Source organism: Paramacrobiotus metropolitanus, unplaced genomic scaffold, assembly GCF_019649055.1.
Source record: "Paramacrobiotus metropolitanus isolate TYO unplaced genomic scaffold, Prichtersi_v1.0 Parri_scaffold0000073, whole genome shotgun sequence".
NCBI lineage: Eukaryota > Metazoa > Tardigrada > Eutardigrada > Parachela > Macrobiotidae > Paramacrobiotus > Paramacrobiotus metropolitanus.
Genome location: NW_026570293.1, coordinates 258 through 271,488, shown reverse-complemented (window position 1 = coordinate 271,488; position 271,231 = coordinate 258). Strand labels below are relative to the sequence as shown.

General features: G+C 44.5%; 40 protein-coding genes across 57 annotated transcripts; 23 read left to right on the top strand and 17 right to left on the bottom strand.

Annotated features, from left to right (window-relative positions):
* The first annotated feature begins 21,503 nt into the window (after nucleotides 1-21,503).
* On the top strand, nucleotides 21,504-24,676 carry LOC129595042 (BTB/POZ domain-containing protein 6-B-like). Its single transcript, XM_055491951.1, has 10 exons — nucleotides 21,504-21,767; nucleotides 22,608-22,730; nucleotides 22,802-22,961; nucleotides 23,148-23,332; nucleotides 23,420-23,555; nucleotides 23,633-23,729; nucleotides 23,800-23,917; nucleotides 24,116-24,273; nucleotides 24,339-24,403; nucleotides 24,461-24,676. The coding sequence occupies exons 1-10, from the start codon at nucleotides 21,607-21,609 to the stop codon at nucleotides 24,557-24,559; spliced, it is 1,302 nt and encodes a 433-aa protein (XP_055347926.1). The 5' UTR covers nucleotides 21,504-21,606; the 3' UTR covers nucleotides 24,560-24,676.
* A 638-nt stretch (nucleotides 24,677-25,314) lies between these two features.
* LOC129595036 (PR domain zinc finger protein 10-like) lies at nucleotides 25,315-32,200 on the top strand. 2 transcript variants are annotated; one of them, XM_055491941.1, is made up of 6 exons: nucleotides 25,315-25,743; nucleotides 25,875-26,137; nucleotides 30,114-30,266; nucleotides 30,883-31,257; nucleotides 31,409-31,621; nucleotides 32,079-32,200. In XM_055491941.1, exons 2-6 carry the CDS (start codon nucleotides 25,951-25,953, stop codon nucleotides 32,186-32,188), a joined length of 1,038 nt encoding a protein of 345 aa, XP_055347916.1. In that variant the 5' UTR covers nucleotides 25,315-25,743; nucleotides 25,875-25,950; the 3' UTR covers nucleotides 32,189-32,200. The 2 variants fall into 2 exon arrangements, with proteins under 2 accessions (XP_055347916.1, XP_055347917.1); XM_055491942.1 differs by lacking the exons at nucleotides 25,315-25,743; nucleotides 25,875-26,137 and adding an exon at nucleotides 28,542-29,438.
* LOC129595035 (uncharacterized) lies at nucleotides 32,138-36,451 on the top strand. The gene is made up of 4 exons (XM_055491940.1): nucleotides 32,138-32,556; nucleotides 33,214-33,936; nucleotides 34,473-35,039; nucleotides 35,468-36,451. The coding sequence occupies exons 1-4, from the start codon at nucleotides 32,260-32,262 to the stop codon at nucleotides 36,020-36,022; spliced, it is 2,142 nt and encodes a 713-aa protein (XP_055347915.1). The 5' UTR covers nucleotides 32,138-32,259; the 3' UTR covers nucleotides 36,023-36,451.
* Nucleotides 36,452-36,925: 474 nt separating this feature from the next.
* Nucleotides 36,926-43,349, top strand: LOC129594996 (BTB/POZ domain-containing protein 6-like). 3 transcript variants are annotated; one of them, XM_055491891.1, is made up of 9 exons: nucleotides 36,926-37,071; nucleotides 37,166-37,463; nucleotides 37,855-38,034; nucleotides 38,208-38,576; nucleotides 38,960-39,199; nucleotides 39,478-39,558; nucleotides 40,228-40,494; nucleotides 40,553-40,672; nucleotides 40,779-41,118. In XM_055491891.1, exons 1-8 carry the CDS (start codon nucleotides 37,069-37,071, stop codon nucleotides 40,669-40,671), a joined length of 1,557 nt encoding a protein of 518 aa, XP_055347866.1. In that variant the 5' UTR covers nucleotides 36,926-37,068; the 3' UTR covers nucleotide 40,672; nucleotides 40,779-41,118. The 3 variants fall into 3 exon arrangements, with proteins under 3 accessions (XP_055347866.1, XP_055347865.1, XP_055347867.1); XM_055491890.1 differs by having other exon boundaries at nucleotides 36,926-37,463; XM_055491892.1 differs by lacking the exons at nucleotides 36,926-37,071; nucleotides 37,166-37,463; nucleotides 37,855-38,034; ... (1 more) ...; nucleotides 38,960-39,199; nucleotides 39,478-39,558 and adding exons at nucleotides 41,653-41,788; nucleotides 42,419-43,349 and having other exon boundaries at nucleotides 40,365-40,494; nucleotides 40,779-40,938; nucleotides 41,003-41,181.
* A 210-nt stretch (nucleotides 43,350-43,559) lies between these two features.
* On the top strand, nucleotides 43,560-49,797 carry LOC129595002 (BTB/POZ domain-containing protein 6-like). Of its 5 annotated transcripts, none has more exons than XR_008691250.1 (6): nucleotides 43,560-43,988; nucleotides 44,053-44,172; nucleotides 44,712-44,877; nucleotides 44,954-45,132; nucleotides 45,216-45,398; nucleotides 49,660-49,785. XR_008691250.1 is itself a non-coding variant. In XM_055491900.1 (6 exons), exons 1-6 carry the CDS (start codon nucleotides 43,810-43,812, stop codon nucleotides 49,795-49,797), a joined length of 918 nt encoding a protein of 305 aa, XP_055347875.1. In that variant the 5' UTR covers nucleotides 43,560-43,809. The 5 variants fall into 5 exon arrangements, 3 of the variants coding, with proteins under 3 accessions (XP_055347875.1, XP_055347876.1, XP_055347877.1); XR_008691251.1 differs by lacking the exon at nucleotides 49,660-49,785 and adding an exon at nucleotides 48,535-48,687; XM_055491900.1 differs by having other exon boundaries at nucleotides 45,263-45,398; nucleotides 49,660-49,797.
* A 2,851-nt stretch (nucleotides 49,798-52,648) lies between these two features.
* LOC129595001 (BTB/POZ domain-containing protein 6-like) lies at nucleotides 52,649-54,639 on the top strand. Of its 2 annotated transcripts, XM_055491899.1 has the most exons (6): nucleotides 52,649-52,842; nucleotides 52,902-53,022; nucleotides 53,110-53,301; nucleotides 53,368-53,546; nucleotides 53,632-53,767; nucleotides 53,861-54,639. In XM_055491899.1, exons 1-6 carry the CDS (start codon nucleotides 52,649-52,651, stop codon nucleotides 54,317-54,319), a joined length of 1,281 nt encoding a protein of 426 aa, XP_055347874.1. In that variant the 3' UTR covers nucleotides 54,320-54,639. The 2 variants fall into 2 exon arrangements, with proteins under 2 accessions (XP_055347874.1, XP_055347873.1); XM_055491898.1 differs by having other exon boundaries at nucleotides 52,649-53,022; nucleotides 53,133-53,301.
* A 2,059-nt stretch (nucleotides 54,640-56,698) lies between these two features.
* Nucleotides 56,699-59,313, bottom strand: LOC129595021 (BTB/POZ domain-containing protein 6-like). Its single transcript, XM_055491924.1, has 6 exons — nucleotides 59,150-59,313; nucleotides 58,974-59,093; nucleotides 58,441-58,508; nucleotides 58,343-58,356; nucleotides 58,084-58,262; nucleotides 56,699-57,050 (listed from the first exon to the last, which is right to left on the bottom strand). The coding sequence occupies exons 1-6, from the start codon at nucleotides 59,311-59,313 to the stop codon at nucleotides 56,699-56,701; spliced, it is 897 nt and encodes a 298-aa protein (XP_055347899.1).
* A 1,403-nt stretch (nucleotides 59,314-60,716) lies between these two features.
* Nucleotides 60,717-62,733, bottom strand: LOC129595054 (BTB/POZ domain-containing protein 6-B-like). The gene is made up of 6 exons (XM_055491961.1): nucleotides 62,450-62,733; nucleotides 62,266-62,385; nucleotides 62,048-62,207; nucleotides 61,802-61,980; nucleotides 61,419-61,554; nucleotides 60,717-61,205 (listed from the first exon to the last, which is right to left on the bottom strand). The coding sequence occupies exons 1-6, from the start codon at nucleotides 62,530-62,532 to the stop codon at nucleotides 60,720-60,722; spliced, it is 1,164 nt and encodes a 387-aa protein (XP_055347936.1). The 5' UTR covers nucleotides 62,533-62,733; the 3' UTR covers nucleotides 60,717-60,719.
* Nucleotides 62,734-63,118: 385 nt separating this feature from the next.
* Nucleotides 63,119-65,007, top strand: LOC129595020 (BTB/POZ domain-containing protein 6-B-like). Its single transcript, XM_055491923.1, has 6 exons — nucleotides 63,119-63,381; nucleotides 63,457-63,576; nucleotides 63,735-63,894; nucleotides 63,962-64,140; nucleotides 64,275-64,410; nucleotides 64,467-65,007. The coding sequence occupies exons 1-6, from the start codon at nucleotides 63,212-63,214 to the stop codon at nucleotides 64,932-64,934; spliced, it is 1,233 nt and encodes a 410-aa protein (XP_055347898.1). The 5' UTR covers nucleotides 63,119-63,211; the 3' UTR covers nucleotides 64,935-65,007.
* Nucleotides 65,008-66,892: 1,885 nt separating this feature from the next.
* Nucleotides 66,893-68,499, top strand: LOC129595019 (BTB/POZ domain-containing protein 6-like). The gene is made up of 6 exons (XM_055491922.1): nucleotides 66,893-67,062; nucleotides 67,122-67,241; nucleotides 67,301-67,460; nucleotides 67,539-67,717; nucleotides 67,932-68,067; nucleotides 68,299-68,499. Exons 1-6 carry the CDS (start codon nucleotides 66,893-66,895, stop codon nucleotides 68,446-68,448), a joined length of 915 nt encoding a protein of 304 aa, XP_055347897.1. The 3' UTR covers nucleotides 68,449-68,499.
* Nucleotides 68,500-70,903: 2,404 nt separating this feature from the next.
* Nucleotides 70,904-72,271, bottom strand: LOC129595048 (uncharacterized). The gene is made up of 2 exons (XM_055491956.1): nucleotides 71,979-72,271; nucleotides 70,904-71,515 (listed from the first exon to the last, which is right to left on the bottom strand). The coding sequence occupies exons 1-2, from the start codon at nucleotides 72,209-72,211 to the stop codon at nucleotides 71,281-71,283; spliced, it is 468 nt and encodes a 155-aa protein (XP_055347931.1). The 5' UTR covers nucleotides 72,212-72,271; the 3' UTR covers nucleotides 70,904-71,280.
* A 4,592-nt stretch (nucleotides 72,272-76,863) lies between these two features.
* On the top strand, nucleotides 76,864-78,442 carry LOC129595018 (uncharacterized; the record flags this gene model as incomplete). Its single annotated transcript, XM_055491921.1, has 2 exons — nucleotides 76,864-77,374; nucleotides 77,870-78,442. Coding segments are annotated over 2 exons (927 nt in total), but the record flags the coding sequence as incomplete, so codon positions are not given.
* Nucleotides 78,443-85,877: 7,435 nt separating this feature from the next.
* On the top strand, nucleotides 85,878-93,604 carry LOC129594967 (homeobox protein abdominal-B-like). The gene is made up of 3 exons (XM_055491841.1): nucleotides 85,878-87,193; nucleotides 92,493-92,673; nucleotides 92,968-93,604. Exons 1-3 carry the CDS (start codon nucleotides 86,761-86,763, stop codon nucleotides 93,092-93,094), a joined length of 741 nt encoding a protein of 246 aa, XP_055347816.1. The 5' UTR covers nucleotides 85,878-86,760; the 3' UTR covers nucleotides 93,095-93,604.
* An 829-nt stretch (nucleotides 93,605-94,433) lies between these two features.
* On the bottom strand, nucleotides 94,434-97,358 carry LOC129595006 (BTB/POZ domain-containing protein 3-like). 3 transcript variants are annotated; one of them, XR_008691252.1, is made up of 6 exons: nucleotides 96,817-97,355; nucleotides 96,492-96,611; nucleotides 96,174-96,339; nucleotides 95,940-96,118; nucleotides 95,670-95,797; nucleotides 94,434-95,347 (listed from the first exon to the last, which is right to left on the bottom strand). XR_008691252.1 is itself a non-coding variant. In XM_055491907.1 (6 exons), the coding sequence occupies exons 2-6, from the start codon at nucleotides 96,981-96,983 to the stop codon at nucleotides 95,317-95,319; spliced, it is 663 nt and encodes a 220-aa protein (XP_055347882.1). In that variant the 5' UTR covers nucleotides 96,984-97,098; nucleotides 97,184-97,358; the 3' UTR covers nucleotides 94,434-95,316. The 3 variants fall into 3 exon arrangements, 2 of the variants coding, with proteins under 2 accessions (XP_055347882.1, XP_055347883.1); XM_055491907.1 differs by lacking the exon at nucleotides 95,670-95,797 and having other exon boundaries at nucleotides 96,817-97,098; nucleotides 97,184-97,358; XM_055491908.1 differs by having other exon boundaries at nucleotides 94,434-95,797.
* Nucleotides 97,359-104,862: 7,504 nt separating this feature from the next.
* LOC129595017 (uncharacterized) lies at nucleotides 104,863-106,944 on the bottom strand. Its single transcript, XM_055491920.1, has 3 exons — nucleotides 106,278-106,944; nucleotides 105,850-105,958; nucleotides 104,863-105,283 (listed from the first exon to the last, which is right to left on the bottom strand). The coding sequence occupies exons 1-3, from the start codon at nucleotides 106,879-106,881 to the stop codon at nucleotides 104,863-104,865; spliced, it is 1,134 nt and encodes a 377-aa protein (XP_055347895.1). The 5' UTR covers nucleotides 106,882-106,944.
* A 1,694-nt stretch (nucleotides 106,945-108,638) lies between these two features.
* Nucleotides 108,639-112,531, bottom strand: LOC129595040 (BTB/POZ domain-containing protein 2-like). Its single transcript, XM_055491948.1, has 7 exons — nucleotides 112,218-112,531; nucleotides 111,645-111,871; nucleotides 111,436-111,555; nucleotides 110,876-111,035; nucleotides 110,263-110,441; nucleotides 109,952-110,087; nucleotides 108,639-109,420 (listed from the first exon to the last, which is right to left on the bottom strand). The coding sequence occupies exons 2-7, from the start codon at nucleotides 111,797-111,799 to the stop codon at nucleotides 108,932-108,934; spliced, it is 1,239 nt and encodes a 412-aa protein (XP_055347923.1). The 5' UTR covers nucleotides 111,800-111,871; nucleotides 112,218-112,531; the 3' UTR covers nucleotides 108,639-108,931.
* A 2,989-nt stretch (nucleotides 112,532-115,520) lies between these two features.
* LOC129595005 (BTB/POZ domain-containing protein 1-like) lies at nucleotides 115,521-118,248 on the bottom strand. Its single transcript, XM_055491906.1, has 6 exons — nucleotides 117,917-118,248; nucleotides 117,728-117,847; nucleotides 116,923-117,082; nucleotides 116,436-116,617; nucleotides 116,183-116,318; nucleotides 115,521-116,071 (listed from the first exon to the last, which is right to left on the bottom strand). Exons 1-6 carry the CDS (start codon nucleotides 118,069-118,071, stop codon nucleotides 115,817-115,819), a joined length of 1,008 nt encoding a protein of 335 aa, XP_055347881.1. The 5' UTR covers nucleotides 118,072-118,248; the 3' UTR covers nucleotides 115,521-115,816.
* Nucleotides 118,249-118,466: 218 nt separating this feature from the next.
* On the top strand, nucleotides 118,467-124,200 carry LOC129595016 (bridging integrator 3-like). The gene is made up of 11 exons (XM_055491918.1): nucleotides 118,467-118,930; nucleotides 119,040-119,101; nucleotides 119,165-119,313; nucleotides 119,379-119,419; nucleotides 119,486-119,546; nucleotides 119,656-119,736; nucleotides 120,154-120,288; nucleotides 120,678-120,828; nucleotides 122,021-122,221; nucleotides 122,281-122,454; nucleotides 123,781-124,200. Exons 1-11 carry the CDS (start codon nucleotides 118,848-118,850, stop codon nucleotides 123,909-123,911), a joined length of 1,269 nt encoding a protein of 422 aa, XP_055347893.1. The 5' UTR covers nucleotides 118,467-118,847; the 3' UTR covers nucleotides 123,912-124,200.
* Nucleotides 124,201-124,580: 380 nt separating this feature from the next.
* Nucleotides 124,581-128,762, top strand: LOC129595003 (uncharacterized). Its single transcript, XM_055491904.1, has 4 exons — nucleotides 124,581-125,482; nucleotides 126,053-126,263; nucleotides 126,797-126,973; nucleotides 128,147-128,762. Exons 1-4 carry the CDS (start codon nucleotides 125,339-125,341, stop codon nucleotides 128,299-128,301), a joined length of 687 nt encoding a protein of 228 aa, XP_055347879.1. The 5' UTR covers nucleotides 124,581-125,338; the 3' UTR covers nucleotides 128,302-128,762.
* A 1,552-nt stretch (nucleotides 128,763-130,314) lies between these two features.
* Nucleotides 130,315-133,885, top strand: LOC129594966 (uncharacterized). Of its 4 annotated transcripts, none has more exons than XM_055491836.1 (4): nucleotides 130,315-130,748; nucleotides 131,588-131,883; nucleotides 132,206-133,469; nucleotides 133,546-133,885. In XM_055491836.1, the coding sequence occupies exons 2-4, from the start codon at nucleotides 131,860-131,862 to the stop codon at nucleotides 133,590-133,592; spliced, it is 1,335 nt and encodes a 444-aa protein (XP_055347811.1). In that variant the 5' UTR covers nucleotides 130,315-130,748; nucleotides 131,588-131,859; the 3' UTR covers nucleotides 133,593-133,885. The 4 variants fall into 4 exon arrangements, with proteins under 4 accessions (XP_055347811.1, XP_055347812.1, XP_055347813.1 ...); XM_055491837.1 differs by having other exon boundaries at nucleotides 131,588-132,023; XM_055491838.1 differs by having other exon boundaries at nucleotides 130,317-130,748; nucleotides 131,588-132,137.
* Nucleotides 133,886-134,207: 322 nt separating this feature from the next.
* On the bottom strand, nucleotides 134,208-136,721 carry LOC129595015 (cytosolic-abundant heat soluble protein 2-like). The gene is made up of 2 exons (XM_055491917.1): nucleotides 136,615-136,721; nucleotides 134,208-134,475 (listed from the first exon to the last, which is right to left on the bottom strand). Exons 1-2 carry the CDS (start codon nucleotides 136,719-136,721, stop codon nucleotides 134,208-134,210), a joined length of 375 nt encoding a protein of 124 aa, XP_055347892.1.
* A 1,311-nt stretch (nucleotides 136,722-138,032) lies between these two features.
* LOC129595014 (sialate O-acetylesterase-like) lies at nucleotides 138,033-142,710 on the bottom strand. The gene is made up of 7 exons (XM_055491916.1): nucleotides 142,440-142,710; nucleotides 140,789-140,964; nucleotides 139,903-140,113; nucleotides 139,562-139,840; nucleotides 139,075-139,249; nucleotides 138,602-138,794; nucleotides 138,033-138,422 (listed from the first exon to the last, which is right to left on the bottom strand). Exons 1-7 carry the CDS (start codon nucleotides 142,708-142,710, stop codon nucleotides 138,132-138,134), a joined length of 1,596 nt encoding a protein of 531 aa, XP_055347891.1. The 3' UTR covers nucleotides 138,033-138,131.
* A 3,184-nt stretch (nucleotides 142,711-145,894) lies between these two features.
* LOC129594969 (uncharacterized) lies at nucleotides 145,895-147,818 on the top strand. Of its 2 annotated transcripts, none has more exons than XM_055491843.1 (2): nucleotides 145,895-146,041; nucleotides 146,124-147,818. In XM_055491843.1, the coding sequence occupies exon 2, from the start codon at nucleotides 146,264-146,266 to the stop codon at nucleotides 147,338-147,340; it is 1,077 nt and encodes a 358-aa protein (XP_055347818.1). In that variant the 5' UTR covers nucleotides 145,895-146,041; nucleotides 146,124-146,263; the 3' UTR covers nucleotides 147,341-147,818. The 2 variants fall into 2 exon arrangements, with proteins under 2 accessions (XP_055347818.1, XP_055347819.1); XM_055491844.1 differs by having other exon boundaries at nucleotides 146,097-147,818.
* Nucleotides 147,819-147,874: 56 nt separating this feature from the next.
* LOC129594970 (cytosolic-abundant heat soluble protein 94205-like) lies at nucleotides 147,875-150,042 on the bottom strand. Its single transcript, XM_055491845.1, has 3 exons — nucleotides 149,716-150,042; nucleotides 148,785-149,197; nucleotides 147,875-148,205 (listed from the first exon to the last, which is right to left on the bottom strand). The coding sequence occupies exons 1-3, from the start codon at nucleotides 149,888-149,890 to the stop codon at nucleotides 148,122-148,124; spliced, it is 672 nt and encodes a 223-aa protein (XP_055347820.1). The 5' UTR covers nucleotides 149,891-150,042; the 3' UTR covers nucleotides 147,875-148,121.
* Nucleotides 150,043-151,902: 1,860 nt separating this feature from the next.
* LOC129595013 (uncharacterized) lies at nucleotides 151,903-156,210 on the bottom strand. The gene is made up of 3 exons (XM_055491915.1): nucleotides 156,192-156,210; nucleotides 155,219-155,398; nucleotides 151,903-152,949 (listed from the first exon to the last, which is right to left on the bottom strand). Exons 1-3 carry the CDS (start codon nucleotides 156,208-156,210, stop codon nucleotides 152,141-152,143), a joined length of 1,008 nt encoding a protein of 335 aa, XP_055347890.1. The 3' UTR covers nucleotides 151,903-152,140.
* Nucleotides 156,211-156,553: 343 nt separating this feature from the next.
* Nucleotides 156,554-159,633, top strand: LOC129595012 (uncharacterized protein K02A2.6-like). Its single transcript, XM_055491914.1, has 2 exons — nucleotides 156,554-158,800; nucleotides 158,854-159,633. The coding sequence occupies exons 1-2, from the start codon at nucleotides 156,554-156,556 to the stop codon at nucleotides 159,631-159,633; spliced, it is 3,027 nt and encodes a 1,008-aa protein (XP_055347889.1).
* Nucleotides 159,634-159,688: 55 nt separating this feature from the next.
* LOC129595011 (uncharacterized protein K02A2.6-like) lies at nucleotides 159,689-160,588 on the top strand. The gene has a single exon (XM_055491913.1). It carries the CDS (start codon nucleotides 159,689-159,691, stop codon nucleotides 160,586-160,588), a length of 900 nt encoding a protein of 299 aa, XP_055347888.1.
* Nucleotides 160,589-163,419: 2,831 nt separating this feature from the next.
* Nucleotides 163,420-170,082, bottom strand: LOC129594965 (heterochromatin-associated protein MENT-like). The gene is made up of 4 exons (XM_055491835.1): nucleotides 169,334-170,082; nucleotides 167,123-167,504; nucleotides 165,887-166,370; nucleotides 163,420-163,893 (listed from the first exon to the last, which is right to left on the bottom strand). Exons 1-4 carry the CDS (start codon nucleotides 169,588-169,590, stop codon nucleotides 163,640-163,642), a joined length of 1,377 nt encoding a protein of 458 aa, XP_055347810.1. The 5' UTR covers nucleotides 169,591-170,082; the 3' UTR covers nucleotides 163,420-163,639.
* An 808-nt stretch (nucleotides 170,083-170,890) lies between these two features.
* LOC129595010 (uncharacterized protein YwqG-like) lies at nucleotides 170,891-171,715 on the bottom strand. The gene has a single exon (XM_055491912.1). It carries the CDS (start codon nucleotides 171,713-171,715, stop codon nucleotides 170,891-170,893), a length of 825 nt encoding a protein of 274 aa, XP_055347887.1.
* Nucleotides 171,716-174,642: 2,927 nt separating this feature from the next.
* On the top strand, nucleotides 174,643-177,479 carry LOC129595004 (uncharacterized). Its single transcript, XM_055491905.1, has 4 exons — nucleotides 174,643-174,866; nucleotides 175,740-175,924; nucleotides 176,369-176,608; nucleotides 176,984-177,479. The coding sequence occupies exons 2-4, from the start codon at nucleotides 175,807-175,809 to the stop codon at nucleotides 177,160-177,162; spliced, it is 537 nt and encodes a 178-aa protein (XP_055347880.1). The 5' UTR covers nucleotides 174,643-174,866; nucleotides 175,740-175,806; the 3' UTR covers nucleotides 177,163-177,479.
* Nucleotides 177,480-179,612: 2,133 nt separating this feature from the next.
* LOC129594968 (inosine-5'-monophosphate dehydrogenase 1b-like) lies at nucleotides 179,613-185,000 on the bottom strand. Its single transcript, XM_055491842.1, has 6 exons — nucleotides 184,597-185,000; nucleotides 182,971-183,295; nucleotides 181,877-182,215; nucleotides 181,204-181,299; nucleotides 180,989-181,132; nucleotides 179,613-180,235 (listed from the first exon to the last, which is right to left on the bottom strand). Exons 1-6 carry the CDS (start codon nucleotides 184,864-184,866, stop codon nucleotides 179,835-179,837), a joined length of 1,575 nt encoding a protein of 524 aa, XP_055347817.1. The 5' UTR covers nucleotides 184,867-185,000; the 3' UTR covers nucleotides 179,613-179,834.
* Nucleotides 185,001-185,397: 397 nt separating this feature from the next.
* LOC129595000 (ensconsin-like) lies at nucleotides 185,398-197,939 on the top strand. Its single transcript, XM_055491897.1, has 9 exons — nucleotides 185,398-185,605; nucleotides 190,063-190,323; nucleotides 191,676-191,899; nucleotides 193,419-193,641; nucleotides 193,837-193,944; nucleotides 194,624-195,312; nucleotides 195,692-195,841; nucleotides 196,390-196,784; nucleotides 197,533-197,939. Exons 2-9 carry the CDS (start codon nucleotides 190,158-190,160, stop codon nucleotides 197,672-197,674), a joined length of 2,097 nt encoding a protein of 698 aa, XP_055347872.1. The 5' UTR covers nucleotides 185,398-185,605; nucleotides 190,063-190,157; the 3' UTR covers nucleotides 197,675-197,939.
* Nucleotides 197,940-201,850: 3,911 nt separating this feature from the next.
* On the top strand, nucleotides 201,851-213,333 carry LOC129595008 (early growth response protein 2b-like). The gene is made up of 5 exons (XM_055491910.1): nucleotides 201,851-201,983; nucleotides 205,249-205,456; nucleotides 210,130-210,318; nucleotides 210,360-211,294; nucleotides 212,693-213,333. The coding sequence occupies exons 2-5, from the start codon at nucleotides 205,252-205,254 to the stop codon at nucleotides 212,912-212,914; spliced, it is 1,551 nt and encodes a 516-aa protein (XP_055347885.1). The 5' UTR covers nucleotides 201,851-201,983; nucleotides 205,249-205,251; the 3' UTR covers nucleotides 212,915-213,333.
* A 605-nt stretch (nucleotides 213,334-213,938) lies between these two features.
* LOC129594994 (2-aminoethanethiol dioxygenase-like) lies at nucleotides 213,939-217,035 on the bottom strand. Its single transcript, XM_055491888.1, has 5 exons — nucleotides 216,855-217,035; nucleotides 216,566-216,677; nucleotides 216,164-216,496; nucleotides 215,079-215,448; nucleotides 213,939-214,502 (listed from the first exon to the last, which is right to left on the bottom strand). The coding sequence occupies exons 2-5, from the start codon at nucleotides 216,583-216,585 to the stop codon at nucleotides 214,335-214,337; spliced, it is 891 nt and encodes a 296-aa protein (XP_055347863.1). The 5' UTR covers nucleotides 216,586-216,677; nucleotides 216,855-217,035; the 3' UTR covers nucleotides 213,939-214,334.
* A 1,098-nt stretch (nucleotides 217,036-218,133) lies between these two features.
* LOC129594971 (monocarboxylate transporter 12-like) lies at nucleotides 218,134-229,305 on the top strand. Of its 3 annotated transcripts, none has more exons than XR_008691247.1 (6): nucleotides 218,134-218,688; nucleotides 218,760-218,903; nucleotides 219,212-219,556; nucleotides 219,953-220,363; nucleotides 220,641-220,965; nucleotides 229,266-229,305. XR_008691247.1 is itself a non-coding variant. In XM_055491846.1 (5 exons), the coding sequence occupies exons 1-5, from the start codon at nucleotides 218,481-218,483 to the stop codon at nucleotides 220,832-220,834; spliced, it is 1,302 nt and encodes a 433-aa protein (XP_055347821.1). In that variant the 5' UTR covers nucleotides 218,134-218,480; the 3' UTR covers nucleotides 220,835-221,153. The 3 variants fall into 3 exon arrangements, 1 of the variants encoding a protein (XP_055347821.1); XR_008691246.1 differs by lacking the exon at nucleotides 229,266-229,305 and adding an exon at nucleotides 222,765-223,013; XM_055491846.1 differs by lacking the exon at nucleotides 229,266-229,305 and having other exon boundaries at nucleotides 220,641-221,153.
* Nucleotides 229,306-231,666: 2,361 nt separating this feature from the next.
* On the top strand, nucleotides 231,667-232,655 carry LOC129595043 (uncharacterized). Its single transcript, XM_055491952.1, has 3 exons — nucleotides 231,667-231,897; nucleotides 231,965-232,187; nucleotides 232,308-232,655. The coding sequence occupies exons 1-3, from the start codon at nucleotides 231,832-231,834 to the stop codon at nucleotides 232,379-232,381; spliced, it is 363 nt and encodes a 120-aa protein (XP_055347927.1). The 5' UTR covers nucleotides 231,667-231,831; the 3' UTR covers nucleotides 232,382-232,655.
* Nucleotides 232,656-238,027: 5,372 nt separating this feature from the next.
* On the bottom strand, nucleotides 238,028-241,891 carry LOC129594995 (uncharacterized). The gene is made up of 3 exons (XM_055491889.1): nucleotides 241,512-241,891; nucleotides 241,248-241,287; nucleotides 238,028-238,939 (listed from the first exon to the last, which is right to left on the bottom strand). The coding sequence occupies exons 1-3, from the start codon at nucleotides 241,778-241,780 to the stop codon at nucleotides 238,241-238,243; spliced, it is 1,008 nt and encodes a 335-aa protein (XP_055347864.1). The 5' UTR covers nucleotides 241,781-241,891; the 3' UTR covers nucleotides 238,028-238,240.
* A 10,232-nt stretch (nucleotides 241,892-252,123) lies between these two features.
* On the bottom strand, nucleotides 252,124-255,278 carry LOC129594999 (uncharacterized). Of its 2 annotated transcripts, none has more exons than XM_055491894.1 (3): nucleotides 255,019-255,278; nucleotides 253,381-254,220; nucleotides 252,124-253,309 (listed from the first exon to the last, which is right to left on the bottom strand). In XM_055491894.1, exons 1-3 carry the CDS (start codon nucleotides 255,098-255,100, stop codon nucleotides 252,414-252,416), a joined length of 1,818 nt encoding a protein of 605 aa, XP_055347869.1. In that variant the 5' UTR covers nucleotides 255,101-255,278; the 3' UTR covers nucleotides 252,124-252,413. The 2 variants fall into 2 exon arrangements, with proteins under 2 accessions (XP_055347869.1, XP_055347871.1); XM_055491896.1 differs by having other exon boundaries at nucleotides 253,381-254,217.
* Nucleotides 255,279-256,140: 862 nt separating this feature from the next.
* Nucleotides 256,141-262,442, top strand: LOC129594998 (uncharacterized). The gene is made up of 3 exons (XM_055491893.1): nucleotides 256,141-256,529; nucleotides 257,865-258,344; nucleotides 261,924-262,442. Exons 1-3 carry the CDS (start codon nucleotides 256,445-256,447, stop codon nucleotides 261,971-261,973), a joined length of 615 nt encoding a protein of 204 aa, XP_055347868.1. The 5' UTR covers nucleotides 256,141-256,444; the 3' UTR covers nucleotides 261,974-262,442.
* A 1,972-nt stretch (nucleotides 262,443-264,414) lies between these two features.
* On the top strand, nucleotides 264,415-266,310 carry LOC129595007 (beta-3 adrenergic receptor-like). Its single transcript, XM_055491909.1, has 3 exons — nucleotides 264,415-264,990; nucleotides 265,286-265,517; nucleotides 265,964-266,310. The coding sequence occupies exons 1-3, from the start codon at nucleotides 264,415-264,417 to the stop codon at nucleotides 266,308-266,310; spliced, it is 1,155 nt and encodes a 384-aa protein (XP_055347884.1).
* Nucleotides 266,311-271,231: the final 4,921 nt, after the last annotated feature.

The window sequence follows — 271,231 nt, the reverse complement described above, 5'->3', positions numbered from 1 at the left end:
CCAGGATGAATGTATGGCCTTTATACTCCATCGATCCTGGGACCGAATGGGCGAACTGGTACTCCCGAAACCACCGGCTAAGTTAAGCCAGATGGAAACACCAGAACAGCGGATAGTTAGAGCCATTGGCTATTACCGGAACCCAAGAGGTACCACTCGCCTCCAGATTGCACGGTTCCTCAACAAGATGTACACCTACGGCGATAAACCGAAAGGTGAGGCCGAGATCGAGGATATCATGAGGGAAGCAAACCCTACCCTCGAGAAGATGGTGCTACGAAGGGAGCTGCAGACCACTAACGCGCAGCGCAGAGTCCACCTTCGGTATACCGTACCGAACTTCATCCCCGAAAAGAACCGGAGGGAACAGAAGCTTCGGATGTCGTACCTCCACACAAAGAAATATAGCCCGGAAGGAGCTGAGGTCCAGATCAGACCAGAGGAAGACCCTGCACCCCAAGCCAAAGTATGGTTGGAGCTGGCCAGATCAACGGCAGCCTCCTCAGGTAGCAGATTCCCTCCAGAACGACCAAGAGCCCCGGGTGGCTTGCAAAGGTCCGCCTCAGCCGACCAAGACTCCGGCAGTAAACCCATTAAGCATTCGGCTCGAGACAGAAGGGGTAAATTTGTCAAGGACACACATTCAGCCCCTCCGGGATCCCAACCCCCGTCACCCATGGACTTGTCGTCTTCGCAGGCTGGAACCTCAACAAGGGGCCAGTCCTTGACTAAGAAGCGCAAGAACAAGGGTAGGACTTCGCGGAATGCTCAGTCCCTCGAGGAGGAAGAAGAACCCTCTTCGGAGGATGATGATGACAAGGACGCCAAGTCAGACCAAGACTCTGACAAATCCGACGATTCGGATGGCGACGACGACGACAACGAAGATGGCAAAGGGCAGCCGCCAACAGCGGCACCCGAACATCCAGAACCGGAGGATGAGCCTGACAATCGGGAACAACCTCCGGCAGATGACCCGGACGATCCGATGGAAGATGCGGGATCGACGGTCCCCTCCGGACAACAAGCCTCGGGCTTTTTCGACCAACGGACCCCGAGCCCTCCGGCCGACCAGCTACTTATGAAGTGGCATGAAGACACAGCGCAAGTCTTGCCTCGGGAGATCCCATCGAAGCCCATCATTCGGCTTCCCCGGCCAAAACAGCCGGCAACTATGCGAGCATCCAGACCGAAGCCTCGGATCTCCGACACCGACCCTGGATGGGTGCATGTTCACGCTGCACTCAAGTCGCTGTCATGGTCGGGCCCAACCTATGCAACCCCGGAGTTGGCTTACCAGCTGCTGAAACATTGGCGCGTCGACAAGGACGGAAGCTGGTTTGACCTTAGCTTGGACAGGGTTAAGACCTACTGTCGGATGGCATACGAGACCGGTGCCATCCTCCGGGTGTATACTAAAACGGAACGGGCATATTACGTCTTTCCGAGGGAAGAACAAGACCCTGCACCGAAGACATACCTCGGATGGCGGGATGCAGTAATTGCCTGCCTGCGGACGGATCGACACCCGGAAGGATTAACTCGCCGGGAGATTTTGAACCACCTAATAGGTCGGTTCGAGTTCATACTGATGTCCGCTTACCCTCAATTGGAAGATGCACGGTACCGACCGGTCCGAAGAAAGGAAACCAACCTGTACTACCTGGCCGATGAGCTGGAGTACGTCCTGGAACAAGCCTGCCGACAGAAAGTCCTCGGATCGAGTGAGGTTTACAAGACCCACGGGCAGCGTTTCTCCGTCTTCTACCTACCTGAAGACTTCGGACAGCACCTGCCGAAGACGCGGGCAAGCTCGGCGAGCCCACCGAAGGCTCCCACCTCGGCCGAAACGGAAGCCCAGAAGCGGTTGGCACGGGCTAAGTCAACTAACCCGGCTGACCTGCCGAAGAAGAAAAGCTAAACGGAAATACATCATCGGAGGTTCCTTGCCCAATAGGCGAGACCCTATAACCTCCGTAACGGGGATGTCTCTCTTGCCCAATAGGCGAGAAAGGAAAGGATCGGACAAGACCTGACCGTACCCGACCGTTTAAGCTTACATCTAACCGTAGAACGTTTAACCCAATAGGTTTACGTAATGACCCAAAAGGTTTAAAAACAAAAATAACTTAACAATATTAAGTTAAGTGTTTTGACCACAGCCTTCCCAGCCCCGAACGGAAGCCTACGACCCGGATTGCCAGGCGTGCAAGGCCAATAACAACTCTCCTCGGACACGCCAACCCTGTGCGGAATGCCTGTTACGACACTTGGACAGACAAGCCGGGGATCACAGAGTCACACGACGGGACCAGGCCAATGCCCTGTACGTCCAGGTCGTCACCGGGAACTTGAGTGCTTATATGCACGCCATCCATAATAGCCGCATCCTCGATGAGTTGGACGGTCGACAATTGCTCTACATGTGGGACATGCAGCGCTACCGCAGACGTACCCACGAGCCCGGCTGGGATAACACCCCAGCAGTCCCGGACAACGCCCGATTGGTCCATGCCCGTGAACAACGACGAGAGCAGGAGCGCGAGGATGATCGCCGAGAAATAGAGGCAGCCGACCGACGGATCGCTAAGGCCCAGCGTGAGCACGAAAAACGGACACGCCCGAAGGAGAACAAGAATCCCATCTTAGGCGTAGCCGGCGACTTACAGGCTAGGCTCATGGCGGAACCCAAAAGGTTCCCGGATGAGCCCTCAGCACCTCTTGACATGGACGTGCTGAATCCGGATCGGACCCTAAAAACGTCCAGCCTTCAAGACGCGTTCCAGGCCGGCCCCGCCCCACTTACTGGGTTGACGGTAACACTCACCGGACCTGACGGCCGACAATATATGGCCCAAATCCTCGACCCCCAACAAACGGAGGCTCTGCCGGCAATTCAGCGGAGCCAGGTAGAACAGCAGCTGGTAGCCCCACAAGAAGGTGGCTCACCCCAGCAAATGGACAGCACACCCTTGCAGCCCCCGGCCCAACCAGTGGTTCGATCGGCAGAACCACCAGCGACGGCAGCAGTGACCCCAATAGGGTCCACTCCGTCTAACCGCAGAACCCAGAGTGTGTCGGACTTGGCACCCGGTGACCTGCGTCATAGGCTGGGAAGGGACCTACGACACAAGCTGGAGGCTCAACATAGGCCAGATGAACAGCCTTCGAAGGATCGGACCCGACCCTCCCCCGGCAAGCGATCCGGTTCGGAGGATACCGGGCTCGTCGTGGACTCCAACAGCAAGTCCCGGCGTAACTTCACGCAGCCTGTGGCCCGACACCAGACGGCTCGACACCCAGCCCTGCGACCACCCCCACCTTTGGAGCAGCTGGACCAGCTGCCAGTGCAACAGCGTCCATTACCAGATCCGGAACCAGTAGTGCCTGGCCAGCATGACCCTCGGTACGACCACGCGCGCCGACAGGGTATTGCAGTGGAAATTCCACACCCGACGGAACGGACGAACTATATCATGGGCACTATGCAGTACCGGGAGGATCGACGAAACCAAATCTGGCACCTGGTCAATGACCTTCGGATTTTCCTCGACCATTCCGGATACCAACAGATGTTCGAACATCGGCAATGGTCCGAGGACTTTGAGATGCACGATCGGCTGTCCTATGGCATCGGATTCCCATACTACCGGACGAACGGTTTGCCTAGCACAACCGACCCAGCGACTTTGGGATTGCCACTTGACCACTTGGATTGGTCTCAACTGAGCCAGCTCCCGTTGTTTTCTTCGGAACGGGAGATCACGGACCACACGGAATGGGTGGCGCAGTTCGTACTCACCGAGGCACAAGCAGCCATGGTGATCACTGCAGCCAGAGCGGCCCAGGGCTTGCCCGAATACCTTGGCAACATCGAACCAGAAGCCCGGGGAGACGCTCCGTTGGCCTTCCAGACAGCCTTGCGACTGATCTTCGCGGCCCGACTTGGCCACCATCACAGCCATTACACCCTGTACTGCGCGTACCGGAATAACAACATTCCGCCCCGACTTCGGACGGCGGTGGCCCAGCTGAGCGCGCCGATGCGAGACACAGTGGTGGGATTATGGCTACGTGACTTCTTGATGACGGCAGAGCGATGGTATAAGGAATATCAGTACCATCCGGACGAGGAAAAGGACGTCGACGAAGCCTCGACCCTCTCGGAATGGTGCCGGACCCATCGCCACTTGCCACCCGGGTTCACATCACCACCGATGCCCGAGGGCAAGTCATCCTACCGGTATAACATGTGGCCAGGTTCATCATCCTCGGGCAGGAACCGCCGAAGACGCGAAGCCCGCCGAACCAAAGCTGAAAAGCCCGGACAGGAAGCCTCGGAATCGCAGTCAACCTGTACCCAGGAGGCTAGATCCTCGAACCACCCAGAACGACGGGAACGGGATAAGGACGATGACTCGGAAGGTTCCCACTTCGGTGGTGGAGCCCCGGTCAACGTGGACTTGGAATAAAAGAGACCGGTAGCTGGACCCCAATAGGGTTAGGCTAACCGTAAAACCGGTCAAATGGACATGACGACGTCTCCAATAGAGACGTATCCCATTGACGGAATTCAGTCTGTGGAGCCACAGATCGTTGGCCAACCACTTTACAGCTCGTTAAACCACATCTGCTACCAAGCCGGACCCTCAACAAGGGACACCGTCCAACACCAGCGCAGATCGCATTAACCACGATTAGCTACCTAAACCGGACCCTCAATAAGGGATACGGCGGTAGACCTGACCTGGTATTGCGTCCAAACGGCCCGGGGGATATCTTTCACCGAGCCAATCTTCATCACCCCGCAGATTATAGCCTTAACCACGACCTTATCCTCCTGCAGACCGCAGTCCTAACCACATCTGCTACCATTAAGAAGTTACAGAGTCAGCCACAAGTACGGCTGTCCGTGGTGATCTCAGTGAGGAAGGCAACCTGCAGACCGCATCTAACCACGATTGACCAACCTGTCTTTCGATCCGAGCAGACTGCTCGATACCTCACCGGACCCTAAAGGCTCCGGGGTATGAGGCCCAATAGGCCTCCATCTGCAGAAGGATCCAGACTTCGGCATCATATAGGAACTTCGGTTCCTATATCTTACATAGCTCCAATCCATTGCTGAACAACGGCAGCGGAAGCAGAATGCGAACTGTCTTCGATCCGAGCAGATTGCTCGACACCTCACCGGACCCTAAAGGCTCCGGGGTATGAGGCCCAATAGGCCTCCACCTGTGAATGAATATTCTAAGTTCCGTCCCTCCGACGCGGGGAGCGATATCACCCACATCGCGGGAACGGAAATACCTCGGATCGAAAGACAGAGTCCAAAGAAGTGGACCTGACCGGATTTCACCTCACGAAAGGCCCGACAACTACCTTGTGAACCCAATAGGTTCCGAGGGAAGGAGCCCAATAGGCCGCCAGAAGTTAGCGGAGCCTAATCCCCTGCGGACGACTGAGGCAGAAACTCCGACCTCGTCGTCAATAGAGGAAGACCGAACCGGCAACCCTCGGACTACCGTAGTTCTGGAAGAGAAGCCTCCTAAACCACGTTAGTCCGGACCTTCGCACGAAAGGCGGTTTCTCCGCGCAGATCAGGATGACCTTCTGCTCTGCACGGATAATCCACTCCGGCAGAAGACTCTGGAATCGAGCCTCGGATGGATCCCTCGGATAGACCCGATAAGTACGAGTTCAACCTGAACCGTACCGGACGTCTCCCCAGGTTTCCCCTGGATGAACCGGACGGAATGTTCCGGTCTCCGGCGACAATGACAGGAGGCGAACCGAGCCAAAAAGCGAGGGGATGCAACCGAACTAAAGGGTTAGCCGACCCCCGACGGTTAGCTGGCTCCAGCTGGATCAGCGACTCCGCCGACCTGCTATCCCCGGAGCTAAAAGGGAACATCATAGGGCGTGGTAGAATCCCGACCCACCATTGACTTAGGGAGTAGACCCCAATAGGGATACCCCGATGTCCGACCCTCCGACCCTCTGATTGGAAGGGTCGAACCCGAAGAAAGACCTCAGTTCACCGGGATGAATCGCACGAATAGCGGCTGGCTAGCGGCGAACTGTGACAACACAGTTCATCTCTCGTCAGCCCCTCCGGCAGAAGGATCCTGGAGGCTGACCCCCGGATAAAAGTGTGAACCAAGGGACGTCACACCGGGACGAATCGTACGAATAGCGACTGGACAAGCACAACTGCGCACAACACAGTTGTCCCTGTTCAGGTCCCTCCGACAGAGGACTCCCGGCGGATCAGTTCCGTAACTCGGACTGTAGAGCCCAATAGGCTCTTACCCTCGAACCTTACCAGCCGGGACCTCGTGGATATGGGCAGCGAAAACGTCCTATATCAGCAAGGCCCTGGTGACAGCCCCAGTATCGGACCCTTCGCACGTAAGGAGGTCGGACAGAAGTTCCCAGCATGATCTGCTGGATACTCCTGCTCGCACCCAGCCGGCAGAAGGACCCGGTGGAACTCCAGTTCCATAACTCTAACCCTCCGAGCCCAATAGGCTCCCATCCCTCAACCGAATGCGGACCGTGTGGTACAGGAAGCCATATCCCCTGACAACCCGATCCGCACGACTCGAACCTTTAATGGAGTACGGATTACGCCGACCTCGGAAGAAATACCCCCTCGGTCAGTGAACCCATATGACCAATTTCCGGAACCTAATCCAGGAGGATTCCGCTAACATGTTCCCGAAGAAGCCACCGCAATCTTCAGCAACGTGTTTGCCAACAGACCCATGGACACCCCGGGAATCGGAGTAATAGCTGACTGACCTCCACTTGAAGTCAGCACGAGAGCCCAATAGGCCTCGGCAGCATAACTCCGGCGGAATCCGTCGTACGAAAAGCGACGGGACGGTGCTGCGCGGCGCGATCCGCTTCGCTCCACCGGCCTGTCCCTCCGGCAGAAGGACCATCGGAGGATGCAAGCCTTCGCAGATCGCGCGCAGATCGCGTACAACCACGACCTGTTACCATGTCAAGTGCCGCAGATCAACCACGATCTCTACCTTACTGTGGATCCCCATCGAGGCCCAATAGGCCTCCCTTCCACCCCCGGAACGGAACGGAAGAAGTGGGACATTAGGGCACACTCATGCCCTCACCCCTACGCACAACGCTGTGTTGGAGTAATGGTATGAGTGACCGGCATGACCATTTCACCGTGAATCGGACCGTGGTCACCGGAAGGATGCACCAGGACGTTAGGGCACTCATGAATCCCCTGAAGAGCTATAACAGCCCGGCAGAGGATTCATGAGTCCGGCACGACTGCACGCTCAGAAGGAGGCCACGGACGTCTATAACTACGCCAACAGGCCCAATAGGCCTTTAGCCCTATATTCCGGCATCCCGGGTGTTTCCGCCTAAGTGGAAGCACGGGATCAGCCGAGGAACGGACCAGCACGGATTCCGTCTTTAAAACTTAGAGTGCCTACCTCGCAGCTTTGACCCAATTAGGCCTTATGCAGCCGCCGAGGAGCCTCTTTTGCATGATTTTGCTAGTCACCCGGTGGACATCTCCCAGCATCAAGCGGACTCCCACCAGAGCATGTTGGGCCAGTCTCGTTACCGAGGCTTGGACCCCTGGACACCGAGGCTAATTGACCCTCGGATACTTGTTCGGACCCTGTCCAGCGGCATTGACCCTCTCCATGTTACCCAATAGGTGACGGGAGACGTTAAAAAGGGTTTTTGCCCGGGCAGAATGCCTTTGGACCAGCCTTAGCGGATGCTGACTACCTCACCACCGAGGCTACCCCGGACACGGAGGCTGCCTCGGGCAGCAACTTTACCTTACCGGCGAGACCCTCGATGAAACGACCATCAGACCGTCGGATACCGAGGCTCGGAACCCCCGACCCTCGGACTCGGAGCCTTAGACCCTCCGAATCTCGGCAATCATCCTCTCCGAGTTACCCAATAGGTGACGGGAGACGAATTCAGGATTGTCAGCCGAGCGGAACATCACCGTATCCAATGACCAACGCAGCCGAGGGTACAACCCGGACTCTAACTTGAGTACCGAGGCTGCCAATGGACTTAGACTCAGCAACCGAGGCTGAGCTTGGACTCTGATTTTGCAACCGGAGCTGACCCTCGGTTACCGAGGCTACCATCGGACTTCAAAACCTTGAAACCAACCGGATACAGGGTCGGACTCCCGTACAGAGGCCATATCATCATTCGGACCAGAACGTGGTTTACACTGCACAGTGCAGTGTAAACCACGTCTATCGACTATTCAACCCTATGGAGACCAGGCGTTAACCGGTCCTTGTTGCCCAATAGGCGACAGGATACAAAATAACGGTTTTGCCCGGGTCGAACCTCGGATCACCGGACTTCCCCGGAGGATCCACCGACCAATAGACCCAATAGGTCTTATCCTGCACTCAGAGAAGGGTACCTTACGGTATTCGCGGATGCGACGGTGCCTCTCTATCAACCTTACCCGATGAACCTCGGCTGGACGTAAGTACGAGCTATCTTACCCGGCAACGGAGGTTCCAAGCGAACTTTTACCGGAGGATCCCAGTCGGAAAGTGTGTTTCACGCCCGTTTCACACCCGGCAATGGAGATCCGTACCTTTACCCGAAGTTAATAGGGTCGAACCTTTGACCCTCGAGGGTCGAACCTCCGACCCTCGGTGAAATGAACCGGTACCACTTGGTATCCCGAGAACTGATGCCTCGGACCTAGATGGCCGGATATCCTGTGGACTGGAGCCCCCGTGAGCGGATCAGCTCTAGTCGGAATGAGCACCCGGACCAAAGCCCCGGACCAAAGACTTTGAGTTTACTTTTTCTAATCTCGAAATGATGTTCTCAATTTTATTGATCTTTTCACTAACCTGCTCACCAGGAATTGTGATGTTATTTTTACTAGAGAGAGAGAGAAATGGAATAATACTTTATTACTTTATTTTTTTTTACTTTTTCGCCGTCACGGACACGACCAACAGATGCCTACACCGGTCCAAAACACCACCGACCGACCTTCGGATTTCGGCCGTGAGTTGTATCGCCACCACGGGTCCGGAGGAGAACGCGGCACCGAGAGACCTTCGTCATCGGACACCCCCGAGGCGCAGCCACCGACCCCAATAGGGTCGTGTGCGGAGCGGGCACTGGAGCGGTACGAGGCCGGTCCTTCGCAGGGGCTCGGACTCCCGCCCAGAGGCATGTTGGGCCAGTCGCTATGGCAGCCTACGAGTAGGCAGCCAGCGACAGTCCCGCTTCCGGTGTGCTGACTCACACCGAGTCGCACTCGCTGTCGAGCGCTAGATCGGCCTCGACTCAGGCAGCTTTCCGCCCAGCCTTTCGTCTCGGCCAATCATCGGCCTCGATGTAGGCGGAGCCACGCCTCCTTTCCACATCTCGGCCTATCAGCGTTCGTTCGCTCGTGTTGGATCTGCCCAGTGCCGCATTAGGCTTTTTCCCATGTTATGGCTCGATGTGCCATTCATTTTCATTCATTAGCTGAGATTCGGTGATTTCTACTCTACAGCTCACATCGAGCCTTTGTGTTTTTGGTTCTCTGTACTTTATTGCTATCCACAATAAAGCCTTCTCACTATCGTGAGCCTTTGTTCGCCTGCTGTCACACTCGGGTTCTGGGATTCCGGAGTACGGTATATTGAAATAACGTCGCAGAAAAATATTTACTTTATTTTCAGTTAATTGTCACAACTGTTGACTAAGATTTTGCATAAAAAATTACGAGTTAAAGTGTGATCCGGTAAAAGAGTTCCGGCGCAGTTGGCAAAAATTTGAAAACTGTTTTCAGACTACGAATTTTTTGTTCTTAAAGAACTCCTCTGGCAAAACTTCGGTTTAAAATAAAAATAAATTACAGGGATCTAGTAATTTAACTGGTACATCAGTCGAGTTATCCAAAGTCAACCCGTTTTCCCTCAATTCCACACGACGCACAGCAAGGAGGCAACGTATTAATCGGGCATATCACTGCTAAGTTATTGGATTACGACTTACCGAAGTTCAACTGCAACCCATCCCCACGACAGCTTCCAACACTGCCCGCTTGATTTGCTTGTAGTTCGATGGCGTAGTTTTGGCAGGCTTCCACCAGGGCATCTTCATTCCAGAATAAGCTGCGCCCGGTGGCATCACCGTGCATTTCGGCACAGATGAATGTGATCCTGTCGGAGCCGGCTCGTACAAAACCCCGACACCCCACAGTCACCTCGTTCACAATGTTCAGGATCCGGTGCATCCCGGCACAGTAGAATTCAACAGCGTCCAACACCTCGTACCGCTCCAACTGACAACTGGCATCACAGAAGCGTTCTTGCGGGCCCAGTGCGATACGGCTGGACCGTAGCAAGAACCTGGGCAGGTTAACCAGATCACGCAAAAGATCCGCTCTATCCCAGGTGATGACATATTTGCGGTACATGAACCCGTTACGGCGGGCAAACAGACTCGGCTCATAGTCGGTCCGTGGCAGGTGCTCTACGCACTGATTGCGCTGCACGACGAAATAGCGCGCGGGAGAAGGGTTCACCGCATCGTCGTCTAGACGGACCACGTAATAAAGAAAGCACACGTCGTCGGTAATTGTACCTGAACGGAGAACCAGCGGCCCTCCATCGACCGTTGGCAGCGCCACGTGTACGGACGAGCCGATCCAGAATAACACGCTCCTGCCTAAGAGAGAGTGCGGCCACAGCTGGCTGGTGTGGATCCACTCGGCCGTAATCGTGGTGGAGTCGAAGTCTACGAAGTAAAGGTCGCCGTCAATATCCTGAACGTATCCCAGCCACCACTGGCCGCTCTCGCGCTGCACCAGCACCGTATTCCCGTAGTTCACCTCGCGCGCTCCCGAAAACAACTGGCGAAAGTAGCGTGGTGTGGCGTTCATCGTTAGCAGTTGGGCAATGACGGCTGATCTGGTCAAATTAATCGAAAACAGATCAATCACGTGCGGCTACGAAGTGGTTGGTTCCTGCACGATAAGTCGTTCTCCTTTTGGGTTCGAAGAAGTCGTACACATATACAGGTTCGAGGTTGTTTCTTGGGTCAAATTCATTGAGCTGGAGTATTGCATTCAGAGCAAGAATACTGCAATCTGCCAAGCGCAATTATATCAAATCCGGCTACACAAAACGATCTGTGTTGGCTGGTTTTCTGCAGACTGATTTAGCAAGTCACAGCTGCTTCGTTGCAGTGAATTTTGCTTCGTGACTGTAGCGCCCCCATATCACGTCGAGGCGGTCGTAGGAACATGAAGAAGTGGTCACCGGCTATCCCGCATAGACATGTGTGGTGCAATACATTACGCTGCAACCGGCATCCGGAACTGTACTTTGCAATATCTGATATAAATTGTTTGTTAACACTTAACATACAGTACGAAGTATTGTTGGTCTAGCATATTATTAGTCTACAGCCTAATGCGGGAACCTGTCCTGATCGTTGTAGACGTTGAGGTGAATAAACAAGTGAAGTAAAGCAGGGATGAGTTTGTCTATCGAATCAGCCTGATCGAAGGCATGTATTTGAGTGTCACTTAGATTTCGTTAAAAAACTGTATTATTTACACGGCCATTCCCCAAGTTCACGTTCGTCTTTAATTTTTTTTTCCTGGGAGCCGCAGTCCCGCACATGTGCCCCGGTGGTTGTGTGAGAGTTACGATGTGACTGAAGTGAAGTTCGATTAAAGTGCCTAACATCTTGATCTGTTACTGTTTGTGCGTTGAGTGACCTTCGCATGGGGAACGCAGTAGTGGGTATCTAGGCGGAGGTTGGCATTCCTGTATCAGCTAGTGTGAGTGAGGTCCTGTATTTCAGTACTGACTACTTATGTGTACCGCTGTCTACGGAACTAGTCAGTACACAGCAAAATCAATCTCCAGGTATTCTCTACGCTGTGCGTAGAGCATGTCATTATTATCTAACATTATTATAATTTATTTCAGTGGAATCTCCGAGTTTGAACACCCCTGAACCATGAACACCCCTAAAACTTGATCCTCGAACACATTTTTTCGTACCGGCGTAATGCCTAGTATTGACCGTATCCTCTGAACCGTGAACACCTTTGAACCCTTGTCAGAGACCGCTCACTCGAGGCGGTAGACACCTCTCGTGGCTTTGCTCTGTCGCCCGCCCGCACATGGCTACTCCATTCGTGCCGCGCTATTACGCTGCTTACTCAGCGTATACTTTGTCTACGCTGACCAATCAGCGCATTTCTCTGCACTCTTGGGGGTGGAGCCCTGCGCCTACGGGCGATTCCATGCTTTGCAGCATCAGCGGTTGCATACCCGCAGCACGCGGAATCATTAATCACGATTCCTCACCAGCGCACTGCAGGCACTTTTTCCAGCTTTTCCCGCATTGGGTTTTCTGTTGGTTTTTGTGTTGTTGCTTTATTGTTATCACAATAAAGGCTATATTTGCCCCATTTCTTCCTGCTTCTGTGTCTGATCTGACACCCTAAACAATACATTACGTACCGAGCACCGAGGGCGTTCAACATCGGGAGGTTCCACCATACTAAACTACGCCAGCGCCTGTATTTTTCATTGCAGCAGATGGTTTGACTAAAGTGGATTTACGAAGTGCCGATTTGCAGAGTAAACCACTGATGCAGATTTAGTAATTACAGTAGTAAGCTATCGGTTAGCGAATGTTTATGCAAACGACCTTCCCACAGTACGAAAAATTAAAAAAATGCTGTCGTGGTTCGGACATTCTACTCCTAAAATCAACCGTTACTGCATAATATAGGTATCCTAGTTCCGGCACGCGCTACTTGGCGCGGGTAACCAGCGTGTGCGTCAGGCCTCGCAGCATCCGGCCAAGATGAGTATGGCTAGTCGATTCAGCGTGGACACGTCGATCTCACGCAGATCCACGGCATCCCAGCACTGCGCACTGTCGTCCGCGCTAAACGGGCAAAACCTGTCAAACCAGATAGTGTAATTCGTCAACTTATCACATTGAAAACTTTTTGACTTCTGACTTCGGTTTCGATGAACTTCTGGGTTTGTCGCAAAATAAACGCTTTCGCTAAGCAAAAGCACCAGGTTTGAAATCCCAAGCTAAGACTGTCATCCTAGGAATCAAATTACAGTAAACTGAAAATGCTGTATTAACGAATATTCCGCTCCATCGTCGGCGTCTCTAAAGCGCTGCGCTGTCCTAGTCGTCACTTACGCAGTTAAAAAAACGTTTTTCCTGTGAATCAGTGTCGGGAAATCTATCTAGTAGACATTTCCTGTACTTCGTTGTTTTTCGCATGCCGGGCAATTCCACAATATGGATTCGCGTACCGGACAGCACAGACACGATAACAAAAACGTTTCAAAATTTGATTAGGCGATAATAAATGCTTTTATAAAATACTTTTATAGCCTTTACTTTACGCAAGACTGATGTAAAATTATCATGTTTTCTAATGTGGAACAAAGCAGAGGATTCCATGTTTGAATGTTTCTAATGTTCGGAACGGGAATCTATGCTGTGAAAGTTTTCGGAATGTGAAAAACATCGAAGTAGTAAAAGCGTCTTTTAAGAAAACCACAAGAAAACGCTTACATTTGCAGAAACATGCGAATGCCAATCCACTCGTCCGGATAAGCTAACGTCTGCCGCCACCCAGCATGCAGCGCCATGACCTTTGCATAGTCCTCCTCACTAACGGCTGTACAGCTGTCATTGACGGCGGCCAAAAAGCGGCGGCGCTGCGCATCAGCGGTTTCCGTGGGGCGGAAGCGCAGAAACGGAATCGCGGCATTCGGGTGGGCGTCGTCGCTGAGAAAACTCCTGAGCGGCAGGTTCGCCGGCCATAGTGCACCGCTGTGCTTAAACAGGCAGATGACCGCCAGTTTGGACAATCGCGGATTGGACGCGGTGTAGTTGATCAGTAACATCTCCTCGCACACAGTCTTCAGTGACGACAGCGTGCGACACTCGTAATTATTACCGTTGTCTTGATTTCGCCCGAGTCCCAACCATGTCGAACCCGGCTTCTTTACGGGATCCCGGCCGTTCTTGGTGATTATGCGTTGCAGCCGAATAGCTTTAGTTCGTAGAACATTGTGCACAGCCGACATTATCCAGGGAAAAGAGATAACAAACTGCGTGGTTTCGTCGTAGTTCCGTGCCTGATCCACAAAGGCCAGCGTACGTGTACATCGGGTAACTGCGAGCTCCAGCATCGTGATGAGCTTATAGTCGAAATGGTAGTGCTCTCTAATCATTTGTCCATTAGCGGGTACCGCTGCAGAAAACGGCGGGAATTCAAAGAAAATATGCCGGTTAGCTCCGGATTCGCGTAGAAGAATCTTCCACAGCAAGCAAACCCTGATTCACAACAACATGATGTCGTAATTGCGGTTAGTGTATCACTGTGCTGTAAATGTATGGTACTCGTGTAAGAGGTACATTACAACAAACATAAAACATAGACAGCTGATTTACCGACTGATCCGTAATTGTGTAACAACGTCCAAATGAAGCAGTATATCTGCCAGGACCGGATGAAACAGCTCCGTTATGCTCATTTCTTCAGCATCCTCTGCAACATATAAGTAGTAAAATAGCAAAATCATAACAACCTAATAGTAAAACCAACCTAACAAAAACAGTCTGCAACCTAATAGCAAAAACAACGTATTCAATCACAGGATAAGGCAGCGTGCATCGCGCATGCCGTTATTGCTTTCAAGGCTCACCGAACATCATTTTCAAACGGTCCACACAACGAATGCTGACCGCTTGTTGCGCTTGCTGCTCAGTAGTGTAGTTTTGGCAGGCTTCCCTTAAGGCATTTTCATCCCAGAAAAAGCTGCGCCCAGCGGTATCCCCGTGCATTTCGGCACAAATGAAGGTGATCCTGTCGGATCCGGCTCGCACAAACACCCGACACCCCACCATAACCTCATTCAGTTCGTTCAGGTACCGATGCGCCCCGGCACAGTAGAATTTCACGGCGTCCCAAATCTCGAACCGTTCAAACTGACAGCTGGCATTACACACGAGTTCCTGCTGGCCCAGTGCGATACGACCCGACTGCAGCAAGAACTTGGGCAGGCTGACGAGATCCCGCAGTAAATCTGCTTGATCCCAGTGGATAACATATTTGCGGTACATAAACCCGTTACAGCGGGCAAATATACTCGGCTCGGCATCGGTTCGTGGCAGGTGCTGCACGAGCTGATTCCGCTGCACGACGATACTGCGCGCGGGGGAACTGTCCGCCACATCATTATCCAGACGGACCGCGTAGTACTGGAGGCAGAAAGGGCCAGTAATGGTACCCTGCCGGAACACCATCGGTCCTCCATCGACAGTGGGCAGCGCCACCTGGGTTGATGAGCCGATCCAGGATATTACATCCCGGCATAAGAGAAAATGCGGCCACAGCTGGCTGGCGTGAATCCACTCGGCCGTAACCGTGGTCGAGTCAAAGTCTACGAAGTAACGGTCGCCGTCAATATCCTGAACGTATCCCAGCCACCACTGGCCGCTGTCGCGCTGCACCAGCACCGTATTCCCGTAGTTCACCTCGCGCGCTCCGGAATACAACTGGCGATAGTAGCGTGGAGTGACGTTCATCGTACGTGGTGGAGTGAATGACGGGCGATCTGGCTGGATTTATCACACCGAAAACAGAACGATCACAATTCGCAGCGAGCTGATTATTCGTTATTTGCTACACGATAAGTACTAAAGTTGTTCTCCCTGAAGGATTCGTGAGAAGTGGTAAGTACCTGAATACTGGAATACATGAATCTACTGTAGATATTCTTCTTCTTCGTGCAGCGTAGGTGAATCACTTAGGCTGAACGACACCCTTGCCGCGGTCCGTATGCGCTCTGTACATACTGATCTACGCGCACTAGCGCCTCGTCAACGTTGATTGGCTGGTTTACCGATCAGCGAAACAAAGTAAAGCAGAAAGCAAGGTCAGAAGGCTATGATTCAACGCAGTTTGATTTCGGATCATTTGTCGTTTCTTATTCTCAGTGTTTTCGGGAGATTACTTTGAATTTTTAAACATATAAATATGCATGGTTGAGATAACCGCTTTTTAATTTTGCTTGCTCTGAAGCGTAGGTGCGGTGAGCCAGGCGATTTTGATCCAAAGGCTAACAATTCCGGCGCTCTTTAGCTGCACATCCACGGATGCTGACCGTCACACCGGGATGGCGGGGTCTGCCGATCGTGCGATGCACCAGTTAGCCGGTGATGACGTGAGCGATGTGCAGCTCGCGGTGGGACGCGATTATGGCGCCGTGAAGATCTTTCCAGCTCAAAGGTGAGCTGTTTGTGGGTTGGGTCAGTTTCGCAGTGTTCTTGCTTTGATCCTCATCCGTAATGTTTGGTTGGCTTTGTTGGGCGCTTGTAGCCGGCAGGAAGGTTGACGGGTTGATGGTTGATGTTCAATGAAGGTCATCAACCTTTCTCGAAAGGTCAACAGCCTTCCACTTGCTGTATCCACTGATCTGCTTTGAAGGCACGGTGTGCTTAAGCCTTTATTTTGCGGAACCTAGTGATTGTATTTTTCATCGCACTAAGTCCACGTGTTCGATTGCGTAAGTAGGTCTAATACTGACACGTAATGCGCAAAAAGTAGCCACAGGACCCGCCAACGTTCCTGCAGAAAGTTAGGTATGGAAGAAGATCTTGCCATTTTTTCGTTGATTTCTGTATGCGGTGTAGAAATTTCACAATGTGCGTCATTTTACGATTAATCGGTTGGAAATTTCCTCATTCTTAACTCAAAATTTTAATTAAAAACCGAGCAAAAAATGATTTGCCTGCAATGCAATAAGACAAAACTGCAAAAAGCGAACGGTGGCATCCACCTTTCTGCCGAACCGGTGGCGGCATCCATTCATTAAGTTTTTGCGCTATTGCAAACATTTTCTGTCACAGTTCCTTCCATCTCTATCGCTTATCAGTAATCAGTTAATTCGCTTATCTATGATCAAACATGCAGACGCAAGGTACGAACATAGTCGACAATTCTACATAATACGTCTTACCGAGTGGCGAAATAGTTGTGTTGCACAATGAACTACAGCACAATGAGCAGAATAATATCAAAGGACACCGCCGGCAGAAAGGTCGATGACCTTTGCGAAAAGGTTGATGACCTTTACAGAAAGGTTGACGACCTTTGGAGAAAGGTTGATGGCCTTTAGAGAAAGTTTGATGACTATACTGAGTTGTTAATGATCTTTAAAAAAGGGATTATGACTTTCGACAGACAGGTGGACTACCATAACAACCCTCACTAAAACAAGGAGTTGCAATGACGCTATTTGAATGCAAAACGCGATGCTGTTCATAATGTTCTTGTCCTAAAGCACAAAGGTCGGAAAATAGTTACAGATAAAGTGCACAAATGGCGCGAACGTGACAATCAAAGAAAGACATCTGCGCCTTTCGTCTTAAGTTTGAAGTGTTGCGCTCCTATGTGGCAATACCTAATTCGGATAATTTTTCCAGTAATTGTAACCGAGCATTAAGCAAAGGAAAGTCCCTGCAGTAAGGTTTCGGCTACTCTGAGCGCATAATCTTAGGGAGCAAAGTGATTTCATATGGCCGTAATGTTTCCAAATGCAGTTTTTAAATTAATGGATGCCGAGAAAAAAATGTTAAGAAACAAAAAGTTAATGCCAAAAGAGATTAGACAGATAAACAATGAGCAGAAAGATAAATATGTTGGGCGGCTATTAGAATAACCGGCAAAAAGGTGAAAAGCTTCTGCAGAAAGGTGGATGACCTTTTAAAAAGGTTGATCAGAAAGGTTGATGACCTTTAGAAAAGGTTGATGAGAAAGGTTGATGACCTTTAGAAAAGGTTGATGAGAAAGGTTAATGACCAATAGAAAAGGTTGATGACCTTTAGAGAAAGGTTGATGACCTCCATTGAGCGTCAACCATCAACCCGTCAACCTTCCTGCCGGCTACAGGCGCTCACAGCGCCGTATTCCATGCCATGTTCTACAGCAGTCTGCCAGAAAGTGACACAGCTCTTGTCGATATTCCCGACATTCGTCCCGAGGCCTTCGCCAACATGCTCAGGTATGTCTCGACCGTTACGGTATTTCTTATCACGTGGCGAGGAATATTCGGTGTGACAACGAAGCCATTTTGTCCAGCTTTATCTACACGGGTGCTGTGGCGGATTTCGATACGGATAACGTTTTCCCCACATTGATCTACGCGGACAAGTACGATTTGCCACTGCTGGTCGGCCTGTGCGCTGACTTTGTCTCGGCACAGCTGGACAGTCGCAACTGCCTGGATATGTGGGATACCGTATGTCGTTCTTTCTACCGCGCTTGTATTAAGTAACAGCGCCGGTTCGGTTAGAAGGTTGTTGTATTGCGTAGGCGGTTCAATTTGGAAGTATATATATGGCGCCGAGCATCCTGGAGAAGTGTTTATCCCTGATTGATGAATCAGCAGAAACTTTCTGGGAATCGGAACAGTTCGGCGCGATTGGACATGATAGGCTCTGCATCATTCTTCAACGGGATACGTTGACTGCCAATGAAGATACCATTTGTTCGGCGGTTGACAAGTAAGCCCCTTTTGAAAATCTCCATTTAATATTGTCATTATTAAAACAGATATGTTATCAGCCTACGGGAAAACTGTTCGATAAATTATATGAAAATGCAAAGGTTCAAAGATACTGCTGTCCGGCTAGTGGCGAATTAATTTTATGATAACACAGGAAATTTCAGCCCGCGAATTCTTGTTGCGCTGACGCTTATCACGCTTCTGACAGGTGGGCTGCCAACATGTGCACCCGACGGAACATGGAACCTTCTACCGAAAATCGACGCGAAGTACTGATTTGGTGGTTCATTAGGATTACCCAGACAGTAATCCTAATGAACATGGGCGCCTGCGACGACGCTGAGGCTATGATCCGTTGCGCCGGCGGCCGGCCCGGGACGCTTGTGTTTTACCGATGTGCGCCGCACATCGGCTCGTGGGAGAGAAGTATGGCGAAGACCATAAACGGCCTGGTGCAGGTATGCCGCATTGCGGAACGGGTGGTGTGGAGGGAGTGTCGCGTGGCTGAACAGCGTTTGACCGCTGTCGTGACGCAACACTTTCTTACCCGCCCACCGATAAGACAGCTGCCCGCGGCGTTATGGGAACTGTTTGAGGTGAATCTTGTTGTGGAGACACCGGTCGATCTTACGGTATTGTCGGAGTGGATTGCCGAGTTGATTCAGACGGAGCAGTTCTATGAGCTTCGACGGGTATTAGTTTTATTTAGTTTATTCAGAGAACAGACAAACTCTCGAGCCTGCTGGTCATCAATTATAAAGAGATTAAAGGAGTATTTTCTTAGATCCATAAGATATAAGACTCAATTATTCTTTAACAGAGCCAACAGCCAAAGCATTCAATGCCATCAATTTTTTCCGCCACCGTTTTTTAAACAGGGCTTGGTGATGCATGGATATCTGATTATTTATCAATATTTTATAGACTCTCGGCGATTACCAGAGCGTGGATCCGCGCTGTTCAACGCACTATCGCGACTGTCAATGGACACCGTCGGACGTCCGCGATTTGGATGTAAACAAACTGACCAAAATCACCATAGCGGCCTTGTACAATGCAATGAAGCGGGCCCAGATGCAGGCCGAATTTGCGGCCAGGCGTGCTTCCTATTCGGAGGTGGTTGCTATCCCGCGTGAAGTCCAAGATACCGGTGACCATGGCTATTCGGTCTACGGTCGAGGTGCGGCTGGACGCAGGCGTGGCCGATACCGGCACTGGGGCAGGTGACATTTGTGGCACGGAAGGCTGCGTCAGTCCTACTGACTTCGCGTTGCAACTGCAAAATTCACCTGAGCGCTGGGCGCTCACATGCCTATTAGATCTTCAAAATGCAGTACGCGCATATGGAAGACTTCTCAAATACAATAAGGAGCCAGGCAAACGTTGCATACGTGTACCCGCGCATCCTTCAGTGGCATAAATTTTCCTGATGGTTGTCATACCAGTGTACTGTATTTTATTTTTTCCATTCAGATTCTTTGGAGATTTCAGACAGGAAATAAATTAATTTAATCACTCCGTTCCTGAATAAATCAGGAAATAAACATATTTAGTCCCTCCGTTCCTGAATAAGTTTCGGAGTTTTATATTCATTCTTCCTAAACGCGCATGCGAAAACTCAAACTGTCTCAAAGTATGTTCCGTTAAGTACAGAGTACTACTTACGCATCACTGCAAAGTAAATGAATTTTATGTACAGATAAGACTCGTAGAAGCGATTTCGAGAAAACGCCAACCAAACAGCTGTTATTAACAAATTATCATGTTGATCATGTTTTACAAATTAAAGATCGGACAGAGTCTGGAAGCAGGTGGAAGATCGGGCTGTACAGTCACAAAAGAAATCCCATAAACATCACGCGGCAAATTCACACCGTATGGCAGCAGGGTGACCGAAGTTGCTACACAGCAGCTACCGGTATCTTATCAACTGCCGGTCGGTGGCGCTAGCGCACACCGTTGAGAAATTTACCTGCTTTCTTTTTTCCAGACATTCTGTTGTTTGTTGTTTGCAGAGCTAAAAAACGTCCTCGTAGTCTCTCATATCCTTACATGTTCCGAGGACAGACACTGCACTTCCCACGTTGTATCTCGATACTGATTTTCTGGCGCAAAAATTCTCCCGATCGAGGGTTATACCGCTACATTCGCAGACCTTGATTGACAAATCCTTGAAGTAATTTCTTTGTTAGCGGTCCAAGTGTTCCCGTAGTTTCAAAAGCCAAAGGTTGCACTACTTACATATGGATCCGCGAGTCCGGCCATTGTACTTCCGCAACTTCTGTTTTTCTCTTACTTCTGCCGCGCTTCCTGGAGCACGTGATGTCTGGCCTATGTAGGTTTGGGCAATTGTATCGAATGTACATAATCTTACAAGTTTTTGTATATAGATATAAGCTTTCGAAAAAATAGCGGATTTAATGTCTTTGGGTACGTCCGTACCAATTCTCGTTTTCAGTTAATTATGGATTCTGAAATTCATAGTTCTCAAATTTTCAAGGCGGCGTCACGGCAGCCAAAGACACAGTCAAGCTGAATAGAGGATACAGGATAGAGAGAAGGCAGGGAGTTCAGCTAGACAGACGGTTTGGTGGGCGGATCTTAGAATGCATCCCCTATCATTTCTTCCTACGAGATTTGTGGAATTCCATACCTGAGATTCCTTTCCTCAGTTGCTGCGTAAAGCATTTATAGCGCAACGGGACTACTCGGGCGCAATAAATACATCAAGAAGTACTGTACTGGTGGAAATCCGTAATATAAATGTATCAAACTTTTTCTCATTATTGAGCTATCACTCGCGCTCGTGCCGTGGTGTGGTATCAACCACCGCTAGAAATAGTGATATATGTTGATCTGATCCAAATCAAATCAGATCCAAAGCAACTGCATTACATGCGTTTGGCTTGCGCTGCAGAATACAATTGTTGAGTGCTAACCACGAATTGTGTCACATCATACCAGCGATGTAGCGATTTTAATCCGCAGATTCAGAATCCCTGCAGCTATGTCCCGAAATTCCTCACAAAACACGGACGCGGAGCGGCGTACCGGGATGGCAAAGATGAGTGATTGTGTAAAGCAGTTGCTGTGCTGTGAAGACATGAGCGATGTTCAGTTCGCGGTGGGACGTGATTATGGCCCCGTCAAGATCTTCTCAGCTCACCGGTAAGCGCTAAATTTGTGGCATCTTGTAGTGTAATTGGTTCTATCAATAAAATAAGAATACCAATAAAACGTTTGAGTCTGGTTGTTGTTAAAGGAAATGCGGTCGCTGTTTTTGGTACATTAAGAGCGCGACCAAAATTGGTAGGGTAAGCGTAGATTTTGGTAATGTTTTCAATGCACGGACGTATAAATTCGAACTTTTATTTAGTGTCTATCAGCGCTGGCTTGTTGTTATGTTAATTGGCTATTGCATGAACAACGAAAAAGGATACCCTAATGATATTTTATAATAAAATATCTACTTCAAGAGAGCTCGAGCTGTTTTATTTGCTCTAGCTATTGGCTTTTTTGAGTTTTAAATGTAAATGGCATTTGCTTGGACATATACAAGTTTGAAATAAAAATTAATACAAAAATTTTTAAAAAATACCTACGTTACACTTTATGATAAATATAGTACCAGAAATTAACGAACCGAGTTGTGCAGGACGAAGTTATCATGAACGTATACTGATGATAAAAATTATCATAACAATAGTGCATGAAAAAGAAAGCTGAAAGATAGTGCTGTTTACTGTGATTTTTGGATGTTTGTTAATGGTTTTGTTATGTTTGAATATGCGACTGTCTTATGCTAATAAAACTAAAGAGAGTATCGTTCATATGCGATTAAAAGAGGTGAAGGTAAGACAGGACGCTATGTAGATCAGACTGTGGATGTACAGATATTAAACAGATACATATTCGCAGTAATTACTACACAATGCAGTCGATTTTTCCTTCGCCATAATGAATTAGTTAATTAATTTCATCTTCTCAGTGATCGGTTTTATGATAAAGGTTGATAATGGGTGCGCGCAGCACGGTGTTCCATGCCATGTTCTTTGGCAGTTTGGCCGATAACTGCTCAGCTCCCATCGGTATTCCCGACATTCTTCCCGACGCCTTCGCTAATATGCTCAGGTATGTTGTCCGCTTTTTTATCGCCCTCTGCAGTGAATGCAGTGCATTACACTACGCCGTCCATTGTACAGCTTTATCTACACCGACGCCGTGACGGATTTCACCCTGGATAACGTCTTCTCCACACTGGGTTGCGCGGACAAGTACGACTTACCACTCTTGGTCGGCATGTGCACTGACTTTGTCCTGGATACGCTCAACACCAGCAACTGCCTGGATATTCTGGACAACGTAGGTCTCGGCGGCTTATCACGTTTTCCTGGCAGTTTACAGTCGCAGATATTAAGGAAAATGGCCCGGTACATCATGCCAAAAATGGGATACATACACTAAAACTTTCGCTTTCGCGCCCTCCGAATCACTTTATGTTACACTATGTACCGGGCCATTTTCCCTTAATCTGCTTGTGTTGCCTAGGCGATTCTGTACGAAACTTCGGCGCCGAGCATCCTGGTGCGGTGTTTATGTTTGATTGATACATCAGCGGTGTCGGTCTGGTTTTCGCCGCACTTCGGCGCGATTGGACAGGAAGCATTACGCATTATTCTCCAACGGGATACGTTGACCGCCAATGAAGACACCATTTGTGGGGCAGTTGACAGGTACAACTGGTAGAGCCGTACAGGCGCTCATTTGTCCAGAACATACGATCGAGATTGTTGTTGCGAGATCGAGACTGTTTTTGTCAGGTGGGCGGCTAACGTGTGCGCGCTAAGGAACATGGAGCCTTCTTCTGCCAATCGGCGGGAAGTACTGGGCCAGGAGCTGTATCTCCTGCGCTTCCCGCTCTTGAGCCATGCCGAGCTGCTGGATGGTCCCGTCAAGGTGCGGTCTTCTAGTCGGTTTACAAGTCTTGAGCTAAGGCAAAAGCGTTCAAAAAGGGCTGCCTTATTTTTCTTTAGAGTGGTTTATTGCTACAATCGGAGGGATGGGACATTTTCCACTACAAGAACGCTCGAAACAAACCGCCGCTGCCGTTCCCGACAAAGCCCCGACAAAGTTGGCGCATTCTCATGTTGACTATCGTCAGTGTTAAGAATTTCTAGTTGTATGGTGCGACTTTTCCTAGATGTGCGCGCAGAGGGTGTCATCACTTGTACGATTCCGGACGTCAGAACGCTCGAGAATACAAACGGGTATAGAAATACGTTCTGCAGTGAACCCATCGTCGTCCGGAAGCTGCTGTGGTAAGGTAGCGCAAAGAACAAATATCAACCAAGTCGTAGATAGGCTGGATGAAGTGTATTATATGCTGAAATAATGTGCTGCGTGATTTAGCGTTTGACCAATGTTCATAATTCTGTGTAACCCAATGAAAATATTTGCCGTACGAGTACGGTTTAAAAAAAGGTAGATCAACGCCATTACTACATATCATTGTGCAGGAGAATGCAGTTGGTTAAGAGCTTCTTCGGTGGAGTTCGTTCTTTGGGCATGTACCTGCAGTGCCGTGGCAATCCAGAAGCGGATTCGTGGGCGTGTCAGGCCACGGCGGAATTTCGTGTAATCCCGTGGAAAGCTGAAACTATAGCGGTTGCGAGCGGTGCGTTGTTTGCACGGTTATTCATAGCATACAATCTGCGCAAATGTTGGCTTAACATGTTGCAGTGACATCCCATCTGTTCCGCAAAGGCGAATATGATTCCCGATGCGTCGGTACTGTGCCTATGGAGGTAAAAGCATCTGTAAAACCTTTCGTTGCACTGGTTTAACGTAAGTTGTGTTCAAAGGTCTTACTGCAGCCGGGGAAAGGGTACGTCAATCCTAATGATTTCTCGTTGAAAGTGCGAATCCACGTTAATGCTGACCTGCCTAATGGAATTGAATAAACACAGTGTCAGCCGACGTTAATTATTACGTCTGCAATTTCTTACCAAAGTTGAGAAATTAGTCGTGTTCGTTGCTATCTTTGCAAGTGGATATTTTACGTCCTGTGCTTTCCTGTATCAATTCCTTTGAGATTCTGATATTGAATTATGTCTCTTTGCAGCTATGCAAAATAAAATAGTTAACTGCTGTGCAAAACTTGCAGAAAACAAAAGCAGGAACTACGTGTACCGGTGGTCCGGTGTACGTGCCAACTGCCAATAGAAAAATATCCACACCGCAGATATTAGATAATCCTTTTTTGTATGTTATTACTGTACTGTAAATGCGCCTGTGGTTTCGATTGCGAGCGAGAGGATAAGAAAAGACGAAGTGGTCTACGAGCCGTGCGATCTGAACCAAAAAAGAAATGCGGCGAGACAGCACGAGCGAGCGGAGAACAATTTCATGAGCGAGCGAAGAAGATTTTAGCGAGGGTTAAAATGACGGTATATCGTAATATCGGTGATTTTGATCGGATAAAATATCGGTGATTTAATTGATTTTGATTTCCTATTGCGAGTACAAGATTACAGCTGTTCACTGGAAACCACCGTAGTTGCAGTTGGCTGAACGGAAGTGGCTGTATCTGCATGGCACCATGTGGCAGTTACGTGAACGGAAGTAGCTGAATCTCAGCGTATCTGCATTGCGTTTTGCTGTTACTTAATTTTCAGGAGTCTGATTATTACTGATTTGCCAGCTGTGGGATGCAGCAACACACAGATTTGTTGTTTACAGTAACAGTGGATCATTGATTATCAGTGTTATCACTGTTGTTTAACGTCCGTTGCTTGTCTCGTTTCGTTTTGGAGTTACCGTTCCCAAACGCTTTTAGTGATTAATCCAGAGGCAAGCTGCAGATTGCGGACGTTCCGTTTGTGATTATTTTTTCACGCGAATTCGTTCTCGCAGCAGGTCTTTTTTAAAATTGGTCGATCTGTCGAGGTTTTATCGCATGTGCGCAGTACATGTGGGTACTGTGTCTACGTTCAGCTCGATTATATGTAATCAATGCGAATTTTGTGAAACTCCGAGGACCGTGAAGATGCTTATTCCCTGCCTTTATTTCCTTCGAAAGCTGTGAATTATGGACGAATTAATGGTCGTTCCACAAGAACACATCCAGGACAGCCCAGCTGCCCAGGTACGTCACATCTACTGTTCTCCGTCTCCTGTTGTTTCGCGACTGTTTACGCGCTATGACGGGATACTTGATAACTGTCGAGAAGAATTCTATGCGAAGTTGTTAGTTGCTGACTGTCTGGTTTCTTGTAGCCGTAGAAGCGCAGCTTCACGCCATTTGGTCCACCTCCACCAAGGACAGCTGCACACTGTACGACCGGAAACTGCGATGCAAAGCCAGAACAGTCTCAACGTCTCTCCTCTGAGCGATGATAATCATTTGTTTATCATTCCCGCACGAAACCGACGCCATGCTGCTCCCCCATCCGCACTCTCCCACCAGCTAAGGGACCACTATCCAGCTCTTCGGGGCAGCTTAAATTCAGATGGAAAAAGCGGCAACTACGCCAGTACATGTAAGAGTATCATTATTATTATTATTATTATTATTATTACGGCGCAAGAGCAGACAACCCAAAAGGGACTTCAAGTCTGGTCGAACAAAAACAATTTTCATGCTATAAAAAAAGCATCTAGGAAGATCAACTGATTTTTTGAGTAGAAATTCGAAAGCAGGTATGGAACTGGCTTCAAGAATTTTAGGGTTAACAGTAAGACGTTTATCAAGAAGACGATTAACCCTCCAGCGGGCGGTACCCGAAGGAGTGCGAATTTCCTTTTGAAAATCGGGATTTCCCGATGAAAAAAATCAATTAAGACAGGGAATTTTTTGTGAGCTTGTGCTGACCATAGGTCAGTGGTGGTGAGCATGTCGTTTGCCAACGCCAATGCCCATGGACAGTCTACGGCAGAAAAACGTTTAATTCTGTAATAATTAAGCAAATAGGCATTATGTCAGCGCAATAACTTCGTTATACAATACAAAAAAAGCACTTTAAAACAGGAATACAGAAGTGGTCAACAAATTGACCACTGGTCAGCAAAAAACTAAAAACGCCCAAAACTCGTTCTCAAGCATTTTGAACAATAATACAGGTATAAAAACCCAAAATAAACGATACTAGCAATAGTAGTTTTAAAACTTCCGTTACTCTGGCATATGGTACTTCACAAAGCAGTCCTTGTGTAATTTAACATTGCACTTGCTGCATTTCTGACACGCTGAGTTGCGTTTACACTGCCTGCATCGTCCGGGCTTGCATTTTTCCTGGATGTGGCTACAACTGTCGTAGCGGGCGGCATCAGAAATTGGAGTCGACGGTCCAGTTGCAGTAGTGATCGGCGGCGCATCACACATCAGCAGTTCTTCAACCAGCTGCGAAAGAAACTCAATTTGTGTGAGTTTGCCTCCTACTTCACCATGAACTCGCCATGCCGCAACCGCGATCATGGCAATGGAGTTTGAAAAAAGTGGCCACCACCACTTTTTGAAACGCAGCATCGGCCGGAAGTTACTAATAAACCGGTCACAAAGGTCAACACCACCCATATGTTTATTATAGTTGGCAATCATCCGCGGCTGGTCAATTAAAACCTTCTTCTTCGCGGCGCGACTTTATCGCTTTGCCTTTCCAAGAGGTGTAACGGTATCGTAGTTGGACGCGAGGCATACTGCGGTATTGTCATGCCACTTCACAGCAATCACATTGGCCGTGCAACAGGCAGCGTGGCTACCACGTTCAGTTTTTTTAAATTTTTTGTTGTCCGGAAACGGACATTTCTTCAGACGATTTTCACGCGCTGTGCCGGTGGCTCTAAAACCGAGCGCTCGCAATTCCTCCAAAAGCGCATAAGACGTAAAGAAATTATCGAAGAACACACAGTGTGCATCTGGACACTTGACCACAGACAACAATTTCAAAACAACTCGAGATCCAAGTGGCTTCAATAGTTCGGCAACATCCTTGCCCGTAGCATCTTTTCCAGTATACGCGAAAAATGTGTACGGATATCCCCGTGATCCACACAACACCCAGAGCTTGTACCCGAACCGGCATGGTTTGCCTCTCATGAACATTTTGCAAGAATGGTGCCCGAAATAAGGAATCATTTCTTCATCAACGCTAAAAAACGGATCAAAAATCCCGAACTGAAGAAGTTTTTCCTTCAGAAGAGTGAAGAAGGGGTTAACTTTGGCCATTTTATCCTCCGGATCCAAGTGATCGTTGTCGGCCAAATGGAAATATTTTTTAATTTTCTAGAAAAAATAAAATTAAATTATTACTGCCAACCACCCAGGGTGTCGATGAACAAATGCGTTTTTTGATGGGTTCCTGCAACCGGAAGTACGTGCCGTATGTTTTATGTCCGAAGCGACAAGACCTTATCCTGATTCCACAATAAAAAAATACTGCTTATATTGCACCCGCCCCAGGTGACGGCAAAACTGCACCAACAAAATTTATTTGCCTTTGCTCACCTCGAATCGTTTACATGACATCCTCGAAGAAACGGCCGGAAAGCTGAACAATGCGGAGCGCATCCAGAAGTGTCTCGTAGTAGGCAGCTGCACAATTCCGCTGTACAAGAGTATCCCGATGAACAAAAAAGATCACGCATGGGAAGCTGGAAATCAGCGTTGTTCTGTCTGGCATATCGTTCGGATTCCGTAATAATATGAGTCGCTACAATATCATCAAAATACATCTTAAAAGTTCCAAAGGTGTCTTGCTGATCAGCTCTGGATGTTCGTTTGCAAGCTTCCTCGGCATTTCTCCCGTGTGCTCTGGAAATGGCACGACAGCGCTCTCGTCAGGCTTCCAGTCTACTTCCGGCCGGAGAATGACGCCTTTCTTTCGCTTTGGAGCTGGACCGTCTTCGGCCTCTGAATCAGTCTCGTAGCAAACATCGAGATCTCCAGCCACATCTTTGGGCATTTGCGGTCTCAGATCATTTTCATCAATATCCTCTGTATCCGAGCACACACCAGCTTCCGGTGGAAGACAAACGATGTCAATCTCTCGGTGTGGTCTGTTTGTCAATTCCTCAAAAATATCCTTTGCCTCTTTAAGCGTTTTTGCCCGTGTTTGAGGCATTTTTAAAAAGTACGCAACGAATAAAGAAATTATTATTTTGCAAAATTTTCACGCGGGAAGAAGCAAATAAAAAAGTGGGAAATCGTAGTAGTGGATGGTACACTAAGCAGTCACAGCTGTGCATGCGTTACCGGCTTTGTTGCTGCACGCTGGTTTTTTTCAAGCGCCAAATTATTAGTTGTCAAACCACCACTGCAGTTGCTCAACAAAGACATTGCAAAGAGCTCTTCTGCTTCACGGCGGAGGTGATTTTTTAATTTTCGAGTGTTTTTAATAGATTTACTTTGTTCGCACGCGTTTTTACTTTGTTCGCACGTTAAATTTAACAATTATGGAGATTATGGAATTATTATTTATGGAACGTGATTTAGTTATACCGCAATGGTTGAAAGCCATTGTACAGAAGCAGATTGATTGTGGGAATACTGGCAAGAAAGCGCGGAGCGAGATTTATCGTGCTGTGTACTGGAAACTGAAGGTGCGTGTTTCCCTCAAGCTGGATACAAATTTGAGAGAGATTTATTTATGAGTACTTTTGAGGTTCTGTGATTGTGATGATTGTATCTGGTGTTTTTTACAACGGTTTTGCAGCAACCTTTAGTAGTTTTTTTCGTGATAACAAAATGGCAAAAAGCTGGAAGACATCAAAACTGCTGTTTATCCCGCTTGTCTGGTGGATGCATTGTGTGAAATGTTCCCAGATGAGAACAAGCACCAAGATGTAAGCGCGGTGTACACTAATTATTTAAAATTTTTAATTAGCAGTTAGAATAAAAGCTATTTGACTGCTCGTTTTTTAACATTCGCAGTACGGCCCGTCGAACGTGACGTTAAAAGACATTGCAAGTTTACGATGAATGGATTACAGCGCACGTGGCCAATTCCATGTTCTTTTAGACCCTTCATGGGCAATGGCGTTAGCAAGTAACACGTGTGTTTGACGGACAATGGCCTTGCAGTGTTTGACTTTTGGATGCCATGGTGGACATTTCTGAATAAAGCATTATCACTTGTACCTTGCTGATTTATCTCGAATTTATTGAATCATCGACTAGAAAGTTGTTGACCAAGGCACGCAGAGAGCTCAGACAAGTCGAAATTAGCGATTTTCGCGCACCTGTAGTTTTTAATTAACTTGAGACATAAGGTTGAATAATGTTTTTATTGTTGCTTTGAAGTCCCTTATTGCTTATTTCGTTATGGGTTATCGATTAACTATTGCCGCTCGCTGGGGAAAAATTCTCAAACACCTTGTCGTTTCCTAACACCAATGCCCGTCAACGGGTTAAGCCGCATTTCCATAATCGACTCTCCGATAACTTTCCTTGCTTCTATCAGAGACCCGCATCAGAACAGTATTTCCAGCAGCGGTGTATTAGAAGTGTCTTTTCTGTAGTGCTATGGAGGTGCGAGAGCTGCGTCCTCATGCAGTCGAGTGATGAACCTTGCGTGCTGCATTCACCACTAATGAAGGACACGCCAACGGTGGCCAAAGCGTACGGCACTCTACCGGCGCAGCTGTACATCGCGCAGAAAGACGGGATGCTTGGTAAGGTTTAATCAATTTAATTTAATTCGCATCAGAGCGGGCAGCCCATTCCCGCTACGGTGACAGTCTAGCACGGGATTTTAACCTGGCAGGATAAAATAATATGTAGTAACAGGTATCATCCAACTGAAAAAAATGAGGAAATTCGTACAGTCGCACACCAGTAAGTAGCTAAAAAATCCAAGACACCTGTCATTCATTATAAAAACCAGCTATGCGCAGAGCTGTATTAAAACAGCCAAGGGAAAGTAACTCCAGCGCAGTACTTGCGGTACGGTTCATTGATGTTTGTGGCGAAAATCATAATAATTTATTTTATTTGCAGTACATGTATACTGTACTCGTGCCAGTCGTACGAGTGTATTCGTACGTACAAGTGCGAGTACTAGGTTCTGCACTGATCGAGGCCTCTGTGATAAACCGCGCAACCGGTTATAGCTCGTTCAGTTGCGCAACCGGCTATTTCTCCATTCAACCGCTAAATCCGCTTCGTACGACTGCCGGTTCAGTGTACGCGCGGTTGCGCTGTGTAAAATGAATGGGCAGTGCAGCGTACTGTATGAGTGGGTTGATAACTTGATATGATGACATTGTGATTTCTTTACTTTACCGGCAGATCAAGGTGTCTTTGCCAGAACGGCCATCCCGCATCCGACCGTATTCGGCCCGCTGGTCGCTCCCCTGACACGGCAGGCTAGCGTCACCTTCACCGTTGATCAGCGTTTTGGCCTGCGTGACCAGAACAGCCGCATCCACGGTGTGCAAGTGTTTGATCTGGACTGCGATGATCGGTGTAACTGGGTGAAATTTGTGCGGGAAGCGGTGCGTGCCGATCGGCAGAATCTCGTGGCCTTCTGCCACAATGATGCGGTTTATCTGGCCACTACAAAAGATATCCCGGCGGATACGGAGCTCTCCTTCTGGTACTCCGAACGCTATGGCCAACTTCTCAATAAAGAAAATCTGGCCTTGGAAAATCTGCCGTCACAAGGTATGGTTGGAACTTGGAACCTCTTAGCTGTTTATTAATTTCGAAAATAACTGTAATCTTTAATTCTGGTGTGTTTAATAAGTATCCTTTTTTGTAATATTATTACTTTAATTTTTTTTGTCCGTTGATTATTGTGGATAGTTCTTTTAAGGTTATTTACCGGAGAATGACGAGAACGAAATCGAAGCAGCGAACGGCGATCAGAACGAATATTTGCCAACATCGGAGCATTTGTGTGACGTTGCGGAGAGTGTACAACATAGTTTGGCGGATTTCGTGGCAACTGGAGATTGTCCAAACAACGGTGATGCCGACGACAGAAAGGTCAAGAAAAATCTGGGCAGCAACAACACACTAACAGCCGGTAAGAAAAGCGACGATACCATTTGACATTATGACTTTTTCAATGGCTAGAATTAAATTGAAAATTAATTATTAAATATAAATTTCTGATTTATTTCATTGAAAATTTATGACAAACTTACATGTGTTAATCACAACGTTTTTCTAATTTCTGTCATTTAAAAGAGATTTAATTTTAGTTAGCGGAAAGTAAGGCAACTTTATCAAACACTAAATTCTGTAATCATTGAAAAATTAATTCGGTTTATTGGACAGTTTCCATACGTTTCCAATGGAAACGTATGGTATGGCATAGAACTGCAGCTTCATGAAATTCAGTACTTTTGTCGTTTTTACAGTTATGGATATTTTCACAAATCTGCTGTTTTTAATATAATTAAAAACATTCAAATTTCGCAGCTGTATTCATTTTCCGTTACCCTTGCTTTCCGCATGAAAATTTTGATTTATTTTTGCAGAACGTCGTCGCTTGCGTTCGGATGGCGGGCGTCCACCCGCGACGCCGGTTGCCGCCAAAAAACCGAAACGCGGCTACTTTTATGGCGACCGAAGGAAGAACGCTGGCTAATCGACTGGTTCGAGGATCCGGAGAATTTCAAGCAGTGGCGACTGGCGCATGCCAAAACATCGAACTATCCCATGACGTTAAACAAGATCGAAGTCGCCGGTCTGATCGCCGCCCTGCTGGCGGACAAGGGCGGACCCGGCACCCGGCAGCGTACCGCGCAGAATATTCTGGATAAGATCTTCCAATTACAGTTGAAAGGCATCCTGCCGAAAGTTGTCGTCACCGTGGAGGAGAACGCGGAACAACCGGCGGAAAATAACGCCGACAGCTGTGTGCCTTTGGAGGGCGACGCAGATTCGCCGGGCTTGGATTCCGTGGATGATATGGCGAAAGACAGTACTGATTCTCCACAAAGTGCGCCAACTAATGTAAGGGTTGAAATAAGATTTTCAAACATTTCACGCTTCAGGCTTCAAAATTACGATCAACATTTCGCACTTCAGGCATCACAATTACGAGTAATTCAGAATCAAACCGGACATTTGCAACGGCATGAAATACAATAAAAATTACCTTTTTTTAATGTATACTTTTATTTGCTCACGGTGTACAGACCGATACGTTTGCACAAGTTTACCCCAATAAAAATTAATAGATTCTAAACTTTGAAAAAATATCCAAAATTGTAAATAAGAAATGTTATAATTTTTAAATATACGTCTTAGGTGGAGAAATTGATAAAATTTATTGACTATGTAAGGAAAATGGCCCGGTACATGGTGTCAAAAATGGGATACATACACTAAAACTTTCGCTTTCGTGGACTTCGAATCACTTTTTTGTGATACTTTATGTCATTCTAAAGCTAAATGATTTGTATACATTGTTTTGAAAACCGTTTGCGCGCGCAGCATCCGGTTGCCGAGATATGGTGTACTAAAATCGGCGAAAGGTTTAAATGCTGCTAATCGTTTTTTTTTAAATTTTTGTTTTTATAACAGAAAAGCAACAAGCTTGTTTTATTTTCTGAATTTGTTTTTAGATGAAAAAATCATGGCTCAAAACTCTTTGAATTTCCACCCTAGGCTGATAAACCCCGAATCAAACGGCGCTATCACAAATGGTTGGTGGAGGAGGAGAATCTGCTTATCGAGTGGTTGAACACAGCGGATAACTACGCCAAATGGACTGGATCGGTCGGGCACGACGGACATCTTAATTCCCGCAAACAGTTCAATGCCCGGCAACATGTCTTAAAAGAGATTGCGGCATTTCTCGTCAACCGGGGAGACGAGCGTTCCAGCCAGCCACGCCAACTCAAATCCATCGAGGACAAGATTTTCCAGATGGAGCGCAAACATTTCGGGAAAATCAGCGCCAAGAAAGGTACAAAACGGAAATCACCTACAGCGACACCAGACGACAATGAAGCATCCGCTGGATTACAAAAGAAGTCGAAAAGGTCGCGTAGTTTTCGAGGCTACCATAAATGGTCGGAGCGGGAAGAGGAGCTCTTAGCCCAATGGTTTGATGAGCCAAAAAACTCTGCGCAATGGAAGCGCGCAGGACCGAACGAAGATCAGACGAAGACGGATGTATCCGGGGTTATCGCGGAGTATCTACGGATAAGATGCCAGTCGGACGCGTCAGCCAAATCTGTGATGGACAAGGTACCGTTTCTGGAGGATGACTGGCGCGCTGCGAATGAATATATGCAGCTGATGGGAAAGCCGTGTTTGTCGTGGCGCGAAGCGTGGCAGTTGAAGCGAAAGCTCGCCGGACGACACGATACCGATGAGATGGAAAAGGTTCGGTTAAAAATTAAAAAAAAATTATCGACATTTTTTGATTCGACCCGAATGAAACTGTTAGAGCGGCAGCCGCTCTCTGTAGGATCGTTTGATAAAACATTTCGATAATAATTTGTATGCTTTGCCGATAGCCTAGTGGTGCCTCTCTCGGCCTTAGAGTATGGAAGTTGTGGGTTCGATTCCCTCAATCGGCAGATTTTGTCCGAAGTTCTATACGATCCTAGCACATCCCTTGCAAAACTAATGTTAATTTAAGGTGAATTTTCAAGAAAGCAGCAGCTTCCTAGCAGTTTGCTGTTCTGAAGTGTATTATGTGTTGAAACGATGAACTGCGTAATTTTTCCTTTAACTTATGTTAATGTGAATAACCCAGTAAATTCCTACTTTATACACGTATAATGATTCGAACATTTTAATTTTTCTTTACAAACCGTGTTTCAAATTACAGTTACATGGAGACCCGTTGTAAATTTGAAATGAATTTATTTGTAACTTGAAATTTAAAACATGTAAAACTGTGTGTTCAACCGTAGGAAAAGGATGCTGTTCCGATCGACCCAGATGACGAAGGAGGATGTCAAAATAATAATAGTAATAATAATAATAATAATAACGGCGTGGAGGGAATCCAGCAAGAACGCTTGGACTATCTATCCCGCAAAGCGTTATATGACCGCATCTGGCCGAAAGATGCAGTAGAACGAAGAAAACGCCGGAAGAAAGTCCAGGGTAGGCCGGATTGTCATTACGGGTGGTGCGCGGACTGCCAGCTGGAATTTAAATCCCGCGCCGCGCGAAAAATTCATTTTCTCCAACATGATGCGGATGCCATGCAAAACGATGATGAGGAGATTCGGCAGTGCCCGGAATGCGCGTTTGCCGGGACCTGTTTGCAGGAGCTCATAGCGCACGTGGATGAGCGGCACACCCGGAAAGATCTACATACTTGTGCGCGCTGCAACAGGTCGTTTATTTCCTTTAAAAGACTGGAACGGCATATTCAACAGGTGCATTTGCTGTCGGATGCCGAGAAGCCGTACGAGTGTCCGACATGCCACAAGCGGTTCGCCATTAATAACACTTTCGCGCGCCACGTCATGGTAAAATTGATATTAATTTATTGTCATTTATCGTGTTTAGTTTTTGAATGGTCTGTATATTATTTTGTTAATTATTCGTTTTCTCCCTTATTTATTGATAAATTCTTTTTTGATTTTAATTGATTTTTTTTCCAACAAAAAATTTATTTTTCAATAAGCACATCAATGAGCACCACTCAGTAAATGCAATCAAGTGAAGAATTCGTCCCAATTAACACGAGAAAACTTTACCACGCATAATTTAACTAAATTCTACAAAGTATATACAGTACGGTTTTAATAGGCAATGAACATATAATATTTTCATTGCCTATTAAAACCGTACTGGACATAAAATTTCGTTAAATTGAATTTTAGCTACTGAGTAGCTAAAATAGATTGTAATAACTATGTATAAAAAGTTGCATGTTTTTTGTCTCCGAATGCAGTCTCACGATGGACCGGTCAACATAAAATGTCCGCTGTGTGACGAGAAATTCCGCACCACCACCCTCCTCTCCGACCATCTCCTGGCGTCCCACTCCGTCGACGGAGACCTCCTGTGCTCCATCTGCAACAGCCAGTTCCCGGTGAAATGCCCCACCAGCTTCCGGGACTTCCGGCGGCATGTCCGCAAGCACACCAGCAGCGGGGAGTTTGCCTGCACCCTGTGCGACAAAGTTTTTAGCCGTCGTGAAGGATTACAGGTACATACGAAAGGGGTGCACAGTGTGGCGCGGGAACATGTCTGTGAATGCGGCAAATCGTTCGCAACGGCGCGGCATCTCGTGAATCATCGCCGGTGGGTGCACACGGAAGGGAAGGTGGACGGGCGGAAGACGGCCGGTAAAAAAATGGCGACCGGTAAAAAGGTCACGCGGATGGAAGGGAATCGCAGGGATTACGTTCCCCGCAGAAGTGTAAACACTACACGGAATTCCCGTTCTCCTGTGAGGAGTGTCAGCAGGGTTTTGTGCGCCGCGGGATGTTCGCCTACCATTTAACGGTGCGCCATCCGGAGCGGTCGCTGGACGCCGAGCCGCAGTTGACACTGTCCAGCACCCTCATGCAGGGCAGTGCGTCATCATAAGGATACTTCTGATCGCTTTCCCATTTGGAGCTTTTTCACTCGAACTTACTGGAGTGATTGTGGTGCGCACTGTGCTTGTTGTACTACCGCTGCACACTGATTTTACACCTGAATGGATTGAATGTGGATGCACAGAGCCGAAGCATTCTTATTCTCTGTAAGGCTGTGTGTGAGCCCCTTATTTTCCTCTTGCGTGAAATTTGGAAATGAATTGTGCTTAGAGTTGAAAATCTTTTTTTTGCTGTACTCTGTACTTACAATATTGAGGATTTGTTGGTCTGTGGCAGTTTATGATACCTTGTTTTCGGTTGGGGCTTTGGTTTGTTTGCACTCTGACCTTTGCTATCGGTGATTTCTAGTTGAACTTTTTATCTTTTGTAAAACACGCTTCGGCGTTGTTGTTGTTCCTGTTGTACTGCTAATGTTATTGGCATTGAAGATGACGAGCACAAGTACAGTCAGTACTCAGTCCGGTTGTCCTTGCGTGCCACGCCGTTTAGCAGGTCTTAGAATGGATAGCTTCGCTCGGTCTATTATAACTCATAAACATAAGGCTTTGCCGCATAAGCATAAACAAAAAGCTTAAGTTAATGAAAACTGTACTACAAAGTACATAAACATAGAGATAAAGATGGATGAACATTAGACTTCCGTCGCAACAGTGACCGGTGCTCAATGAACCGGAAACATGGACTGCTGCTGGTCGGGCGACAGCCGCCGCTGTACGTCGTTCGTCTGAACGCTTGCTTTTTTGCTTTGGCTAAATTGCTATGACAAGTTTTGCATTTTAATATTAAATTAATCAGTTGCAGCTGCTGATTTTATTTAGATTTTCATTACTTTGAAAATGGCGAAAATGAGATGTTTTGTTTATACGTGCGAAAATCGTCGAGGGGCTGATAAGAAGTTGAGTTGGCATTCTTTTCCTTGTAAAGAGAAAGAGCTGAGTCGTTGGGAAGAATGGTATAGTTTTTGTGAGCAGGCTAAAGAACCATCTTCACAAGCAGTAATTTGTTCGGAGCATTTTAATGCTTCTGATTTCAATTTTGCTTATCAGTTGGCATTATGTGGAGAAAGTGGCAGACGTCGATTATTAGTACGTGATGCTGTGCCGTCGAAGAAGAGTCCAAGGGTTGTGGATACGCAAGAATGTTCTAATGCAGCGGTTACAACAGTGAACGCTCCTTCCTATCTGCTGATGTTTGTTGCACAAGAACCCGATGCACAGCTGCATGGTGCAGCATCTTCGGAAGGTTCTGCTGCCGTTGCAGCCCAAGCATTTTCCAGCATGCCTGCTGCCACATGCCCGTCGCCAGCAGCATTATCGTTGGATTTCGGAACGAAATCGAGGAAAGGTAGGCATCGTGCTTGCGAGGGGGGGTCCTTGATGCCATTTTTCCAGTTCTAGGTTACTGCAAATTTAACTTTAAAAGCAGTACTTGGGACGTTTACCGCATTCCGAACACTCTCACAGAGTACGGATTCGCGTACAGCACACCAGAGACAGGGCATCCTCTGCGTTGCTTTCCACATTAAAGAAAGCTTGTGGTTTTTTTTTATTACGAGCTTGTACAACAACGCAAATTATCACATAATGAATTTTCCCAAAATTTCTTCCTGTGCTGCTGTGCAACAACGCGGAGAATATCGTGTCTCGAGTCTGCAGTGCGGCGAATCCATATTGCTGAATGTTCGGAATGCGAAAGTACTGCAATCGAAGTATTGAAAGTTATCTGTATGTTTTAGGGTGCAGATCAGAAAATAACGGAACTACGCAATCCAACGGTGGCTGCGTTTACTGCTCCCGGAATGTCCCGGATGAGCCGTGCCCGGTGCATTCGCGGCGGATCCCCGATACCAAGGTGCTGCCCTTGGCGCTGGCCACGCTCCCCTCATCCCTCTCCTTCATTCGAAAGCAGGCTGATGGTAAGAAAGACTGCAAAAAGAACGTTACTGTATCGTGCTTTTGATTTATATTACAAATTTTACTATGTTGTTTTACATTTTTATTTGTTTTATTACCTGTGCGCTATCTTGGACCTTGGTGCTCCTTGCTTGTACTATGGCACCGTATATGTCAGTTATGATATCCTTTGCAGCTGTTCCGAGCGGCGTTCGCGCGCGGTGTCGCATTGCCGCCCGCACCGTCATGGGCCCGATGCGTGGCGTAACCTGTTCCCACGCGAAGCTGCAGCGGACCCTTTCCACCCTTGATGACCGTTCCACGCTGCACAGGGATGCAGGCTGCCACACGGAGTCTCTGCACGGCTGCAACTGGATGCAGTTCGTTCGCTTGGCCCGCAACACGGCCGAGCGGAATTTGAGTGTGTACGATATGGGCGGACAAGTGTATTTTATGGCGATGAGAGAGATCATCGGTGGGGAAGAACTGAGGGTCTGGTACTCGGCCCGTTATGCCCAGGAGATGAAGGTCACGAAGCGGCTTAAAAAAGCTGATAATCAGTCGGGTGAGTTGTTACACCTGGTGATAATATTATTTTGGTGAAAACGGAGATCATAATGATCAAAATAAATATTTGGTAAAAAAATTCGATGGAAATATTCACTGAAATTTAGCTTGCGTTAGCCATATCAGGGTAAAAGCTACGGCTGTGTTAAGTGTTTCGCCTGTTACCCATGGGAGGATAGCGATTTTGGACGTCTTTTTAATATCTAAATTTTAACTGCAAAGTGGTGTGCCTGGGACTGGATCTTTCGTTATTTTGATGGCTTTTGCCTAATAAATCAGAAAATAAATTGCCTAATAAAATTGCCTAATAAATTTTTGCCTAATAATTTTAATAGGCGACTTAATAAACTAAATTGCCTATTAAAGTTTGTATTTTTTTAGCCATGCACCAGCTGAACGCTGGTGACGATGTCCTGCCGCAATTGCACGGTGATGATCTCGTTGGCGAGTCTGCTTTGCCCAGTTCGCCGGATGAAAATGTCATGTTGAGCGGCGCCGATGATCTCCTTCCACCGGAAACGCAGGATTCAATTTTTCCCGAAAGAAACATAACGGATGATGACAACGAAGATCTGAACCATGTGAATGTCGTTACGGACCCGGAAATGGACATAGAGCACGGTAATTTATCGCTCGGTTGATTTATCGACCATCGCAGCGAAGCGAAGGTCCTTTACTCTGAAGAAATAGGACTTTTATCGATCACGCAGTTAAAATTTTTGCAGCAAATAATCCTGAGAGAATCGACACGTTCATTATAACAAAATCGAATATGGAACAATCAAATTCTTATAAATGTGGTAAAAGAAATTCGGTATCCTGCTTGGCTTGGGTCTTTTAGTGCCAGCCAGCAGCGGTGCACTTCCCCAGTGAGTTTTTCTAATATTTATTTTGAACAGAAGAGGAAGATGCGGATACACTGCTGGATGCTGGCGCAGAGGATAGTGACGCGAGTTACGAGCCAAAAGATCATCGAAAACGTAAGTACTCGTAACTTTGGGTCGCGACGCAAGCACCGGAGGTTTGCCCGGTTTACTGGCATTAATTTTCGCCTCGTCCGGAATTTTTCGGCCGGTTTCATGCTGCCGGCGTTTATTTCGAATTTACATTCTGTAAATTTTAATGTTGCTCGCAGAATGGTTGCTTGTATTTGTGATGACCAGAGGGTGACCTTCTAGTTTGTGCAGAATTGCATTATGGTGATAATAACTATTCTTTTATCATTGCTATATCAAGCAACAGTGCGAGGAGCGAAACCCCGTAACCGGAGATATTGTTACGAGGCTGTGAAAACATGCGTTTCCCAGTTCAGAAAATTTTCATACGTTTTTTGGTTTGATTACCTCGGATAACACTTCTCCGATGCCTTTCTTGTCATTGAGGCATAGATTTATTATGCCATTAGGTTACCTAACTTACGTAGTGTTTTCTTGGACAATATGCCATCTGTTGGTATTTTTTTTATTTTACCGTGAAAAAAAATTTTACCGTGAAAAGTTATCGAAATGTCACATTTTCGACATGTTTTGAGATCTCGATAACTGCGTGGTGAAATGGCTTGAAACCCGTTTCTTAGGGGTTATTTGATGCGCTGAGCACGAATCTGAAGTCGGTTTTCGGTGTTACTTGACAATGTTATTTGTTTGCAGTCATGCGCCGCCGCGTGACCCGTTTCCGTCACGATAATCCCGAGATGGTGGCCCGCCTGGAAGCCGTCCTTACCGTTAACCCGTTTCAGTACGCCCAGGGTAGTAAGGAACAACTCGACGCCTGGGACGCCGCGGTGCGCCTCCTGGACCCGGCCATCGTCACCACACGTAACCTTCTTCGGTTTACCGTTGGCGAGTGCCTGCGGATGGCGCCCAAAGCCGCTCAGCAGTTTGACAGCGATGCGGGACCGGTGTTCCAGCGCACAAGTATACAGGCTCAGCATCCCTTCGCCCGATTATCTTTCCTAACATTGTGGCTCTGTAGGTATATCGTCAGCATTCGCAGCACGGTGTTCTATAGGATGTTCTACGGCAGTGTGCCCGAGAAAGGCTCGCAGATTGACATTTCCGACTGCATGCCCGATGCGTTTGAGAACATGCTGAGGTACAGAGGATGGGTACTTATCTGTACACTGCGTGGCAGCACGTACACCGTCGTGAAGGCATGCAGAGTGGCTCACACTCATTGTGTTATGTTTGTACTCGTACAGCTACATGTACACCGATAAAGTGAAGAAACTCACCGTGGATAACGTTTTCCCGACGATGCGCTGTGCCGACAAGTACGATTTGCCGCAGCTGGATCTCATCTGCGCGGAATACGTTGCCACCCAGTTGAATGCCGAGAACTGTATGGCCTTGCTGGAGCTGGTAATATTCTTCTACCGCGTGGATTTTTACCGTGCAATGTTTTCGGTTATTATGACTTTTGCAGGCCATTCAGTGGAAAGTTGACGACATTGTGGAGAAATGCTTGCAGCTGGTGGAATTACAGAGCGATGTCATTTTGAAGTCGGAGCAGTTCACGGCCATCGCGCAGGACACGTTGAAGATGGTACTGGAGCGCAGCGCCATCTCCGCGGAAGAGAACGCCATCTATTTGGCCGTTGAACGGTACTTGTATACAGCGGACACAAAATGTTTGTTTTCTGAGACATATATTTCTTTATACGGCAAATGTTTTCGGTGTGATAATCGAAGCATTTGTTTATTGTAGGGTGATGATGCAGTAGTTTATTTCTTGTAGTTCGGCAATTTTTGCCTCAAAGAGTGAGGCAAAAATTGCATTCACTACTCGTACAGTAAATTTGAGGCTTAAACTTACTGTACGAATGCGTGGTTGTGGTTGTATGCGTACTGTACCTGTTGGCTGCTGTACTTACTGCTGCACTTTGATTTTTCTCCTGTATAGATGAATGTATGGGTAGAATAGATGTAGGGGATGCACAGAGCCAAAACATTCTCGTTTTTTGTTTGGCTGTGAAAGCCACACCCTCTGTTTACGCCTCTGAGGCCAAAATTCCCTGATGAACTGTAGTAAGTTCCTCGCACGCAGAAATCATGTGCTCTGTCATCATGTTGCAGATGGGCCGTGGAGGCGTGTAAACGGAGCGATCTGGAGCCCTCCGGGACTAATCGTCGGAAGATGCTGGGCAGGGCGCTATTCCTGGTCCGCTTTCCGCTCTTGAACGGCGCGCAACTGGCCGAAGGTCCCGCCAAGGTGAGCCCGTCGCAGCATATTTCGATGCGCTTTTCATACGGGAAACGCTCTTGCTGCATGACTGAACTCGAGCCAAGTGGCCCACAAATCGTTCATACGAAAATCAAATATTACTTAGAAGTTACCTTCCTGCATATTTTGGCAATGGTTGTTGGTTGAATTCAGAACCAAACACATGCGCTTATTTGGAGTGCTGCGTATTTTGAAGAAGCGCGAAAATATTTCAAAGCCCGGATTGCATGGTCTTAAAAAATCTCATAAGGTCAAGAAAGTATGACCACACAGTCATTGCCAGTGGGGACTGTACTGTCACCATTTTTCTGACGCTCATTAGAGCTGATGCAGTTGAGTGTTCAGTGTTGCTTATTATGTGCTCGGGCTGCGCTATTTTGGGAGAACTTGGATGATCTTCTACGTTTGTCCACAACCTCGTGCAGGTTTCTGATCGTTGTAGACATTAAGGTGATTAAACAAATAAACGAACAAGTAATCTGAATATTTTTTAATTTATTGAGCTCTATGCACAATCCGTTTGGGACAGTCCTACAGTGTAAGCATCCTGCTTGCACTACACATGGGACGGTGAGAGTATGGCAGTTTAATTCCTGACGCTTTCTCTTCCCTTGACAGACTGGTCTACTGCTGGAAAGCGAGTTGTTGAGTATCTTCATACACCAGAACGGCGGCGTTCAGCCGCCGCTGCCCTTCCCTACGGAATGGCGCGGCTGTGCGGCCCTGCGCATCGGCCAGCTGGAGTTCAAGCCGGGGGAGGAGGTGTTCGCTGAAAGCCCGTCCGGCAGGTGGTGGCAGTCGGCCAAGATTGTCGGGACGCGGCAGGCGCGCGTGGTGGTGAAGTGGTGCGCCAGCGGCCAGGAGGATAGTTTGGCGGCCGAGAAGGTGGTGCGGGCGACGGATATCCTGAAAAGCGGCCAACCGATGTATACTGACGTGGGACAGGGGCCGCGCAACGGCACCTACATGACACTGCACCGCGAGACCCATCATCGTATCCGCTACAACGAGCGTGATGAGGGGTACTGTACCTTCTCCGAACTGCTGCTCCACGCAACCCAGGTCGCGACCTGGAAAGCCAATAAAGCGAACTGGATCCCTGGGCTCGGTTAGATGCAGCGGAGGCTAGCTTGTGTATCTTGGTTTAATCTGCTTGATGTCTACAACCATCTGGACAACCGTGCACCAGGAAGTGTGTTTTTAGGATGACTCTTTCGCAGTTAGATGGGTAACCAATGTTTGCGTGATAAATATGTTATATGCTAAGTCTGCGCGTGCTTCAATATGTTTTTGTGTACTTTACGAGAATGCCATTAAATTTAAGACATGCACCTTAGATGTCGCTGTTGTTTTGGCCATGTGAAAGTTTTGAGGAGCTGCTCACGCTGACAAACGTTGTGAGTTCATTGTGCGAAGTGGTTACTGCAGTGCGCGATTACTTTAACCCTTTGTGTTCGCTTAAGACTCGTCTTTTGAAACCCTACTTATTACTCCTGGCGCTGTCGGTAATAATTATTTCAGCAAAGGGGCCTGGTTTATCTGTTGGTTGTTTCATCACCTTGGTACAAGAGATTTTTAATTAAAGTTGACTTGCGGCAGCTTGCTAAAGTCAGTACTTTTAGACAAAAACGCAAGCCACACCGCCCAAGTGTCAGTAAATCGGATTTTCGGATGACAGCCGCCACAGTACGACATTGGGATGAACGTTGGTTTGTCTCCGCATGGCGACTCTGTCATAATCGACTTGTACATAGCACTTTCTGAAATATTCTCCACTAAACTGACTAAAATGTAAAAAGACACTAATTTCTAAACATTCTACACTAAATACGGTACTGTACATTCTCCCTTGTTCCTATCACCTTATCCTGCAGAGTGGACCGCATTCCTACTTCAGCCTGCAAGATTATTTCTACTTCGCTTGAGCTTACTGATCATTGCAGGGTTGTTGTTGACTTGTGGCGTTAGTGGTCGTTGTGTGTATTCGTAGCCTGTTGCCAGATTCTGGCATGATCAACACGCAAATGACGTCCCAGAATCTTTCTGAATCGACACCACATGAGCGACGCGATCCTTTCTCGGGACTGTATAGCTGCACCAAGGAAACGCTAGTCAGTGGAGATCTGAGCGATGTGCAGTTCTCCGTCGGTGGAGATTTTGGCGCTGCAAGGGTCTTTAAAGCTCACAAGTATGCATGTCCACCTGCAGTTCTTTGTTATGACGTTATCTTCGCTAATTCTCTGGCTCTGCAGGTACATTGTGAGTATTCGCAGCCCGGTGTTCTATAGGATGTTCTACGGCAGCGTGCCCGAAAAGGGTCCGCAGGTTGACATTCCCGACTGCATTCCCGACGCTTTTGCCAATATGCTCAGGTGCGTAAATAATGTTACTAACCATAAACAACAATTATATGATCCTGTAATTCCTGTTGTAATTTGTATTGATGCATTACACATCACTTGCCTGGGGAGGCATGGAGGAAAGGCGCCTTAGGATATGGTGGGGGGGGGGTGGGGCATTATTGTGAATTGTTACATTAATTTAATTTTAGCAAATGGCTAGAGGCACTCCCTTTCGTCCCCGTTATCTATAGGCACCCCCTTTCGCACCCACTTAGACTATAGGCACTTTTCGATTAATTAAGTCTAATAGAAAAGGGGTACCTATAGTAAAACAGGGTGCAAGAGGGGTGTTTATAAAGATCGGGGGTGAAAGGGGTGCCTGTAGTCTAACCCTGATTTAATTCCTTTTAGACCTACTTTAAGTCTTTAACTCATTTATACATTACCGTAAATTTGATTTATATATTACCGTCGAATTTCATTAATAATATGAAAATTTCATAGTTTAATAATAATTTCATAGTTTAATATGAACGGAGTATGTTATTTAAGTTATGTGTATCTTACAGCTGCATGTACACTGATGCCGTGGATAAAGACAATCTCACCATGGACAACGTCTTCCCGACTATTCGCTGTGCGGACAAGTACGATTTACCTCAGCTAACCGCCATTTGCTCGGATTTCGTGGCTGCCCAGTTGAATGCCCAAAACTGTATAGCCATCTTGGAGCAGGTAAAGCAGGCCCTTCTTTGCCGCGCTGATTGGCACACGACAGTTATAAATCGTTCTGCGAAACCGCGTATTGCAGGCTGTCCAGTGGCAGGCGGACCATGTAGTGGAAGAGTGTTTGCAGCTGGTGGAAATGGAGACCGACCTCATTCTGCGGTCAGAGTCGTTCACGACCATCACGCACGACATTCTGAAGATGATTCTGCAGCGCCGCGTTCTATCCGCGGAAGAGAATGTCGTCTACATGGCCGTTGACAGGTAACAATCAGGCCGGAGATATTTTTCTAAAATTGTGTGTGGTTATTTGGAATTTGTTATTACCGGTATTTTTATGTTGTTAGGGATTTGTTAATAGAGTTCGGATGCCAATTGAAATACTTGCTTTCAGATGGGCAGTGGAGGCATGTAAACGGAACGGTCTGGAGCCGTCGGGGGGCAATTGTCGGCAGGTACTGAGTGACGCATTGTTCCTCGTCCGTTTTCCGCTGCTGAGTGGTCCACAACTGGCCACAGGTCCAGGCAAGGTAGGCTTGTTTTTAGTTGGAAAAATTGAAGGAAGTTTTCGTCGACCGGCACAAAGTCGAATACGGCGATGCCAAAATTTCACGAAGTCGAGCTAGGGTTTTGGTAAACCAATTTAATTTCTAATGTGTCTTGCGTTCTTGAGTTTCTTAAGGGTATGACGTTTCTTAAGGGCACATGCGGATAATTATATTTGTTTTAGGTTAATTACACAAAGTCTGGTACGTCTGTTTTTAAGATTGTACTGTATGTCCTGGGTTCGATTCCTACTAGGTTGGGTAACTTTAATTCTTTATCATCCTCATTAAACCAAACCAAAAAAAGGCTAAAATTGTGTAAACTAACCAAAAAAATTTCCATTTGCCTGGTATTTATATTAATGTAATTATATTATATTTAATTATATTAACCCTCCAGCGGGCGGTACCCGAAGGAGTGCGAATTTCCTTTTGAAAATCGGGATTTCCCGATGAAAAAAATCAATTAAGACAGGGAATTTTTTGTGAGCTTGTGCTGACCATAGGTCAGTGGTGGTGAGCATGTCGTTTGCCAACGCCAATGCCCATGGACAGTCTACGGCAGAAAAACGTTTAATTCTGTAATAATTAAGCAAATAGGCATTATGTCAGCGCAATAACTTCGTTATACAATACAAAAAAAGCACTTTAAAACAGGAATACAGAAGTGGTCAACAAATTGACCACTGGTCAGCAAAAAACTAAAAACGCCCAAAACTCGTTCTCAAGCATTTTGAACAATAATACAGGTATAAAACCCAAAATAAACGATACTAGCAATAGTAGTTTTAAAACTTCCGTTACTCTGGCATATGGTACTTCACAAAGCAGTCCTTGTGTAATTTAACATTGCACTTGCTGCATTTCTGACACGCTGAGTTGCGTTTACACTGCCTGCATCGTCCGGGCTTGCATTTTTCCTGGATGTGGCTACAACTGTCGTAGCGGGCGGCATCAGAAATTGGAGTCGACGGTCCAGTTGCAGTAGTGATCGGCGGCGCATCACACATCAGCAGTTCTTCAACCAGCTGCGAAAGAAACTCAATTTGTGTGAGTTTGCCTCCTACTTCACCATGAACTCGCCATGCCGCAACCGCGATCATGGCAATGGAGTTTGAAAAAAGTGGCCACCACCACTTTTTGAAACGCAGCATCGGCCGGAAGTTACTAATAAACCGGTCACAAAGGTCAACACCACCCATATGTTTATTATAGTTGGCAATCATCCGCGGCTGGTCAATTAAAACCTTCTTCTTCGCGGCGCGACTTTATCGCTTTGCCTTTCCAAGAGGTGTAACGGTATCGTAGTTGGACGCGAGGCATACTGCGGTATTGTCATGCCACTTCACAGCAATCACATTGGCCGTGCAACAGGCAGCGTGGCTACCACGTTCAGTTTTTTTAAATTTTTTGTTGTCCGGAAACGGACATTTCTTCAGACGATTTTCACGCGCTGTGCCGGTGGCTCTAAAACCGAGCGCTCGCAATTCCTCCAAAAGCGCATAAGACGTAAAGAAATTATCGAAGAACACACAGTGTGCATCTGGACACTTGACCACAGACAACAATTTCAAAACAACTCGAGATCCAAGTGGCTTCAATAGTTCGGCAACATCCTTGCCCGTAGCATCTTTTCCAGTATACGCGAAAAATGTGTACGGATATCCCCGTGATCCACACAACACCCAGAGCTTGTACCCGAACCGGCATGGTTTGCCTCTCATGAACATTTTGCAAGAATGGTGCCCGAAATAAGGAATCATTTCTTCATCAACGCTAAAAAACGGATCAAAAATCCCGAACTGAAGAAGTTTTTCCTTCAGAAGAGTGAAGAAGGGGTTAACTTTGGCCATTTTATCCTCCGGATCCAAGTGATCGTTGTCGGCCAAATGGAAATATTTTTTAATTTTCTAGAAAAAATAAAATTAAATTATTACTGCCAACCACCCAGGGTGTCGATGAACAAATGCGTTTTTTGATGGGTTCCTGCAACCGGAAGTACGTGCCGTATGTTTTATGTCCGAAGCGACAAGACCTTATCCTGATTCCACAATAAAAAAATACTGCTTATATTGCACCCGCCCCAGGTGACGGCAAAACTGCACCAACAAAATTTATTTGCCTTTGCTCACCTCGAATCGTTTACATGACATCCTCGAAGAAACGGCCGGAAAGCTGAACAATGCGGAGCGCATCCAGAAGTGTCTCGTAGTAGGCAGCTGCACAATTCCGCTGTACAAGAGTATCCCGATGAACAAAAAAAGATCACGCATGGGAAGCTGGAAATCAGCGTTGTTCTGTCTGGCATATCGTTCGGATTCCGTAATAATATGAGTCGCTACAATATCATCAAAATACATCTTAAAAAGTTCCAAAGGTGTCTTGCTGATCAGCTCTGGATGTTCGTTTGCAAGCTTCCTCGGCATTTCTCCCGTGTGCTCTGGAAATGGCACGACAGCGCTCTCGTCAGGCTTCCAGTCTACTTCCGGCCGGAGAATGACGCCTTTCTTTCGCTTTGGAGCTGGACCGTCTTCGGCCTCTGAATCAGTCTCGTAGCAAACATCGAGATCTCCAGCCACATCTTTGGGCATTTGCGGTCTCAGATCATTTTCATCAATATCCTCTGTATCCGAGCACACACCAGCTTCCGGTGGAAGACAAACGATGTCAATCTCTCGGTGTGGTCTGTTTGTCAATTCCTCAAAAATATCCTTTGCCTCTTTAAGCGTTTTTGCCCGTGTTTGAGGCATTTTTAAAAAGTACGCAACGAATAAAGAAATTATTATTTTGCAAAATTTTCACGCGGGAAGAAGCAAATAAAAAAGTGGGAAATCGTAGTAGTGGATGGTACACTAAGCAGTCACAGCTGTGCATGCGTTACCGGCTTTGTTGCTGCACGCTGGTTTTTTTCAAGCGCCAAATTATTAGTTGTCAAACCACCACTGCAGTTGCTCAACAAAGACATTGCAAAGAGCTCTTCTGCTTCACGGCGGAGGTGATTTTTTAATTTTCGAGTGTTTTTAATAGATTTACTTTGTTCGCACGCGTTTTTACTTTGTTCGCACGTTAAATTTAACAATTATGGAGATTATGGAATTATTATTTATGGAACGTGATTTAGTTATACCGCAATGGTTGAAAGCCATTGTACAGAAGCAGATTGATTGTGGGAATACTGGCAAGAAAGCGCGGAGCGAGATTTATCGTGCTGTGTACTGGAAACTGAAGGTGCGTGTTTCCCTCAAGCTGGATACAAATTTGAGAGAGATTTATTTATGAGTACTTTTGAGGTTCTGTGATTGTGATGATTGTATCTGGTGTTTTTTACAACGGTTTTGCAGCAACCTTTAGTAGTTTTTTCGTGATAACAAAATGGCAAAAAGCTGGAAGACATCAAAACTGCTGTTTATCCCGCTTGTCTGGTGGATGCATTGTGTGAAATGTTCCCAGATGAGAACAAGCACCAAGATGTAAGCGCGGTGTACACTAATTATTTAAAATTTTTAATTAGCAGTTAGAATAAAAGCTATTTGACTGCTCGTTTTTAACATTCGCAGTACGGCCCGTCGAACGTGACGTTAAAAGACATTGCAAGTTTACGATGAATGGATTACAGCGCACGTGGCCAATTCCATGTTCTTTTAGACCCTTCATGGGCAATGGCGTTAGCAAGTAACACGTGTGTTTGACGGACAATGGCCTTGCAGTGTTTGACTTTTGGATGCCATGGTGGACATTTCTGAATAAAGCATTATCACTTGTACCTTGCTGATTTATCTCGAATTTATTGAATCATCGACTAGAAAGTTGTTGACCAAGGCACGCAGAGAGCTCAGACAAGTCGAAATTAGCGATTTTCGCGCACCTGTAGTTTTTAATTAACTTGAGACATAAGGTTGAATAATGTTTTTATTGTTGCTTTGAAGTCCCTTATTGCTTATTTCGTTATGGGTTATCGATTAACTATTGCCGCTCGCTGGGGAAAAATTCTCAAACACCTTGTCGTTTCCTAACACCAATGCCCGTCAACGGGTTAAAAGGTTATTTATATATTAAATGTTTAGTATACAAGAGTAACAAGATATATTTATAATAAAAGGAGTTGGCTACTGCAGCGTGATAATAATAATATCGATAATAAAAGGGGTGTTTGGAAATCAGATACATAGTATTTAGCAAAACCGTTACCATAAGGAAATGTCGAAGACATATCGGCCGTTATTAGCGATTATCTTGTTCTTGGCAGAATGGTCTACTGCTGGACAGTGAACTGCTGAGTATCTTTATGCACCAAAACGGCGCCGTCCAGCCAGACCTGCCCTTCCCCACGGAAAGGCGCCGCGGTGCGGTCTCGCACACCTACCAACCGGTGTTTGAACTATAGGACGAGGTGTTCGCTCAGAGAAGAACGGACTGCTGGTGGGAGCCGGCCAAGATTGTCGGGACGCGGCAGGACGAGGTGCTGGTGGCGTGGTGTAGCGACGGAGACGAGGGCAGTGTGGCGACGGAGAAGGTGGTGCAGGCGGCGGATATCCTGCAGAGCTACCAACCGGTATACGGGATGACGGTAAGGGGACCGTGCGCTGCTACCTACCTGCAGGCGCAGTTTGGACGGGTAGACTTGCATCACCGCATCCGCTACACTGACAATAACGAGGCCTTCCATCCCTTCTCCGAGCTCCGACTGCGCGACAGCCAGGTTGAGGCCTGGAAAGCTAAAGGCGGCGCCGTGGCAGGCAGCCAGAATAAGAGGGGATCAGATTCCTGCGAGCGGTTTCGGGCGAAACGGAGGAATGTGCTGATGCGGCTGTGATGGTTTGGCCCGTCGCTGCGACTAACGAAACCAACTAGGATCTGCAAAATATTATCATTCATTCGGAGACTCTGACTGATTTATGCCCGCTGCGACGAAAGATGTCGATGTGTTCGGTACTTAGTGCTAACCATACTATGCGTGTTAACAACTTAACTGTCTTAACACATACTTAAGTACTGCGCGAGTAAGCGTTTCTCTGTTCAGTCTAGTGCGGGCGATTTGTGCGCACTGGATGTGTTCTCGTTGCATAATTAAGTTATAAATTCTGCAATGACGAATTCTGGAAATTATAGTTATGGCGGTACCAGTTACGAAGGCTTTGTTCGTTGAATGAGAACGGCCTAAATGGCTGTTAGCGCTGACGCCGCTGAGTTTAATAAAGATCAACAGCAATAAGTTAACACAGAAGATTACTAGTATACAGAATTCCGCTCAGACCTTGGCCAACAGATTGGAACGAAAGGACATCTCCAGATACGTACTCTCACTGGAATTATAAAAAATATATTCGTACAAGTAGTTGCGCAGAATACAATCGCCTGCATATTTAATACTTATATAAATAACCTTTTAATATAATTAAATATTATATAATTACATTAATATAAATACCAGGCAAATGGAAATTTTTTTGGTTAATTTACAGAATTTTAGCCTTTTTTTGGTTTGGTTTAATGAGGATGATAAAGAATTAAAGTTACCCAACCTAGTAGGAATCGAACCCAGGACATACAATGTAGGACTAAATGGTCGCATAGCCCCATACCCAGCATTCTGTACGCAAGCGGTGCAGTGCACTTGTACGAAGCGGATATTTTGAACTCAGTCGTACAGTGCACTGCGCTGCATTCGTACTGAATGTGGAGATGTTGGGTATGCGACCATTTTGTAATTAACCTAAAACACGCACATGTACTGTACGCGATTTATGGACATTCTCAAGCAAACGTAATACAATTTGTGCATAATCAGAAATCTGGTGTAATTAAGGGAATTCGGTAGAATGATCGCGCTTAATTTAATGGTGGCTCTGTTGCAACACTGATTACGTGGTCCAGAAGTCATAATCTAGACTTTTTAAGTTATAACTTCTGGATGATAAGAAAACCAATAAATTTTTATACGTCTTCTGGTAGGTACAGTATATCCGATTGCGCGTATAAGGCGCGACCTGATGTGGGTTCACGCCGCAGAACAAGACAAGGCAACTTTATTCCCCCAGATTTCTTCTGGCAGGGGCACACCATGCGTTGTGCCGTATGATTAACTTAATTAACATTCAAATATCAAAACAGCAATCAAAGTTAAGCACATCCATAGCAAAGGTAAAAACAGACATAATAATAGTAAAATAGACGAAAGATAAACAAGATTTACGCAGACTTGTACAAGAAAATGGGCTATATATATTCGGCTGCGTCAATCAGTATTGACATTCAGGCTGTGAGGAGGCAACAGTAACATCTCACCGCTAAATACTTTGCGGCTGTCTTTCAGGATCTGCTTAAAAAAATTACTTAACAAAAGAACTTCGTTTTCTCGTTCTCCGTCGGTGGATCCTTTCTTTGTAATAACTTCTGCATCGTTTCCACTATCCCGCCACCGGGTATGGCTAGCTCCATGACGGCTAGGCGCTCCTTCAGTTTTTCTCTGTGTGGGGAATATGCCGGGCATTCGTTCAGAGCATGCAGTTTGTCCTCCACTATCTCACAGAACTTGCATAACCAAGAACAGCAGAACAGAATTTACGGAATTCTGCCTGCCAAAGAATTCTGGCAATGCTAAATAGCGTCTACGCTGTGGAAAGCGAGAAACGACGCGATTGCGAAAACTTTATCAACAGACAATGCTAGAAATCTCACACTGGCCAAGTGCCATAGACGGTCATGCTAAAGTGCGCGCCATATGCGTACTGCGCAGCACGTACGACGTGAAGACAAGGAACAATATCGGATCTACCCACACACAGAACAGACAGAGACGCGCATCCAATCACAAGCGAGGTGTACGTTCGTACTTCGTAAGTAATGTACGTTCGTACTTCGTAATGCACGTTCGTACGTTCGTAAGGTGTACTACCTGCGCTCATACGCGGCTGACCAAAAGATGGCCGATTACAGAACGAGACACCCCGCTCACTTACCGGCGTACAACTGAGTGCCCGTTAAGGCTTTTTTGAGGGACAGTCCGGTTCTCGAAATCAGGAGTCCGGATTGCGAGAAACTTCTAAGTATGCTTTCATTCAGTTTCAACATAATCAGTTATATTCGCTCCTTTTACGTCTTCACTGTAGAGTGAAGACAACTACAGTTTTATTACGCGTATATTTGTAAGATTCTACCTGCTTAGCTTATCTGTACTGGCGAGTGGCGATGTTGTGTCAATTGTAATAGTTTGATCGCGTGCTGTCAAATACTGTATGTTTAAACATACCAGTACTGGAATGGCGATCCCAAATCCTAATCTATCGACATCCCACCAGCGTCCACGAGCCCACCGCGCCTCGGGACTTTATAGCTACGCCATGAAAACGTTGACCAGTGGAGATCTGAGCGATATGCAGTTCTCCGTCGGCGGTGATTTCGGTGCTGCCAAAAAGTTCAAAGCTCACAAGTATCCTCGTCAGTCACCCCCAAGAGGCCGCCATTTCTCCCAGTATTCTTTCTCTGCAGGTACATTCTTAGCATTCGCAGTCCAGTGTTCTACACGATGTTCTACGGAAGCCTGGTCGAAACGGGTCCCCAGGTCGACATTCCCGACTGCATGCCCGACGCGTTTGCCAACATGCTCCCGGTACGTAAAAGAAACACGGTTCGTCATGTTCTCTAGATGCATGGCGTTGTAGTCCGCTCAATGAATAAAGTCACGTTACGCACGCAGCTGGTTATTCGATATTCGTACAGCTACATGTACTCGGATGCCGTGGAGAATCTCACCGCAGGCAACGTCGTCCCGACCATGCGATGCGCTGACAAGTACGACCTCCCGGAGCTGGCCAGCATGTGCTTGGAGTTTGTGGACACGAAGTTTGTGGAGATGAATATCGGTGAATGTGTGGTCATGTTGGAGCAGGTAAGGAAGCTTGTCAGTCAGCGAATTATTAATATTTTGCAAGTCAATACGCCGATTGTATTGCAGGCCGTTCAGTGGCATGTTGAGGATGTCGTGGAGAAATGTCTGCAGCTGGTGAAACGGCAGAGCGACACAGTACTGCAGACGGAACAGTTTACGACCATTTCACAGGAAACGCTAAAGATGATTCTGCAGTCCAGCGCTCTCACGTCGGAGGAGAATATCGTCTATTCGGCTGTTGAGAGGTACCGATCTCAGCCGAAGTTTTTTTTCCTCAGTGAAATTATCCATGAAGACTTACAAGTTGCATTTGCACTCATCGCGCTCCAGATGGGCAATGGCAGCTTGCAAACGGGACAATCTGGAGCCCACCGCAGTGAACCGTCGATCGAAGTTGGGCGACGCGCTGTTCCTGGTCCGCTTTCCGCTTCTGACTGGCGCGCAGCTTGTCGCTGGTCCCGGCAAGGTTAGCCTATCGTTGCAGCTGTTCGTTCCATGCTGGTCGCACAGAAACGCCTGTTCGTGCTCCTTAATGTCGTACCTATTTTCATTATGACAGAGTGGTCTGCTGCTGGATAGCGAACTGTTGAGTATCTTCATGCACCAGAACGGCGCTGTGGAGACAAAACTGGCCTTTTCCACGGAGCGGCGCAGCAGCGCGGCCGGTCAGGCGTTCGTCCAGGATGAGGTGTTCGCGCAGGACGGTGGTTGGTGGCAGCCGGCGAAAGTGGTAGGCACGCTGCAGGACGAGGTGGTGCTGACCTGGTGCGCCAGCAGTAACGAAGCCCGGGTGGCGGCTGCGAAGGTGGTGCGGGCCGCGGATATTTTGAAAAGCGGTCAACTGCTGTGTTGTAAGGTGAGACAGCCGTCCCGCGTCGGCACATATGTCCAGCGAAACGCGGAACACCATCACGTCCGCTTCAGCGATGGCGAAGACGCCTACCCTTGCTTCTCCCAGCTGTTTTTTAAAGCAGACCAGGTCTCGGCCTGGAAAGCCGGTAGAGCCAGCGGCTTGTGAAACGTTGCAGGCATCATCGTGTTGCGCGATAAATCTGGCAAGGTATATAAATCTTTGTGCAGTTTCTTTCAGAAATCGAAATTGTGGTATGTCAAGTTAATTTTATTATGGTAAAGGTAATAACTTTCTGTCACCTTTCTGATAGCGAACTGCATTTGTGTCTGTCGTGTAATGCGAGCGAGTTTCGAAATTTGTCCAACAATTATGCAGCCGCATTTTTTTGTACTGTGGACGTATATTTCGCTGCTTTTGGTTTTGGCTGTTTTGGAGGATAAAAGTTTTCAAAAATAGTGTTGTTTGTGCAGTTTGTTGCTCCTATATCGAGGGTGTTGTAATGAGAATGCATGATAAAGAACGTACGGTAACACCAATGAGTTGAAACACCTTCAAATGCAAAAAGAAAACTAGATCCAAAATATTTTTCCTCTTATCCAAAAATGAAAATCTAGAGATCACAACAGTATCGAATGGTGTCGCCGAATCTTAACTTATTGACACCAAATAAACGGGGGTATCCTGCCTCGGACTCAACAGCTACACTAGAGACACGCTCGTCAGTGGATGTACAATTCTGGCGAACCGTCTAGTCACTGTAATATGCACACTGCAACTACGACATAGCCACGATCTACAGACTGCACGTACAACTGGTGAGCACAGCTGATAGTAGCTGCGAGCAGTCGCTTGTAAAGCTGCCAATTTAGAGGATTACGGCTTTCCGGAGAATGCCTCTCTGATGCCCGGCTACACTAGTCCCCTCCAATGGTCTACTTCATTGCCAAAGGAGTAGCCTTGGGCATTAAAGGTGCGCTGGCGTCCCTTACAGTATGACATGTTTTTCTGCATTAAACCAGCGGCCAGCCCGTGACTCACGACGAATGATATAGCGCCCCTAGAGTAATTTGCTTAGCGAATGGAGACTAAAATCGTATTTACACTGATCATAGTGGGGGGCTACCTAAGTAAACAAAAGGACTGTGTTTGGCATGGGATGGGGATGCAACCAGCTGCGTCGACTCTGTCGCTTGATCTTACCTGGATCCCACTAGCGTAAGGGCCGGTGCGGCAACCGACCAGGCTGAAGCCGATAAAAAAATACAGCTTCCTGGTAGGAGGCTACGCCGGTCGACGCGTTTGCGCGTTATATAGTACTGTAGTATTCTGTATTAGAATGAAACGCCTACTCCTGGTGATCCGTGAACAAACCTTGCTAGCCGATTTCCACTTTTTTTAACTTGTATATCCATTATTGCAACTATGCATTGTAGAAGCCCGGTTTTCAGTAGACCATTTGAAAGCGGGCTTGTAGCTCACTTGCTGCAGTGCTTGAACTACAGTACAATCTAATGCGCAAACGCGTCGACCGGCGTAACCTCCTGCCAGGAAGCTGTATTTTTTATCTGCTTCAGCCTGGTCGGCTTTCGCTCCGGCCCTTACGCTAGGGGGATCCAGGCAAGATCGAGCGACGGTGTCGACGCAGGCGACAGTGTCGATGTTGACCTCCTGTTAAAAGGAGGCTGACCACAACACACCAGCTGACCACAACTGACCTACAGCTACGGCTACAGCTGACCACAACTTCACAAGGGCACGCATCACGTGTGCTTCAGCATGCGCGAGGAAGCGTATCCCAGCTTGGCGAAGCTACTGTGCCCAACGGCTGCGTTGTGGCATGGAAGACCATCAAATCCAGCTACTTCGGCATTTCAGTGAAACCAACGACCGGTCGTTAACTTTTGCGAGATACGTTACTTCATTCACCATGGTCAGATACGTACCCAACTGGTGATCTGTATCAAATTCAGCTCTATCAACAAAATAATCAGCTGGAACATAAAAGAATTTAGTTACGCGGAGAAAACGAGGCAGTGCTTGGTTAACAACGACGCATATTTTGGTCGCAATCGCCCACATCAAATTGTTTCTGAGTGGAAACTGAAGAACTGTCCTAACCATCCGATGCATCTGCAGCGCAGCGCAAGAAAGCAGCTCAGCTGGTCCGTGATTTTGAAACTGAAAAATTAAATAAAAAAACAGTAAGGCAAACGTATCCGGTGCGCGTTAATCAAACTGGATTCAAACAGATAAACGCTTGCCTGAACAAACGTGCGTTTTAAGAACATATTGTTACAGTAGCGTTGTCCTACATGCAGAAACAGTCGACATCTCTGCCGAATCTCAAGAACATTCATGGTTGCTACCGTTAGTCGCAGCGGGCCTAACCATCACAGTCGCGTCATTCGTCACGTTCCTCGGCTTCACCTGAAACCACTTGTAGGAATCGACACCCCGCTTATTCTGACTGGCTAACGCGGCGCAGGCTGTAGCTTTCCAGGCCTCCACCTGGCTGTCGCTGAGTAGGAGGTCCGAGAGAGACAGCTACGCCTGGTCGCCCGCCGCAAAACGGACCAGGTGCTGGTCGCCCACCCGCCCGCTCTGCACGCGCAAGTACATGCCGGCGCGCCTCACCGGTTCCATCTGACAGAACACCGGTTGGCCGCTCTTCAGGATATCCGCCGCCCGCACCACCTTCTCGGCCGCCACGCTACCTTGCTCGCCCGTGGCACACCACCGCACCACCACGGTCGTTGGCCGCCTCCCGATGATCCTAGCCGCAAGCCGGGCTGTGGGCGAACACGTCTTCCGGAGGTGACGCCGGTTGGTAGGGAGGCGCGGTTCCACCGCCGCGCCATTCCGTGGGCAAGGGCAGGTGGGGCTGGACGGCGCCGTTCTGGTGAAGGAAGATACTCAGCAGTTCGCTGTCCAGCAGCAGACCACTCTGCCAAGAACAAAATAATCCGCTAGCCACAACTAATTTCAAACTTGGACGTTTTCCTATTGGAAACTGTGGTGTACTTAACGTACGTACTCTGCATCGTAGCTAATAAAATTTATCAGCTACGAAGTATCTCATTATTGAAGTTAATATTTAATATTAACTTCGATAACGAGATACTTCACATAAACGTCTTTGCTACGTATCTGATTTCGCATTAAAAAACACTAAACATCTTAACCCCCTTAGCCCTCCACTAAGGGCCATTATAGAAACCTAAGAAAATATAAGAAAACAAAAAAAATCGAAGGAGATAGAAGAAAACGAACGTAAGATACTTCGAATACTGCCTTATATGGGCTCCCCTTATATTACTTTCCCTTATCTGGGCTCCCGAGCAATATGAGCAACCCTCTACATGGGCAGTTACGTTATTACTCACACTTTCGCAACCGTTATCAGTGTTATGCCTTAGTGACTGAGTCAGCCTGACTGAAAATTTTGATTTATTCAAAATACTTATTTTGCCAGTACTTTGTAGCATTTAGTTTGTTTCAAAGTATTCTGGTAGCATCAACGAAAGATTCAAAATCTTTCTAAAATTTACGGTTTCTTAAAAATTTATGGTTGAAAGAAGTAGAAGAGGGTTCTGCTATAAATCCGATAAATTTAATTTGACGGGCATTGCGGACTAGCCGGGAGCTCAGATAAGGGAGAGTAATATAAGGGTAGCCCATATAAGGCAGCATTCGAAGTACCTAAAGAGACGAAGGCGGTTGGCAAAACACTAGCTCGACTGCGTGACAGCTTGGCACCGATCTGTCCGACTTAGTGGCGGTTCATGAAATATTCCGTCGACAAAATGGTGGTTACCAACTACAGAGAAACCTACCTTGCCGGGGCCGGCGTCATAAATGCCAATCATAAATGCCAAATAACAAAATACTACTATACAATATCAGAAAACTCTCTGGGCTGATGGGTATACCTTTCAACGGCCATGTAGATGACGTTCTCTTCCGCGGAGAGAACGCAGCGCTGCAGAATCATCTTCAGGATGTCGTGCGTGATGGTCGAGAACGAGTCTGACGACAGAATGATATCGCTATTCAGTTCCACCAGCTGCAAGCAAGCTTCCACGATATGGTCAGCATGCCAGTGGATAGCCTGCAAAACGGGCCGGGTTCCGAGAACAAATCACAACTTTCGGGCGCCAGTCAGCGCGGCCTGAAATGTTCGTGTATTACCTGTTCCAACGTGACTATAAAGTTCTCGACATTCAACTGGGCAAACACGAATTCCGAGCAGATGGCGGTCAGCTGGGGTAAGTCGTACTAGTCCGCACAGCGCATCGTCGGGAAGACGTTTTCCATGGTGAGATTTTCTTTATCCACGGCATCAGTGTACATGTAGCTGTAGGGTACGGTATAAAGTACAAACCACATACTTCGTAATTTCTGAACCACAGTTAACTATCTACAGTACATACTATTTTTATTATACAAGAACCAAAAATTTCTAAATATTTAAAAACATAAATAGACTTTGATAGTGCACCGCTCGCTGTTGGCTAGCACTGAAAGACCGAAGCGAGGGGGAAACAAAATTAAATAAACACTTTATTTGTATTTTTTTGTGTTTAATAAATATAGTTTTCAACATTGTTTCCCTCTTATGAATTTTATAATACCAAGACGTGACCGACGCGACCGACAAAAGCCCCGGTTTCTTGAACACAGGAGACCTTCGCTTCGCGGATTCAGTATTTAAAAGCTTGGGGGTCTTCCACAACGGCTTTGCCCATACCGCCCTACGCCTCTGACGCAGTGTACTACTGTAGTGGATCCATTATTCACTTTAAAATCCTTATTCACGAACCTGAGCATGTTCTCGAATGCATCGGGCATGCAGTCGGGAATGTCGACTTGCGGACCGTTTTCGGGCACGCTGCCGTAGAACATCCTATAGAACACCGTGCTGCGAATACTCACAATGTACCTGCAGAGCCAGAAAATTAGGGAAGACCACAGAGAACTGAAGGTGGAATTGCATACTTGTGGCCTTTGAAGGCCTTTGCAGCACCAAAATCATTGCCAACGGAGAATTGCACATCGCTCAGATCTCCACTGACGAGCGTCTCTTTGGTGCAGCTTAACAGTCCCGCACCAGGATCTCGTCGTTCATGCGGTGTCGTTGCAGCACGATTTTGGGACGCCATTGGGATGCTGACACCATTTGATAACGGTCTATGACAATGGTTTACTCCTGACGCAACCAGACAATCTCTGCAATATTCTTAGCCCAAGCGGACGAAACGTCGGAATGCGGTTTACTCTGAAGCTAAAAAATGACAGTAAAAGGAAAGAATATAGATAGGATTGGGAAAACAAACGCTATAACTACTGCAACAGGAATAATAAATTCAGTCATCACACTGCATCTATTCTGGCCGCGCCGCATGTGCTGACCAGCGTCCATCCGAACGCCGCGACATGGCGGCTGTCGTCCGACCGCCAGCCAGAGTACTTCCGCTTGACTCGCACCGAGGCGGTCAGTGGTGCAGCAGAAGTTGCAATTGCTTGCATGCTGCGCCGAATGTAACCATGGCCAATCATTTTGTTATTTTTAAATTATTTTGTTCCCGGAAATCTAACTGTTGCATATTCGTCTACGGAAGCACGGTAGATGATCTGTAGAGTAAAATAATGAGAACATAAATAGTACGTACGCTTTAGCTTGCAAACCAAAAAGATACGCATAGAACCAAAAACCTAAAAGATACGCATACAGAGTAGAAGTATTTTCTTCGAGATCAGATTTCGATCTTAAACCCGATGCCAATTCCACATTAGATTTCTGTAGCTGAGAATAGTGGGACCGGCTGGCATCCAGCCCGGCATTGAAACCACCGCGGATCAGTAACTTGGTACACTTCCACTGTCTGCACACATAAACAAAACACACAAACATCCGTCGACCAGATACATACACCAGACTTGCTGCAACACGCCTTACGCAATGGTATTCTACAAGGATGAAAATGTGCAGTCATCCATCGAGCGCAGCGAGATGCTGCGATTAACTGATCGTCAAGAGCATAAATTTGTCTGACGCCACAACAGCGTCACGGCACACTTTTCCAATTCTACAAATCAAATACCATTATTACCCAGTAGTCTATGTTAAGTGTATCATCATTATTGTACAATATGGGTTCTGTAACATTCTGTAACTCTGTTGGTCAAGACCTGATCTGTTTGTAGCTAATATCCACTCTCCTGTCATCCCTTTTTCTACTTGCTTGCTTGACTTGCTTTTGGCGATCTTCATTAAAATCGGCGATGCCCTTTATTAGTCTCTTGGAAATAATGTAGAAATAATCACATTGATACTCATTAAAACAGTCCACAAAATCGCAGGACATCCGAGCCGAATCCGAATAAGGCAAATGCCCCATGAGAACGGCAAAATAAAAGTCGCAAACCCCGAACAAATGTTTATACAGTAAACTTACAGTACATATACCAGCACAAGCCAGTCAAAACAGAATTATTGTGGTAAAACCAAAACTTCAGTAAAAGCGGCAGAACGCACAAAGAATGCTGTCGTCGGCTTCTCAGACTACTAGCCGATTTTGCTGGCCTTCCATGCCACCACATGGCTGTTGTGCAGCATCAGCTCGGAGAAATCACACTCGGCCTCCTCCGACGCATTAAACCGAATAAGGTGCTTGCTGCGGTTCAGACGCTTCACGTAGGTGGCGGCACGCTGCCGCCCCGCCACCTTCATACAGTACAGCTTCTGGCCGCTCTGCAGGATATCCGCCGACCGCACCGTCTCCCCTTCCAACACCTTTCCGTGATTTCCGCTGGCGCACCACATCACCTCATTGACCCACGCATTACCCTTCCAGAGGAACGTGGCCGGATGCCACCAGCCACCGGCCGAACTCAACACGAACATCTCCTCGCCCTTATAGAACTCCGCCTGGCCGGTGCGCTGTGTTGTGTCGGTGCCGCGTTTCTCCGCGGTAAAGGGTAGCTTGGACGGGAGGACTCCGTTCTGGTACAGGAAGACACTCAGTAGCTCGCTCTCCAGGAGCACACCACTCTGCCGAAATTGAAAAGCATCGCGTTAAACCTGCGTGAACGCCATACCGAACAGCCGCACCGTGATCGTGGGACATTGCGCCACAGCGACAATTCGAGGGGCGACAACATATTTCGCGAGTTCTGGGCGACCCATAATCCGCACGGCCAACTATGTGTAACGAATTGCCCCACGACCCAGTTGTACCAATGGTGCAGCCGAGACACAGCCTACCTTGCCAGGACCGTTAGCTAGTTGCGTGGCGTTCATCAGCGGAAAACGGACGAGATATAACGCATCGCCCAGGATTGTGCGTCGGTTTGCCGCCGACGGCTCCAGATCCTTCCGCTTACAGGCCTCCACGGCCCATCTGCAAAAAAATATGACTGCAAAGACAGTGATTAAGAAATCAACGGAGAATTTATCGAAAACCGTGAAGATTGTTGACAACTTTTTTACGAAATTTAATTATTTTTTTTATTTTGAAACGGTTGGCTTCAAGACAAGAAATGTTGATGGGTTGAAAGAGAGACGCAGAAGAATGCGGAAAATATGCAGCATGCGAACGGCAGCAAATTATTCTCGTTTCACATGATTTGAATGTAATTTGAATGTACCTTTCAACAGCCAAGTAGATGTCATGCTCATCCGCGCGTAGAGCATTGCGCTGCAGAATCATCTTCAGCGTGTCCTGCGCGATGGCCTTGAACTGCTCCGTCTGCAGAATGACGCCGCTCTGCCGTTCCACCAGCTGCAGGCATTTCTCCACCATATCATCGGCGCGCCACTGGATGGCCTGCAACAAGCGATGTCCCGGCACATAGTCGCTCGTGCAAAATCCGCTACCACACTGCCAACCTTACCCGCTCCAGAGTGACCAAGCAGTCACCGATGTTCATCCGGGTCTCCACAAACTTCAAGCCCAGGCTGGTCAGCTCCGGAAAATCGTTCTTATCAGCGCAGCGCAATGTCGGGACGACGTTGTCCGCGCTGAGATTCTCCACGGTATCCGTGTACATGCAGCTGTCAATACAACCAAATCACAGCTGAAGCGAAGTACACGAACCAGGTATTCCCGTACCTGAGCATGTTGGCAAACGCGTCAGGTACGCAGTCAGGAACGTCGATCTGCGGATCTTTTTCGGCCAGGCTTCCATAGAACATGGCACAGAACACTGGACTGCGAATGCTGATAATGTTCCTGCACAGCCAGACGATTAGGGACACCGTACTGAAGAAAATGATGTCTGAGCGCGCATACTGACTTGTGGGCCTTGAAGACCTTTACCGCACCGAAATCACGGCCAACGCAGAACTGGACATCGCTCCGATCACCACTGGCGAGCATCTCCTTGGTGCGAGTGCGGAGTTCCCAAGGAAGGGTCTTCTGGTTTGTGTTTACGGGATGCCGACAAATCAGGACTGGGGGACGCCATACTTGAAGTCACAACACAAGTTACGCTTGACAAAGCAGAACCAGTGAAATCCCACAAAACTGAAAAAAGTCTCGGCTCAAGCGTTTCAGTAGAAATACTGCCACCTGAAATAGGAATGCAGTTCACTTAATGGCAAAAAAGAATATAAAAGTGAAAATGCAGAAAACTGGAAGAGTGTGTAGCAAAGATGAATGATTAAACTTAAAGCCAAGCTTTCCAACGCGAAATAAAACTTTTCGCATATGGCATATACGGTACGAGATCCGACCAATCCGGTGCAATCGGCAAAATTTGATACGTTTCGATTGGTTTTCCTATCAACTTGGTGTGAGTGTGTGAGTCCAGGCACCCCAGTTTAACTTGGCCAAGCCTACAAAAGTAAATTTCGAATCACTCGTAGTACCCTACTTAATTTATCTGCTATGCAATAAGTACGCATGCTTCTAGATTTTCTATATTTTCAGTTCAATGTTATCTTGTTTTCCGGTGGAGTGAGGTGCACTTTCACTTTCACCTGCAGCACTGCGAGTACCTCGTTGGTTGTGATTCTGTAAATTTTCGGTTAACCATCATTTGTACTGTGTTGTCAATATGGCGTCCGTGGATCCTAATTCATCGATATCCCGTAAGCGTAAACGACCAGATCCTGACTCGGGACTCCAGATCTACACCAAAGAGACGTTGGTCAGTGGCGATCTGAGCGATGTGCAGTTCTCCGTTGGCGGGGACTTCGGTGAAGCGAAGCTCTTCAAAGCCCATAAGTACGCCGGATTACTCGTCAGTCGTTTCGTCATCATCGGTTGTCCGCCATTTTTGCTATGCTTGTGTCTCTGCAGGTATATTCTTAGCATTCGCAGTCCAGTGTTCTACGCGATGTTCCATGGAAGCATGGCCGAATCCGGTCCGCAGGTCGACATTCCCGATTGCATGCCCGACGCGTTTGCCAACATGCTCAGGTACGTAAACAAGCATGTACTGTAGCATGATCGGAAGCATTGCGCTGTAGCCGGTGTCAATGGAGCGTGACAATGAACGAAACCGCCGCCGCCGCCGGCATGTGTATATACCGCCGTATCCTCATGTTGCAGTGTATCTTGTTTGTTATTCGTTACAGCTACCTGTACACGGATACCGTGGAGAATCTCACGGCGGACAACGTCGTCCCGACCCTTCGCTGCGCTGATAAGTACGATCTGCCGCAGTTGGCCACCGTTTGCTTGGAATTTGTGGAGACGCGAATGAATATCGGGGAATGCTTGGTCACTCTGGAGCGGGTAAGGTTGGCAGTATGCTAGCGGATTTTGCACGAGCGACTATGTGACGGGACGTCGCTTGTTGCAGGCAGTTCAGTGGAACGCAGATGATATCGTGGAGAAATGCCTGCGGTTGGTGGAACGCCACTGTGACGTCATCGTGCAGACGGAGCAGTTTACGGCCATCGCGCAGGACACCCTGAAGATGATTCTGCAGCGCAGTGCTCTAGCCGCGGATGAGCATGACATCTACTTGGCTGTTGAAAGGTACTTCCATGGCCGAAAGAAAGAACTTTCGGGTGTGCTTACTGTCGCGCTCGTATAGCTTTTTGGATTGTTTAATCATTCGAAATCAATATGTTTGACGTAAATAATAAGCTTTAGTGGAATCGTTTTTCTAGATGGGCTGTGGAGGCTTGTAAACGGAGCAATCTGGAACCGTCCGGGATCAACCGGCGCGCCATGCTGGGCGACGCATTGTGCCTGGTCCGCTTTCCGCTGCTGAACGGCGTGCAACTGACCGCTGGTCCCGCCAAGGTAGACCTGGTATCAGCGTACGCCGTTCACGCTGGTTAACGTGGTCCCTTCAACAGAGTGGGCTCCTACTGGATAGTGAACTGCTCAACATCTTCCTGCACCAGAACGGCGGTGTCCCGAACCAGCTGCCCTTTTCTCAGGAGCGACGCAGCCGCAGCACGGCCCAGCGCGCCGATCAGTTTAAACAGGTGGAAGAGGTTTTCGCGCTGAGCCCGGCCGGTAGCTGGTGGCAACCGGCCATATTGCAGTGGGCAGGTGAGCGCGGGAGCCTGATGTGGAACGCCACCGGCATGGACGGCACGGTGGTGGCCGAGCAGGCGGTGCGGGTGAAGGACTTCCTGAAGGGCGGACAGCCGCTGTATCATATGACGACACTGGGGCCGCGTGCCGCCACCTACGTGAAGCAGCATCGGACTAAGCATATCGTGCGTTTCGACACGCAGGAGGAGACCGAATGTGGGCTGTACCAGCTGCTGCTGCACAACAGCCAGGTGGTGGCCTGGAAGGCCAGCAAAGTCGGCTAGCGGGTCCTCGAGCCGGAGAACATTTACGGTTTTTACTGGCATTTTCTTTTTATTACAGTAGTTCTTCTGACGTATGCTGACATAAAAGTATGTATAGAGACAGCTTTGCTGTCTGGCGAATGGATCCTGCATTCCCATTCCTGCTTTTATTTCACCTGAACGTGCACGTTATTTGTCCCTACATGTTTTTGGTCGCTTTTGACATTAGTTTTAGCTTTATCTTTGCGACGTTTGCCTTGTCGTTCGCTCGGATTGTCTGCAATTGTGACAGTTGTCATAATAGATATTAGTGTGATACTGTGATGTGACGATTTTGTTCTACCTCGTTTCCAAGCGAATCATGATTAAGAGGATGATAATTAATGGCTGATGAATGGTCATTTGCAGAATGTTATGTAAATATTGGCTGGTTTTATAGTAAAGATAAAAAAGTCATACGTAAAAGCTGTCAATTATCACACATCAGATCGTGTAAATCGCTGCACCACCGTCCACCGGGAAGACGCCTGCTCATGCTTGCCGTCTGAAGACGTCTGCTCATGCCTACTGTTTCACGGAAGCCTGGTCAAGATCCTCTTCATCTCGTCGCGGTAATTCTTCCACCAACTGAAACTCTGTCGAAGGTAGTGTTTATTTATTATTATTATTCTGAATGCAAACTGAATGTTCTGTCTATGGCCTGGTTAAAGAATTCCTGAGTACAGTGGAACCTCCCGACCCTGAACACCCTCGGTACGCAGTTTCTTGTTCAGGGTTCAGAGGTGTTCATGGTTCAGAGGTACTGCCCCCAGGGCGGAGACTTTCTTAGGGATTTATATAATATACGTGGCTTTATATAATTTATATGTAGCTGGCTAATAAGCAAATGTATGATTGTATTGTGTTGGGCAAGACAACAGGTAAACAGAGCAATTGCAATTAAAAAATAATAATTTTAATATTCGCCGGCCGAAAAATTATCGAGAATAGATTATTTCTTATCAGAATAAGCAGCGGTCAACTTGTCCGGGGCATATTCCTTGCCTTGATGTTCATTAAAAAACTAAAAATTTGTTCACGAAATAAAATACTAAAGGGCGGACGAATGTTTGCGAATGATCTACTGTAAGTGAACACCTTGAGCACTTGATCTTCCCCTGTGTTTTGCTAAACTGCTCTGTTCATGTCTGGAGGTCTAATTATCTAAGAAAACATACTGCGGTACATTGCAGAGTGTTCACGGTTCAGAGGTGTTAACAGTTCAGAGGTCCCCCCTAATGCTATACATTACGAGAAGCGCCGGTACGAAAAAAGTTGTTCAAAATTCAGAGATGTTCAGCATTCGGAGGTGTTCAAAGTAGGAGGTTCCACTGTAGTAAGTAAACCGGTTTCGAAAGAACTAAGAAACTGTAGTGTAGAAAGAACGAAAGAACTTAACCGAATAACTCATTGCTGTTTGCTCATCGCATGTGGGGCGCTAGACTCCTCAGGGGCGACACTTCTGATTTCAAGGGGGGATAGTTTTTTTAGATTAAAAAAATTCGCTGATTCCGAATCTGCAGTCGGTTTATTCAAAAACTCCCGGGCACTGGGGGCTGTGTTCTAAAAAAGTCCCTGATTAAAACCAATCGCAGAATTGGTCGAATTTTGATTGGTCACCGGCTTACCGTTGCCCAGTCAACTGCGTGTCGGGTCTGTCGGCTCTACCACACCTCCATTTGCTTTGTTTTATTCTTCAACGTTTTCAACAACGTTTTATCGTTGGCAATATTGTGATTTACTTGCTACACATTCCTCCGGTTTTTCCACAGTCCCACTTTTGTATTTTTTTTTCCCCAGTAAGCGAACCGCATTCTTATTTCAGCCTGCAGCATTTCTACTACGTACAGATAGTTCGCTTGAGCCGAGACTTTAGTCAGTTTCGTGGGATTTCACTGGTTCTGACTCTGGTAACCAATACTAGTTCTCGCGTTGACAGTATGGCGTCCGCAAACCCTGATTTGTCGGCATCCCGTAAGCGTAAACGAGAAGGCCTTGCTTCGGGACTCCATAGTCGCATCAAGGTGATGCTGGCCTCTGGCGATCTGAGCGATGTACAATTCTCCGTTGGCCGGGATTTCGGTGCTGCGAAGATCTTCAAAGCTCACAAGTCAGTATGGATGCAGTCATCGTTTCCTCAGTACGCTGTCACTAATCTTCTGGCTGCAGGAACATTATCAGCATTCGCAGTCCAGTGTTCTACACAATTTTCTATGGAAGTTTGGCCGAATCCGGTCCGCAGATCGACGTTCCCGACTGCATGCCCGACGCGTTCGCCAACATGCTCAGGTACGGGAATACCTGGTGCGTGAACTGTGCTTCAGTTGATACTTGTTTGTATGGTACAGCTGCATGTACACGGATACCGTGGAGAATCTCACCGTGGACAACGTGATCTCCACACTGCGCTGCGCTGATAAGTACGATTTGCCAGAGTTGACCAATCTGTGCCTGGAGTGTGTGGAGACGCGGATGAATATCGGTGAATGCTTGGTCACTCTGGAGCGGGTAAGGTTGGCAGTATGCTAGCGGATTTTGCCTGTGCGACAACTCTATATATATGTGTGAGGGTATCGCGTGTTGCAGGCAGTCCAGTGGACCGCTGATGATATCGTGGAGAAATGCCTGCGGTTGGTGGAACGCCGCTGCGATGTCATCGTGCAGACGGAGCAGTTCACGGCCATCACGCAGGACACGCTGAAGATGATTCTGCAGCGCAATGCTCTATGCGCGGATGAGCATGCCATCTATTTGGCTGTTGAAAGGTACTTACATTTAATTTGCGTAACGAGAACGGTATCATTGCCGTTCGCCTGTGATGTATTTGTCCGCCTTATTTTGCTTCTTCCTTTCGAACCTTCACCCTTTACTGGCATGAAGCCCAACAGCTTCTAAATAAAAACAACAATAATTAGATTTCATAAGGACAGATGGTCCACCAGTTGGTTTTAAGCCGCTTTTCAGTCACTATTTTTACAGATGGGCCGTGGAGGCTTGTAAACGGGAGAATCGTGAGCTGTCAGCGGCCAACCGACGCGGGATGCTGGGCGATGCGTTGTTCCTCGTCCGTTTTCCGCTGCTGAATGCCACACAGCTAGCTAACGGTCCCGGCAAGGTATGTGCAATTGGATTCGTTACACCAACCGTTACTTAATTCGTTACGCAAACCTTGCCGATTGTGTGTTGCTCCGAAGTCGCGTAACAAATCGGTTGCGCTGTGAGTTGTCCGCATCGAATTGTCGCTGTGACGAAAAAACTATGGCGAAATGCCCTGCGACCACGATGCGGCTGTTCGGTTCGGTATGGCCTTCACGCAGGTGTAAAGCGATGTTTTAAAATTCGGCAGAGTGGTCTGCTCCTGGAGAGTGAGCTGTTGAGTCTCTTCCTGTACCAGAACGGCGCCGTTCCCCTCCAGCCGCCCTTTACCGCGGCCCCTACGCAACTCGGCGTACCAACCCGGCGGAGTTCAAGAAAGGCCAGGAGGTGTTGGCGTTGAGTCGGGCCGGCGGCTGGTGGCATCCGGCCAAGTTTCTGAGGAAGGGCACCGTGTCGGGCATGGAGTTAATGTGGTGCACCAGCCGAAGAGAAGATGTCGTGAAGGAAGAGGCCATGCTGCGGCCGGCGGATATCCTGCAGAGCGGCCAGCCGCTGTACTGTATGACGGCAGCGGGGCTGCCGCGTGCCGCCACCTACGGCAAGTACCTGGATCGTGGTAGCATCGCTAGCAAGCACCTTGTTCGGTTTAATGCGTCGGAGGAGGCCGAGTGTGATTTCTCCGAGCTGCTGCTGCACAACAGCCAGGTGGTGGCCTGGAAAGCCAGCAAAATTGGCCAGTAGACAAGGGAAGCCGACAACAGCAATTTCTTTGTGCGTCTGTAGCTTTTACTGACGACGCTTTCTGCCTTGACGGGTTTGCGCTGTTATCGGTAAGTATACTGTGTTAACATTTTCTAGGGGTTTGTAACTTTCATTTTGCGCTTTTTTGTGGCTTTTGCCGTATTCGGCTCGGATGTACTGCGATTTTGTGCGTTGTTATAATGAACATCGGTGTGATTATTCTTACATTATTTTCAAGAGACGGATAGGACATCACCGAATTTACGAATAATAAAGATCGCCAAAATCAAAGGAAGCAAGAAAGTAGTAAAAGGGATGAGTGGATATCAGTTATACATAACAGTCAACAGATCAGGTCTTGACGCCTACACTTAAGTACAGCATCTGGTCAGTGGCTACTACTGTACGCTCAATTTCATCCAATATTAAGTACAAGATCTATACTACGCGCGGCGCCCCATAGTTTTGAGATCTCTATAACCATAAAACTTCTGGAAAAACGGACAACGCCATTAGATCCGGGATAGTTCAGAAGTGGTCGGCATGTGTTTTTTTTATGAAATATCGAGCCGGTATCAAGCCGGCATCAAGACCAGATTGATCCAACCCATCTTAAAGGTCACCTTGAAACTTAGAAATATTTGCCTAGATACAATACAAAATACCAATTGACATAATTATCACGCTAATTAAACCGAAAAGTAAATAAATTATTGCACTTATTCAAACACTCGCGTTATTCAAACATTGCTGCCGGTGTTGCCGAGCTCGAAACACGTTTAAAATCAACCGATATAAAATGTAAAAATATAAAATCAATACGAAAAATCACTGGACGAGTGAGTGACCGAAACACTATCACCGACCACTGAGCGGAATCTCCAGATGAGTGGGTGACCGAGCTACTACCACTGACCAGTAAGAAAAATCACTAGACAAGTGAGTGGCCGAAACACCATTACTGCCCACTGAGCGGAATTTCTAGGTGAGTGAGTCATCGAGCGGGCTTTGCTCTTGCTCACCTAACGGGCTCTGTGCACTGGACAGTAGTTGTAGCAGGGTCACATCCTCACCTAGCGATTTTTCTCCTTACCTAGCGATATTTCTTACTGGACAGGTTGAGCTCGGTCAGTCACTCACCTAGTGATTGAGTGCGTCAAAAAATCGCTAGGTGAGTACGTAACCGAGCTACCACCACTGTCCAGTGCCCAGAACCCGTTAGGTGAAAGAGTACCGAGATACCACTACTGTCCAGTGCACAAACTCCGTTAAGTGATTTAGTGACCGAGCTACCACTACTGTCCAGTGCATAGATCCCGTTAGGTAGATGGGTGACCAAGCTACCAATAATGTCCAGTGCATAGATTCCGTTAGGAAGATGGGTGACCGAGCTACCAATACTGCCCAGCACACAGAGCCCGTTAGGTGAACGCGTGACCGAGCTAACACTACTGTCCAGTGCACGAACTCCGTTAAGTGATCTAGTGACCGAGCTACCACTACTGTCTAGTGCATAGATCCCGTTAGGTAGATGGGTGACCGAGCTAGCACTACTGTCCAGCGCATAAACTCCGTTAAGTGATCTAGTGACCGAGTTACCAGTACTGTCCTTTGCATAGATCCCGTTAGGTAGGTGGGTGACCGAGCTACCAAAGCTATCCAGTGCACAGAGCCCGTTAGGTGAACGTATGACCAAACTGCAATATTACTGAGCAAAACAGAGCAGGGCCTGCTAAGTTCTTAATGGGTGACCTATCTAGCACCACTGTCCAGTCTTAGCGTCCTTTTAGTTTGTAATGTGACACTCTCGTGGGTGATTAGATTCGGATGGTTTTCGCTAAGAAAATTTAACAAAAAATGATCTGTAAAGTCAAAGTAATTGCGTTCGACTGCACGAAACCAAAACATCCATTTTTTTATAAAATTTTTGTTATCGGGCTCTTCAGATTTATCCGTTCTAAGTTAGCAATCCGTAAACCGGCCAAGGAGTTTAGATCCCAAGAAACGCGGAGGCGAAGCCGAGGCTGTTTCTTGTATAGATTATTATGGCGCCGATTAAATACGAAACTAAAATCGCATATTCTCTTTGCAATAACTGATATCGTCACCGCCGCTTTAATCTAAGATGTTGACGCAATCTGTCGCTTTTGCAAAAAGACTAAGGTATTTCATCTCCACACGTGACAGTATAAAATAGAGCTCAGTACAAAGACGCGTATTATAAAATAAAGCTACATTTCTTGCATTCACACAGGATATCGTTTCAGCTAGCAAACGAACCATTAACGGCATGTCGATCTCCGGGCTTCTTCGTAGTTATGCACATTCTCCGTGTACAGTATTACAATTCCGCCCATCTGACAGGAAAGGCGCTAAAGATTTCAGGGATATCACAGAACGATCGCCGCATTCATTCCGGCAACGCGCGCCCCCTGTGGTTTCACGGCCGTCCAGCTGATCGCTGTTAATGTGCGGTCAGTTTCTTCCATAATCACTGCGCCCGGCGTCCTCGTGGGATCCGTACAATTTTGCGGAAGCGAGGAGTCGTCGACGGGCGGGGTGTGCTGGGCGGTAGGGATGGCTCGTCATCCTCGGTCTCGACGAAGAACTCAATTCGGTTCTCCCCCGTGGCCGGTGTAGTGGTGCTGTTGCCCAGTACTTCAAGCCAGCGGGAGTTGCAGTACCACTCCTTCCGCCAGTGATCACAGCAGTGATCGTTGATGATCCTGTCCAACCATAGAACAATGTTTACCCCGTACTCGTTTTTTGTGAATTTTAAAACCGCTTTAATCGCAGTCATATATACTAACTAAATAATAATAACGATACGTTATAAAGATGGTAAGTTTGTACATAATGTACTTTACATTGGTAGACGGCATATGAACGTTAATACCGCTTGCATCAATGTTTAAACTCGTTGACTCAATATTATTCAGAATGAGTTGTCAATGCTGTCGGCATTAACTGGCTCTGTTATTAATTTTACAGTACAGCCATGCAGATTTTCTAAGAAGAAGACAATTTCACAATATGTTACTGTTTAAAGTGCAATGTCCAAGCCGGAGACCAGTGATTGGGCTTCGAAAAACATGCGATTCAGACAAAGTTTGTTAAAATTCCAGGATTACAACCAACACTTCTGACAAACCGTTCCTGAAGAGCTTTCATCAGAACGAGCGCACTTACCCACTATGCACGACACAGTAATCGTATGTATCCTGAAACGCGTGCGGATAGCACATGCAGACATGCCGCGCCCGCGAACATCGCTCCCCGGCGCCGGCACGGTACGGGCAGTAGATATCCTTCCCGTCTACGCTCACAATCCCTCCGTGGCGGATGTGGACGGTGGTGGGGCAGGCGGACAGGAGCGCGGCGTAGTTGACCAGCATGGTGACCTCCACAAACCTGGGCAACATCGTGGCACGATCCTCTCCTCGGTAATGAGCTTGTGAGTTGTATAGTGTGATACAAGGCGGTGTTACTCTGGCAACAGAGGAAGAGATGCACGGGAATCACGGAGCAGGCGACAAGGGAAATTAAAGACGATCGAACATGATGAATGGCTGTGCAATTATGCAGCCATAAAAGCCGTGTTGATTGCTCCGTAATTGCTTCGCCACTGCGCCGTGTACTGGTTGTACGTACTTACAGCTTTATTTAAACGGATGTCAGCTGTATTGTACACAGCTAATCAGTGACTGAGTGTAGCGCGCATCCGTTAAACTGTACGAAAAATCGGCAATACAGCGCACATTTGTTAAGCTATACGAAAGATCGTACGTGCGCGCACCGTCTACCGCTCATTCAACATAAAAAGGGTGTGGCTTATACTCATTGTCCAATCAGCGCGTTCTCTTTTTATTCGGCTGCTTCGCGGTGCGATTAAAACGAACAAGAGAAACTTTATCCATTTTAAAAGTTGGATGATAAAGCGTTTAATGTGTCCGTTGTAAGTTGTAGCGCTGGTATAATGTATGCAAGCGCGGGTTTTAACGTCCGGCTAATTAGCGAGTCGGTCGGTGTTAAGTATCGGCTAATGAGTGGTAGCCGTAGCCGGCGACACTGCTGACACGAGTGAGTTGTGCGGCTACTGTCTTGTCTGCCTGCGCCTGCGCGCTGTATATGCACGTTAACGGCCCAGTGTCCAATGAACGCCGTGCGTCTCAGTGCTGATGGGTGAGAATGGAAGAAAAAGTTGCCTGCCACAGATAATAAAATAAGCAATAAAGCCACCTTAATTTTCCTCATTATTACCCATTAGCCAGCGACATACTACTGTGTACGGAGACGACAGCGGAATAACAGCCGTCGAACACAAGAAGAGAATGGTGTATTTCATTCCGTCGTGTCCTTCTCTGTTTACTTTACTTTACACCGACACTCACATCTTCACCATTGTCATGTTTCTCCAGTTCTCTGTCTGCTTAGACACTTCTCAAACAATATGTCCATCAGAGAAATTATTTTATTTACTGATGCTTGTAGGCGATTGTCAGTGTAGATGCAGCTGTTTGTGGTAAAACTAAAATAAATTGTTTGTTACTGTACCGTTTGGCCATCCTATGGCATAATAATGTGCCAGCAGTTTCGAGATACACTGCTAATGAAAATGCATGTGAACCGGGAGATATCCCCGCCTCGGATTATGACAGAGGATTACATTTACGGCTGTGTATGGATTTGCTGGTTTACTCTAATGGAGATTGCTTTGATCATACTGCACGAAACCGGGAATTACTGGGATCGATTAGGGGAATAACAATGGATGCACGCTGCAGGAAGCGGCCTGCAGATGATTTCCGGTAGGTATCCTGTTTGCGCAACAGGTATTGGACTGCGATATCCAGCAGATATGGATTACTATAATTATAATGGATCAATTAATCGTGGAACTGAAACCGCTCATCTAAAGCGCGAAATGTACATTTGCATTTGTTATATTAGCAAAAAGCTAGCCAGCGCGTGCGTTTGTAATAAAACTTAAGGAAACACGTGGACCGTAAGAAACAGTATATTTTATAACCGCGCAAAACAATGTGCAATGGAAGTTTATTTTAATTTTTGGACTGGGATGATATTGTACCGTTCGCTTGCTATCGCTGCGATAAAATAAGTTGCAATGTACGCTCTATTAGCTTGTCAATCTGCTGTCGAGGAAGGCTAATACGCATCTGTACCGGCAAGATGCAAGCGTGGCGGAAGTTGCGCAATGTATCTACAGCTTCTGCCGAATGTGCAACCGTGTTTTCGTGTTCCGCATGGCTGCGACTGGAGATGTGTCGAGAAGAAACGTTTCCCGCGTTTCGTTTTTCGCTTAATTTACTTCGGAATGTAAACAAAAATTTTAAATGGAATATGTACCAATTCCGGACTGCAGTAGTGTATCAGTTTATCACTCAAACTGAGCCGGAAAAACACCTGACCATATTAGAATTTTTAAGGACGATTAATGAGACCGGCACTTTTCCGGCGTTTGCCCCGTGTTTTAAAAATTTTAATCGGTGACCGTAATATTATTTTTCTCGCAATTTTTTCACCAATATACATGTACCCCAGTATAGGGCAAAAATGCGCAACTATTAGCTGCTGGCGCATGTTAAGTTTTGAGGAAATGCCGGCGTTATACGAATGTTCGGTATATATGGCGTCCATGCACCAGCCGTAAATTTCGTTGCTCCTGAGTTTTATTTCCGGCGGAAACAGCAGCAATAAACCTCGTGTGCGTGTGCGCCGCGGAGAGAGTCTTCCCGCTATCGCACGGCAATGTACTTACATAAGTTACATACCGTTAGTTAAAACGCACACTGTTTTATGGATGCACATGATCGTCTTGTATTATCCAATCTATGTATAGTATACAAAATTCCGTGATGTTGTCATGGCAGAACATGAGCGACTAATCTGTTACAAAATCCGGTGCCGAAAAGATTACAGTATATGAATTTGCTTTAATATAAAAATTAGGGTTTTTTTTAAGTAATAATTTTCCGTGTGCATTAAATCTAAAGTTAGGTTCATGTTACTATAAATTTATAGCTTGCGTGTGCCAGAATGGTTTGACCTTTTACTAATGCAGACTATGCAGTAAATTTTAAGCACCTTAACTCAGCAAATACGTATTTTAAATCTTTTTTTTTCCGTAAAATAAGTAGATTGTCCCGATGAAGATGTCATGGTAGAATTGCACAGCACAACGGTGACAGCGTTATCCACCGGCCAACAATAGCCAGCTATCACGGCATGTTTTGGCCGGCGCAGCAGGCCGCGGCGTGGGCCGGTCCACGGGGCCATAATTCTTGTTGGACTTTGTATGAAGATGTCTCCGCCGCTGACAGTTATGGCCGCTCGGCCATACCAATTACACACTGCGCCGGTGCTGACCGCTCGCCAAATGGCTACTTTGTCCAGTCATGCAGCTGTATGCATGTTATCCAGGATGAGCGCTATTCCGCTCCTAGCAACATGTATACAATCTTATAAAGCATTATAACATTCCCCGAATGCAATTGTGCAGGTAACACAACAGACTGGTAATTATCGACCGCGGCGTTTTATTAGCCGGCATGACCGGTTCTTCCGGCCAGTAGATTGGAAACATGGGACGTGATAAGTGCATTAGGCCATTCGCGGTCTTAATCGCACCGTCTAAATGGCCGTTTCTTAATGCAAGCAGTAACGTCAAACGGCAAATTAAATCGCGAAACGCGTAAAGAATTTACAGAATGATAAGGGTTCGTTCAAGAAGGCGCAGTTTGTCACTGTAGCACACTTAATGTGTATGCGATCTTAAGTTATCAGGCTGCTATAAACTGATCCTAGTATAAGCATATGCATTATGCATATCTTCATATGCTATTGGTTACCCAGTTCCTAGATATGGCTTCCGAGTTCCCAAATTCACTGTTAAAACCTCTCTTTTTTGACGCGCTGTTACCTGTCACCACTGATAATCCGGTGTCGTATTTCCTGTGCTTTGAGTGACGCCAGTGATAGAGCTGCTTTTTTTTACCTAGAGTGTTTAAAATGTTATTGATCGATCACGCTTGTCATTGTTTATCTTTCGCTGGAAATGGCCGGCCAGCTCTTTGCTATTGTAGCTCGGAGGTGCGGTAAAGGCGCTTTACACCTGCCGACATGCATGAGCGCCCGCGGAACCGGCTACCTGCAGGTAACTGCCGTCATGGCGAACGCGAGGACTGTATAGTACCGTATCGAGCCCAAGACCACAGACAGGATGTCCAACAGAAGAGGGGTATGCTCTCACGGGTAATAGCTGCTACCGCGCCTCCCGTTCGTTGCAAGGATAACTAACAGTGTTTTAGTCTTGCTGTTATCAAAGGAGACGCTACATTTGTTATACTTCAAATTTCCCGTTTTTTAATGTGGAAGTTTAAATTATGAAGTTATAGGCGTTTGTAAATTTGTAATTAGCGCAATCTCGTGTTTTTTACCTATATACAGTACATAAAGGTGGGGGACAATCTCCACTTGACGCCTGTATGCGCTTCCTGCAATAGTTAACAGCTTACGGAAGTTCTAGGGCACATTTGGCGCACCCATGATGACCCAACCTTCGGTGTCTGGATAGTGTAGAATGTATTGTCGTTTATTTCTGAAAACTGAATCAGCCAGCCAAACCTTAGCAGGACGCAATCGTTAATTGCAATAGCAATCGCTTAAACATTCATTCGTGATTCGGATACGTGACTTATTCTGACATCAGCGACGCGGTTGGTTGTTGCACTTTAAACTATGCAGTATGTATACCGAATATGACTAACAACTGATTGTGTGTTATCAAAATATTAAGTCAGCTCAGCAGTCAGCACACTGGTGTAATAAGACGAAATTGCATAGTAGAGCTCATTTGCAGCTTGATATTAGGTAATGGATTCCTGTACATTATTTCCTTTACTGTAATGATATTTCGTAGCTTGCGTAAACATGTTTTACGTACAACGTAGAGCTGATGCTTTGTTTCAACATATATAATGCGCAAATAAACACTTCCCTGTTCGCCGGCGATTTATGCGCACTGGGAGTGTTCCTGCACACTGTTTGTTGATTTAATTTAAGTTTCAACCCGCGAACCGGTGGAACGATTTCCGCGTATTTTGTCCGGCATTGTACGTACTTGATCGGCCAAAATGGGGAACGAACTGTCGGCTCATATGGCGAACGTTGCCGCCGCCCTGGCCGAACAAAACCCCAGCGCGAACAGCGGGAACGCGACGCCGCTGAGCACCAACGGCGCCTGGACGAGGCCAACCAGGCGGCGGCCGCCGAACGGCTGCGTCTTCAAGAAGAACTCCAACGTCAACAGCAGCAGCGGGACGAGGAAGCCGCTGCCGAACGGCTGCGCAACGAGGCTCGGATCAATGCGCTGGCTGACAGTACGAAGACGGCGCAGGAGCGGCTGCGCAGTATACAGGAGCAGCTCGACGAGCCGGTTAGGGACCGTCAAGCTAGAGTGGAGTGGATTAACGGATTGCAGCTGCAGATTCATCAGTCGGAATCCCTGCTGCTCGTGGGACCCAAAGGAACCGGAAAGAGCACCTTCCTCTGGCTCCTCAAACGAGGTAATAAGACCAATTCGAACTAGTTCTTTCTAGACACCGGTGACCCGCCAGGTAAATTATAGCGTTTTGCTAAACTGTCTCAGTTTTTTCAAGTTTTCTCATGGTTTCTTACGTTGGTGACACTTTGGTTCGTTAGATCATTTTGCCTTCTCAATTTAAGTTTTCAAAAAGGTTTCTTAGGCTTCTTTTTTTACATGACTTCTTAGGTTTCTTAATTATGTACTAAGAACTCTTAGCTACTTTTTAATTTTCTGATGTTTCTTGGGTTGTGTTAGGCTCTTGGGTATTTTAGCAGTTAGGGTTTCCTTATTTTGTTAGACTTCCCATATTCGGTAGGTTTTAACAAAGATGGTTTTCTTCAGTACACTTTTTTATGCTTTCTTTGGTTTTCTTTAATGTTAAATTTGATTAGGATCGCCTGGTTTTCTATCCGACCTTCTTGAAAACTTTGCTTATAAAATTGCCGCTGTATGTCCAACTTCGAATCGAATTTAGGTGAGAAACCCCAACGGACAACCCGCGATGGCACCGTCAGCATTCTCCACATCGACGGCTTCATCGACTCCATCGGTTTGCGCGGCTGGACACCGGAAGAACTGTGGAAACTCGTGGTGCTCCTAATCTACGATGGCATCCCGCAGGATCTCATCGTCTTCACCAACGACCGCGTCGATCTGCCGATAACCACGCTGGGCCTCTTGGGCATCAACAATCCCATGCTGGCCATTATGTCCAGCGACTTTTGGCGGAACCTCGAGGGCCAGGATCCCCGGATCCACATCACCGAGGAGGAGAGAGTGCGCCGCGTGGATGCGCTGGATTTGGTGTACGATCTGCGGATGTACGAAGAAATCCGGGAGTTCAATTTGGGTATACCGGTAACACACCGACGATCTCCTGGAGCTGGTTAGGAAGCGGGAGGCCGCGGAGGTGCGGCCGTTCCGCGGGCTGTTGCAGGAGCTGGGCGGGCAGTTCACGGTGGGCATGGAGAATTCGCCGAATATGGAGACGCTGTTTCGGTTTATTTACATTTATGAGAAAGTTTATCAACGGGACCGGCTAAGGTTCATGAATCATGCAACGCTGCAAGAGTTTGACCAATAAAATTTCTATAAAAGTTCCGCTTTCCACGCTCTTTCTCTTCCTGATTGCATTGATGATTTAACATAAGCGGCTGCAGTTAAAACAAGTACAAATCAAATATATAGTGCGTAAATATAATTAATTAGTTATAAGATATATTGGTATTCATTTTTATTTATTTTAATTTCATTATTGTTAAACTTAATTTCATTTATATTTAATTTAATTTAAGAAATTGCAATGCGCTCGAAAAATGGGAGCGCATAAAAGTGACCTTTAATTTAAACACATCCCACATATTGAACTAGTAATTACGTGGATTTGTAAAACCGAAAACGTTCGTGCTTTAGTTTGCTAGAAGTCTATTTAAAGATCTTTTATTATTCGGATCGAATTATTATGTATACGTTTGAAGCACATCTTGAAGCCATTAGCCAGCTTAGCATCGCTGTCTAAAAGCGCTCAAATGAAAGCCTGAGAGACTATTCAGAGTTATTCCGGGTGCTGTGTATACGCTATTTAAATGAGAACATGCTGCGAAAGAGAATGGGATCGTTTGAACGCGGGGCCGTAAAAAGTTTTACGATTCCCAGCACTTAAATGATTTTCCTCCGTTCTCGGTACTGCCATGGCTTAACTGGATCCCGGTGTCCACTGGGCCAGGCAGGCAACAACGGCATGGCATCCGGCTGCGCCCGGCATCAGCCGGATGTCGACGTGCCGGGTCGGGGCGTGCGTGCGGGAAACTAATTGCGTTGCGCTCGCATCCACACACATTAGGCTTCGCTACATCGCGCAGATGTTATGCTTTTAAGCGGGTAATGCTGACCTCCTCAGCATCTTTATGCGATTGCACAAAACTTCGGCAAAATTTTATATATACTCGTACAACATTCTGCATATATGTACGAACTGTCGTACACTGACAATCCTGAGTACTGTATATATTTGAGGACTAATTACAGGCACACCACAATTGTTACTTACATAATATTATATTATTATGGATTCTTTCGTACTTACGTTAGTAGTTGCTACTATTAATAATAATTATTTTCGTAATTTATTATATAATATTTATTATTTCTTTGAAAAATCGCCTTTGAAAAATCGCAATATGAATTCGCGAAAGCCAGGGGAGTCGATAAATCAATAAGGTAAAGTGTAAAACAATCTCTGAATTTAAAATCATTCATTTCAAAACAGTGTTGACAGCGGTGACCCAGGCCTGGTAGTCAGTAGTTAGTTAGTTTACTGCATTGGCTTTTGCCGAATAAAATTAAAATTTATCGGCTTTCAGTTTTTGTGATTTCCGTTAATCATATAAAGTATTCTTTCAGAAGCGATTAAAATTTGGTTGCGCTATACAAGTTTAGCTTGTACGTCATAGCTGTTAATGCCGTTGTTGTACTATTTAAAAATTTGAATTATAATTCAAATTGTCGCATTTAAAGTATTGTCGAAATCGCTACTATTTCAGCAATTTCCAGCTCTGGACCACAATCAAAAATAACGACGTATGAGCAGGAAACGATAAAGCGGCATGTTTTGTGCATAAATTGCAGTCAATATTGCACCTGAAACGATATACAGCTGATTATGTTATCGTCGGTGCTGTCCGATAATTGGCGGCCGGTGGTCAATGGCAGTGTGTATGTTCCTGTGTTGTGCATAGTGCACGGCGAGAAATGTTGATGCCTTTATTGGCCGGTGTGTGTCATTAATAAAACCGTTGAACAACGTCATGTTTGTACAGTGCCCTAATGGCAGTTTGCGCCTCTATCTAGCTAAATGATCCAATAAAGCCCCGACGACAATTAAGTTACGTATCCTCTGTACATGCAGTAAAGACCGGTCCAGTCGCTGTAATGCGGCCGGCCAATGGCTGCAGCCGGTCAAATGAACCATTAGCGGCATTTCAGGCACAATTAGGCGCTGACAAATTGCACACATCCTTTTATTCCTGCCGACTTGTTTTCCTGTGCATTTCTTCAGCGCTGGTTCAACAAACGCTACCAGTTATTTTAACTAAAAATAACTTCAACTTATAAATCATTATCAGAAACTTACGCAGCTAGTTGGCAAAATACCGAGAAAATAATTACAGTAAATTCAGATAAATAGGGAAAATAATCGAAATAAACTCTAAATAAGTATATATGGAGATTAATTTATAAATTCAGTCATCAATATTAAAAATTTTCAAATAATATTTATCATTTATCAAGACCAGTGTGCTTATAATTTCACTGAATAAATATTTATGTATAGTACCAACTACTAAGTATTCGTTAAGAACGTCCCCTATCGTGAACGATAATGCTTATTTATTTTTCAAAATAAAAATACTTAATAATTTAATTCTTATTTAATAAATCTACCATGAAATTCTTTACTAATGTAAGAAGTTTCAATAAATAAATTTGATAAAAAACCCTAATTTTGCCGGTTTTCTGTTCTAATTTGTAGCTGTTGCTCAATGAAATGACCTCATTTCTGGGCGAAGAAATGAATGCCTCAGTAGTGCATAGGTCGGTGTGTTTGCGCCATGAAGCGCATGTGATGGGCTATAAAAAAAGGAGCTGTCTGTGTGACTGTGTTGTATGAGCCAGGTTGGGGAAAATATTTGCCAGCTCGCGGAAGACGATGGTCTGGCTTATCGCTAATGACCGCTCGTAAAACAATATATAGACTGACTGTAGCTCATTAATATATACGTATATACTGGCCTGCGCAGTCCCCATTCGGCACAATCTTTTTGTCGGCATCAGCCGCCCCGATGCTGTACACAAACACCTCCGATAATCAGCGCCAGCGCCGCGCGTTCCTGTACCGCATTAAACTGTTTGTTTGCAAGTCGCCCCAAAGGAATGCGGCCACTGCACTGAGCAATTGCACCGTTAAAACCTCGGAATAAAAAATTTTGTAAAGGTCACCTACTCAAATAGAAAAACCTGCTATTTTCATGCTTATGATTTTGTCAATTAATAAAAACAATAATTAAGTACTACAGGAAATTATACCAGCATGACGTTAAATATTTTTAACCAACACGGTCACGTATTAATCAAGGTCACGAACAAGTTGGAACCCTTATAGTTAATTTCGGCAGTAAAAATATAACATAAACTTAAATGAGTATGACGAAGAACTAAAATGATCCAAAATAAAAAAGTAATATTTAGTGAAGAGACAATAAAATAAATAATAATAAATAATTTACACAAAACAAATTAATTACAAATTTATTTTCGGTGTCCCGAAAAGATAAAAATTGCAAAATGCTTCACGAAGTTTGACGCGTTTGATCAGTAATGCATCGGTGTACGGTGAATATCTGTACGATATTCGTAGCTAAATTATAAGCATTTTTCTCATGAAACCGGCTATTACAAATAACTTCGTCAGGCGTCATGCCTTGAATAATTAAGATCCAGGCGAGAGTTGTAAAACATTCTATTGGCAAATGTGCGTTTGTCAATTTAACTGTAAATTGCTGTGCTTACAGCGTAACAGACAAAGTGAATTTCGCTTGGAGTGAGGCCTAGTAAGGAAATTCGTCATTAAGCAGCAAAAACACTCAACATGAGCCGGTGTTTCTCGATCCTTATGACAAACTGGCGATCCGCTTAACTTTAATTGAATGTATAGACAATATCGTAAATTAATGGCAAGTGACAGATCGCAATTAATTTCCAGCGGACAACGCTGAATGATTGGCTCTCTGTATAATATATGCCGTGCTGACGTAAGCCGGTTAATTGATGTTTTTTGGATGTTTTCCGTATAGCGAAGATCCCCGACTGCGAGGCGCAATTGCTGATTCCCCTACGAAATGAGCCAGACGCGGAGGGGTGTCGTTGGAAACGCCGAAAGGATACATTGATCTATCGATGACAGTCATGCATGTTGCCGGTTGCAAGATACATGCGTTTTCCTTATGGAACGCCGGGTTGTACAAGCTTGTCCCGTAACTTCTATTGTATAAAGGAAAGTTCCATATTTTACCATGCAGATCGATACTTCGGTTTTTCTCGTATATCGGTCATTTCAAGTACTTTTTTTCATATTTTCATCATAAATTGTTTTTGTTCGACCAGACTTGAAGTCTCTTTGGGGTTGTCTGCTCTTGTGCCGTAATAATAATAGTAATAATAACGTTTTCACATTTTGGTCACCTGGTGGCAAAATTTCCTGAGTAACAAAAATACCAGAAATGAATAGTTCTATAGTAAAATCATAGTAACACTTCGCTCATGAATTTCATAGCATAACCTTTAAAAAATTTCCATAAAAAAACGAAGAATAGGAACTGGACCGGGTGCAGTATACATGAACCGCTCTTCCACGTTTGCAAATTTTAGAAGTTTCGTTTGCCAACAATTTTAATTTTTGGAGTAACCCGGGAATTTGTGTTTGTCACTGCGTTGATGCGATAGAAATTACGGGACATGCTGGTACACAAGTTGCGTGCGGATGGAATTGATTAGCCGGTTCTGTATACACTGTTGTGTATATATTCGGTGGCCCGGCGGGCGTCGTAAAAACCCCGGCACTGCATTCCGGGATCAGATGCAGACGCGAAGGAAAAGGACAGCTGACAATTAACGGGCGGCGGCTTTGATCTCTCTCTTAGAGAAAGGAGCGATGCGAAGATCGGGGCGCAGTGTGGAGCTTGCGCTTTCCCAGCCCAGCGGACGTTGGACTGCTTTAGAATTGCAATGCGGGTTGAGACGCACATGCGGACCATAAAGCCGGGTGAGATTACTCGAGCGGGGCTGTAAATTCCCGGCGTAATACAAATGAGAACACAGCGCAGTCATGCACGGACGTTGTTTGCTTGCCGGTCTGAGCGGCACGCAGCGCTACACACCCACTTTCTCAATAATATCGCAGCGGTGACCTTAAACGGATTTTCGAATGGGTAATTATTTTTCTTGCAAAAATAATTTAAACATGTGGTACATCTATTTGATATATGTATAAGCAGCTATCTCCAAGTTTTAAAAGGGTTTTAAAAGCGCATTTTCGATTCAAATGTAATTTTTTTTATCGTGGAATATTTTATACTCTGTACAATAAATAAATCTACCAATTACTGTATAGATTTACTTTTTCAACAGAACTCGCAGAGAATAAAAGCGGTATGTCCATTTTGCTGAGAAGTCACCTAAAAGTTACTTAAAAACCATGTACGTATTTATCTTTTTCTAAATTCTTTTCTATCTTTTCTATATTGGACTCAACATTTTCTCTTACTTGATATACAATTATACATGAGCCATCGCGAACTTTCGAACGGTGGTTTTCAGTTTATTAATTAACAATCTCAAACCGTATTTTCTAACTACTCTCTCTGGCTTAAAATTTAATCATTTTAAATATAATATGCATTTATTGTTGATATAATTCGGTTGGTGCTCAATTTTATACTATTGAAAGTGACCGAACCTTCCGGTTTTCTCTAGCTAATTACAAAGTGACCTTTACGGAATTTGTCCCGCTTGTCGGGAACAAAGAGTTGTCCGTAATTTTTTACCTTTACCTAAAAATTCTCCATGCGTGCAAACCTTAGAAATTTCCTCAACAAGATTGACGTAAACCGGTTCTGATTGCGACAGCGTGTGTAAAGCACAGAGTGTACATTGTGGAGTACTTGCCAATCTGTGGTGTGTACACTAGATATGCCTGCACCGCGATCTCACTCGTTCTTCGAGTGAATCGCGGTGTTTTTCCTACCGTTCACCGTTGCAAAAACCTGTTTGGCCGGGCTACACGCATTTCTGTAGTGCAGTGCATACAGACTGATAAAAAGACCGGCCGGTCGGTGCATGTGTTTCAACGTGGATGGGCCGTGTAATTGGCCGGCTGTGCGATAAGGCCGTTTATCTGGACGTGTTGTGTGAAGAAGAGCCATAATTCATTCGCCGGCACTCTCTTGCCAGTTGCCATTGCGCTCTCCGCCATCTTTGTCCATGTATAGCGTGTATAGCAGAACGTTATCTGCCGCTTGTATTCAAGCCTTGACAGACACACCACTGTTCGTCTACCTTTTGCACAATCTGCCGAACTGTGATTTATACGCGTCCAACATCTTTTGTCAATATCAATACCAGACACCAACATTAGGCGATTTTATGAAGCCCCCTTCAATCATGTAATACACCGCCTTCTTATCCCATTTAAAATACAATTTTTGTCCAAACATTAAAATGATTAATTTAGATTAATCTTATTTGTTTTCCAGTAATATATTTTAAAAATTATCGTGCGGTTTTTTTGCCGGTTTTGTATGAAGAATGTTAGACTGTTACAGGTGGATAATTTACGAGACGACCTTGAGAAATATTTCGACAATATTAGCTTTGCGATAATGGCCATCTGCGTTTTATGGTTCTCTGCTAAGATTGCGCGTTGTACAGGTTTCAAGCGCGGATAATATATGACTACAACAAATGCTTGCCTCGTTGTCCGACAATTTACTCGCTAATTTCCCAACAGCCGACCAAACCGTCATAAAATACAATCAAATCAGCATACACATGTGTGCAAACACCGTCATCCACGCAAGTGCACCTCTATAAATCGTTTTTTTCTCACTTGCATTAATACGCAAAATGTTTTCCTTGTTACGTTATAAAGAAAATATTGCTTATCATTTTCCGCCGCAGTTGCAATTTTTTAAAAATACCGATATTTAAACGAATGCTAGTAAAAGCTGTATTAATAACTAGAATTTGAAAAGCATGGTATGTTTTATTAACCTAAGCCATTGCCGAAACTGGCTTCATTTAAGTGAGTAATGCGAAGTAAACTGGCAAGCTTGATGAACGATAAGAAGCAGCATTAAAAGCGATTTATTTTCTATGGGCAGCGTCGTTCTGCTGTTAAAATGTAGTCGTAAATTTTTTACGGCTCCGGCTTCAGCTAGATAAGTTGTAAAGATTTTACCTATTTAGATTAGCTCAGCTCCTCTCGAGCGGAAAAAGTCAGTTTGTCTTGAACAAAGGCCAAATGCTGAACGGTTTACGACGGCCCATTTTACCGTGTATTTAACTTCTTACCGGCGAAGATGTATTTTTAACATTAAGTCTATCTAAAGAATTATTAACTTGATGCGAGTTGTACATGAACTGTGTCGCACAAATGGAACATATAAAAATTGTTAGTACATTTTTGCTGCATATTTCTTTGACAAAAGAGCCTGGAAAATTATTTTTATAATAAACTAAAAGAAACCAAAATTCTTTTGATGAATAATCATCCTGTTCTTTGTCCATATTTGTCCTGATAGGTGATAATAATAAATAATATTTCTATTTGGTTAATCTTTAACCCTTTTTTTATATACTGCAAGCATACCAGAATAATTATGTAATAAGAATTACTGCTTTTTATTCGAAAGATTAATAGTTACTATTTAATAATCTAAAACAAACTACAGATATATGTATTATTGCACGAAGCACGAATAAAGACGATGTACAGAACGGCCCGTGTCGCCATGTACGCGTCGCCTCTCTGGGATTCGTCGTTGGTGGGATTAACAGTAAAGCTGCCCCTGTCGCATCATATCCGCATATGCATATGCAATACACAGCGTCGACAGCGGCTGTACGCAGCCCGCACAGCGCGACACGTACAAGACTAAAGCCGTATTGTACACGACACACAGAACGAGAGAGAGGCAGCTTGGTTTTCTTTATATACACACAGCCGTCCAATGAAGCGCCATAATACCGTCTGTAACGATCTTTTTACGTCGCTAGCAGCCGACTGTACCGAATCCAGGCTGAGACACATACAGTTAACTATACAATAAACATCCTTACTCGTTCTCTTGTGTTTTATTGCGAGATGTTACGGCCCCATATACCCGACTCATCGCCGCCATTTGCCAGCCGCTCCGAATGGACACACTGAAAACATTTTCCTCCTTTTAAACGACCGCACTATCCTTTTATAATATTATTCGCCGTTTTATACCCCAGCAGCAGCAGCAACGCTCAACGCTACCGGATCACGGGCGCTTTCTTGATTATTGCGACAGTTAAACGACAGATTACGGCCGGGGTTATAATCGTCCCCGGTATTATAACGTGCCGTTAGTGGCGACGTTTCAGGGCCCTATTATATTTAATATGGCATTTTATACTTGACCATCAATTACCATTCTGTCTTGAGTGCGTTATATTCCTTATACCGTGGAATATATTATTGCTCGTTTGTCATTATATTGGGCACCGTAATTAGCCCGTTAATGCGCCATCATCCGGCCCCATAATCCATAATCCGTTGTATTTATGACGTCGGACCCTAGAATGACCCTGGGCTCGACAAACTTCTCCCTGCCGCACCATCCGCACGCCTACAGCCACCACCACGGTGTGGGCGTCGGAGCCGGTGATCTGGCGGCCATGTCGGCCTTCAGCGCCACGGCGGGCGGGGCCCACCACACCTGGGGGTACCCGGGAGGGTACGGGACGGCTGGGACCACGACCGGCACGACGGCCGACCCCTTCCCCAACTATTTAACCGGGAATCCCTATCTGGAGGAAAGGTCACGGCATTTTGCGGCCAGTGCCGCCGCCGCGGCTGGCTCGGCGTGTAACAGCTTCGCCGACCCCTTCCGCGACTTCCACCAGTCGGCGGCGCTGGCGCAGGCGGTCAACGCGGTGAATGCGGCGTCCGTGGGCGCCATGAACGCGTCCAATGCGTTCTATCCTTCCCCGACAGGTAAAACCACACAAACCGTAATTTTTTTATAATACTGTAATTATTTAAAAATAAATCGTGAGTAAATTTTAAAGAATTCGGGTGCATGGGAAGGTTAGAGAGCACAGTCGGTCCGACACATAATTACTCTCGGCGTAATTATTGGCCTCCGCGAGACCGGCCAAGCGCGGCCACTACCAGCAGCGCACCGGTGTGCTTTTTTAATTCAGCACTTGGTTGCTCTATTTTCCAAACAAAACACCAGACAATCATTTTATGGGTGGTGCGCGCGTCGTAGCCGTTTCCCACGACTCGATAGACATATAATGGTATGCACTCTGCTTGACGAAATACATATTGCAAAAAATTTATGGTTCTCTGGCTCGGCCCAGCTGTTTAAATATACGGTGGCGCGTAGTACTCTGATTGCATGTAAAATTAATGTTGACCATTGCGGACTGGTGACCGCAGCTGGGGAAAGTGTTCCGACCAGTTTTTCTCATTACCCGACGACAGAGCGGGAAAAGCGAAGACTTGTAATTGAAAATTCCACAGTTTGCCTTAAGGAAACAGTTAAGGTCGTATATCTTTCAACTCGCTGGCTAACACTTCATAAAAAGCCTTGCTTACTTTTACCGCTACACCAATTAGCCGGGAAATTACGATGGCGGGGTTTTATTTACAAAGGTCACCGTCGCTATATCTCAGAACAAGTTTGGTAAAAATTCCGCGTACGTCTAAACGTTCGGCGTGTTTTGCAAAAGATGACAGTTGGAAAAGTTTGGCTGGTTGCGTTATTTCCTGGCAGATTGTGGCCAGCGGCGGAATTTGCAGCAAATTTGTTGCTGCGCAGAGAAAAAAAGAAATACAGCCGTGTTCAACGTGGCCGTATAGTCTGCGGCCGCGGTGTGTACAGCGCGAGCAATTACTTTTATCGGTATTTCTTACATTTTTGTGGCCCATAAAACTAGAACAATAACTCGTCAATGCTAATGCGACCGTCAGTGCAGCTCATAGTGATGCTTATTCATAAATCATCAGCGGCAAAATATTAATACACCTTAATGTCGCGGGTATGGAGTATAATCTATAGTGTAAAAATAACTGCATAAAACGCTGTACATTACTATAGCGGCAATGGTTAGCCATAAATCTGCCTAAATGTCTCCGCTGTAGTGTAAACAATGGGCCGCGTTTTATCACAGAGTCGCGGACGCTTTCGAGGTTAAGTATGCCGCGGCAGAATAAAAGATGCCCGTTAATAGTAATATAAATACAAACCGTACCCTTAACGATCTGCACACGTTTACCGAAGATAAGGGAAATTTCTAATCGTTTACGTTTTAGAAATAAATCATTGCAAAAGGTTAAATTTGATTTTGTCAAAACATTAAAAAAAAATATTTTCTGCGATGCACTGTGTTTTTTTTTCTTTATTTTTTGACAGGGAGTAACCTATCATCGCTACTAGGAGTAACCTATTACATGTGTGCCCGCAGATTAAATTTTTAATTTTGCTAGTAAAACGTGTTTGCATTTATGACGCAGAAAAAAATTTCTTTCGGTTTTTTTTATAGCATTTAACTTTCTGGATCGTCATACGATTACTTGCTAACACCAAATACCGGTTATTCTGCAGCTTGTAAAATAAATTAATGCGAGGACGAAATCGACTGGTAAATTGCGTGTATTACCCAATAAACCGCTTCATTATGGGCCTCCATCGAAGCCGGCCTAATTAGCCTGCGCATAGCGCACGGCGGCAGCCGTTGCGGCTTCCTCCAATCGCTTGTATCCCAGCTAATTGGACACCTTGCGGTAATTAACACCCGGTCTCTTGTCGCCTCTATCCCCTAACCCATTGTCGGCTGGCCGGGCAAATGGACTTGTTTATCCACCAAACAGAAAAGCCATTACTATACACTCTTCACGGATGTGCAATCGGGTAGTTTTATAGCGCTGGCAGTTCGAATGGCGCAGAAAGGGGGACAGGTTGATGAAGGGGGCATAAAACAGCTGCACACGGATGGGTCCGAGCACTTCATGAATCCTCCGTTAAGGGCGGTCATGTGTGGCATGAGTGCGGCTTGGCTGGTCAAGCCGGTGTGTTGATGCGGCGACGGCAGACCCGGGGATCTCCTCGCGGTGCTTATATGCCGGTTATGACGGCCATCCGCCACGGATGAACGCCGGTTGCCAGTGTGTTCAACCGGGTTGTTGTTGGGGCCGTTTCCAATTAGATTGCGGGCCAACGCTTTGACGGTTTCGTGTCCGCGGGGCTTCCAGCGACGAGAAGCATTCCTTATGGGATGTTTACAAGACCGATACTTAATGGCCTCTTAAACAGACACTTTTACTGTCCTTAGACAAAATCTAAATGAACCTTATTTCCTACAGAATACTTTTATTATCTAAATATCAAATTCATTTACTGTAAATATATATTTTAAATACAAACACCGTTTGAAATTTTAAAACTTCAGTAATAAAATATATCTTAAAACTACACCCACCCTTTTAATTTTTTTTAGTTTAAAAAATAAGATAACTATTTTATTAATTTATATAAAAATAATTATTAATAATATAATAGTACTAATACAAATATTTTTACCACCTTAAAAAAAAGTTTGTGAATTTATAAATCACAAAGGTCACTACTATATTATTAGAATACAGCGCAAAGTTTACTGCTACGTTAGCGGCCGCTCTAGACATTCAGGTGACCTTTTGTGTTCTTATCGCGCCCGCGCTCGCTAGACGGACCACAATAGCTGATTGTGGATACGATAGCAACCGGGGTAATTGTGATTATGGAAATGAGCGCAATCAGCTCGATGTAGTTGGAGATCTGTCCGCTGATTTATGGGTGCGAGCCACAATGGCGCGCCGTCATCGACCTGACAAGCGGGTATGGAGCGCTGCGTGAGCGCGGCTCGCTGTTACGCCACGCTGCCTACACGAAACAGCATTCTGCTGAATTTTGCAGTCTTCTCTAGCTTACTTAATGCTGGCCATCGGGGTCAGCTATTTGCAAATCAATAGCGCCACGGCTGAGAGTGTAGCGAAATAATATCTATTAGCATCCGCATAATCACTAGGTTTATCGTACACTAGAACCGTTTTCGTGATAGCCAGGGTAATCATATAACGTTAGATAATAATTTCCTGTCTCAAGGACAAACAACAACGTGGCGGCTTAATCAACCGGAAAACGAAACTACTGAATTATCATAACGAAATTATTTTGATGGTAAATATAAGATAAATATAAACGAATTAAGGAAGTTAATTATTTAATAAGTTTTAAATCTTTTTATTAATGTTGTAACTTGTATGCGTGCTATTTAAAAATCTTCTCTATTTTTGATTAATAATTGGACTTGACAGTTTATTCAAACGGCGAAAACGTCACCAAATATCTAAACAAAATTTGTAATAGCAAAAATGCCAAAGAATATAACGAATTTTCGATAACGAGATATTAATGTTATAAAATTAATGATTTTTTCATTAAGACAATTTCCAGAAGAATGCTTAGTTTTTCTTATACAAAAATTTTGTGAAATTGAGGCTTCTTGTAAAAGCAAAAAGCAGACGGCGTGGGAAGAGCGCAAGCTAATTTTCCTTCGCCATTGTGCGACGCTAATCCGGCCTCTGCGTGCCGCACACACACACATGTGCCGAATGCAGATGCGGGTCCGCTGCGCCGCGTTTTACGATGGCCATATAAAAACCCCACTTTTCGGCCATGCTTCCTGCGCCGTCGTCTGTGCGTGTCAGAATGCATTTCGCTGGGAAAATCGACGCACGAGAAATGTATCAAGAACGTATTGGCAATTTGCATGCACGGCACTATAATGCGTACAGTGTGAATGGATTGCAAATGAGCGCGCGGTTGCTGTGTGTGAATTTGTGCGCCGGTTATTTATGACCGCAATATTGCTTGTTGGACTGCAGTGTTTAAGGTAATTTACGACGATTAATGCACTTGCCCGGCAATGCTGCTACTCACCGTCTAATGGCGCGACTAATGCGACCCGCAAATGCTTAAACTACACAGAAAATGTATTTAACATTGTAAGCATAAAACACCTTCGTCCATCCCATTAATGCACTTCGGTCATAACATTTATCGTAAATATCTGCTAAAATGCGCAATAAAATTTGTCAGTAACCGGCAGTTTTAATTTGTTTACGATACCTCTTTCCATAAACGTGAATTATGTTCTCTATTAACGCTTAATTTAAATGCGGAGAATTCAACAGAGTTTTCGTCGATGTCGGTAACGTTGTATTTTCATCAGCGGAAGGGCATTTTTTCTGAGCTCTCGTTGTCGTTCGTTACCAAGGTAATTTATGCGCCGGAAGCGCCGTCAGTGTGTTATTCGGCTTCTTTGTTTGCCGTTCTCGCATTTGTCGGACTTGTGTGGGGCGAAATTGAGCAAGAACATGATACACAGGTTTTGCTGTAGTTGAAAGTTTTCTGTAGGGTAAAATCAGCGTTGTACAAAACCAACAATTCGGCGTATTTGGTATCAACCAAGAAAGCGGTGCATTCGATTTCAGCATGATTTTTGAGTACAGTAAAGCATTATAGTGACATGCGCTGTCAAAGTGTGGCGGGAATTCGGATGGAGGTCAGGTCAGCGAAGGGGCGGGACGGGAGTAGAGTGCGCGAGTAAAGCTGCCAATTTCCCTGACTTTCCCTTGATCGTCACAATATTTTGTACACGAAGCAATCATGCATTTTGCCTTTTACGGGCAAATGTAATTAATATTAACATCAACAGCATAACAATAATTCTAATAACTAACAGCATTCGAACTTGGTAAATATTGAAACAATATTAATAAATTTAATTAATAATTAATTGAAATTGAACTATGGATTGCGCCAGCGAAATACCACTACTTTCTACTTTCATCGCTTTTTTAATAAATCAGTAAAGCGGAGTTTGGTTGCTTTGGCAATCGCTATTCTGGCTCTTTGAGCCGTGGATCCCTTCTATAACAACATTGTCTACATTAATGCGTTTAATACTATATTATGATATAAGAAAGGTCACTCGTTGTTGCGCGTTGATTGCGGGGATTACTCTAACCAAGTAGTCAGCGAGGCATCCAGCGGAACAGCCATAATCGGCAATTCGGCGTAATCAAGCGCCCGGATGTGCAGAGGCAATAGTCGTAAATTGGTGTTTGGATGCGGTGGGGGCACGAGTAGCGAATGCGATATACCGTAGCGCTGCTGTCAATCCGCAGTAGTAATATGGCTAATTTGCGCATACCGCGGGTCTAATCGTGTTGTATGTTGCAGACAGCTTCTCCTCGCTGGACTGGACCAGTCAGGTGACGATGCGCAAGAAGCGCAAACCCTACAGCAAATACCAGACCCTGGAGCTGGAGAAGGAGTACCTCTACAATACCTACATCACCAAACAGAAACGCTGGGAGCTCTCGCGCAACCTCAATCTCACCGAACGCCAAGTCAAAATCTGGTACGAGGAAAATCACAAATAAAATAACCATCTGTTAATTATTTTGAATACTTTCAAGAATGAATTACTGATTTAAAAAAAATCTAAAATCTTAAATTTAAAAATATTCTAAAATCAAATCTAATAAAATTAGGTAGCCCTACCACGTACGAGTAAACGGCGTAAAAATAATATTTAATAGGCATACGAATTAAAATAATTTTTAAATAAATCAAGGCGCTGGAACTGAAATCAAGAAATTGAAAATACTCGTAATAAGGACTGTAGTCGTAACGTACATTTATTTTCCTGCAGGTTCCAGAACCGGCGCATGAAGGCCAAAAAACAGACCCAACGCACCAACCCTCACAAATCCTCCAGCAGTTCCACATCCGCGTCGCAGCACGTCTCCACTTCCTCCAGTCATAAGCAAGAAGCGTAGCATTGTATCACTGCCAAAACCCGCCGCACGCCGGTCTCGTTGTGACGTATTATATACAGGCGCCCTCGCGTTGGCGTCTCCACCAGCAGTTGCAGCAGTTGCCAAAATTCCCCTGCACCCGTTTGTCTTCGTGTGTTCTTTTTTTGTAGGTAGTGTTTTGCGTGCACCTTTAACTGTTTGTTGCGTTGGCTTGTGTAGCTTCGAGAGTGTCCAGTATTTGCATGCATATAATCTGCCGGGATCGTCGAGCGATGGTCCCTTATATTATTACGATGATTTATTTATGTGGCTTCTTGGAGGAGTGTTCCTTGGCGGTTGTTGATATGATGTTGTGCGGTCACACGCTTGTATCTGCTTGTATATCCGTTAATCCAATTGGCGTATCTTTGATATGTTAAGATATGTTAATGCGTCCCAATCTGTTGGTCAAGATCTGATCTGTCTATAATTTATATCCTGTCATCCCTGTATGTTTGACTTATTCCTGGCGATCAATACTAATGTCAGTGGTATATGGTATCCCCCATTGAGGAATTTGAGGTTACTCATAAAAGCGAAGTAGTACCATAATATAAACATTAATTTTCATGGTCATACGAAATTACAAGATACTTTATGCCTAGAAGGCTTACGATGCATTAGTGAAGACCGTCAGTAAACATGCTCAGTGCCTTTATTTCCTATATAAATTTATGGGTATCAGGTAACGCTTAGGATTTCTTATTTCTTGTTGTATTAAACTCGTATACTTCGACATTTTCTTCATTCGGAATTTTTACGCTATGAATTAGCGTACTGGACACCAGAAACAGGCAGGGTACTGTATTCTCCGCGTAGTTCCACAAGACCCAAACTTTCCAAAAACTAATTCCGTGATAAGTATGGCTTTTATACTCGTACACAAAATTAAAAACGCATATAAGGTTTTTTAATGTGCAACAATGCTGAGAAAAACCGGTCCGCGAATTTGTACGTATTGTAAAAGTGTCGGGAATGAGATAGCGCACAAGTATGTCGTCAGTCGTAGTACTGAAAGGAACAACAGAAATCATTACATATTCTGGACTGGGTTATAATACTCGCACATTTGGCCGTCGTGTATTAATATTGATGATATTTGCACATTCTTCTCCAATAAAACAAAAATTTAATGATGAATCCGTCATCCGGTATAATTTCCGGTAGCACGCGTAGCAATACCTACGTACGTGCTACGAATTACGATATGGATGTGGTGCCAGATAATTATGCGTATACATACCTACATCTAAAAGCAATTTCGCTTTCGGGCACTCCCAGACATTACATATTTTCACTTTTCCAAAAGATCAAGAAAATTTAAAATTTAGTTCAGAATTTCAAGAACACGCTGTGAACCTGAAGAAACTGCTTCAACTTCGCTGCTGCAGTTATGTGCCCCCACTACCGTGTTACACAGTAGTGGTGGCATATCAGAATTATATGTGCTCACGTAAATTTTGAAGATTTTAGTGTCTGGCTGTCCGTGTACATACATGAAAGTTCCAGGGGATCGGATACTAACCATAAGGCTGCGGAGAAATATCGAAATTAAATTAAAATAATTTAGTTACATTAGTACTCGGCAGCAATGACATTTGACAGCCCCTTTCGTGCGCGGGCAAACAGATGTTCAATACCGGACGTTCTATCTGTTTATGCAGTCGTCTGCGGCGAAGATATGAGCTTTGCAGATAAGCAGCGAGCTGTTCAGAATTAAAACTTGACATCCTCTTTAATTTAAACTATTTTTTTAATTTTTTTCCAAGCTGAAACTTGACTTTCGTGCAACAGGAGCTCAGAGAAGAAATGCTGGGACGAGATAGATACGTCAGGAAAGCCGAAGCGGATGTGATGGGGCCGCGTAGAACTTGACTTAAAGTCCATATAAACGCCGAGGCTGGACCCTTCCCTCGTCATACAATAGACTGACCGACCGTACTTTAGGACATCTGCCGCTCGCACCACATTCCCGGCCGCTACACTACTCTCTTCGTTGCTGGCACACCATGCCAGCACAATCCGCCCGTGTCTCATCCCGACAATCTTGGCCGGCTGCCACCAGCCGCCCGCTGGGCTCAGCGCGAACACCTCGTTGCCGGGCTTCAGCTGCAGCTGGCCGATGCAGAATCCCGCGCTTCCGCGCCACTCCGCGGAAAATGGAAGAAGGATCTTCACGGCGCCGTTCTGGTGCAGGAGACTTCTCAGCAGTTCGCTTTCCAACAGCAGCCCACTCTGCAAACGCTTACAAAATCCGTTACAAAACGCTTTCGATATTTAATTTCACAAACGAATTACGCTCATCGGCACCAGCTGACCTTGTAGAACAACGACAGCTGCCGGAAGTCCAGCAGCTGCATTCAACGCTGTTTATTATAATTTTTTTCAAGCATATTAATTTATAACTTATTTTGTTCTAATTTTGTCTTCTCCTTTCGCTGGTTGGTGGCCTTTCCCAGCAGTATGGACCAAAAAGATGGGAAAACGCGTATGGCTCTTAGATTTATGAAGTTTTTGAAACGAGAAAAGCATGCAATTGTATTAAGAGAGGCCGAACCTTGACGGGACCTTCGGCCAGTTGTATGCCACTCAGTAGCGGATAGCGGACAAGGAACAACGCGTCGCCAAGCATCTGCCGACGGTTACCAGCAGTTGGTTCCAGAGTTTCCCGGTTACAAGCCTCCACTGCCCATTTTAAACACAATTACAGAGTGCGTCATAATATGCCAAATTACGATCAATTAATGGGCAGTGGCCAGTAATTATCGAATACTCATAATAAAAATAATAATTCCGAAAACAAAGTTATTTCTCAGCTGATATGCACCTTTCAACCGCCAAGTAGATGGCGTACTCTTCCGCGGATATGGTGCCGCGCTGCAGGATCATCTTCAGCGTGTCCTGTGCGATAGTCGTGAACTGCTCTGAGTTTAGAATGACGTCGCTCTGCAAGTCCACTAGCTGCAGGCACGTCTCCACAATATCCTCAGCGCACCACTGGATGGCCTGCAAAAAAAGCGTTATCCCGAATATTATCCTGCGGTCACCGTTTCAATGTTACCCGCTGTAACGTGTCCAAAGCGTTATCAGCATTCAACTGGGTAGTCACAAAGCCCAAGCACATGACGGCCAGTTGCGGCAGATCGTACTTATCTGCACAGCGCAGTGTAGGGAATACGTTGTCCATTGTGAATTTATCTTTATCCACGGTATCGGTGTACATGTATCTGTATACGAACACAAACAACATAACGAGCGCGAGCACGTTGCGCACTGTAAGCGTATCAGTGCGAGTGAAGATGAATTTCCTCACGATTACATTTAAATGAGCCACAATATATAACCGATAACGTGCGGATACAGTAGATACATAACGCACCTGAGCATGTTCTCAAACGCATCGGGAGTGCAATCGGTAATGTCCACTTGCGGACCTTTTTCCGGTACGCTGCCGTAAAACATCGTATAGAACTCAGTGCTGCGAATACTGACAATGTATCTGCAAAGCGAAGAGGTTTGAGAAGATGACACAGAGAACCGCTAAAAAGTGTACTATATTCTGTCCTTTAATTTCAGTAGCGTGATAACAATATCAAGATCTAATTACGGTTAAACGAAACAACATTCTCTACGGTACCGATTACGGAGGCAGCATTACCACGCTGAATTGCTAGAGAAATGTTTTGTTTCAAAAGTGTACTTACTTGTGAGCTGGGAAGAACTTCACATTACCAAATTCACCGCCGCCAACAGCGAAGCTCACGTCGCTCATATCTCCGCTGAATAGCGTCTCTTGGATGCAGCTGTTGATCCCCGCGGCAGGATCACGTTGTCCACCAGATGCCGATACAATCGAATCTGTGAACGCCATTCGGACAAACGGATACTAACAGAACCGGTCTAACAGATCCTCGATAACACTTTCAGCGCAAGCGTAATATTGGTAAAACTGCAGATTTGTAAGGTGCAGCTGAAGTCACACAATCCTGCGGAAGAAGAACACCTTATAAAGAAAAGAAGAAGAACGAAAAGCAAATCCCTGAAAATAACGAAGAAGCTAAGCTGATTTACATATTTTTGACAACTCGCGACGATCTCTGCCCAAACGCAACGTTAGCGCAAAGAGTTAACCGATAAGCATTCAATATCAGAATGCCGTGCAGCGCGTTCGACAGGCAATAGAACTTCTTCCGATATAGCGGCACCTTTATACGCGGCCAGTGTTGCAGCAAAGTTCTGTCAACAAACGCTGTGTACAGAGTAAGTGCATAAAATTACCGGCTGCCCCCAGTAAATCGAATATTTTTAACTAAGCTTTTAGCAACAGTGCCGAGTTGCAGTCCTGAAAACGATGAAACGAAATTAAATGAGTGATTATATTGGAAATTGTCAGTAATGCTTTATCGTAAACGTTAATGAAAAGAGAAATACAGTATCTGGCGCAGTAATAACCTGGCATTCAAACAACAGCGGTGAAAATCATGAAAAATGGCATGGAATGACATTGAATTCCGTGTGTTTTTGTTGGTTTTATTGTGAACGGTATACGCCAGGCTAAAATCTGAATTGTTTCAGATGTCCAGTCCTCCCTTCCAACAGACTTACTGCTGCAGTAAACTCGGCGCCATGAACTAAAGCCATTATAACATTATACTAGCTGCTTTAGATAGTCTCACGGCATTGTGTCCATCAGTCAGTTCCCACTAAGGGCATTCTCGCAAAAATAAACGACAAAAATTTCAAAGCTTTTATTTGGTCACTAGACTCACCACTCTGCCAGGATAATATGCCAGCCAGTACTTAGCGTGTCGCACGGGTGTCGTATTAATCTGTCCTGCCGGACTGAATAACCACTTCCCAGCCACGCTTAGCGGTATGAGCACTCTTCTCTCTCAAACTGGTACGGCGAAAACAACTTGGAGGATCGATGGCGGTATGCGTACAAAGTCAGGAACCAGGAATCCCTATCAGGAGCCCTGCGAAACACGAACGAATGCCTTACTTCTCGCTTCCGGTCTCGGTGTTTTACGTGGATTAGATAAAGGCGATGGCCTGTGCGGCGCGTGTATACTGCGGTTCCCTAAAGCTATGATTAGACTCGAATCCCGAACTTCTAGGTCACCTTTAGAAAATACAGCCCTTTAATCCAATACACATCGTAATCCTCGACACATGGAAGTCAGAAAAGTAAGAATGTCAGAAATCAAGAGACTAATTCCTGACCGCTACCGATATTAGACAACACTCGAGCTTATATAGACTTCCAGTAGTACACGGCATACATCGCTAGGGATTTAACGTACAACCAATCACAGGTAGAGAGATGACTAGATAATAACACGGCGCTTTGTATTTACAGGTGAAGGCGGACATCATCGTGGCAACCGGGTGGTGTACATCCTCCTCCCCACGTCACGGGACATCCATAGGCAAACTGGGCAAATAGGCTAAATGGGACACTCAGACGAGCATAATACTGTAAATATGGATCTTAAAAGATGGCGATGCTTCGCTTTCTTTTACGGGGACAGCATGTTCGAATGGCGCAGAATGACCACAGGCTTGGAATTTTCCGCGCTGTTCCACATGACAAAAACTGTTCAAATGATTCCCTGATAAATATCCTTCTTAAACAAGCTTAATTAGTAAGTAGATTATCAAGATGTTAATATGGAATAACGCAGAGAATACCGTGTTCCTGATGTCCAGAACGCGTGTTATGAGAATGTCCGCAATACGAAAGAGGGCGAAGTATATGGTAAAAGAAAGGTCGTTTTTTTGTGGCGCGTGGATTGTGGGTACGGTATTACTCCAGCCAGTAGTCAGCAAGGCATCCAGCGGAACGGCCATAATCAGCGTAATCAAGGGCCCGGATGTGCGGTGGCAAATGTCGTGAAGCGAATAGCGAATGCAGTATGCCGTAACGCCGCTGTCATGCTGCAGTAACATCACAGAAAGTACAGTTTGCCTTGTAGACGTATCTTCTTATACCGAAAGCGGTCCCAAAAGCCAACTTCGCGCGGGTAGTATGATGACGTATTCGTGCGTACCTGCGTGTGCGCCAACGTACCGCAGTAAATCATGGGCGGGTGTGAGGTTTTCAAGCCACTTGAAATTAATCCGCCAGCGATTTCGATATAAGCACCGGAGCGTAGCTGACTATACAGAACTAACAGAAGCACTATACAGAAGTGCGGTTTCGGTTTGTGTGCGCTTCACGCTGGGCAACGGGTCCAGGGACCCTTGGAAACTGCAGTTTTGCGGTTTGAGCCGTGTTTGAAGCGCCTGACAATTAAGTTGTAATGGTTTCTGGGATCAAGGTCTGATGCCAGAGGGACGCCACTAGCGGCTTTCGTATTTTTTGTTTCCGTAGTGGAGTGTGTATTTTTCACTGTATTTAAGCGCACGAAATTTGGATAAATTTGCGGTACAATATGATCAGTAACTGCACAATTTTATATCACCGCCACGGTTTACTGTTGTCTGATATTTCCGTTCGGCTTAATTACACTCAGTGGTTCTACTATGGCCATTCTCGTCAGATGCAGTACATCATACCAAGAACTTACTATAGGTAGAAGGACTGGGAAGCGACTCTGCAACGGTCGACTACGTCATCACTGTCGCATACAGAATGCACTGCTGTGCTATTGCTTACCATAGGCCCACAGATTTTCTTCTCCCTTTTTAAAGATATTCTCAGTTCCTTTCTCCTCTAAAGCTTTCTGATATTTTAATAGATCATATTGAATTTAGAAACCCAAACATGAGGGGCTAGAAATACAAGAGAAAAGAAATATGCTGAGAAAACTGACAAAAACCGTAAAAAACGCGCATCTGTCACCATGGCAGCCGCCTCCGTGTATGCGAGAGTGATGACGTCAAACGGTAGGTTACCAGTCCTCCTCACACTATAGTAAGTACTTGATCATACATGTAAAACAAAAGACATAAAGATAATATGAATTCCAAAGATCCAACGACCTTTAAAGCGATGCTTGAAGGTGCCCTGAAGTTTGAAGCAGGAAGAGAAAAGGCTAAAATGGTAACCAAGGAGTTAAATGTATATGCCATTAAAAGGGAAAAATCCAGCAGCAATGGAAAAGCGCAGGCCTGCCAACATTGTGGAAATCGTCACACCGACGACTGCTGGTATAAAGAGGTAAATGTCAAAAGTGTGGACGTAAAGGGCACTTGAAAAGAATTTGTAAAACTGGCAATAACATCAATACTATTTTTGAAAAGAATTGTGATTATTTTGACATATTACCATAATGGGATTTTCACATTTGTTTTATGAGAAGGGAAGGAATGTGATGTACTGACCTAGCAACTGTCATTGTGCTATTATTATCTGTTGATTATTTGCAATATTAATAAATGAGTTGCTCTATGAGCAGTCTGAAAGAAACGTCGTATTTCAATACGTGACAAGCAAACCCGTGCCCAGCCAATGACACAAGATACGGAATACAAAGCTTCGGTCTCCCAAGAACAAGGGAAGTACAACAGTGGTACTTATTTTGGATCGAAGAGAAGTGAACCTTCTGAAAAGTAGTGATTTGTGCCGGAGCGGAGGGCGGACGCCACTGGTTTATTATTAAAACCCGTTTGTAATCCACCGCTTTCTGACTTGTGTGTAGACTGAGAACTAGCCATTGAGTTCGCGTTTGTTTTTTTGTAGCAACGCTGCAGCGGTGCAGCCTTATGACATTGCCACGTTTTCCTTGCTTTATACATTGTGCGTAGGTTGTAATGCGGTGCTGCGTTTTTCTTTGTTTTGCTTCTTGCCACATTTTACCGTAATGGGTTAAGTACTGGAAAACTTCCATGTTTGCTTTTGCTTGCCGTTTGCATATCACGGCTGCACCCGTTTACACATCCGCATCTGCAGGAGTGGTGCGCTGTGCGGCTGTGTACAAGCCAGGTTGCAAATTGAGCATATAACGATACAGGTACTGTACATCGAAACTAGCGCACTATCAGCGTGGGCATACACTGCAGCTTGGCGTGAGCCGTGAGTTTGTATTTTTCGCGGTTACAGTTTGTACCGCCGTCGTTGCACAGCAGAAGCTCACCACATAGCGAAATAAGTTGCGCACCGAAAACTAGAAGTATGGCGGTGGACCGTGATGTAGTGGAAATCGCAGAGGAACACAATGTCAATAATTGAGATCTTCGGTGTTAGTGTTTCTTATCGCACAAATTCATTGCAACATTCTTCTGTCAGTTCGTTTCAGTCGCCGACGTTGAATTGTAGTAAAGCCAAGTAGTATGTAATGTAATGAAGTTTATTGTCCTTGCAACGAAGCGACTGCCCCCACTAAGCTTCAGACAGCGGAGAACAAACCGGTCCGTCAGAAAAGTCGGCCAGTCCGTCAGAAAACCGTATGGAGCGCTCGATCTATCTCCTAGCATGATTCGCTTCACTTCGTTCTTGTTTTTGCTAGCTTAAACCAATGCTTTTCCCTAGAAAAAGTGAATTTGCCAAAACTGGGGTGAGCTCAATGCTAACTTGTCTATGGGGTTTCCTCAAACTTTCTTTCTTCCTCCACAGCATGCTCAGTAAGTAGCGCACCACACCATCTGTAAGCAAAACTAACAAGTCCATTGATTTTTCCAACATATTTCTCTAGGTGAGTCTAATTCCGATAAATTTTGCAGTCAATGATTTTTAAGATGTCTTGAATAAAGATTTGATCAGGTTTCTTGGCTAACACCTCAACGGAATTATCCAGAGAACTTGATAAAATCATAAAAGTACAGATATTGCAGATAAGAAATTTAAATAATGTACAGAGGGTTTTTCAGCCAAGTGTGTCCAGCTTCAGAAAATTTTTTATAAATCGGCTTGTGGGCATAGTGTGGCTATAAGCATCAACTAGTTTCAATGCTTTTTACTACTGGTTAAGCAATACTTGAAGTACCGGTCGATGTAGAAAGCGTTAATACGGCTCAACAATCGCAGGGCGACAACCACCATGTCCCTCTGGTGATCAGCTTCGGGTATGCTTATTCTGCGAAATGTTTCCGGCGTTACCGGTTGTCCAGTTTTTTTCTGCAACGCACAGGCTCACAGCCTGGCTGTCGCCACAGTGGATGTCGTACTGCACCATGACGAAGCGCTGCGTGCGTATATCCGAGAAAAACACTTCTACTTCCGCATAAGCAAACCAGGACCGATTTCTATTTTGTACCGATTTCTATTTTCTCGACCGATTTCTATTTTCTATCGTTATACAACCGAAATGCCAAGATTCCGGATGATTGGCCTCACTGGCGCAGAGGTTCTTCACGTCTTTCCAATCAAATTCCGGCAGGCGACATTCTTTGTATTTGCTGTAGCAAAATTCCGTTTCGCGTAGCCGATGGAACGGTATCAATTGCGGTCTCCGTCTGCTCCCAAACTTTACCAGGGCACCGTTGACGTCGACCGTCGACGTGACAGACATACATATCCACGATACAGAGCTTCAGTCATGGTACAAAAATGGATTATTATTTTGCTTTTACTGGCCACGATTATCATTGGCTGGGCTCGAGAAAGTATGTTAATTTTTATAAACCGTCAAACACAATTATGTGTGGTAACCTAGACCCGGCAATAGGCTGACATGCAAAGTCTGTATGGCAAGTGAATTCGTCGCTCAATCGATACCTTCTTTGTGTCTCCAAGTGTTCTCTCTCATAAATTCGTGATTCTCGCCTGGACTGCAGACTGGCAGTGTGTCATTTTGACGTCACTAATTACAGAAATTTCGCAGTGCGCCAAAAGGGGAAATGCGCATGCGCCATGTACCACGCGAAAACGGTTGCACGTGAGGCGTTCTGTAATACCACGGTTATCGGCACCGCCCCACAATTTACAGAGCACATTACACTTTTTTATCAGGCATGTGTCGCCCAATTGGTAGAGCTTAGTTTTCTATTAATTTCATTTGATTGCCGCATTAGTAAGCAGAATGATGTGCGAACTCGCGCTGTTTAAACAATGCCAGGAAAAGCACGTGTTGCTATGGGCCTACGATGACTTCTGGGCGTAGCGTGGGCGTACGGCTCCCAACCGCCACGGGGCGCCATCCTAGTGAGAATCGTCAATATGCATGAGCACACCACACGGCGTTCATTGGACACTGGAGTCCTGGACCGCTAGCGTGCCGATCGGCACAGCGCAGACACGGAACAGCCGTCCGACCCACTCGTGCAAAGCCATTATCACCGACTCGCCAGTGACACCACAGCGGCGGTCACTGTACCAATCATTTTAAACAAATGGTCATCTGTTTCTCTGTTATGTATCGCCGCTACTTCATTCAGATCAGATGCTCAATCGGATAAGTCTGTAACCTGCGTCGACTTTCGCCAGTTCTTACTTGCGTACTTCAGTGATACCAGCGTAAAGACCAGAGCGGCAGGCGACCAGGCTGAAGCCCAAAAACAAGAAGATACAGTTTCCGGTTAGGACGATACGACTTTGGTCCTGTTGGTTACGAAACATTTGGATTGAATTAGGATTGGATAGAAACATTGAATTGATAAAAAATGGATCAACCATTAAGGAATGAGCATGACGTTCAGGACATGGGATACATCTAACAAGATGCTCATCACATAGATGGGAAAGAGAGATTTTCCAAAAAAACCGGAGAGAGTTGAAGCCATAAACACCGGTATTTGAAACAAAACATCTCTTTAGCGATTTAATTTAATTTAGGTCGGAACAGGTACAGTCACTACACTGTGTATCTCTTATCCGGCTAGGGTGACAATCTAGCATGAAATGTTTAGCCTGTGAGGGGTACGAATGCTTCCGGACGTCAAAATGCACACATTAAAAAGGAAGCCAAACATACCCTTTAGAAATTCAGGAAAAATTAATAGAAGACAATCCACCTTAGAACAATTAAGAGAGTTCACTTCAAGAACGGTACAATCAGGCTCAGCGGGTTCGCGTGTTTGTAGTGGTCTCTGGAAGCACTGCATGAGGAGGACCTTCCTTGATGGTCTGGGCCTCCGTTGCGAATACTATACGGCTTTTCCTGTTTGTCGAAGACGATCATGATCAGTATGTATGGTGGCATGTTAAAGATTCAGCAAGGAAATGCTGTTTATGTTATCGGTACCGTCGAGAATGTTGTTTTCCTTAACCGGAACTAGGATGTTGTCATGCTAACACCTGTTTGAAGACTTCCACTCCACATCATCGACGCTTTTCAGCAGAAACAGGGAGTGCATAATAGGCGCACTGCGTGAAAGGTCACTGATCACAATTCTTAGCAGGTCCGAAATCGTTTCTGGAGCATCCCGATGCCACCTAAAAGAGACGAAACTCGCGAAAGTCCAACTGGCAGACCTCGGGGTGCAACCCAAAACACCACACCAAAAGGCTTTTTGCTGCAGTTATACAGTTTCTTCGCGTACGAGTTATTTTGCTTACATTTCAAATATAATAGGAAAGTAATCCCAAATAAAGCCTGGTCCCTTGACGTTTTCTTCCACTAGAAATTCCAGCCATGTGACGAGGCTCTGAAATTTCTCCTCGTCCAATTCCGGACAGAATTTCAGAATTGCTGACTCAAAAAAGTTCAACTCAAAGTCCTCCGCTACTGGGAAAAATTTGAAAGACCAATATGGAACATTAATGTCGAATGGATGATTGCAGCAGTTTAATGGAGCCCGGGATATTACTTCCTCTCCCCAAAAGGTCTCCGCAAAACAAAGTGATTTGCTGCTGCTGAACCGACAGTTCTTCAGGAGGATATTGCGGCAGATTTCATCGTAGAACGGGGAGACAGCCACACTGTGTGTGAACGCTCTTCATGATCTTCTCGTAGCCGCATCATGCGCCTATTCGGCGGGAACGTCATGAAATCACCAAAGCGCAGCCCGCCGTTATCCGCTATAATCAGCCAGTCCAGTTTAATGTTCAGGAAGTGCAGTATGATACCCAACGAGTAGAAGCACTTTTCCCAGTTTCCGGCCAAACACAGTCTCTTGGTCTGCCTTGGTACCCAGCGTGAGACCATGTGCGCTAGCAAGAAACTGCAGCGAATCAGTGACCTTTGGTCGTGGTAATCATGATCAACGAGGGCACTACTGCATAAGTGTGGCAGGATGATCCATCGTTCCAGGGCACTAAGCGTTAGTAGGCGAGAGAAAAACGTAGACACCCTAAAGAAACCGAGGAAGGCAGCGATCAGCAAACCTTGATTAGCAGCATAGCATGCATTACAAATCTGACCATACCAAAGCATAATAATAAGTAATAAAACAAGACCACAGGAAATTGGTTTTTTTCTCTTGAAGCAAATGCTCCACTGTTGGGCCAGTCGCTATGGCAGCCTACGAGTAGGCAGCCAGCGACAGTCCCGCTTCCGGTGTACTGACTCACACCGAGTCGCACTAGATCGGCCTCGACTCAGGCAGCTATCCGCCCAGCCTTACGTCTCGGCCAATCACCGGCCTCGATTTAGCGGAGCCACGCCCCACTTTCACATCTCGGCCTATCAGCGTTCGTTCGCTCGTGTTGGATTTGCCCAGTGTGCCGCATAGGCTTTTCCCATGCTTTCGGCTCGATGTGCCGTTCATTCTCATTCACTAGCTGACATTCGGTGATTTTCATGTTACAGCTCACATCGAGCCCTTTGTGTTTTGGTTCTCTGTACTTTATTGCTATCCACAATAAAGCCTTCTCTCACTATCGTGAGCCTTTGTTCGCCAGCTGTCACACCACCGACCTTTTAAGACGTTCTCGTTCGTATGCGTCCAGGTCTGTGCAAATATTGATCTGCAGTTCCAATGGCAAATATTCGAATCGCATTGGAGAACAGTTCATGCCAGACCGATCTGAAATTACACAACTCCAGTTTAAAAATTTCTGTACTGTAGTCTGTAGTGGCAGTGCGCAGTTATTGCGCGTAGCAGTATCATAATAGTTATAGCCGGCAAAAAGCCCACCAAATCTTACGCTTCAGGACATGATAACTTTAAGGGAAGCGGAACGGTTTGCAAGGAAGTGGAACGGTAACAAATTAGTGTAAGTACTAGTAAATGCATGCACGAAAACTTGTACAATGTACCGGGCCTGGGCGGGCTATGTATATATGTACCTTAATACGGCGATACGCCGTTAGCATTGTCGTTGGTGTTACTGGTTTAAACATACATTCTTGTTCCACAACAATGTTCAGTAGGTTGTGCACGACGTCACCCACAACCAAACGAACCAGTCCGTTGAATTTTCCAAGATATTTCCACACTTCCGGCAATATTTCGCGCTCCAGGATTCGGGAGATGCGTTGGGGAAGCTGTCTATCAGGTTTTTTAGCTAACACCTGAATCGAATCATCCATATTGCAGCGAAGGAATATTGTACCGGTTCTAAAAAACCAGTTACTGTAAAACGCGCTAGTATGGCTTAACCGGCGCAAACCGACAGCCAGCATTTTCCTGCACCATGCGACCGATTTCGGCATGGAGATCCTTAATTTGCGAAATGTGCGGGGCGCCACTGGTGGTCCAAGATTCTGGATACTCCGCACACTTTGCATCACGCCACCGTCTCTGCACTGCATCGTTATACAACGCTGTGGACGTGTTTTCGCTACAAACACTTCCACTTCCGTATAAGAAAACCACTCATCAACTCCGATTTCTTTCGTAATGCGGCCGGAATGCCATGATTCCAGCTGGCTTGTATCACTGGTAAAGAGGATCTTCACGTCTTTCCAATCGGTTTCCGGGAGACAGCATTCTTCGCCGAACTCCATTTTCACTTCCCGTAGTCGATGGAACGGTACAATTTGCGGTCTCCTTGTTTTGCCGAATTTAACTAAGGCGCCATTGGCGTCGATATCGAAGACACATCCACGATAAACAGCTTCTCCGTTCTCCAGTACGTCAACCGCGAATCGGCAGTGTAAAAATGGATAATAAGGTGCTGGACGAATTAGAGGAGCGATGCAACTCGCCTTCTCCATGATAATTATAATTAGTATCACTAGCCGGTCGATTTAAATCCAGATATGTTTATTGCTGGTCAAGATCACTGCTTGCTTGACTCAACAAAATACAAATAAGTACTTCCAAATACAAAATGCAAAAAGAAGTAATGCACTGCAAAGGATTAAGCAATAATAAGCATTCCTAATAATTATACTGTTATACGAGGTACGTGCCAGACTGTTACTCGTAGTTCATACTGCACTCCATGATCAGCCGGTTGGCAAGCTCATCGCTCGATCGATACATCAAGTGCCGTACACTGCATACGCTATACACTACAGTACTAACCTACAGTTAAAGCGATCACTGATCGCATTCCCACATTTTGGAGGAGGCTCCACTGGGTAATTTTCTGCTGTATGCGTTAAATAAAACCTGTGGAATAGTAAATTGTATGTTCTCTGCACCATTGAATCTCGACAGCCTGTTCGCTAATTTGAATTTCCGACCATCTGATAGAGTACATATTGAGAAATAAAGCATTAACTCTGATAGAGTAGTAAGTATCGTAGTTACTGTGTATTTACTTGCTTTGGGAGCGGAAATGTAATGGTGCTCGGCATTCTCCTAAGACTCATTTGACCACGAATGCTAGCTTGCTAATTATTAGCATTACGCGAAAAATGGTACATTTTTGCACACCGTAGCATGCCTGCAGGCTGTGACATACCTTTTCACTTTGAAATTAAATAAACATAGTACGTGTCTTAATTTTTTTGCTTTTGCCCACGAGCCGAATATTGTAGATTAAACTACAGATACAGTACCACTGGCTTCCTTCCAGCTGTACAGCTCTTGACAAAATGTAAAAGTGCAGGTGGTGAGCTGTTCAAAAATTGTCTTATAACGTTGTGCAACATAAGTACCGACAGTGCCCTCAAACAGTCGTACATAAAGAATGGGGCGTTGTCGGGTCGTGGTAAGAGGTTTAGCGTAACCAGTGAATCTGTATTTATCGCTCTACATAAAAACACAAGAAATAAATCACCTGGCCTATACATAAAAGTATAATTTACAGTACGCTTATTCTATCAAAACGATGCTGTTAGAGCAATTCAACGCGAACTGTTCAATCTACGCTTCCAGGACGATTCTGTCCGCGCGAACTGGAGAATGTCGAAAGGACACCAGGTCAACACAGCAGCAACAAATGCGATTAACTATAACGAAAACACATCTGATCATAGGCATAGTTTAATCAGAAATTTGAACGGCCTCGTGTCTAAGCATGGAAGGAAACGAAAACTTAAGTCAAGTAAGAAGCCAATAACGACCAGTTTCCTATTAAAACGATGCCCTTAAAGCATCTCAACTGGAACTGCTTACTCAGTTCTTCCATGGAGCAAACGACTGTTCTGGTTGGAAAAGGATGCGAGGTGACGAAGAAGTTATGATTACGATTTCCAGAATCGCGAAACACCAGTTTACTGTGCGGCCAGATCGCATGCCTAATTTTATCAGAACGACGTCCCGTACGAACGGAAGAAGAATCACAACTAAAATCAGGTTTAGAAACAGAATGGGCAGCTTCCGATAATGTGTCTAATCATGATATGCTCACGGTAACTGGTTACAACCGGCAATCAAGAAAAAAAAACCAATTCATCAGCATCACTTCCGCTTTGATACCAACGGTAAGTATCTGTAGTTGTTAACCACATCACTGCACGAACGCGAATTCCAATTTTACTGGAAAATGGTATTGGATTTGTAGATTAAAGAAGTATTACATGATGCTCTTCCATAGAGTCAGACAAATTAAATGCTCATGAGTCATGGCGAAGCCTTAGTGCACCATCTCCTTCCGCTAGTCGATCAGCGGACATCGCGTGCGGCCATCCAGGCGTCGACGTCCACCGCGTGGAGGGCCAGCATGGAGAAGGGCGCATAAGCCTCCCGACCGCGCGAGAGAACCTGGTGCAACCCCCGGCCCAGGGGATAGGGCCGAACGTAGGTATCGCAAGAGGGCCCCTGTGGTGTCAGGCAGTACACCGTCCGTCCGCTCGTCAGGATGTCCGCCGCTCGCACCACCTTCTCGGCCTCCACACAGCCGGCCTCCCCCGAATGACACCACCGCACTTCGACGCCGCGCGACGCGCGCCAACGGATAATCGTGGCCGCCTGCCACCAGTAACCGGATGCGCTGAGCGCAAACATTTCCTCACCGGGCTCGAATGTCGTCGGGTTCCGGCGCAAGACCGGCGCCGCGCGGTACTCCATGGGAAACGGCAGCGGTGTGGTCACGGCGCCGTTCTGATACAGAAAGATGCTCAGGAGTTCCTTGTCCAAAAGGAGACTGCCGCTCTGTCACAAGAGAAATACCGGTTAATTACCGCTAAGAAAAAAACAATAATTAGTTGGTAACTGTTTCACTGGGACAGGTCAATTGCTCTGTGTAAGCTTTACGCGGCGCGCAAACACCAGTCGCGATAAAAAACGTGACGTCATGGCACTTAAGCAGGTAACGGTTTGATTGGTAACCCGAAATCCTGGGATGGGTTATCAGCTTACTTTTCCGTGTGACCGTTGCGCTTCGATGTCGAAGCGCAACAATTACTCAACCTGCCTTACCTGCACAGATCTACAAAACTTACATGTGTCTGGAACGAAAACACTTACCGCGGCTCCGATAAATAACTTTTAAAATAAACACCAATCTGTTTGAAAAGGTATTAGACCTACCACAGTCGAGCATTAGTAAAAATTACTTTTGTTAATTTTTCGCTGACTCATGGACCACTTTTTACGCGTTTCTCCGTTACCCGACGCGCATCGGTTTCCAAAATGCAATTGCCCTTTACCACTAGTATAATCAATCTTAAGATCTAGACCAACCTTTCCGGGACCCTCGGCCAGTTGCGCGCCGGTCAGAAGTGGAAAGCGGACAAGGAATAACGCCTCGCCCAGCACAGCACGCCGGTTTGCCGTCGTCGATTCCAGATTCTGCTGATTGCACGCCTCCACAGCCCATCTAAGCAACATTAACGGTATAATACTTCAGATATTCATGTCTCCAAAAATTGTAAAAGTACATTAATAATAACTATTCCAGAAATTTAGTGCTAATGCTTGTTCGACCAGACTTGAAGTCCCCTTGGGGTTGTCTGCTCTTGTGCCGTGATAATAATAATAATAATGCCAGGCACCTCTCAACCGCCATGTAGATGATGTTTTCTTCCGCGGACAGGGCGTTGCGCTGCAGAATCAACTTCAATGTGTCGAGCGCGATGCTCGTGAACTCTTCCGACTGCAGAATGACAGCGCTCTCAACTTCCACCAACTGCAAACACTTCTCCACGACACCGTCCTGCCGCCCATTAATCGCCTGCAACAAAGCTGCGACTTAAGTACATTCAATTACGCAGCAATTAGGCAGTAACTATTCCATATTATTTTGAATGTTTGATATATCCGTTATTATTCTACAATATTTTATACAATATTAAAAGTATTTTATGATTATAACAACCGTTCACCGTCTGCGCTCAATCAGACGTCCAAGCTGCATTAGTTGGCCTTATCAAAATGGAAAAATAAGAAAAGAAACAGGATAAAACTATAAAAGAAAATTGAGAACAGAACATACATACAGTAAAACGAATAATAACGTAATACGTAATGATAATAAAACCAGAAATCAAATTATTACTGATTAAACATAAATTAATTTTGTCATCAGGATACATAAAATCAAAATAATTATTATAAAATGCAGCTGCAGATAAAATAAGTAATTTTTTATCGATATTCTATCAGTACCTCCTCTAGCAGGATCAGACAGTTATCGGGACACAGCTGGGAATCGATAAAATCCAGACACTGGCTGGTCAGCTGCGGCAAATCGTACTTGTCAGCGCAGCGCATGGTCACGATGACATTCTCCATGCCGAGATTCTCCACGGATTCGGTGTACATAAAACTGCGCCAAGAATACCAGGGTACATAGATTGTTATTTACCGTAAATTAAGCGCTCAATTTAAATTCCATTTAATTTTTAATTAATTTAATTTTTTAATTAATTCCATTAATTTTTAGTTTACAACCTGGAATGGTTCCTGCAAAAAAACTTAAAAGAATAAATTCGCATCACGCGGCCACACCGAGCGGTTGCAACTGCTTCAAGCGTCGGAAGTGTTATGTGTAATTCTAAGCTTAGAGGTTTTCGTAAAAAACCCAAAATTTTCTGACAGAAAAAATATTTCCACAGGAACACAGGTTACTAGGATGGAAATCGCTCATGCAATTTAGAAGCAATGCGTCTTGAAGCGGCCAATTGCACAGACCAGGCAGTCAAAATTGCGAGTGTTTATTCACGCACCTGAGCATATTAGCAAAAGCGTCGGGCATGCAGTCGGGAATGTCGACCTGTGGGCCTGTTTCCGGTACGCTGCCGTAGAACATGGCATGGAACACCGTGCTGCGGATACTCACCATGTACCTGCAGATCGTTAAAGAAACAGATATGAAGACATGTAACTCTGTTCAATGTTACAACAAGAAAACAGCATCCCTCGATGCTAAACTTACTTGTGCGCTGGGAAGACCTGCACGTGTTGTGGACCGCAATCCCGACCTACGGAGAATCGCACATCACTCAGTTCACCGGTGGCCAGTGTCTGTTTGATGCGGCTGTTGAGCCTCGCGGCAGGCACCGTCGAGGAAGGAGGATTTGTGGACGCCATTCGCTGGTTTCGCTCGGACTGATTTTACGCACTGATGATGACAATTCCAATATTCACTTCAGTACAGTTCCACTACAAACAACCCTCTCAAGTTAACCGATGCGCACAAAGTTATTTCTAAGAAGAACAAAACTGGAGAGGCGAAAGGAGAAGGAAAAATCACAGAGTTTTAAATTCAGTGAAAAAGAAAAAATTCACTAGTGACTAGCTGTCACTAGCAATTCACAAACACGAGAGGCAGCGCGAATTGTTAGATCAGGAGCCAGCTAAAACCAGCCAGCAAAGGGACAGATGTTCATCATGGCGCCGTACGGCGGCGGGCGCTTGTCCCACCAAACGTGCACAAAACTTCCGTTTGGCTTGCACTTGGGCGGTACGCATTGCGACACAACAGCCTTCTAAAAATTATTTATCTTACCAGTTACCAGTGCCCATTTTCCGGGTCAAAATTCAAAAAAATCTGATCTTTGGTAGAAACGTACAGTAGCACACCATCGTAGTACATATAATTTAAAAAATAATTTGATCTGCGGACAATCAAAGGGCGTGGCCAAACAAAAATTAATAACTAAATAATACCACATGCTGTTTCAATGCGCTAGCGCAATACCCAAACAGGTTTTTTATAAAATAACAGCATATAGATATCAGGAAAGTTTCATCTTTTGGAGAAACGTAGTTTTCGCCACAATATCATTAAAACAAAATCATGTGCAAAAGTTAAGACTAGGAAATCCATTTTGTAGCTGCGATTCAGTACGCCAGTAAGGTTCTGCAACGTTCTGTTTATTGTGCGGGCGGCTCGCCCCATATAAATCTACGTATGTATATACGCTCTAATCAACGGGACTCGGCGCCGGCATTTTATTCCACTGATCAGAGGAGCTCCCTCTGCGCTAGCACAACCGACACCATATATACTGCCACTGCGCAGCGCAGCTGCGCAAAAATCAATAGTCTGACATCACATCTCCAGATCGTTCTGGATACTTCCAGAACGCACGTCAGTCATACTCTGATCATGCGTACAGCGCGTGCACATGCATACAGCCTGTATGTGGGAGATATCCCACATACTTCCCCCTTTCTAAACCGACACGTATAACAGTAGTCACACATTAGAAAAAATCGATGACAGTAAAACATTACATGTTAAGGAAATTGCGATTACGATTGCTCGCACATCCAGGAAACGTAGAGGTTTATTGATTTTTGGAGTGGAAGTAGGTCTTGGAAAGCAGTTTATCGTCACATGGGAATCCGCTCAATAACAGGCAGGCATTTTCTTAGCAGTAGAAGCATTGCAACCGTTATTATTCCATTTCCCCACTGGCCGAACTGGCTACATAAGCTATCAGGCTACGAAAGCAACTCGGGCTACACAGGCTAAATCGAATCAATGGCTTCCATACTTCGTCAATGTCTGTATACGGGCAAATTCATAGGCTTCCTACATGTGGCTGCTTCATGTCCTGGCTTGCGGCAATTGTAACATGAACGTGCGTGAAAGCGATGGTGTTTCTTCGGAGTTTTCTGGGACGTGTTGACGTGCGATTCTTGGTCTGGTAGAACATGTAGTTTGATCGCATTAAAATTATATGGGGTTGGGCTTACAGCATGGATTTGTTGAACAGGAAAGAATAATCTTGGTCGTGAATTAGGTGGGATTGACTTCAGCTCAAAAGTCAGCTGTTGAACAAAGGTGTTGATGGAGTCAGGCAAATTGGCAAAAAATGTTGGTTTCAGCTGTTCTGGCAGATAGTCGAAGAGAAGAGATAATAAATCTTGAAACGTTGGATTGGGTGTGGTTGATTTTAAGTAGCAGTGGATTGCTTGTACGTATTGCTCCGGTGACAAAGATTTGGCATCCATGTTGATGGTCAAATGTTATGAAAGGTCACATTTATTCGTATAAATTTCTCAATTGATTTTAAGGTAATAATGTTAAATAACAGTTCACTAAAATACGTTCAGTACATTTAGTAAAAGGTCAAGAAAAACGATGGAATTTCTGATCAGCATATGCAGGCGATGGAATTAGAATCATGCGTTGGTGAAATCCCGATGAAATATCGCGTTAGGTAGAATAACTAAACACCGCAGAACGTATTCAGGCGGTAATAATCTTGTGTTGGCAAAATTGGGAAAAGATGGTATAGATTCGTAATGGGCTCGTACTGGGGCGAGCCACCACACAAAAAAAATTCAGATGAAAAATATGAAAGGTCAGAGGAAAACTGATGTTAACATAGATCTCAACCACGATCTGCTACCAATTTGCGGGCGGCTCGCCCCATATAAATCTACGTATGTATATACGCTCTAATCAACGGGACTCGGCGCCGGCATTTTATTCCACTGATCAGAGGAGCTCCCTCTGCGCTAGCACAACCGACACCATATATACTGCCACTGCGCAGCGCAGCTGCGCAAAAATCAATAGTCTGACATCACATCTCCAGATCGTTCTGGATACTTCCAGAACGCACGTCAGTCATACTCTGATCATGCGTACAGCGCGTGCACATGCATACAGCCTGTATGTGGGAGATATCCCACATTGCCGCATATAACGGTACAGATAGTTGGGCAAACAGTGGAATATCCAGATTTAATGGTGGTGTTGGCAGAGGCAGCTCCGTTAATGGCGCATTGGATTCCGATAGATTTGACGTATTCAAAAGCGGGATGACGGTCGAAACTGGTGGGAATGCGGTCCGCAACATAAACTTTTCTTCGTACTGTTTTCACGTTTCTCAAAAGACTGTCGAAGATATTCGAAAATATCGTTCACCAGTTTTATGAAACGGCAGTGATGATATCATTAGTTTCTTGAGATGATCGGCAAAATCCAGTTGTAGTTCAACAGTAACGTGGTGACTGACATTTGACGGACATGATTTCAATAAGCCATAAGGTAAGGTCACGGTAACATACGGTAATCGTGTTACTGTGCAGTAAAGCAACGCCAGGTCGGTTCCAATGGTTTACTTTCGTGAGTAAAAGTGCTAAATTTATTGATCGATCTCGACGTGAGCAAAAGTGAAGTAAATGTCCAGAAACCTGGAGCGATGGATCATCCTGCCCCACTTATGCACTAATGTTCTTTTAAACCATGATTATCATCAGCAGGAGACTCTAATTTTCTCTGCAGATTTTCGTTAGCGCACATAGTTTCGCGCTGAGTATAGAGACGAACGAAAAACGTAACTATTTTTGACCGGAAACTGGGAGAAGTGCCTTTACTCCTTGGCCGTTATGCTACACATTCTCAACATCAAACTAGCCTGGCTGGTTATAACGGGCAACAGCGGGCTGCGGTTCGGTTATTTTAGGATGTTTCCGTCGAATGCGCGCATGTTGCGGGACTTACGGCTCAGAGAATCACGAGGAGCGTTCACACACAGTACTGTTCAGGGTAAAAGGGAATATGCAAGATCACGAGCCAGCTATGATTACACAGTCAGTTTGCTTATTTTTATTTGTTTATTTTTATTTATTTATGTTTATTTTTTTATTATTTATTTTTAATTTATTTAATTTTTTATTTTATTTTCCTGAAGTTAGTTTGTTTATTTCAGCCTTCTCTCTACCACGATCAAGAATATCCTGCACGAGGGGGTAGAATACTTCAAAAACAAAAAATACCAGAACCGATAGATTACGATTACCAGAATCGAGAAACACCAGTTCACTCTGCGGCTAGATCGCCAGCGTAATTTAATGAGAACATCCCGTACAAACGAAAGAAGAACCAGGTTGGCCAGCTACCGATAATACAATGTGCGCAGTCATGATGCGCTCATGGGAAGCTGGTCAGAACAGTTAGACACAACCTGGTGAACCGCTTAGACATCAATCCGCTTCAATAATATAAAAAACATTTGCAGGGCGAAAGAGAGCAACGTAATAAAAAGCATTACACATATTTTCCACGTCTGTTCGTGAATCAAATCCACAATCCTACGCGTGGTTTCCCTAGGAAACGCTGCGTATTTGCAATACATTTGCGTGCGTCTACCACCAGGCGACTTGTCGGTTCGGGCGTCGTCTCTTTCTCGGGCGCTTTGCGGCACGCTGCACGGACGGCTGCTGCCACAGGTCGCTGACCGAGATCGGAAAGTTTATTTCTATAATGGGCGGCAGCTTTATATGGCTCAGGTCCACGGGTTCGCGGGGGTCCGTCCGAAAGGGCAGCGGCGTACTGGTGGCGCCGTTCTGGTACAGGAAGATGCTCAATAGTTCACTGTCCAGCAGGAGACGGCCGCCCTCCTACAGAAGAAAACACACGAGGTGAGCAGGAAAGAATTACGGCAGATAATTTTATTCGAGGCCATAAAAACAAGATTTAAAATGCAGTTAATGCAAAAAAAGCATCCTCACCTTGCCGGGACCGGCAGTCAGCTGTGCGCCGGTCAGGAGCGGGAAGCGGACCAGGAACAACGCCTCGCCCAGCACCGCACGCCGGTTAGCCGTCGACGGTTCCAAAACTTGACGATTGCACGCCTCCACCGTCCATCTAAATAACGACAGTTGGGACAGTGATACGCGAAGTTGACTGCATTTAAATGTATATTAGTAAGAAATAGTACAACAATTTCATGTAATTCATGGATGTGCAGTATGTTCTATGTACCGTTCCACGGCCATGTAGATGGCGTTCTCCGGCGTGCATAGACGGTTGCGCTGCAGAATCATCTTCAGAGTGCCCTGTGTGATGGTGGTGAACTGCTCCGACTGCAGGATGGCATTGCTCTCCCACTCCAGCTTCTTCAGGCACGTCTCCACGATATCATCATCCACCCGCCAGTAAATCGCCTGCAACGAAGTGCTACTCATTAACAATACTCATTAACAATAACCACTAATATTCCAATAATATTAATTATTCTCATAAATTTGAGTGCTAGCACCGTCTGCGAGTTCTGTTAGCGCATTTGGTTCTTCAGCTCCATTTTTGGTGTCGGTAGTGATAACGGAAACAATTAAGAGAATAAAATACAGAACGCATACAGCAATAACAATACAATGAATACAAAAAAAAACAAGGTACTTTGATGTAAATGCAGGATATATCAAAAACTGATCTAGCTGTGCCAATGGTAAATTATCGATCACCCTACCTGCTCCAACAAGGTCAGACAGTTGTCGCGATTCAGGTGGGTAGTGATAAACCCCGCGCACTTGCTGGTCAACTGCGGCACATCATACTTGTCAGCGCAGCGCATGGTCGCGATGACATTGTCCACGGTCAGATTCTCCACGGCTTCGGTGTACATGAAACTGCATCAAGAAAACCGCGATACTTACACATAATATTATCATTATATTATGTAGTATTGAGCACTAGCTGTATCCCCATTACATGATGATGCATCAAAACTTAATTTAATACAAAGTACGAGTACCAAACATCAGTGTCAAGGTATGCATCCATACAACAAGTTTATAACGCGCACCCAAATTATGTCGCACTTTTTACCGTGAAAATAGATTGATCGGTTAATTTTATTATTTATATCACCCGATTTCCAAACGACGCATTCAGAATATATAATGCCTCCTTGTAATTTTTCCTTAATGTCTAATTAGCAGTAATGTAGAGAACGTCATTATTTGTAACGAAAACCAAGAAGGAATAAAATGGACATTCTCAAAACTAATAAAAATAAAATTCATATTACGCTGCCGCACGGAGCGGTTGCAAATGCTGCAAGGTTCGGAAGTCTTTGAACTTTGTTCATATATAATTTTTAGCTCCGAGATTTTCGTGAAATATAGATAAGATTAAACAAGAAAGTGATTTTCACACGAATACAGTTCACTTTAAAAAAATCCCTCGTGCGCTTTAGAAGCGACGCGTCTTGTTGCGAACCGCCTCCAAGGCAGTCACAATAATGCGCGGGTCAAACATGTTCATTCACGCACCTGAGCATGTTAGCGAAGGCTTCGGGCATACAATCAGGAATGTCGACCTGCGGGCCTGTTTCCGGTACGCTGCCGTAGAACATGGCCTGGAAGACCGCGCTGCGAATACACACGATGTACCTGCAGAGCGACATGATGAGAAACGAGGAAACGAGGAAGATATTCAGGAAGTAACAACGCTGCACATACTTGTGCGCTGGAAAGACCTGCACGTATCCCAGGCCGAAATCCCGGCCGACAGAAAATTTGACATCACTCAATTCCCCCGTGGCTAGAGTCTGTTTGATGCGGCCGTTGAGTCCGGCGGCAGGAAGCGTCGATGAAGGGGGATGTGTGGACGCCATTCGTTCGGACTGATTTCGCACTGGATGATGACAATTCCAAACCACCACCACTACGAACAACTTAAAGGCCGTCTTGGGTTAATCGATGCACACAAAGTTAGATGGCATACTCCTCAGAGGACCACAACTGGATAGTCGGGAGGAGAATGAAGAATCGAAAAGGTTCTGAATCAAGGAAACTAGAAAGTACTGTACAAAAACCACTGACAAGCCCAAATGATCAAATCACAAGTCACAAGTGCATCTTTCAAATCAGGAGCCAGCTATAGCAAAGGGACGGATGTTCATCATGGCGCCGTAAGGCGGCGGGCGCTTCTCCGACCCAACGTGTACAAAACTTCCGTTTGGCTTGCACTTGGGCGGTACGCACTGCGACAGAATCAGCCTTCCAAAGTTAATTAAATTTTCTAAAAAGTCGAAAATCTGTATGATTTAAGATTTTCTTTTATCAGTGATTCTACATAAGTTCGGTGTTGTACAATTTCTTGCTGAAGTGTGCGCGGTGCTTTAGAAATCGTAATTTATATTATACACCATAAAATGATAATCTTGTCCAGAACTGACGCAGCCATGGATTCTGCTGGCCAGTAGGGATGCTAGATCGCTGGTTGCTGATACGCTACAGTTAACTGTTAACCAGCATGACGAGCTGATCGTCAGGATCGTTCGTTATTTCGCGAGTTTTCTCTACTTCTAATCAACAGATACAATAATCAACAGATACAATTGTATCTGCTGATTATCCCGTGATATTTTGACGGTGGATTATAACGATCATGACGTCTCCGTCTACTGGTGGGCAGAACGACGCGCCCCTGGCCAGCCAGCGCATCCAGCAGCTGACGAGCGATATCCAACGGTGCGTTTAGAAACTGCTGTTTCTGCCTGTCCTCAACAATTACACAAGCTCAATGCCTGTCAGAAATTGCTGCTGTTTATGATGTTTATCATTATTTGACTCTTCACAGAATGGAGGACACCACGCGGAAACTCCTGCGTCAAGTCAAACAGTATACGGACTTTATCCTGGGTACGAACTACACATCTCCCAGATCCGAGCTTTGACTGCAGCACACTGTTGTCCATGTTGTAGCGTTGCAGAAACTGGAGAATAAATGCGCCTCGGATCTCCTGCAAGCCCCGCTGTGCTCCAGCAGTAAGCACGCGGATGCTAAGCTGAAATCCACGGTGAAGAACTGGTCCTCCAGTTTGAACGCTGTCGATGCACACTGCAAATCTCTGGTACACCCCCTACTACCCCTTCTCTTCGCAACCTTCCAGTGCATTTATGGTGTTTTGTTTTGCAGAGTGCCAGCTGCTCGGCGCAACTCTCCAAGCCCATAAAAGAGTAAGACAACGGAACATTTTTCCAAAAATAACTCTAGCAGAGGGGAATCATGATGTTGTGTTGCAGGTTTTTGGATGTGCTGGGGAATTATCACAAGGCGCTGAAACGAAGGGAGGCGCTTTTACAGGTACTTGTATGATGCGCTATTATTTGCGACTGAACTTGCAGGAGACTAGGGATTTTTATTGGAGCACGTGGATTTTTTTAGCATTTTTGAATTTATTTTTTACTGCTAGGAGCACGAACGCGCCGTGGCTCGGTGGAGGAAAGTGGAGAAAGAGGGGAAATTCTCCGTCACCACCGCCAAATATAACGAGGTAGAGCCACGATTACATTAACGTCAGCTTTACCTAATTTTTCTATTCGGGTGTTAAACTTACAATTAAATCCAGTTCAATTTATTTTGAGTTAAATTCACAAGCCATCTTCTTGTGTAAATGGAAAAATATGAAATATATAAAATAAATATATAAAATTATACACGGGGACTTTTTGTGTGAAATATTTGTTTGAAAGTGAATGAAATAATTTGGTTGAATAATTACAGAATTCACTGAAAATAATTTATGAATTATGGGTCTGCAAGACAGAGAAATAACAATTACAAGACAGAGAAATAACAATTAAATGAAGAAGTTTGATAGAAATATACAATAAATTAATAGAAAATCAAGACATTGATAAGAATTTTACGGTGAATCATTTTTCTTTAAATTTTGTGCTTTGTGGCATAGATCCGCAGCCATCTTGTGGAGACGGAAGTGGCACTGGACAGCATGCACAGCCGCATGATCCACGATCTATCCACTCTTTCTGCAAAATCCGGCGATGTCTTCCATCCGCTCCTGGCATCCTTCGCCGACATTCAGGTAAACTGATGATTCCCCCAAGCACAAATAAAAGAACAGTGTGTTGTCGATATACCAAAACAAAAATATTGAATATGTACGCATAATTGCTTGTATGTACTCTGTATGTACGTATGTACAGAAACATTCTGAATGCCGTTGTTTTTACTGAGGAATAATTTTTTTCTTAGGAATTTAAATTAATAAAATGTTTGATAGCTACATTTATGAAGGATTAAGATTAAGACATTATTATTTAATCGCTGTGTTTTTGGTAATCACTGTTTGATAATCAATGCTTAAGATATTTTATAAATAAATTTGCCCTGTACAGTACTGGTGGTAATATTATTACGCCATTAATTTCCTCGCCGTCGTATGATTGAGAATTTTTGCTGTGTTCAATGTAGAAGCAGCACGCGACGGCGTCTTACGACAGTATCAACCAGATGCTATCCCAACGCGCCGTCCCAATCAGCGAACGGCAGTTGGAGGCCGATATGCTGTACTACCGCCGCCAACTGGAGGGTCTCTCCATCGTCAAGGCGCCCTCCGCCACCGGCTGAAATCCACGCTCATTTTTACAAGAAATTACGTGTTTCGTTTCGTCTTTCGTTAGGTCAGATCGTGATGTACAGTTCATATTGAATTCTTGTACTGGTTTTAAATACGCATATAATTCGTTGAAATTGTTTGAATTGTTTCAAGTCTTTTACCATTTTTATGGGTTTATATTTCTGCGTGGGTTGAGCGCGTGGTCGATTTTTTATGGGTTTTCTTATCGATATTCAAAGTGGGGCTCTTGGCGTCAAACGCCAATGAGTCAAAGCGGACGTTATCGCGGAAAGAAGCAATAAATGTGCGGTTATAAGCAGTGTCTTGCGGTGTATTTTTATGAGAATCATTTTACAATTTCTCCGTCGTTTCACCTGTACATTGCGTTTACATAAGGACTTGCTGGCGACTGGCAGTCACACAAGCCCGTGCCTAAATTTTCCTGGATAGGAAATGCATTTTTGTGGAGGTATTCCCAATCTGATAAGTGAAACGTGAAAAAATGTGGCTGAAATTGCTGGCGGGTGTGTCCCTCATCGTGACGTCATGGGGGATGACGATGGCGCCGGGAAACAGCGGTCACGGTAGGATGGACGTTGAAATTTCACTGTTACACAATAATTTTGTCAATATTACGTATTTTTCATTTGTATTTTGTTAATACAGTAATTCTATTTTTCATTTTACAACCAACCGGAATTTCGTGTGCATAGACCCGCTTCGAAAGATGAAAACTTTTTCAATTTTTCAATTATTAACGTCATTTCGAATGGAGAAAATGAACGGATTAAATAAAGAAATATTTACACAAAATTATGATGTGCCATAACATGTTCTGGCGCACTGCAGTGACCCTAAATAAATTAAAATTATCTGCGTTTTGATTAATTTTTTGCAAGATTAACTTCTTGAAAAGCTGCAGAATAAATTTTTTATATATATTTTGGATGCATAAAATGATCTTAATTAAAATTGGTGGTTTATTTAAACAACAGTGATGTTCGTCACGAAATTTGCAAATTTCCTGACATGTATAGGTGACCTTAGTATTAGAACAAATTATTTTCTAATATTTTGATTATTTCGTGCTTTATATATGGCTTTAATAAAAAGAAACATAATTATCTTTAAGTTTCAGTGTTCATTTTAAATAAATAAAAGCAAGGCAACGCTGTGTTAAATTTGGTCCAATATGTAGCCCACGGGAACAACGGCGGCCAGGACATGAGCCAGGAGCAAAAGAGCTTTATGGTGCGCTCCTTGACTGCATTAGAACTGCCACCGGGATTGAAGGCTTGTGAGATTGACGCGCATTGCGATGGCAAACAGCGCTGTGATTCCACGGTGAAGCAGTGCATACAGAAAGAATCCCCGGAATTCCCGCTGCACTTGCTGGACGGTGTGTAACTATATGAGAAAGGTACAGAGAGGCCAGTAATTTACTGGAATTTTTTGTAGTGAGTTGCGAGACGCATTATCAGTGCCCGTTCCTGTACCGTTGTGCCAATGCCACGTGTACGTACGCCTTCTTCCGGGCATGCCGGAGTAGTGCGGATTGTGCGCAGGCCACCGGGTGGGATTACGATTGCCGGGAGCGGAGTGACCAGTTCCCCGGACGGCTGTGCTATCGAAGTAGGTCCAATCTTTTCTGGCTACGATCAACTACTAGTAATTTATATATATATATATATATATATATATATATATATATATATATATATATATATATATATATATATATATATATATATATATATATATATATATATATATATATACCAGTAATTTTATATATATATATACCCCCGGCATTTTGGAAGCACATCTGTGTATGCAAGTACAGTGCATTTAACGAGTACGTTCGTGTATTGCACTTGTATCTGTACAACTACAATACACACTGGATGATACGTATAATTTACAAGTTATATTTACCTGTAAGTGCCGTTTTCGTCAGTGCAGGCTTAAAGAAAGTTGCCCCGTACAAGTACTAACATGGCCCAAATTCGAATACATACGCGAAAACGTTCGCTTCCGCGCGCTAAATTTTGGAATTATTTTTAATTAAATTTGAAAAAAATGTTAGAATCTGGTGCGGTATAAAACGAAACTTCATGTTTATGTAAGTTATGTGTGTTTAATTTTTGTGCAATGTTTGCGGAAGATTCGTCCATATAGTGAAATTCGGGAAATTCGTTATAATTAAGAAAAAATCAACAATTATAACTCGCCAACCGCATGTACATGTTGTGTGCATGAATGATTTTCACGCCAGTGTATACAGATTACGTGGGTTACATATGTAATATCCATAAAATAATGCGAAAAAGTGTTTTTGAGTGCGCGAAAACGAAAGATCCGTGCATGTACCCGAATTCAGTACCATGTACTGGGTCAATTTCTTGAAAAATTGTTTTATATGTTGCCGAATAAATTTTTTCATCTATATATTTTTGTTTTATTCAAATTAAACTGCACCTTTTGTTACGGCTACGTGTTATGTTACTATTACAGTGGTAGCACCTTTAATAAGTATCATGTCACAAGTACAAACTTAGTACTAGAAAACATTTATAACCGAAACACTTCCTCAATATGCCATCCTGATCGGAAATTGTACCCATTACACAAATCGCATTCGCCCGTTGTATCTGGATAGAGAGTCGCTGTCTAAAACACTCTTTCGCACGTTTCTGGCCTGTGGCGGTGGCGATGCCGCTTTACATGAATTAAATGAGTAACTTGCCTGTTGGTTAAATAAAACATCAACAATACAAGTCTACAACTACCTACCTAATACAAATTTAATAAATTTTGTATAATACCTCCATAGAGGTCATGGAAGACTGTAAAGGTAACTACGTACAGCTGGTAGCAGTACATAATACTGTAATTATAAAAATGTCATGTGCAGCTACTTGTAATGGCCAATAACATCGATATACTGTATCTGCATAGAGTGTCTGATGGATCGGGACTGTTACGACTGCAACGGCAGTACGTGCCGCTATCCGGAGTATCTGCAGAAGATCATCGCCTGCTGCGACGGATACTGCAGTAAGAAGATTGCCTGTGATGACTTCCGCTGACCAACTGAAGAACGATTTCCGGTACTGACCAGAATCCCGTACCGGCCTGTTTGTACGGCTGTATACATGCATATTGTGATAAACACAGAAGCAAAAATAATTTCCACGCTTGTACCGCCTTCGTTACCGGCATTAAGATCAAAGATCAGGAAATCGGTGCTGCTGTACTTCGGCCATGTGATGCATACTTTCTTTTTTTTAGCATTCCGTTATTTAATAATTTTAATCGAGAATATGGAACACACTATGCATATTTTCTAGCATTAACAGAATAAATTTATTAACACGGTTATTTATGCGGTAACGATTACATAATATTAAGAATGGTAAGAAGATATTTATCGGGAAATTTGTGTGGTTGACTGGTGCATGAGAAAGCTGTGATGGCCATCGCCGAATTCCACGTGCTGCTGAATGCATATGCACGGCACTTCCGGTGGCTCTCCCTGACTCATCTCCTGAGTCAAGCGGTCATTGCTGCCAACTGGCTTTAATACTTCCGCCGTTTAATGTGCATACACTATATACACTACAGTACATGCTGTTTAATGTACGAGTTAAATACATTCTTGGATGTGTTGGCATGAAATTCGATGTATTATTCACCGATTTTATCCCGAACCGATACGATGCCTGCAGAATCACATGGTATTATCATGCAACAACGCTATACATGTACAGGCATACAAACATTCGCGATACTACATGCTTAAACGTCCAATAATGGTTAAAAACACACCCTGTAAACAGCCGCAATAATATTCTGTCTATTTTGGATTTGTTTATTATTCGTCCCATCCAGCCGTGTGACTGTTATCCGGCGCCGAACGATCACCCATTTTGCGCTATACTGCGCCACGATTATCATATACCGGCGCTAAATCAGGAAGACGGTGTTTATTTATCGGGATATTCTGGGAGTATATGTCGCTGCGGCGTTCGTACGCCTGCCCACCCACATTCTGGCTGCGACCGTATATTATCGTTGACCCCAGACGCGTTCGGCTGGTGCGGCGGTTGTTACTCAACCGGAAGTGGACTAGTGCTGCAGTGCACCGCGTCGGGCTCGCTGGCGCTTGACCTGGACGTGCGCCGCGGTTGTTTGTGCAAAGACATTTCCACTACACAACACTGTATACGCAGAATGCCGCGATCGCGGTGTCCATAAACGGTATCGGCGTGTGACCGAGTGCCTATCGGATTACTGGAGCCAGCTAATTTGCGTACTGGCCATATCGCGTCAATTAAGCAGCACTTTTTTCCCGCCATTGGAACACCGTGCATTCGACTTTATATAACATGCAATCGCCGTCTGATCAGGCTGGTTAACGTCGGGAATCCATAGAATTTACACTCTCTATAGAGATTTAATAAGTGATTCGTATTGTTTTTGCGGAAGGCGAGCGCGATTAATTGCGCGTAATGCGATGGCTGACTGGCGTATCACGGATCCGACATTGTCGCTGTTGATCTGCGCTGTTCTTTGTTGCCTAATAAGACTGACATTCGTCAGCGGCACACCACTTCCGGCGGCGGAGGAAGCCGTCAATGGCAAGGCAACCGGCAGCAATGTACGTATATAATTAGAGCCGCACACACAGGCAAGTACTAGGTACAATTACATATGTGCCGCAGCATCATAATAATTACTTACGTTAATTTCTACAGTGCAGTGTAGAGACTTATGTGCACAGTGCAATACACGTGTTACACGTGTATAGTGTATACGGATTGAGGTACTGATGCCCCAGTTTTAAAATTAATTTGATCATGTGGCCAATCGCTTCTGAAGTTATTGTTGGGTTTCAAATATCAATTATAAATTGACTCATATTGCAGGTTAGACGCAAATTCATAGTGGATTACAGTATTACATTTGCATGCCTAATAAAAACAGTAGTTTCTGGCCGGCGATCGCTTAATTCGCCTTATGTGCATACATAAGTGCTCTTATAATATTTTGTTTGCAAATCTACTCGTTTAACAACTTTGCTTAATAAGCACGCCATTCTTCTGATCACCGGTCGATAGAATATTCATTTGCGAAGTACACTTAATTATTTTTTTTGCATTTTGCTTACCGGGACACTAAGAATGCAGTGGTCACAGCTACTGTTATGATTTTTGTACGCTATTGGCAGGGTAACGGCAACAACGGTAACGGTCACGAAGACCATTGGTCGTCGCTAACGGAGACGCAGCAGTCTTTTTTACTGCACGCCTACTTCACCAGCGCGATGCCGCAGGAGATCAAGAGCTGTGAACGCATCGAAGAATGCCCCGTCGGCACACGCTGCGACAAAACCTGGAAGATCTGCGTCCCCAAGGAGTCACCGCATTTCCCGTCCACAGGTACGGCAACTAACCATCGGCTTATGCATCTCTCCTGTGCGTATCCGTACGCGTATGCAGCAGCTGGAATTTGTATGCAAATTCCAACTGCTGCATACGCGCACGTACCGGGTACGTACATATTTACGGGTACGTACGTATCTGCATTACTGTGCGCGATTTATATGCGCTGCGCTTACAGCGGTCAAAGGGCTGTTGGACGGGCTTGTACAATTATGATAAAGATAATAAACCGTACATTGTAAACCGTATACGTATATTATGTATTTCGCATTTACCAGAGATTAGGAGAATTATATTTAGGAGTAAGCGTTTGCCCCCAACGAGTTGTAATTGTTGGGTCTCATTTTTTGTGCTTTTCAAGTTTTCATCATGATGTTTCCCTAGTTTCTTGCCTCACTGTCCTGTCATTCTTCATTTGTTTTGGTACTTGGTTTGTACTTGTACTGCGATACTTATTAAAGGATAGCAAACAAATGCTAATTTTTGCCTACTGGTATTAAATTTTGGTATCGCTGACATTCGCTGTATAGATGGAATGTGCGGGAAGCACAGCGACTGCAAGCCGATGTACCACTGCGCCAATAGCAAGTGCCTACTGACCGGTCCACTGGCCTGCAAGGCGCTGGACGAATGCTTGACGATCCCCGGCATGGACTTCCACTGCGTGGAGATACCGGAGCAGCTGCCGGGCAAACGATGCTGGCGCAGTACGTACATTGTACATCCCATATTATCTAGTATTGACATTAAAAACCTTACGGAAATTTTATGGCGATCGCCCCCAAGGGGTGGATGGGCAGGTGCCAAGAGGGGCTGTATGTTTAAACCTGGTTTTCACTACACAGAAATGTTTATTGTAGGCCAGCAGCATGAATGTCTTCGAATATTTAATTTTCAGTGTGTTATAGATACTGCGCGACATGCAGTTTGTCCTTTGTACTGCCTATACAATAGAGCACCGGCAATCGGCAACAGCGAATAATATGCATAACGTACTGTACCGTCGGTACCGATACATACGTACCTACTGACCGATAATTTCGTATAATTCACGAAAACCATGCAGCCCCGTGCCACTCTGCCACTCTACAATAGCGTAGCGCCAGTAAACTGCGCTATTGTATTTGTAGAACGACACTGTGCAATCGTAAATTTACGGTAAATTTTAACTTCTTAGTTTCTTACACGCCATTCCATGATAATGTTTCTATCATTTTCTTATCGTTACACACAATACAAGCGCTAGGGCGCGCCCCTTTGAGTTTCAGATATGAAATTTCGATTTAACAATAAAATTAAGAATGTGGAAATATGTTGCCTATTTTGTGCAAATATTTCGTATAATATTATTTGAAATCGTAGAATTAGTAAATTATAGAAATATTGGCCCCGCTGCGCGGGGCCAGCTTTGGAAACATTTTGAAATGTTCAGAAATTTTTAATAATGAATAACTCCCAATACTCTAGTACTGTTGTTGCAATAGCGGATTGTCATTATTGAAATATATTGTTATGACAATGAGAAATTCTTATAATTATGTACTCGAATACCAAGTATGCATGTACTTACCTGTTTATAAAAAGTGCTGAATAGTGAACGCACTTCGTCATTCTTAGTTAATATTAGATCTAGTACGTGCTGGTAGCGACTAGAGAGTAGTAATGTGTTAATAATGATCAACACGGGTAACTGTAACAATATAAAATGCAGACCAGCATTTCATCAAGCATATTATTTAATAATTCTTACGCATATTTTTTACTGGCATTTTAATAAAAAATTATTTAATCACATATTTCAATAAATTTAAACCTCGGCGCATAAGTATAAATTACCGCATGCCAAGAAAACTGACATCAACGAAGAAACTGTGATGCAGGATGCCAGAGCAGTCGAGACTGTATGGAATGCGAGGATCCCGTGCTCTTCCCTGACCTTTCGATAGCCCACTCTTGTCGCGTACCGCTGCCGTTTCGCAACTCGGTGGTGTGCCACGAGGGCTACTGCAAGAAGAAGCTGCCAGGGCAAGAATGAGCAAATACACAGCGGACAGACAACATAACATACATTATGGCGCATTAACAATGACCTTTAAGTGTTTGTATCTCTTGTTTGTAGGATGCACGTACCCGAGTTACGCCGCTCGGTTCAGTTCAAGTTTTTGATATAGCTACTCTGCGCTTATGACATATAATTTGTATTAATTTATAAAACATGAAAGCGAATTCTCGAATGCATATGTGAGCTTATTTATAAAAATAAGTGACCTTTATGTATCACCTAAGGTGTGTAGCACATGAAGGACAAATACTTTATAAATACTTTAATAATTACTCCACTGTACGTGCAACGTGTTCATGATTTTCGATATCTTTATTCTGATTATGTTTATATTGTTCCAGCATTAGCACATAATTATGAAACGCGCGCGTGTGCTTCTGTACTTGTACGAAAATACGTACTGTACGTATAAGTTGAACAAGATAACAATGTTGTGTCTACCGCATAATACTACTTACTATACAGCATGTTAACGACGAGATTATGGTGTAGCGTTAAAAAAAAAACGAAGAACCCAAAAATATTCTCATATTAGGCATTTATTATATATATAATGTCCATCAAAGTGCGAACGTGGACATATAACTTTAGTATTATAATTACGTACGGTAATTCTTATAAATTGCACTTAAAATTTCAAGCGTTTTCCAAAAATAATATCAGCGCATGAACCTGAAAATTCATAAAATCGATCAGCTAGAGTCGATATTGAGCGTAGTGCCTTCGCTGCCGCGTATACGTGGTTTATTGAAATTCTGACGCCGACCTCTTGCAGCGTCTTTGGTCTGAAGAAAAAGCCAAACGACGCACGCGCCAGCATACAACACAGGATTTACAAGTAAACCGCGGTGCTGTTGTTTGCATAATGCTTGTCAGTATTAAACCGGCAACATTGCAACAGGTAGTAAGGTACCGAGTTTACTCACCGGCGCACCAGCCATAATTGGTTCTGGATAAGTGAGTTTGAATTATGGTGTTCGGAAAAGGTGTTCGATACGCATGATTTGCTCCTCAAATTTATCACCACATTGTTATGTATCCACACATTTAAAATAATACTATTAGTTCGACGCCTGTAATTAAGTTTATATAAAATTAATGACCTTTATGACTGTGTCACTTGCATGCATCTGTACCATTGCAGTGATTGACCTAGTACCTGCTTGACATCTGCTTCGACAAGTATGTATTCAAACAGCGGCATTAAATTGAGCAATGATAATAACAGTAATAAATAATAAAATGGTTATACTGCTTGAATAGTTAAAAACGCATTAAATCACTAAACGACGTATTAAATAACTAAAATCCAAAAACAATATGTTTAGGTAAAGAATTAAATTTTCAAAAAACACATCTAAGCTAAAAACAGAATCAAATAAATTAAAATAAGTATGTAATTCGTTACAGTAGATAACAGTAAAATACACAGCCTAAATTTAAACTTACTTAAACGCTTACTAAACAAGAAAGCATCGCAAGTCTTTAATCCTACATTTAATAATCCTATATTATTAAATGTAAAGCTTTCTCCTGATATTTTATAAGCGCATGTACCGGGCAGTCAGAAAAATTATTCGAGAGTTGATTTGAATGCCGGTATGCTGATTATCGCCATATTATAAGCAGCCGGACTTTACGAGTTGGCAGGTAAAAGCCGGAAAGACGTTTTGAAATTTAGAAATCGACTTTGATCTTCAAGCTACAACTAGAAAAACGTAGAAGAGAAATTTGGTCGGCAGTTTCTAGAATTTTCTTTGTTGACGGCGGCAGAAATGACCGAGAACGTTCTTTGGCCTTTCGTAATTAAGCAGTAAACAGCTATTTAACACGTGATAGACTTTTTGATAGATGGGCAGTCTGCTAAAGCTGTCAGAAAATGCTATATGAGTGTTGCAGTTTAACACGTAATTCCGGCTTAAGAATAAAGAAACGTATGAATAAATCCATAAAATTGAGAAGGAGAACAATGCGGTGCTCAAAGGAAAACACGCTCACATTAAGTGATCAGTATCAACCCAACCGGCAACAGATGCCAATGCTGTTGACCAGCGTTTTGGCCTGGCTTGGCAAAGTTCGCTTAAGGCGATGATTCCGAATGCATTCGGTGCAGTACCACGTTTTTTCAGGTTTCACATTCTTCAGTTTGAACATTATTAGCACATTGCTATACGGTGGCGTGCAGTTACTGCGTTTTGCTCATCCACAAAGCGCGATTCAGTTTTTAATTGCTTTGCAGGCGTGTACTGAAAATTGGTATAAATAAATAATTATTATTTCTTTAATATCCGGATAAATCTTCCATTAGTAAAAGCTGCATATCTTCTATTGTATCGTCATCGTTTTATTATTGCGTGTTTTTTTACTGCGCTAACAGCCGTCGACGGAAATTCGTAATACTGCGATCACCACTTGGGAAAGTAAGTGACAGTTTATTTGTGCTACAGTAGAAACTGAAGAATTAATTATGAGGCTGCTGCAGTAAATAACCAAGCAAAGTACGGCAAAAGGTAACAATGATTATTCTAGAATTACGAATTACGGTAATTTATTCAGAAAAATAGTTGCTCGCATTGAAAACAATTTTTGATGGCCCCTGCACTGACAAGGATGTTTTTGTTGTATTCTTCCTAACTTTGTACTGTTATTTTTATCTCTCATTAATTTTTCAAAACAAATTTTAACTAAATATTATTTTTTCAGCAAATCGCTCAATTCTAATTTTAAGATGAGCGAAGATAAATTGCTGTTCACGATTTCTGATTCACGATGGCACAATTTTACATAGATTTGTCGTTAAATTAAATATGCTAACTCGTTAGTAAAGTGAAATAAATTAATATGATTAATTGAGAATCAATATCATTAAATAATTATGATTATTTGCCGCAATGTTTTATCTCTCGTAACTTGTTCCTAGTGGCTCGTTTAAAACTTAATGTGCGACGAAGTTGTGAAGTGTTGTGCGCTTATGCTGTATATGTATTACTCAAGTTGCATGGAAGGTTATGGGGTTGGTCCGGGTATTGCCGCTTTAGCCTGTAGACAGAAAAGAGTATTCTCCGTATTCCCAAGCTACCTTAATTAAGCTACGTAGCAATAAACAATTATTATTTTTTTAAAACCCAGACATATTTTCCATTAGTGAATAAAATCTGCATATATATTGCAGAGTACGTTGTATTATCACTGCAGAAAATTATGAGTATATTATACTCGCATTATTAAATTGGCATCGCTGTTGTTTCCTGTGGTGCAGCTGCAGAAACCTGACAAGCGCCAGACGAAGGACAGGCAATCACTAAACACTTACAGTCCCACGACACGCTGTTGTGTGGTAGAGGCGGCTACGATGGCCACTTCCGGCTGCGGAGATGATGCCATGGGCGCCGCAGATCACTTCCGGCCCCTTAATTAAAGCAGTCCTGGCGGGCGATGTGGCGCATTTCGCCACGTCTAGCCACAGCTGACACCACAGGGCGAGTAGATTGGCTAGGCTGACCACTTCCGGCCATCTGACTTCCTCCTAAAATGTGGTTATTATGTGGAGGCCTGGTTCGTGACAGCGGGAAGCCAGAGAGGCACAGACCGTCTTTGCGGTGCCGGTTCATTTTGATGCCGTAGTGACTGTTGTTCTACTAAATGGTCTTTCACGATGACATGTGCCATTGTCAGTACTTATGGTGCACCAAGAGGCCAGTGAGCAACACAGAGCCTATGGTTGCTTTCTCACAAATAAAAACGGCTGTGTAACGGTACCGCAGATGTTACCGGTTTCTACATCTGGTTAAAATTCAGTACACAATCCGGTAACAATAGTAACACACAAATGTGATCGAATACTATAAAATCACCAGAAGGTGCATTTTGATTGCAGATGAAGGATCCCCAGCGAGAAATTAAGGAAGCACTGGGAACGTATGAGCTGTCATATGAAAAGTTTCTAGAGCGCGTAAAGGAAACCGTGACGGATGAACAATGGACAGCAATCATGTTCGGGGTAGAAGCCGAGTGCAGCGTGGAGGAGATCCTACAGCATTTACACGCAAAGTACACACCCCTTTCGGACGGCACTTGGAAGAAATTTAACGAGATCAGTCCCCGATGGGACGTAATGTTTCGCTGGACCTGTACGCCTCTGGACGAGTTAAACTCCATTTTTGTACTAATGGAGCCGCTAATGCCATGCAAGACTTACGTCAGCCTTGGACTAGCCTCGGGCGTGACAGCCAAGGTGCAGGGCTCGAAGGGAGCGCTCGCTGAAGTGCCGACAGTGAGAAAACTGTGCCAAATTTTCCATTCGATAACACATCACAACGCCTCCTGGGACAGAAGGAGTGATCCTGTTATCTGCGATGCCGAATGCATCAAGGAAATGAACCTGCAGTTTGGTGACAAATTCGATCCAATCGAGTTAGCCGAGGGCGGCACTTTGCTGTTAAATATTGCATCAACACGATGTGACAAGAAGACTAACAGCGAAAGAGATTTGTGGGAAGCCTTTGGCAAATCGCTGCTGAAATACCTAGACGAGAGGTATCCGAATTTAATCCTTGTGCAATTGCATGGAAGGAAAAAATTCAACGCGTCGGAATTTTATACAACCGGGAGTGTTATCAAGCTCCCGGGCGGTAATAAACATTTGTCCCGCTTCACCAAAAACGATATCCAGATTATGGTCCGGTTACTTTTGGAGCTGTGGGATGAACTGGCAGCCGCAGTCCTGCAGCAAGAAGTGGATCGACAAGACGAAGAAGAAGCGGAACAGCAACGCTTGCAAAAGAAGCAGGACGACTGGAACTACGAAAACAAGTACGGCTCGGATGATGATAGTGCATTTGAGCGCGGTTATGATCGCTCTGATACAGACAGTTCTGATGGGTCTGACCAAGAGTCTGACCAAGAGTCTGACGCATCTAGCGCCTCTTGCTCGGACGCTACAGACGTCTCAGATGACGATGACGACGACAGCGGAAACTTGGCCATGGAAAAATCCGAATTTGTAGGTCAACTTATTGAAAATCAGCTAGAGAAAATCCGGGAGTCATCACCAGAGGGAGCGACTTTCGTTAATTACCACAAGATGAAAGAAGCTATGACCTTTTTAACGACGGCGACGACGACGACGATCCATGAAAAAAGTAAATTTTTGCTTAGCATGGTTGTGTCAGCATAATTAAAGTTTATTGTTGATAATACGCGTTATTATGTTTGTAGGAATACATGTATGTACATCGAGTGCAGATATGCTCACACCCGGTTGAGTTGGGTGGTTCACTTCCGATTCCACCGTACTATATTGCCGTGTCGAAACTGCCTTCCACCTGCCAAATACAAATGATGCACTGAACTGGGCATATTTATCAACATCATCATTAATTTATGGCACTGTGTTATAGATGCGGCATTAAGTCATACTTTGCTTTCAGTTAGCTGAACGGAGGAGAAGTTGATAAATTTTGTGAAATAATGCTCGTGCATAACATTGTTCAATGCGTGGTGATCACCATGAAAAGTACTATGTTATAAAATACTATGGTTTACTGTAATTATAATATTATAAATTTATTTTATGGTTTATTATGATGAATACGACTCGCAGGTCAATCTAGCGTGAATTGGACAGCAGTATACCACCAACAGCACTAGTAACCTGTAATATTACCTTGGAACATCTGCTACAGGAAACGTGTCGGAATTTGAACCAAAGTTTGCTAACGAACTCATGTTAGTTGATTTATTACTGCACACAAAGTTATCAGAAAGGAAAATAGTCAGAAAGATTACAGTAATACATGCAGAATACGTATCAGTGCAATTCCATTTTACGGGTCATTTTGCTTCTTCAAAGCGCATCGTGCCGTCTGACCCACGCCTTTTCACAGTTTTTTGGCCAGCTGCGCCTCCAGATCGACCTGCTTCTTCTGCGCCGCGATGGTCTCACTGACTAAATCCTGACGGAAGCCGACATCCCGCCCGTGCTGCTTCTCCACCTCCTTGGGGATCTTCTCGGCCTGTTGTTCGGCTTCCGTCCGGTACATCTCCGTCTTGGCTTTCAAAGCATGTTTCTGCCGCTCCTCCTTCTGGCGTGCTTCTTCTTCGCGATAGCCTCCTTTTCTTCTGACATTTGTTTCGGTCGCGGCGCGCCTTCTCAATTAATCAAGCACTGCTTGGGATTGACTTGGGTTTTTCGGCTTCCAGATGCAAGCACTACGGAGGTGACGAAATTCTCACGCACTAATATCAGCCTCAATCTGCTAAGTGTATCCACGGTATACTGTATTTTGTTCAGGCATTACAAACACATTCTGATGGAGCGAGTAGAATTTCGAAAAAATAATTAAATATTTTTATACAATTTTTGCACCCGCATGCGCAGGTTCGTATATGGACAGTAACAATTTCCCCATATGTAAGCTCTCAACTTTATGATCTGTTAACAAATGGGAGAAAGGTCACAGTTACCGACGCGGTGGAACTGTCAGTGTAGCCGATTCAACCAGAACGCACCCCCTCCCACCGTGAATTGTGGTGCCATGCCGAACGAAGAATCCGAACTACATTCTTGACGGTCGGCACACCTAACTTTGCGCCTTTATCAAGATCATACTTGCCTGACTGAAAGATATGGACGAGGTTTCCTGGATAGGCAAAACCATTTCTATTTTTCTTGCATCCCAGAGCGAATCCAGTGCTCTCACAATTATACCTGCTTGGTCTTAATGGCTCCATGAGAAGGAACGCAAGTCAAAATATCGACGCGACACTATGTGAGTGCATCCATCTGGACGGTTCCAGTGCGTCACTGAAACTGGCATTTGGAGAGGAGTTTGATCCTCATCCAACGCCGTTAGCGACAGGTGAAATTTTTCTGCTAAATGTTGCGTTGACGCGATGTGATGATTAGAACAACTGTGAGAAAATACTGTGGGAAGCGTTTACGAGGCGTTACTGACGCGGCTCAGTCGTGATCATCCCAATTTGATCCTTTTCCAGTTCTATGGAAGTTGTGAATTAGATGCGTCGTTGTACTATACAAGCGGGAAGTTGGTTAAAGGACGTTATGGACATGTAGGTTTATATAACAGCGACGATATGAAGTAATTCGCGCGTTCGATACTGGAGCTACAGGGTCAACTCCAGAAGGCCACGCCCATTTTAGTCCCACAGGAGAAATTTTCTTCGGTCGCGAGGAGTCTTGATAGCAACGAAGGTAATGCCGACCCGCTGGAGGCGTCTCCTTCTTGTATCCTCGAAAACAAAGAAAGACAGGAAAAAGAAACTACCACGCACGTGGAAAGTGCTGGCACAACTGGTGACAGCGACAGTAAGGGAAATCCGGACTCGACGACTTTCTCTCGTGTCCCGGACAAACCTACCCTAGCACGTCACAAGGAAACATGTATGGTACGGTTGACGCGAGCCCTAATCAAGTTGTCGCCGATTTAGCGGATTCACTGGCCAGTACTCACATAGACAACGTATCTCGACAACTCGATAATTATATAAAAACCAAAGAAATTTGGAACCGGTTTATTGGCCGCGCTTTATCAATTTAAAGCGGACGTTGATGACATTAAATTAATCATGCGCACGAGATCCTATATTCGTACATAATGCGCCGAGTGTCCAGAATTTCTGACTGAAAGTGTAGGCTTACACGTAGTTCTTTTCATTTTATTTAATTGACTTTACTCAGTACGTTTAACAAACACGGAAAAAGGAATCAGGAGGAGCTGCTTTCTCCCTTTCGCTTTACCTGTTTTTGTTTCATTCGATTGTTTCTTATGCAGCGAATTCGTTGGATCTGAGGCATGAGCTCTGTTTTTTATTACTTTGTCATTCCGATGTTGTGTTCTTTTACGTTTAACCATGCGTTCAATCCTACTCCATATTTATCTACGCTTACTACTGCTTTTATTTTATTCATCGTGACTTTATTCATCTTGCTATGTTACTTTATCTTAGACAATACATTAAATACAAACTGTAGGTGACTGCCTTATTTGCATGCGCCGGAGACGCAGTACAACTGAGCCGCTATGATTGAATAAAAAATAGTTATCGGTGATACGAGTAAGCGGAGTGACCATTTTCCATTAGCATTGAAACATCACGACTTTAATAATGGCGCATTGTTATGATGTTACCAAAGCACAGTTGCACGCATTCAGTTAAGTCTGTTCACTACAGACTCCACCGTGGTGCTGACTTGGTCCGCCATGCGGACCATCCCCGCATGGCTGACCACGTCAGCATCTCTTTTGAAAGCTGTTGGCAGCTCACATCCAGACAGCAAAAAGTGCTGCAAAGCGGTCACTCTCCTGAGCCAATGCATCTCGGCGGCTGCATTCAGCCTGACCGTGCTGCAGTTCCTCCCGCGCTCCGACCATGTCAGTTTCTTGTTAACCTGGCTGGCCGGCATGTCAACCCGCCTACCATGTATCGTTTACAAAAACCATAACAGGCCCAACCGAACTGCATTTGTAGCTCACTGTTCTCGCCTCTGAAACACCCCAGCTGCGTGCGCACTAGCAGGAACTGATACTGCATCCCACGTTTGAGTCGCGCGAACTGAACGTTGACCAACTCCAAACTTCAAATCATCATTCAGCGGGTGGTCCTCTGCTGCAGCGATGGCCGAACGCGCTTCGTGCACGCGCTCAATGACAACTTCCCACCCGCCACGGGGAACGTACTAGCAGAGGTCACGGCTTTGCATGCGCGCTGGATGCGCACTCTGTCCTATTCTGGGGATTTGCGGGCTATTCGCAACTATTGTTTCCTGTAAGTGTGTAATTTATTCCCACTGGGTACGGGCGCCATATGGAAAAACCGGATCTGCATCTGTTATGGGTGTAAGTTCAGCGGCTTCGATGAATATGGGGCAGTGCCCGCGTGGGAAGATGTGGACTTGCGACATGGGGATGTCTCCACGCTGAGCCGACTGGCGATGTACGGCATCAGCCATCAACGCACTCTTCCGCGTGTAATTCAAAGCGCTTTAAGGCCAGCTTCTGTCAATTCTGATACGTCGCGTGCATTCACGCACAGCATAAGGGTGGTTGTAACCAGTATGTGCGCTCACTGCGCTGCACTTGCTGTACAAGTACTGCACCTACCCGGGTAATCTTAGTGCTTCATACCGACCTTAAAGCTTACTGAACTGCATGTAAAGATACAGCTCAGCTTCTCAGGCTCTTTCGTTTTCTGTCAGACTCCGTCATAATTATACGCCCCGTATTTTCGCCCGTGAGTAGAAAAATTTGGTTTAGGCTAGCTTACCGGGTACAAGCCGAAATGATTAAGGTTTAATACTATAATATCTTGCAAAACTACCTTTTCAGAGCCTTGGGCTTCGACGGTTGGACCGCCTGGACCGGAAGCAACCCGCATGATGACAGTAGGTGGACAGAAGATTCAACAGGAAACCGGCGAAAAGCGGGCCACAGAATTCCTGCGCCAGCGGATCAGCATCAAAATCCAACGAGGCAATGCGGCATCTGTCATGGGAACGGCACCGATGGGTGCGAATTTAGATCAAATGTTCTTTGGGATTAGACCGCATGAGTCAGTTGATGCTGTATAATCAGTGAAGTCTCTTAAGACTGTGTAAGAAAGTATGTTTAAGAATAAAATATCCTGCACACAACTAGAAAGTTGATATAGACAAGTTTCTCGCGCGATGGCCAGTGTACTGCACCCGTACAGAAAATGTACTGCACTGTAATGTACTGTACAAAAAATTGCCCCAGACCGCCCGCGCTAGGCGTCAGCCTCTTTGACATCAACACAATTACTGCTCAGACTAGGTTGTAGTCGTCGCGTGTCCAGTTGGTTGGCAGAACGAACGGTGGTCCCGGCAGTCCTTTGGGGTCGCCCAGATAATCCGTGGCGTAGACTTGACAATTCTTGTATCCACATGGGGTCACTGCCCAGGCGTACTGCACAAAACTGGCCGATGCGTTGCCGGCACACGGCGTCGAGACGACAATTGTATTTCCCGCGGACAGGCTAGGCCGACTGGTGGTGTTATGCCAAATTCGGCAGTCTTTCCAGTTATCAGTGCGGAATATCGGCGTATCGCAACAAATCTGCCACAAAAAATTAATTTAGCTGCGTATTACTGCATGATGCAATTCAAGTGCAGAAAACGAATCAATAAATACAGTGTATGTGCGTATGGGTTCATCAAAAATTAACGTGACCGAGTTATCATAATTTACATGTACAGTATACAATGGAGAAAACGCCGGTCAAGGAAATCTGGTACCTCAAAATTGCTTGCAGCGTTCGGTGTGAAATTTATCTGCTGGTCATATTCGATACACAGAGAGGCATTATCCGGGCCCAGTTGTATGCGTTTCGGGAAAGGTCCTTGAAATGGGATGTGTCGGTAGTACAAGACCGACACAATACCGGCCAGCAAGCGCTGCGCGATCTCTTCTTTGTAGCGTGGCAGCTCCCTGATACAAACACAACCGGCAATGTAAGCTTGTGTACAGTATTATTGAAGGTCACGCAGCGCCTAGGTTCTCATATGTTCAACAAGTAGGTCTATTGGATAACGGAAGGTCACGGTACGTTGTGTCAGTAAACTCCGTCTTACGACTTAGATAAGCATTACTAACTGTCGCATACATTTTACAAGTTAAAGCTACGTTATGAATGATCAGTAAAATTACTAAGGCTTCAGTAGAAAAGCTCACGTGCGTGAACATTTACGGGACACTACAGTCGTCTTACGAGCCAAACGGTGACTCGGGGTCCGCCAGATCCATCGCTGAGGCCATGAAGACAAGTATCAGAGCTTCATTCGGCACCTGTCCATACTCGGCCGTCTGTTCCCACCGTATCTGAGCGGTGGCGCCCGGTACGTCTTCAGAATTCCTCGTACCCAGCTGCACAATGCCAAAGAATTCTGGTGTCCAACACCAAAAAATTCTGGTGTCCAACACCAAAAAATTCTGGTGTCCAACACCAAAAAATTCTGGTGTCCAACACCAAAAAATTCTGGTGTCCAACACCAAAAAACTCTGTTAAGAAACCCAAAACATACAACCAAAGTAATATACACAATACTTTACGAAACATAAAAATTGAAAAAGGGATCAGGCGCGACGGTATGGTATAAAAACAGCAATCAGAATCAGTAGAAAAATAGGAATAATAATGAATCAACGCTGCATGACAGCAGTAGTCAGAAAAACCGCCGCAAAGGGAAGCGCGATACCCCGGAAGAAATTGCCCCTCCATCCCTCCACCATGGCCTTGAACAGACAGCCGTAGGTGTCGGCATCCAGGGCGGCATCCGATTCGCCCTGATACCAGATAACGCTGGTGAAACGCAGTGTTTTTATCGGGGCAATCATGGCGTTCCACAGCACGGAATCCGTTCCCGGCTGCTGCATAGTTCCTGTACAATGCCCAATACTGTTTGGAGGAATCCAGCCGCGAATGGGAGAGGCTGCGTCTCGATAAGCCCCAATCAAGCCAATGGGAGCCTTTTGACCTATTTAAGTGAAGTAGTCGAGAATCGTTTCGGTTTTAGTAGAGATTTCTCCTAAAACGTACCGAATCGGCTGCGAATATCTTCAGACACGCGCCGGCCTGTCGCCCAGCACAGTGCAGAAAAGTCTTTTAACGAATCCGGAGTCGCTATAGTCCAGTTCTGAAGGATGCGTGGTTCCGGCAGCGCGCTGAAGGACGAATCTGGTGAGATTCTCATTAGTCGGATAAGGGGGAATTCCGAGGATGCCGCCAGTTCTTCCGAAGCATTGAACATCTGGTCAGTACATACGTTAATTACTTCGAGATTCATTAACTACCCGTAGCGCTTCATTACTTAGCATAAGTACTGACACTAACACTACTGTATTAATCTTGTCGCGTATATAAGATGCGTGCGATGTAGCACCTGAAAGCACGCACCTGCTCAGAGTCCACTGAGTAAAAAAACAGGTACTATTGTAGTATAGGGTATCGCATATCTTCCGGTAACTTCTAAATGTCAAATGCCTACAGTTTGGTTACGTACCCTTACGCTACGTACTCTCTACGAACAGCGACTGTCTGTTTTTATACAAAATACAGAGGACAATGAGCTCATGCTATTGTGATATTATTCTTTCACCGTTTGGTGAACTCGCACAAACCTGTCGCCAAATTGAGCATGTAAAGGAACAGGTAGAGCGATATTAACGCGAAGTTAGCGTTTGAACGATGGCCACTACGCTACGTCTATTGCAATGCCTAACTGCCTCCGCAGTTAGATTGTTCCTTACTGCACCGACCATTTTCTATCCACCTTCCGCCAAGCAGTTACATACAGTTATTCTCATTAAAATATCTGGCGTGCAGCAAGCCACCTGCCAGCGAAATGCTTGTTATGTGATTAACACCGCCACTGATTAAACAGCGCGGCGTGACGCGCCGTAGTATGGAGTTCAGGATGTCTTACCTTCGCAACCGGAAACGCCATGTTGGCCTCACCGACGCACAGAAATACGTCTCCAAAATAAACATCGCGCAATACGACATGACCAGTGTAGTTGCCTCGTTCGCTCTGATACACGTCGATGTCCCACGGTCCGGTCGGAATACCAGCCCACAAAGATTGTTTCCAGAGCCCTTCATCTGTATACGAGTCATTACTGATACCATTGTTGTGGAAATCGAACATAGCATACTGTTAAATACATAACTAGTTATTAACTACCAGTAAGAATAAGTTTAAATTGGGATAAGTTCTTCATTTGATTGGATTTACTGAGCGGTGTTCACTGTTGTCCATAACTACCATACTTCGAATGCTGCCTTATATGGGCCCTTATATTACTCTCCCTTATCTGGGCTCCCGAGCAATATGAGCAACCCTCTACATGGGCGGTTACGTTATTACTCACACTTTCGCAGCTGTTATCAGAGTTATGCCTGACTGAAATTTTTGATTTATTTAAAATACTTATTTTGCCAGTACTTTTGTAGCATTTAGTTTGTTTCAAAGTGCTCAGGTTGCATCAACGACAGATTCAAAATCTTTCTAAATTCAAAATCTTTCTAAACGTCGCCCGTAAAAATGCACTAAGAACCCCATGAAAAAATAATGTGACATGAAATTTCAGCATTTTTCAGTTTGTTCATTGACAAATCCGGTTGAAATTAATGAAAAATATTATTGTATAGATAATATATATAAATATAATTCGGATGTGAAATTTCGGAATTCTTTGGTGTGCTCACTTGTAAATCCGATTGAAAGAAGTAGAAAAGGGTTCTGCTATAAATCCGATAAATTTAATTTGACGGGTATTGCTAACAAGCCGGGAACCTAGATAAGGGAGAGTAATATAAGGGGAGTCCATATAAGGCAGCATTCGAAGTACTATTATTGCTCGTTCAAAAACAATATATGACAAAAATTGTTTCATCGCGGAGCCGCCATAGCACCACATATTTCCGCCCGACCACTCTTCACTACGGAACGTAGTGCGCAAATACGGGAAAAGCCACACTGGAGACAAGTGCTCTGCTCGAAGTTAGATAAAACATGTGCGATGTCCGGCATCCCGATGGGAGCCGCTGCACAGATAGGTGTTTCGGGTAGATTGACTTTCCCTAACCACAAAATTAATGTCCACATTAGGCCACGATGTTTAAAAAAAATTGGGAAAACTAAGACAGAATGGCCTGCAATACTTTTGCATTTCTTCTAGATCTGTCTCTTTTCATGATCGTTTGTTTTGTTGCTTCTTCCTTCCTTGCACATTGTTTTGACGTTCAAGTAGCAACCGCAAAATACAGAGTAAGTACTCGATCTTAGATTCTTAGTGCGATGACAGAAATCGGCTTTATAAAACTGCATTTATATATTGGTCTCACTAGTCATTAACTCACAATGCTCGGTGCTCGGCCTCAGTGAGGTACGTCGTGTTAGAAATACACAAAAGAATTTTAATTATCGTTTTGCGTTATGTTTATAGGAGAAAGCCTCAGTTAGATCCTCCGTATATGAAACTACAGAAAGAAAAATTTAATAATCATTTTGCGCACGTAGTACAGGAAAGCCCGAAACGTATGTCACGGGTTGCGGGGTTGCCCAGTTCGCTTACCATTGATGCCGGTCAGTAGAATATCACCCAGCAGTTCAATTTCAACTTCGGCACCTGGCTTTCCATACCCCCACAACACCGACCCAGGGATGTCTGCCTCCAGAACCATCCTGTCTTGAAAATAATTGGCCAGTCTGAAAGTGTGATCTGCAGCGAAGGTCCCCGCGTCGCCATTAGTCCTTAAAAGAACCGTGCCGACCGAAACCACATACAACAGTGTTGTGGTACACAGAATAAAGAACTGATAATCACAAGCATTAAAACCATTCATCGTGCAAGCAAAAGGATACTGAGGCGAACAAGGCAGGCAAAATTGAAAGTTTTTCGCTGATGCTTCGTTGCTATAGAAAGTTGATATAATAATTGTAGTAATGCAGTTAACGGTATATACGCAAAAGTAGGTTTTTATATTTTACACACGCTGCGGTTTGCTACATTACCAAAGATTCTAGAAATACCGGAATAACGCAACCGTGTATTTGGAATGCTTTCGCTACTGTTGTTTGCACACGGCTTGTCTTATTTAACTATTCAATTAAGACGTTAATTTTCTTTGAAGGCCAGTCCTGTGCACCATACCCTAAGGCCTGAGATACACTGCCCATTTACTCGGTTCGGTAGCGAATGATAATGGGTCGAATTTTGTATCCTGTTCTGTGTGACATGCTGGCCTTGGCGAGGGACAAGCAATACCTGGTAGCACATCAGAGAGCTTCCCTGCTCCCTAATTAATTGATCTGATGGTAAAGCAAGCTGAGGAGGTAGACAAGTTTAAAACCATGTACGTAAGAAAATGTTATAGCGACCGGTGTCCGGTAACTGTGGTACAGCTATTAACCGGTAAGCTACAGTTAATTTTTTTTAGATTTTTTTTCCAAATTTCAACCAAGCGATAACAATATTATGATTCAGTTACACTTAAACAAAACAACATTTTCCACAGTACCAATAACAGAAGCGGCATTTCCTCTTTGAATAGCTAAACAAATGTTCTGCTTTAAAAACTCATGGCTGCGAATCTCGCCTGTTTGTAATTCAACCCTCTTTCCGACTTCTTTAACCAGTTAATTTATAACAGTTAATTCCTTCAAAACTTGACAATTGTTATGGTACTAGTACCTTCAGGGTACCTGACAATTGTTAGCTGTACCAAGGCTGTACCCCCAGCGATATTACTGCTGCAAAGGGGTCACTCTCACCATCAGCCTTGTGTGCTGCAGTTCCTTCAGAGTTCCGACCATGTCGGTTTCTTGTTAGCCTTGCTGGCAGACATGCCAACCCGCCTGCAATTTATCGTTATCAAAAACCACACCAGTCACCAACCCAGCTACATTTGGAGCCCATCCCTATCGCCTCTAAAACATCCGGCCGCGCGCCGCTAGACTACTGCGCCGCTAGCATTCTGTTACCGGGCGGCTGAACAAAATGGCCGTCTGCTGTTATCGTTCGTTTCGCCACTCGTCGTACCGCTAACGACGTTTGAAAGACAATTTCAACTGCTACTGGATACAACAAAATTGTTTTAAAAAGTGATACCTCTTCACAAACATTTGTGTATGTAAATTGAAATTGGGTAGAAAAGTTTTGTGTCTCAGTTCCCAAAACCATGAATTCCGTGAGATTTTTCCCCGTAAAAAATACAAAAATTTTGTAAGTTTTATATAGTATAACTCTATTTTCAACAGCAAAAAAGTTGTTGACATGGTGCTTGTGCAACCGTGAGCAGTGGGACGGAAGGGGTACCTTTCAGCTTTGCGACTCTATCGAGAAGAACAGACTGGAAGGAACACCCTTGTCAAAGAACTTTGATCTGCTGAAGTTGACAAAGGATGCTGCTAAACATTGCACTGAAACATAGTGGAAATTCGAAGGCGATGCATTGGCGAAGAACCCGAGGGGCGAGCTTTTACCCGAACGCTATTACGTAATTATTAGGAGGAGCGTCTCAATTGGATTTTTATCCCGTTATATAAGTCCCCAGTGTTTGATAAGGGCACAAATATGAACGAGTGGCGTGGCTGTCCAAACACCTCATTCTAAGCGTCTCGGCTGTTATGACGCCGATGACTGCTGTAAAGCGGCACGTGCGATATTTGACCGACAGTAAACGATTAAGAAGACCGGCCGGTCCCGGGAGGGAGAAACGAGTGGGTCAGGGGCCGCCGGACAGAGTGGGAAAGGCACAGCCGACATAATGGGGACATCGAGGGCGAGCACATCAAAGGTCACGCTTGGACTGTTCAGGACAGCGTCAACACCGGGGACTACGACGGTGGCCGCATCAGTACTCAAACGATATTCTTAAATCATCTCAACTGGAATTGTTTACTCAGCGCATCCAGGGAGCAAACGACTGTTCAGTTTGGAAAAGGAAAGGGGCCACGAAGCAGCTGTGATTACGGTTATGTACCAGAATCGAAAAACACCGGTTTACTGTGCGGCCAAATTGCAGGCTTTATTTATTACGTCGTTCCGTACGAACGGTAGAAGAAACAAAAGTAAAATCAGGTTTAGAAATAGAATGGGTAGCTTCCGATAATATGTCTCAGTGCCTAGTTACGCTGCGTTCATGGCAAGCTGGGCCAGCTTGCAGAGAAGGTAGTCACTAGTCACACATCGTGAACCGCTTAGACAACATTTATCATCTTTAATACCAACGACCCGGCTAATCAGAACCGTAATTTGTGCACTTTAGCAACAAATCGGCGGCATGCATAAATAAAGGCCGCCTATTTCTACTGTCGGCTGAGGCTTTACAATCAGTATATAATTACTGTGAGAGAAAAAAAATTAAGACTTTTGTACCACCAGTCTGAATAAAATTTGAGTAAGAGTGCTTATTGGTTATTATACACGGTATGTTATACTAGGTATTAAGGTAATTATAATTATAACGTCTATTACAATATCATGCCGGTTTTGCTGCATCACCTGTATACTGTATATAGCAGAAAATCAGTGCAAAGAGTTTACAGCAACTACTGGCAGCATACAGAGAACATAGTCAAATAACTTCCGGCGAGGTTTCCGGTTCTACTGGAAAAGTTTTAATTTCTACACTAGCAGGCAGCATGTTCGCAGTAATTGCAGCCGTTACGCCGTACATCGTGCCTGTGTGGCGCTAATACAATTCAGGCACGGCCGACCGGAAATAACGCGCACACAGTTAGTGCATTACTAGCAAAACGTTGTACAAAACGGATTCGGTAGCAGACTTCAACAGTCCCTCCGGCCACGTATGACCTGTATGACGCATAACTTCACCTCGTGTACAGATACTGCATCAGCGGAACGGCGCAGTTGAGCGACGGCGTTGGAGGCCGGCAAAAGCTGACGTAATACGAGTAATATTACAGTCATTCTGGGGATTCATGAATGCGCATTTCCGGGTGACAACAGCCTGCCGGCGGACGGATGTTCAAAAACTCTTCGCGAGCGTATATTATGAGCAATCGCCGGCACCGCATCGCGCATCTAATTGTCTGGTTTCAGTGGGCTCGTAGCCATACTAATTTTACCGGGATTTGCTTTTTGCATGCACATTTTTTTTGTGGCAGATATAAATTTAAGTTCATTATCACCACCCGCAGCTTCGCTATCAGGTACAGAATAGCATTAAGTGCTTAATATATGTGTTAAATTCTGCCAATGGCTCAGTTATCCGAGGAGGAATTTATCGCCCAGGTGAAAGCAACGGTCCATGAATCATGGAGCTGGATGTGGGCTCCGAACAGTGCCAAGGGAATCGCAACAGAATTCCAAGCCATCATGAAGTATCTCCATAAAACGTACAAGCCCATGGCCATGAAAAATGGGCAAGGGCAATGGAAAATAATAATGACACCAGTCCAGGCTGGGACACAATGTTTCAGTGGACACATTGTCCGTACGAAAGTATTACGGCAATTTTCATTATGATGGAGCCATTAAAGCCAAGCCATCCCAGAGCCAAGAGCACAGGATTTGCCGGCGGATGTACGTGGACAGAGTCTTACGGGCATATTTTTCAGCCAAACCCCAAACCGACCGGCGATAAATCAGACAAAGACAAGATATTTGGCGTTCCGGCTGCCAAAAATTTATACCGCATTCTCCATTCGGCGTGGGGCAATCATGGAGGACAGAATGACACTTTCGTGTCCTGCAACTGCATCGAGCAGGACAGACTTGGCGGGACAAGAATTTCCAAGCATTTTAATTTGCGACCGCTGGCCGAAGCGGGCTGCTTGATGCTAAATGCCGCGCTGACACGCAGTGAGAAGGATACTAATGCGCGCAATGCTGACGAGCAACCGTGGCACGCTTTTACCCAAGCGCTTTTGTTAAAGCTTAACGAGGACCGTCCCAATCTGGTCCTGGTCCCTTTGTATCGGTATGGTCAATTTGATGCGGAGAAGTTGTACACGAGAGGGGTGGTGGTGGCCGCACCTCTGAAACACATTAGCCGTTATACGGATGACGACTGCGACGCAGTTGCACGTGCGCTAAGGAATTTGCCGCAGACGATCCAGAGCACCAGCGGACGCCGGGAGGCAGAAGCCAGTGGAGCCGGCAGCGGCCAGGGTACCAGTCGCGCCGATACCGTGGCACCGAAGGCCTCCACATCAAAGGGCACCCCTCCATTGTTCAGGGCAGCGTCATCAACGCCCAAATCACTACAAGCGTCGCCCCGGATAATGAGAACTGAGTCCGCACCGGTTGCAAGCGCAGCGTCGACGTCGACGCCGCTGATGCCGAATGCCCCACTCCTCACGCCCCAAGAGAGAGCACTGCATACGTCGGTAGTTGAGCCGTTCGGCCGTTTGCGCATCAAGGACGCACCGGTCGATACAGAGGAACAGCAGCGTAATCATACAAAGACCAGGGACGCTGTGCAGCGTCATTTATTTGGGGCTAACTGAGTAAAATATGGACTGCTAGATTTCTAGCTACGCTAGGCGTCACTGCAACGAAAAGGCCGGTGAGCGTTCTTGTGTTTTATTTTACCTGCGGTACAACGTAATTGGAAACAATATATCAAAACATCAGCATTTTTCGCGTTCTTCGATTTTGTACATCAGCGTTCTTCGATTTTGTACAAGGTTGCTTCCGCATCGTTGTCTGCTGCAGACTGCAGTGAGTCCAATATGGCGATAAAGCCATTTCCACTACATTTTTATACGCTTTTCCTTGTTTTCATTATTGTTTGTATTAGCGTTTGGTATTAACTGCTTTCTTAATTTTTATTTTTATAATTTAAGTTCATCATTTCGCATTCGCTGGTAAGGAGGATGTGCGGCTCGCCATTGTAAAAGGAAATGCTGCTGCTGTGTTCGGCACTTTACCCACTCAAAACAAACTACAGTAACTGGTTGCGCAGATTTCGTTGTTTGTTTTTTAGTATTATTGTACCTGTTTAAATCAATATTTCTAGATAAAAAGGTAAACGTCATATGCTGCAATAAATGATTTTTGTCTGTATAATTAGCATTGACCGGCAAGATTTGATCGCCATACGCTAGAGTAGTTCACGATAGAGAAGCACTTGGATCAACTGTGCGGTGTACCTGATTGTAAAGACATACACACATTCACATAGTTACCATAAAAATGCACATAGCACATGATAGAGGAATATATTAGAATAATTATTGTTATTAGTATTTACAGTACGTAAGCACTGTATCAGTAAACATTATTTATTCAGTTTAGTTTGTTCACTTCCGACTCCACCGTGGTGCTGCCAGAGACGGCGTGGCCGATCGCAGTGTCGAAGTTGACTTCCACCTGTAAATCGAAATTTTTCGTTTTACAAAAACTTCCGAGCTGATGCAATACTGGAGATACAAGATGCAAACCTGGAAATTTTGAAAAACTTTTCAAAAATATAGACTTAAATATTAAATATTTTTTATACTGAATTCTACTAACTGAAACCTACTCATATAACAAAATATCTACAGAGTATATAATTGAAAATTAAATAAGCACATTATAAATAAAGCATTAAATATGCATGTATGCATACTACATGTCTGCGTATGTAGTTTTGATAAAGTTTTCAGAATCGCCAGGTTTTCAGGGCATTTACAGATTTACGTTAATTTATGTACATATCGGTATATATACCGATATGTACATATATATATATATATATATATATATATATATATATATATATATATATATATATATATATATATATATATATATATATATATATATATATTATTTAATATGAACAAGCTCATCATCCGGACGGACGGACATCGTGCTCATCATCCGGACGGGCTTGTATATGCCCCGATATAAGGCCTATCGCATACATGATACACGGAGTACTCGTGCACATGCCAGTATACTTACATTGCTGGTCATCTTGCTCTTCTCCAGAGCCTCGCGCGCCGCCTGCCCCTCGCGCTCCAACTGCTTCTTGGCCATCTGCGCCTCCAGATCGACCTGCTTCTTCTGCGCCGCGATGGTCTCACTGACCAGCTCCTGACGGAAGCCGACATCCCGCTCGTGCTGCTTCTCCATCTCCTTGCGGATCTTCTCGGCCTGCTGCTCGGCCTCCTTCCGGTAGGCCTCCGTCTTGGCCTCCAACGCGTGCTTCTGGCGCTCCGCAATGGCCTCCTTCTCCTTCTGGTACTTCTCCTGGTCGCGGCGGGCCTCCTCCGTCAGGTGCTCGTTAGGCAGGACGGTGACCCTTTCCGATTCACCGGACGCCCGTACCGCCGAGGCGGCGAAACCCTCACCCACCAGTGTCTGTCCCAGACCGGCTGGAAATTAATTACACGGGTTTATATTCGCTGCGTATTTACCAACATCCATTAATGATCAATACACAAATTTCATCAAAATTGCATTTGACATTTAATCAGAACTACTAATCATTTTTATGAAACATTTAGTTTAGCCGTGTTTTTTTACATTGTTTAGCCCATATTACAAAATCATTGCTGGTTGAAGCAAATTATCAATTTAGAAATTGATAACATTTATTTATTTATTGTTATTAAATCATTGTGCATAATTCTGTGGACCTTGTGGTTATAACTTCGTAATATCTAATATATTACTAATTAACACAATAGTAACCGCTTGCAAATGTCCTCCTATGCTGTTTTCTCGCAATACGTAAATATACATGTAAATAAACCAATAGGTAATTTATTTATATGTATTCAAAAATTACGCAATTAGTTATTAATGCAACTTTAATAAAATTATTTTTTTATACTAAGGTTTTGTTCAGCAGTGTGTTGTGTTATTAAATTTAGTAAAGGTCACAGGTTACCGATGCCAGTGACGGTTAGCGGATCAGGGACATTCAGAACGGGCGCCTTGGCTTCCGCGTGGGTGTAGCTGGTGGTGTGGACCTCCTTCTCGCCCGACGCCATATGGGTGTCCTCCTTGGCGCCCGACGTGTGCGAGTAGCATTCGTAGTTGTGGGCGTGGTGATGCTGAGACATTCTCTGGCTTTCGGTTTTTCTGTACTGTCTGGTTAACCTTAGAGCACTTGCTGTTACTCGTTTTAGAAGGCGTGCTTAGAATGTGTCGACAAAATCAATTCAGAAAATACTGTATGCAATGCTTTGTTCCCACCCTGCTGTATGTAATGTGCAAGACACACAGGTAAACTTGAAAAATTTGTAGATAGTTGCGGTTACTAAGTAACAAAACCTGCAAGTCACAATACTGGGTGATACAGCAGTCTTACTATCACACTAAGGAAGTTAGTATTATAAAATCGTATCACTTCAGGCACGCATCAGGTGCCGTGCTTGTGTCAGTACTTACGTAAAATTTGTTTACTAATAAATTATGAAGCTGCCATTTGCTAGCAATAATTTATTTAAGAATAAAAAATTAATTATTAATATGTAGGCACGTATATGTACCAGTAATAGAGCACACTAAGTATAAACTGACTACAGATTGTTTTTTTAATGTTTAAATTTTAACTGTAAAGTAGTGTGCCCGCGCTTGCACTATTTGTTGTTTTGGGGGCTATTGCCCAATAAAGTTATTAACTGACTACAGCCGCATTAAACTGCCTGATTATGATTATTACATAAAATATTATTTCAATGTCGCCAGCGGTACCGACTCTGCGACTACCGATAGCTTCGGCATTTGCAAAAATGAAGGCAATGCCGGCTCATAACGGAAAGATTCTCGGATGTCAAAAAAGTAAATGCTGCAGCTCCCCGTAAACTGGTAAATTACAGTGATTGCCGAGCTTCGGCCTGCATGCATCATGTTACGTCCTGTTCTGCCTCATTCGCCATGTTGGCCTCCCAGTTGACTTTTCCTCTCTGTGTTTTAGATGCACTCCCATTTGCTTTATTGGCATCAGCCAATACTGTACATCAGCCAATACCAATACTTTAAGTGAAACTAACTCCTGATATTGTTATCGTGCTATTGAAATTAAAGAGTACCGCCTGCAATCTTTAAATACTGTACAGTGTACAAGCTTGTCCGGTAATTTCTGCCGGTTCAATACAGCGAAATACAATACACAAATTTGCGTGTTACGCCAAACTCCATGCTACGGCGCGCCACGCCACACTGTTTTAATACGTAACATGCATCTGGCTGGCTGGTGGCCTGGTGCATGCCAGTTAATTTAATGAGAATAACAGTAACTGCCTGGCGCAAGGTGGCTAAAAAACCGTCGGTGTAGTAATGGACAATCTGACTGCGGAGCGCATTTAGGCAATCTAATAAGCGCAGTGACGTGGCTATGGTTTTAAGCGCAAATTTTGCGCTAGCTGTACCTTTACGACAGAAATTACCGGACAGGCTTGTACACAGTACACTCACAGGCGGATACGCGAGGCTTACCTTGTATTGCAGGTATAGGAGCCCACCGTAGTCTGATGTTATCGTACTCGTATATACATACAAGAAACCGCTGCGGCTTCGCCTCCACATTTTTTGTGATCAACGGCCGCTTTGAACAAATAGTAGTTGTTCTAAAACTTCTTTGAAAAGGAGTCTAGCTCGGTCACTCACTCACCTAGCAATTCTGAGAAAAGCTGCGGCACTTTAGCAAAACGCTAGCTCGACATCGTGTGGGTTCGACACGGTGTCTGTTCGCCGAAATGTCGGCTGGCAAAATGACGGATCACCGTCAGATTTTTCGAGCCAATGCTTTTCATGGGTAAACTACCTGCCTTATACAACGACCAATAAGGTTTATATCAATAAATGTTTTGTACAAGCGCCTCTCGAGGATTTTTAAACCGTTATAAACGGTATATTAGAGATGCGTAAGTTGGAAGCAAACATGGAGTTTAGTTTTTCTCTCGTTCGTAAGTTTCTATAAGTGCATTCAGGAACTTTGAGCCAGTATCATACAGCCAAAATTTTACTAGTAATTTGAAATTTTTTTTAGCACTGAGGGTTAAGAAAGGATATAAAAAAATGTCGAGCGTACAGTGCACACGTGGCAGAAAAATCAATAGCAGGAAAGCTGTTGTGAACAGTGAATATATTCATTCTTAGGAGAAGTTAACCGCTAACTACGTATTGCGTTTGCAACCGCATTGCTGTAAAGCATGATTCGGCATTCTAATGTAAATACAGTAGTAGCACTGTAATATTAACAACCCGGTCAACCCGATAATAAACTATTACTAAATAATAGTAAAATAACTAAATAAATTATTTAAAAAAATAAGTAAGCCTGATAAATAGGATGCGCATGGTTAAAATCATGCCTTGCGTGACAATACCACGACCATGGCCTTTTGCACAATCCACTCGTGTAGACCGGCATGCGGCCGGAACCAGCATTCTGCCGTACCCGTGCCGCTGACAGCGCTGATATTGGGTACATCCGCTTGCACGACGAACGGACTGCGGATTGCACGATTCACCTCCAATGCCCCGTTTTTCTTCCCATCGACGAGCGGACCATGGGGCCGGAGTAGCCCGTACGGTGCTTCGTCCGGCCAGTACAGCAACCGGCCGTTGTGACGGAACATAACATGGTTCTGCAGGAGGTCATTCTTTATGACTTGCGGTGACAGCGGCAGGCGCAATGCACAACTGATGATCAGGGTGTCCCCTTCGGTAACCCGCTGATCCGGCATCGGGGTCTGGAACACCTGGGTGGCGCGGGTAACCCGCGGCAGCAGCGTGTAGCGTTTGATGGGGAGGGAGTCGACGGTGTTGACGCAGGCGACCGATCCGCTGGACAGGAAAGAGATATGACTGATGCGGAAGAGCATCAGCGTGTCCACGTGACTGAAGCTGTACTCCTGGCCATCCTGCTCCGGCACCGGCTGGCCGCGTTCAAAGACAACACGGTCCTGGTGCAGCCAGGACACCGCGTTCGACGGCGTCCCCGGCGGCAGCACACAGCTGAACGTCACATTGCCACCCAGGTGTGGACGCTGCAGTGCTTCTGGATCGTAGGCCGGCCACGGCAGCGCGCCGGCTGTTCCTGGACTATGGTCAAAAGGCAGGACCACCAGGTCGTCCACCTGATGGCGTAGACCTTCCGCAATTATGTCATCCACTACAACAAATGTTTCGCATTTAATAGTACTGTGTACATTGGCGAGTGTCGCCATCACTATCGCCATTGGGCAAAAGTTTGGAACAGCACACAGGTGAAAAACGTTCAGAAGAGTTTGCGCTAAAGTTTATCTCTGGAGATGCAGCGGGGAAACGCGGCATCAGCTTTGGGAACAATGGAAGGAGCAGAAAAGTTCAATGAAGTTTTAATGTTGTAAAAAACTGATGTTTTCCAATATTGCGTAAAGCGTTGTACCTCGGGTAAATAAAGGCTGGGCGAGCTTCGCTCAGTAAAAACACTCAAAGGATGAATGTGTCCAAATTAACATGAGATGGGACTGTATACACAAAACACTCATAGCATTACCACACATTATTTCCAAGTTAGACGTGGAAACAAAAAACAAGTAGAGCGACTCTCCCTGCAATAATTTATGGATGGCGTCAGTCACATAGATGGCTTCGATAGCATTATATGGCGCATGACGCAGCACATTACCTGGAACACTTTACACTGGTACAACTTACATCGCCCTTTTTGGGAGGGACTGCAGCATCCACAGAGCGAAATGACTGCCCAGAGCAGAACCATATACCGGGTGGCCATTACGATCAGGATCATACGATGACCATGAATACGTGGTTATAAAAACTTCATAACCAATCAGGACCGATTAACAAGGGGCTTTTCATCTCTGCCCCTTAGTTCCCTAGCAAGGGAACAGCACCTGCTGATTTTCAATAATTGGTTTTTTCCACCAGCTTCTTTGAAAATTATTGGTATGCGTTGTCTAGACAACAATCGGTTCGTGCACATTCTGGCCAAGTTTAGTGACAGCCGACAGGTAAACTTACAATTTTGCGTTTTGTTTGGAAATTATGGTACGTGACTCGTGAGTGACTGGTACATGAAGAAGTATGGCCCGAGTGGTCGCGGAATATGATGGCATGACCTTAGTTCCTGTGCGTAATGGTTAAGCGGCTGTTTGGGACGCAACATGCTGGGATACGGTGGCCGCGTCTCACGTGCACGCTAGCTCGATGAAAGCCGGGAGCGTGGCGCAACTGACTGAAAACAGCAAGCGGTAGAAGTACTGTAGCGGCGGTCACAAGTTAGACCACAGAGTGTGGTGCACGGAAATTTGCATAAGTACTGCCCGGTGCACAAGGCAGCGTGTGTAAATTTCGTTGAGAGAATGGGATATCTTTTGTATCCGCTGGCGGTCGAGACGTGAGGAACTTTTGGTAAGCGAAGCGAAGGTCTTCTGTGTTAAGCCAAACGGGACCTTTTATCGGTCAAGTCGGTCACGCACTATTCTGTCCGTTGGTCACACACGGGCAAATTAAAATTACCGCAATTAGCATAAGACTAACGGGATTTATAACAGTTGCATGATAGCATCCGAGGTTTTGTTCGTACATGTTACGCCGAGGCCTATAGGTTATATGGACCCATGGTAGCAATAATATGCGCTTTTTTAGAACCCTCCGTCACCGTGAGGCGAAAAAAAGCGAAACGAGTGAAAAACTTTTGCGACATTGCAGTGGTTATAAGTCACTTATAACATACATTACCGCGTTTGAATCGGTTCATCTGTTCGCGCAAAAGCTTCTGTCCTCTGCCTATCCTGTACATTTATTTAGGTACTTACTGAATAATTATGGTAGTCAAACTTTAATTTAGGTATTTAGGTGCTTACGATTAATGTAGCACATTAATTAATTATGATAGTGTATGTACATACGAGTACATTATTAAAGAATAACTAGATCGCGTAAATATATTTTGTACGTCGACAATAACTGCTACATTAGAGGAAATTTTCTTGTTATAGCGGGATATAGTCAGCAGTTATTGTAGCAGTTATGTTTGTTACTTGAGATATACAGGGAAGAAAGTGTTGTTTAAGTATTGTACTGTAGTTTTGCAGTCCATTGAACTTTTTTGCTTTTCATCTGTTTTAGAACTGCGCATAATGCACAATCTTTCGAAAATATTGCACATTACATTAAATTCTAGCAGTGAAAAATTGTCGTTCAATAAAATTAATTACCCGTGCAACTGCTTAATTAACTGCATGATAATTAACAGAATGATAATGATAATATTTTTAATAGGCAATAAATAGCCATCAAGAAAACAAAAAATGGTAGCGCGGGCACGCTACTTCAGTTTAAATTTAAACATTAGAAAAACAACTAAAATCTCTGTCTCTCCCTCTACCCGAGCTGTTATCCGAGCTGCAATAATGACTAGCTAATTGACTGACCTTTAGCGGGAATTGCTAATCGGAGCGCTTGGTGAGATAGACCACCACCTGGTAGAAGGCGAACGTAGATGATCAGTTTCGGAGTGCAGCGCTGTTCAAACAGCCGGTGAGAGTGGAAAATGCGGTGCAGCTGATGCAGCGTCTTCCCAGTGATCCCATGGAAATCGGAAATCGGAAATACTTATCCCATGGACGCGGAAGCTGCCGTAAAGATGCCGGCCGCAAGGTAGTCGTTAAGCGGTCTTGATTGTACCGGTTGAAAAGTGCACTGCAATGCACCATGGTAAACACTAAGCACATGCAAGAAAACCGGCTTGGAAAGTTTTGTAAGTAAGCTGGAAAATGATTTCCAGCGAAGTGCCGAGGAATCAACAAATACTTCGGTAGAAATTGTTAGTAAACCCCTCCGGGCGACGCAGCGAACGCCAGCACCTACCATAGCTTGCGTGATCAGCGGAAAACGGTGTGGTCTGTCTTAACCGTGATTTCCAAATGTTGCACATAATAAACGGCACACGGTATTTTGTCAACAGCCGTTAACGATGGAAAAATTGACAGCTATACATACAGCCACCATGGACGTCTTTCGTACAAGGAATTACAGTAATAAGTAACTTTAATCAGTATGTTTTACAAAAGGCAACGCACGATCTACATGTACTAGTATATGAAAAATCCATTCCAATTAACGTGAGATGAACAGTTCCCAAAATACTCTGAGCATTACCACGCTGAATCAGGAGACTTAAACGTTGAAACGTACAAGGAACTGCACAGCGTTTATCAGCGCGCTATTGTTACTGGCGCATTGTTTATCGATCAGGTATTCATGGATTCAGCACCGTACAGAACAATAAATTATCCCACAAAACCAAAAAAATAGATTAACGTATACTCTATACCACAGAAGAATCTTGTCATTAGTATCTTTTGTTATAAATCTTGTCTTTAGTAGCACTGAGTTCGTACTTACATGTGATGTGTGAGTACATGTGATACTTATTAAAGGTCGTTATACGATTATATTGCATAAAACCCAAGTGTTGCCCTACCGTATAAAACGAAATAATACTGTGGAACCCATAATTTATTTGTAAAAGCAACTACATGGCCGCTCGATTTGCCGAATTTGGGTGAGCATAATTCGTTCTTGTAAGTGAGTATTGTGGTGTATTGTTGCTAAGCAGACAGATTATGAAGTTGTGTTACAATTGCAATGTTTACAATCAGAATGATTCTGGCGAGCTGGCGTACTGTACAAGTCATATTAATTATTAAAGTGTATTACTTAATACATGACATCTGGCGTGAAAGGATAGTCGTATTCCACAAACCATGTCTACTGAAAAGAAAGCGCAGAATCTGATACGGTTTAACCCGGACCAGCTACCATGGACATCATGGAAGTCGTTGTTAAAGAACTATTTTGCCCTTGCGGAAATAGCCGCCACGAAACAGAAAGAAGTGCTGCTGAACAGTCTGGAAGTCCGAGCCTTCCAAGACCTTGTCAGCGCCTGTCGACCAAAGGAGCCTACGGAGCTGTCGTACGATGAGCTTATCAAGAAGCTGGACGATACGTACATAAAGGTCACCTACCAAACGACTGAATGGGCCTCGTTTTTCTCTACTCGACAGAAATCCAGCCAATCGCTAGTGGCTTTCTCTAACGAACTACGGGATAAAACTTACACATGTAAGTTTCCTGGGACGTTGTTGGAGGATTTACTCAGCTCAGTGTTTGTGGCTGGAGTGTACAGCGATACCACGAGGCGCCATCTCATGTCGCAAGAGCTTAAGTCCTTCGACGAGACACTGCAGATCGCAAAACGGTTTGAGACTGGCCAGGAAGAGGCCAAGGTCAACAACAACCTCCAAGAAGACATCGTGAAGGCGACCTCATCCCGTCGAAGCTTCAAGCCAAATGGTGGTGCCAAAGCCAAGCGAGCTCCAAACAGCGGTGGCGGCAAAGCGTGCTATCGGTGTGGAAACACGAACCACGACCAAGAGCAATGTCGGTTCAAGGACCAGAACTGTCGCAATTGTGGCAAGGCCGGCCATATTGCGCGGGTCTGCAAGTCCAAACAGGCAAGCGGATATCAAGGAGGGCAACGCGGTAGCGGGAGCAGCCGGACAGGAGCCGTGTACGACATTCTGCACACTAGCTCGCCAGACGGAAACCCGATGCAGATGTGCATCAAGGTCAACGGACGGTCAGTAACTTTTGAACTGGACACCGGATCCGGGAAGACCATTGCATCAAGGCAAATGTGGCAATCAGTGGGATCACCTAAACTGTCCCCATACAAAGGATTGCTGCGCAGTTTCACTGGCCACACAATACGAGTACTAGGCGTGTGCAAGGTGAACGCAGAGCACCGGAACAGCACAGCCAGTGACCTTGAGATGATAGTGGCTGATAAGGGCGGCGGGATCTTGGGAAGAGACTGGATCCGCGCGCTAAACATGGGCGACCTGAAGTTCAGCGAATTGTCAACGTCAGCCGTTCACACGGTGGCGGAACCGGACACGCTGGAAAGTATCCTCGCGCAGAACAAGGAACTGTTCCGGGATGAGCTAGGATGCTGCCGGACATTTCAAGCGCATCTATACCTGAAGCCAGGCGCCATACCGAAGTTCTGCAAACCACGCCCAGTGCCGTTCGCGCTCAGACAACCAGTGGAAGAAGACTTGGAGCGTTTGGTACGACTGGGAGTGTTGGTCAAGGTCGATCGGGCAAAGTGGGCCGCACCAATTGTGATAGTCCGTAGAGTGAAACGGAAAGTGCGAACATGTGCCGACTTGAGCACAGGGCTAAACGACGCGCTGGATATACAGAGATATCCGCTGCCTCTGCCCGATGAACTGTTTGCAGTACTGAACGGAGGCGAAGAATTTACGACAATAGACATGTCTGATGCGTACCATCAAGTTCCGCTGGATGAGGAAAGCAGCTGGTTGGTGGTGATCAATACGCACCGTGGTCTATTCCGCTACACACGACTGCCATTCGGTGTGGCGGCAGCACCCAGCATATTCCAGCAACTGATGGAAAGTATGCTTAGTGGTATCGATTACCTGGCGATATTCCAAGATGATGTCATCGTCACGGGACGGAACCGGAAGGAGCATCTCGGAAATGTGACGCAAACACTAACGCGCATGAGGGAACAAGGATTCACACTGAAGGCAGAGAAGTGTCACTTTCTCCAAGCCTCAGTGGAGTATCTCGGATTCGTGGTGGATAAGCACGGGCGCCACGTATCCGTCAGCAAGGTACAGGCCATACTGGATATGCCGGCACCGGAAGACGTTCAGCAGCTCCGGTCATTCTTAGGAATGATCAACCACTACAGCCGATTCATCGCTCAGCTAGCAACGAAAACTTACTGTATGAATTCGTTGCTGAAAGCGGATGTCGATTGGGCGTGGTCACGGGAGTGTGAATCTGCCTTCCAAGGCCTGAAGAAAGAGCTGGCGGAGGCAACGATGCTGGTCCACTACGATCCAGCAAAGCCACTGATACTAGCAGCTGATGCATCACAGTATGGCATTGGCGCAGTGATCAGCCACCGCGGCCCGGAGGTGAAGACCGCCCCATTGCGCATGCGTCGAAAACACTGACCGAAACGGAGCAGCGGTACGCCCAGATTGAAAAAGAGGCGCTGGCTCTGGTCTTCGGAGTGAAGAAATTTGACCAGTATCTGGCCGGACGCGAGTTCGTATTACTCACCGACCATAAGCCACTGGTCACGATATTCGGAAGTAAAGCCGGAATCCCGATCGTGTCAGCAAACAGACTGCAGCGATGGGCAGTGGCACTGATGGGATACAGCTTCCGGATTGAATACCGGTCAACAGCGGACTTCGGGCAAGCTGATGGACTCAGTAGGTTGCCGCTGCACTCCAAAGACATGTTCGATGTCAACGATTGGGGAATGAGTGAAGTGGTGCACCAAATCGACGTTGAGCAGTTGTCCGAAACACCTGTCGACGCACGGAAGATTGCGTCAGCGACCGGTAAAGATCCGCTTCTTGCGCGCTGCAGACATCTGGTACTGTCCGGATGGCCAGATAAGGCTCCAGCAGATATCCAGCCATACTACCAGCGCCGATTTCAGTTGTCGGTGGTCAGTGGTTGCGTGGTTTGGGGAGCAAGGACAGTGATTCCAACCGCCCTCAGGACGCAGCTACTGAATTATCTGCATCAGACCCATGCAGGTGTAGTCAGGATGAAGGCGGAAGCGCGCAGTCACTTCTGGTGGCCAGGAATGGACGGCGACATTGAACGCCTGTCTCAGAACTGTCCACAGTGCAGCCTGGCATCAAAGAGACACCAAAAGTCCCCTGCAGCAATGGCCGATAGCGGAGCGTGCGTGGGAACGTGTCCACATGGATTTCGCGGGACCGTTTCGTAACGAAATGTTCCTGATCATCGTGGACAGTTTCTCCAAATGGCCAGAGGTGATCAGAATGAGGCGCACCCAGTCAGCGGATGTCATTGCCGTAATGGAAAACCTGTGCGTGCGCTATGGGTATCCCAGACAGTTGGTAACGGACAATGGGCCGCAGTTTACCTCGGCGGAATTCAGTGATTACTGTCAACGTAACGGAATCAAGCACCTGCGCACGGCTCCAGGACATCCGCAGTCAAACGGGCAGGCGGAGCGGTATGTCGGTTCGTTCAAAGACGCCATGACAAAGATGTTGGCTGCCGGGAAAACCGATCTCGACGAAGCCATACGGCAGTACCTGCTTCGCTACCGTACGACACCGCAGTCAACAACCGGAAGTCCACCGGATGAACTGTTTCTCAACCGACGGCTGCGAACAGCACTGGATCGCATTCATCCAGATGTGAATGAGAAGCGAGTCGCAAACCAGGCTCGTTATAAAGAGCAGTTCGATCAGCACACGAAGGCGAAGGAGTTTAGCCCTGGTCAGAAGGTCATCGTTCGCGATTACCGCCATGGGCCGAAAACAAACTGGACAGCTGGGAAACTAATCAGCAGGAAAGGTCAACGTCAGTGGATAGTCACAGTTGATGGTGATCAGTGGGTCAGGCATGAAGACCAGATCAAACTCAGACACTGGAGAAGCGACAACGAAGAGCCAAATGATGTAACCGCACTGCCAGAAATCCCAAAACAACTGGCAGAAACGACATCGAGCGCGAGTATGAAAACTGCTGAACCAGAAGTACCAGCAGCAGTAACTGTGAAGCCAGAACCTGAGATTCCAGCTGTACCGGAAGCGATAACGAATCCGCAACCGCTACCACAAGCGACAAATGCGGAACAGCCAGCATTACGCCAGTCTACAAGAGTGACGAAGGTTCCCGATCGATATGGATATGAAAAGGGAAAAATGTAGCGAAAAAAGTTTTTTGTAACGGAGAGAGGAGATGTGGTGTATTGTTGCTAAGCAGACAGATTATGAAGTTGTGTTACAATTGCAATGTTTACAATCAGAATGATTCTGGCGAGCTGGCGTACTGTACAAGTCATATTAATTATTAAAGTGTATTACTTAATACATGACAAGTATTGTACCATACATAAGCGCATCCGCATAAAAAGTGAGCAGATACCCGAGTAGCTTGGCACTTGGCCGACGCCGTGGTCGTGCCTAACAAATGCATCTGACAAACATAAACGCCTAGCCGGTGATCCGGTGTTTTCCCTATTCTGGTCAACGCAATCATTGCTGATTTGGGCGACCTTACAACCTTTTCCAGTCTATACTGTGCAACAGCTCCCTGGAAGCAGTAATGTAAGCAACTGAGATAACAGCATCGCCGGTCAAAAATGCATCGATCAAAAAGCGCCGCGGCGGAAAGCGTAAGGGGTTTCTTCAGCGTCATATAAGCTGCAACGATGGACTCAGGATCCACAGGTACCGGTCCTTCATATCAGAAGAAACCGTGCCAAGCAACTCATGAAGCCTGTTCTCCCGCCAGCAAAATACCGCAGTTAGCCGGATCATTGTCGTTCAAGCCGGTTGCAACTTAGCAGATGTGTGGTGGTTTAGAGCAGCGGAGCAGGTGCTATAAGTTACTTATTATTCGAATCGTCTTAAATTGCTGTCATTACCAAGTAAGAAAACATCAGCAAATTTGTTTGGCAGCACAAATGCGCGATGCGCAAAGAGCAAAGTATGACATTTGTCTGCCGCTAGCGACTAGTTTAATCAAATGTGAAACGGAAATCAGACTAGTGCAGATCAATGTTATGGATAATGGAGACATGGTGTTACCTAGTAGCTAGTATTTTGATGACTATAGTCTCTTAGCTAAGAGCAAATTCACACAAAAGATTGCTGCAGCCAGAATTCGGAGCGATTAAGACGCAATGGCAGTATATAATAACAGGCTTAAAGACAGCGTACACCGTACAGAATGTATAGTTACCACGTCTCACTTCTTCATTAAATTTTCTTGCTCAGTCGCTCTGAACAATGAGCGAAGTGAACTTTATATGCGATTGTTCGAATTCCTCGGCCACTGCACGGCTATCGACGCCAAGCTGTGAAGACGATTTCTGGATCGACGTGCTTCAGGACACAGTCTCTGGCGGCATTGGCGCTGTCATTGGGGCCATTATAACTGCCGTTCCGTGGTGTGCCTATCACATCTACAAATGGTGCCAACAACGCAAAGAACGGCAGAATCATGGTTATGAGCCCGAAGCGGCTGGTGCGAATGCAAATAATGAAGCGGTTCCACTCCACGACCTCACCGACAGGGAGTAGCACCCTTTGCCTTAACAGCACCGTTCAGCACAGCACAAGTCCCTGGCCCGTTAACCGACGCGAAACCCAGGCAACCGGGTAACTACATATACACCACCCGGCAAAATTTCTCTCAAGAGTGAGTCAATTACACCACGGTATTTAAAAGGCAGAGGGAAATTATCCCAGTTTTGTTTAGATCAATTAATCGTTTTACAGCCTTTACATTTAGCCATCTTCGTGCTGCAGGGTGGCAGGTTTTCGCTTGGTAAAAATTGTTTGACATCTTTTCTCTGTACAGATACTCTATATCACATGTACGGATGTTACTTTAAATAAAACTGTTAGCATTTAAAATAAACTGTTAGCAGAACTGCATGAGAACTAGCAGGGTGGCTTATATACTCTGTTGTTTCTTCGGTCTCGGTTAATAAAAACATTTAAATGTAAGAATTTAGGCAGGTGTTCATTTTTCCAGGTGTATTTACTGTAGAAGCTGTATGTCGAGGCAAGATATACTATGTCAAGAACTTACTATAGGTAGAGGACTGGGAAGCGACTCTGCAACGGTCGACTACGTCATCACTGTCGCATACAGAATGCACTGGTGTGCTATTGCTTACCATAGGCCCACAGATTTTATTGTCCCTTTTTAAAGATATTCTCAGTTCCTTTCTCCTCTAAAGCTTTCTGATATTTTAACAGATCATATTGAATTTAGAAACCCAAACATGAGGGGCTAGAAATAGAAGAGAAAAGAAATATGCTGAGAAAACTGACAAAAACCGTAAAAAACGCGCATCTGTCACCATGGCAGGCGCCTTCCCGTGTATGCGAGAGTGATGACGTCAAACGGTAGGTTACCAGTCCTCCTCACACTATAGTAAGTACTTGACTATGTATATTGCATTATGGGTAATATCACAATTCAGTTGATTCGGGTAATGATAGTTAGTGATATTGTTCTAGTTGCTGGATAGTAGTGGACTGGTTACAGTATTGGTGTCGGTGATGGTGGTGATAGTCGAACGGGAACTGGTTAAATGGTTAGTTACTGGTTAAATGGTTGGTTATATAAATTTGCAGTTTTTCCCGTTCTGCAGCAGTTTTTTTGTTTACTTCGGTCTAACAGTGCTAAAAGCGGTGCACTTCCCTAGTGAACCGTATTTTTATATTTCCTAAATTTGGTAAATTCCGTAAGTTCAAAGTTCAAACTGTTGGTTTGTTTCTTAATGGATTAACAACTACTCAAAGTTGGCTCAAATGACGTTTTGTTTCACTATACGTAGCTTTATTGTTTGCAAGTACTAATGTCGTAATAATGCGTAACATTACGCACTGTAACTGTCATATGGATAATGACCGCGTAGGACTTTTTCTAAATGCTAATATATTATTTAGAAAACATGCCATCAGTTTGAAAGACTTTTACTACGTTTTAACTTTTATTTAACACACATACACAGACACACGAAACTTAGCGTCACTGAGTTATTTTAATACGACCCACGAAGGGCAGCGAAAATAAACGTAATAATTATTTTTACTATATTTAATCATTTGCGGTGTCGCTAAAAGCACCGACCGCGCCGGCAAACACATTTTAACAACAGCTGAAAATCAGGTACTGTCGACTGATGAGCGTGAAATACAGTATCGTGCACACAATGACAATACAGGCTTAATTAGATGCCCTTAGGGACAGGCAATGTATCCGGAGAAGACAAACAGTCCGGAGCGGTTGTGGCGAACATCGAAGAGGAATGGCCGGTCGAAGACCAGATGAACCTTTTCCTTGCTGCTGGGGCTCTTGCTGACCTGCTTCGGTCCGTAATCGTGCGACTGGTGGGGATGGTCACGACCGTCGGTCTTGCCGCCGTAGACATCCGGTGGGGAGGTCAGTTTCAGCGAGCCCTTCTGGTCCACAAACGTCCCGTCCTCGTCCACTTCTGTCAACAGCAAAAGGGCGTTTGAACGCACAGATTTACGTACTCAAGTACCGGGTGGCTGAACAAAATGGCGGTCTGTTTTACCAGAGCGCGCTGGGTCTGCCAGATGCTTGACTGACATCGTTTTTATTTCATTCGAAAGAGCAATGTTTTCAGCATATGTAAGTGAAATTAAACTGACAATATACAAACGTTTGACTTTTTTTATTAATTGTTTCGAAAAAGTAGGCAGGATTGCGGTTGGCCAGGAAACGAATATTCGAATTTACCCATTTTTAAACAAAAATTGCTGCTGTTCGGTTAAGGACATTTATGTACCTCACGTTACTATTTCGGATAGAGGGGTTGTTTGTAGTTTTTCTACTGTAGGGATCAGCAAAATTTCAGCAACTGCGTTTGGCCAATACAAGGAATAATCTAGCGTCCGAACGAGTAACTCTCATGAAATTCGCAAGCAGGGTTTTTGAAAGCTAATTGCTGGTCACTGTTTAAAGGGCTTATCTAGTTCGGTCTTATTCCTGCAAGGGCAATGTGCTAGCTACATATAAAACTTAAACCGGCATTTTTTGCTGCATCCTCTCGTGCAGCCAAAAATTTAAAAAAAATGCCCATACAAATCAAATTAAAAATCGGCATTTTTTAGAAAAGTCAAAAAGTGCGCTGCGGAATAACTCGTTGAGCGCATGCAGCATGTCCAGAACTTTTTTACTACTGAAAGAAGGCAAATTTTTCTAGACGAAATGGTTGAAAATATTCAAAACGTCCTTGCGGGAAAGAAATGCCGTGAGATTCTAAGTTTTGGGAGCTGGCCAAAATATATTTCGACATGACTTTAGTTGACACCATTTAAAACGAGTACCGCTAATGTTTTTTGTAAACGTTTTGCTGTTTTAAATAGCCAATAAAATTGTCTATCTAACGATTCCAAGGAGTTAACGGTGGGACGAGAGGTTTTCGAGCGACACATTAAAAACGGAGCCCGCCATTTTGTTCAGCCACCCGGTATATACGTTCTACCACCCAAATTAATGTGTAGCAATTATTTTTGTCTAACAAGACTATTATTTTTAATTAAGCATTAATACGTCGAGCCAGCCATTTTAATAGATACTTCGTATTTAAGCGGAAATTACTTTGTAATACAATACGGCGAAGAATAAATTTACATGTATATTGACATAATTGGGATTATGTTGTATGACTTTACTGTGCGTTTGTACGAGTGTTCCCGGTTGTACTAGCGATGACGTATGATCCGGTAGCCTCCGTTCTTATCGGTAGCCTCCGATCAGAAGCTGCGCTTCGTCGTCGGCTAGCATTCAGTAGTTACGGTGTGACTGAGTTGGAGTGAACATCAATAAGATTAAAACGAGTAACATCATCTTAGTCCTGTTGGTGTTTGTGCTGTGAGTGACCTTCGTTTAGGGAAAGCAGTAGTGTGTACCTAGGCGGAAGTTACTGTGTGGTATTCCTGTAGTGTGGTGAGAGTGTGGTTTGTGGCACCTGTTGTCTGCGGAAGTAGGCAACAGAACCAACACCAATCTCCAGAGTTCCTTCTCTGCTGACTGCGGTCAGGTTGGTCATAGTACACGCGGTGCGTGTATTATGTCAATATATTTGTATATAGATATACATGTGGATTTAATTTACAAGTAAATATTTAAACAAAATATAAATTATTTAACTACATGTAAATATTTAATATCTGGTTAAATTTACTTGTAAATATTGTATAGTTTTCTTAATACACTTGTACAAGCAGAATGCCATTCTCACTTAAGCTCAAAATGTCAGCTGGCTAGAACAAATAAAATAACTCTTCCAGTACTTTAGAACAAGCAACAGCACCGAAAACGGAAGCCGCATTTCCGCGCTGAATCACTACACTTATACGCTGCCACAAAAACCAAATATTTATATACAGAATATTTATATATATGTAAATATTTATATATAGATATAGGTATCATATACATTTGGATTCTGTACTGACCAATAGCGGCCTTGTGGAAGCCTTCACCGACCCTAACCGGTTCATTATTTCCACTCAGCTGCTCGTAACCGGCGTCGTCCTTAATGGTATCCTGGCAGCCGAGTTCCTTCAGCAGCGAATGAATCCCGAAGGTGCACTGCACGAAGAATTTGGGCAGCGCCAGCTGGACGGTGCGCATGCGTTTATGCATGTTGAAATCCCGGCGGTCTTCCACGGTGAGGAAGCGCGTCATATCGTCCACGGATTTATGGCGCAGTTTGTTGTTATAGTGGCTGCCGTCGCCGTGGCGGTTGAAGTCGCAGGGCATAACCAGGATGAGGGAGGCGCTGTTCTCGTAGTACGGCAGCTCCAGCATGCAGCACTCCTTCGACATGTCCTCGTAATACGGGAATTCGTAGGTTAGTGTCATGAACTTGGCTTGTTGCAGAGCGCCGGTCTCCGTGTAGAAACTGCCCCAGTATGTCAGATTGCGGTCGAACGGCACCTGGCACGACAGAGAAATTTTTCATTAGTATCAAGGTGCGTGGACGATTTTTCGCACGAACAAATTTCAGAAAATGGTTTCTGGATCAGAAAGATTCGCTTAATATTATTACATTGAGAAGATTTGGCTGCAAAAAAAGTACAAGATAAATGGCTGTCTCGTGTACTTCTTGAAAATACACATATCAACCGGAAATAATCACTTTACCAGCGCCAGCTTACGCTCGATGTACACTGTACTTTAACGTCAACGTTTGGTGTAAAATTCTTCACAAATATATGCACCTAAAATGATCTGTTGTAGACAGAAGTCAAAGTACAAATTAAATCATCTGGATACAAGAGTCATCAATATAATTATGCGAAATAATATATGGGGGAGCGCGGCGGCGAAGTTTTCGTGTTTGCTCGCGAAGATAGTGCCATTTACGTACCGGGTCACTTCTTTTAAAAAATGTAAAAAAGAAATCTCGATAATTTGGAATTTATTGTAAGCTGTCTGAAATACTTAAGGTGAAAGTTTAAACTGATAAAATTAATGCGAGTACTGATTATAATATTGCTGCTGCCTCGAATTGGGCTCTTGTCCTGAATGTGTGCGGACGTTAAACCATTACAACCCCAACCTTGAAGGAGAAGGCATCACTCAAAAGTGGGGTCTACTGTGAGCAGATTTACTTTTCAAGAAAGCAAACACCCAAATCCAAACAAAATACGTACATCGATTAAGTGCTGTATATACAAAATGAGTACCTGCCAGTGGGCGGTGTAGAACGCCGCATTGGCCACGAAAGCACGCAGTCCGGTATAGTCGGCGTCGACCATCTCCAGCGGGACTTCCGGGTCCAGTTCCGTCTGGTCTACCTCGCCCAGAGAACGCTCCAGATCGAGCAGCAGCCGGCGCGGATCGCCGGTGTTCAGGTCGACGAATTCGTGCTCAACATGCAGGTACTTGCTGATGTCCTGCAGGTATTCGGGACTGGTCTCCAGAGCCTTGTGCAGCAGGAGCTTGTGGAGGAAGTACATGTGGAAAGGGGCCCGGAATTTCTGCTCGAGTTCCTCCGTGCCGCCGGGATACACGCTGACGCGACGCCGTTTGGTCAGCGGATCTTTAGACAACTGCATCATGGCTTCCCTACAAAATACCGACCGTTAAATTAGACATGGAACTTTATAATGTTATCACCTGTACGCTTTTCGATTTTTAAAATAAATTTTAAAATTTCTGAAATCCATTTTAAACTTGAAAAATTTTCTATAACAACCTGCATATTTATGTGCGTTTATGTGCACAATAATATACAAATGTACAACAGAGCGATACATAGTGAGACTTTTGGTACGTACAACTGAATGCGTTTACACTTTTGGTAATTTTCTTATACAGTAATAACATATATTTCCCCAGCTGGATGTACAGAGTACGTATGTTGTGCGCTCAACCTTTTACGCCAATATATCTATAGACTATATATACCAATCGCTGTCAGAAAAAAAATGCAAAAAAGCATTTATGAGTGCGCGAAAGTGAAATTTTTCGTACATGTCCTCGAATTGGGTATAATTTACCGGGATAATTTCGTTTCGGGTCTACAAGCTTGTCTCAAAGTGGGGCTATGAAGCATGAACGATTGTCACCGCATTATGTCTACCATTATGACAAATTCTGGCCTCAAAACATAATAGTACCTTTTGAGGTTATATCTAAAAAGATATTACATATTTACAGTATCTTTTTTTTATAAAGGGCAAGATTTAATACTTTAGAAATTATATTGATAGTTCATAATTTAGATCGATATCTGGCATGCATCAGCCATGCCAAATGCATGGACAGCAATGTCACAGCATAAATAGTGTGGCGGTGCGCGCCGTACTATGCAGTTAGGGCGTTACCCGTGACTCTGGGTTTACCACTGTGTTAATGCGATAGAAATTACGAGACAAACTTATACTTTCTTTATCTATCAGGGCTCCTGCCTAACCTGCACGTTTCGGCTAGAGCCTGGAGCGATTTCAATTTGATTGTTTCGGCGTTTGTGAAGGACCAAAATTCCTGACCACAACACTGGCTGAGAAAAGCCGTCGCATATTATGGCGGCCCAACGAAGTGCCCCGAGGGTGCGGTGCGAACATATAGCCGGCACTGCATTGTTCAGCCGAAATCAGCGGTGAGTGGTTGTATAAAAACGGTTACATAAGGATCGGCTGTAACAATCAAGTTCAAGGCTACCAGCAGCAGCATTGTAATGACGCGCCCATCTTTTTGTTTGTATTCTTCGGTAGGAAGAAAGTGGGAAGAAAGGCGGATACAGAATGCGCATCAACAAGAACAGAATTAAAAATTTATGGTAGAAACTTGCACAGTGCATAGGTCGGTAGACTCGGTACTGTCCTTCTTTTTAAATTTTTGAAGGACGCTGCGAGATTTTGCAAGTATCCGCCACATAAATTTCTCCGTTATTGCACACACAAAAAAGCAGGAACAAATCCATAAAAGTACGGTAAAAATCGTAGTAATGAAGTAAGTATTGCTTGACAAAAAGTGCTGAATTCACCGCGTGAAATATTCCTATAATTAAACCTTTTCTAGGCTTGGGCAAAATATTGGATGGGCGTAGCTTTGTCACTTTTGTACGTATATCATTAATTTTATCGATTACGTACGTACAATTAATTTTAAATTTTATATTACTATTATTATAATTATTATTACTAAATGTAAATGGAGAGAGACTTTAATGGGTTGTTCACAACAATTTAAGTCAAACACAACATCACGCATTACATCACTCACTTAATTAATCACGTAATCTAACGTATAATGTATATAAGGAATAATTTATATAACATATATATATATATAATGTGTGTAATGTATGATGTATTTAATGTATGTATAAAGTTATGTATAAATTTTGTTCAGTTCTTTAATCGGTGCACTGTATAGACGCGCGCATTTACCGGAAGGCCATGAGGACGTCCCGTTTTTTGCCGTGTCCCTGGAAGAGCTCCTGAAATCCCAGTTTGGCTTCCATTTTATTGCGGCAGATCTCGTTGGCCGCATGATAATAAACGCCGGCCACGCCGGTCAGAAACGAGAAGGGACACAGCACTACATTATCGATGGCACCATCGCCGCGCTCCTCCACGATGATATCCCGCGCCCCTCGCACCAACCGGTAGGCCATCTCGTTGGCCGGCTTCCGTAGATGCTCCATGATCTCGGGATAGGTAATCTCTACACCAGCGTTTTCTGCACAATCACAACAACAAATGCTAGTGATCGACTGCAAAATTAACGGACAAATAATAGCAATCGCTAGTCAGAGTAACGGCGACGTTTGTCTTAACCAGCGACAAATGCTTGTGCACACTGCCGAAGTGCAGCTGTACTTTGTCAGCAGTCGCCGGAGGACGCACGGAATGCAGTAATGGATCAAAAGGATTTGCCGGTTCCATCGGCATATCCTGTGGCAAAAAAAGCCACATTTGTCTTTTATCGAACTTTTAGCAGCTCATGCTTCTGCGCGCTTATATGTTAAGAATACTAGACCTATAATATGCGTGTCGCACTCTTTTTTATTAGGCCACCACCTAATAAAATATAGAAATTTACATATCAAAATAAACAAGTAAAACAATTTTTATCTTCCCCTGCGGCATTTTAATGTTGCAGGCGCACTAGATTTGGATAGAAATGCACGTTAAACTACATCTGCAGGATAGAAGTACTCGGATAAAATTCACTTGTACGTATCATGTCCGGCCACAGCCATGGTGCACAAATCAACACACTGGCGCAGATTTACACCAATTAAAATGTTTACGTATTTGTACGCACTGATTGTGCGCGTACATTGCGTTTACCATCCGGAAACGCTGCTTACATTACCTAAGGCGTAATTTGGTACCATGTTCTCTCAATATAACTCGTACAAGCCCATCCGGAAACAAAAGCACAAGTGTAAGCGGGAAGATTAGAAAGCGTTGGCTTAAGCCATTAGACAACTACGCCACGTTACGCCAATATTAAATTGACAGCACCGGTGTAAAAAAATTTAAAAAAATGCCTTCGGCATCAACATTCTTCATCATCAATATTCCTTAACTGTGATTACTCAACTTTTAACGTATATTCCCGGGTTTTAGTAGGATTTGGCCAGTCTCCTCTGTATCTCTTGTTATGTCGTTTTAATTTTCTTATTGAGTAATCTAGACTTAATAAGGAAATTTCTAGAATTTTTTTAATATGGATGTGTACCTGAATATGGATACTGTACATATAAAGCGGTGAGCGCCAAGCTTGCAATAGCTAGTCCACTCTGGTTTAGTCCACTGGAAGTCATCTAGCAGTCACTTGAATTTTGTTATATGATTGATCTTAATTTATTTAAATCTCAATAACAAAATGGAATCTCAACACCGTGCCCAACGAATGATTCACAATATTATCATCTAACTGCTAACAAAAAAATAAAAGCTATATATAGTGCGTCTCATCGCGACATGACACACCGATTAATAACAATCCCAGTGATAATCAACTTTAGAAAAATCCCGTTTCTCCAGATCTTCCGGTCGGATAAAGAAATTCGCCACTCCCCCGTCGCCCCATAAGATGCCGTTCGGTCCGTCACTGTCTAACTGGAACAAGAGCTCATAGCCGCGGAGCTCCGCACTGCCACTCCGGGGATCGTCCTGCGTGAAGCAGGGATACCCGCCAATCTGGTGTCCACCTGCCTGCAGAAACACACGAACCGCATCGCTGTCATACGTCTCCTCATCATCCCCAAAGATCTCCTCCCGACGGTAATCACAGCGCGTCATGTACTGCTGGAACGGCTGGAACTCCATCCTCAACGCGTCGTATTTCTCCAGCGGCCAGTGTAGCGGGGACTCTGTCCCGGACACCACATCCACGATAGTCTCATCGTCAATGCGGAATGGCATCTCGGTCTGCAGTTGCGAGGCGTCTTCGATGACGCCCGGGAAATACAGGACGCGATACGAATTTTGCTCAGTATTGGTGTTCCAAGGCTTTCCCATGTAGCTGTCCGTGGGATCGATGAAGAACTGGAGGGTTCCCTTGTCCGGATAGCCCGGGAGACGCGGTGTTTCGGCGAAGTTAATTTGCGCCAGTAAGCGTAATGGCTGGCCCGCAGAGCTGCGGGGATATTCCGCTGATTTAGGGAGGTACGGTGTTCCGCCTACTTTGCTCTGCCAAGGCTGCAGGTTTGCATCCGGGTGTAGTTCGATGTTTATGGCGTCCTTCATTGTCGCACGAATCTTATCAGCGAAGGGAGCCAGTTCGGGCGGAATCACGGGCAATGTCCGGGAAGCCATGGGAATGATGGGACTGGGGTTGGGGTGTACGGTGATTTTATGATACTGTTGTGTTTTCTTCCATCTTCTTCACATCATAATCAAATAGAAACTCGATTTTTACAGTCTATGGGTAGAGAGGCTAATATAGATCACAGAAACATAGCAAACGCGAATGCAGAACGATGCATTGTCAAAGCGATTAACCTGTAAATACAGAATTCACAATTGGTTTTTGAGTCGAGAAAAGTATAAGTACTTAATTATAAAAGCACAAGACTTTTTACGTATGCACAAACAGCGCACTCAGTCAGACTGCCGAGTGCAGACTCTGAGGGCCCGTTCACGCGTACACCTATCTATCTTAATTGCTTAGTGGGATGTGAGTTCAACCGGGGACAACCACCTAATTGCATTAGGTCCCAAAATTGCGTTCACGCAGCATACCTATGCTAACGTTAATTACCTAGCTCTTAATTGATAGATAGCAATGCGCGGCCTGAACAGTGCTTTCCTATCGAAAGGTACCTTTTCGTTTGCTCCGTAGGCACAATGGTTAAGACATATAGGAACCACTTGAGGTTCCTATGTGTATGGACATATACGCATTTCTGGTTAAAATGCTTTCAGAATGATTATGTGATGACCTAAAAAGATGTTTTGATTCAGGATATGACAACTTGCTCCGTTAATTACCATTGCAAAGTATTACCGTACTTTATCATGTAAAGCACATACAACCTATTTGCGTAAAGATCACATTTTAAACGAAGGCATGCATTTGCTTTAGACTTGTAAAGGCAAAACTGCAACAAGCGCACGGACACAGTTTGAATGCGCGCGATCTTTGTTTATAATTATTTTTTTAAAAACGAATTCTTTTAGCGGATTAATCCAATTAATCATTAGTTCGAGTCCGTTAGCTGGCAGACACAATGTATACGCTGTAAACATTTAACTGGGAAAGAGTTTTAATGAAGGAAATATCGCTGGGTGCCGTACTTACTGGTAAGTATTATTATTTGTGGTTGCACTTTGCAGGTAATAAATTTATCGCTTATGACAAATAGCTGTTGCCGGTTGGTGATGACAGTTGAAATAAAATAAAAGTTTTGTGATGTAATATTAGTTAATTTATTGAAGCATTGCCCATTTTACACTGCTTTGTAAATTGACTGTGGTGTGCAGTTCATATTCTTCTGCCAGTGTCACTGCAAATTTACTGTAATGGAATTCAATCACTTAATATTGCACGAAAATAATAATTATTATTATAAAGCGCTTACTACCTCTGCACGGCACGTAGGCACCCGCCCGCTGTATCGGCAACTGGCAACCGCCCACGGTAGCAGTAGGCAGCGATATAGGCACCCGCCCGCTGTAACGGTAGCAAATAGCCTCCCTGGGCGGCTGAGCGCTGCATAATGGCAAGCCGATATCAGGCGCATGGCAAGCCGAGATATTTAGCAATAAGCCCAACTGGATAAACTCGTGTCAGTTATATAGATTCGTAATTTCGTACATCCCTACGCCCTTATTTTTTGGAAATAATCTCCTAATTCGAGATTTAGTTTTCGATACTTTTGATAGTTTTATAAAATCCAGCGTTTTCAAAGATTCCTACCTGCAATTTGAAAAAAGTTTTGGTCTCCCGAAGGTTTCTAAAAACATTTCAAACTTCCAGTACTTAGCGTTTTCAGTTCATAGAAATTTTCAGTACCAAATTCAAGAAAACGTAGTAAATTTTGTCTGTATGCTGTCTAAAGTATCTGTATGTCTAAATATTTAAAAGCCGGCCCGTGTACCGTATTCATTTACGTAGCGGCTCTGTGATACTAGTGGCAGTTAATGCTTCGCATTTTTTATAACTACTGTACTAAATCTTTGATCTTCGTAAACATTAGAAGTGAAAAAAATAATTACCGTTCTGCGATTTTGCCGTTTTAATTTCGCGTTTCACTTAGATACGTAGATAGGCGACATGTGTTCACGCAGACCTAGCTGACTATCGGAAGCCCCTAAACAATAACTTTTATTGCACCTATTCAAAGGTGACTGTGTGAACGCAATTCTGCTCCCTATTTAGGTATCTATTTAGAAAAGCGTGCCGCGTTCACGCATACTGCTAAGAAACCGGCCGTTTTGGGCGGTGTCTCAACAGAAAAACTGATAGATAGAAGTCAGCGTGAATCCGGCCTGAGACTGCAGGCAGTGACAGGCTGCAAGTGCAAGCACGTGGCGGCGGGGAATAATAAACCCTGGGATGTACTGGAAATCATAAGTACTCGTACTGTATTTATATCATGAGTAAAAGTATAATTATTTTAATGCAACACGTAAGTACATTGTATATTTTAACTGCATGTCGTTTCATAATAGGCGATTGACTCCAAGCGCAAAACAGTCAACAGTCTACGTAATAAATGAAAATTTAACATTTAACTATCAAAACAAACAAGCCAGACAGACATAATCTTTATCTTCCTTCCGGCACTGTGCTGTTGCAGGCGCAAAGGATTTTGAAAGTGCTTGGAAGAAGTGCTTGGATAAAATTAATGTATCTCTCTCTTATAATATTGTGCGGCCACACTAGCCGTGGTGCTCAAATCTATACGCTGGCGTAGATTTACAGCAATTAAAATGTTTATGTATGCACTGATTGTGCGCGTACAGCGGGTTTACCATCCGAAAACGCTGCGTACACTAGCTATTAGGCTTAGGGCGGTACGGTGTTTTTACAATAATACAGTACTGTATATCTACATATATCAGTGTATGAAAGTACCCGTATATCAGCCGCCGCAGCAATACCACCGAGTAAATTTGGTTACAGTATCTGTATGTGGGAGGCCGGGTAAAGGTCAACCACGTGCTGTATAGTCAGCGAATGACTCGAGACCAGCAAAAGTCAGTGCCTGTACCTGGATAATATTTAGGTGCATGTTCGTGCTTAAATATTCGAGGCTGTTCGGTAATGATAATATCTATATTTAAAGCAAAGTCTGCCTCGGTTTACTTTTTTAACATAGCTTAGGCCTCTTGGGCATGTGTTTTTTTAACCCAGTTCATTACAGCCTTCCAGGCAGAAAACCAATACAGATAGATATGACTTTCTAAATATACTTACACGTATAGTACTTTCAAAAAGCCTATCGACAAATCGAGCATACAGGTAAGTATGTGCCGTAAATACCGCTGCAGTTACAAATTCGTGAGACAATTGTCCGTACGTTAGGTCGTATAATTCTTCATTTGTTGTTAATTTTTTAATACCTCTATTGCAGAGGACCTCAGTTTTCTTTCAGAAAGCAGTCAATCTGTACTGCTGGCGTTTTAAGGGAAGTGGCCCGGTGCATGGCACCAAAGTCGTGTACACGCACGAAATCTTTTACTTTCGCGCACTCCCAAGTCCTTTTTTTCTTGTTCTATGACATTCTGTAGCCAGATGACTTATATACACTAGCATGAAAACTGCTAGTGCGCGCAACATCCGGTTCGGGAGTTATGGCCGTTGGAAAGTTCCAAAAAAATTCAATGCATTCAGATGTACCAAAAGTCTCATTATGGACCGATCTTCTTCAAATTTTGCATGTAAATGCACATGGCCATGAAGATCGTTTTTGCACCGATCCAGACTTCCATGATTTTTAAAATTTGAAACACGTGCTAGAGCAGTGGATCGGTATAAAACCGATCTTCATGGTTATGCGCATTCACATGCAAAATGAGAGAGATCGGTACGTCCACAATAGACTTTTGGTACGAACGTACACCTGAATGCAGTTAAACTTTTTGGAATTTTCTAACGGCCGTAACTCCCGAGCAATAGGTTGCGCGCACAAACGGTTTTCACGCCAGTGTATACAAATCTTCTGGCTACAGAATGTCATAAACCGAAACAAAAATGCGTTTAGGAGTGCGCGAAAGCGAAAGTTCTCGTGCATGTACATGAATTTGATACCATGTACCGGGCCACTTCCCTTAATAATATTAGAAGCTTCAACCCCCAGTTGTGTCTGTCTCAACTCCCAGTTGTATTTGACAGTTAATCCAGTTTGTCTGAATTTGACTGCCCTTGAAGTCTTGAACTGAGCGTCCCCATAGCGGAATATATGCGGACAGACCCAGTACTGGCCGTAACTGGCGAAGCCATGGGGATGCCATTTCCGGTGTACAGAAACCGCGGTGGCTTGTGGGCTACCATTATGATGCTCCTGATGTTAGCAAAAAGTAAGCTGCTGCTGCTTTTTCATCCGTACACAGAATGTTGCGCCTACAGATAATCAAGTGTAGATTATCACAGTCGCTTCTTGTTTACTCCGCATGCTGTGGACACTGTACAGAACATGCCAGCATGTTGTGTTAATGAGACAACTGTCTGTACAGTACTTCTTTATTTACCCGTAGCAATTAATAATTTTTTAATACTATATGTATTGGGACATGTGCAATTTAATGTCATTGCGATAATTGTAGTGCAGTCTCCATTATTCTAATGCTAATTGCGCTCTTCGTTATCTGTATATTTTAACATGTTCAGTTTGTCGACATTATTATGTGTGCACCATTCGCATTAGGTACATTGTATGTGCATACTTTTACAAGAGCTACACCGGCTACACACTTATGTACGAACGGTGCAACACAGTTAACACTGATGTGTCGACGGTGTAGGCTCGCTTCAAATAGACTGCTACGTGTGTTCTTCCGTGAGCCAAAGCGATTTGTCGTGTGAGGACCCCTTCAATCCCATCACCGTGCCTCCGGACGATCACCTAGACGCCGGCCTAAATGCCACCCATCTCAACGGTTCCCTTTTGCATCTGCAGCGTGCCTGTCACGTGCACGCCAGCCGCAGGAGGACCGTCCCTCCCGTTGCCGCCACCGCCTGTTTGAAGCTGCACGGTTCCTTCTGTAAGCATATCACTACTACAAGCGTATGTGAAATAATATTTGAATATGTGAAAAATATGTGAAAAAATTGTGTTGCTCATAACGCGAAATAAAAATTTTTACACAGGGAAAAAAATACTATAAGCGGGTATACTGCAGTCCAACATAATTAGATTTTAAGGGATGTGTGCCGCTAGCCACATAAAACAGCCGCGAAACCATGCATGCATGGCGTGTTGATGTTATATATAACGGAAGTTGCACACGATATAACGTACTCGATGACCATCCACACGCAGTCATGTACTATGACATATTAACACCTCACTTATCGCTGGGTGTACGACGACGGTGAACCCAGGTCAGTAATCCCTTGTTAATCAGATGCTGTTGCAGCGGACACAGGGGAAACTGTGATGGTGCGTGCGTGTGCCCTGGACCACGGCAGTCCGTCGTCGGACAAGGAAACCACCCGGCAGAAGCACTGCGGCGACTCCTTGTTCAACGACCGCCCGTGGCGCGGCTGCACCTATACCTGCTTCACCGACGGCTGCAACGGGATGCCGCTGGACTGAACGCCGCGCCGGTGTGTCTTTGTGGTCTTCGGGTGCTGCAGCGGCGCACAGACATGTACACTTCTCCTCGCCATCACCCATATCTGGAAATTTCAGTGCCGGCTGCTAGTCTGCGCGATTTCACTGGGAAATCAGCCGAATTAAAAACAATACGAAAACAAAACTCGTACTGTAGAGCTGTTAGCTCCAAAGAATGCCCAACATTCAGTAGCGGGTCACTGTTTGAATTTCAATCAGTTTAACTACCAGTGCATGCCTACGAGGTAATGTGATTATGTGAACCATGGCTATTGTCAAATAAACTGCATTTTCAACACTTACCGGCATTTAAATCAATTAAATGGTCAAACCGTCAACTACAAATACATACAGATAGATACGTTCGTATACGTATGTAAGTATTATGCCAACCGAATAACGAAAATAATATTTAAAATCTGAGAGTAATCGTATTATAGCTGAAGTTCCATCGTGACGTCACAGGTACGCTCCATTTTCTGCTCCAGAGTGACAGAGAGCTGGCGAAATCTCTCCTGTACGGTAGCTTCGCTAAGGCGTAGTAAATGGAGCGGACATCGTGGCTGCGACGGTATATATCGTGAAACCAGTCAGATGCCCATGTACCGATGTACGTATTCGTAGGGGATCACTACGGCGAATGTTTTCCTGAATTTTATCCGTGGACTGTTCTGGCAACATTCTCGCTTTTAAGGATATCATTCATATAAAAAAAAAACTTTCTTCCCTTTATATACCGGTACATATTATTTACGTATAAAGAGTCCAGAGATTTTGGTCGGATATACATGTACAAGCAATTGTTCCGTGTTAATTTTGTTATAGCCACTGCACCACGTCTACCACAATGGCGAATGTTCTTCTCTCAAGATTTTAATTATACAGGCGAAAAGCTAACATTTTGTAATTTATATCGATAGTTTAAATTTAGATGGATATTTGACATGCATCGATCGGCCATTCTAAATGCATGTAGAGCGTAAATAAGTAGTCGTGGGGCGCCGCAGTAAAGAGTTTGGCGTAACTCGTGAATTTGTACTTAATTGTCGCTGAGTTAATGCGATAGAAACTGCGCGACAAGCTTGTACATGTTCTGATTATATTGTGAAATTGTCTCAGTTTTCTCCGACAAACCATATAAGAATAGCTGTGCGAAAAAAAGGCAAGCGCGGTTGTCACTAAATACGCATTAAAAGGTGAAGCAAATTAAAAAACCGCTGATCTCAATCCTTCGTCATAATATTAAAGGCCAAGTGCTCCATGTACAGTCGTAATACAGCGTAAATTCAATTGCAGAATGCAAATCAGAATAGTGGCTTAGAGAGAAAATTCTAATCACCAGAGCAATGACTAATTATTAGTGCGACATGAAGTGCAGTGGATGTTGACCGTTGTGCGCTATTTTTTGTAACTGGCACCAGCCGGATTCGGCGCCGCACTGAGCCGGCGGGGCGCGGCCGCCGCGTTGTGAGGATGCTGCTTGGTGCCGGATGAGGATGGGACGAGTTGCGAATAGGAGCGGTGCATTCGCGGCCCGGCGCCCATGTTCCACGCGTCATCTACAGAAACGCCGGTTCGTATTGTGAAAACATATTCTGTCTCTATTATCAAGCGGTCTAGCATATGTACTCGTACATATTTAAAATAACGATGGACCGGCAATAGTTTTATTCATAATTCTACGGAAACACTGTGGAGATGTATATAGTATGTATCTACCTAATCTGCGGTACCAAATTTAGACCAATTTTCTCTGTGATTAGGCCGCCTCTGTCGACTGTCGAGTGATGCTTAATGAGTGATAGTTTCCGAAGCTTTTGTTAAAAGTACTCGTGTTGTAATTTGTAATACAACGTCATAAAAAATGTACCAGTGAAATCTGCGGTATGTGTATGCTTGCTTAATCTACCGCCAAATAATGCAATTAAAACCGAGAGGAACTGTCGAAAAACGATTTTTTAGTCAACGAAATCATTCGAAGTGCACAAAAGGATAAAATCACAATGAGAAACAAATTACCTAATAGCCTAAATAATAGAAAGTTTTTGCCTAAATTCCCAAACGACAAAAGAAAATAAATTAGATAATTAAAAAACCCATGGATATAGAGAACAAAACCAGGTATTTTGCAATGTCTTCGCAGTGGCAGAGAATGGACGTCTATAGTGGCAAATAAATAAGCTAAAACGGGCAAATAAATAAATTATAATCAGTTAGTACTGTAACGGCTAATAAATAATTCATTTAATGGAGAATAAATAATTTCTTTTTAATCTAAAAAAACCAAAAAAAACGCACAGTAATACTTGAGCGAAATTACCACCATCAGAATCGGCAGAAACCCGACCAAATAAAATAAATTATTACCAATTAAAAACTGATGAGTATCTGCGTGATAAATAAATAAGAAACAAATACCGCAATAGACGCAATCAACAAAAATGATTTTTATTTCCTTCAAGCAGCGCAAGCGTGCACACCCGCCGGGCATCAACCCACCAAATCAAAAAATCAAGACAACAAATCATCTCCCCAAAGCTGCGCAGCCAAGCTAAACCGATAAAATAAAAAAAAAATACACAAAAATCGAACGCAACCCGGGATCACATGCCAAACGCCATAAAAATTACTTTCATGTGCCTGTGTGCCTCTCATCAGAACAACCGCTTCTCGTACGAGTGCAGCCCATGCACGCCACCTTCGTATTGCGCCGCGGGGGAGCGGCGTTCAAACCGCAGCTGGCCGTTGTCCGCCCAGCGGCGGAACTCCTCCACGGAGCGCGCGCCGACATCCTGCAGGCCGTAGCGCACCCCGTTGGTTAAATACGGGAGGAACTTGTGGATGGAGCCCTTGTCCATGACGCTGCCGGAGACGCCCTGGGCCACCTTGATGTTGACGTGGTTGCCCATGAGGTAGCGGTCGCCGCCGGTGCCGGACTTCTGCTCCATGGCGTCCAGCGAGCCCATGCCGCGGTACTTCTTCAGACGGACGCCCTCGTGGAAGAAGTACTCCCCGGGGGTCTCGCTCGTCCCGGCCAGTAGGCCGCCCATCATCACTGCAACGCATTACACACATGCTCACATTAGGAAATTAGGAATGATTTTCCAAGAATTTTCTTGAATGTTTCTAATTTTTTTTTATTTGTTCTTCCGATTTTTTCTCTTAATTAATAAAGCAGTGAGTAAGGTAATACACACATACTACCGTTACAGATTACTTCGTTATTGGGTCTGCAGAATTTTCTGGAATTGTTTTTAATCTGAAACGGATTTTGGAAAGATCCAGATTGCTTTTCATTTATATTTCCAATTTTCAAAGAGTGTTTACAGATAATAAATTAATGAGTAAATTAGTAAATGTTTTAAATGTTTTTTTACTTTATTTGTCGGATTTTTTTTTAAAAAAACTTTACCATGGTTACTAAGTTATTGAATAAACGTAAAAAAAGAAAAATCAATCAAATAAACAATTCACTAAGGCAGCGTATCATTTTTAGTCAACCGGTCAGACGCAGTCTGTTACAACACGGAGGTTTCTCGGGTGAATGTTCAGCAGAGGGAGACCGTTACGTCATCATGTCGGACGTTGGGAAAAATATTCATACCACAATAACACTGCCCAATGACTTGTTTACTAGGTCAACAACAGTACTGTTCCACATGCGACATGGACAGCAACCACTGCACTACGATAACACCACATTTGTGTTACCTTTAATATTCGGACAAGAAAAGGCTCTCATGTTATAACTGCATTCTATGCGTGTAGAGATCGCCCGCCAGGTAGTGCGAGTAATTAATTTCCTTACCACAGGATGCGCCCAGCGACAGCGCCTTCATAATGTGCCCGATGGAGGAGATGCCGCCGTCGGCGATGATGGGGACGCCGTGGCCGGCGGCGTACTTGGCCACGTTGTACACGGCGGTGCCCTGCGCACGGCCCACGGCCATCACTGTTCAACCAGGAACATTTCATCATTAATCAATGGACAATCAAATAAATTAACAATTTATCAGCCAGTACCTTCTTGAGTAATACAGATGGATCCGCTGCCCATGCCCACACGCAGCGCATCCGCGCCGGCCGCGATCAGGTTGGCCGCTTGCGCCTGCGTCACCACTATTCAACAGAAGAAATTCGATCAACTGACCATAAGTATAATTCTATAAATGCGCTACTTAACGCTACCGCATTAAAAGGGATAATCTTAAATAATTCAGAAATTATCGACAAATTAAATATGTATTACTGGACAAAACTTATCAATAAATCATCAACCAGTCAGAAACAGTCTGCACAACATGAGATTTCTTGGGTGATTTCTGCAGAGGGAGACCGTTACTTCATCATACCGGACGCCAGCAAAAACACGTTTTTACTGTTCTTGTTCTAACTAAATTGAATAACTATATTTATTACAAGATTTCAATTAAAATTCATTCTATTTTATCACAACCATAATTTATTATACTCGTCATTTCTCGGCTTATTTCCGTTCATAAGAAAATAAAACTATTTAAAATATTACAATTTAATGCAAAATAAATATTTTAACTCTTGACCATCCATAAAACAAATCGAAAAAATCGCAAAAAGAAATCGTATGAAAATCGAAAAAATCATAGAAAAATCGTAAAAAGAAACCGAAAAAACTCGTAAAAAGAAATCAGAAAAATTGTAAATTAATCTGGCTTACCGTTGCCAGCAATGACCTGGAGCTGCGGGTAGGTCTGCTTGATGTACTTGAGCATGGATATTTGATAAATAGAGTTGCCCTGCGACGAGTCGATCACCACGCAGTCCAGCCCGGCGTCCACCAGCAGCTTCAGCCGCTCCTTGTCGCTGTCGCGCGTCCCGATGGCCGCGCCGACACGCAACTGTCCCGTCTCGTCCAGCGTGGCGAAGGGATAGTTCCCACGCTTCTTCAAATCCGTCCGCGCCATAATCGACACCAGGGTGCGTTTGTCGTCCACGATGGGCAGCTTGCCCTTCTTACTCTGCCGCAACTTATCCTGAGCGTCCCGCAACGACACCCCTACCGAATTAGGAACTATTAGCGATATAAAACGATGGGAAATGTTTTCAACTGAATTAGTTAATAAAAACATTAATAAAAAAAAACCGGTCAGAAATAGTCCAGACAACACGGAGATTTCTTGGGTGATTGTTCAGCAGAGGGAGACCATTACGACATCAAACCGGTGCACCAAATCGGCGGAAACGTTATGGAAATGTTGCAGTTTATAATGTTGTACTTTTCGGATAAACTTATTATTTTCCAGCTTACTTAAGGAACCAATGTGTCCCGTTTTCACTGAATACTGTAACTGAATTTGCTTTGTTAAATTACCATACAGTATGTTAATTTTTAATGCTCGGAATATTATTTCAAATCAAACTTATTCAAATCAATCCATATTATTTCCCTAGAAAGAAACTACTGTAATCAATTTTTATCGTTTTTAATTTCAGTTATATATTAAAAATTTTCCTTTAATTAAATGGAGGAATTAATCCCTCTTTATAACTTTTTAATTAATTAAATTTGAAGTTTCTCCTTTTATTTTCTGGAATACGAATGAATTTAATTTTTGACGTCTTCAGTTTTATTCAAACTTCCTCCAGCAATAAAAGAATTTCTTTTTTATCATTTTTAATTCAATTAAATGTGAAATTTTCACGTTTATTAATCGGAGATTGATTAAACTGCAGTCTTAACGTTCTCCAATTTTTTCTAAATTTCAATTTCCCGTTTTATTTCTATGTGAACTACAGGAGAGGGTATTTTACCGTAGTTCGCAATAACCAGATCGTCGAATTTCGTCATGACGTCGCGGAGTTTGGTGGTCTGGTGGGATCCCTCGGGAATGAAGTCGATGTCGCGGCTGGTAACGATGCCGAGGAGTTCGCTGCCCAGATTGCCGTCAGTGGTGACGGGGACGCCGGAGAAGCCGCGCTGCCGCTTAATGTCCAGCACGGCCGACACCGTCTCGTCGGGGGACATCACCAGGGGATTGATGATGAAGCCCTGCTGCCAGCGCTTCACCTTGAACACCTCGTTGGCCTGGAATTCCGCCGTGCAGTTGTGGTGTATTATCCCGATCCCGCCGTTCAACTGCACACATATTCGACCATCTTTTCACACAGCTCTACACTGATTCCGACTAAACTATGATTTAATTTATTTTCTAACAAACATTTATTGATTTTATTTGCCACTGCATTTTAGTTTACACAAATCGTCAACCGGTCAGAAACTGTCTACACAACACGGGATTTCTTGGGTGATTGTTCAGCAGAGGGAGACCATCACTTCATCACACCGGTTCGTCAAACTCAAATATGTATTTTACTAACTTGCAGTATATTTATATTCACAACTTTATTCCATTTGTTTTTACCAGTTTTTATTTAGCATTTTTTTCCAAATTTAATTTATTTTTTTAATTTTTTCGTTTTATTCCAGCTTTACGTGTGACTGCGAATTTTATTATACTCCGTTTTAAATATATTTAAATTACCTGACTTTAAATAAATTTAAATTTCCTGTTTCATTATTTGATGAATAAATCACTATTTTATATTTATTTTGTTAATGTTACCTCTTCGAAAATCGGGCGGAAATGTATTAATTTAATTAGTCTTTCAATAATAACGGGAAAATTCTGCACCGCGTTAACACGGCCTGGAACTGTTCGGCATCGAAGATAACCTAATCATGCACGAGCATTTTGTTGACAGATTCGACCGCGGACAGGCAAAGCTTATCTGACTGCCGGGTCGCAAGCGCAGCCAACACAATCGCGTCTCTACTCTTCCCCGTTTCCGCTAATTACGACGTATCAGATAAGGCTCTATCAGCGGATAACGGCACTCACAATCACTCTAACACCCGCAACAAGAAAGTGAGGCAAAAAGGCGCAAAGATTTCTACGAACGACTCAATTTGCCACCCAAAATGATGCCTCTGTGCCTCTTTCTACGCGGCATTATAACTGCAACCATGAAAAGGCAAAACAACAAGCAAACAAGCTTAATTCGAAAACAACGAATAGGAACAAAAATATACTCAAAAAATTTATTTAAAAACTCGATCTGTTTAGTTAATAAACCGATTTTATTATTTATTTATTGAATCAATTCATTTTTAAATTTTATCTGTTAAAAGTAATTGTTGAAGTAATTTTTTTAAAATAATAAGAAAATTTTTTTAAATTTTCACATTTTTCAGACTTTAAAATTCATAAGCGGCCTAAGCAAACCTACGCAGATCCTAAGCCGTACGTATGGTTCCATAATTAAAAATAAATATTTCATTATTCCGCATCGATTCTGGATCTATTTTACAATGGATAAGGTATTTCCTGGGACCTGAAGAATTACTAGATTCCAGAAGATTTATTTTTATCAGCGTACCGCCATGGCGATGGCCATTTCTGACTCGGTGACGGTGTCCATGGGCGAGGAGACCAGCGGGGTGTTGAGCGTAATACGGCGCGTCAGCGGGCTCTTGGTCTCCACGATCTCGGCGGCGAAGTCGATGAAGCCGGGCAGCAGGATGAAGTCGTTGTAGGTCAGGCCTTCGCCGCGCTGGATCAGCTCTTCGCGACTCAGTCCGCAGGGAGCCACACGGCTGCCTTCGTTCGGGGAGGGACCGTTCCGCTGCGCATCACCCGCGGCGGCCATCGTTGCAATTCAAAATCACCAATCACCTATGAAAATCTTGCTGGAGAAGGCAACAGATCCAACCAGGGAAAGGGAACTGGAATGATTGGAATCCGTGCAAACTGGTCGATCAAATTTTAAATCGATGGATTTTCATCGGCAATCGGCAGGTGAGGGGATTTGTGGTGAGCCGATCGGCGCAGATAGCAGCTGCTCAGCCTGCTGCGATGCGCAGCCAGCGCCCGATTGGTGGATGCGGTGGAGCTCCGCCTTAGGTGTTAAATTGGGCCAATAAGGCTTTTGATTTTTAAATCTCGCTGCGCCGCGTGTTGTATGCACATGCTGAGTAAACGTACGCGTGCATCGAACGGCGCTCCGTGTGTACATGCGTACGCACTGAACATCAGCAGCGATGTATTAAACCCCGCCCTTGCTCTTCATTCAGGCCAATCAGATTCAATTTCCCGCTGCGCTTCGCTTGTACGTGCGCGCGCCGGTAAGCGTGAGTTGAACGGCAGCCGGAAGAACCAGTCGTCTTACTTGACAAAAATTTCCAGTTGAACGTCGACGCGCTGACTCATGTTTTCTCCTCATATTTCGCAAAAATCAATAAACATTTCTGCATTATTTTTTCCCCGCTGTTTTCCTACATGTAATATTTCTCCTTTGAGTTTTTAAATTTTACAAATTGTGTATCCCACGGCAAAACGGATGGAAGTCAGATTGACTGGTTCGCGAAGTGGTGCAGAAGAAATCTGAGGTGAGTTCGTGCTGTTTGACTGGTGAAGCTGCCTGCTGGGTAGTGTTTACCTGGTTGCCCTTGCATGTTTTGCGCATAATTTCCAGTTGACTGACATGCGCTTCCACGCGAATACATAAAGTAAAGTTTAATGCTGCTTTTTGTGGTTGAAATCTTGAGGACCTTGTTGAAGCGATGAGATGTTCGCGGATTTTCGTGTTTAACCTGTTTGACGATATTTTCATTTTTAAAAATTCCTTTATGGTCTTTGGATTATTTCTGAAATTCGGTATTTATACATTCCTTAATTTGCTGTACAAAAAATTAAATGTAATGTCGTGTATGTAATGTATAAAAATTACCGTTTCTGACACGAAATGAATTTTTATTTCGGAATTTCGCATTTTTCGCATTTATTTTTCTTTGATTTTGTATTTGTCTGTATTTTCTCATCGTCTTTGGATTATTTTTAAAATAGCGAATTTATGCGAGTTTTAGATCGAGAATTACCTGTTTTAGATCTGGAGATTTATTTTTTTTGCTGAATTTTTCATTTTTTTGAGTACGAAATCTTCATTCACCGTTTTAGTTTATTAAATTATTTAAATATTTTATTTTTGTCGGTATGTTAATTATTCTAGAATCTAGACGGATTGTGATTATTTTTGAGGTGTGAGGTGAGCTTTGAGGCGATGAAATGGAGATCATTGGATGCTGTTTTGTTGGAAATTTGGGAATTCTCCATTTAATTTTGACGTTCTGTTCTTATATGTTTATTTAATTTATTTTAATTTTGCCGGTGTGTTACGGTGTGAGTGTATTACGGTGTGAGGAGAGCGCGCTGAAACGGGGATGATTTGCTGGGTATTCTGGGAAACTCAATGATTTGTTGATAGTCGCGCTAATATTAGTGGGCGCATCGGGAAATCCTGCGGGTATGAGTGTGCGTGCGTTGTTTTGATAAGCCCCGATCTCAACATGTAAGACACAACAGCGGGCTGCTTGTTGATGAATAATGTAGGCCAAAGTCCTGTCTGGATTACACTGGCGACCGCTGCATTTACAGCGATAATCGCTTTATACGCCGTCCTAATGGGTGTTGTGTCTGCGGGCGGTGTTCAGTACGCCGGGTATTTTTCCTGATTAAAATCTGCCTGCTTTCCGGTGGAGCTGGAAATAATTGCGGCATTACACAGCGGAAATCCCACCGATTAATTGAACGAAAAAATCTGGAAAAATCCAACATACCGTATGTCTTTTAATGGAAATTATTTTCATCAGCAATTTTTTATGATTTATGATGTTTTTCATAATTATTTTGTAATGTTTTTGTAATTTTCTAGTGATTTATAATATTATTTTAATAATTTGTAATATTAATTTTAAGTCTCTGATTAATTTTGTAATGTTTTTTTTAATAATTTTTGGGGTAATATAATTTATTTTTCCGATTTAGATCGGCATGGTTTCCGGGTAAAGCTGGAAATAATTGCTGCATTAGACAGCGGAAATCTTACAGAAATAATTGAACGAAAAAATTCCACGCTTCGTCTTTTGTAGAAAATATTTCCTCAGCAATTTTTTTAATGATGTATAGTATTTTCTTTATGAGAAATGTAGGCTTGGCGCGTTCGGTTTGTTTATTTATTCAACCCCAGAATAAAACTAAGTAGAACAATTTTTTATAAATACTCCGCTGAATGTACAGCCGCATTTATAGCGTTCTTGGATGCCGTGTGCGCTGATGTTTGCTTAGCGCAGTGTGGCCAGCAGATGCGGGGAATATATTGAATATTCGCGCAGCGGACTGTATGCGTGGGTTCTCATAATATTCCCAGGTGAGACGGGGTGACACTGCGGCATTTATTGATTTTATGGGAAACGCAGGTACTCTCTTGTCAGAGTTTCCGCTGCGCAGTGATGCAACCATGCCTTTTAGTCATTCGGGTGTTTGTTTTGCACACTCACGCGTTCCCTTCCTTCGCTCCGCGAGGGAGCCTGCTGTTTTTCTTGTCAGATGTTGTTGCGCTTGTGTCATGTGTTTGACATGTATCAGCATACTTCTCTCTGGATGTTTTTTCTGCGATCTGGAAGAAAGTTATTCCATCCTCCTTTGATTTTCCAATTTCATAAAATTTCTTTACCATTTTTCCTCTATTTTTTTTACAAATTTTCCAGCAGAATTTTAATGAGCACTGTCTTTATTAATTTTTATTTAATTTATATAATGATTTTTCTTTTATATAAATTTTTGATTATGTAGTTGAATGTCTTGGACATGCTTTAGTAAATGTTTCCTAAGCTTTTTGGGAGAAAACGAATTCTTTCCGAGTAAGTTTAACGCTGTGTGTCTACGTTTGTGTGGTCGTCTTATCGGCGGAATTTTATTCAGTTTTTATTTGCGAACCGTATTTGCAGTTACAGGACGATAATGCCCATGCCAAAGATAATAATTATATACGGCGATTTTGCTGGCAGAGAATAATCGTGAGGTGTTTCATGATGTTTGATCTGCGACTGTTTATTGTCGCGCTCCCGATTGCGACGTGATTATTGCTTATTTTATTTTATTCCCGTTAAATACGATATTTCTGACAAAAAGCCATAAATTCCATTAATTCTTATTTTATATCAATGAATAATATCTGGGAAATTTTAATTATCATCTTTTAGTGCACCTTTCTTTTAATTTTAATGTGATCAAGACAAAGCGGCAAAACTTTTCTTGCGCCATTTTTCAATCTAATCCGGACGAAAGTGTCTAAGTGTATCGCTTTGATTTTTAATTGGAATATAGTATTAAGTAGTGTTATATAAGAAGTGTTATGCAGTTGTGGGCTGATCGCAGAAGAGCTGTTAATTTGCCGGTAAATAGCTAGGTTAAGATGTATTATGTTACGGAAGCAAGTGCAGTGTTGTTTATATGCTGAGACGCGAGAATTACCTGATGGGCCTCAATTGGTTTGGCCCAGAGAAAAATATGAGTGCCAGCCAGATTTGCAAGAGATTGCCGAGCTGGGTGTTTTTGTAGAAATGAGTTTTGTACCTCGGTTCCACGTCAAGTAGCGCGCTCACAGCCTCACACGCCGCCTCACATCGCTGGCCCACGGTTTTCCCAGGCGCGTCTTTGCGGTGTTGTGTGTGCGTGTTGTGTTATTCCATACCGCAGTGGTTGAGTTGGTGTTCGGATTGCGTTCACAAATTATTTGTACAGTGACGCAGGTAAATTTTGGATTTTAATTCGTATTTGTTGAATTTTTTACGAATTTTCCGGGGAAATTTTAGCGAACACTGCTTTTAATTATTTTATTATTAGTGAATATCCTCTTTGCTCTTTTAGCTTTGCTGCAATTTTACATATTTCTTCTACAATTTAATATGATGGGATCGAGCTTGTACAGTTGTGCAAATAGATTTTGAATTTTGAACCAATTTGTTTTTAATTTCTGCGAATTTTCTGACATACTTCTGTTTTTCTTTGCTAATTTTTATTTTAATTTAGTATTTTGTGTATTTTAGAAGCATTTTATTCCAAGACACTCTTGAAGCTTTACTTTAAATTGTCTGAATAATTCTGAAATTTAACCTGTTTTTCGTGAATTTTTACGAATTCTTCAGCAACTGTTTAGCAGACATTTTCTTTAATAATTTTTATTATTTATTAGTAATTTTTTGTAAAAATTAAGAGCCGACATGCTAGTGCACTCCGTGAGCTTTGCTTTAAATTTTGCACAGTTTTTCGGAAATTTAAAACGATGGGATTCATGTTCGGAGAGTTGTGTGTCTGCTAAAAATTGCGCTTTTTTCGGCGTAATAATTTAGTGTGCTTAAGAGATTTATTACTAGTGCGCGGACAAAATAATAGGACGTCTTTGTCTTTTTTTCTAAACCGTCAACAGTTTATGGATAATTAAGGCGAACGCGTTATTCGATCCATTAGATCAAGCAGTTGCTCCATTGTTGGCGCGGTATTTATCTGCGTGGGTCGGATGTTTTAGAAAGAGGAAAAACAAACCAATTAAGTAAAAGTTAGAAATGCAAATGAACGGTCTAGACCGTTCGTCTTATGATTAGACGGATCGCCTTGGAGAGTGCTCGCAGCAGTTGGGTAAATATCGGTAGTGTGTTGCAGAAAGGCCGGTCTTTGGCATTTCAACGTGTACACTGGCCTTCGGTGGATGCTGTACATGTAGCGCATCTTCAGGTTGAGCTTGATCGCGCGTCTATTTTCCGCCTCACTTTCCGCGCGCGCGCATTCGCCGCTCACTTGATCATTTCTTGGCAGGTTCCGTAATTATTTTCGGCGATTTTTTATTCACTCGGCTTAATTGTGATGGGCAGCCACGCGTCGCTAATGTCGGACACACGGTCATTTAAAAATGAATTAGTGGAAAAATAATTCGAAGGCACGACAAAGAAATTTAGGAAGATTTAATTCAGCGTAGAAATTATTTGGAAAATTGGGCGGCTGTTTGTAGGTGTCGGTAATATTATGCGGGATTTATTCGGGATTTGGATCGGCCGGAAGCAGCTGATTTGATTTGGTATTTTTATTACTTTTTAATTGGGAAAAATGGATGGACCGACGAGTCCGTCGATTATGGGCGCGGAGAACCCGAAGTTCAGTACGCTGGAGCGCCGCCAAGGCCAGGCCATGTCGGATTCGGAGAGTATGGATCTGGGCCAGTCGCCCGGGGATCCCATGTCGGCCAGTATGATGTCAGCCCGCAAATCAAAAGGTACGCAATTATACTGTATTTTTATTGGATTATTGAATTTATTTTCGATGTAACATAATTACATAATTTATTTGTGGAAGTATTCAGTTTATTTTCACGTTTTGTATTTTTTTTATGATTCTATTACTCCGGGTTTTTTTAAATCTCAGGCTGTTTTAAAATTTGTGTTGAAAATATTTATTGTAAATTTTCATCTGATTTGCATTTATTTACCTTTAAATTCCTGTTTTTCTTTTGCCGATATTTGTTATAAATATTATTAAATTTTCCTTTATTTACAATTGAATTCTTGTTTTTCCTTTGCCGAAGAAGCTTCGCTGTTTTGCCTGATCGTCCAAATTGTGTAAAAGATTTCGGGGATCCTAGTTTCGCTTTCGTAAATTAATTTGTCTAATTTAAATACAATTCCTTAATTTAAAATCTGTTGTTCGTATTTTAGTTCCTAAAAAAATCCTGTTTTTCCTGGGGTTCACTGTTTTCGGATTACCGGCAGAAATTTCAAATGGGTAAACAGGTTTCGCGGGCCCAAATGTTGGTTTCGTAAATTAAATTATTTAATTAAAATTAACCTGCTTGATTGAAATCTGGTTTACGTATTTTAATATTTTAAAAATTAATTTCGTGTTTTTCTTTTATTTCGCTGTTTTCGCATGAGTGGCAGGATTAGACAAACAGGTTTCCGCGGGGCACTTGTTAATCTATTAGTGCGGAATGTCTTGTAACCGAGAGTCCTGAACAGCGTGTTGGGTATCGACTGGCTGCGGTGTTAACCTTGACAGATGATCTCCTTGTAATGATTTGCAACCAAGGTGCCCACCACAACAACACTTGGACGGTACTTGCGCGCTGGCTCAGCTGATTGCTAAACAGTGCTGAATCTGCGGGTTTTCTTTTTCCGCGATCGTTTAAGCGGAGAATAGGAGAGAATGTACCTCTTGACAATTGCATTCACGCGCTGTTTGCACAAAAATCTGCTGTAGTGTGCAAATCTTTTAATGATCCGTAATTTGTCCAAAGTGAATTGTCACTGGGAAGTCTCGATGTCCGTTAAACAACTGTGAAAGCAAATTGCGAAGGATTCGTAAAAAAAAACAGAAAAAATTAGCAGAGAAATTAATAATCAAATATTTAGTGAAAAACTTGCGTGAAAATAAAAAATATATTTTTTTCTGTAAAGATTATGGAATAGTGTAAAATTTGCAAGAGATAAGAACCAGACAGGGAAATTGTTAATAAAAATTTATATTAAGAATTGAAACAAAATTTAAAAAAAATATATTTAAAAATACAGAAGTGAAAATTAATTTAGAAAAATGTTAAAAAATACAAAAATTAGTTGCTTTGTTGTGTAGATGGGTTGTCGCGGGAGGAACGGATGAAGGTGGTCCGCGAGCGGCAGTTGGAGGAACACAAACGGCGTCTGGATGAGCTGCGTGCGGCACAGATGCAGGCCATGCGCGCCAAGAAGCAGCTGGACACGGAGCGCCGCCGGCGGGTCGAAGAGATGAAGAGCAAGGAGGAGCAGCGCCGCGCCGCCGTCGAGGAGCGCCGGCGACGCATCGAGGACGCCGAGCGGGTCAGTGGGCATATCTAGCTTAACTGTGACACAAATTAATTTTCGGACAGGTATTTTCTGATTTTTTTATAAATAAATTGTAAATATTTTCCAAATGTTTTAGCACGATTTGTTGAATTTTTTTTTCGAGTCACGGAACATTTGTTTTTTGCCATATCAGGTTTAGAAATTCTCGTCTGGTTCTCATCGGAAAAATTATTTTAAAATATCGGAAATATATTTGCCTGTAGACATTTTATTTTCGAATTTATTTTTCTCGGGGAAATTATTTTAAATTTATTTTGATCGGAGAAATTTTCGCACATTTTTAAACCGAATAATTTTTGCTGATTTAGCCATAGTTCCTGAAAGTTCCGTCAAATTCAGAAATTTCTAACCGGAAAAATTATTTTAAAATATATTTGAGCCGTAGACATTATTTTCCAATTTCTTTTAAACTGGCATATTATTTTAAAAAAATTATTTTAATCGGAAATATTCTCGTCAAATTTTGTGGGAATATTTGATCGTCTGGTTGGTTAATTATTCGTTAATATTAGTTATTTTCGGCATGGGCTGGTCACGCGGCTGCAGCGGTCCGAGATTGCGCCGAACAACGATGAGTCTATGAATTAATATTATCGAGATTATCTTGTCATTGATACGTCATGGCAGTTAATCGATAATATTCTACGGGATTACGGCGCACTGAAATGATGCGGCGGAGGTGACAGCGATGCACAGTGCGCTTGATAAAAAAATCTTAGCGGAACTGTCAGTGATAATTAGCGGCGATATTAGACCGGCGCGCGCTGCCGTGCCGAAAATAGGTCGGACATGACTGAATGACGCGGCCGGCGGAAAACAAACCCTCTCGCCGTCGGAGAATGATCAGCATTGATCGCTGGCGATGAGATGCAGTATTCAGATCAACGCGGGCTGGTCCACATGCCCGGCCGACATTCCACAGACACTGCCGCCGTTTCATCGAGTTAATCAGTTTTCCATTTGTCCGCATAATGGGCTACTGTGTACCTATGAAATGACCGCGTTGCGGGCGGTTTTTATCCACTTGACGGCCTCTCGAAAGGCAATTATTTCGTTTTGCAGTTGTCGACAGCGGTCCGCTTCACAAGTTTACTAGTTTTATGGCTTGAAAAATGGAAATAAAATGGGAAAAAAATTGTAACAATTTTATAAGTTAAATTGGATTAAATGAAATGAATTAAATGAAAGTAATTAAATTAAATGATGATTTTACAGTACAAAACATTAAAATTACTGTACCTGGATTATTTGGAATATTTTGTATTAAATAGTATTAGTGTTTTTACTGTTTTGTGTGAAATATGACCTTGTAATTTGTTTTCGAATTTTGGAACAAATTAGAGACAGTTCAGAATTTAAGTTAGAAATGTATGATAGATATATTATGGAACATTTGGATTTGAATTAAATTTTGGCTAGCGTTCAGAGATTGTTGTATTATTCTGATGATAAATCGCTGAATTATGATGTTAATTGTGTGAAATTTTGATAGAACCGACGCGAGGCTATTCTGCGCAAGCACGAGGAGATCTTTGAGCGCATCGAGCAGAAACGCCGGCAGCACGAAAGTCGGCGGGCCGCTTATGGAATTCAGCAGACCAACGGCGACAGCTTCAACGTGCATCCCTCGCGCCGCGCCATCTCCGTCGGCGTCTTGTCGGGACGCGGCAGTCTCATGTCGCGCAGCTACCACCAGAGCCATACTTTCTCACCCGGTACGTCTTTTATCACCAGTTTATTTTACAAATTATTCTGTTGATTTTATTTATTAATTTTCTCCGTGTCGTTGTGAGCTGTGATTTAATGAACAATTTATTACATAAATTAGGAAATAAGTTCATTATTAAATTGGTAATAAATTCTTATCGAAGGAATTAATTTTGAAAATAATAATATTGGTTTTTTGACAGGGTCCCTGCAGAGCGCCCGTTATCACACGTCGCCGAGCACGCCCAGCCGCGCCGGCGGTGATCGCTTGCTGGAGTCTGTCTCCGGGAATTCTTCAGAGATTTCTCCAGGTAAATCTCCGTTAAACTGTTCATTTGCTTCCAGTAACATGGTCGACGAACCGATCGCCAGTTTGCTGTGTGGCGTGCGCATAACAGTCAGTGAATTTTACGGTTAAACTATCGGAGTGCTTTTATTGGCCGTTTTATTTCCGTTTGCACAAGTTTATTAGCGTTGATATGTGGTTAATGTGGTCGTAAGTGCGGCGCGTCGATCGTGCTCTGTATTAACCGTTTCATTCGGTCGCCGCTGAGCAGTTTGTTTTAATTCCAGTATATATGTTTTTTTTATTGAATTCTAACCAGTATGCATTTTCCTGAATTTTTTTATACAATGCAAAATTAAATTTTTTTAAAATAATTTCTAACATAAAAATTTGAATTTTCTGCAGTTTACGTTACACTTTTAGTTTACTTCTAATCAACATCCGTAATTTAATAATTAATTCTGACTTAAATGGTCGAACTATCGTTGTTTGACCGGTAATTCTAATTTTAATCCTAAAATACATTTTTTTTATTTAATTCTCGCTGAATGCTTAATTGATTTCAGTCCAGTCGTAATTGTTAGTTTACCTTCAATCAGGTTTGGAATTTAATTCTCAGACTTTGCGATTCAATTTTTTTGTAATTAAGTTTTTAATATTTTTTTTATTTAAATTGTGTTGTTTGCATTGTTTGTACTTTGTAGTGCACACGGGACGTCACGGGAAGCACTTCCGCATCACCCACTCCCACCCGCCCCCCACCCAGCGCAACCGCGCCCCCGACCGCCCCCCGCGACCCCCCACCACCGCCCGGACACCCTCCAACCCGATGTCGGCGTCCTTCCACACGGACGGCTCCAAAACCGAGCGCGCCCCGCGGCGCCCCACCACGCTGATCACGCGCATCCGCGACGACAGCGACCTGCCCAAGCTGACCACCTCCCGCTCCACCGACACCTTCAAGGTCATGTCCAAACGCTCGCAGAGCGCCAGCAACGTCAACCGCAAAGCGGAGTCCTCCCCGGAGAAGGAGGTGGTCCCAGAGGATTCGGAGAAGGCGGGGAAGGGGAAGAAGATCATTTCGGAGGCGGAGGCCAAGGCGGCGTTGGCGGAGAAGCGGAGATTGGCGCGACTGAAGGTGGAAGCGGAGCGGAGGGACTTGGGGACCCCCAGTTCGCGCGGGGTGGATGAGTCGGTGTCGCCGTCGCACCCGGCGGAGGAGGAGGGGAAGGAGGAGATAAGGAAGAGTGGGCGGAGTCAGTCGATTGTTATGTTCGAGCAGGATGAGGCCCGGATGGAGGCGGCGCGGTCGGTTGAGGATCTGGTGGTGACGCCGCCTGCGGAGGCGGTTACGGCGACACCGCCCGCGGAGACGGTTACGGTGGTCAGCGAGGTAAATTATTTGTATTATTACGAGCAGTAATTGGGATAATTTTTTTATTATTTAATTGGTTTTTTTACCGCATTTAATCTTCTTTTTTACGGTATTTTTTTATTCAGATTCGGATTAGTATTTATTTATTATTCAGATTATTCGAATTTGGTTCTTTCGTAAAAATTCGTCAGCGCGGTAATTTATTTTTATTAGTTGAATTAATTTGGAATATTTTTGGATGATCTAAGATTTTTTTGTGAGGTTTTTGCTCGGATTTGTGTTGGTTGATTTCGAATATGATTCGGCTCATCGTAAAAATTCGTCAACGCCAAAACTGATGATTAATATTATTATTTAAATTTACATGGATTTATTATGTAAATTTTTTTCTCCGTAGGTGCAAGACGAGATGCCGGCGGAAGTTGTGGAAGAGAAACCCGCGGAAGAAGTCCAGCCTGTCGTTGAACAGATTACGGATGAACCGCCGATGATGATGACGATGGAAACGGAGACGGTTGTCCAGCCGGATGTGATTCCTAATCAGAAGGTATACTGTATGTTTATCCCTGAAAACAGCACATCAGTTACGAAGAAAAATTCTGTTTTTACGAAGAAAAATTCAAACTAATCCATATCAATTCGTTTGAATTTGTCTTCGTAAAAACTGGGATTTGACTGAAAATAGGTTGTTGGAATAAAGATGTCATTTATGGTTATATTTTTGAATAGTTTTAATTTAATTAAAATTACACGGAAATGCCACAAAAAAAGTTGTAATTTAATATGGTAAATTAAATACATGAATAAAATAAATAAAGTTTAGGAGAAAGTTTATTTATGGCGATTTTTGTATAATTGTAATTTAATTAAAATCACACAAAACTGCCACCAGAAAATTTTTATAGAAATACCGTACGGTTTTGGAACACAAGGTACATAAATCAGATTTAGAAACGAAACAGTTTATTTATGGCGATTGTTTTGAACAATTTTAATTGAATTGAAACTGCACAAAATACCGCCGGAAAATTCAAGAACCAGTATGATACATCGTATAAATTAAATCCTCAGAATAATGGTTATTTTGTGTTGCAGGTGGAGTCGCGTACCGCCACCCCACCGGCTGAGGAGGAAGTGGTCTCCCCACCCGTCGCGCCCCTCCCCACCGCCACCGTGGTGCGGGAGGACGACGACGCGGAACGGCTGCGACAGGAGACCGAGCGCCGTCGTCTGGAGATGGAGCAGCGCGAGGAGGAGGAGCGCATTCTCCGCCGACAGCGTCTGGAGGCCATCAAACGGCTGACCAAGGGCGCGGCGGCGCCCACCACCCCCGCCGAGCGTCTGGTGTCCCCGGCGGCGGAGAAGCCGAGCGCGACGGACGCCCTGGAGAACGCCCGCAAGTTATTGCAGCGCCGCGGGTTGGGCAGCGGCGCCGAGTCGCCCGTGACCACCCCCGGGGAGCCGGAGGAGGGCAAGGTCAATGGCATCGGGTAGGTGGCGCTGGCGGTGGATTTTGAATGTTTCGCAGCCGGTTGTTCTGGGAATGAATTTTCAAATGAATTTTTCTGACTTTATTATTGTAATGAATTATTTTCGTTTTTAAGGGCTAATTATCAGTTAATTCAGCGTTTTCTTTCGCATACGGTTGTAATACATACTATAGCAAGGTCAGGAATGAGTAGACTAACGATTAATTTTGCGGAATAAATGTTCACCTTTCCCAGCGCCTTTCCAGTTTTGGTCAATTTAGTTTCTGTTTCCTAAATTTTTAGGGGATTTCAGCTGCTTTAAATCCAGTATGCATCTTAAATAATTTCTTAGTTTTTCCTTGTTTATTACTCGTTATATTTGCAACATCAATTTTTTATTTAAATTTAAATTTGTGCTTACTTCTTTGCTTTTATTTTGTCGTATTTTTTGTTTACATTTATTCGTGTCGTCGTATTCGTTGTTTTTATTTTCGACTCCCTACAGCGGTTTCAGCGAGAATATTTATAACGAGAAATATTTTATTTTGTTGGTGTCTTTCTCTCTTTTTTATTTTAAAGATAAATGTCTACTTAAATTACGATTGTATTTATTGTTTCCTCGTTTTTTTTTTGTTGTACTTTTTTGAGGCTATTTATGACGGAAAATGTTGATTTGTTCCACGCTTATATTGTAGAAACCGTTTGCAAGCGATCATTTTGCCAGTTTTCTTGATTTGGTTAATTGATGGTTTTTCTTTGGCTGTTGTAGGACAAACGGCGTGAAGGACGCGTTATCCCTGGAGCTGGACCCCTTTGCGCCCAACGGCTGGACGCCGGTGCCGGACGAGCACCGCCATGCAGCCAATCACGTGACAATGGCCAACAGCGATCTGCTTCTCAATTTTGAGTGATTTCCCGCACGTTCACGGAATTTTCAAGGATTTTCGGACGGCGCACGGTCGCTTGAGTTTTTCAACGGTTTTCTGACGGTTTTATGGCGTTGAACGGAATGTTGTATGTACATGCGTTTTCATATAGCGTGTTCTGAATTATTACCGTTTTTTCTGTTTTTGCCGGATGCTTTCGTTAGAGCTGCTTTGATACTGACTGTGATAAGGGGCTGTATGTTTTATTCTCTACCCGAATTACGCTGCAAATAAAATGTGGGTTGAACGAATATGGGTTAAATATAAATAGAAAAACTTTATTGGAAAATGAAGCTATAAAAACGGATCAAATAAAAATGCGTTAAGTGAATGGGCTACATAAAAACAGAAAACCAAAAGTATTAAAATAGATTAAACAAAAGGAAATGAAAAATGAAAAAATTAAAGACATTAAAAATAGGTTAAATAAAAACATGAAAAAATATCAAAAAATAAAAATTCACATGAGAATAGGTTGAACAACTTGAATAAAAATTTAAAAATATGAAAAAATAGGAAAAAAAACAAAAAAGATTTTAAAAATTAGTTGAACAAATGGATTAGATAAAAGTAAAAAAAACAGAGAAATAAAAATTAAAATGAAAATGGGTTAAATGTGATAAATGTGGGTTGTACTGGTTTTCGTTCGTTGGTCGGTGCGCGTTTCGGTCTGTTGGCCTAAAAAGCGGTGCGCGTATATAACCGGCAGTTTGGCCCGGTGAATAAATGTTTCGACGGTTTATTGCGCGGATTACACGGACGGAATTTCTTCTGGGACATTTGGTCGGCATTAAATCGGGATTATTTGGTAAATTATTTCCGGATTTATTGGGGAATAATGGATTGGCTGCGGCGCGTGTGGTGGATGGTGGCGCTGGTGGTCGGTCTGCTGGCTGTCGCGGAGGCCGGTCGCGGCGTGGTGAAGAACGGCGAGGTGCACATCCAGAATCCGGTGGTCCAGGGCAGCAAAGATGGGGGGCGTGGCCATGTGAAAAAAGACGAGAAAATCCCGGTGGGTCATCAGCGCGGCAAGCCCTTTCCTGTTTAAACGCGCCAACGGAATGTCCCGGATTGCATACATTTTGGACGAACGATGCGCCCCTCTGACAGGACCGAAGTCGACCGGGAAAATGTTTGTAATTAATTTTTCTAGAATTTTGTATAATGTATGCCGAATTACTGGTGAACGTACTCTGTATTAAAGTGTTCTACAGTAGATTAAATAAATTTTCTTCTAGTGAACGGATCATAAATTGTTTAAATACTCGTAGTTTTAAAGTACTGTGCAGTCGCCGACAAAAATCTGTGGTGATAAACGGCATTATGATTTTGTGACATTTATTCTGTGCTCGAATTGTTAAGAATAACGAAGAAAAAATGATAATAACGCTGACATGATCAGCGACGATCGTTGACGTGCTTTCACTGAATATTGCTGACAGGTGTAGCGCAAAGAACGGTGTCGTCCGGTTAAGAAAATTAAAATGGCCACTGGCATTCGCTGGCTAAGGCCATCGCACATTGCATTCTTAAACTTAAACCGATTAATTGAAACCGGCTCCGTGTTTTTGTTGCTCGTACATAGATTTGTATCTCAGTCATGATTAGAATTAATGTGTTATGCACAATAAGTTGTATGTGCATAAAACATATCCAAAGGGCAAACTATATGCAAAACGGGTTGCTCTACAATCACAAAATTTCTATACATACTTTGTAGATGATCTATCATTAAGTTTTTCAGAATACTTGTATATGCTAACTGAGAACAATATCAGTGATTTGCACTCTGATTTGCAAAGGTCAATTGCCAAGTAAGGACGTGTATACAACATTTTCTTGGGAATTTGTGTACCTTCAGGAAACGGGAAAATGTTGGAGTAAAAAAAATGCAGCGAAAATGTTTGGTCATCGAGCGAATTCAAACTATTACTGGAATGATTAATTTTTCCCGTCGTAAACCCATTGGCAATATAAGCCGGCGTTTAATTAGGCGACGCGGCTGATTCACAAGATCAAGCACATGCAATAAATCAATATATATCTGCCGATCAATAAACGCTTCGCGTTCGGCTTATCTGAATACGGCGAAAGCCGCGGCACGAAATAGTGCACGCTGCACGAGGCATTCCACGAGACGATCTTCCATTCTTAATCCGCCGCCCCGTCGTCCTCCGGTGGGAGGCGGCATTCAGCGTGGCTCACCCCCCTGAATACGGCATTCACCCGGGCCCACCGCGCACCACCTATCCGCTCGTCCGCTTCCGGTCGGCGGTGGCACACGTGGGACCGTTATGAAGTTGGGCTGCGCTGAATTCCTCCGCGGATAAATGAATACCGGTTAATCTTTTATTATACTCGCCGTCTAAATATAACCACAAACGGGTGACCTTTCACTTTTTCCCCGATCCACGCTGGCACGTGTCCGCACCCGCTGTGCGCGCTGCGGTGGCGCACAATACCGCCTTTGCGGTGTCAAACACGGCTCGAAGAATCTGCTTCCCGAAATACACTTCCTGGTGGCCGCGCGCGTTGTCGGAATGTCGGTAGCGTTAATGACCATTGGGAAAAGGGAAGCATTAAGTAATGACAATTTTAAAATATAAAACAATGTATAAAATATATCAAAAAATATAAACATTTTACTTTTAAACATATCAAGTATATCAAAAAAGATCTATTAAGTATATTAAAAAATAATAATATCTCATTATTTTTCTTTTCTTTTTTTAGTACAAAACACTATTCGCAAAAACCAATAGTTTCTAATTTGTTTCATATCAAAATTCAAACATAAAAGATGGCCAAAAACTGCTTGGAATTTTGACTCCTGGTTAAAAGTCCATGACTGCCTTTTCAGGTAGGGATAACTGGGAAGAAATGTCGGACAAGAACATCCGCCGGCAAAGCTGCGGATTACGCAATCTCCGCACGGCGGCAACGTGCCGCGTGAATAGCATGGTGTGCGGGGCTTCTTGAACACGATCGGCGGATTAGCTTGTAATGTACTTACGTATTTATATGCTCCCTATACAGCGGCGCTACTTGTTGACCTTCACTGCGCCTTCCCATTTCTACCTTCTTAACATTTTCCCATTTAATTCCACGCGCCGCTTTCGTATGTGCGTAAGTGTTCCTTTTCTTCCCTGGAACAAACTTCAACACGACGCTCATTAAAAGGGGAAAATTTCGCCGACATTTAACGACCACCGACGCCGGGTCACTTTTACGCCGTATTTACCGGCCACTCGAGTTATTCGTGGCTAAAACGCCGAATCGACGGAAAAAGCGGGTTTTGTGCGATTCTATTTTTACCGGCATTTGCCGAGGCGGATATACACGCCGGACCCTTGTACACACGCGTTGGTGGCTGCGCCCGGTTTTCGGGATTTTCTCCGGCGGTGTCCACACCTAGTATACACGCGGCTTTTCGCCGGGGAAAATATCGCGGCGGATTAATCGGCTAATTGTTCCGTACGTACACGGTGCGACGGAGCGTATTAGCGCGCGTAATACCGTGTAAAAGACATAACCGGTAATCCACGCCATTCCTCACCTTTACGCCCCACCCATTCCCGCACACGCCGCACCGGCGCTATTCAACGGGACACGTGATACATCGTAATATACACATCGTATACATCTATATATGCAGCGTATACCAGCGCCGCGGGAAGAGAGCGACCCGCGTATTGTCTCGATTAGACTAGCTCTGCACGTATATATAACACCGCTGCATACATATCCGGCACAGTCTTTAATCAAACATATATAAAGCGCGGGTAATATTAATCCCGGGACAATAATGCACATTCCATGGCAATTGACGACCATATCAAGTGGACCGGTCCATATTTTTATTCAACGCTGCATCGGCAATTGAGAAGGGATCAGCGGGATGAGCGCCACTTGTCGCCCGGCAATTTGTTGATTTATTAGCACTTGTTCCGCTGGCGTTGGGATCACTCGTTTATAACACCGGCAGCCGGGAATTTTTGCGCAGTGTGTTGTTGTACGGATGACCTGATGTTCGGGGATTGTGAAAGTGTGGTTGGGAACACGTAACGGCCCACGCGTGTGTTGTGTGTTGGCGGTCAGTACACGCAGGTTTCACCGGCCCACGCTGCTGCACGGCGCACGGACGCGTCCAACCGCCCACTCCGACCGTTGTTGGCCCGGCGCGTTTCCGGTCACGTTGGGTAGTCTCAGCGGTGCTGCCATTGGCCTAGTTTCCGTTTGTCGCCGTTTACCGCTCCAGCATGCCGCGATTTTTCTGCCTCGTGCTCGTCGTCTGGTAAGGGATATCTTATATTTAAATAATTTAAATAAATAATAATGGGATACGCTGTAATAAATTGCGAATACCGTATTTCACCGATTTAAATAGAGCTTTCAATGGCCTCTATTTCAAGGAAAACATTTTTTTAAAGCGGGAATGTTGCAAAAGTATTTATTAGTAAGTTTTATTTTCGGGGTCGGCTTTTTAAAACGGGGAGGGTCATTAACTGATAAATAAGGGACTAACAATATAATTAATTGATAAATACGGCTTAAATTATTACTGCCGGTTACGGTATTTACCTAAAAAAACGGCTAAAAACGGAAATTCCAGTAGGCGGTCTGCAGTTCAAAAACTGAATAATAAGATCAAAAAACAGTGTGCAACAGGAACATATCCAATGGGCATGAATCGCCGGCACTGGGTTCAAGCAGACAAACGCTTGTTAGCCCAATATGCGTAAAACTGAAGCACCTAAGTTTTGTAGTCCTACACCTTGTGCAACTATTCTGTTTTTTATCAGCGAACAAATTTTTATTTTATATCTAACAAATTAATAAGTACTATGTGCGCTTATACGTAAATCAGTAAATACTCACATATCTTTATTTCATATCTAACAAAATATTAAAATCTATTAAATAACATATTGATTTTATTTTAATTATTTTGATGGAAATTATTTAGCAGCAAAACGAAATTTTTGGCTATTTTTTAGCGGGCTCATGGAAGCCCGCACATGCTCCGTGTATTTACCAAACGTGATGACACAATGCTGCTCACGTTTTGCCGGCTGCGTTTGACGGGCTTCGTGGGTGTGCTGCGCGGCTAGGGAATTTCTTTCTTAGTTAAGCGGTAAAACGTTAAGCGAACACTAATTACTCAATGAAAAACTCCGCTAAGAAATTGATCACGCTTAAAGAAGCGTGATGGGAAACTCCGAGAAACGTAAATCTGAACGTAGTGCGCCGGTGAGGGCGTTGTCTTGGTGGGGCTGTTGCGCCGAAGAGCAGCCGACACACGTGGTGGACAACACATCATTCTGACCTTTGCGTGATCAGGAATTACACCGGCGCTAATTAAAACCACGCGTTGCCGGCTCGCGGAAGGTCTGCGGCTGACTTCCGGTTCCCTCCCGCACCGGAAGGACGCCGACGTGGCCATACAATGTTGCTGTTTGACAAATCTCGGCTTCAAAGAATTTTTTTAAAATTAAAAAAATGAATTATAAACTTAAAATTTATTTTGAAAAAAGTCGCTTTGAATTTGAAAAAAGTCTCTTAATTCAGGTGTTCGCTGATGTTCATTTTCATCACTCTGTGCCTTGCACAAAAAGATTTACCGGTCGATTAGTGAACCGCATCCGCCGTACTGCATAGTGCATATGCACGTTTTCGCATTTTGCTGGGTTCTTCATCGATCCAAAAAACTAGCATGATGTCCTAGTATTATTGGGTCATCTTAATAACCAGAAACGGTGTAGCATATATATTTTGGGTACTTCATCTACTTCCGTTGGTCAGTGTAAAGGTCACCGGCCCCGCGCACCCTGTCCGCTCCCATATTGCTGCATATTTGCGAGACATGGTTCCACAATATTTGTCCCGCACAAACATACCAGCGTAACAACCACAACATACACGCCTGTGTGGGCATTTTCACGCCGCGGTATATATGCGTAGGTGCCGCGGCGTTATATGCCGTGTCAGCGCATCTTCCCTCGTTATGTATAGAAGTATACGTGTTGGTGTGCATGGCTGGGCACGTGGCCCGCAGGCATGTTGACAGGATTCCAACGGCTTCCTTCTCATATTTAACGCTATACGCCACACCCTGCTTACAGTAAGCGGATAGGCTTTTTCTGCGCCCCGATTTCCGGGCTTTACTTTAACCTAGTAATACGACGAAATTGGTTAAAACAGCGAAGGTTAAGGATAGATTTCCGGGATGGAAAGAGGCTGGTCTCGTTGTCTTCCCGGATCGATGAAGAACGCAGCAGAATGCGAAGACGTATGTGTGTGTGCTTCTTAACCGGTGTCCCCAGCGTCCACTTGCAGGGCACGCGGTCACACCGCCCAATATAGCCGGCTGAATGGGCGGCATTGTGGTGGGGGTGATGGGCATATTAGCGGTTAGCGAGGCGGTGCTGTCCCGCGGGATTCTGCCGGCGCCGCGCTGGGAGCAGCTGACACGAGGATGTGCGTGCAGCAACCGCGGCTGCTGACGCCATCCTGCGGCCGGCAGCGCAGAGGACGGTCTTCAATAAGATATGGAATATTCTTCGGGAAGGGCGCACCGACACGTGAGAGTAGTGATTCACGATGGTTCTGGTGACGTCATTGATGATGTGACCCTTGTGCATCGTGGTTACGAAATTTGTGGGCGTCGTGTAAATGCCAAACGGTTCTCCGCGACACGGCGAACGACCTCAACCATAAATTCTTTTTCCGCAACGCAGTTTTTTCCTAAGAAATCAAAAATTCAAGATATTCCGAGAACTCCCACGATTAACGAAAGTCCCGGCAGTGCACCACGCTTCTTGCAACGTTTTTTCTAAGAAATCTAAGAAACCTAAGAAAATTGTTAAACTCTCGGACTTCTCGAGAGCCCCGGAGTTATTTCAACAAACATATGTGTTTCATTACAGCGAGTGAATAATTGATTAATATTATGATATCAGAGTGGAAAAGTAGCCAGTAATATTTGAATTGTCGAGATTGTGGAAAGGGGAAACCGGTTCTGAATGAAACAGTATATCAGCATCGATGAGAATCACTTTAATGGACTTGACTGCAATGAACGAAATGAAATGAGTGGGCGGCGGTGTGTTGTGTGCTGTATTAAAACGGCACCGCATAAAGTACACGTACATATGCAAAGCTGGAGCAGATTGGTGCGATCACAGGTGTACGAAGCGGTGTAAACTGTAAAGCCGTTTCGTACATGAGCGCGCTGTGTCTCTCTCTTCTCTCTTTCCCTCTTTCTCTTTCTCTTTCTCTCTCTCTGTCTGTGTGTCTAAGACTCTAAGCGCGCGCTAGCGAACCAATAAGCCTTGTCGCCGGCGCTGTGCGCCGTGCACTCAACAAACAACAATCAGCGACTGCTCATTCCGTGCGACCAAGACACGTCGACATTCTTTCACACACACATACACACACACTGTCATAATAATAATGTACCTGTACATTGCATCACGGTGCGCAGTTATCCATTAATTGTCCATTGGATTATGCTCGGTGCTTGAAAGGACTAAGGACGGTGTGTTGTTGGTTGTGTTTAGGGGATGACGGCGCTCCTGGATCATCCATCGGCCGCGGCACTCCTGCATCTGCAGATCCCGCATGCCCATCCGCTGCGTCCGGCAGCGGCCAGTCAACTCAACTGCCACGCCGGACACTGGCGCACCAATAATCATCTGTACTACGACAAGGATCCCGGCTACGAGGGGGCGCCCCCGGAGGCGGTGGTGGGCGACAGCCATAGTACAGGTAAGACGCAAACCCAAGCACGGTCTGTTTCCACGCAAATGGAGCAGAATGCATTTTTAATGCCCGAGCACATCCAATTACGCGCGTACAATCCCCATTCCCGCGCGCGTTAATCCTCATCAGGGGGATTGCTTAAGACGTAAATTGCGCCAGAGGTGCGGGAGAGAAGAAAGAGAGGATAGGGGAAGGTGAGAGCGAGCGGGATAAGCTGTAATCTTTATTAATAGATGGGAGAGAAGGATGCAGCGGTGTGGTGTGTGCAGGCGGCTGGAAGAGGCCGGTTTATCCCGAAAAAGGGTCAGGCATTCGTCCGCAGTCAGGCGGAAAGAATAACCCGGCATCACGCGGTGCGGTGCGCGTACCCGCGCGCGATCCGGGGTGTTGAGGAGGAGGTGACCTTTCGTGGATTTTTCTGTTTTTGTCAGAAAATTAAGAAGGGAAACAATTCCCACAACTCGCCGTTCCCATAATCAGGGATTTAATCCAGGCAGAATTACGCTTTTCTTATTATAAATTAGCGTAAATGCAGCCAGAATTACGCTTTCCTTGCTCTACAATTACTGTAAATAAAGGCAGAATCACGCTTTTCTTATTAATTAATAGAAGCAGGATACCGCTTTTCTGGTTGTACAGTTATTATACATACAGGCAATTACGCCTTTTTTTATTATTTAATCACAGCAGAACTACGCTTTCATTTTTTAAGTAATCAAGCAAAAAAATAACGCTTTTCTTATTGTGCTTGTAATTTAAATAACGGCAGAATTGCTATACGCTTTTTTATAAATTAACCAAGGCAGAATTACGCTTTTCTTTTTTAAGTAATCAAGGCAGAATATCGCTTTCCTTATCGCCCAATTATTGTAAATGTATTCGCACATTGTTTTTTCCCTGACCTGTGGCGAAACTGCAGATATTTGTCGGTCTCTATCTAAAATTTTCGTGTATCGTTGAGAAGCCGATGAAACAATAAGCAGTACGGTGACCTTGGACGCATATCCCATTCTTCCCGATCGCGCTGACGTAGGTGCTTTTTCTTTTGAGGGATTAATTGGATTAATCATATTGTTTCGATTAGCAGCTGGTTATTTAAGAAATACACGGAGATCTTTGCCTTTTCGCTGATGAAAAGCGTAAAGGACGGCATTTCAATTTACAGAAAGCTCAATTAGCGTAATAGCGGCCTATGGCAAATAACTGGATACTCCCGTTATGTAATAACCTTAGCCGGCATGGACGTAATTTTTATTATCGGATTTTAAGACGAAAAATATCTTCAGAGCACTGATGTTGCGGTCAATAGTTGTTCCGAAACATGCGTTGTCTTGAAATAATGATTTATAACAAATAATCGATGCTCGAAATAATGTTTTATCTTTTCAAATAACTGATGTAAAGCACTGCACAGCCGCTCTTGACCTTTTTGAGTGTGCTCCAAATTTTGACGGTTTGAAGGCTGAAAATGCAGCTGAATCAGTTTAACTAATGATTAGCCCATTACATTTGCTGTAGGTTTTTTTATAAAATGCTAAAAATAAATAAAATATAGCTAAAAAACGTATAAACAGCTTATGAGTTTTGCTTATAAAGTTTGAGCTTATAAGTTTTTCGCTTATAGGGTTTTATAAAACAGCTTAAAAAACAGGTAAAAATACCGAAGAAATCAACGATTAAAATTGTCTGCGGATTTATTTAAAATGGCTTTCTCTTTTATTGGTTGATCACATCAGGTTAGCACAGTTTTATACTGATAGAGAACGTTGTGAATATTTGCAAGATGTATTTATGCATCGGCTGTTCGAGTGAAGGATCAACAGAACACCACTCGACTCATTGTATCAGCTCGGCATAAATTAGTGCGTAAGCAGAAATCTGAATGATACAAGGAAGCCTGTCGAAAGGAAGCTGGGCATTCATTCAGCGTGTTCTCCCGATCGGCGAATGTGCCGGAAGCGCCGTGGCAACACTTGCGCGCAGCTCAATTACCGGAAGGAAGTGTTAGCTGATTGTTTACCGGTGTGTACATGCATCTATGCCGGGATTGCGTTTCGGCGTGTTGTGGAGGCGTCGCGTGAAAGTGGGACACAGAGTTAAAGACTGTATTATACAGAGAAGGGTGCCTTTTGATCGGGATACGCGATGACTTGTTAATATCTGCAATTTGTCAGTCCGGCGTCCAGAAAAGCCGGGTGGTGTAGGTAGAGCGCTTGGCGGAAGAAGGGAATTAGCTGGGACGCACTCATCCCTAATTGTAGTAATTGCCCACTTAACTGCCCACCTACCGAGGCAAATGCCGGCGTGATATCAATGCAGTATAATTGCTGTATTCATTCATATTCAGCAGGATACATATTTATGATGTGCTTGTTGGGCCGGTGTCATTTAAAAGCCCTTTTAAACTCACTGCATTTTCGAGAAATCATTTTATACTACAAAAGATTTTAAAAAATTAAATGGGAAAATTGATGGTAGACTGCTGTAGTGCATTATAATCCTGTATAATTATTATCAATGCGCCGAAAGCTGCAAGTATTAATGTTCCGAGTAACGGAAATTTTTTATCGCCGAGAATTTAATAATAATCTTGATAATTATGTGGTGTTGATTATTATTGTTCGATTTTAGTAAACAAATAAAATACAGAGTAGAATTAGATAAATATGACAATAAGATATATTGTACATATAATAAATAAGTATAAAAATAAAATATACATGTAAATATGTATGCTAAATAAATGTATATACGTGTAAATTCATAAACGAGAATCGGCGCAGTGTGGAAAATTAATTAAAGTTACGAGAGGGTCATGGTGTATATTTATGTGCGTTTTTTGCGTAACTGTTTATGGGTAACGCGGCGCGTTACTGTACTGTAAATAGCCGACAGATCACCTGCGTGCCAAATAACGCGTATTTTTAGCCCGGGCCAATGCGTGTGCTCACTGCTCAGTGGCTATAAATGTGTGCATGTGGCCGATTGGCCCTGAAACAGTGTCGTGGGCGTGGGTGAGATGGATATTTATAGCCGCGCCATCCGCCACTCTCTCGGCTCTCTCTGACGATGCCCTCAAAATATCGCAAATGAGAAAAAAAACGCGGCATAGATTTCACCAGTAATTAATACTGCACACTGGGTGCATCGGCAACAGAGTGGATGCAGTTTGCGTTTGTCAGCAGCGAATTGAATTAACCGAAATCAGCGGCGGTCGATGTAGGGCACTAGGGCTTCAAGTTATATTGAATGTGTAAACGATACACCGAGTAAATTTGGCTTCCAGCATTCGATCGGTGTGTTTGTTTGTTTTTTTCCCAAAGTAATTATACGAAAACTGTCATGGAAATTTAATTTTGTAAATGCCAGATTAAAATCTAACAATTATATATTTCCATGGTATTAATTTCTTTTAAAAGTACCCAAAAACTTCGTTTTTTAAATTACAAATACAAAAATCATAACATTTTTAAAATAAAAGTACAAAAAATATCGGCGGGAATTCAAAAGAAAAAAATTATAACCTTTTTTAAATAAAAAAATTTATTGACGTTGAGAAAGCTTCGAAAGAAATTAAGGAAAAATTCTACGTGCTGTTTTTTATTGGAAAATAAGGATGACTGACGCGAAAGCGCTACAGAGTACGTATCACGCGGATGATTTTACTTATCAGCGCCTATTGGCGCGGGAATCCGCGGCCAAAACCCGCCCGGTATGAGTGTGTGGCAATGAAACACACTGTAACCGAAAACCGAGGGAGTCAAAAGTGTGTTGCTATTCCGGGGACGCGCAGAAACCGCGGCTAATTGTATCGGCATCGCCATAATTAGTTGTCGTTTGCGGCGCACAGGAAAAAACACGCAACATTGGCCGTGGCCCTGCACACACGCCAACGTAGTCGAGCGAGTAAGCGAACTATTTTTACATTCTCGAAAATATTCCAGCGCTCTAATTGCAAAAATTCTACACTGCAGACAGTTTTTCTTCCTTATGTATAGATACGAGTATAACATTCTCCGTGTTAAATCCCGATGACCTTTCGATTACGTGGGACTATTTTCTAATTACTGCGCATATTTTTTATGTGTTTATTCTTGATGACCTTTTGATTATCGGGTGTCTTTTTTAAATTTTTGTGTACAATTTTTACTTTTATTGTGACGGATGATCTTTTGATTACGGATTACGATGCTGGAGTTAGCGCTGTGCCGAGGTCAGTGGATAGAGCGTGAAAGGTCACCGCGCTCAAGTGGTATGTTTGTGTGGGTGTGCGGATGACACAGCAGGTAGCTGCTGCACGCTGCATTGCGACTGCAATGCGCAGTGATGCGGTAATTAGGCGTGGGACGAAGTGGTTGTGATAGCGGAGATGCTGCACACTGCATATCTGGAGGTGGATATGCAGTGGAGGTGGATGCGCTGAAAACGCGCTTCTCACCCATTCATTCACGCACACTGCTATCGGCACACCGTGTAGGCGGACGAGAGCGCCATCCGAGAGCGCGCGATACATGCAATCAAATCATCTATATGCATTTTTTTGCTGGCGTGGTGCAAACCGAATGAGGACATGTCAGCGAATATCGTGTTACCGGCAACCTGATTAGCTGTAGAGAATAATTACGCTGATAGCGGTGTGTTTCGAAAACAGGATAGTGCGGCAATGGTGTGTGTTGCAGGTGCGAATAAATCCCTGATCAGCCCGTTCGTGGAGACCAAACAGCTGTTCGGATGCGAGCGCGCCTGCCCGACCCTGTCCAGCAGCAGCTGCTCACCGCCGAACAGCGCCGGCGCGCCCATGTTCAATCCCCCGCACTCCAAAGCGCCCCCCTACCCCACACCCTCCCCCACCACCACCGCCACCCCCGGCCCCTACGACGACACCCCCCACCTGACCTTCCACCCCACCCCGCGCCCCGCCCAGCCCGCCGCCCTGTCCCCCTACCCTTTCCGGCCGCCTACCGCCAGGGCGGCGGCAGTCCGCACGACCAAAGCAGCCTCTTCCCGCACCAGCGCCCGGCCGGCGCCCGCGTCCGCGAGACCATCCACACCAAACAGCCCTGGGGCGCCGAGACCCATGACCATGCCCATGCCGTCATCCTGGAGCAGGCCACCATGATCTCCGTGGCGCAGTACCGGCGGGTGGCGGCCGGCCATGACCCGGCGGGAACCACCGCGTTGTTCGAGTACCCGGCTGTCCCGCATCCCGGGATGTCGGAAGCGGCCGGCGGACCCTCCAGCGATCTCCTGCAACTACGCACACACTCCGCGCATCACCTCCCCACCTCCGCCCGCACCGTTAAACTGGAGCCGAGGACCAGCCCGACGGAGATGCAGCACTACGGGGGCGGCGACTACATGCAGTCCCCGCAGCAGTCCATGCAGTCCGCGCACTACGGCTACGAATACCCGCCGTCGGCCTACCTCCCGCTGCCCGGCGGTGGCGTGGAGCAGACCTCCGAGATGCAGTTGTTTGTGGCGCCCCACGAGAGTATGCAGCACTTCGGAACCTATCAGCATGAAACCCACGCGGTGTACCCGGGGAATCCCCGGGGCGCCGGCAGTGGGATGACCTTTGGCGGTGCCAGCAATATGCCCATGAAGCCGGTGTACGGGATGGGCGGGATGCAGGCCGTGGGGGCACTGATGCCTCCCGGAGGCGGGGGTGCCGGTCCGGCCAATGTGCCCATGGGAATGCGGCGGGGATCGGCCGGACGACAGGCCAAGACGCCCAGTCAGGACCGGCCGTACGGATGCCCCATGGAGCACTGCGAACGGCGGTTCTCCCGGAGTGATGAGCTGACCCGACACCTCAGGATACACACCGGCCAAAAACCCTTTCAGGTATGGACATAATTACCAGTTTCATATTACCACATAAACATACATTACTTGGCTTATTTAAAACGTAGATCAAAAAGGTCACGAGATTCATAGCGACAGTGTTTATTAAACGTTCTTATATGAGGCATGTAATCAAATAAAAAAACCAATCATACAAATTATAATGATTAACTGACTCCAAAAAAATTAATGCTCATGAATGACGCTTGGTTTTAATTTCACGGTTAACTGTAAAATTGGTAATTTGTTGATTCTTGTGAAAGTTAATGATAAAATTTGTTTCGCTTTAGTAATTCCAAGATTTTTCATATTCGGGTTATACCGAATGTAGTTTGCCATTTTAAGAAATGTGGCGCTATCTATCATCAGATCATGCCGGGAATTTCCTTTAAAATATGGCGACCGAATAATAGCGCTGCTACGCATACTACAAAGTCTGGATTAAAATATTATTATGTCAGCGGCGTATAACCCACTATAACGGCCGTTTCTCTATCGGCACAATGGAAGGCCGATGTAAAATTAATTGAAAGCATCGCCGATATTCCGATGAGAACGGGACGCACACGTAACAGGTCGTAACACGGAATCCATGTGCCGGTTAGGCAATATCAGCCTGTGCATATTGCAATGAAATGCAACCATCCTCTTTTTCCCTTCCCATGCAACGCGCACATTACTGTCCGCGATGCGTTCTCACGCAGTGCACCGGCCCTGTCGCTGTCGCCGCATATGTTCCCGTGCTCATCAACTCGAGCGCTGCTCATTCAGTCGACTCGAGTGGCCGAATATGATTATCATTCTTTATTGCCACTCATAATGTACATCGCGCTCTGTACCTGTTGATATTCATAATCCATTTACCGGCTCAATGATCGCGCGCGCTACCCATGACACAATGCACAAGAAAACCGGTTTGGTCCACTTGTCATACTGTATCCGGCTTTAGTGACGGCGACAACAAGTCAACGACAACCTGACCTGTACATGCGGCCTGCACTTGTTTCGTACGGCTTTAAAATCAACGTATTGTACACCTGGTCGTATTTTCGTACAGATACAAACTGCCTTTTTGTACAACTGCGCAATTGACATGACTGCATCCGTAAAGCTGCACAAATCCGTACTCGTACGTCGGTTCAGTATAGCGTACTTACATACGCGTCAACTCAACACTGGACTGGTCAAGCAAGTGCAGCTTTAAAATTAATTTAAAGCCTGCTGCGCTGTCCAGTGCAGTTTCGTTTTGAAAATACGTACGACTGTATAATGGTCATACTGATAATCTCGTACAACTTCTCTAAAATCCCGGTTTGCGCTGCACTACCGCTGCAGCACAGCCAGCTTTTTTTACTAGCCAATAAAAACACCGTATTAACCGTCTGTCGCTAATTGCAGTGTCGCATCTGTCATCGTGCCTTCTCGCGCAGCGACCACCTGACCACCCACGTGCGGACGCACACCGGCGAGAAGCCCTTCAGCTGCGACATCTGCGGCCGGCGTTTCGCCCGCTCCGACGAGAAGAAGCGCCACACCAAGGTCCACATGAAGCACCCCAAGACGGCTGGATCCCTGGTGCCCACCGGCTCGTCCTCCTCGGGGCGGCAGCCGCGGACGTAACCAACCAGTGCACAGCAATGCTCCCAGTGCATTTTGCCCAATGCGTCACACGTCCAGGTGCTGTACTGTTTCACCACAATCGGATGCATGACTCAGCTGCTTCTTAGCCTGTAGCGTTACTTATTTTCTTGGACTATTTTCTAGAGTATTTGTATTTAAATTTTTGCACTGATTGGGAACTGAAATTATCTTAGCCAAAGGATGCTGCGTATTTGCCGTGGCGTCGTTAAATTTTGAAATAATAATTTTTTTCTAAATATTTGCCGACGATCCGATCCCGGTCTGTTTGTCTTGAGTCTGTGATGCTTTGGCAGTCGACACTCGACACCGTCCCCATGGTCTCTGCAATAAGTGCACACGACCTTTATGCTCCCATCCGCGGACGATCTGATCATCAGCATGTATGTTTGTATTCTCAATAAAATAAACTCCATCCCTGCACAGAGAATTACCTCTGTATTACCTGCTCGGTGCTCCCAGCCTCCCACTCGATAAAAGTATTTCTGCCAAAGGGGAATAAAATAATTTTTCTTTGTCGTTATTAAAACATTTATCTGGTTTGTGCGTAGCGTAAAATCCATGAATGCCACAATTCACAAAAAATTTTAAGACAGAAAAGTCCAAAGCAAGATGTTTTTTTACAAGAAATGTGTGGTGGTGGCAGAATAGTATCGGAATTGTTTAAACATAATTATGCTAGTAGTTCACAATATTTCTAAGCTTTTCTAAATGTTTCTATAATGTTGCATTTGCCATGTACAGATGTATTGTAAACTGGTGTATTGTACGTCTGTACGAGTGAGCATTTTCTAATGTTCCCAAAACTACCATTTTCAAACACGTTTTAGGTGTTCCTGAACGTTAAATCACGCAGTACATTATTTCAGGACATACTGTAATACACTTTATCCAGCCTCTTACCGATGCAGAACGTTTCCTGAACGCAAGCAGCAATATGTACTTTCTAAATAATTCTGAATATTTCTTTATATTTCTAAATATTTCTCATTCCCAAATAATATCTGTACTTCTATATCAAACGCTTTAATCAAGCAATGAATGTTAAATAGTGTCCCTATATATGTACAAAACATGCTCGTTCCTATGATTCTATGTACAAAAAGCAAACTGATACAAAATCTACAGCAGAGTGTTTAAGCGAAACTGTCCGGAAGTACGACAAATTTTCATCCCACAAACGTAATTATTTCCATCAATAAAAAAGCAGCAGTCGATGACTCGATGTTACAACAATACAAATCAACGGAATGCCACACCCGCCAGCCACAACCAACAAAAGCACGTTACACGGTATGTACACGGAAGACCAACTGCAGCCAAAACAAACTCCAGGAGATAAAATACATAGCCGAATGGTCGTCGTCTGAGCAGCCACAGAAGGACGGACGCGTGCGGCCGGCTACAGCAGGGAGGGCCCGCTGTAGTCCACGTGGTCCGTGGTGAAGGAGTCCGGACACGGGATCTCCTCCAGAATCACGTAGTCGCGGCCGTCCGCCTGCCGGGCTGCTGTCAGATCGTCCGGTGAGGCCGGTCCTTTTTCCTGGTAGAAACTAATTTCGCGATGACCCTAGTAACATGTTCACGTTTTTCTTAACGTCAGAAACACTTCTGCCATAAATTTTAATAGCCACTTTTGAAATAATTTCGAGCAAAATGAAACCTGCAACCAAAAAAATTACCTTGGTTCTTATCGGCGTCTGCCAGTACACGTAATAATATGCCTGCGAGGGTTACACTAATGAAAGTTCCAAATTACCTTATATTACTGTGATGCCAAGTCGAAACAGCACCCGCCCGTACAGTGAGTTACATGCTAAACGGATACGACTCACTGTAAAAAAAAGTTCTGTTTCGACTTGGCATCACAATACTTTATAAATGTTTTTCTGAAAACTATTCGCTTTCAGCCGCTGAAATGATTAAAATTAATTATTAATCATCAATTAATTAATTATCATTAACTATTCTTCGCTCATGTTCAACACTCTAAAAGCAACCCCTCGTCCAAAAATTCTCTGATTTAATTCTGTATTTTTTCGTTTAAAATGGTTTTAAGAACAGAACGTAAAATTGAGAGCACAACGTCATCACGTCGGCCGGGTTTTTTAAAGAGAATATTATCTTTGTTTAAAAATTTTATCACCTTGTTGCAGTCGTCATCGTCCGGATCACACTTCCTGAAGTCATACGGCGGCGCCAGGACGTCGAGGAAGATGGCCATCGTCGGCGTGTCGTTGGTGATCTCGTGGATGTCGTCGTTGTGCCGACTGAGCACCAACGGCGCACAGGCCGGGGTGACCACCTGCATCGGACCTTTCCTGGCCAGCAGACCGGCCGGGGTGTTGTCCGCACCGGGGCGGGAGGTTAAAGGGCCCACGGAGGAGTAGGTCTGCACGGTCAGCTGGCCGTGGAGGACGCGCAGGATCCCGTACATCTTGGGGTGGTTGTGCAGCGGCAGACGGGCGCCCGGTTTGACGATGAAGGCCGCCACCGTCATCACGTTGGCCGGATCCCTGCCAGGCACAGAAGATTCAGGTGGAGGGAGGAATTTTAATTTATTTCTAATTTCGGAAATTTAATAGCCGCTAGGCCGGTTTAACCGTAATACCAGGTGCCAGCAAACTATAAAAAAATCCAAGAATTTTGCTCCAGATGCCTGGCTGTACAGTGTGCACACAGGACCACACGGGCAAAAAAATTAAAGAACAATCAGTTTTTATCTGAACTCGGTTTTACGAATATGTACACTAACGATTTGGATGTTTTTCAATGTTTAAACTTCGATATTTTAGCTGGCACTGGCTGATGCCGAATAAATGCGAAATTCTGTTGTACAAAATTCAACCAGTTTTATTATTATCTGCGCAATATTATCTGACAAATTTTACAATTTATTAGATTAATTTAAGTGACCGTAGATAAATGCATGCAAGAACCAGGCACATGCATTTATTACAGTAACTTCGTGTAAATTACTTTACTGTAACTGATTTCTTTAATTTTGTAGATTAATATGTGAGACTGAATTATGCTTAAAAAAGTATATCAATTCATAGTTCATCTATAAGGATGTATCCTATTTCTTAAATTTCAGTTATTTTATAACTGAAATGATGTTTATGAAATTTCAGGGGATTAACACCCGTACTTATTAAAAATTTCACAAAGTCATGGGTGTAATTTTTCGTAAACAGCAAAACATAAAGATGCAGCTCAACAGCAACGTACTTGGCAGCCGGAGCGGGACTATTGGGAGGCGGATGGGGCTGCGGGGGTGCCGCCTTCTCCGTGGCCTCGGCATCCACGACCGACATATACAGGACGGGGGCGCGCCCCTTATCCCGCCAGGCCTCCAAGCGCCCCTCATCCAGCCCCAGGTCCCCCAGCTGCAGTTGCGCCAGGGAGGATTGCAGCGCCTGGAAGGCCGTGCGGAAGGCGGGGTTGTCGAGGGTCTGGAATGAAGGCGGGTGGGAGAAGAGCGCGTAGGCCTCCCACACCAGACGGCGCAGGGGGGTGTCGGGTCCGGGGGTGGTGGACATGCCGCCGAGGCTGGACAGGTATCTGTGGAGGGATACAAGACACGATAGTCCCGGTTAAATGGGGAATAAAAGGGGGGAGTGAGCCACGGACCTCCAGAGGGAGCGAAACATCCCGCGTGTGGGGAAAATACTACAGGATGCTGTAATGGTCTAGTGACTAGTGGTACTGCAGACTGACGATGGATTCGCAGTGTTGGGATAGCCTGGCAATAAGCAACAATAACAGATACGTTACTCTGGAAGATATACCACGGATAAAATGATAAAACTGAAAATTAATAAACAATTAAGTGTCACAATTCAAAAACACTGCGCCCGATACTGGAAGCAGTGGAACTCGATGATTATGCCATTATGGCAACTGCGAACTGTGTATATACCTTCGCTGCAGGCGGATTTAACGGATTTCAGATCCAACAAAGAACAGAACTGTCAAACAATGTTTCACTACGAGTAGTAACTTTCTCCAAATAAAAGTAACAAACGATAAACTCTCGGGAACATTAAAACAGGCAAACAGAAACGTAAGGTTTAAGAAAGCTGAAAGCACAACAAACACAAATGCTTTTTAAATGCTGTTTTGCAACTTTTGCCTTTGCGCAATGCTGCAGATGGCGACAGGTACGAGTACAGAATTTTCCATGTAAACGAATGCTGTTCCGCCATCCGCGAGCGGTTGCCAATGCCGATGGCACTAACTGTAACTATACAGTACTCACCAACTTCCGCTTTGTACTAGTATAATATCATCGCGTCGCGTTGACACAGGCCTGGGAAGTGCATTGCTTGGATTGCCTTGGAAAATGAACTCTGATGCACAGGAGATGATGAGCCATTTCCTTCAGAGTTCAGACTTCAGTGTAGCCCAGTATTATTGCTTTCCTTTTTAGCTATAACTTCCGTTTCACCAGAAAGCCCTTAGCTGAAAAATTTCAGTTGAAGGAAATTTTGGGACTTCCGGTGCTTGAAGCACTTGCAGCCGCTCGGTACGACGCAGCGTATTGCGAATTTCACCTGCAAACCGTTTTTGGAAATTATCATTGGTTTCCTTTTTGACTGGCCTTTCTCTGCACTACCGTACAAGAATTATTAAAGAACTATTAAAGAATCTGCACTTTACTTATTATTAAAGAACCTTCTCTGCACTTCTATTAAAGAATTTTTAGCAATCCTATAAGAAACCATAAGAAACCGTTCCAAGCTGTAAATGCGTCGCCATTTCCCTTCACGACGCTTAATTAGAAAAACGCGGCAAAAACTGAACAAAACAAATAAAAAATAGCTGTGTGAGCGCCAGTTTTTCACTCACACTATTACTTTTAGGAATGTTCCCAGCGTTGACCGTTTTTCAGACAGTTTAATAATGCGTAAGATGAACCCAACCAGGCAGACGGGTCAGAAAGACGTAATCCTTCGACACTTCTAATCGCCAGAGCAATATCTCATGCCAATCGCCGCGATTCACGTTAACCAAGCTGGTACAAACTACAAACTACCCAGCTGTTGCCGGTCTCTTTGGTTTATCACTTTATCATTAGCCGTACGCGTGCACTAGTATCTCCGCTTCGCCGGCATACTCACGGCCTGTATAACAGTGGAAATTGTAACAGCTTGCTTAATTAAGTAGATAGATGCAAGTGTTAAACATTCCGCAAACTGAGCGATATGTTATCAGCCATACAAGATACAACCAAGCACCAATGTTTGTGAATTCTACTGCGACGCCGTGCGCGCGAATACCGCACAGCAACACACTGTTATGATCCCTCGATTTACCTGCTAATTGGATATACCAGCCTCATTAGCAATCCTCTGCCGTATATTTTTGAACATTTTCCCAAAAAATTGGTATTTATTGTATGTAAATAAGAGCACAGTCGTTTAAGTCAATTTAAATATGTTATCATATTGCTGTCTGGATGTGTTCTACGGGCATTTTTATATAGCAGCAAATTATGTCGCTTGTGCTATGTAAGGCTCTGCAGTAACGCCGTCCTTCCTCTGGAATGATGAGCACGGGGCGGGCGCTGCAGGACGTGGACCGGGGCTGGGCGTGGGTGGTGCTGTTTGGCGGCTGCCTGACGCAGGCCATCGGCGACGGACTGCGCCAGACATCCGGCATCTTATTCTCCGAATTCATCGATAATCTCGGGCTGACACGCCCGCAGGCGGCCGCCGTCATCGCCGTTTTCAATGGCATGTTCATGATACCAGGCACGTTTCCTGCTCATAGACAGTAATCCCGGTGCCGAATTAACATGGAAAAGCTGCTTATATATTTTTAGCACCGCTTGTAAGTCTTGTGGCGCATAAAGTTGGACTCCGTGTTACAACTGTCGCCGGGGCTATTCTCTGCGCTGCCGGTTATCTCGGCAGTTCCTTCTGTCATTCGTTTTGGCCGCTGCTAATTACGTTCGGAGCTATGAATGGTCAGTAAGAGATTGCTATTCTAAGTTAAGATAAATTAACTAGGACATTGATTTATTTAGCTAGATCTGAATCAGAAGAAGAACTGTGATATAATTAATTATTCGCACTCAAAAAAAGGGGAAAACTAAACGCTTTAATAATTTCGTATATGTAGGTCATTTACAAATTAAATTAATTAATTTCAATTTGCTAAAAGAAATTACACAAAATGAAATTCGTTAACTTAAGTACATAAAAGGAAAAGCTATACGAAAAAGAAAACCCGGAAAATTAATTAACTAATTGCATTCGAAGATGATTCATTTAGGTTTGGGCAACTGCATGGTGTACATCCCGACGCTGGCGACGCTTCCACTGTGGTTCAACAAGTACCGCCAGCTGACGGCGGCCATCAACATGACCTGCGGCGCTCTGGGCATCTTCATCCTAGCGCCGCTGCTGCAGGCGCTGATCGATTCGTACACCTGGCGCGGCGCGGTCCTCGTGGTGGCCGGCATCGTGCTACAGGGGGCGCCCAGCGGCATGACCTTCTTCCCGGCGAAACTGCCGGAAACCGCCAACCAGAAGATGGCCAGTGTCGTTTCTGCGCGCAATGTCCTGCTGAAAAACCTGGCCTATTGGTTGCATGTAGTGCATGGTTTCCTTATTTTTGGTACGCACGACTTGCTATACTAATCACACAAACTACGCTCGCCAAAAGTTTCCACTCGGCTCCGATGACTGCATTCGTTAGCCAAGATGATTAATTCATACAACATAATATATTAAATTAATAATAATAATATTAAATGTCATTTTGTATTGCTCTGTATGCCCACTCAATTCCCCCCCGCTGCAAGAGCCATTTCCAATTGGTATAATTGAGTGAACCTATTCTAAAATTATCCTCATAGAACTTTCGTAACAATTTAATATGGCTCTTATGGGATATTTTAAATATTATTTGGTACTATCTTTAATTTATTCTTTCCAACGCGGAACCACGTAAAGCGATTATTGCAAAGTATGGCTGCGCTATTTATTCATATGCGATGGCTGTTACGCACAGGTGTTCCGCTCTTCCTCATCTTCATCGTGCGGCATGTGGTGAAGCACCGCGGTTTTACCCCGCAGGAGGCGGCCATGCTGGTCAGTGCCGTGGGTATCTCCAACTTTTTCGGCCGCTTCAGCGCCGTGGCCATCACGATGAACCGCTTCACCCGCGGCAAGAACGTGCGGATGGCCGCTTTTAACGCATCCTCCCTTGGAGCGGCCGTGTCGATCCTGTGTATCCCGTTGATCGGCGGCTTCTACGAGACCGTCGTGGTCTGCATCGTGGCCGGCTTCTTACAGGGCTGCAAACTCGGTACCATGCTCGGCGTCACTATGGATATCACCACGCCGGCACTCTTCCAGACCGGCTATGGTATCTTTCACGGAGTCGCTGGCATATCTATCCTTATTTTTCCGCCTTTTGCCGGTAAGCAGATAATACTGACTTTTACTTTGAACAGTATTACATTTAAGCGATGAAATTGTTATAAATACTTTAGCGAAATTTTATTATTTCGAAAGTCTTTCGTGACCTTTTGAAGTCATATATGGCTGTCTGTTAATTTTGTAGTTATCGATGCAACTTCTCTTTAACATTAATAAAGTAACAACAGCTTAGTTTTATTTGGAAAAAAAACGGTGCTTTGCAATTGCGTTAAAGATTGTTAATCTATCTGTCATCGTAAACTGACTGCGGTATATAGGTTACCTGGCGGAAAGAGCCGGCAACTACAATGCCTGTTTCTACTTGTCGGCCGTTGCTCTCTTCCTCTCCTTCCTCGTCGGGATGGCCGTGCATTATTTAATGTACCAAAAAGACAAGTTGCGCCAGACTTTTGAGGAGGGAACGGCCGCCGCCGGTGATTCGCCGAAGGAAGCGGAAACCGGCAAATTGTAATCAATAGCGTGCGACGAATGCGGAATGACAGACCTGCACGCGTAGAGAGCCCAGTTTCTCATTGTTTTTACGCTTATAAATGCACACCGTCTCGGAGAAGACAAAGAGCGCACCAATTAATAAAGCGTCCGGTGAGAAAATAAACTTTTTTGCATGTGCAAGGAGATTCAGCGTAACTGCGCAGTTCTGGCTGCTCTGCCATTTTTGCGCAACGGCAACAATACAATATTGTTATTGTTGTTGCTGTTACTTCTTACACTACTTCGAAGTATAGCAGAAAGCAGACATGCCGACCAATGCACGTTTTATTAAAAATTTATTCTTGAGACCGCGCTTTCTCTGTCAAACTCTTGAAAAGGCCGTCTCGGTACAATAGGAAAAGAGATTTTTATTGATTTATGAGTGTAGTTATTGACATCACCTCGCACATTGAATAACTTGCATGCACCATGCCATTTGTAAATCGCAACGCCAGGTCAAACTAGCGGTTTATTGCACCAGACATTCATTATCGTCGCCCTATGCCGCCCTTTTGGGGCGGTACCCTTATTTTGCAAACTTGAAGGAAGAGGGACGATTGTAACGAGGGATGCCGTCACTGCGAGAGGTACAGGAATTTGATAGTTTTGGTGAAACATAGGGTCACTCATCCCGTCATCCCTATCGATTCGTTCACCGATTTCATGTTGGGCCAACCGGCCAGACGAATTGGTATTAGGGGCGACGATTGCACACGAGCACGTAACGTCCAATGTAGACCTGCGTATCGCAAATAAGGACTAATGTAACTCCATCTTTGCTGTTGGCCTTTTGTGTAGATTCCGTGACAGGATCCAGGTCACACGGGATTGAATATTGAATATTGTCGAATATTGTCGCTGATTTGAATAGTATCTCCAAGGTCGTATTCACGGCACAACGCCCGCATTCTTCTCCTTTATCCGGCCGACAGTATGGGCTATGGTCTAGGTTTAGATGCATCCAGTTCTTACACTTAAAACAACGACTTTCGCAGACAGCGTTCAGGCCAAATCGTAGTGCGATAGTCGATGGCGGAGGGTCATAGTGCCGGTGATCTCACAGTGAGATGGGTGATCGGGGCTCCAACCAATACCGCGGCTCCGCCTCTGCCAGTGCCGCTAACCTTTAAAGGGTGATCAATACGTAGCGAAAATGTAATAATTATGAGAGTATCGGTTAACAATAACATCAAGTCATAACATCGTTTCCGTTCAGATAGGTGAAAGGCAAAGTGTACATCTTCCTTCTCGACCATGTCGCTAAATGTACCGAGTGCAGAAACTGCATTTCCTTGTTGAATTTCGATATTAATTCTTTGGCGTAAAAACTCTCCTGAGCGAGGGTTGCTCTGCTGTCGGCCGTCACTAATCTTTCCTGACAGCTCTTTAAAGAGAGAGTTTTTTCGTCTGTGGTCCGAATGTACCAGTAGTTTCAAATGCCAGCGGTTGGATGACGAACGCCGCTAACAATGCAACAACACGAGAAAGATCGCCATACGACTGCAACCGCACACGGGAATAACGAAATATTCCAGTTACTAGCTCCTTTTAAACCTTATTCAAGTGCGGGTCTGAATACGTGTGGTACAAGGGTTCTCTTGCCTACCTCCCAAAAGCTGTCGGGTTCACGGATTTCTCGTATTGCGGTTTTCCATCTCCGTCTACAGCGAGATTTCTTGCTTCAGGTTCGAGCGATGGTACAGCATCTTCATTCCTATAGTCGCGAATCACACGATCGTTAATACCGAAATCTCCAACTTTTTCGGCCGATTCAGCGCTGTTGCTATCACATGACGTGTACCGGTGGGATGGAACGTACACCTTGTACACATCTTTCTACTTGCACTTTGTACTTTTGTCGCTTTTCCTATATTTTATATCTTGTTTGTACATACTTGTTTTCCCTATAGATGTCTGGCTTATTTACTTCGGATGACGCGGATCTACGTTTGACCAATGCTGTTGTTTCTCAGCTGTTGTAGCCAATGGCTAGCTAAAACATCCTTGTTGGTTTCACGCCTACTAGATGCCTGCGCGCATCTCGAAGTCTATATAAGGCCAGCGGAATGTGTCAGTCGAATGAACTTGGAGATTTCTCGATTCTGTTCGGTTATCTCACAGGTTTTCCTATAAATCGCTGTTACTCGTAGTTGTTCTCGGACTACAGTAAAGTGGTACACAGGTATCTGCAGTTCACTCTCATTTATTCGTGATCAAAGGTCACTTCCTGATCGAGCTCGTGCTCTCAGTAAATCTTGTTTGCCTCTGCTTCCATCTGGAAATTCCTCTGCTTCCATCTGGCGTTAGCGTTGAGTAAAGGTCACGCTAAGGATTTCGGATTCGTCTCTTCTACTCTGTACGTCGACTGGATATTACCACATTGGATTCTTCAGGATCTTCAGGAATTCCAGAGCTTCCAGGATACGAGGAGTTTCCCACCGAGTTCTTCACTGTAGCAGATTGAGATCCTCAGAGTCGCTCTACCGATGTTGTCGTGGTCGGTAGCGGTATTGACGTGTGGGAGTAGGATCACACGCCTGGATGTACGTACGGATGCTGACTGTCCGCCTTCCACCTGCAACATAACGGATAATCTAGTCAATCAATGCTGTGATTTGCTGTTCTCTTTTACTAGCGATGTATATGATGTCATAACGCGAGGTCTATATAAGTTCATGTTGTTGCTAATATCGGTATCAGTAGTCTTGGATTACTTCTTGAGACTGCTTTCTAATTACAATTTATAATTTCCTTGCGTTGTGGACTATGTTTTCTGATGTACATTATCGATCTCGGATTATTGCATAGAATACAAGTTTGCTCGTGACACAATCGTCCTAGCTCTTTACCAATCCTCATAGAAACTGCGACCGGAAGTTGTAGCTGGAGTGTTTCTGCTTAGGGATTCCTGAGTTCTCGTGTTCCTGAGTCGTCGTCTTATTCCACCATAATTTAGCTGTTACAGTTTGAGATGAGAGTTGCCTACCGACTGACATTTACAGGCGTGGAAGAGTAAAGATTGTTCATGGAGCTCTAACCAGCGTGAACGCTTATACACGACAGTATCAAAAGGTCAGTCCTAGAACCTTACTTACCGTTTGTGTAGCAGGAAAGGTCGTCCGTTCGTCTTCAACCCACCGACCAACCCTCTGCCATACACGACACACATGAACCGCCTCACTCGCAGCAAGAACGTGAGGATGATCATTTGCAAAACGGGTTGTCTCTGGGAAAAGCCGCTTCTAACCTTCGCCTGTAATCAATTGACACCGAACTCAAAATAATCTATTATCAATAATTATTACTATGCGAGTACCGAAAATTTCTTCCATTCGTTTAAGATTTAAATGTATCTATATTTATTCCATTTATATTATATTTATTACTTTTGGAACTGTGTATTTTTAGCGGAACTCGAGGGAAACGTGACAAAAATATCAAGAGTTGCTGTAATCTGGGAACACTTACCTTACTTTTGACAGTGTTTTCAGTTCGGGCTCCATCTAAATTTTAATTATGTAGTAGCTGGTATCTGGTGCATGCGGCCTTTTGATAATAACTGACAAAATAGCTGATTAGACTTATTCAGATGCAAAACAACGCGTTTTAGTTCTCCTCGTACTTGCTGGCGCCAACCGGCGACCGCTAACTGACCGCGGTATGTGATTATCTGGCAGAGCGGGCCAGCAGCTACAATGCATGCTTCTACTTGTCAGCCGTTGCTTTCGTCCCATTTGAAATATTTCTAAAAACTGTTTTTTTTTGCTGTACGCACCACGCAGCATATTTTGTATTCTCATTCATGATTCCATACCTCGAAAACAACTGGTCGCGCGCTAGCGCGACCGATACTTGTGACGTACATATTATTATTATAACGTCAAAATTGGTTCCTCTAAAGGACAAAATTTTTCGTTATTCTGTTACTTTCAGTGCCGTGATTCACATTAAAATTTCTTTGACAAATCACAAATACCTAATTATACCAACTGAGTCACACATTGTTCTTGCAAATACGTATACCGCCGCTATAGTAAAAAACGCACGATCATTACAGTTTATCAGCATTAACTGTTATCAAAGCGATGCTGAACAAGTAGTGCGATTACGTTAACTGCATATCAGACCTAATTTTAATAACATTATAAATGTGCGTACTGCGTAGTGCGTGATCAAGTCAGTTGTAATAAAAAAGCACACATTTAGGAAGTCTGCATATGCTCGTGTACCGAGCTGAGACCTCGTACACACTGTAGCAGTAGTACTTGTACACGAATTCAGTTTTGCACGCGCCGATTTTGGCTTCTGTTATACAAGTACAACTAAATTCCACCTCAACTGTAGTTTAACTAAAATCTAAATTCCAGATGGCCACTGACCGCGCATTATTATAGAACAAAAGCGTACACGCTAGGACAATCGAGCTATCTTACTTAACGTGTAAGTTTATAGCGTCTGCCGAAAATTAGTATTACAGAAGTACGCTTGTACGTATATAGATATATTCTGATAATGTTGAAGTTAACAAATGCGCATAGAAATGATTACTCACACGTTTGTTAAGTCATTTACGAACTGTAATACTGAGTTACTGACCATTGTCAAAGAGAAACGAATTATCAGCTTTTCGCGATAAGCTGTTTTAAAACCACCTTGAGCTGTACTGCGTGCATACAATTGCACGGTAACACAAAATCAAATCTTGATTAAGTCATTACAAACGTGACTTCTCAACCCAAGCGCTAAAAGCAAAAACCAAAGCGTACGAGGTACATTGTGACTCTAGGCTTGACTCAGCATTCCCGTTTAAAAGATCGGCAAATACAGAGTGCACTTTTCGTATAGAAAATTCGGAGTTTTCCAAAATCCCTTAGCTCCTTTGTAAAAACAGTATTTCTTTGTGTACAACAGTACAGAGGTATAGGAGCAAAACCGGTTGCTTACGGTGTGAGCGATATTAGTGTTTGTAAATACGTATAAGCGGCTATCCACTCCCAACATGGGCAGTGGATACGTTTGGTTTCCGGTTACGAATGAGCCAATGTACAATCGGCGCTTGGCTGGATTTATGGCATTGTCACAGTTCACTCTGGGACTGACCATCCTTGCTGCTATGGGTGCTACAGGAGGGAGGTACCACATTTCTGGATATAACACATGATTGCAATTGTCGTGTTTATACTGTAGCTAGCAGCCGTTAATCGGTTACAAATTAGTCCGGACAGTTCAAGAATAAATTTATATAATCACCTTCGCTTTTGCAATTTTAAAACACCGAACAAATAATCGAGCCTCAGAAGCCGGAGTCGAAAACTTAAGCATGCTTTTTCGACGCTGCAGCAATCAATGAAAATATTGGAGTGCCGGAAGACGAAGAGATTATTGAAGCGTTTGCCATATTAACCGTTTGGACGCTGTTGATTTCTCTTATCGCGCTCTTTGGCTACGTCAAATCGTCCTATGTACAGATGGCACAGAGCCGTTTGGACGTTGGCCAGTCAGAGCGCTGGAAAAAGTACTTTCGCGGCTGGACCTGGATCCTGATCATCACAATGTTTATCAGCATAGGCAGTGTCATTCACAGCGGCATGGTCATGGAAGGCAGCGTACGTGGATACGGTCCACTCGCTGGTCCAGCGGGGATGGGCTGCGGATTGCTGATGGTGATCATAGAGGTCGTCGTACTGATTATAAAACTCGTTGTGGGTGAGAAGGGATCTGCGGCGTTCGCCAACCAAGAGCGCGAGACGCCCGTTCAACGCGGCGTAACACCGGGTGGTTACAGCGTACCCGCGGCTGCCCTGGAACACGGGACGACTGCTTTCACGCCGATCAATCGCTTGCCGCAGTTGCCTTATCCCCCCGCTACTTTGCCGTATCCACGAGAAGCCGCTTCGTTCACAGCTTGCATGGTTTATGAACCGAGAAATATGCTAACCACTGTGACTGAAAAAAACGATTCAGATTTACCGCCAAGTTACGAAGAAGTCATTAAAAAATAATAACTACTGATGTTTTTATGTGTAAGTGTGGATCTCTTTGTCGAAGTGTGATTTTTTCCTTTGAAGTTACGTACACGTGATTTTCTGGAAAGGCTTCTTTTCGCGCATGCTTTGGATAATATATTGGTAGTTAACGAAACCTAATAAGAACGCTAAACAAAAATTATATTCTTACTGTTTTACTCAGTTACAACTTGCACTTGTCGCCATGCTCGAATTCGTGGAATGTATTGCACGTTAGTGCACTGTATCTTCTGTCAAACAATTAAGTAACCCGGTTTTAATTCAAAACATAAATATTTAATGTGTTGCTTTGCGAATTGGATAATCGATACCGCGCTATGCAAATAGTGCACAACCATCGTGATTCATCACCAGTAACTGTTATCACTTATCAGCATGATACTGCACATTGCACAATTGCGGTTATTAACTACAGAGTACGTACTGCGTATCTGCTATGATGTCAGAATTTAATAGCGCTGCGGATGCTCAAGGCAACCGCTATAAAAAAGAAATCTACATACCACTTGGTGGGTACGTAACGAAATGAGTGGTGGTGAGCAACTGAAGTACCACGACTGCTTACTGCACATAGTGAGTGACCAATTTCCATTACTGTCCAATGCGCAGAGCGGACTGAGAGTTTGAGACTTCCAGTAAGCAAATTACCGTTATTTTCTTGAGTGCAAATCGTAATAAGTGGTGAAGAACTGAAGTAACACCACTGTTTACTGCATATACTGCCATATAATGATAGCAAATAGTGCACGCAATAATACTAAATATTAATCACAATCATTTATCACAATCCTCCGACGCGCTGAACGTGGAGAAAGAGGAGCAAGTAGTCTCGGTGGTGGTTCGATGGCTGGATCGTTCTGTCCCAGAGCGACTGCCGCACGCGGCGGAAATGGTGCGACACATTCGCGCGCCTTTGTTGACTTCCGAGCATGTGGCTTCCCTTCCCCATACTCCCGCTGGTCAGCAAGTTCAGCAAGCGGTTCACAAAGCGGACGGCACGTGCACGCTCCGTAGCTCCTATCGTGAGTTTCTATAATGCATAACACATAAGTTCTGCAGTAAAGTGCAGTCGATATATGTACACCGGCCGAATACATACATACATAACGACATTATTTGTTGCCGTCGAACCATGAGGTCAACAGACCATCTGACCAAAATTTCGTGGGCAAAACCTATCCGCAAGCTTGGGGATGAAACTGGGTTTGTCACCTGTCACTCAAATCATACGAAGCGACTGTTGGAAAACGTAGCCGCTGTCGATTACCGTATTCATGTACGGTTGACGGTTAATCAAATCTGAACTGGCGAAATTATTATTAAACTTTAAAGTGTCTGAGCTGTCAACCACATGAACGCAGTACCGAAGCGACTAATTCGCTGCTTGTATGCTTTTTTTATTATGCTTTTAAGACCATAGAACAACTGGACTGCGCTTCAAGCAATCATACTTTTGTGATGGGAAATGAATATTATTATCTGAAATTGTATTTCATGGGCTGAAAAGTGTTTCTGTGTATCGTTTGTTCTTCGGCCATATATACATTGTAGAGTTATGTGCGAATAATGTGGAGTGTCTGTCACGTTTTGAGAAAACGTATCTATTTATTTGCTACTCTCCAAGAACTAATCGTAAGTAATCTGTCTATGGATAACAAAGTGCAGTGTGCACGGAAGTACCCGTTGCAATGCACAATACAGGTATAAGTACATGCCGCCACACCTTCCTCAGTGTCAGAAACACGCTTATCAGCAAAATATTCGAGAACCAACTAATCTGTCTACGTATTATAAAGTATGCAACGAGCTTCGCTCAAAGATACCAATCAAATGAAGAATTTGTCCCAATTAACATGAGAAGGGACTGTGCACAACACACTCATAGCATTACCACGCATAATCTCTTATAAAGTGGACATAAGTATCCGTCGCCATGCACAATACGGGTAAATGCCGTCAAAGCTTTAATAACGCATGCTGTTTGTCCAGATTCTCGCGACCGACCTTACATTTTCATTAATGCGCGATCACAGCTACTTTAGAAGCGCTTTTTATTTCCTTCCCTTTTCCAACCTTTTCCTTTTTTATTTCCTTCCCTTCCCTGAGTAAATTTGAATTGAGACGCTTTAAGAGCATCGTTTTGGGCGGTTGTTTGCTCGATTAGCAGTTATCGAAACGTCATTTGTTAGGCATTGGAAGTTTGGAACGATGTGAATCATGTGACTGAACTCGCCTGTTAGCGGTTAATAAAATGCACGATTTCCCATTACAACTGCGCTACACAGCCTACACTTACGCAGGGCTAGTTACAGTACATAGAGCATGCCAAGCCGAGCAGTATGAATAACTCTTCCGCTTGGATACTTTGACAATGGTGCATTGCAGAGCCGGTGATTTTCTGTTTGGTGGACTCTAAGGAGCACGGTACGAGCAATCAGTCACAGCCGGCAGCCCGAATCTACTGCATGAATCCACTGACATTCAGCTGCCGGAGCGTTGCTTGTGCAGTTCCGCCCAGCGGCTGGAACCGTCGCGCGGCGTACGTGGTGAAGGAGGGCCGGCTGTTAATCTATGCTTTGGCGCAGGTCGATAATGATGCAAGTTCCTGTCATCTGTACGTTTACGATCCTAGCGTGGATCAGTGGACCGATCTGACGGTGCTGCCCGACTGTGATAAGCGAGCACTGCTGGCCGTCGTACAGGGTCAGGTGTACGTGGTGGGCAACGGTAGTATGGATGCGTACGATGATGAGCTTCACCTCAGCTGGTGAGCTTCACCTTCACCAGCTTCACGGGCAAAAGTGCGTGGTGAGTGTTAGAAATATTGAGTCGTGCAGTGCAAGTGTTCGAAATAAGGGTCAAGGCGAAGTATGTATTTAAAAGGGAACATTTTTTAATGTGACCTGGTAAAATATCCGTGGCAGTAGTTTGACATTGTTGCGGAAATGCTTATAATACCGGCGTTGTAATTTATTCGTCTGCTGCGTTTTGTGTTGATTATGGCAATGACGAAATAATTTTTGTATTATTTTTGCTGTTGTTGAACTACGAGTACAATGTATCTGTATAAGACAACGTTCACATCAGCGCTTGAAATAAAAATTTCGAAGTAGTTTTTCTCAGATCATGGATTTGAAAAGAATATTCTCTAAATTTTATTTTAAAGATAGAGGTGAACGTTTTACTTGAATAAACAGGACTCTGACTGATTGGTAAGAGCACAGTTTTGCTTTTGTAAAGTTGATGATTATCTAGTATTATTTTGATGCTCAGAGGAGATGAACATTGCGAGAGTGGAACCAGGGCTAGTGCTGCTGAACGGTAGACTGTACGCTGTATCCGGCGTATCTAGACACGTAAAAGATCTTAACAGCGTCGGGACGGAATGCTACAACACGACAACGGACAGCTGGACAGTGTCCGGCTCACTCTTCCCTTTCGTTCAGCGTGGCATGGAGTGTGCAGCAATGCAAGGGCACATTGCCTGGAGATGCATGCAGCGATCGAATGCTGCTGACGATTGCGGCTAGTGACTGACCGAAAGGCCTCCAGGATGACTATGGCTCCAGTTTCGGGGCTGTGTTTTCTTGAAAGGGCTTTCTCATTCTCCGAGTTTAACCGCTTCGTGATCTGGCTCGCTACGCGGCGCCGGCGCGCACCTCATAATTTCTTTCTTTGACTGTTCTCTTTTGATGCTAGCTTATAACTGCGAGCAAGTACAGGCGTCAGACTCGCTAACGAAAGTTTTTGGAATGCTATGTACTTTTGGTTTGAGGCGTACATACAGAGTAATGCCAATAATGAGTCAACATGTGAGTGAATGATGAACTATGGATTTTCTTTTTTTTTTCTTTTACTTAGTATTCTTTAATTTTTCTCACCGTATCGGTTGAGATTCTTTCTTTCGGTGGTGGAGGTTACATAAAAAGACTGGTACAATATACCAATGTGAAAGGAGCGCAAACACGATGGCCACCCTTTATCCCTTATTATGTAACATGACTGCGCTGTATATACTGTATATTAACTATGCAGCTGCAACAGGAACAACAACCATCGATGTAACAAGGTAAAAACCTTTAATACTTTCGGAAATGTGAACAGCTGTTTGCTTATTAGGCAACAAATCAACCAACAAGTACTAAGGCTACAGGCATTCTGCAGAAAAACATTTCAACACTGAAAAACAATGGAATCTCCAACAGTTCTTCGAAAAAATTCGCAAACGACTTGAAACTAACGTTACGAAGTTCCGATCTGATAGTGTTCGCTTATTAGGCAACAGAATCAATTAAAGAACATGCAATAATAATAAGTACTACGCTCGTTGTACGAGTACTAAGCAGGACGCACAATTAAAGCATAACAAGTAGTACTGTACTAATACTAAGTTAGTACTACAAGTTCATAATATTATCAAGTACGAAGTATGTACTGTACTTAACTGTTGATGTTTACCCGAGTGTGCCTTGCGGGTGAAAGTACCGATAATATTTATTATGATTGCACATTTCCTCGTACGGCGAGTGCATTTTCTGCAGATAAGGTGCTACTACGAGCAAGGCTACTGGATATTTCGGTTTTTTGTGACAATTGCAGTTATAGCACAGGCCCTAACAAATACCCCGCGGTTACTTTTAACATCAACCACAAAAGAAACATTTTTCCGAGCTTCCGTGGAAAAAACCAAAAACGTTCTTTCAAAAAAAAAAAACACTGAACGAGTCGTAAGTGCTTAACGTACCGGTTTGCCACATTCTCATATCTCGCATGTAACTCTCTGTAAAAAACCTGCATGCATGAAAAACGGTTTGCCCGGCGGTAATATATCTGTACTAGTAATCTTTCACCGGTTGCCAACGTAAATGACTATTTAAAGTAGCCACTGCTTGTCCATCGCACTGCTAAAATTTTCAATTAGCTCTTTTATATTCTTCCTTTGTGATTCAAAATGGCTACCAGAATAATTCTCTTTACTATCCTGGTTTTCGTCTCCTGCGTCTATGCCACACGCTTCGTAAGTGGGAATTGGGTCGATAGAGTTATGATGAACTGTGGTTTCCTACTTCTGTCCCTTATTGCAGAGAGTCAACAAGGGCTGTGTGGTCTTTCAACGAGGCGACGGCAAGAAATTCTCGCAATGCAGCGGCAAAGGTCTCGACGTCAGTCCGCCCCTCACCGTGTGGGGACGGTTGGAAGGCGGTAAAGATCTGACAACAAAAGCCGGCTGCAAAAAGGAATTCCACTGGCCTTCCAACTACGGTGAAGTCTTCTATGGAGCGGACAACTGTCTTTACGATGCCAAAAGTACGTTTGGCCCTTTACAGTAATAGGGCTGCGTTTAGCTCCAAGTGATGTTTAAAGAAGGGACGCACCTCATAAAGGTGCACTAAAGAGAACAACTGACTTAGTACCATTCTTTTTCAGGCAACCGAATTGATGGACAGTGTTGCGACGGTGGCGGCGGCGAGGACGTGCCTAACCCTTACCGATCTGGCTAGTCGCAACGTCCATCGAAGCCGCCTCGTGGATTCATCTACGGAGTGGTCGGTATGGTGAATGCCTGCAACTCTTCCACAGGAATACTACACTACTATCAAACGTGGATTTGTAGTTCACATCGTTCAATCGACGCGGGCTTCTTGTCAAGCGGTCGTAGAAATGTATATTAGCAATGTGATACGACGGTCGCTACATATTCTGTCTACATAATGCATTGTACAGTAATATATACTACCACTGAAACACAATTTTAATAAAAGATGACAAAGCGTGTTTGTGAATTGCTGCCCGTAATTAGTCTTATGCAGTTTCATGAGTCCACGTTCCAACGTATACCGCCAAAAAAGCCAGGAATGTTGGAAGAACTATATCGAAAGAAAAGCATGAAGATTTACCCATAGTGAACTGCAAGTTCCCATATTCGCGCACTTCGTAGTCAGTCTTGTGACTGCCCGCGTTGCTAAGGAAAAACCATAATGTACCGTAAATTCCCAGTTAAACGCGGCTTCTGTTTTTTCGTGACCTTCTAGAAGGGGCGTTTAAAACCGAAGTGTTCGGTTATTAGGCATCAATATAAACCCGGCGTCTACGAGCTTACCGTATTCGCACTGCCTGCTGCCTGCCGTACTATAGCTTCCAGTGTAAGTGTGCAACTCTACTTGAATAATTACCGGAATTTTCAAACTGAATTTTCTGAGACTTTGACTGCCATCTGAATTGCTGAATAATTAATAAACTGCTGAACCCATTTTCAATGCAACTAACCGAAAGTCAATCGCAAAGTACGTCTGTTTCTGCCAGTTTGCGTTATGAGTGCACCCGGATATATTTCAGGATGCACCAAATTTGCGGTTACGCTTCTGACTTGTCCTTCCATCTTTTGACCAGCGGAAAATTTTTACAGTGGCCTACCAATTAATATTAAAAAAAGCGTGCCAAAACAGCTGTTTACCATATTCTGTTCAAACTACCTACCTTTGTCATGGACAATATTCCATCGCATTTTTACCGGGGCCCGCGATGCAACCCCTACCAAGTCAGCTACGGGAACACGGCGCTGGTTAAACGTGACACTGGTGAATGGTGGCTGGGATACGTCTAGGATATTGATGGCGACCTCATGTTCATTGATTCTGACAGCACCGCGGCGGTCGCTGACTGGATCCATTCGCGGTACGTACGCGCGCAACGCTTTGTGCTGAGGACGGCGAGGTGTGGAGCTGGATCAATAAGCAAGTGGCCGCCACCGGCAGTTGTGCCGTGCAGGTGGCGCTGCGCAGGACCCCGAACGGACCGCATATTTTCCACCCGGCCTGCCTGCTGACGCGGATGACGGTTACAGGAGAGTTGGGCATGTTCTGCGCCCGACTGGATCATGTGGTCCCGCCCCAGTATGTGGTGGTGCATCCGTGCCAGATTGCCACTAAGCTGGAGCAGGCTGCGGATGGACCGCCTCGTTTAAGCAATGGTGGCCACTGCCAGCCCGGTCCAGCCCGACCAAGCTGGCAGTGGCAACCATTGACGCGCATTTTGACGCTGTGGTATAAGCGTGTTTTTTGTTGTAAAACATCGCCACCGCTGACACGCGTGAACGACCGCTCCGTGCAGCGGGGTGTTTGTCCTTTTGTCTTTAAAATGGCCCATGTGTGCCCCCTGGCAAACGTTACAAACGCAACAAGCGCAGATGATTTCGGACCCACTTCGTTGCTTCGCAATTTGCCGAAGGTGGTTGAGCGCTGTGCGAGATCCAGCTGATGGACTGTCAGAACGTCAAGGGTGTGCTTTCCAGTTAGCAGTCTGGATTTCGCAAGCCGCATAGGGCACGCAGCGAAACGCTCCTAATAGAAGTACGGTAGCTTTGTTTGTTTGTTTGTTTGTTTAATGAGCGTAAGATCTACGACAATCAGGGATGTCCTGCACGAGGTCATAAGCTACAGTAGCATGAGAGAAAAGGCTTACGCATCAGCGAAAGCCTCACATATTATAAAACATCGCAGATCTAGACAATAGTTCACAGCAAACAGCAATGATCAACATGAAGGAAGCGCTAATCCATTTTAAATCCGCCCATTTTACCGAATCCAGGCAAGAGTCGAAACGGTTAATCCGGTTGTATGAATTTTGGGTCAGTCTGATCGCATTCCACAAGTGCGCCATTAGAAAGGCGAAGCTCCGCTCGCTGATGAACTTCCGTTCGTGACGGTTCATCCGAGGCGCACGTATCCACGGTTCCACTGCGTAGAGATGTCCATCGAGAGACGTCATCTGACGCGTTCTGCCTGCAATACAAACAGCGGCAGCACCAAGTTTTTCACGAAGTTTAAAACGTTTCTCTCCATAAGGTGTAAGACGGAACACCACCTTGTACATCAGGAGCAGATATTTTCGGATACGACAAAATAACAGGGATTTGTAACCCGCTTTTTTGGCATCTCGGACTCGTACTCGGAGTACTCAAAATTGCAAGGTCCGAATCTGATAGTTTTTAAAAATCGGAATTGGCAGTTTTCTAACTGATCGATCATTGACTTCTGCTGACAGAAAGCTACGGAATCGCCACATTCTGCTATTGGTTTAAGGCGATATACTGGTTTATAAAATACCAATCTTTATGGCTTCAAAATTATTTTGTGCGCCTTGGTTCGGTCTGTTTTCACACTGTATAGGTTCATTTAAAAGCTTATAAATCGCGCTTTTTAACAGATACAGTTTCAAACACCATGCTCTTAGCACAAACGCGATAGAAATTATTTTGTTGTGTGGGCCCTAAAAAAATCTCAGCCCAGTAAAGTAAATCAGTGTTTTCGTGTTTTGAAAATGGTCCGCTGCTTCGGTGGACCAGTTCGAGCAGACGACCACGCTACCTGCAGGCTGCGCATGGCGTTCATGAAATTGCCGTCTGCGCACGGCTGTAACGGTACGCAGACACGTACCCCGCGTGCGGTTGGTCTGGGTCGACTGAAACTGTAATGGCAGCTACGTGAATCAAACCGTGCTGCTGCACTCCTGCGTCATTTTGGACCCCCGGTACATTTTGGTTTTAGGCAGATTTGAGTTTCTATTCTGTTCTTTGCTTTTCAAAATACCTCTCATTTTAAAGAGCATTTTTTTCTGTTCTAGAAAATGTAGTTACTGTAACTTCTCTGGGAATGATATAAAGCCAGTCTATCGCCTTAACAAGAGTATTATACAACTTTGTTCGAGCGGCGCTGTTTTGGTAAGGAAACTGAGCGTTAAGATAACGGATTCGTTTTTTCATGCGGGTAGCGAGACTTTCGCAGTTACGTTTCCAGTTTAGCGTGGAAACGCACAATGGATAATTGCATAATAACCGAAGTAGTCATCCTCGTCTTGAAGAAAGCGTATGACTCCGTGAACCACGAAAGATTGTTGTCGAAACTGCAGCGAACCGGAATTGAAAGCAGTGTGTTGAAGTGGTTTCATTCCTATTTAACCAGCCCCCAGGAGAGAATGAAGATCAGCAAAGACATGTCCCGCTGACTGCCGGTTATAGCAGGTGTACCGCAAAGAGCAAGGCTCGGTCCCGTTATTTTTAACATTATACAAGAACTACCTATTGCTAAAGGACATTAACGGGTGTGAAAGTGAAGCATTCGCGGATGACACAATCATGTACGCGAGCGGAAAAACGAAGGCGGAAGCGGCTGAGCGATTAAATGGCGGCATGGCAGTCGCATCACAGTGGTTTAATGAAAATCAGTTGGCATTGGATAGCAAAAGTGCATTGCGATGTGCGTATGTAGTGGAAGAAAGCAGACGGGAGTAGATCCACCGGTGGTATTAAACGATGAGCAGTTGACAGTCAAGCAGCAGGCGACGTACATACAATGTAGGACTAAATGGTCGCATAGCCCCATACCCAGCATTCTGTACGCAAGCGGTGCAGTGCACTTGTACGAAACGGATATTTTGAACTCAGTCGTACAGTGCACTGCGCTGCATTCGTACTGAATGTGGAGATGTTGGGTATGCGACCATTTGGTCCTAAGCTGTACCTCGGGGTCGAAGTGGACAAATCCAAATCCGTAGTAGGGTAAGCAATTCAAAAAAGTGAAACGGAACTTGAACTATGGCATTCAGAAGATAAAACGTTGTCAGACCGGACTCGGCATCCCCCAGCGAATTACCCTTTATGCCTTTACCACGCCTTTGTCCAGCCACACATAGTTTACTGTGCGTTGGAATGGTTAGCGCCGTTTTCGGGTGAGCAGGAGAAGCTGGTCCAGCGGCAGCACGCCGCCCTGCAGACTATTACCGGAAACAGGAACCATTACCCGGAAGGAGTGCACTGATGCCAGCGCGCGGCTGAGCATCGGGAAGACAATTTTGAATGTGACTGAAACAGTGGTTTGATAAAATCATGTCTAACGGGGGAGAGATGTGGCTCTGTCAACTTCTACTTGTCTTTTCCAAGTCTGAAAACCTCCTGTAGACGCGCTTTCTTGTGGTCCAGTTGTTCTCTGAATTTGTTAGAACTTTGCGAGATATTAAGTTTCTGTATTGTGATGATGACCAGACGTACGAGTGCCCCAGGGTTTGTCTGCTCCTGAATAAATAAACTAAATTAAAATATTACGATGAAGTCTTCTATGGGGCAAACAACTGCCTTTACGACAAGTACGTTTGCCCCATATCTATACAGCCTTTACAGCAACATCATTTAGCTCGACGCAGCATTTACAGGATTTAGCTCGAAGTCACATTTACAGAAGGGAAGCACCCCCTAACGGTACACTTAAAGAACCATTTTTCCACGCAACCGAATTGATGGACAGCTGCAAAGGTGGCGGCGGCGCAGAAGTGCTTTACCCTTACCGATCTGGCTAGCGGCAACGTTCGTGGATTCATATACGGAGTGGTCAGTATGGGGAGCGGCTGGAACTTTTCCATTTGAGTACTACTGTTGAACGCGGATTCAAAGTGCACAATGGCGGCTGTCAAATCGATGCGTTTCTTGTTAGGCTAGCGGTCGTAGAAATTTATATTATTATTCATTAGCAATGTGGTACGACGTTCTATTCCCACTGCATCCACAAAATAATACATTGTAAACTACCACTGGAAAACAATTTTTATAAAATATGGCGAAACATTTTGCGAAATGCTGCCCGTAATTTGGTCTTATGCAGTCTCGAAGTAGGCACAGAGTAATTATTAAGTGACACGCTATTCGTAGATTGCGTTTGTTATGTACGTATGTGTAGTGACGTACGTGTTGTCTGTTCGGTTACGTACGATTTGCGGTTCTTATCTAACGCATTTAATCGCTATGTGCATCGGAGATTCTGGTTGAACTAATCAGTCGGAAGTTTCTAACTTCAACTACATCTGTGAACTTGTTTCTAGCTGAACGGTCGGTGTGACTCTAAGTTAGGTGTGACTCTAAGTTAGTTAGGACTCATATCTTTCTGTTTTGTTCTGTTTACGTTCGTTCAGTTGGTAATTAAATATTTGGGAAGTTCCTGAGAGTTTCGGTTTCGGCAACTTTCGTCAGGCACGGACGGCAATCCGCTGTATTTAGCGGAATTTGGTAGTTGTACCACTTACGGAGTTTAGAGTAGATTCCCACTCTACCGATAGAGTAGGTTTGGTCATCTGTGCGGTCGTCGAGTACGACTTCCGCACAGCATGTCAGTACAATGCATTTTACTCTCTGTTTGCCCTGCTGAATGCAGAGTTATCTTAAATTACCGCAACAATCGTTGTGCAATAAGAAAAGAGCAAAAGCATAGATTAAATCCATTTTCACACAGCTAACATAATCTGTATTCAAACAAAAATCGAACGCTCTTTAAATAGCTGGTTCGAATTTTTTAAGTTCCTTTTATAACTGATATTTATACCCGTACCAATTCATTGGTCTTGCCTTTACGAAAATGTTCATAGCACGTGTCTATTTTGTGTAGAAACATTTGTTCATCGCGCTCCCAACTATTTTGGTTAGCCAGCTCGATGCCGGCCGTAAGCACAAATGCGTTGGCGTTGCTGTACATGTTTCTGTTCAGATAGGCATTAATTTCTCCATCCACACCGGAATTCGGCTTATAACTGCTCCAGCTCTGCGCATACTTATTGGCAGCTGTGGCATAGCTGAGGACGATTAGTGGAAGCGGGTATGGGGGCTTGCTGACCGTTTTGATTATTTCTTGATCATGTTCTCGAAAGCGGTTGCCGACAACCAGAACGACCAGGTCATATCCCCGTATCTGAAAGGCCTCGCAGAAGTCTTTCATGGGATACTTTACCTGTCCAAGCGACGGAAGTTCCGTCACTGTCAAATCTTCAGCCAACTGATACTGCACAAAATCAACAGACGGTTTTGGCACGCTTCCAGTATGTGTTTGTCCGTGCAGTGTCAACAGGTTTTGAATTAGACGTGATTTTTCCACATTTTCCCTTCCAACGACGGCAATGGTGAAAGTAATTTTTGATTTATGTTTGGCCAAGGAAGACTGCGGATCTGATGTCATACGGTTTGTTGGAGAACTTTTAAGGTTGGTCGAATAAGGCTCATCCGTTTCCATGGTTAACGCATCCTAAAAATGGCATGCATTATCTGATCGTTAACGAATACAGGTTTGTATGTGATGCTTGTTCATATATATGGAACGTTTCGTACCAAAGAAAAAAACTGGAACGTTTTTTTCCTTCTTGTAGTCACTGTAGTCATCTGTAGACAACCAGTAGACACCCTGTATACAACCTGTAAACACCCTAAGAAAACCTAAGAAACCACGAGACTACAGTATCTCTACAGTGGTGTCTACGGGCTGTCTACGGGTGACTACCGGTGTATACAGGCAGACTATCGAGCTGTATACAGCGGTAGACATCTGTAGACACGCTGTATACATCCTAAGAAACCTAGGTGACTACCGTTAGTTCTACAGGGAGTCTACAGCCTGTATACATATGTCTACTGTGACTACAAGGAGAGAAAAAACGATTCACTTTTTTTCTTTGGTACGAAGCGTGCCACAGGTGTTGTTCAAGTTGTGTAGCGTATCCGGTAGAGTATTTATTAATAAAATAATACCGGTCAGCTGGACAAGGAAACGACAACTGAATAACACAACTTAACAACAAGGATCACTTAATACAACACGTTGCAGTCGTTGCTAACCACTACGGTCCACTAGATACAACATTGACTTATGTAAATCAAAGACTGGGCGTTTGGTTAAGTTTGTTAAATTTGTGTAAAGCTTCTTTAATTTTGGGAATCTGACAAACAGCATACTTTGACCTTCTGTCCAACGGGAGCAGGGTCGGAGCGACAGGGGTTGCGCAACGGGCGCAGGCTGTGAATATATGAAATCTACTACACAGGCGCAGTGGGCGAATACGGAACCTCAAAACGGGCGCAACTGGCGCAGCCGATTTGCACACCCCTTACCCCACGGACCTCGCTATCGACCTGGGTAGATACGTAGAACAAAACAAGCGTATACGTATAATAAAAGGAACAAAACAATGTACATATCTAATACAAAACCAGTACGAGTGTTGCAACCAGCAACACGGTCACAAGCAATTCGACTCCTGATTTTCCTGATGTCACACATACAGAGTAGTAACCCCGAGCCACACCGCTGAGTGCAGCGAAACGGATTTTGGGTTAAATAAATATGGACTGTTCGCAGCACCGTTATCGTGATCAAAACTTTGAAACCATTAAACACTGACAATGACCGTGCTGTGGCACTACTGCTGCCCTTACGTGCTTTACAGCGATGGTCAACGTAAGATTTAACGAGTGTTACTGCTGATGTCGAATCTGTCATGATCGGCAAGGGCGTGGTTTGCCCAGGGGCAAATGATGTACGATATACCGTACAACTGATGTACCACTTAATTTAGGCAATAGCTACGTGAATACTACGCAAAAGTTTGAATTTTACCTAATTATATATGGCATACAAGGTGATAGCTAAAATGCTGACATAAAAGATACCTATAGTCTCTGTCTTCTCTCGTACTCAAAACAGCCGCATCATTTTCTTCAATAACAGCACGCCTTAAAACTCTGCTAACGAAAACAGTGAAACGTGCTCCTTCTGTACCGCATAACTTATGCAATTTATCTGACGCGGGAACTTGACCTCTGTCATGGGAACATCACCAGCATCGGCTAAATTAGACCAACTGTTCTGTGTGCTTCCGCGATCGGCTAAGGCTGTGTAATCAGCAGATATAAGGCTTTTATAAAAACTTAGGACTCCATCGTACCGCCAGTTGAAATGTACTGTAATTCGTAATGTAAATTGTGATTCGTATTACGCTTATTACTGTAAATGCCGTGAAAGCTGCGCATCTGAATATGCAACGAATACCAACGATGCTGCAGCGCCGGGAGATTGCAGTTCAATGGCTTTGGTTGGCTATCGAGTATCTCTACATCTATTGACTATCAACTGTCAATCTCCCCAAAAGATACTACTTTTTAATACTGCGCAGTTATAACATTGCGCTTTCCTGTACGAGTAGTTTACTGTTGTGGCACTACAGATTGTTTAGCATACCGTATACAGTGTTGATTCTCGTATTCCAGCTAATAAGTATATCATATATGGTTGAATGTTTTGCTCTAAATTTTCGTAATTAAGTTCAGTGACTTCAGTCCGTTTAAAACCTTATAAAAATATATCATAACAATTTTAACTGGGTTATCTGGCTAATGATGACTCTTGCAATGATGAAAAAAAATTATAATACGTCAGCAATTGCGCAACGCGAGCTCTTTAAAAACGGTACGAGTGCTTTCCTAGCAAATCTCTCGTAGCGCTACTTTATTCAAATAAAGTCAGCCAGCGTTTTTGCTCTAGCATGCTTTGTGACACTCACTTGGTGGTTCCGCTTGACCGAGCTTTGGGTTAGAGTGCCACTGCAAATAAATATTATTAGATTAACGTTCTTTGAGTTTCAGATTCGTAAAATCTGTTGTGGTTGTTTTACGATTAGTTAAATCGTAAATCCTTTCGAAGTTAAATAATCTACCGGTGTCTTCTGTACATATGTGTATTTGAGAACCGTGCCGGTGTCAACCAATGCGGCTTCATAGAAGTTACTATCTGTACCTACTGATCGAAAATTTTAAAGTTTACATACCTTGAAGGGCTTGTCGAACCCATTTCGCGGGACACTATTGCAGCAGCATAGCTTTTGAATTCTGTATCTTTTCCAAGCTGCATCATGTGGATCAGCATGCTCCTTTGATCATTAATGGTAACCCACTTGTCAAGGAAATGGTGCAGTAAATGTGCGCTGTTTTCTTCAACGCCATTGAATAGTCGCATTATATTCTCTCTAAGCCGCAGATTCAAATCAGTGGAGTTCTGGCTTTCGTTCATTGTTGACAACCCTGCTGCACTATCCATTTAAAAAAAGTTAAGCACAGAAATTTACAAGTGAAAGTTCTTGTAGCGTATTACAAGTAATTATTGTGACCGTGACTGCAGTATTCTGAATAATAAATACTGAATGTAAATTTCTGCTATTATCAATCGAAATGCGGGTTGGTCTTATCCATACTTCAGCACTACACACACGTAAAAGTGTAAACAAGGTGCAGTAGATAAGATTTGTTCAACCGCTAGCAATAATATAATTCAGTGAAAAAGGTGAGCAACAATTGTCCATAATCTCGGTGATACATAATGTGGGTTGGTTATTGCTTACCGGTTAGGCTCGGGAACGCAGCGACAGTCTGTACGTGCTCGTAATTATCTAAGGTTAGCGAACAGAGTTTATTTGTTTCCATTGTTGAGAAGCAGCAGGGGCGCAGCTGTTATGCTAACCTAAGTTAAGTATAATCTATAGTAAATCTATAGTTAAAGTATAATACTTATCAGTCTTCCAAGCTGACGACCTTATTTTTGCTAAGCTCCAAGTATAAAGTAAGACAGAACTGACACATAATCAGTTTAATTAGTTTCATAGCAGCAGCTACCTTCTACTACCTGTTGCATTAACAACCTTAGTGCCAAGTTAATAACACTGAGTGTTCTTGATAAAAATTCGTATTTTCGTTTTCACCGGCGCCGCTATGGGTAATCTGCTTGCTCCTGCCGCTGCACCGCCTCGACTCTCTTCAGCACATCGTAAAGAGCTACAGGACAAGCTGGGAATGGATTGCATGCAGTTTTACAACTTCGGGGTATGCGGGGAAGCGGGAACCGGGAAGTCGACCCTCGTTAATGCTGTCTGTGGTTACGAAGATAATGACCCGTCTGCAGCTGCTGTTGGACATATTGGAGGCGGAACAAAACATGCTCGCGCTTATAAACCAGCTAAATATCCACACGTGGCCATTTGGGATATGCCTGGCACAAACCACCAAGGCAATCCTATGGAAACGTACTTCTCGGATCAGAAACTATGCGCCTTTGATATGCTATTTATCGTCAGTAACACAACACGTTTTATGGAAATTGATGCGCAACTGGCTCAGCGTGCTCAACGCGCAAACGTTCCTGTTATATTTATTCGGACCCAAACTGATCTTACCATTACAAATGCCTACGAACGAGCTGTGAGATTGGCTCCGGCTGGGAGCGCAGTCGACAGACGAACCGTAACAAGAAACTTGCGAAAGGAACTGTACACGGAAATGGTAAAAGAACTGAGCAAAATCGGAATGGCTAATGTTTTGCTTTTCATTGTTTCTGCCTTCGCCTTTTACGAGCATTACGATCCAGAGCTATACCCGGAGCTAGACAAAGAGCAACTTCTTGAACGAATCGCAGCATTGGCGCAAACCCGGGGGCAAAAATAACATCGGCAGCCTTATTAGTATTCGTGCTATTGCTAAATGCATGAAGCGAACCCGACATGCATATAATTATTTCCCTCTGCCTTGAGTATTATTTAGCTTGCGTCTAATTGCAATGACTGCAACAAATTAATGGTAATGACTGCAACAAATTAGATAATATTTTTACCAGTTTGCCGCTGATATAGACTTAAGTGATTGCTAGATATAATTTCGACATATGTCAGTAAACACCGAAATCATAGAATCATTTAACAATAAACGGCAACGTGTGACTACTTCGATATTTTTAAGGTACTGCAGTGTTATGATAAAAATTCCGCAATAGATATACAAGTATTACACATCTCTTTGTTCTACGACTACGAGTACGAACAGTTCTCTCGAACACTGTGCATTTCCTTCAATAAATTACTTCCAATTGTAATTTTTTTCATTGTAATTTTATTCAGCAATAGCCAAAACAAGTACGTAAATACTTTCGCTGATGGACACTAATTATAATGATACAAATTTAAACATGGCAAAAATAACTAAAATCGTTATTCCTGGTCCTACGACGCACCTTTAGTGAATGTGACTTCCAATTTGCTTTATCAAGTGTCAGCGATAGATTTATAAGTAGAACCAAGTACTTACTATAGTGTGAGGAGGACTGGTAACCTACCGTTTGACGTCATCACTCTCGCATACACAGGAGGGCGGCTGCCATGGTGACAGATGCGCGCTTTTTACGGTTTTTGTCAGTTTTCTTAGCATATTTCTTTTCTCTTCTATTTCTAGCCCCTCATGTTTGGGTTTCTAAATTCAATATGATCTGTTAAAATATCAGAAAGCTTTAGAGGAGAAAGGAACTGAGAATATCTTTAAAAAGGGACAATAAAATCTGTGGGCCTATGGTAAGCAATAGCACACCAGTGCATTCTGTATGCGACAGTGATGACGTAGTCGACCGTTGCAGAGTCGCTTCCCAGTCCTCTACCTATAGTAAGTTCTTGGTAGAACTAAAATTAATAAACGGCTATCAACGGCCGAAGTCTCAAACATCGACGCAAAGTGTTTCAGTACAGCCAACTAATTATAGCTTCGCCTTGGCATTTTTCATTTCTGCAAGTAACTGATGCATTCTGTAGTGAATGGTCTTCAGAAGTTCAGATTACCTCTTGATCATGGCCGGCTTCTTACCGTGCCAAACTTGTATAATCAGGCTCGCAGAATTTACCAGACATTTAAAAAGGCCCTGATTAAAGCATTTGTAAAATTACATCAAGCACCCGAGATACTCCACTGGGATACGACTCGCGATTCAGATGATTTCGATACTGATTCTGAGACTGGGGGCCTACCGAATGTGGGCCTTAATCCGCGCCGAACGGAAGCGGAGTGCCGCAATCGCGAGCAATTTAATGATTGCGCAACAATCCGAATTAAATAGTCCAGGGCTACATATTTCCCTTTCCCTGTTTCGGGATTATAAATTAGCGAAAGTGGTCTGTTCAATTAAAAAAACTGACCACGAATTTATTTTACCCGATGATACTTATCTGTACGATGTACATGAAATTTCCAAATTTGAGAATGATATAAATTGCTATTTTGGCACAGCGGATGAACATGCAGTCATGCACGATGATGAGCAGCGGATGAACAGTGAATTTTTAAATGTCCATCCACTGTCGGGAGAGACCGCATATCTACTCCGTTTAACGGGGATTGGTAAGGTCATGCGGAGGAATATCGGGATATTTGGTGGTCTTATTAAAAGATCCCACTCGCGTTTTAAACTGCAGGCGATTTGCGAAGTCATATTTGCTGTAAATTGTCGTCTGAGTTGTTACGCTTATAAATGAGTTGTTGTTACGCTTATAAATGCGTTGGGTGGCATGAATACCGGAGGTAGCGCAATGTAAGCATAATCAACAGGACACGAAAGGTCAACTACATTTTAATGGGCACTTCCGGGAGTCTGTATACAGCGGAACTAGGAGAGTAATCTAGATTTGAAAATCCAACATAATAAAATGCTCTGCAGAGTACAAAGGACATTCCAAAAATAATTTTCCCTATTTTGTATCTCCCGGCATTAACGCATTCACCTAATATCATCCATATCGTTACAAACGTCCTTCATTAGCAAAATGTATAAAGAAATTATTTTGTTTAATTACAATCAAATGGGGAAGAAATGCCAAAAAAAACACCACAGGGTTTTCAAAGTTTTTCACGTGATTTTCCCGGACAGCTTTTGCTATTTTTCGCAATCTTTCTGCTCATTTTCCTTGATGCATAAAATATATTTTGATTAAGAATTCTTTTCTCTTACAAAATAAAGTTTTGAACAAAATGTCCCATTCAAACCACTTTTCTAGAAAAATAAGAACTGCTTGGGACTAGTTGTCAAAATCAGAAAGCATCGCAGCATCCAGACGGTAAAAATCAGAAAATTTCATGAAAAATTTTGCTGTTGTCGGTGGAATGCAAACTTTCTTGGTATCTAAGATGCGCACGACTGGCCATAAAATGTGCTTTTTATCGACGGGAAGCATCATGAATTTATGAAAGCGAAACGGCTGGAATAAGGGAGTTTCGGTGTCTTATGAAAAAAAAATGTTTACTTTTAATCCGGAGCTTTTCAAAATGTTCTGCCATCGCAGTAATATCAAGTACTAAATTTGCAGTTGACACTTTAATTTTTTTGTTGAAAACATTGCCTGGTCAGAATTGGCAATAAAAAGAATAATTTTCCAAAAAGGTGCTGAAAAAAGTGCAAAAGCAGCATTCACCATTCCGTTTTTCGTTTGGCAAGTTCTTCTTCGATTCTTTTGATTCTTATTTCTTTAGATGGTTTACATAATGGTTTATCCAGCAAAAATTATACCATTTGTGTATAACCTAAAATCGCAGGGAGACAGAATAGGGAAAATTATTTTTGGAATCTCCTTTGTATAAAGCCTTGAATATTAAAACGACATTAGGACGGTGATCTAACTATGACACCAGTCAGTACACTCATCTTACCAAGGAAAGATATCTCATCGTGGAAACTATGCTGGAAATCCGATGGTGGCGATCAAAACCATAATCTTAGCAGCCGATCCTGCAGAGTCTTCCGGGACAACCCCCCTTGACACATTGACTTCATGGTTCAAAAAAGCACGAAACTTCTCAGCCTTAGAAATGAAAATCTTGTTGCCTACCACAAAATTAGATTTTGCGAAGAACAAGAGGAAACAACTGTCGAAATAATGATGGAATACTGCAATGGTTATCGAACATTTCTTTGCCATTTACTAAATTTGCAATTCGAAGCTCAATAACTTTTTGTTTCAAGAGGCACTCTGAAAAGATTATTTGAAACTATAAGAACGAGCCAACGGAGCTGGGACGAACTACATTTTAAAGGTAAATCAACCATACTTATCCCGGAAATTGGATCCGGAAGAGCTCTGCGATGCGCTATTGAACTTGCCGACGGCTTAAGCTTCTTGCACAGCCATAATCTTGTGCACGAAGACATTAAGCCTGACAATATTTTGGTAAAGTATTCAGAAAGCGACTGGAAGCTGGTAATCGCCGATCTGGATGACTTGGTTCAACTAGCCAGCGGTGTCAATGACTTTTCGGGCATTTTGGGTACTGCGCCATATATGTCACCGGAAATGTTAAAAAAATATCTGTCACTGCCACACAAACCGCTGGGAAGAAAAACTGATATGTGGAGTTTGGGCTGTGTTTTACTGGAACTGGTGCAGTTTTCGACATCCCAAGTTTTTTTTAACCGACCGGAGATTAAAGAACACCACAGTGTTTTGATGGATCTGGCGAAGAAGTCTGCGGAATACTGTAATGGGTTATTTACGCTGGCGGAGTCTGCGGTATACGGTAATAAATACCTTCCGTGGCTCGAAAGATACAGTGAGGTTGTGAGGGGTGGAATCGATATGCCAGTTTATGAGGTTGTGAGGGGTGGAAAACGTGAAATCGATATGCCATTTATAATAGGTTCATTTCCCTTATTGTTGAGGGATACGTCCCTTTGATTAGCGCGTTTCTTCCAGCTCATCTGGCTGTATATATACGAAGCTGCTTAAGCTCCGATTGTGAGAAGAGATTATCCGCGTGCGAATTACTGACAGAGCTGCGCTCAGCGTATAGGGATAGACTCCATGTATGTGACTGGTACCCAACTTGTAAAGCCGAAATCGGTAATGGATTGTTCGTTATTCAACGCTTCCACGAGCCGCTCTGCAACCATCCGATTGAAGAATGGGACAAGGCGACATTTCGCCGCAAACACTTCGCCGCAGCGCCATTTCGACGCGCGACGTTTGATAGCGGAACATTTAAGCGGAATGACATCACGCAGCGAGACATTTCGTCGCGAGACCCTTTTAACGCCAAGAAATTTTTTGAGACGCCGAACCTCTTAAGAAGACGCACAAGTATAAAAAATCGAGAACACAAAAAACACCTAAAAAAGTAAAGAAAACCTAAGACAACAAGGAAAACGTGGGTAAACCGATGTGTTCCAGCGCCCGGCGGCGAATAGTCGCGTGTCGAGTTTGAGTGCGGCGAAATGTTACGTTTGCAGTTGTCCGGGTGCGCTTAGACACGGCTTCTGCTTTCGGGACGGTTGGATGTTCTAGAAGAATTAACTATCCAGTGATTACTGTTATAATTACTGGCAACGCGGCATCCGTCCTAGGAACCATTGATTTAACGGATAATTTGAGAGAAATGTTTCTGTTGTAATAAATCTTTTTTGTTAACAAAATTTGCAGTGTGACTGGCTTGCGCTAATAAAACACATTACTGGATAGTTTAAGTGCTATTGTAAATGGCACTTGCTGTACAAATACTAAGTTTGAAATTTTCGCTCAGTTGATGTAACACAATAATATTTGTAGTAAAAGTCCGTTGTAAATAAAACGGTTTCAGCGCCAAAACTATGACATGCGTCACATAAAGTCATAATGGCACGAAGCAAAAAAACAATAGCTTCATAAAGAGTTAGCGGGCCAAATTTCTATTAAGAGTAGGCAGCTGAACGGGCGGGACAATGTCCCCCACAAAAGCATTTGAAAAGCGTAGCAGAATAAAAATTATCAATCTACCACTAGCAGCGTGGTACTAGCAAACGCCGACGCCGACCAAGGTATGACAGGTTTTGCTTTGCTGTGTGCCAGTAGTATTCCGAGAGACAATGGGCATTGAGTAGCCAAATTCGCGATATTCCTGGGCAGTGGATAAAAGAAAGCGTCGCCTATTGTGTTCAGCATTCAAGTTGATGTACCAATGCCAGTTAGAATTAAATGTCATCGGGTCACTCAAGTTGGTTTAATATAAAGCAGAAGTCAGGTCAGTCATTAGAACAGTTCGCAAACGCACTGCGGGATCAGTGAGGAGAAAAATGTAACTATCCAGATAGAGTGTTAGACGACCAGCTTTCGTCAGCGTTCATATCAGGGTTACAGAACGAGTCCACTATGAGGTATTTGTGGTCATTACCGAACTCCTCAGTTGAGAAATTTGATACCCTTTTTGACCACGCAGTTAATTACGAAAAGACAAGGGCAGACGCGAAAGACACGTCCCACAATGATATATTCTTTGTGAGGGGGCGTGGCCGGGGAAGAGGAGGAAGAGGCGGTAGGTTTCAAGGCAGAGGCCGTGGAAGAGCCGGAGGATACCGCGGAGGCGGTGACGGAAGAGGCTACAGCTCAGGTGGCTGGAACGAAAGAAGACAACGGTGTTTATGAGTGTGGTTCGTTCAACCACGTTAAAACGAACTGTCCGTTTCAGTCAGAGCCATGCTGTAATTGTGGTAAGTCTGGGCGTATTCCCCTGTGTGTAGAGCGCCCCGCCGAGGAAGGGACGAGGAACAAGAGGTCAAGGTCGCCGCGGTACGAATTATATTGAGGAGAACCCGTACGATATGTTACGCGTTGGTTTGCTTGGTAGTTCGTTGTTGTATGTACCCGTTAGCATAGAGAACGTGAAGGTATCGTTGCAGTTAGATATTGGGTCGTCGACAACGATAATCATCCAATCAATCCCCTTCGCTGTAAATCTCTCAGGCTGAGCGAACTTAATTCCAATTCATTTATCCAGTCTCGCCCTAAAACACTGCACTCTCTGTCTGCTACATACAGTTTCAATACCTCCACGTCCGCAATGTCCGGCGGTGATTCACTTGCACATAGGCTGGTCTTATCAGCGGTATGGCATGACCCGTAAAGCTTCTCTAAAATAAACCTTCTGGTCGTAGTTCGGGACTGCCAATCTTTTCCCCGTTGACAACAAAAAGGCTGTAGCTTGCGTCTTTCTCGACCTAAAAAGTGCCTTTCCTTCGGTGTGTCATAATCTCTTGCTGCAAAAACTACGCGATCTGGGTTTCAACAGAGATGCACTTGAATTGGTTGTACTCGTATCTTACTGGAAGAATGCAGCGTGTGCGTATTGGTGAAGTGCTATCGGTTTGGGAACGCGTGTGTGCAGGTGTGCCGCAAGGTTCCATTCATGGTCCGCTACTCTTTATTATATATTTGAACGAACTGCTAAAAATCAATTTACGTTTACCTGATGTGCGGTTAGAAAGTTTCGCCGACGACACAATCTGCTATGCGATAGCGGACACGGAGTCTGAAGCAGCAAACAAAATAACTGCGGCGCTTCCATTAATTTGTGAGTGGTTAAATCTGAATCGTTTGGTGGTTAACGAAAAAAAGTCAAAAACTGCTTATGGTTACTTCTGCATACAGTCGGGATAAACGTGTTGTGTCGGTTGATTTGAATGGGCATAAGCTTGAACCGGAAGAGTCAGTAAAACACTTGGGAGTGATAATTGATAAGCATCTTAAATGGACTGATCAAATTAAAAAGGTCCAAAAAAGTGCATATCATGGATTCGCTCTCATAAACAGTGTGAAGGACGCGCTGCCGGTGCCCCAACGCGTTGGACTTTATCACGCATTTGTCCAGTCACATCTGGACCATTGCTCCGTTGTATGGAGTGGTGCGCCTGCGTCCACGCTGGAGCCATTGGCTGTCGCGCAAAGAAAAGCTGTTCGAGCCATTGCCAATTTTCCTGAAACATCCGCTGCCCAGTTGATGGCACAATTTGGAATTGCACCGTTGTTTGAACGGTGGAAACACCAGGAAGCAACCTGGCTGTATAAAATTCTTCATCCTGAAAAGTTCCAGGTACCGCACTACCTCACCGAAATGATCGTCGTGAAGCAGTCGTCCAGCGCGTATAACCTTAACGGAAACCGCACTTACATTGACGCGGAAGCAGCAACAAGGATAGGGAAGTCGACGTTGGCCTGGAGGCTCAACAACATCCGCACCTAACTGGTTGCGAACGGAAACGGCATCCTTGATAGTGCATCTCTCTTTGTTTTTCGTAATGCGCTTAAACGTTTTAACTTTGCTGCGTAACGTTCCTATTTTTTTTACGATCTTGGCTTTCTGTATGGTCTTTCTCTGACTTCCTTCACGTGCCAGATTCGTGTTTTTTTGTGAGCCAGGTTTAAATTCCCACGCTAGAATACGATCCTAGTTTTTAATGGGTTACCTGCCTACCGTTTCAATAAACAAACAATAAACAATAAAGCCGGCGAACATTCATTTTTGCCGGCTAATTTCTCGGAGCAGCGCCCTTTAAACCGAACCGTGGTATGGGGCGGGCATCAGATTTCGGTAAAGACGCGATGAGGTAGTGCTGCCGCAGATGATCGACAGTGGGGACGAATGGTGCATGAAACGGCTATCGGCAAACTGCAGGCCACACTACCAGTTTTTGATACTTGACTGCTTCGTTCCCTCGTTGGCAGCATTATGACATTGTCATCTTTCTTTCTTTCTGCCCTGCTTGGATCGCCCTGCTTGGATCGGCGCTCTTCTGGAAGCCGCCGGTAAATGACCTTGTCGTGGCGTGTAATCCGTATCTGTGATAGAATAGCTCGGGCATACGGCATAGTAACTTTTCGGTCAACGTACAGAAACGGGCGGAGCTTGCGCAGGCCTCAGGACATGCAGACATAATGAAGATTGCCTGAACGACAAGTGTAAGGATCTTTGCAAAGACGGATATTGCGAACGTCCCAGATTCCAGTTTCCACTGGATAACGCAATCAGAAAACCTCTGCATAAACAGTTGATTTCCTCCAATTAAAAAATCGGAAATTTTAAATTACATGTTTGTGCTGATTAAAGAGTTCAAAAAAGGCGCTTGTAACGCCGCGCGTTCTCTGTGCACGTGTACTTGTATACATACAGTACATATGCGCCTGCATAATATACCGGAAGTGGATCGATCGATTATCGCATCGATTACGTCTTCAAGGGCGCTATCCCACATATCCGCATATCCGCATGCATATTCCCTTATCTAATTAGGCCTAAGTGCCGATGTGAGAACTGTGTCATTAACCGTCACTTAGCGTGCATGTTGTATATGTACTCTGTACATGAGTTACTATCGTCTTAATGGAAACTGGGTGTGTTTGTGCAAGTGTTGGCATTTTATGACTTTCCATTTTATCCTGTGTGTAGAATCGTGGATTTTCTCTTATAAGTCTAATGCTTTTCTCAGTTGTGAAGTCAGTAGTGTTTTTCTCAAGTTTTGCTTTGGATGTGAGTTTAACATAATCGAACCTTTCTTGTTATTTGTTGTGTGAGTAAAGCTACAAAAACACCGTTGTCGCCGCGCTGTCTTAGTGTACACGGTACACTGTAGATAGGCTAGTTACACAGAGTAATTATCGATCCATCTTTATTCTCCCATTTCCCTGCACGGATAAACGTTATCGTGCAGTTAGCAATCACACGCAATATCCACCACGTGTAAAGACTTACACGCTGCAGGCACACTTACTTAATGGTAGTACGAGTACTGTACAAGCGTTATACTGTGCCTATAGTACGAATTCGAACCTCCGCAACAACTGACCGGATGACTTTAACAGAGCAAAAGCAAATCCAGCTAATTAAGAAACTACGCAATAACATTATGACAATTCTTAATTAATCAAAACATTAAGCATTAGATCCAAGTTTTTCACACATCATCTGTAGTCTGTAGACATCATCTGTAGTTTACAGTATAAGAAAAACAACACCAAAGTACTACAGCTACAAAGTCCAAGAGACCAAACAGAGGGTTTAGCAGTAACTGAACACATTATGTATCAGCAGACGTCGCTGATTAAAGCACACATTCCGTAGCCTATCTGATCTCAGTGTCCAATACACTGCTCTGCGTGTCGCGAAAAGGCTGTCTCCGTGACGTTGATGCTCTCGGCAACCCGGGGAAACGGTTGTGCACAGTCTATGGGCAGGAATACGTCCGCTCGCATCAGCGGATCGCTTCTGACATAATTCAGAATGGCCCATACTTCACCCGCTTCTGTCTGCACACCGTGCAAGAGCCGCGTGTTGTTCGTCCACCACTGCCGGAACCATGCGAGCTCGCAGCCGCAGTGCAGTCGCCACACGTAGTCGCGGGCCCGCTGCGGAAATCTTCCCTCGACAAGCGCTCGATAAAAGAAATCCCCTTCCGGCACCAGCAGACGCAGGTCGGGGAGAGCGCTGAATGCGTCCATTTCCAGACTAACCATCGTAGTGTTGGAAAACATTAGCTGGCGCAATTTCGGTAGGCGCTCGAAGTCACTCCGTTGCACAGCCTGGTCGCTGCAAGACATTATTTCAAGGTACAGGAGATTGTTTAGCCGCAGCTCGCGAGGTATCTGCGTGGTTCGGCTGTCCGTGCAGCCGAACACGTAGAGGTTGACCATAGTCCGCCGAACTGGTGACACGTCGGCGGCTGTAATATTCCAGCGCTGACTCATTGTCAACGTTGTTGGTCGGAGCCGTTGTTTGGCCATCGCAGTGGCCAGCTCTCGTATTTCGCGTTTCTGTACTGCGCCATTACAGTCAGGTTCCGGTTGTCCTTCGACCTTCGCGGGTGTAAATGGATAATTTTTGCAGCTGTGAAAGTTTCGATGTACTGAATAACATCTGACAATCGTCAATATCTGACATTCAGTTTCGGTCACTGGCTCGCTGGAAAATGTTGGGAACGCATCATTGGTTGCTGTCAAATTTGCGCAGTCTTCGCAAAATTTTTCAGCTTCTGCAAGCATTTCACAGATCCGTAGAAATTTGAAAAATATCAGGCTTAAAATAACTTATTAAGTAACTTACGAAGCCATTCGTTAGCGGAAAAGACTTCCATCGTAAAATCGATAGCAGCCGAACCGTTGGGAAACGGCGTCGCGGCACAGTCAATGGGCAGAAAGATATCGTTTTTGCTCAGGTCTTCGTTCTTCCACGAATCGTACTCGATGCGATAGATTGAGCCTTCCGTCGCTTGCTGCAACAAGCCGCTGACGCCCCACCAAAGCCGGAACGGCTCAAACTCGCCGCCGCAGTGCAGCCGCATCAAATACGCTTGCACGTCTTCCGGGAAGAGCTCCATCTGACGGAATCCGCGCTCCAGCGAGAGTAGTCGCAATCCGGGCAAATCAGCGAAAGTGCCGGCTTCGAGGGACTCCAGTGTGCTGTTGGCGAACTGGATTGAGCGCAGCTTACTCGACGGCCAAAAGTCCGCTCGCCGTACGTCCAACGCGCGGCAGTCGTGTACGCTGAACTCCAGCAAATGTGGCATTAACAGCTGGGCCAGCTTCTTCGTGGCGCGCGAGGAACGACAGTTGCGCAAGTGGAAGACCACGGTCTGCTCGCGGACGGGTGCCAGGTTGTCGAAGGTTATCTGAGGTCCGTCGTTCAGACTGAAGGACACCGCCTTCAGTGGCGGCCTGGAAAGGACCAGTGCTAATTGGTGCACTTCCTCGTTTGTCGCTTTTCCGCTGCAGTTAATGGCCAGACCGTGGTTTTGGGCGCATGCGAATGAGTTGCCGACGTCCGTCCGCACGCCGCAGTTGGCGGTGAACTGTAACTCGCACTGATCACGCGTCATCAGTTCAGTGTTGAAATCCGGCAGTGGTACAAACATACCGCCATGGTCACTGTACGGCTCGTCACCTGCTATCAGATAGCTATCTATTTAAAATTTGACTACAACTTAAATTAACTATCGTTTTAAAACTTGATACTGAATACTTATTTGGGAAATACTGAATACTTATTTGGGAAATTATTAAGAACAGTGTACTGCGGCTTTTATATGACGGATCAGTTGTGCTATAAATTTTAATAACGAATTACTGCACTCACCACATGTGGCGAACTACATGGTTGACTATGCCGGTCACCTCATCGGTTAGCACCATAGCGTGCTGTGTTAAATTCAAACGTTCGCGTTTCATCCTTTTCTGAACAAGCCGTCGATATCGCAAGCGATATTGCAAAAGGTAGGGAAAAAAATTAAGGAACGTTTCGATTCCAGTTGAGTTGTTTCTTCTGGCGAGAAAGAAAAGATGTCTTTATTTTAGGTACCTGATACCCATGACATTGGGGTCATTGTTTTATTCATGTACTAGGTCTACGAGGAAACTAGAGTGGCTAGAGTACATTCTGCCTTCCTCGCCATAAAACGGAACTTGTTTGGGATCAATTTTTCCCTACCTTTCAAGATAATGCTTTTATGATTCTGTTTAGAAACGGATGAAACGCGAGCGTTTGAATTTAACACAGTGCTATGGAGCTAACCGCTGAGGTGACCACCTGGCAAGCATAGCTCATCATGAGCTCGCCACATGTGGCGGATGCAGTGATCCGGTGAAAATGTACTGCAGTCTGCAGCGTATTTGATCCTTATTGAAAATACTCGAAGAGCAGATGATTTATAAATCTTTGCGTCAGGTGAATTTGTTGATCTCATACCTTTGCTTTTCACAGCGGCGGAATGCAGTAATACTAGAAGAACTGCCAATAGGACGGAATTCGAATCGGCTGTTGGATACATAATTATTTCACGCGCGTATCATATTAAGTCTTCGCGCGCCAGATTAATTGTACCGATACGGTACTAACGTTTTTCTGCAATTCCTTAAAACTAGTGAACCTCTGTGAACGGTAGATTGAATACGATGTTTTATGCGCAGCATGTGGCTAATGTGATGTTTAAATCAGCGCACGCGAATTATTGCGATATAGACACGATTCAAAGAGAAAAATATTGCTGAAAGCGATTTTCAGCGGAGCAGCTGTCTCAAAGTTTGCTATTCTTTATTTCAACGCATGAATGTTGCCACTAAGCGATGTAACTTCACGAAGTCTGCACAAAGCACCGAAGGGAATCTGTTTCTTTCTGCATTTATGCGGAGATTGACTAGAACATTTGCAGCCCCACGGCTTATCCGGATGGTAACTCGTGTTTCAGCGGAGCCAATCAGTCCCTTAGCATATTATGCGGGCTGTACTTTTAATACGTACATTTAATAACCCAGATAAGATAAATGCAAGCGCGGCACACAACATAATTATTAAAAATTTCAAACATTAAAAAACAACAACCAAAATCTATTAAGATTTTTCACGGAGGTGGCCATCCGCCCCACTGCCGCTAATAAATTTAGCGATCCTTTGTCCGCGCTGCTCCTGAATCCGCCATGCGGATGGGGCCGATGAGGGATAGCACTGAGATTTGTTCTGCTTCCGTAATATTTTATCGTGCGCTGTAAATGTAATGGAAAAAAAATTTCTAAATAAAAATCCATTGAGGAGTGACAGAGCGTAACGGCGCACGTTGGCCTTGCCAAAAAGCTACGGTTTGCTCTAAATTACAATTTTGTTATACGTACTTCCATTAATAAAAGAAGCAGCCTAGATCTGTCGGGGAACACCGACAGCTCGTAATTATGCGGATGCTGTTGAAAGTCTGCCGTCTTAGCTGACTAATATAGGTTACCTGGCGGAAACGACCGGACTTGTCGGCCGTTGCACTATTGCTTTCCTTTGTCATCCGGATGGCCATGCATAATTTAGTGTGCTGTGTGACGCATAGTCATGTATACAGTGTTGCTCACCGGCGTAATCCGGCGTTTATGCAATTGTTGTGAACTATCTTCACGTAGCTATCTGTGTCTAAAGACGTCTGTTTTCTATGCTGATTTCTCAGCGCCATGATGAAGTTGTGATTGAGCGAATCATTATCTATCGTGTGCGGCTACAGTAAAGATCATTGATGGGATTTGGCGGTATTCTCCGTTACGTATAGTGTAGGAGAAACGATCATATATTATGGCGCTCCTGGGTGGATGCGTTTAGCAACCGTAATAGCCCGGTGACCTTTCTGTTCTCAGTCGATATGACGGCTCCCGTTATTGATCCATTTTATACCCATCTTTACGACACCTGTAATGAACGTTTAAAGGCGGTGGAAGCGGCTTTGGGTATGTGATTCCGTTATTCAGCGGATAGTTCTTTTGAATGTAATATTCGTACAAGAATCGCATATCGTACAATATTTGGTTGTTGCTTTTGTTCAAAATGTGTAAAGTTTTGAACTGTATAGTAGCACCGATCAGAAAGTTGATGAGCTGTTGCTCGTGGTCAACTCAACTGTTAATTCTCTTATCTGCTGGTAGTTTGACTGCTAATGTCGTGTTGGGATACATGCTGCACCAGGCGCAATCCAACATTATTTGTAATGCTATTCTTGGTTAAATAATTGTCGACGTTAATGTCCGACAAGAGCGGTAAATCAACGCAACCGCTAACTAAGAAAGCAGATAAGTCAGTTGCAACTGCAGCAGCAGATAAGCCTGTCGCAAGTTCAATAACTGTAGCTTCAAGTTCGAAAGCTGCTACACAGACTTTTCCGTATACAGAAGCAGACATATTAAAAAAAGCCGGAGGACGGACGTTGCGTTCAGACGGTCAAGCAGAGTTTGCAGAAGGCGAATTGCCAAAACCGAAAAAGGTCAGGCGTGCCCAGGGCGAAATCAAATCTGATGAAGAATTAATATCAGATGACGATGAGCCTGTTACCGCATTAAGCTCAACACAGTCGGCTGTTATACTTGAAAGTGACGCTTCGCCACTCGTTGAGACAGGTACACAGTCACCTTTCTTGACCGATATACCAGAACGTACTGCAACGGTTCTCGTTGACATTAATAATACTGAAAGTGTCAATATGGATGCACAAGTTAAAGCACTTACTGATGGCCTACAGAGTCTTGTAAAGGTCGCAACAGACGCTCCAGTAAGTGGTCCGCTGCAGTGCGATAAATTCAAGCCTTCAGAGCATAACGCTCGTGAATGGATGAAGGAGTTTGAAGAAGCAGCGACCATGTCGAATTGGCTGGACAAAACCAAAAATGAACGGTTTGCGTTCTACTTGACGGCTGGTGCCGCTAAGCAGTGGTATAACCTCAGAAAGCCGTTTGCGACTTGGGACGCTTTGCGTACTGCATTTCTCACAGAATTTGTCAGTGAGGATGAGAAGTGGGACTATCAGAACAAGTTGCAAAATCGCAAATTCAATCAGGATAAAGAGAGACTGGTTGAATATTACTACTCTATCATTGACCTTTGTCATAAAGTCGATACTGCGATGTCAAACGAAATGAAAGTGCGCTACCTGTTGAACGGTCTTAGTACAAGCCTACGTAATCATATGGCGGTGCTTAATCCGACAACACCGGAAGAGTTATTGACACGTTTCAAGGTGTTAAAAGTTGATTCAGAACGTACAAGTTCTAACACAAATGTCATTTTGACAGCTGAAGTCTCGGCAAAGCAGAAGCAAAGTGAAGACGACGAAACTGCTGCCGGTGATGTCAGTTCAGCAAACGTGTCAAACGTGCTGCAGTCCAGTGAATTTCAACAGGCTGTGGACAGAGCTATCTCTGCCCGTTTGCAGCAAGAGTTCCAGATGGCTGCCGGCTCATCGACACCTCCCGAGACTCAGTCAGCCGCGCCTGTGTTGACGCAAACGTTTGTACGGGGAGGCGCTGCTGGTGCCCGTGGAGGCCGTGGTCGCGGTGGCCGAGGTCGTGCTCGTGGACGTGGCCGTGGTGGTACACGCAACGGCGGCAATGGCGAATCCCGCAAACCGGCTGTGACGGTTGAACGGAACCAAGACGACAAGTCGCGGTGTGATTTCTGCGGTCGGCAAGGTCACCAAGAAAGCCGGTGTTGGGATCGCATGCGGGAACGTAAAGCGGCACACGCGAAGCATGGAAATGCTCTGCCGTCGGAAGGTGAGGGAAATTTAAACTCCAGAGAGTAGCTAAGTACAGGGGTTTAGCTGCTCATACGTCTGATCCCCCTGATTTTGCTGGTTTTCCTTTCGATGCATTTCCGATAGAAGAACCAAATGACGATTCAACTGTTCCGGCTCCAGTTTGCACTACGGCATATGTTAATGGTATGGCCGTGCCTGCTGTGATTGACACCGGCTCCGCTGTAACGATTATGAGTGTGCACTGTGCACAGATGTTAGATCTGTGTATTCAGTCATATACCGGGCGGCCCGTTAAAGGTGTTAGTGGCAAATTGATATCGCCTGTCGGCACTATTTGTGTTGATGTGTTATTGGCAAACTGTTCGCACCAAATTAACGTACTTGTGCTAGACACGTACGATCGTGAATTATTGGTCGGTAATGATTTTCTGATGCGAACGGATCTAGTAATTGATTATGCCGGTCGTACTATACGGCGCTTTGATGAACGTGATGGCGAACAGTTCAGGCCATGGAAAGCGCGGAATCTTGTTGCAAGTCGCAAAGTGCACATTCCCGCTGGTCACGTAGCTTGGGTGAAATGTCAACTAAACCGTAATCTATTTCCTGGCCGTGTGAAACCAGAAAATATGGAGTTTATAGTTTCCCCAAACGCTAACACGTTCGCTCAAAAAGGGTTACGTACATCAAACGCGCTAGTCAAAATGGTCAACAATGTGTGTTATTTGGCGTGTGCAAATTTCTCTCGCATGACCCAAACAATCGGTAAGGGTCAGAATATTGCGTCTGCGACACCAATGTATGTTGACCGCGTTCCAGAGTGCTCGGTGGTTGAAACGTGTGAACTCCCAGATCTTCAGTGTGGTGCAAATTTAACTGCCGATCAAACTGAACAGTTGCACGCTGTGTTGCGCAAACACGTAAGCGTGTTTCCCACTGCTGAACGCCCTTTTGGCAAAGTAAAAGGAGTTTCGCATGTTATAGACACAGGCAGTGCATTGCCAGTGTCCCAACCTCCTTACCGGCGATCGTGGGCCGAGCGTATTGTCATTCGTACAGAAGTTGATAAAATGCTCCGCCAAGGCATTGTGACCCCATCCTGTAGCCCGTGGTCGTCTCCCATTGTACTCGTACACAAGCGAGACGGCACAACGAGGTTTTGTGTTGATTATCGCCGGGTCAATGCTGTTACCAAGAAGGACGTGTACCCAATGCCCCGCTTGGACGACGCGCTTGATCAGTTAGGTGGGTGCGCTTATTTTACTTCCTTAGATATGGCGTGGGGATACTGGCAGATCCCCGTAGCGGAGTCCAGCAAGGACCGTACCGCTTTTGTGACGCCTGACGGCTTATATGAATTCAGCCGTATGCCCTTCGGCTTGTGTAACGCCGGGGCGACCTTTCAAAGGTCAATGGACAAAATACTGAATGAATTCAGATGGCAGTTTGTTATAGTGTACATAGATGATGTACTCATCTATTCGAAGACGTTTGAAGAGCACATGGAGCACCTTGATGCCGTACTGCGCAAGCTTCGCCACGCAGGTATTGTGCTTAAACCATCAAAATGTGTTTTCGCGTCCGATTGCACCAAATACCTTGGTCATGTCGTTGACCGTAATGGTATTAGTCCCGATCCCGATAAACTGTTGGCAATCGCAGATTATCCAGTACCAGAAAATGTCACGGACATAAAGTCGTTCTTAGGACTTTGTTCGTATTTTCGTCGGTTTGTACGGGATTTTGCCGGTCTATCGGAACCGCTGGTACGGTTAACGAGAAAAACCGAACCGTTTGTGTGGTCTTCCGAACAGATGGTTGCTTTCGAAAAACTCAAACACGCACTAATTAGTTCGCCGATTTTAGCTCATTATGATCCAAATGCTGAGATCGAGCTACACTGCGATGCTAGCGGCCTTGGAATAGGCGCATGTTTAGTATCTAAATTGGGTGACTGCGAACGGGTGTTGGCGTACGTTAGCAAAGTTTCAGTCCCGCAGAACGTAATTATGCGGTCACTGAACAAGAGTGTCTGGCAATTGTTTGGTCGGTTAAAAAGTTACGACCTTATTTGTATGGTAAGATGTTTCGCATTGTGACAGACCACTGTGCACTGTGTTGGCTTATGAGCCGGCGTGAATTAGCCGGTCGTCTGAGCAGGTGGGCGGTCTTGTTACAAGAATACAATTTTGAAATTGTATACCGTAGCGGCAAACGTCACCAAAATGCGGATGCGCTATCGCGACATCCCGTCGAACCAGCTGACAGTGCTGATGTCGAAATGGACATGTTAGTAGCCATGACCGACACTCCAGATTTCCACTATGAACAGGTGCAAGACCCACGACTGTGTGATGTGATTGACAAGTTGGCAATCGGTTTGGTGTCTCGCGACACTGTGTGTTATACCATGAACAACAACTTGTTGTATCGCAAAGCGTTAGTTGACGGGGAAGACGTACTGCTCCTCGTAGTACCAAAACATTTGCGACGTGACATATTGTTCGCTTGTCATGACGAGCGTACATCCGGTCATTTGGGATTTTGGCGCACGTATACTCGTGTGCGTCAGCGCTACTTTTGGCCGCGCATGCGTGATCATGTGCGTAAGTACATACGCGGCTGTCGACAATGTCAACTTCGTAAAGTCCCAACTGATAAACCCGGTGGTCTTATTGAACCAATTCCAGTGGGCACTGCATTCGAGATGGTGGGAGTGGATGTTTTTGGTCCTGTTCCCCGTACCGCTAAAGGCAACCGGTATGTCATAGTCTGTACTGACTATTTGACAAAATATGTGGAAACAAAAGCTATTCCGGCGCAGACCGCTATTGCAGTTGCTAATTTCTTGGTGCATCAAGTAATACTGCGTCACGGTGCGCCGTCAAGAATTTTGAGTGACCAAGGTGGTCCATTTCTGTCAGATGTAGTTCAGGAAGTTCTAGTGCTATGTCAAACGCGGCATCTGAACACAACAGCGTACAATCCACAGTGTAATGGATTGACTGAGCGGTTCAATAAAACTTTAGCCGTTATGCTTAGCCTGTATGTCAGTGATAATCAAAAAGATTGGGACCTACATCTCCCATATGTCACTACAGCTTACAACACCAGTAAGCAAGCCTCGACAAATAAAACACCATTTTATTTGTTGTACGGGCGTGAGTGCCGTTCAGTCATGGACGCACAGCTTGGTGCACTTCCGAATAACAATTTGAATAACATGCACGAATACAGTCAGGCTCTCGTTGAGCGTCTTAAACTGGCTAGTGATGTTGCAAAAGCTAATATTGAGAATGTCCAAGCTGGTTATATGTTGACCGGCAATATCAAAAGAGAACCGCGTGAATTCCAAATCGGTGATTTGGTGTTATTGTATACGCCGGTAACTCCTGTTGGTTTGTCTCCAAAATTAATCGCACATTACTTTGGACCGTACAAAGTGGTTAGCCGTCAATCAAAGCTTAACTACGAGATCCAGTCTGTGCGTACTAAAAAACGTGGTAACAACACTCATGTTGTCCACGTAAAGAGACTAAAACTGTTCACGGAGCCTCTGTCTGATTTGGATTTAATGGGTGACACTGATTCACAGTGGGACATTCCCGTCGAGGACGTGGATCCCGAGCTGCGCGTGGAAATTGAGCGGGACTGCGTCACCAAACCTCGTCGTCCTGCCAGGAAACCGGACGAGCCCGTCGACGAAACCGATCGCCCCGTTATCCGGACACTTCGTAACCGGACCCTACGGGAACCCTCGCCGTAATGCCTTGCCTTAACGCTTGCACCTCTTCTTTCATGTAATTTTTATATAGCGTTTTCCTTCATTACGGTCATCCAATCGTTCAAGTTATGTTCCGTTTCTCAAAGTGATTGGTTTTCGCCGTGCTTCAAACTTAAGAACGGGAGTGCTGTGTGACGCATAGTCATGTATACAGTGTTGCTCACCGGCGTAATCCGGCGTTTATGCAATTGTTGTGAACTATCTTCACGTAGCTATCTGTGTCTAAAGACGTCTGTTTTCTATGCTGATTTCTCAGCGCCATGATGAAGTTGTGATTGAGCGAATCATTATCTATCGTGTGCGGCTACAGTAAAGATCATTGATGGGATTTGGCGGTATTCTCCGTTACGTATAGTGTAGGAGAAACGATCATATATTAAGTGTACCAAAATAACAGGGCAAACTGTGCCTAACCACCTTCCGGCAGGGAACGGTTGCCGCCGGAGATTCCCCAAAGGAAGTGAAACCGGTAAATTATAATCAATAACATGCGACTATCAAAGCACCTACATTAGCTACATATATGCACTTTTATGCAGATGAGCCCACTTTTATCTTTGTGGGTACAATTGTGCGTCAATTTGGGAAAATCCATATCAATAAAGTACAGTGTACCTCCGGAAATTCAACTGTTGTGCAAAATGAAAGGCAAATCCCGAAGTAACTATGTTATCCTGTCTGCTCCGCAACTCCCCACCCTAGAGCAATGCGGGGTGAAAGCAGGTTGATGTTTGTGTTTGTATAACATTATGTACTTATACATCCACAGCTTCGATAGATATTTTAGCCAGTGTTAATAAGTTAGTGAGTTCAACGGGCGAATATACCTTACTTTCGATCGTATTAGAATGCAGAATTTTCAAGCACGATTCCTCTCGTGAATGGGTGTGGTTTAGGACGAATTTGTGAGATACGTGGTTTAGTACGAATTTCGTTTCGTGTGGCTCAGGACGAATTTGTGAGATACGTGATGTTATTACAATTACAATTGGTGTTACGCTGCGTCAAATTAAATTTTAAATCAAATCATTTTTAATTTATTACTGTTTCTTTGATTATTGATCTAGCGCTATGCGCACAGCCAAGTACGTACCGTATAATACGTAATAGACTACAGTATTAAATAGTAGTATCTACCAGTACCAACCAGTGCATGCGCGATTTTCTGACAACTATAGCTAGCGTCTGCCGAATGAAACGTTAATCCGTTACGCTGCACATTTTATGCGGCTGTCGTACAACAGCTCGCGTTGCGCAATGAGTCAAACGCAGCCTTTACCCGTGACCGCCAAAGGACAACAGCACATGCCTTGACGGTCTCATTGCGTAATACCGCCAATAAAGGTCATGGTGGTATTTGGCGATTGTCTGCATTTTGCCGCCCACTGCATCAGCATGCAGCTGGTGGAAACCGTAAACAGCGCTATCGTGCACACTGCAATCGTCATTTTTTTATCACTTGTCGCTTGGTTATTCGGTTCATGCATATACAGACGTAATCCCGCGAGATACAACTGGGCGCAGCAGCGTAGAGAAATATACTTATTAAGCTCACCTTGCTCAGAGCATAAATAATGAACAAGGAAGACCTGCTGTGCGGGGGATTAACAAGCTGGCAAAAAATCAAGGCTGTGGCGCCTGCGTGCGCACCGCGGCGCGCGGAGGCGGCTAAGCCCGTGACCCTCGGGGTGCCGGCAACCAGGCAGAAATCCACTGGATTACGTTGCCGCTAATCCTCCATCGGCTGCGCTTGCAGCGGCCGGCTAATTCGATCGTTTGTCGAGACAATTCGCCGGGTTTCCAGTACGTTCCACGCGTGGCAGCTTTCTCGTCTTTGAAAGGTTAATCCGCCGGGAAAAGGCGGGCACTGCGCCGCTCACGCTGGCAAAGATGTAATGCCTGGCCTGCCGGCCTGCATTGCACCATTCCATGGGGAAGTTTCTCTCCTTGACTTTGTGTTATTAAATGGAGGAACATGATCGACCATCTCTGGTACAATCTTATATTAAAAAAATCATACCGCTTTTAAAGCGGCGTTTAAGTGTTCGAAGCGTACTGCTGCTCCCACTTATGCTGCGCCTCGATCGTGCTTTCTCGCCGTGCCAAACTGGAGTGAAGCTCAACAGTTCGAAGATATTAGCACAATCATGACAGCTTGATTTACGAAACTTTCTGCTGCATTCTGATTTTGCTGATATCTGTATCACACCATTCTACTTATGCCATGCCTCGATCGTGCCTCCTCGTCGTGTCATACTAGTGTCAAGCTCAACCGATGGAAGTCCATTATCGTCTCTGAGATATGGCGGTGGTGTACGAAGTCTTCGGGTACATCTTGATCCCGCTGATGGTGGTGGGTTTCGTCGGGAACAGCTTGATGATCTGCGCCATGCTGCACAGCCGCATGTGCCTGACCCCCACCAACCGGCTGCTCCTCAGCATGTTCATCCTCGGTGCCGTCTACTCCTCCCTGGCCATGCCGCCGACCGCCTTCTCCCACATCACCCATCGCTGGGATCTGGGCGCCGGCAGCTGCCGTTTCTTCGCCTTTCTGACCATCACCATGACCTTCGTCCACTGCCTCATCCACGCCGCTATTCCAATTGCTCGTTTATTGGCAATCCATTACGTCAGCCGGGTTAGCCACCAGCTGGAAAACCGCGTCGGACAAGCCTTGGTGGCGGTCACGTGGTTATTTCCCGCCGTCGTCTTTACTCTGCCGTTCTTCCAGGTGGGCGCGTCCTACGGGTTCAACCGGGGTATCGCGCGCTGTCAGTGGGAAGCGGTGCAGTACCCCTTTGTTGTTTTCTATCGGATTGTGTTTATTGTGCTGCCGTTGGTGGTGATTGTGCTGGGATACGGGCTCATTATGTGGCAGGTAGGATTACACTGAGACCAGATTTTCGGGATTAAAAATACAACGGCAAACCAAAGAAACTTTTCCAGGATAAAGCCAGCTTTTTGGGTGGAAATAATTTATAGTATTATTTTTTCAATTGAAATGTTTTTCGATATTTAAATATAAAAAAGAATTTCAAAATTTAGCCATTTCCGTTGGAAAAAACAGTAAATTTCGAAAAAAATTTGTGCACCTATAATGTTGCCTTACGTTTCAGCTTTAATGTCAAATCATTTTAAAACCGGGTCTAAAGTGTTGAAATTGAACGCATTAGGTACGGGTGATGCGGCTGGCCGCTGCCAAAGAGCACAAAACGAAATCGCGTTCGCTGCGCTTCGCACGCCAGCTGGGACTGGAATTGGTGTTGGCCAAGCGGACAGCCATTGTCAGCGGCTATTTCATGGCTTGTTTCTTACCCAATACAATCTGGACGTTTATACCGGGGAGTATTACGAATGATCTGGCGGAGAATCTTGGACCGGCGCTGTACCTTTTAACTTGGTTCGGTATGGGCTAAAGTTTCAACGTTTTCCGTTTACATAATAAATATATATCTATGCAGTGATATGATTCGCTGTCCTATGATCTTTTTATTTATGTAACAAAGAACAAATTTGCAGTTCAGAACCTTCTTTTCACTAATTTTATGTGCCGTCAAGGTTTCAAGAAGGTAGAACAGTAATCCAAATTTTGGCACATTAAAACGCGTTCTATGTTAGGCAGCCTCCATAGCACTACTCTAATGCTCTAATAATCTAATTTAATCGAAAGGGATTAACTATTAAGGCGCTGAGCTGAACGTCAAGATTAAAGTTCACGTTGCCGACGTGATATAAATGCCGGTACTGGGTACATATGTAAAATATGCATGAAGGCGCTCAATATTTGTTCAAAAGCAGCTGGTTTGCGTCTGCGCTTTGGCATCATCAAATGATTAATAAACATCTTGCAGGGATCATGAGCAGTTTCCTGGTGTATCTACTTGTCAACAACGAACTACGTGAGGGCGTATACAGCCTGTTTAAGCAGATGCCGGGATGTCGCAGCTGCCGCCGCCCACAGCGCGCGGTGGCCCCGCTGGGACCGCCACCGGCTCACACTCTCAACTATACCGAATCCACGGTCTTCCACACCAGCGGCGTATACATTGGTCCACCCCCACCCTACTCCGCAGGTAGTGGCAGCGTGGGACTGCGCTCCAGCGACAGCTCGTCCATGGCCGGCGCTGAGCAGGATCGGCTGGACGAGCAGCTGCATCCTAATCGGATTAGCGTCTTGGCATCCGTGCACGGCTTCTGATCCGATATTAATGCGCAAGGTTGCAGGCGCGCGCGGAATGAAGTAGCGCCGTTATTCGCGGTACGGCTGGTATCGCAATGAAGAGTTGAGTCGGCACGGAACGATTTTCGCGCCATATTCCACACTGGCAACGGCACGTGCTGGAGTGTTTCTGTTCTGAATAACGGACCGGTTGATATGCGACGGATAACGACAATAACGCGACAACGACAATAACGCGTGCTGAGAACATTAAGTGGTGTTTCGTCACATACCGGTGAAACATTTGGAGGAACAAACGAGATAGTCATTTTTTTGAACGGTTTCTTGGACAGGCGTTAGGAGAGAGCACATCTACGACTTACTTAAAGCGGCCATTAGTGTGGCTATGATTAACGGCTTAAATCGGGAACAGCGTTGGTCATTTTGCCGGGCAAAAGCATACTTGTTGATGGTAATGATTTGAATTTTTTGTAGTCAGCCGTAGCTGCTAAATTCCGCATTGCTGTGCCGTGCATGATGTGCATTTTGCACCAATGTGCTAAGTAAGTAAGTAAGTGTGTGTGTAATGTGTGGTACTGCAAATTTTGAAACATATAAACTACTATACGCTGACCTCGCACACTACAACTGGTCAGAGCTTCTACGTGGACAAAAAGCTCAAGCAACGCTACGTATAACACTAAGCATTACGTATAACGCTACGTATGACACTAAGCATTAAACCTTGAACCTTAAGCTGGAACTGATGTGCGAGCTGAATCCGTTTATTATAATGCATCGCACAACGGAAGTCAAAATTAAGTCTACTCTCGACCGTGGGCCGCAGTAAGCTACATGAAATTAAACGGTAATTTATATTTGAGCTGTTCAGTGTTCACTGCAGGGAATATTTGAAACCTGACTGCTCGAAAAAGTCAATTTATTCCACGTGACTTTGTCGAGGGCATTCTGGATGGTGTTGATAAAAGAATATCATTTTTTTGTTAGGCTGATTTTGTTCCGTAATTCACAGACTTCACGAACAATAAATTCTGGCGTCTATATCGAGCGCGGCTTGAATAGATGATTACTGTAGATTAATAAGTAAGTTCAGACTGCGGGCGCAATGCCTGTGTGCATTATCGCCTCGGAGCCTGGTAAAGGAAAATCGACAGTTTTTGGTTAGGTGATTAGTGACATGTGTCTGGCATGGGCTAATAAAAATATAGGAGATAAAGAACCACATTATTCACAATACCACCTTGCTGTCCAGCAACGGCTCGGACTGAAATCCCTGTAATGTCCATAGTTTCATTGTAGATGAGAGGAATATCAGGTTTAGAGTGTGTTTGGCATTCAGTTTCCGTTTCTGCTCGCCCAGAAGTCGGCTATCCGGTAGTTTCCGTTTCTGCTCGCCCAGAAGTAGGCTATCCGGTAATCCCCTACTAGATGATTCTGCTTGAACTGTCTCCGACATACTGAATAGAGGGAATCCCAACCATTCTGGAACCAAGCCGTCGAATCAGCGCTTAATGTCAAAGACCGGCTGTGTGTTCCTTCTTACAAGCAACCAGCATTGCAGATGGCTACAACGGCTCTGTGCAAGTCAAACAGTTTCTTAGTTCCAGATTTTGTGCGGGTAGTCAAACCTGTGCATCTTAACACTTGTCGTGTATAAGCGTTCACGCCGGTTAGGGCTCCATGAACCATCTTTACTCTTCCACGCCTGTAATGCTCAGTCGGTAGGCACTCGTACTCTCAAACTGTAACAGATCCTTATGGCGGAAACAACGAGCGAGTCAGGAACACGAATCAGGAATCCCTAAGCAGGAACACTCCAACCACAACTTCCGGTCGCAAGTCCTGTGAGGATCGGCAAGAGCTAGGACGATTGTGTCACGAGCAAACCTGTATTCTATGCAATAATCCGGGAACGATCATGTACATCAGAAGGAACAAGTATTGCTGCCTCTTTATCCAATTCACACCACAGTTCACAACGCAGGGAAATCGTAATTAGAAAACAGTCTCAGAAGTAAATCTCAGACTACTGATCAGTGACTGCTGCCGATATTAGTGACAACTCCGACTTATATAGACTTCGCGTTATGACATCATATACACCGCTAGTAAAAGAGAACAGCAAATCACAGTGGAGATTGACTAGATTATTCATTATGTTGCAGGTGGAAGGCGGACAGTCAGCATCCGTACGTACATCCCGGCGTGTGATCCTACTCCCACACGTCACCCCCACGAACGATGCTTGGCCGTGCCAATATAAACAATCCATCCCGCAACATCCCAGTGCGATTGTGCACTTCCATCCATCCCGATCCCGATCCACCGCTCAATCCACGTGTCCATCCGATGCCCGATATGACTGTACGCCGCGATTCCGAATGAGTTAGTGTGTGGAATCCTTGGCGAAAAGGCATCCGGAAGTCCACGGGTTTGGCAGGGCGGAGGTCCAAAGGATCCAGGAAGGCGGAACTATGAATTACTGATACTGCATGTGCCGTTTTTAGATGGTGTGACTATATGTATAGCGTACGGCATAAAGCTTTATTGATTGTGAAATCTAAAATCTTAAAATGTAATTGTGTGCGATTTTGTAAAATTATGCATTAAACGAGCACAAGGACTGAACCAAGCAACGAGTAGTATTCTTACGAATTCTCGAGTACTACATCATCCAGTAACAACTGTCAACAATAACAAACAAGCTAGGCATAAAGATCATAAGTGCATAATATGGGTCAACCAACACGAAGGTAGAAACCAATAAAAGAGCAACAACAACGGAAGGTAATGCAGCTCCAATGCATTAAAGTGATATACAAAACAGAACAATAACCAGTAATACCGGTGAGATCAAAAGGAAACAACAACAGATCATCGAAAGGTTATTCAAGGTTACTTGCCAGCATTAGGAGCCAATGAGAACAATCCAGTGATACCAGAACCAGATGCTGCAGCGGCATCCAAACGGCGAGAAACATCCGCAGCCATCTGGCGGCGACGATCTGCATCCAATTCACGCTGCTGCTGCTGAGCCAAATATCCAGGCACAAAATTGTGCTCAGCTGAACCAACGGGGCCGGAGGGCGCAGACGGCGCGCGTGGACGATCAGCTGGAGAACGGTCACGGGCATCACGGACAATCGGCACTTCGGGTAACGGTACAACATTCGGCGGCAAACCCGGAAATTCAGCGTTAACTTGGGCCTGCAGGGGCGGAATAACAGCCGGAGGGATAACATTCAGGGCTGGCGGGCCAGGTAAATTGACAGCAGGGTCGACACCATGGGGCTGACCTGCAACCACAGCTCCATTGCCTTGGATCGGATCCTGCGCATGCGGCGCTTGGTTTCCCGGGAGATCAACCTCCATGTCTGCGGCGGGAGCTTCCACTGGTGCAGCTGCGTGAGGAGCTCCATCAGGTATTTCAATAATCTCCGGTGCGCCCAGATGTCGGCCATTACGACGCCAGTGATCGTTTCCGCGACGGAGATTATTGTCTCCAAAATTCCTATGATTTCCTCTGCCGTACGGACGAAAGTTGCCACGGAAAGAGCCACGGCCTCCACCCCTTCCTCGGTAATTATAACCGGCATTATTCTGCTGCTGGTTGGAAGACGAGTGAAAAATGGCGTCTACCAACTTATCAAAGGCACGGTTTGGATCAATAGGCGGCATGCCCAAACTAAAGAAAACTAATGACCTTTAACGCTAAAGAATGTAAGGAGAAAAACGTCAAAATCGCAGTCTACAGATACTGAAAATCAGACACGCCAGAAGGCCGAAACGAAAAATCCACAATGCCGATTTCTGCACGCTACACGCAAATGATTTTATACCTGTCGGTCGATGCGAAAATTTAAAGTGCGGCAGATTCCACAGGTAAAAGAAACGACCAATCAGCGCTTCGCGCTATATCCTTTTAATTCAACTTAATCAAGAGATCAGATCTAATCTAGGCACAACGGAAGATTCGGCAGTGGCGCTTACACAACTACATAGTACGTACAACGACCAGTTCATTGACTCAAAGCGTATAAAATGGAGAAATAAAAGTTGAAGAAAATAAGGCACACAATTCCTTCCATCCTCGATAATGCAAAATACAATTGAAAATGTATTAACAAAAGAGGTCAGCACAATACGAGAAAAAGGAAGAAATCATAACGAAAAATGATAAGACAATACCGCAATTACAATTCCTCCGAATGTGGTTGCGGTTGGTCGTAATTTGCCGGTTCGGGAAATTCAGGCGAGTCTTCATGGACAATAGCTGGGACAGCAAGAGCGACTGGCTGCATGGACGGCAAGGGATCCACGTCCATGTTCTCCAAATCGGATCCATCGATATGATTCTCTTCATCACTGTCGGCTTCATCGTCCGCATTTTCATCAGCAGAGAGCACCGCGGGAGAATCGTCACTGTCAAGGTCTACATCCGAAACCGAGACTTCGCTTTCCGGTGAGGACGGGGACGGTGAAACCTCCTTATACTTGCGCTTTTGGCCACGAGAACGAAGATGATATGGGGCGGCAGAAGTGGATGGTTCTAGTTCAGCAGGTTCCACATTTCCCGTCATAACAGCCGCTTGACGCGAAGCTGCATCAGCTCGCTGACGGTTGCCGATTTCTTGAAACAAGGCAACAAAAATAGGATTTAGATAAAGATACTGCCGTCGGAGTTCTAAAGCAATAGCTGTGGGTAAACGGCGAGTGATCTGGCACAAATCATAACGGTTGATAAGAGATCCATGCGTATACAGAAAGGCAGACAAATATAACTCCGGAAAACGGGGATGAAAGCGATTAAGGCCAGAAAAATAGGCCTCCGTAACAACTAATTGATGCTCACCCCGCGTATCCGCCACAGCCATTCGCGGAAATACAGGCGAAGACGCACGCTTACGGGCCGTCTGTTTGGTCTTATAAATCGGCCGCG

What these genes read in the sequence shown, in the direction of transcription:
- LOC129595012 (XM_055491914.1), top strand. Translation starts at nt 156,554, where the DNA reads ATGTCTACTGAAAAGAAAGCGCAGAATCTGATACGGTTTAACCCGGAC. An exon ending in TCAGCCACCGCGGCCCGGAG is followed by an intron (nt 158,801 to 158,853) that starts GTGAAGACCGCC and finishes GAAACGGAGCAG; the next exon opens with CGGTACGCCCAGATTGAAAA.
- LOC129595003 (XM_055491904.1), top strand. Translation starts at nt 125,339, where the DNA reads ATGGCTGACTGGCGTATCACGGATCCGACATTGTCGCTGTTGATCTGC. An exon ending in GCAAGGCAACCGGCAGCAAT is followed by an intron (nt 125,483 to 126,052) that starts GTACGTATATAA and finishes CGCTATTGGCAG; the next exon opens with GGTAACGGCAACAACGGTAA. An exon ending in GGGCAAACGATGCTGGCGCA is followed by an intron (nt 126,974 to 128,146) that starts GTACGTACATTG and finishes ACTGTGATGCAG; the next exon opens with GATGCCAGAGCAGTCGAGAC.
- LOC129594998 (XM_055491893.1), top strand. Translation starts at nt 256,445, where the DNA reads ATGACGGCTCCCGTTATTGATCCATTTTATACCCATCTTTACGACACC. An exon ending in GGCGGTGGAAGCGGCTTTGG is followed by an intron (nt 256,530 to 257,864) that starts GTATGTGATTCC and finishes TCATTTTGACAG; the next exon opens with CTGAAGTCTCGGCAAAGCAG. An exon ending in AAATGCTCTGCCGTCGGAAG is followed by an intron (nt 258,345 to 261,923) that starts GTGAGGGAAATT and finishes ACTGATTCACAG; the next exon opens with TGGGACATTCCCGTCGAGGA.
- LOC129595006 (XM_055491907.1), bottom strand. Translation starts at nt 96,983, where the DNA reads ATGGCGTTCACAGATTCGATTGTATCGGCATCTGGTGGACAACGTGAT. An exon ending in AAGTTCTTCCCAGCTCACAA is followed by an intron (nt 96,612 to 96,816) that starts GTAAGTACACTT and finishes TTCGCTTTGCAG; the next exon opens with ATACATTGTCAGTATTCGCA. An exon ending in CTTTGGACACGTTACAGCGG is followed by an intron (nt 96,119 to 96,173) that starts GTAACATTGAAA and finishes CTTTTTTTGCAG; the next exon opens with GCCATCCAGTGGTGCGCTGA.
- LOC129595054 (XM_055491961.1), bottom strand. Translation starts at nt 62,532, where the DNA reads ATGCTCGCCAGTGGTGATCGGAGCGATGTCCAGTTCTGCGTTGGCCGT. An exon ending in GCTTGGTCACTCTGGAGCGG is followed by an intron (nt 61,981 to 62,047) that starts GTAAGGTTGGCA and finishes CGCTTGTTGCAG; the next exon opens with GCCATCCAGTGGCGCGCCGA. An exon ending in ATCTACTTGGCTGTTGAAAG is followed by an intron (nt 61,555 to 61,801) that starts GTACATTCAAAT and finishes ATTTTTTTGCAG; the next exon opens with ATGGGCCGTGGAGGCCTGTA.
- LOC129594967 (XM_055491841.1), top strand. Translation starts at nt 86,761, where the DNA reads ATGACGTCGGACCCTAGAATGACCCTGGGCTCGACAAACTTCTCCCTG. An exon ending in GTTCTATCCTTCCCCGACAG is followed by an intron (nt 87,194 to 92,492) that starts GTAAAACCACAC and finishes TGTATGTTGCAG; the next exon opens with ACAGCTTCTCCTCGCTGGAC. An exon ending in GAACGCCAAGTCAAAATCTG is followed by an intron (nt 92,674 to 92,967) that starts GTACGAGGAAAA and finishes ATTTTCCTGCAG; the next exon opens with GTTCCAGAACCGGCGCATGA.
- LOC129594971 (XM_055491846.1), top strand. Translation starts at nt 218,481, where the DNA reads ATGATGAGCACGGGGCGGGCGCTGCAGGACGTGGACCGGGGCTGGGCG. An exon ending in TACGTTCGGAGCTATGAATG is followed by an intron (nt 218,904 to 219,211) that starts GTCAGTAAGAGA and finishes TGATTCATTTAG; the next exon opens with GTTTGGGCAACTGCATGGTG. An exon ending in TATTTTTCCGCCTTTTGCCG is followed by an intron (nt 220,364 to 220,640) that starts GTAAGCAGATAA and finishes TGCGGTATATAG; the next exon opens with GTTACCTGGCGGAAAGAGCC.
- LOC129595036 (XM_055491941.1), top strand. Translation starts at nt 25,951, where the DNA reads ATGCAAAGCCAGAACAGTCTCAACGTCTCTCCTCTGAGCGATGATAAT. An exon ending in CGGCAACTACGCCAGTACAT is followed by an intron (nt 26,138 to 30,113) that starts GTAAGAGTATCA and finishes TCTTTTCTGTAG; the next exon opens with TGCTATGGAGGTGCGAGAGC. An exon ending in CAACAACACACTAACAGCCG is followed by an intron (nt 31,622 to 32,078) that starts GTAAGAAAAGCG and finishes TTATTTTTGCAG; the next exon opens with AACGTCGTCGCTTGCGTTCG.
- LOC129594999 (XM_055491894.1), bottom strand. Translation starts at nt 255,100, where the DNA reads ATGTATCCAACAGCCGATTCGAATTCCGTCCTATTGGCAGTTCTTCTA. An exon ending in CGCCGCTGTGAAAAGCAAAG is followed by an intron (nt 254,221 to 255,018) that starts GTATGAGATCAA and finishes GCTATCTGATAG; the next exon opens with CAGGTGACGAGCCGTACAGT. An exon ending in TTCCGCTAACGAATGGCTTC is followed by an intron (nt 253,310 to 253,380) that starts GTAAGTTACTTA and finishes AAATGCTTGCAG; the next exon opens with AAGCTGAAAAATTTTGCGAA.
- LOC129595014 (XM_055491916.1), bottom strand. Translation starts at nt 142,710, where the DNA reads ATGAATGGTTTTAATGCTTGTGATTATCAGTTCTTTATTCTGTGTACC. An exon ending in AGATATTCGCAGCCGATTCG is followed by an intron (nt 139,841 to 139,902) that starts GTACGTTTTAGG and finishes TCACTTAAATAG; the next exon opens with GTCAAAAGGCTCCCATTGGC. An exon ending in ACGCTGCAAGCAATTTTGAG is followed by an intron (nt 138,423 to 138,601) that starts GTACCAGATTTC and finishes TTTTTGTGGCAG; the next exon opens with ATTTGTTGCGATACGCCGAT.
- LOC129595001 (XM_055491898.1), top strand. Translation starts at nt 52,649, where the DNA reads ATGTTTAAACATACCAGTACTGGAATGGCGATCCCAAATCCTAATCTA. An exon ending in CGTTTGCCAACATGCTCCCG is followed by an intron (nt 53,023 to 53,132) that starts GTACGTAAAAGA and finishes ATATTCGTACAG; the next exon opens with CTACATGTACTCGGATGCCG. An exon ending in GTCTATTCGGCTGTTGAGAG is followed by an intron (nt 53,547 to 53,631) that starts GTACCGATCTCA and finishes ATCGCGCTCCAG; the next exon opens with ATGGGCAATGGCAGCTTGCA.
- LOC129595015 (XM_055491917.1), bottom strand. Translation starts at nt 136,721, where the DNA reads ATGGTCGGAGCGCGGGAGGAACTGCAGCACGGTCAGGCTGAATGCAGC. An exon ending in GCACTTTTTGCTGTCTGGAT is followed by an intron (nt 134,476 to 136,614) that starts GTGAGCTGCCAA and finishes TTAATTGAGAAG; the next exon opens with GCGCGCCGCGACCGAAACAA.
- LOC129595013 (XM_055491915.1), bottom strand. An exon ending in ATTAGCAATTCCCGCTAAAG is followed by an intron (nt 152,950 to 155,218) that starts GTCAGTCAATTA and finishes CATTTGTTGTAG; the next exon opens with TGGATGACATAATTGCGGAA.
- LOC129595019 (XM_055491922.1), top strand. Translation starts at nt 66,893, where the DNA reads ATGGCGTCCGCAAACCCTGATTTGTCGGCATCCCGTAAGCGTAAACGA. An exon ending in GCGTTCGCCAACATGCTCAG is followed by an intron (nt 67,242 to 67,300) that starts GTACGGGAATAC and finishes TGTATGGTACAG; the next exon opens with CTGCATGTACACGGATACCG. An exon ending in TAGCTAACGGTCCCGGCAAG is followed by an intron (nt 68,068 to 68,298) that starts GTATGTGCAATT and finishes AAAATTCGGCAG; the next exon opens with AGTGGTCTGCTCCTGGAGAG.
- LOC129595007 (XM_055491909.1), top strand. Translation starts at nt 264,415, where the DNA reads ATGGCGGTGGTGTACGAAGTCTTCGGGTACATCTTGATCCCGCTGATG. An exon ending in ACGGGCTCATTATGTGGCAG is followed by an intron (nt 264,991 to 265,285) that starts GTAGGATTACAC and finishes TGAACGCATTAG; the next exon opens with GTACGGGTGATGCGGCTGGC. An exon ending in GTACCTTTTAACTTGGTTCG is followed by an intron (nt 265,518 to 265,963) that starts GTATGGGCTAAA and finishes AACATCTTGCAG; the next exon opens with GGATCATGAGCAGTTTCCTG.
- LOC129595016 (XM_055491918.1), top strand. Translation starts at nt 118,848, where the DNA reads ATGACGTCTCCGTCTACTGGTGGGCAGAACGACGCGCCCCTGGCCAGC. An exon ending in CTGACGAGCGATATCCAACG is followed by an intron (nt 118,931 to 119,039) that starts GTGCGTTTAGAA and finishes GACTCTTCACAG; the next exon opens with AATGGAGGACACCACGCGGA. An exon ending in GTATACGGACTTTATCCTGG is followed by an intron (nt 119,102 to 119,164) that starts GTACGAACTACA and finishes TCCATGTTGTAG; the next exon opens with CGTTGCAGAAACTGGAGAAT.
- LOC129595004 (XM_055491905.1), top strand. Translation starts at nt 175,807, where the DNA reads ATGCGGACAGACCCAGTACTGGCCGTAACTGGCGAAGCCATGGGGATG. An exon ending in GCTCCTGATGTTAGCAAAAA is followed by an intron (nt 175,925 to 176,368) that starts GTAAGCTGCTGC and finishes TCGACGGTGTAG; the next exon opens with GCTCGCTTCAAATAGACTGC. An exon ending in GAAGCTGCACGGTTCCTTCT is followed by an intron (nt 176,609 to 176,983) that starts GTAAGCATATCA and finishes ATGCTGTTGCAG; the next exon opens with CGGACACAGGGGAAACTGTG.
- LOC129595008 (XM_055491910.1), top strand. Translation starts at nt 205,252, where the DNA reads ATGACGGCGCTCCTGGATCATCCATCGGCCGCGGCACTCCTGCATCTG. An exon ending in GGGCGACAGCCATAGTACAG is followed by an intron (nt 205,457 to 210,129) that starts GTAAGACGCAAA and finishes TGTGTGTTGCAG; the next exon opens with GTGCGAATAAATCCCTGATC. An exon ending in CCGGCCAAAAACCCTTTCAG is followed by an intron (nt 211,295 to 212,692) that starts GTATGGACATAA and finishes CGCTAATTGCAG; the next exon opens with TGTCGCATCTGTCATCGTGC.
- LOC129595021 (XM_055491924.1), bottom strand. Translation starts at nt 59,313, where the DNA reads ATGGCGTCCCAAAATCGTGCTGCAACGACACCGCATGAACGACGAGAT. An exon ending in AAGGCCTTCAAAGGCCACAA is followed by an intron (nt 59,094 to 59,149) that starts GTATGCAATTCC and finishes CTGGCTCTGCAG; the next exon opens with GTACATTGTGAGTATTCGCA. An exon ending in ATCTACATGGCCGTTGAAAG is followed by an intron (nt 57,051 to 58,083) that starts GTATACCCATCA and finishes TTCCTTCACCAG; the next exon opens with AACGGCGCCGTCCAGCCCCA.
- LOC129595017 (XM_055491920.1), bottom strand. Translation starts at nt 106,881, where the DNA reads ATGGAGTTCGGCGAAGAATGCTGTCTCCCGGAAACCGATTGGAAAGAC. An exon ending in CATTGTTGTGGAACAAGAAT is followed by an intron (nt 105,959 to 106,277) that starts GTATGTTTAAAC and finishes GTGTAATTTCAG; the next exon opens with ATCGGTCTGGCATGAACTGT. An exon ending in GAACGAGAACGTCTTAAAAG is followed by an intron (nt 105,284 to 105,849) that starts GTCGGTGGTGTG and finishes CGGTTTCTTTAG; the next exon opens with GGTGTCTACGTTTTTCTCTC.
- LOC129595005 (XM_055491906.1), bottom strand. Translation starts at nt 118,071, where the DNA reads ATGGCGTCCACACATCCCCCTTCATCGACGCTTCCTGCCGCCGGACTC. An exon ending in ATCTACATGGCCGTGGAACG is followed by an intron (nt 116,319 to 116,435) that starts GTACATAGAACA and finishes GTCGTTATTTAG; the next exon opens with ATGGACGGTGGAGGCGTGCA. An exon ending in TGACTGCCGGTCCCGGCAAG is followed by an intron (nt 116,072 to 116,182) that starts GTGAGGATGCTT and finishes TTTCTTCTGTAG; the next exon opens with GAGGGCGGCCGTCTCCTGCT.
- LOC129594994 (XM_055491888.1), bottom strand. Translation starts at nt 216,585, where the DNA reads ATGTTTCGCTCCCTCTGGAG. An exon ending in ATGTTTCGCTCCCTCTGGAG is followed by an intron (nt 216,497 to 216,565) that starts GTCCGTGGCTCA and finishes ATCCCTCCACAG; the next exon opens with ATACCTGTCCAGCCTCGGCG. An exon ending in ACGATGACGACTGCAACAAG is followed by an intron (nt 214,503 to 215,078) that starts GTGATAAAATTT and finishes ACATGTTACTAG; the next exon opens with GGTCATCGCGAAATTAGTTT.
- LOC129595048 (XM_055491956.1), bottom strand. Translation starts at nt 72,211, where the DNA reads ATGTTGCCCAGGTTTGTGGAGGTCACCATGCTGGTCAACTACGCCGCG. An exon ending in TACTGTGTCGTGCATAGTGG is followed by an intron (nt 71,516 to 71,978) that starts GTAAGTGCGCTC and finishes ATGGTTGGACAG; the next exon opens with GATCATCAACGATCACTGCT.
- LOC129594970 (XM_055491845.1), bottom strand. Translation starts at nt 149,890, where the DNA reads ATGTCTCAGCATCACCACGCCCACAACTACGAATGCTACTCGCACACG. An exon ending in GCTAACCGTCACTGGCATCG is followed by an intron (nt 149,198 to 149,715) that starts GTAACCTGTGAC and finishes ATTAATTTCCAG; the next exon opens with CCGGTCTGGGACAGACACTG. An exon ending in AGAGCAAGATGACCAGCAAT is followed by an intron (nt 148,206 to 148,784) that starts GTAAGTATACTG and finishes TTCGATTTACAG; the next exon opens with GTGGAAGTCAACTTCGACAC.
- LOC129594965 (XM_055491835.1), bottom strand. Translation starts at nt 169,590, where the DNA reads ATGGAGCATCTACGGAAGCCGGCCAACGAGATGGCCTACCGGTTGGTG. An exon ending in GACGTCCTCATGGCCTTCCG is followed by an intron (nt 167,505 to 169,333) that starts GTAAATGCGCGC and finishes GGTATTTTGTAG; the next exon opens with GGAAGCCATGATGCAGTTGT. An exon ending in TCTACACCGCCCACTGGCAG is followed by an intron (nt 166,371 to 167,122) that starts GTACTCATTTTG and finishes CTGTCGTGCCAG; the next exon opens with GTGCCGTTCGACCGCAATCT.
- LOC129594995 (XM_055491889.1), bottom strand. Translation starts at nt 241,780, where the DNA reads ATGGATAGTGCAGCAGGGTTGTCAACAATGAACGAAAGCCAGAACTCC. An exon ending in GGTTCGACAAGCCCTTCAAG is followed by an intron (nt 241,288 to 241,511) that starts GTATGTAAACTT and finishes ATTTATTTGCAG; the next exon opens with TGGCACTCTAACCCAAAGCT. An exon ending in CGGTCAAGCGGAACCACCAA is followed by an intron (nt 238,940 to 241,247) that starts GTGAGTGTCACA and finishes TGCCATTTTTAG; the next exon opens with GATGCGTTAACCATGGAAAC.
- LOC129595010 (XM_055491912.1), bottom strand. Translation starts at nt 171,715, where the DNA reads ATGGCTTCCCGGACATTGCCCGTGATTCCGCCCGAACTGGCTCCCTTC.
- LOC129595042 (XM_055491951.1), top strand. Translation starts at nt 21,607, where the DNA reads ATGTCCCGAAATTCCTCACAAAACACGGACGCGGAGCGGCGTACCGGG. An exon ending in TGCTGGATGGTCCCGTCAAG is followed by an intron (nt 23,556 to 23,632) that starts GTGCGGTCTTCT and finishes ATTTTTCTTTAG; the next exon opens with AGTGGTTTATTGCTACAATC. An exon ending in TCGGTACTGTGCCTATGGAG is followed by an intron (nt 24,404 to 24,460) that starts GTAAAAGCATCT and finishes TTGTGTTCAAAG; the next exon opens with GTCTTACTGCAGCCGGGGAA.
- LOC129595000 (XM_055491897.1), top strand. Translation starts at nt 190,158, where the DNA reads ATGGATGGACCGACGAGTCCGTCGATTATGGGCGCGGAGAACCCGAAG. An exon ending in GTCAGCCCGCAAATCAAAAG is followed by an intron (nt 190,324 to 191,675) that starts GTACGCAATTAT and finishes TTTGTTGTGTAG; the next exon opens with ATGGGTTGTCGCGGGAGGAA. An exon ending in ATGTGATTCCTAATCAGAAG is followed by an intron (nt 195,842 to 196,389) that starts GTATACTGTATG and finishes TTTGTGTTGCAG; the next exon opens with GTGGAGTCGCGTACCGCCAC.
- LOC129595002 (XM_055491900.1), top strand. Translation starts at nt 43,810, where the DNA reads ATGATCAACACGCAAATGACGTCCCAGAATCTTTCTGAATCGACACCA. An exon ending in AGGGTCTTTAAAGCTCACAA is followed by an intron (nt 43,989 to 44,052) that starts GTATGCATGTCC and finishes CTGGCTCTGCAG; the next exon opens with GTACATTGTGAGTATTCGCA. An exon ending in GCTTTTGCCAATATGCTCAG is followed by an intron (nt 44,173 to 44,711) that starts GTGCGTAAATAA and finishes TGTATCTTACAG; the next exon opens with CTGCATGTACACTGATGCCG.
- LOC129595020 (XM_055491923.1), top strand. Translation starts at nt 63,212, where the DNA reads ATGGCGTCCGTGGATCCTAATTCATCGATATCCCGTAAGCGTAAACGA. An exon ending in GCTTGGTCACTCTGGAGCGG is followed by an intron (nt 63,895 to 63,961) that starts GTAAGGTTGGCA and finishes CGCTTGTTGCAG; the next exon opens with GCAGTTCAGTGGAACGCAGA. An exon ending in ATCTACTTGGCTGTTGAAAG is followed by an intron (nt 64,141 to 64,274) that starts GTACTTCCATGG and finishes TCGTTTTTCTAG; the next exon opens with ATGGGCTGTGGAGGCTTGTA.
- LOC129594968 (XM_055491842.1), bottom strand. Translation starts at nt 184,866, where the DNA reads ATGGCCGCCGCGGGTGATGCGCAGCGGAACGGTCCCTCCCCGAACGAA. An exon ending in CATCTGTATTACTCAAGAAG is followed by an intron (nt 181,133 to 181,203) that starts GTACTGGCTGAT and finishes CTGGTTGAACAG; the next exon opens with TGATGGCCGTGGGCCGTGCG. An exon ending in GTCGCTGGGCGCATCCTGTG is followed by an intron (nt 180,236 to 180,988) that starts GTAAGGAAATTA and finishes AATGCGTTGCAG; the next exon opens with TGATGATGGGCGGCCTACTG.
- LOC129594966 (XM_055491836.1), top strand. Translation starts at nt 131,860, where the DNA reads ATGTGGTTATTATGTGGAGGCCTG. An exon ending in GGTTATTATGTGGAGGCCTG is followed by an intron (nt 131,884 to 132,205) that starts GTTCGTGACAGC and finishes TTTTGATTGCAG; the next exon opens with ATGAAGGATCCCCAGCGAGA. An exon ending in GACGACGATCCATGAAAAAA is followed by an intron (nt 133,470 to 133,545) that starts GTAAATTTTTGC and finishes TTATGTTTGTAG; the next exon opens with GAATACATGTATGTACATCG.
- LOC129595035 (XM_055491940.1), top strand. Translation starts at nt 32,260, where the DNA reads ATGACGTTAAACAAGATCGAAGTCGCCGGTCTGATCGCCGCCCTGCTG. An exon ending in ATACCGATGAGATGGAAAAG is followed by an intron (nt 33,937 to 34,472) that starts GTTCGGTTAAAA and finishes GTTCAACCGTAG; the next exon opens with GAAAAGGATGCTGTTCCGAT. An exon ending in CTTTCGCGCGCCACGTCATG is followed by an intron (nt 35,040 to 35,467) that starts GTAAAATTGATA and finishes CTCCGAATGCAG; the next exon opens with TCTCACGATGGACCGGTCAA.
- LOC129595011 (XM_055491913.1), top strand. Translation starts at nt 159,689, where the DNA reads ATGAGGCGCACCCAGTCAGCGGATGTCATTGCCGTAATGGAAAACCTG.
- LOC129595043 (XM_055491952.1), top strand. Translation starts at nt 231,832, where the DNA reads ATGGCTACCAGAATAATTCTCTTTACTATCCTGGTTTTCGTCTCCTGC. An exon ending in GCGTCTATGCCACACGCTTC is followed by an intron (nt 231,898 to 231,964) that starts GTAAGTGGGAAT and finishes CCCTTATTGCAG; the next exon opens with AGAGTCAACAAGGGCTGTGT. An exon ending in CTGTCTTTACGATGCCAAAA is followed by an intron (nt 232,188 to 232,307) that starts GTACGTTTGGCC and finishes ATTCTTTTTCAG; the next exon opens with GCAACCGAATTGATGGACAG.
- LOC129594969 (XM_055491843.1), top strand. Translation starts at nt 146,264, where the DNA reads ATGGAAAATAATAATGACACCAGTCCAGGCTGGGACACAATGTTTCAG.
- LOC129594996 (XM_055491890.1), top strand. Translation starts at nt 36,956, where the DNA reads ATGGCGAAAATGAGATGTTTTGTTTATACGTGCGAAAATCGTCGAGGG. An exon ending in CATTCGAAAGCAGGCTGATG is followed by an intron (nt 38,035 to 38,207) that starts GTAAGAAAGACT and finishes TATCCTTTGCAG; the next exon opens with CTGTTCCGAGCGGCGTTCGC. An exon ending in ACCGGTGTTCCAGCGCACAA is followed by an intron (nt 40,495 to 40,552) that starts GTATACAGGCTC and finishes GTGGCTCTGTAG; the next exon opens with GTATATCGTCAGCATTCGCA.
- LOC129595040 (XM_055491948.1), bottom strand. Translation starts at nt 111,799, where the DNA reads ATGGCGTCCACAAATCCTCCTTCCTCGACGGTGCCTGCCGCGAGGCTC. An exon ending in GTCTGATCCTGCTAGAGGAG is followed by an intron (nt 110,442 to 110,875) that starts GTACTGATAGAA and finishes GCTTTGTTGCAG; the next exon opens with GCGATTAATGGGCGGCAGGA. An exon ending in TGGCCGAGGGTCCCGGAAAG is followed by an intron (nt 109,421 to 109,951) that starts GTTGGTCTAGAT and finishes CTCTTGTGACAG; the next exon opens with AGCGGCAGTCTCCTTTTGGA.